The 288,358-nt window shown below is 41.7% G+C and overlaps 3 protein-coding genes and 2 long non-coding RNA genes across 8 annotated transcripts; 3 read left to right on the top strand and 2 right to left on the bottom strand.

The window, feature by feature from the left end:
- Positions 1–79,354: 79,354 nt before the first annotated feature.
- On the top strand, positions 79,355–217,281 carry FAR2 (fatty acyl-CoA reductase 2). 3 transcript variants are annotated; one of them, XM_030479741.1, is made up of 12 exons: positions 79,355–79,419; positions 143,952–144,186; positions 185,433–185,608; positions 188,304–188,483; positions 193,955–194,132; positions 195,432–195,476; positions 200,166–200,284; positions 202,998–203,065; positions 208,666–208,837; positions 211,296–211,425; positions 213,270–213,397; positions 215,014–217,281. In XM_030479741.1, the coding sequence occupies exons 2-12, from the start codon at positions 143,998–144,000 to the stop codon at positions 215,174–215,176; spliced, it is 1,548 nt and encodes a 515-aa protein (XP_030335601.1). In that variant the 5' UTR covers positions 79,355–79,419; positions 143,952–143,997; the 3' UTR covers positions 215,177–217,281. The 3 variants fall into 3 exon arrangements, with proteins under 3 accessions (XP_030335601.1, XP_030335599.1, XP_030335600.1); XM_030479739.1 differs by lacking the exon at positions 79,355–79,419 and adding an exon at positions 79,455–79,963; XM_030479740.1 differs by lacking the exon at positions 79,355–79,419 and adding an exon at positions 79,961–80,101.
- On the bottom strand, positions 214,586–220,398 carry LOC115605397. Of its 2 annotated transcripts, none has more exons than XR_003990588.1 (2): positions 217,331–220,398; positions 214,586–216,478 (listed from the first exon to the last, which is right to left on the bottom strand). It is a non-coding gene; the product is annotated as an uncharacterized LOC115605397 (long non-coding RNA). The 2 variants fall into 2 exon arrangements; XR_003990589.1 differs by having other exon boundaries at positions 217,376–220,398.
- Positions 220,399–245,252: 24,854 nt separating this feature from the next.
- On the bottom strand, positions 245,253–247,721 carry LOC115605308 (zinc finger protein 79-like). The gene is made up of 2 exons (XM_030479575.1): positions 247,067–247,721; positions 245,253–245,362 (listed from the first exon to the last, which is right to left on the bottom strand). The coding sequence occupies exons 1-2, from the start codon at positions 247,419–247,421 to the stop codon at positions 245,253–245,255; spliced, it is 465 nt and encodes a 154-aa protein (XP_030335435.1). The 5' UTR covers positions 247,422–247,721.
- Positions 247,722–247,730: 9 nt separating this feature from the next.
- Positions 247,731–248,502, top strand: LOC115605388. Its single transcript, XR_003990585.1, has 3 exons — positions 247,731–247,918; positions 247,997–248,186; positions 248,294–248,502. It is a non-coding gene; the product is annotated as an uncharacterized LOC115605388 (long non-coding RNA).
- A 10,876-nt stretch (positions 248,503–259,378) lies between these two features.
- Positions 259,379–264,006, top strand: LOC115605646 (zinc finger protein 239-like). The gene is made up of 2 exons (XM_030480400.2): positions 259,379–259,479; positions 259,996–264,006. Exon 2 carries the CDS (start codon positions 260,007–260,009, stop codon positions 260,991–260,993), a length of 987 nt encoding a protein of 328 aa, XP_030336260.1. The 5' UTR covers positions 259,379–259,479; positions 259,996–260,006; the 3' UTR covers positions 260,994–264,006.
- Positions 264,007–288,358: the final 24,352 nt, after the last annotated feature.

The raw sequence follows: 288,358 nt of genomic DNA, 5'->3' as shown, positions 1-288,358 counted from the left end.
CCATGACTATCCTTCCTGTTTGAACTGGAAACCTCTGTATTGAACTATTCCCTGCCTGATCTCTTGTCTATTCCTGAGACTATTCCCTTTCCTCTTTTCCGAGTCCCATCTGCTTAGAGATGGGAAGATAGCTGTCCCTGTTTAAATGCAAAACCAGGTTCACCTCAGACCCTTCATCCACTGTGACAAATGGGCTTTGAATGAATTACAGCATGCTAAAATTGCTAGATTGCTAAATAGCCTTGTTTGAGCCTGCCTTTCTGGCTTCAGTCCTCAGAACAGCTAATAGTATTAAAAAATGTACAGGGAATGCATCTTTGAGCTTTCTCAGCAGGAAGACCTTTTAATAAATAGTATTCAGCTACAATGTTTGATACAGGTTCTAGATTTTAAGCAAATTCTCATATGAAACACAGATAAAGCACGGAAGCAACTGGAATATAAACTATTGTTGAATTACTCCTCCCCTAGAAAACTATAAAAACCTTTACAGAAGAGATACCTACAAAGAAGCCTCCAGATAAATTTCACTTGCTTGCAAATACATAGAGATTCCTTTGATGTTTTGTGACTACTTGTTTGATTTTCCCTTTGCTGCACATCTATTTCACAGCATCTGGGCATACTCTTTTCAACAATGCAAGTAGGACCCACACCAAAAAGAAGAAAAAATAATCAGAGTCAGTGCACTCCAAACACCAGTTAAAGCCCAGATGAGAAAGAAATCTCTATCTGCTGTAAACACAGGTTTGTAGGTATCCTGGAGGAAGTTTCTAAGGTAAACATGGTACTGATGAGGTTCATCACCAAAAGTGTCATCAAACACCACACCATGAAAACCAACTTTTCTATGAATTTACCCACAGAGACTGTAGGAACTGCAATTCTTGCTCTGCATCACTACCTGATGCTCTGTGCATTCTTGTGGTCCTCTGATATGATTGTGTCTTGCCCAAGGGTATATCTGCCTGTGCCTGCCCAAATGTATGTGTTGAGGATGTGCACCACTGTAGCTGCATGAATGCCCAAAAAGCCTCTTACTAGAGAAGACTCTTCTCTTGTGAGAAGTGAATCTAAAAGATTTTTTTTTTTTTTTTTGCTTTCTCTGAAGATGTTAAGATATTTTCAGCAAATATTCCAGAAGTTTCATTTCTTGGAGTTATATTTTTTTTAATTTATTAAAAATATTATTATGATTTTCCAATAAACACTTTCATTTCCTTGACATATAGTTTTCCCTAAAAGCCTGTACTGAATTGCTTGGGTGAAAAATATGATTTGTTCCACTCGTTGGAGGTAAAGTCCTGTGAAAATACTTACTGAGCATCAACTCTCCCCATCACCAGTAAAAAATCTTATGATCAGAATTCTCCTTTTTTCTCCTTTTTTCCTGCATTCTTGAAAAGAAAAAAAAAGGGGGGGGGGGGAAGGAAAGGAAAAGAAAGGAAAGGAAAGGAAAGGAAAGAAAGGAAAGGAAAGGAAAGGAAAGGAAAGGAAAGGAAAGGAAAGGAAGGAAAGGAAAGGAAAGGAAAGGAAAGGAAAGGAAAGGAAAGGAAAGGAAATGAAAGGAATGAGGAAAGGAAAGGAAAGGAAAGGAAAGGAAAGGAAAGGAAAGGAAAGGAAAGGAAAGGAAAGGAAAGGAAAGGAAAGGAAAGGAAAGGAAAGGAAAGGAAAGGAAAGGAAAGGAAAGGAAAGGAAAGGAAAGGAAAGGAAAGGAAAGGAAAGGAAAGGAAAGGAAAGGAAAGGAAAGGAAAGGCCTCGAATATTCTTTTTTTTTAACTCATCATTTTTTCCCCCAAGCAATATTAGAAAAGGTGTTTTTTCCAAGAGTTTACTCACTTTTAGTTGATAGTGTTCTTCAGTGTGGCTTAGCCTATAATTTCACCTATTTAACTTCTATTACCTTGTAGCTTTGTTGCAAAGACAGAATAGTTTTCTGTCTCGACCATTAAAAAGAAATTAATTTCATTTGCAGGCTCATGGCCCATATTCTGGCTGTGAATCATTTGTCTGACAAATGCGAACGTTTAAGAGTCAAATCTCCCAGAACCCTCTTGTCTTTCTCCAAATAGTGATTGTTGTTTGGACTTTGCTGTGTCACAGCTTTGTTTACTTATTTATGTGACTCCTGAGAAGCTCTGCACGGCATTCTGCCATAAACCTCTGTTTTCAACGCTCCCCAGGCCAATTTTTTTACAGTTTTGGAGCTTGCTTTAGAGGAGTCGAACAACATGTTTTATAGTTACGCTTGTCCTTCCCTTTCTCATGTCTTTAATACTGTTCTGTAATGAAATAGCCAGAAACTACTAAAAACAATGAGTACAGCAAATGTAATTAATGTCAATAATCATTATCATCTGAGGGTCTGTCTATGACTGGTATCTTTTGTTTACAGATACAGACTAAGGTGTAGTTCAAAATATTGCCCTGCACATAACATAAGAGAGTCTGATTTGACCAGAGTTGCTCCATTCTTCAATTCCTCAGTTAATTTTACTGACGATATTACTTATTACCCAACACTGAAATTTACTTCAAATGCTAGCTTACCGCCAGTGCAAAACATCCTTTTGCAAAACATAACTAACAAATTCAGGTCAGAGTCTCTGAAAAGCGCAGATCCCTGTGGTTGCTTGGTTGAATGGTGAATGTTAAAAAGGTTATAACAGGAATGTTGGTGAGCAGTAAGAACTGAACTGTGAAAAGTTTGTAAAACAGTAGAATTGCATTCCACACTGTGATGTCTGTAGCATAGTTAAAACTGAGTAGGTTTCCAAAAGATTTGGGTAGATTTTCAAAAGACATGGACTTGACGCAACTGAAGTAGGAGATTTTAAAGTTTGCATCCTCTACTCCGTCTCATCCTTCTCCACTTCAGCTTCCAGGAAAAGGAATGGTTAGGGATAAGCCACTGTCACTCTGCAGCAGAGCACTTGTCACATGAAGACTGACTTTCAAGAGTTTTATTTGTAGGCCAGAGGAAATGTTAGATTTCAGCCTGGTGTCACCTCTCTTACTTCAGAAATACCACCATAGAATAAGACAATGACAATAGCGTAATCACTACCATGCCAAACTGGTCTTGGAGAAGAGTTTCGCATTTGTAGCATTTTGAAGTGGTTTATTAAAGAGGTTGATCATAAGATTTAGCTCTTTTGGGTGTATGTACCAGAGCATGAGAAGTTCACATGCTCTATAAAGAATAAAACAAGCCTTAGTCTCACTGGCTTTCTGTATGCAAGATAGACAGAAAGTAAGGCTTCATGCAAGCTCTTAAAATGCTCTAGGAATAGGGTTTATTTTTCAGTTTGGGGGGAGAGGGAGGTGATGAAAGAGGAGTTTAAATATATAATTTAAACAGCTTCTAAGAAGAAATGGAGCCTTTCAGTGATGTTTGAGATGGCAACTGCTTTTCTAATGCCATACTGGCATAGCAGTAATGGAAAATGTGCCTCAGCGGGGAGAAAAGGGAAAAAAAAAAAAAAAAGGGAAGGAGAAGTTTTCATCATTAAAGGTGTGGCAAAAGGTTTTGTAAATTAAACCATAAATCAGTCAACTTTTACTTCAATTAGCCCAGCCAAAAATACTCCTATTAAAAAAAGTCACTTCAGAGTTTAAGGAAAGTCATAAATCATTGCCTAATCACAGATTTTAGTATCTTAGAATAAAGTACCCTCCCAGTACTGCCCACCATGATGGCATGTGACTGGAGTTAATAGGGAGCTTGCAAAAACTTTTAAAGTGAAAACCATAGGGATATTACTTTTTCATTCAAAAAACACATTAAGAGACCTTGGCTATGAATCTTAGTGTGACCTGTGGTACTGTTTAATCAATTTACTTCATGCCCTCAAGGGAGATAGCGCATATGTTAGCCTGTGATCCCTTTCTGAACATACACAGTAGACCCTACCACCTTCCTGACAAATGCAACTGCTAATTATTGAACAAATTCACTCTAATGTTTTAATTAAAGCAGTATTTCTTATTTTTAATTTGTGACGCTGTGTCAGGTTACTCAGGGGTCTGCACAGTGTAGGGAATGTGTGGAACAAAGATGTTATGGCAGTCAGCAAGCTCTGAGAAATAAAACTTGGTTTCCTTTCCAATTTGCAGTAATGTTGTGTATTATGGACACCAGCCTTGTGCATTTGATTCAGGATAAAACTCACATCCCACTTTTCAGAGAAAATCATCCACACCTGAGATGGTCTCTTGGAAGTGGACGATGGATGTATGCCAGATAACATGAAACATTCTTTTTCTGAATCCAGCTGGTTCAGAGAGCAGAAAGTCATAGAAACACTGCAGAAAAAGTGACTCTGCTGTGTACTGTACCTTTGGTTAGTGTCAGATATGAAAGCATTTGAGCCTCTTACTAATGGTGAATGTCAGCTCCTCATTCAAGGAAGGAATTCTGCCACAGTCATGCCTGCTCCTCATCCTCCAGAGCACCCAACAATTACTGTTGGTCATTATGACCCAGCATGTATGGTCTGCAAATCACTGCACAGCTTAGCCACAGCCATTTCCATCTACAGCTTAGTATTGCGAGCACCCTAAAGCCCATACCTCTATCAGGACAAAGAACGAGCAAGAATGGGAGAACCTCTGGCTCAGAGCCCCATCATGGTGTCTGTATTGCTGAGACTTTCCCTAGTGTTTCATATAGGACCTCTCTTGGTCTTCCTCAGGGGAACAGGTTTTCATTAAGCTGAGAAAGCTGGTTATTTTTCTGTCTTTGCTCAGATTCATGAGGAGCAAACTCTCTAACTCTCTTTCTCTCCCAAGCCGTTGGGAGCTGAATTAATTTCATTTTGCATGTATGTAATTCCATCACCTTGTTCTCCAATTAAATGGTGTTCCTGATGGCAACAGGAAACAGTAATGCAAAGATCCACTATTCCTTGTTACTTTTGCAGCAGGCATGAATAAGCAGCCATCTCTAAGCTATCAAGGGATTTAGATGATATTCATCTGAGGTGAATTTGGGGGAAAAGAAGCTCTTCAAAAAACTGTCTTCTGACATAATGTGGTCTTCAACAAAATTAATCTGGTCTCAAAATTTTATGACTGTCTGCAATTTTGATTTTCTTCAGAAAGCCAAGTATTTCTGACCACAAAAATCAAAACAAAACAAAAAACATCCTTTCCATTTGCAATTGGGAAAAAAAAACCCTAAGGCCAGCCTAATGGATTCAGGATTAGTCATTATGATTCACTTCATAAATAGCAGTCCTGGTTATTGTAAATTTCCTGTATCTAGCTATCTAGTTTCCTTCAGGAAACCTATAGTTAGTTGAAAACAGAACAAATTTAAGGCCTCAGTCTTTACATTTTAGTCTTGATACTGAATGACATTTTGTGGCCTCTTACTGGCTGAGGATCCATAACTTATTTTCTGTGGAAAGTCGAACGAGTCCCTTCTAACTTTAACAACCATTAATCTTCAAAGCCCTCCATTGTTTTGCATTCCCACCAGGCACAGAGCACTGTGGTCAGAACAATCTCTGCTAGTAAAGACTGCAAAGTTATTGTTTGGGGTTTTTTTTAATTCCTCTTTCAATGTGTATAGTTTTCAGCATGCGGCCTCCTTTTGTTTCAGATTTAGGGTTGCGTTTTCTTTTAGTCATTAATTACCTGATTTAGTTTTCTGCATTTTTCTTATACTTTTCCCTCTTTATGATACTGTTGCCTGCTTCAAAGGGAATTGGATTTCTTTCATGGTATGCTTCTAAAGCTGGCCTTCTTTCATTGTGTATTTTAAAATGTTTATCAGCTTTGACTTTTTATTCTTCACAGTGGTTTGAAAAATGTATTTGCTGCTCATGAAAGGTACCAAAGCATGAAAGCACTGGAGACAGAAATCTTCTCTTTCTGCTACCCTTACAGTACCTAATCTAATTCTACAGCATAAGGCATTTTTAGAAAGTTTTCCATCTTCGCAACTACCTCAAATCTGTATAATCCTCCATGTCCTAAGAAAAGTATAGTATCTTTTACCTCCATGAACACAGTGTATGAAGGTATTGATTAATTGCAAAAAAACACCCAAAGTCTGTGCACGATCTTTAAAGTTTTGCTGATACCCTCTCAGAAGAGGCAATGAAGCAGAAAAGAAGGAACTTAAACAGGGAAACAGAGGCCATACCCAAGTAATTTGCTGGCAGCAGAGGGGAACCAGTGTCATAGCCACAAAATGCATTCAAAAGGATCTGTCTTGTCTTCTCTGGTAGGCTTAGAGGACAGAACTGAATGTCCTTTGCCTAGTACATAGTTCTTCCCATTGCTCCATGTGTAGCTTGGAAGAAAGTCCCTATTTTCCTTGCTCCAGAAAGTCCTTAAAGACTTCATTACAGAGCTCTGAGAATAGGCTAGGAGATCTCAAGGTAAGGAAAGAACAAAAAGCCATGATCAGTGTACCACAACATGCTTAAGTTTAGAGACCTTGTATTATTATACAGGCCAACATGTGCTCCACGGACCTTGTGTGTCTCAGTAGCAAGAGTCTTCCTTTTAGAGGGTTGAGACCACCCAGGTGAATGCGAAGGTACCTTGGGATATATGGTCACCTCAAGAAGGCCTGCTGAACAGGAGTTTCCCTATTTTACTGAGAGTTGAATTCATGCTCCTAAAAGGCTCTCAAGACAGCAGATCTGGACACCCAAGCTGGAGAAACACCCTTTCCAGGAGTTTCTTAGGACTCTCTTGTATAATTCAAGATTCTGCTTACATACCAACAGTGAGAATAAAGAGCAGCTGTTAATTATTTTTCCCCCTCTGTGTGACTAGTAAAAACTCGATTTACCTTGAAGCCCCTCTAATTGACTCCCTAATACTGCCAGAGAGTCCCATATAAACCTGTACTCTGCCTACTTGAAAGTCAGCAGCAGATTCAAGCATTGCAGGGCTTTCCAAGTCTGTGTGGTCACCCCATTCGTTACTCATGAAAGAGACAGCGAAAGACCTGAATCTCAGGGGACCTTTTCATCTTTACTTTACTCTGTTTGTTTGTTTATTTATTTTGCCACAACACAAGCAGTAGCCCAGGCAGTCTCAGAGGAGACCACTGCTCTTAAGACCAGGTTTTCTAGAAAGAGCATTCAACTTCTGGGTTGCCATGAGCCTTGTTTTTGACCTAGTTAAGCCAAGGTTTTTCTCCTTTCCACCACACCTCCTTTCTTAGTATGAAATAGAGAAGAAGAAAAGTAAAACTATCTCTGTTTATTTGTTTAATACATAAAAACAACAATAACACTGTACATAAATGAGAAGGAAAGGTACTTCCTGTAAATTTCTGAAAGTTTCTGAAAATAGTCTCAGGGCTCAGCCAAAATTAATACTGTTATGTAGCCAGAGTTTCCATGAAAGCATCTGTACCTGGGTGTCTGTACAACTAAAATTGTGCAAATAACTACAGGCTCTTTGCTGGCCAAAATTCTGTTACACCTCAACAAATGAACTCCCTTTTTTTCTTACTGGAAAGATGGCAATAACCTTTATTTACTTTTCCCCCAAAGCTATTTGAAACAGTTCTGATATAAAGAAAAGGGTGTTGTTTTATCACAAGTTTTACTACTGTCATGGTGTATTCAGCGCAGTAGCCAGCTGCCACTGCTTGGTTAGTCAAGGCACAGGCTCATGTGCACCGGTGGCTTTAGCATGCCATGGTCACCTGGCAGAGTTTGCTGCCAAGAAGAGGGAATGGGTGGATAGGACATATGTCCATGGCTCAGACTACTCATTTCGGGGTCCAAAATATTAGCACAAGCTTTCCTTCTCCTGCAGTATAATAGATTACTAATGAAGATGATATGAAGCAAGAACTTGTAGATCATTCTTCTACCTCTGCCACAGAGCAGCAGTGCCCCATGTTGGGATGGGTTGTCCATGTGAGAAGTAGCATCTCAAATTGCCAGAGCTTACCCCAGTGAGCTTTTTTGCCAGTGTCCAAAGACAGATGGGATATTAAAACATTACAGTATTGTGAACTGCCCAAAGTCACAAAGACTGCGGCACCCAGAATATTGAAATAAGGGATAGCACAGCACTGCAGCTTGTGATGTGCTGCCTTAGAAAGTTATTTATATTGAGAACTCCTGCCAGAAGCTTGCTCTGCAGCTACTGTCCTCTGAACCTTCCATCCATCTTCTGAACTACCATGGTCCCTCATCATCAAATGACTTGGCATCAGATGCAGCCTGTGACATACAGCTTTTCTCTGCTTGGAGAGATGCTGTGTGTTCCTGCTTCCAGTCTTCCCCAGTGTCCTGTTTATGAACATCCTGAAAGCCTGAAAAAACTTAGCTTGTGTCTTGGGACAAAGATGGCCACTGGGAAGGAAGAGGGCAAAAGAAGAAGAAAGTGAAGTTTGTAAAAGTAACTAGAAACAAATAATGGCAGGTTATTATTGCTGTGAGTTCTTAGCGGTGTCACTGTCACTCCTGTTGCTACACACTGCTCTTTGAAAGACTATTTAGATAACTTACATAAGCAGAAGATTGATTTTTTTCCCACATCATTTGTACTTATTTTTATAAATATGAGCAAATAAATAAATAACTCCCCAGTCAAATAGAAGCTCTTCCTCTCAACTGCATTCATAAAAGTTAAGTAAACAGATGGGCTTCCTGGCATGTCTGAAGTGGATGTGTATATCATATTGCAGGCAATGGCTCTCTATATCATCCAGTCAGGATTCGCATCTTTGATGTACGGAAGACAGCACTTATGCTAAATCTCTAGGTAGCCCTGAAATCACACGCAGTTGGCTCAAAAATAGAGGCTGGGCTAACTACTTCCTCTCATGCTGTACTGGCTGGTTTACATTCAGGAGCCCCTCCTCAGTTTCTCTATACATCGCTCAGGTCAAACACATCTGGCAACATTCACACTCCAGGAATAAGGAGCCCCAACCATGGCGATCAAAGAGAATTACTGCTCCCTCCCAGCTGAGAGTTTGACAGCTTTTTGTGCAATGCTATCTTCCTCTCTACCACACACGAAGGAAAAAGGCAAATATTGTAACAATACCTTTAAAAATCTTTTGTGAAGACCAGACCCCTTGTGATTCAGCCTTGAGAGGGTATGAGGCAGGCTTCAGAGCTTAGGTGCAGGAAAGCAGCATGCCAGAGCGTGTCATTGTAGTTTTTCATCTGACACAGGACAGGAGGACAGACACTCATGCAGTTTTCTCACTCGAAGAACTTCCCATATAAAACAGCTTCCCATATAAAACAGCAAAGATCTGAACATATAGAGTAGGATGCATTGGTCAGAAGCTGAAGGAAGGGGAAGTGGACACTAAACAGGGTTCTGTATAGAGCTTCTATACTATTTTAAAAGAACAAAAAATGAGGAATTTTTTTTCTATCCTGTGACAGCAGGTTTCTGTTTTATTTGTTGGCAACTTATTATTTCTGAGTACAAGATAGTCCGCCTTGGTATACCTCTTTAAGATGAAGTAGTTGGGCAATAGAAAGGAAAACTGCCTCTTTTCTTTGTCCTGACTGCTAGACAAAAGAGAAAGTGGGAAGACTGGTCCTTCCCTGAGAGTATCTATACAGGTACATCCTGGGGTAGAAGAACTGCAAGAACCAACCATGACTGGAGGAGAAAATCTGATGAGAAGAGCACAGAGCAGACACAGAGTCAGGCCTCCCAGGTGATGGAGAGAAAGAGGCTGTTCCTAGGAACCCAGAGAAGTCTGTGCAGAGTGGCTGTATCCCAGGAAGCAGACTTTGCACATGAAAAGAAGGATGTGCTATGAGCAAACCTAAGGGAAATGGTCACCTTGCACAATGGGCAGGGAGAATTCTTGTTAAATTCCACTATTTTTGTTCATGTTAACCTGAAGATCTTATTTCTCTACGTTGTAAAAAGACCCCTACTTTAGGTTCTTATAAATCACAGCTCCAGAGTTTTGAAATTCCTTCTGGTGTTCCAAGGGGATTCTTTATTTAAGAAAAATATACAAGCAAGTCTCCCTGAAATTTCTGGCTGATTCAGGGTCCTGTCATAACCAGTTTAATCCTAACTTTGGTCAGGTCTAAGTCTAAAGACTGTGGCATTTTTTACTAAAAAAATCCTCCAAAAACATGTTGGGGAAACACATAACACTCTATATAATTCTATATACAGTGTTCTATGTTCTCTAACTCTAAAACTTCTTGGGTTTAATTCCTTCTCCTTTTGTCAAAACTGAGCTGAAAATTCATTTCTCTAATTGTTCAAATAAAAGTCTCCATTGCGTGCATGCCTGAAGGCAGTAAAATTGCTCTACAAAGACATGATAGAAGCTGAAAAGCAGTTATCACTATCTTGCTAGTGTAATCTTTCCTTTTGTGTGCTGTCCCATTCTCTGGAAGCCAACAGTTTGGGGATTTCAGAACAGAGGATGGAATGATACTAAATACCACATTTATACCAGGGCTTTTTTCCACAGCCTATCCTATCTATCTTACATTCACCATAATGCCACAATCTGTAAAGAAATGCTACCAATCATTGCTGCCTGTTCAGCCACTGAGATATCAAACCAATTTAGAAGGAAATGACTATCACAAAAATGACAAGAGGAAGCTGTCATACAAGTTTGGCCTTCAGAAATGTTGTTTACCTTTAGAGGTATGACTGCAATCTCACTTCCTAGTGTTTTGGTTATAGTTCTAATCTCAGATTGCAAACAGAATCCTGAAATGCATCAACTTGGAGAACCAGTGAAAGAGAACTATCTGCTGAGAAGAAACACTTACCTGGCAGGTAAGCCCGTTACAAATCGAAAAGATTTCTAGAGCATAATAGATTTAAAATTTGTTCCCCAAATTCCTTGGGAAATGGGAAATATACACTTTGAACAGAGGAACTGCAGCTAATGGGCAAGAGCATTTCACTTAACATCAACCAGTGATTCTGCTTTAGAAAATACAGCATATTCCCATAATAGAAGTGTGGGGTAGGAAAGAAGAACAAAAGGCCAATTTCTTATTTAGTTTTCTTCTTTTACCACACATGGCCCAAGTTTGATCTGGGAGGGAAAATGGGATGTTCTGAGTAATTAGCTGAAATAAAAAAACCCCACCATTTCTTCTAGCATATGTCTTAAGAATTATTAAGCACATAATTAAACTACCTTTTCCTTTACTATTGAACCAGACTACCATGAATTTTGTAGGGATACCAGAAAAAATACATTGAAACAGATTGCAGCTTTCAACCCCTTTCTGCGTCTAATGTTGAAAAGGGGTATATAGTTTTTCGTTAAGCATGTGTTTCTTAATTATCTTCTCGATGTTATACTTGAGACGACGAGGAAGAGGAGAAATTGGGTGATGTGCCAGATGGACTTAAACAAGGAAGTGCTGAGTGAAGAGGTGGACACCCACGGCTGCAAGCAGAAAAGAGATACCCGTTTCTGTTTCTCTGAATTTCAGTACTAGTGTGAGGTCCTGGATTGACAAGCCCAGAGACCTGGGTCTCCTGTTTAGCCACAGAAACATTATCCTGTGGGTTAGCTTTCTGTTTTTCCACAAAAACAGCCACAACACTAGAAATACTTCAAAAGAGAGGGGGGAGAGAGGAAGGGAGCAGAGGGAGTTGTACCCAAAGATTAACTAGACAGCACAAAGCAATGGGAGCTGAAGGAGGCGGGAGCAATCCCATGCAATATTCCCAGTGGCAGGCTGAGACACAGGAGCAGCTGGAGCATGTTGACCAACCCGTGGTGAAGGCAGAAGGGCAACCAAGGCAGCAAAGCCCTGGCTGAGGGAGGGTGAGCTGAGCTGCGGGAGAGAGGCTGCCTGCAAGCGCCTGCTTTGTGCTACCCGGGGCAAGGCCCTGGGGGAGAGAGGTAGGAAGAAGCTGGTGGGGGGTGCTTTGCAAGAGTTGGCATGGTTTCGCCTGGGGTTGTGTGGTAGAGGGACGGAAATCTGGGCTTCTCCCTGCCCTCCCTGGGTACTGCACTTACTCAGCCTTCTTGACAGAAAGGAGCAGTTACATGGGAGACAGGCTGGTTCTTGGAGCAGACCTACAAGTGATTAATTGTATCAAGAAAAAGAAACAGTGTCTCCTTGCTGAGCTTTGTAAGGGGCTTCATATAAATTTGCGTGAAATATTATGTGGGATTACTGCAAACAGCCAGGAGTTTGGCTGCAGGAGCCAAGAGCAGGATGGGAGCTCGGCCAACAGGAGAAGCAGGAGATGAAGTGGATCGTGTTTGCCAAGGCCAGGAGGAGAGCCAAACCATTGCTACCGTAGCATAGTAATGAGAAATGGGAATTGCACTCAACATCAGTTCTTCTTCTTATCATGATCATTATTGCTCTGAATCTAATTGTCCTGTTCTGCTCCACGCCCTAGCCACAGAATGTGGGATAACAACAGAAGGTAGAGAAAATAGCATATAGTTTAAACATAATCCGGTTGGAGCCCACAGCTGGTGTTGCATAAAACCACTTACCCACCCACTAGTGCAGACCAGGCTGCTGTAACAGATGCTCTCTTCTTACCCAGGAGGGATATAAGGATGGTGGGAGGGCAGGGGGACAAGGAAGAGGGGTAACATGAAGTGCTATTTTCCAGATATTTTACAGCAGCACTTTAAGGACAATTAAGGAGAATCAGGAATTCAGGATGACATTTGTTGGACCCTCCTATTCTCTCCCACTCCCGCAAGTTAGTCCTAACTTTGATTCTTATCTTGTTCCCATCTTGGTTGCCATTCATCTCCAAAGCAGATCCTGCCCGTCAAAGCTAGAGGGCTGTGAAGGCAGCTAGACCACTAGCTCTTGTCCTGTCCCTCCACCTGGGGAGTCCCTGTTTGATTCAAGCACAGAGTTCTCACCTGGAGCTTCACATCTGCGAATACATAAATTGTGGCAAAATTTGAACTGTCTATCTCTCCTATATTTCCTTTGGGGAACAGATTGCAGTCCCAGACCTAAGCATTCTTCCCAGAAAGCTACGCCTGGATCCAGACTTGGCATCCTCAGTCTGTAACGGCCTGAACTCAGCCTCTTCCCCCAGAAATAGTTCCGATCTTGAACAACTCTGTGCTCTGGGACACTTTCTAGGATTTCTGATTCTGCGCAAAACTGCCTTAGCCTTCATGTAGCTAATAACGGGTGACGAAAGACCCAAACAGGCTTTCCTAACGCGCATATTATCACAGCTGAGCTACACGCTGAAGGTGCTCTGCAGGCAACAGCCCCTCTTGGCAAGCCAAAGGGGAACCTTATCATTAACTGTGCCAAATGGAGCAGCACTAAGCCTGCCTCAGCCAGACATCGTGCCTTGCCTGCCTCCAAGGCCTTTACACCATAGGATGTGCCGCTTTCCCCTGGGACTGAGACTTTCTAGGCAGGGGTGGGAAGTGGGGTACACTCAAACCATTGTGGAATAACCTACAGTCCCAGCCTGTGTGCGCAGACAACCTCCAGCCTGGCTAAGAAAAGGGTGTGTTTTTTCTCTCTCCTTTTCCCTCCAGCTGGAATGAGATGTGAAATCTTCTCATAAATGCAAACTGAGAGATTCTTGTTTTCTCAAAGGACAGAGGGCAAAGACTTTAATTTCTCTCCCAGCCAACACTGAGGGAGTTCCTCTCCTGGAGGGAAGGTGCTTGCCAGCTTCACAGGGCATCAGAGTGCCTGGAAAAGTGCAGTGCCAACTGAGAGTGCCGTGTGCCATCAGCTGGGGATTCATCCCTTTGCTGTCCAGAGACACCTCTGCAATGTCACCCCTGCCTCCCATTGTATCAACTGGTCTTTCCTACCCTTGCTTGTGAAGAAAAGCTTTTCTGGTATACCGTGACAACACTAGTGCTAGGTCTATGCTTTATTTGAGATCGCCACCACCCAAAGAAGCTTTAGAAGAGATCATACATATCTTTCATTAAATGTTTCAGGAGCTGTTATGTTTCCATGTGCATAGAAATATATATTAAAAACTTGGCCTGTGTCATACATGTAGTCTCACTTGGGACATAATTTAAACTTTGTATATTTAGAAGAAAAAAACACCACCAAAGTAGCTCTCCCTCAAAAACAGAAGATTCTAAAATGAACTGTTTTGAGGTTAATGAAAGAGATTCCCTGTAGTAGACATCCTGAAAGAGTAGAATATACACAGATGGGTTATCTCTCTTGTTTTGTTTTCATTTCCTTTTGCAGTCTTTTTGCATTCTAACAAGTTAATTTGGGCACTGTAAGCCAATGTCAGCTGTACAAGTACATTCACCAGACTGCCTGGGGCTCTCCTCTTGCAGATGTCAGGTCAGTACCAAGCTCTGCGTAGAACCACCCACACTCTGTTAGTGGTGATTTTGCTTTGGTTTGTTCATCATGTTCTGACCCTCTCATAGGAAAGGGTTTCTTAACTTGGTCTGAACTGAGACAGAGTGAAAAGTAAATTGTTTGCTCTTTCCCTTGAGGCTGAGCCCAGAGCTTTGTTTTCTTAAAGTGTTCAAATGAGCTTCAGGTTTTGCGATATGGCCAAATACCATGATCTGTATTTCTGTTTCAATGAAAGCAAATTTTCTTCCACTCGCTATACCTCTTACCCCTGCCCAAGATAAACAGATATGTCTCTGTCCATCAGCTAGCAAATGGTAAACTTTGTTTCCATCTCCCTGAGCACCTTCTGAGCAGCCATCTAACCTTCCTCTCTCTTTCCTACTCATATCTGCAAATACATATGTAGGGATTCAAGCAGAAGCCAGTACATCTAGGCTACTCAGGTCCCTTACTGCATAGCATGCTGGAATACAAGTAGCAAAGATCAACTTCCTCTGCATAATGGCTCCTCACCCTTCTATCTTTCCCCAAAAAAAAAGTCTTCCACTTCATCTCTGAAGGTACCCTTGCATTTGCCTACAAAAAACCCAAAACTTTTGATTAAATGATTCTGCATGGTTGGTACTGCTGCCTTTCTTCACTCTGCATAGAGTGCCCTGATACATAAACAGACTTGTACAAACTGTACACCCTAGTAGAGGGGAGTGTCTTTACTCTTGGCAGGCAACAGCCTGATAAAAGGTGAGATTAAGCAGCAGTAGGAACCATAGCAGAGCTGTGATCTGAGCTATAGAGAATTGGAGTTGAAAGCTGACTAATAAGCTAGTTTATCTGGGCTTCTCCATGAAAGAGCTGCTGCTGGGACACATACGCAGCCTAATAGCACTTGGAGGGGTTAATACACCTGGAAAGTGAGTTTTCAGATGAATTCCTTTTCCTCTTGGCCTCAACATAAGGCAGTGCTCTATTAGACTTGACCTTTCTTAATGTGAATTAGCAGCTCAGTGGAACAGGATCCAGAACTCAGAGTCCCTTCCCTCTTCACCTCCATGCATTAATGTAACAAAAGCAAAAAGGTGTCAGGAAGGCTAAGAATAACTGAACAGATCTTGTGCCAATTTGGAATAAAATATAGGACCCTCCAGAAGTGGAAGTAACTTGGTTACTTCTGAACTCTAGGTAGGACAGGCATTTTAACTTACCCTCCTCCAAACCGCAAAAAAATGAAACATAGACAAATTCAGGTACTGAATTTAAAATAAAAAATAAATAAAATAAAATGAAACGAGTCAGTTCATCATTTTGGTAGGACAAACAAGAGGGAATGCCAAATTATCTCTCTAGAATTTAAATTACCTTTTCCCTCCTGAAACAGATTTGCTCAATTTACTCTTACATATAAAAGTGCCCCCTCGCGCCGTTTCCACTGCTGTCCTGTGAGTGTGTCCTCACCCATTCCCCTTGCTCTAAACGTTTCATCAATCTTGTCACCTTGATCCTACACTGTCTCATGAGGTAATGGATGGAGCCCAGCTAGACATGAAGATGTGCCATCCAGGAAACCAGACCAAAAACTGGTATGTTTAAAAACGTGTTTGAAGAGAGCACAGGATGACAGGGAGGGGGGTGAGGGAGCAGGTGATGTTTTTCAGCCAATGCTTTCCTTCCCCCCTTCTTCTCACAGATGCTTGCTGTTGTCCGGCAGCCCAGAGAAAGAAATATATATATATATACACTTCTTTTCTGAGGGGCAGTGGGAAAGAGGAATGATAACCAGATCCTCATGGCACATCTGTCTTTGGATCCTCATGGGAGCCACAGCTGTGCAAAGAGGGGAAGGGGGGTGAGGGGGAGCTGGTGGTGTCCAACTTCAACTTTCTAGAGATGGAGTTATTTTAAGCAATATCTTTGAAACAAAAAAACATGTGTTCTCTGTTCTGCAACGCACCAGGCAAGGCTCAAACACCGGGTTGGGTTGCCCGGGGTCGCAGGCCCCGCCAAAGAAAACAGAGCGCTCTGAGGTGGGTCTGAGGCGAAGCTGGTGACCAGCGAGGAGCGGTGACGCAGCCAAGCCCAAAGGAGCATGCCCCGGTTGGCAAACAGGGACTGCAGTGTTGACTGCCCCTCCGGTATTTCCCTTCCAACGCGCCGCGCGCTCGGCACGCGCTGCTACGAGCAAATGTTCCATGATGCGTGGATGAAGGATGGGGGCTCGCGTTCTGGGCATGAGCTTTGTGTGCCTTTCAGGCTGGAATTTGCTTTGATTTGTTTTGCAGGGGTTTGATCCACCCAGGCTTGGCGGGACACTTTGCCAGAGAGGGGAGTGGTGACACCATGTGGTGTCACAAGGTCCCTTCTGGCCCCTCCAGCCTCTGTGTGGCCAAGTCCGGTCGCACGCTTCCCCGGTTAGCAGTTCACACCATAGCACCTTGGTGCCTCTTCTGCACCTATAAAAACCAACTTCCACACACTCTCAAAGGAAGTGTTTAACTACAGTTATACACCAAGCACAGGTCTGGATATTAACTTCCTCAAAGGCTGTTTTCAGACAGGGAAGTGCTGGTTCAATCATATCCTCAAAAGCCAGGTGTTATTGTTAGTTGAGTTTTAAAAGCTGTCTCAGCCTAGAGAGGAATTAAGCTCCATTTTCAAGTAGAAAGAAACCAGCTGCTTTTCTGAGAAAGGACCAAATATCTCCCCTACTCAAAGCTGTCATGATTTTTTTGACCGGGTGGAAAATAATGGTCTTCACGCCGCACCTTATGAACAAAAACTGGAGCAAGGGAGAAGGATTCCCACCTGCCAGTGGTTTTTTGAGTGCGTTCACATGCTGCTGAAGCTCTTGGGACTCAGGGGTGCAGAGAGGGAAGGGGAGGCCCAAGGCCACCCTAGAGATTGCAGAAAGCAATGGCAAAATCCTCACCCTTTTTTCCTTCCTGGCAGTGTTCTTGGGAGCCACTCAAGGACATTTTCAAAGGTTGGGGGAACAATCAGATAGGGAGAAAAGAGCTAATTTATTCTTTTTTTTTTTTAATTTTAAGTATGTACATGCTACAGCAGTTGAGTTTGGTGGACCTTCTTATGGTAAAGGTGAAAATATGCAGGCTGAGGAATAAGGCTTCATTCAAATACCTTTTGTTCACTAAATGATTACTTTACATCTGAATTTGCTGAGTGCCCACAACTGGAGTCAGTGGGGAGCAGAGAGTATTCAACATTCCTGAGAATTAGCCCCAGGATGTATAAGTATCGCATTAAGTCTCCTTAGCATTTTACAGATTTGGCTGATTTTCAAGATCTTTAAAGCATGACACCATACATTTGCCCTATTTTTTTCCTTTGGTGTAGGTGTGTTCCTATGGTGGGAGTGCTGGTATAGGAATTTACCTCAAAAACAACCTTTAAATCCAGCCTCTTGTTTTCCCAGGGATATTTGTTTACATAAAGGGCTTTGTTATGGGAGTAAGCACTAATGTGTTTGAAAATCTGTCACACAGTAATTAATTTATACTCATTGCGTCAAGCTGTTAGATAGGTTAGTATTATCCCCATATTACAGGAAGAGAAGTGAGGAACATGAATTAACCCATGAGGAGCCTAAGGAAACTGTAGGGGAGCCAGAAAAGGAACACAAATCTCCAGAATAAACAGGCTAATGCTTTAACCACAGGAATACCCCTTCTAAGGTTTTATTTGTTGCCATATCCTTTTTCTGCTTGCTCGCTTAGGACAAAATGACCTGTCCCTAGATAACATTTTATATGCTGGAACTAAAAATAGGATTTTTCTTCCCCTAGTCTAAAATTGTAGCATTGCAAGCATAAAGCATGGGAACTTGTGAAAAAATCTTCTAGGGATCAAGAAGAAAAACAGATAAAGGCCAAGTGTGGAAGAAGGCGGCAGATATGGAGGGAAGGAACCTTTGGAAATGTTTGCAGGGGATCCAGCTCCAAATACGTCTCATTGTTCAAGACTTTTCTTGCCATTTCCCTCCATGCCCTTCAGAGAAATAAACATGGGATTGAAGAGCATTTGTTTTAATCCTCACCAATGATGCATGTGCAGACCAAAAGCTGCAGAAAAACAATCACATCTTCTCCGTTCAGTTCATTAGGTTTTTGTCATTGCCTCAAAATATAGCTTTGCTGTATTTTTCAAGTGACCATAGGTCTGAAGAAAGCCTAGGGCTGCTGGTTTCTCTGTAGTCTTTGTAATCATGAGGAGTACAAGATTCTTTATACACCGCACTGTCTCCTCAGGCTAGTTTTGCAACAGTTTTGAAATGCCAGTCCCAGACCTGCCTCATCTCACAATCTCCGGTTGGAGATTCCTCCAGCTGGCTCCTGTGTCAGAGCCCCTCACTGAAGGACTGGCACTTCACTTAGCATCACATTGCAACCCCTCTCTGGCTCTGGGACCCTCTTATATGGGATGGAGCCAACTGGCCTGCCAACCATCCAATCTGGGACCTGGGTTTCCAAGTGAGAAGTGATTCATCTGCCAAGACTGTGTCCCTCTGATTGTACCATCCTAGTCTCTTCCAAGGAATCTGGATAGAGAAAAACCCCTTTGGTGCAGGATGCCTTTAGCCATGGCGAGGAAAGCCTGCCCGACACCTCTGTTTCTGTTGTGCTTTCACTTTACAGGAACCTGGGTAGTGTTTAGCTGTTCACTGCCAATGCTCGCTGTTGTGAAATCAGGGCTGCACAGAAAAGTGTATGCAAATTGAAGTAAACTTCCTTAGAAAAAAAAAACATGGAGACCCAAATTATCTTTGGGTCTTGAGGGAAAAGCTGCAACATGCCTTAGGGCCAGGGCTCCCAAAAACATTTAGCTCTGAAATCAGAACAGGCAGCGGGTGTCACATATATGCATGAGCAGGAGCAGACATTTGGCTGCTCACAGAATAAGAACATGCCACCTTTTTGGGAACCCCAGCCCCAGAGCAAATTCATTGTGATATGCTGCACACTTATTCCTCTCTTATTAGTGTGGCTGTGGTGTAAGGGTTTTGCATAGCAGCCACAGAACAACTGGTGGCATTTTGCAATAGCGTAACTTGGGTGGAAATTTCTTACTAGTCACCTGGACTCAAACAAAGCCAGGTGTTAGCTGAGATAAGGTCCTGCATATCCACTTCTTTGGGTAATCTGATGGACTTGCTATCTTTGTATCAGAAGGATTCTGGTTTCAGCCTGTAACTGGCAGGGATCACATCCAGATAACACCTGTGTGATGCAGACTGCTAATTCACTGACAAAGTTTATCTTAGCATCTGACCACCACATACAACTGTTGCTTTTGCTTAGGGAAAAGCACTAACTGTGGTGCTTAGAGGTTATTGCTGTGCTAGCAGCTGTGATGTCATGGCTAAGGGTACCTACAGCATATTTCCTCTTGAAGCCAAAGTGCTCATAAAAGTATATGTAGAACTGAAAGAAATCTAATTATAGGGTACCTTTTAATAGGGATGTCTACATTCATCATTAAATTCAAGATAGACTTTTCTGTACCATGCAGAAAGCAAATTTGCGCAAAAATGTCTAGATACATTATGTAAGAAATTTAGTATCCTTTGATAGTCAGCACACAGTTTGTTATACACAGAAATAGCGGCAAATGCCTCACTCAGGGGCTACCAAATTCTAGTTGAACTCATATGGCTATGAGCAACAGTCTGTTGTGTGTGAATGCCTCAAGTGGAGAGAGGAGCAGGCCTTGGGCTCATGCCTGTAGCCGAGCCCTTCAAGAAGGAACCAGGAACCCACACATGTAGGTCCGTGGTCATTTGGGAGAAGCCCTGTCAAAGAACCTTCCATCTCATTAAAAACAAAACCCCATGAGCAGCTGTGATCGGCAAGTAATCTGAAGGAAGCAGGTAATACTGTCCTTCAGCAGGAGCAGTTCATGCATAGTTAGCAGGATTGGAAAAATAGAGCATAATGAGTGTTTTGTGTCTGGGTGGATAATGAATGCTTTTTTAATGTCTACAGGGCTTTTACAGGTGAAATTTGAGCTAGCAAATGGGCATTATGCCAAACCTAGCTCAGCTCCCCTCTCAAATTGGCTGCAAGGCACAATCATATTCTCTGTTCCTTCTCTCCCCTTTATCTCTTAAAAGGATAATTCCTGAAAATTTACATTAACAGGCAGACGTGGGGAAGGGAGTGGGTAGGGCAGTTTGCTTGCTTGCTTACTTACTGGAAAGTGCTTAACTTGAGGTCTTCTGCCTCCTCTCAGGAGCCATTTAGGCCTCATTTACTTGCACAAATGGAGGTATGTAACAAAAGATCCTAATATTCCTTATTCTCTAATCTTTCTAAACAGGCTTAATGTAGAGCATCTCCCTCCTCAGACTCTGTCGTGATAGGCAAAGCTCTGTTCTGCAGAGCTCCCCTGACCAGATTCTGAGCAGATTATACCATGGCCAGAATCAGGGGTGGAAATGGTAAGGTGGAGAAAGAGGGAGCTTTACAGTTTCACAGTTTACAACCAGTCAGTAACACTGTCAGAGCTCCCCAGTGAGGTCCTGGTGTGTTATTCAGGGCTCTTATTGGACATGCAGACCAGGAGCAGCCCAGTTTCCTCCTGGGAACAGGCAGGAAAGAAGAGGCTGCAGACACAGCCTTGATGCCAAGACTGCGCATCCATGCATGGTTGTATCTTGTAAGCTAGGATGCATGTGGTGTTCAAGGCAGCACTTCCAGTGCCCCTCGGGACTTGCAGGCCCTTTAATGAACTGACCTGGCGAGTGTATGTCTGGAGAAGGCACCGCTCTGTTCTTTGTTCCTCTGGTAGGGCATGCATGGTGGTGTGAAGGAGGTATTTTTTCTTTGCCAATGAGCAGAGAAGCCTCCTAGAAAACTACCCGCTGCCAGTGTTTCACAGTGAATGTTACCTGGCACAGAAACATAGCCAGCTTGGAAACGGACATTCTGAAAGAAAAATAATAGCTCAGCATTTCAGCCTTGGTGGTACAATGGGTTTATTTTCACCACGCCATGGAACGAGCAGGAGAGGTAGGGCTGCTGAGCTGTGCTCCTGGACCTGATGTAGTACCACAGAAGGGCTTTGTGCCATGTGGATATGCCAGCTTGAGAGGAGCAGCTTGGCGCCTTCTGCCAAGTGCTGCATTGCCTGCTGCCGACATCCACATCCACTGCTTTGTTCAGTCTCTTCAATATCTCTGCCCTTCCACTGCTTCGTCAGAGTTATAGCCTCTCCTGGCATAGGAGCAAATGCAAAAGAGGAGACAAAAAATATGCATTGGTCTGGTTTCTTTCTTCTGTACCAGCAATTCTAACATTTGGAAGTCTCTGTCCTAATATTGAACCTTGATTCATCTTTCTCTGTTTTACCAGAGGGTTTAATCTCCTCAAAGTCATGTTTTACAAGATGGGTGTGCTCTTTTGTCTTTTTTTTGTTCTTGGAACATCACTATATAAATGTGACACAGAAGATCATAGAATCATAGAATCATAGAATCATAGAATAGTAAGGGTTGGAAAGGACCTTAAGATCATCTAGTTCCAACCCCCCTGCCATGGGCAGGGACACCTTGCACTAAACCATGTGGTTCAAGGCTCTGTCTAACCTGGCCTTGAACACCGCCAGGGATGGAGCATTCACAACCTCCCTGGGCAACCCATTCCAGTGCTTCACCACCCTCACTGGAAAGAACTTCTTCCTTATATCTAATCTAAACTTCCCCTGTTTAAGTTTGAACCTATTACCCGTTGTCCTACCACTACAGTCCCTAAGGAAGAGTTCCTCCCCAGCATCCTTGTAGACCCCCTTCAGATACTGGAAGGCTGCTATGAGGTCTCCATGCAGCCTTCTCTTGTCCAGGCTGAACAGCCCCAACTTTCTCAGCCTGTCTTCATACGGGAGGTGCTCCAGCCGTCTTATCATCCTCGTGGCCCTCCTCTGGACTCGCTCCAACAGCTGCATGTCCTTTTTATGTTGAGGACACCAGAACTGCACGCAGTACTCCAAGTGAGGTCTCATGAGAGCAGAGTAGAGGAGCAGGATCACCTCCTTTGACCTGCTGGTCACGCTTCTTTTGATGCAGCCCAGGATACGGTTGGCTTTCTGGGCTGCGAGCGCACACTGAAGCCGGCTCATGTTAAGCTTCTCGTCAACCAACACCGCAAGTCTTTCTCTGCAGGGCTGCTCTGAATATCTTCTCCACCCAACCTGTAGCAGTGCCTGGGATTGCCCTGACCCAGGTGCAGGACCTTGCACTTGGCTTGGTTAAACTTCATAAGGTTGGCATCAGCCCACCTCACAAGCGTGTCAAGGTCCCTCTGGATGGCATCCCTTCCCTCCAGCGTATCAACCGAACCACACAGCTTGGTGTCGTCGGCAAACTTGCTGAGGGTGCACTCAATCCCACCATCCATGTCGCCGACAAAGATGTTGAATAGGACCGGTCCCAACACCGATCGCTGAGGGACACCACTCGTTACAGGTTTCCAACTGGACATCGAGCCATTTACCACAACTCTTTGCGTGCGGCCATCGAGCCAGTTCTTTATCCACCGAGTGGTCCATCTATCAAATTGATGTCTCTCCAATTTAGAGACAAGGATGTCATGCGGGACAGTGTCGAACGCTTTGCACAAGTCCAGGTAGATGACGTCAACTGCTCTGCCGCTGTCCATCAGTTCTGTGGCTCCATCATAGAAGGCCACCAAATTGGTCAGGCAGGATTTCCCCTTAGTGAAGCCATGTTGGCTGTCACCAACCACCTTGTTGTTTTTCATGTGCCTTAGCATGTTTTCCAGGAGAAACTGTTCCAAGATTTTGCCAGGCACAGAGGTGAGGCTGACTGGTCTGTAGTTTCCCGGGTCTTCCACCTTCCTCTTCTTGAAAATGGGGGTTATATTACCCTTCTTCCAGCCATCAGGAACTTCACCTGATTGCCAGGATTTTTCAAATATGATGGACAGTGGCTTAGCAACTTCATTCGCCAGCTGCTTCAGGACCCGTGGATGGATTTCATCAGGTCCCATGGACTTGTGCACGTTCAGGTTCTTAAGATGGTCTCGAACCTGATCCTCTCCTACAGTGGGCCTAAGGTCTTCATTTTCACAGTCCCTGCATTTGCTTTCCAAGACTTTCATGGTGTGGTCAGAGCATTTGCTAGTGAAGACTGAGGCAAAGAAGTCATTAAGAACTTCAGCCTTCTCCAAATCCACGGTAGCCAGTTCTCCTTATAGCTTCCGGAGAGGGCCCACGTTGACCCTAGTCTGTCTTTTATTTGCTACGTACCTATAGAATCCTTTCCTGTTATCTTTTACATCCCTTGCCAAACTTAATTCTAGCTGGGCCTTTGCTTTCCTAACCTGGTCCCTAGCTTCCCAGGCAATGCTCCTATATTCTTCCCAGGCCACCTGTCCTCGCTTCCACCTTCTATAAGCTTCTTTTTCCCCTCTAAGTTTCCTCAGCAGCTCCTCGTCCATCCATGGAGGTCTCCTGGACCCCCTGCTGCACTTTCTTCTAGTCGGGACGCAAAACTCCTGAGCACGTAGCAGGTGATCCTTGAATATCGACCAGCAGTCTTGGGCCCCCCTGCCCTCTAGGACTATGATGACTAAAGATGACTGCTTTGAGACTGATTCAGTGCCAGGAACATGAGCTGAACTTCTACATCAGGTCAAAAAGTGAAAATAACTAAGTTACTTTCTTTTTAGCTTCTAGTAGGTTTGTGTTTGTCAGAGAAATTAAACTAGTTAACCTCTGCGTAGGAAAGGTTCGAGTTTCAACCACCACAAGAAAGCTTCTCATGCATTGGCAAGGTTGTATGTATCTCCGTACACAAACTATCCCAGGACCTTGACTAACTCTTACTCCAACTGCTAATCCTTCACTTTCCTGTCCTAACTAATAAGAACCAGGCAATCCTCATGCATGTCCAGCTATGGGCAGGATGCTTCCTTTGTGGTCTGAAAGCCAGTCAATTTGCTGTCTTGATATGGATGGCGTTTGTCATGGATGAAAACTCTGTTTCTGAACCACACGTCTGGTTCAGGAAGAAGGAATAATTTTTGAGCCAGATCCCCCAGACAACCTGAAGATCAGCTCAGAAATCATTACCTTCTGAACCATGTTATAGGAAATTTTTATTTAACCTCATTTGACTTCGACCTCTGTATCTCCATATTTGTATCATATGTTTTCGGTTTTTCTTTTATTCCCAGAGTAACCAAGAGGCACGAAGTAAATAAAGGAGCCAGCAAAATAGACAAACAGAAGTATCTGCTAACCTATTGACTCACCATTTCCTGAAATCAATGGGGAATTTAGAAACTAGAGATGAAAAAGCCTTATTAAGTAATCGTATCTATTCCACTGCCAAAGCAGGTTCAAGTATGGGACATTATTAGCCAAGCTACTTTTCAGTTTCCAGTTTGGTCTTTTAAGTAAGTCCACTGTATCTACATCAGATAGATAGTACATCAATATTTGCTTGTTTCTCCAGAGCCTTGTTTACCATGTTCAGCTGACAAGATGGCTGTGGATGATGCTCTTGTAAATAAGTGTTGCCGTAAGTGGTAGTTATTAGTGGTGATTTTTACAGATAACTAACTGGCTGAGCATGAAAGGTAAAACTACTAAAAAAAACCCAAAACATTGAGACAATGAAGCTGGAAATGGTTTGAGAGGAGAAGAGAATAAGAAACAAACAGAACTTGGTGACTGAGCAGAAGCCAAATACGATGCTATGAGGACTTGTTTATTTCACACCAGTTAACCTTTGGGTTAAACCAGTCAGCGACTGCATTCATAGAAGCTTAACAGCAAGGAAAATTGCACTAGGAAAACAACTCTGGCTCCAAGGTCAAGGGGTGTTCAGCTCATTAGCTTTGTCCACATTGTTATCATTGATTTTGTTCTATTCCTGGAGTTTGCCAACAGGATCCAGGCTTTTCCATTTGATATCATTTTATTTCACATGAATTTAGAGCTGTTCAAAGGTGTTGGCTTTTCTGTCTTAGATGCTGGCTTCTCTTTGTGCTTAGGAGCTAGGCGCCAGCTCAGGAAGCTTCCTGTGGCTGTCCTGCCAGGACACCCTAGTCCTGAGAACAAACTCGTCGTCCATCTCATTCACCCTCAAACACACACCACTAAGTCAAAGCAATCATTTCACAGATCCTTAGATTTTAAGGCCCTAAAATGACCATTCTGAACATTTATTCTTGTCACCTGAAATGTAATACGTGAAATCATAAATGGAATATGACAAATAACAACTTCTACACAGGTAGGCAGGCAGGATTTTTCCACCCATCTCTCTACTCTCCATCTCAAGCAGCAACAACAACAATTATCATATAGTCTAGTAGTGTAATATAAACACTGAGAAACTTAATATAAACTTCATTGGACATTAAAGTAGATTACTGTCATCTGTAGCCAAACTTAATTTTATTAGTGATAATAAGGTGGCCACCAGGCACACCAGTGATGGAGACCTGACCAGGCTTTCATTTACATTATATCTCCAGGAAAAGGAAAGCCTGTTAGGCTGATGTCTTAGTCCAATGGCAAATATAGAGGGAATGTCAGAGAAACCTATGTAAAAGCTGCTGCCTTTGCCGTTCAGAGGAATCTCGGGGGCATGCGTTTCTTCTGTATTCCTGCTTCAAAGGGGGATGAATAGTCCCTGAAGGAAACCTTAAAGGGTTACCTGATTCCACCAGATCATAATAAGGTAAAACAAATGAGGAATTGGTAGTCTTCGAAAGTCAGAGATCATTCACAAACAGAATGTCATAAGCCTGCTTAAGCCTTCTAAGCATCCATGGGACAGAATGTAGAAAGCTCTGGGTGGCCTTTTAAGCTCACACACAGAAGGCAAGTGACATAAAAAGGTCCTTTGGAAAAAAAATAAAATCCTTACACACATGGGGTACAACACCAGGAGAGTTGCTGTATAGTTGTTTACCTGCTTATATCAAGGTGCTTGAAAAGCATATTTGTGAAATGGCCATGTTTTTGCCAAGACCTTACTTTCAAGACCTGCATGACTGCCATTCTAGCATTTCTTACTAGATATGCATCAGTATAACTCTCCTGACTTCCATAAAAAAAATCTCAAAACTTTTCAATGCAAAGATTAGGGCAGCCTAAATCTGAAGTAGGCCTAGTTCTCACAGACATCAAGATTAGGCTGTAGGGAATTTAGTTTTAGACCTCTCCTGAAATGAAGATTAGTGGTCTTGGGTTTAAGGGGCAAGAGGGGAAACAGAACAATATGAATTGACTCTGTAATTCCCAAAGACTTGTTTTCTTGTTTATGCCAAGCAAAAATTGTCTCACCAACATCATTCCTTTGCCACCCATCTCAGTTTTCTTCTCACTTCTAGACAGATACCACTTAAATTCTTTCTCTTCCTCCTATTTAGTTTTGTCTTCTAGCTGGAAATAGTGGACTCCTGAACATATAGCTTTGCTTAAAATATATATGCACTTAAATGCACAAACTACTTACATGCACAGTTACATCATATTCGCTAACCATTGTCACAACACAGGAATAAGAAGGCATCTTGGAGGTAACTGGCTGTCAAGTATGATTTTCAACTTTGCACTGAAGTAAGAAGTTGTTGTCACTTATTTCTTTCTGAGTCTGGTCCTGGGGAACAAGCATTGTATGGCATAGTCTTCTGTGTAATATACTGCACACTTTGATGATAGCAAATTGTGGAGAATGTCAGACCTCCAATATAATCAGGTATATTAAACCCTGATAAAGGATATCCTAAGGAGCAAAGTGTCTCCAGGGTAGAATTACAGTCTGATATGCTGCTGAGTGGATTTTATTATTAAAAATACATGGTAAATTATAGGCCACATATGCTCCTGATTTCACTGATTTTAAAAATAGAAAGTGAAAGCTCCCAGCTGGGGGCACAGCTGCTATTAAATGCTAGTAGAAATCATAGCCAGGAGTGTCAGTTGTAAAGGCAGCAGCCTGCAACTGAAGTGGTGGGAGGGTTTTGTTTCTCCTTAGTCTGCAGCTGGATCTTGGGTGGGGGGAAGCCTTCCTCAATGCCTGAAGGGTCAACTGTCTCTTCTCTGAGGCAGATGCAGACATGTTTAGCTGTAAGATTCTCAAATATTGACAGTGCTTATCCAACACTGTACTTCTAGGAACCTGTTGTTATTGCTGCTATCTTCTTTTAAAATCATTCAAGTTTGAGCACTTAAAAAATGCATCCATACAGACTGATAGGATGGAGCTGGGCTACAGGCTTCATGACACAAGGTGCTGGGGTGAAGAGGAAGGCCACCTATGAAGGACGGTTGAGGGCAATTTTCATGATCTACAGAAAAACAATGAAAGGAGAAATGGAGGCAAAGACAGGAATGGAAAGTGGCTGTGTTGTGCCTTTTGAGCAAGTGCCAATATCTCCCCCTAGTAATGTCCTGCTGCCTTCTAGATGGAAGGTCCTCTGGGAAGGAGGCTATCATATGTGGGCTATTGGGAGGGACAGCTGCAGAATTCAAGCATCTCCTCTTGCAGCAGAGAATAGCTTGCATTGAGTCATCATTGCCAATATGGCAGTAGAAAAACCTATTCTGTGCTTGTTCACACTTTATTTGGGTTGTTTAAAATGCACCTAGTTGTAAAGTGTTATAAATATCAGATTCAGTTTCTTTCCAATGTCCTGTACAAAGCATGAGGCTTTTGTATAAATGTACTTTAAAATGCAAATGTAAACAGTCTTTCTGCCTATTCCTTTTTAAAAGAGAGAAAGAACGAAACTGTGAAAAGTGGTATTAGCCTGTTAGTGAGGCTCTGTGCAGGGTCTGCGTAATGAGAGACTCCAAGGAGAACAGTTTCTACACAGCAGCTGCCTCTTGATCTTTAATGTCTGCAGTGTTCCTGACTTGTACAGCAGGGAAAATAAGTAATGCTATCTTGTTTAATCATGCTGTCTTCTACCTTCCTTAGCATTTAGTAACTGGACTGGACCACCTAACTTGAAGACCCGCTTTAAAGGCAACTCTTTCACGGCAGAAACCCTGGCTTGCATAATTTTTGAAACAAGAGCACCCTCTAATGGAAACATGAAGGAAAGGGCAACCACAGGCAGCTACAGTAGGGAACACACATTTTCTCTTCCCTGTTTGTGATAACCTTTATGAAAGAATCAATTCCTTTCCTATTCTCAAAGGAATGGTTAGCTATTCTGCCCTTTTTAATGTAAAGCAGAGATTTTTTTTCTCACTTCAGGTCAAAGCTTACAAAAAATAACTACCTTCTACTCTGATTCCATAAACACTTTACCAACCCAAAAGACTTAATAGCATCTTGGCATCTTCTGGTCCCGGCTGTAAGCTAGCCCAGGAGCTCTGGCCACTGAGGAGGCCAGAGCCCACCTTTAGGTTGCTTCTGTTTAGGTTAGCTACTTTTTCTGCTGCAAACTGCATCAGCATCAAATTAGCTTCTCCTGAGCTGCTGCTGGTGCTCTAAGGGAACAATAATGGGCACACAGCACAGGAGAACACAGTAATTGCTATTCTCACACGATTAGTCTAAAGAGTTCTTTCATATGAATCAGCATAGGAGCTCAGTGTAAGCTGTAATTGAATTGCCAAGGTTATGTTAGGGAGCCCTGTCTTACATATCAACAGAAGATCACCACCCCAAATGGTGAAAAGCGAAACAGAAAGGTTATGTCACACAACTAGGAGGTCTCTCAATTATTTTGCTGCCTGCACCTACAAGCAAAATCTCTCCTGACTCTCATACAGAAAATGGGTGGTGGTGTCCTTGCAGAGAAATAAAACCCACAAATGTTTAAGAAATTTCTTGCCCTGGACTTGTGCTTTATCATCCTCTGTTCCATCACACGGTTACAAGGGGCTAAGAACTGTGAGAAATGAGTTTCTCACCGGGTCCTGGTTTGTATGTTCTTATAGTGTCAGAGGATTCTTGAAGGGTGCCACTGCATATGCTTGCCATTTAATCATCAGCCAATTTCATTCTCCCCTGGGCGCCCGCAGGCCTATGTGATACAAAGGACGTGCAAGCCCTATGAAACCACATCAAACAGAAAAGGTGTGCTATGTCCAGGCATGCCGGCTGCACCTACTGAATGAAACATGCTCAAGCATTTCCTGAGAAAGTCTGGTGAGTCAAATCAGGCCAGTAGCCCATCCCAACTGCATGTATCTTCTGTTTTTCTTGTGTTACTGGTCAATAAAACAATTAACACTGATATTGCCTCAGCTTCAAAAATTGCATGTGTAAATCAATGCTATGTCTGTACCATAGCATACACATGGACGCTGACGTAGTATTGTAGTTAACGGCTGCAAAACAGCTTTTGCTCCAAGCCCAGTATTTTCCCTTGGTCCTGAGTTTCTGAAAGGTTCTACTTTCTAGGCTGAAATTTTCCATCACTGAGCTCATTCAATGGCTTCTGGAAGAAAGTCTGAGTAAAGTCCATTCAACCATTCTGTGAAAGTGGAAAACAAAACAAAACTTCTCTGGAAAATTATTAAGAAATATATTAACTTGCACATCCAGTGAGGAAAACAGGAGCAGAAAACACAGCTGTGCTTCAATTAGGAAGACGATTATAATTTTTTAGGGACATGATTCCCCACTCACTACATTTACCTTGATGTATCTCCCCTGATCTCATTCTTCACTTGTACTTATTAAGGTGACAACGGAGTTAGATACTATTTTCCGATGGCATTAGAGTTATCTTGCGGCATGTGCTGTTAATGTGAATGTGTTGTCACTTAGACGAACGTGAGTGTTATCACTGCGTAAGCAGCACGTACAGTTCCTACCCCTCAGCCTCTGCTGTGAGGCTTAGAGCTGTCCCACTTCATGACACTGCAGATCTGCTGAACAAACTATCCTGTTGCAAGTGTTATTCAAAACCTGGAAATACGGAGAAGACACAATAAAAAAATTAATTAATTCCTCTTGTGTGTAATATATCTAACACCGAGCTCTCACACATGTAAACATGATAAAGCAAATGTTAATTGGTGTGTAGTCTTTTGATGTGACTTTCTGTGCACATGCTTCTGTTATCACTAGGTAATGAGGGATGCAAAAGGCAAATAGATACTCCTATAGGATAATACTATTTTGTTCACATTTCTACTAGTCTCAATAACAGACATATATGTCCACTTCTTTTTATCTGTATGTGACTGAGCAGAAATGTAATATTCAGATGACCCTAAACATAAGGGATGAATTTCACGCACTTTTGTTTTGGTCATGGTGCCTCTCAATTTACCCACAAAATAAGGTCGGTGAGCGGCCATGGTGTAGTCATTTGCTGCGGTGGACGCTGTGGATCAGGTCTCCAGTGAAACTTGACGGAGTAATGCTGATGAATTGCATCAGCTGGAAGTCTGGCTTGCTGGTGTATTTGGGAACTGTGGTGAGGGAGGTGACTAATGTGTTGTAGTGTTTCTCAAGCTTTGAGGCTGAACATCCTGAGGAAATTCTGATCTCAGAGCAAACCTGAAGGAAGTGCCTTGTGTATGTTGTGGGAGAGGAAGGCTAGGAGGATGGATGAGAAGGAAAGGATTTTTAGGGGATTTCTAATGCTTAAGGCTTGGCAAAACCAGGTCTTGGGACAAGCTCATATTAATAAACAGAGTTTGTTTTGCTGAGTCTAGAGAAAAACTGACTTAGAAATGAAAAAGCTCTTGTGTTAGAAATTTTAAGTTGTGCTAGAAGTTTGCATAGAAATAAAATTTAAAAAAAAAAAAAAAAAAGGCAAAAGTTCATATTTCCACATCTCTTTTTTCTGCTTTTGGCCTCCTAGTCTTTAAGCAAATGGGTCTTTTCCAAATAAGGTATTTAGTGTTTACGTCTTAGGATGAGAAACTGCTTCATGAAATCACTCTGTGGAGCTAACTCTTACTGTGGGGGTCCTGGGCCAGAGCCTTTGGCATTGCTGAGCTCTCTTATTCTATGGATGAACTGAACAGATGAGTGGGCTGCAACATTTCTGGAACTCCTTCCTGCTTCATTTGGCTGCTTCAGAGTGATTAGCATGGTTAGTCCTATGTGATGGGGAGACCAGGGGGATAAAGCAATAGCATTCTATTTGCCGGTGGCAGAAGAATTTTTTGGGCCAATGAAAATGAATTAGGCAAACTCATTTTTCAGACCTCCATCATGCACTTCTTTAAGAACATCATCAAACCTACCTCAGAAGGAGTTCAAGCCTGGAAATGTAAGGAAGTGATGCAGGTCACAAAAACACTCCTATGAAGGTAAGTACATAGAGGGCAAACTTCAGTGTGACCTAGCACATTAACTGCTCATAGTAGCCACTATGAGTGGTTCAAGGTACAACTGTTTGTCCCCTGACTTGTGTAAGTAAGACATCACTAATGCTACAGTGGAGAGCAGGGGAAATAAACCCACTTGCACATATTGTCAGCACGCACAGGCATTGGTTATCTGGAAAGCTTAAACGTGGGAGCCCTCCTGTGGTAGTTCTTCAGAAGTATGTTTTCCACCAAGATAAACCGGTCACCAGAAATGTGTTGAAGTCCAAGCAGAGAGCTAAGTAGTCATAAAAGAAACCTGTATCTGTGCACGGTGGGTGTGCATGTATACACAGCTACTAAATGTTAGCACCAAGCCAACTACGTGTTGCTTGTGTTGGGCAGATCACAAAATTTAACCAGACCAACCCCATGACAACTCAGCAAATTAAGCTTAACCTTGAACATTGAAGCCATTTGCACCTGTGTGAGTCTGACATGCTGACTGCAAGCACAGAGCCACTGCTGCTGTTTATTGGAAAGGCTTGATGGTAAGGCATATTCTTCGTGCACTGAGAATGCCAAGGTGAACAAGCCAGCAATAGAAGGCTGAATGCTATACGTGAAGCTACCCCTACACGGAAGCCTGGCCCAAAGACTCACAAAACTTATTTGAAGTCTCTAAGAGAGCCAGATGGCCTGAGTGGGCCTGAAGCCATCCCACACTGTTCGTGGTGAATTTGCAGATCAGGCTGAGAAGTTACCAGAGAACACAAAGAGCAAGACCCACCAGCACTGGTCATGTCTGTCAGCTCCCTCCCATTGTGTGCAGCTGCAGTACTGCCAATGGAGGCTCATATGGTCACACATGGCAAGGGACTGCAGATACAGGCAAAGCAAAACTCTCTTTGGGGTTCAGAGATTGTCACCCACCCACCCACAGAGCTCACTCAGTGCTCATCAGATTTACAGCTGGGATAATTACCCATCAAGCTGCACAGAGTGATCAGATGTGGGGGCTCTTGGGTGTTTCATTCTCTGGTGCATTCACAGCAGGTTTTTTCATCACAGCTCCTGGTGTTAACGGTCTGCCTCTGGGGTGCACACTGGAGACTTACAGCTCTGGCCATGAGGGGTGGAAAGTATTTGTCAACTGAAGGGGCAGAAAAGTAATCCTGCAATAAATACTGGTTTCTTGGTATTTGTGAGAGGACAGAGGGTGGAACTGATGCTTTTGGGAGCAACACACACTTGGAAAAAAGCTGGTCATGAATCCACTTTCTAAGGGTGGTGGCTTCATGACTGCATCGTATTAACAACAATGTGCTTTAACTGAAACAGATGTTTATTAATTATTGATACTTCACTAAGAGGAGGACTTCGAAAGCATCTCTCCTAAAGTCAGAAAAGACAGGAATTAATGAATATTTATGTCCAAAGTTACAAAACTGTTAAATTTTAATGAACAAACAAAAAGCCTTTTGAACTGAAGTAACACATATTGCCAGATACTGCAAATGTACGCACTGGTTAACCAGCACCCACTTTTATGCAGGTTCCAGACCATGTTCTGAAATTCACTTGGTTAAGCTAGAGCTTAAACAAACTTGAGTTTGCTTATTCAAGGTAGCAGCATCCAAAGGTCTGAACCTCAGTGTAATTATTGTGTAAGCGGCTGTGTCCAGGAATTTTAATGTAAAGGACCTGCTTTTAGTGTGCAGCAGTAAATAATGACAATTAAGTAGAACCATTTGTCTAATCTTAGGTGCTGTATTAAAGGATATAAAATTTAATTCACCCATAAAGAAACATTTTGGAAGATATTTTGATATCTCTGGGTTAATTAATTTGCATCTTTGGTAAAGTTAATTGTGAAAATTGGTGAAGGTAAAATTCTGCCTGTTGTGGATAAACACATGCACAAATATATATGTACAGATACATAAATAAAAATCTTAGTTTAAATAAAAATGCTGTTTCCATTAGATTTTAATTTTTCTTCCTTTACATCTTCGTTTTTATGCAAATAGGAAGAGAAGTTCATGCATGAGAAGATTACATGGAAAAGGCTGAGGCATCACTGATGTTTCACTGTCAGAGGCTTTAGTGAAACTTAACTAATGCTTAAGTGTCCACTGCTGAGGAATAATCTGACCCATAGTGAACTTACTTATATGGTAAGTCTTGGTATTTTGAGACTGGCAAGAGCTGGCAAGTTAACAGTCACCTACTGTACAAGCCCAGGACATTTTTTTTTTCACCAAGAAAAGTTTCACAGGGCTTCCTATTCTGAATTCACACATGCTAATAACGCAATTACACATCTTGTTTGTTGCCACTGCCTAATTATAAAATATAATTTTCCTCTCCTAACAGAGAGGAGAAAGTATAAATATTTTTATAAACATAAATCTTGATTATGCAGATGATATTTACAAAATTAGGGCTGATGATGCTGTTGCGTAAGGACAATTTCCCATCACAAAAAAAGCAGTATTCTAAAGTGGAAGACTGAGATGCGCTGTAACATTATGAAAATCGAGGAAATCCTTTGAGGAGACTAATGATTCTGAAGGGGTTTGGCATAAGTCTGACCAGGACTGGTCTTAATTGCCTTTTCCAGGCAAAATTCTTCCTGGAAAGGATTTTTGCCATATATGTTGCTTCAAAAAGTCTTCTAAAACTGTATTTTTTGTGTCAAGTTTTTATGATTTCAAAATGAAAATGAAATTAAATTTAAAAATGAAAATGTCAAGGCCAAGTCTTAAAAAAAAAAAGTAAGCCAGTTTTCCCTTCCATGCAGTATGCTGTAGTGACATTTGACAATTGCTCTTTCTGATTTATACAATATCACCTCCTTCCCACCTTTCACGGATAACTGTAAAATGAAGCCTTGCTTTCTAATTTTATTGGGGAATAATTACTCCATTGGTATAAATGTGATCAGACATGACCTTGTTAACTGCAGAATAAAACCAGAAAAAGTAATTTGGCTTCCAAGAGAAGAAGCTTTGTTGCTCATGCAAGTATCTTTAATAATATTTGCTCAGAAATGTACGTACTGGCAAAGAAAAATGTAATATGTTTTCATTTCTGCATGTTTGTCCCAGGATGAAAGTCCCTCTTTAATTACTTGCTACAGCTAGCTCTCTGCCAAAAATGGTGAGGAGGATGGGGGAGTGGGCACATAGGGAGAGCTATTTTAAGAAGTAAGAAAACATCTTCAAGGCTTTTTTCCCTGTTATTGTTTTGCTGTGATTTTGCTTCTTGAGAGGTTCCAAGGAAGAATGGGCTTTTTGATGTTCTTTTTGAGCTGGGTATTGAGCAAGCACTGCTGCTGTGGCAAGGAGGCTTCTCACCCCACTATAGCCTGGTGCTTCCTTCTCTTTCTTTGCTGTTTTGTGCTCCCGGTGTCTTTCTCCCACAGTCTGTGCTGAAATACTAAGGCTGAGCAGATACTGCAAAGCCCCTCAGTGCTGCTGAAATTGCAAGATCGTGTTGCTCCTTGGACCTTTTTGAATTTCAGTAACAGCCTGTTCCCCTTAACGTGGTTTTGACAGGCTGCATATTGCTTCTTTTTGTACAACCTGTACTTTTAAAAGTAGTAAGGTATTTGTGGGTGTCTGGCAAAGGGATCTCAAAATCCCAGCCAGAATGTAAACAAAATACAGTTCTTCAATAAAATTCAATAAATATTGGCCAATATAAACCTGCAAAAAATCAGACTGTGCCATGCAACATTAAACCTTGTAAACTGCTGAAATCCCTCACCTCAAGCCTTTTTCAAAAGCATGAGAAAAAGTACAGTCTAATGTACACAAATACACAGAGACTGTGTTAGGATGGTATGCAGGGGCCAGTTAGTGTAGTTGCTCTGTATTTTAGGGAGCAACTTTTGAATTTGTGCATTTAGAAGATCCAGTCTCTAAACTCCAACTCTATTGTCAACAGATACCGGAAAATAAACTGCCTTGGCTGAATTTGGAACTGCTCCCAAATTCAGCTTAGTGCTCACTTCCTGATTAATGGTAGTAGAAAATTTAGACCAGCTAACATAAACATTAGCATCTGTGTCCATAAAGAGAAGGTACATACAATAATACTGGGTGGACATCACTCAGGCCACTTAAATACCAGAATCCACTGTTCTTTATTTATACAGCACTGCAAGATGGCTTGTCTTAAAAATCCTGCTAGACTGTAAGGCGCTCCTCCAATGGCACCTGTCTTGGTCCAGACCAAAAGTATATTTTTCCCAGACCCCATGGAGGCCTTACAAATATCATATATTCAGAAATCCTGTGGGAAAACTTGCACTTCTGATGCTATTCTTACTTTTTTAAAGAGCAGCTTGTGGTGCACAGGTAGGATACCCAGTTGGGTGGGGAAGGTATGCAGAGACAGAGATGACACTGTCTTTCCTCTTGAGAAATCTTTAACAGCAATTACTGGGTACTGATAGGATTACCTATCAGAAAGTGTTAAGATCTGAGTATTTTTGAGTCCCGAACAGAAGTGTGACTGTCCCAAGACACCACTGAAAAGGGCGACATTTCTGTAGACAGGGAAGTGCTAAGTTAGAGGGACTGTGGGGGGAAAAAAAAGAATAAAATATATGAACATCAGCTGTCACAGAACAAAAAGAAGTTCTTTCTTCAAGTAGCTTTTGGATGCCCTTGACAGCAGCATACTCAAAATATGCACAACTTGTATCACTACTGTCTTGCAGTAGTGCTTGCACTTCTGTCCACATCTCTCCCTCCATGCTCATGATATCACCATCCAGAAGGCACAGGATGTGGGGGCTGCAGCAGAGGAAGGGAATGTGGCACTGTAGTGAAAAGGTGGGCATAAGTTCCTGGCTACATGGAAGGAGGACAGAGCAAGATGCTTGGAGGGTTTGGCCTGTGCCAGGATGGATGGCCCAAAACCTGGACCTGACCTCCATGGTTACTGGGCCCATTTGGACTATTGTGTATCTTTCCTCCTTTAGCCATTCTGTACACAATCCTCTGGATGCTCTCTGAGGTTGAGTTTTACAGGAAAAGCTGCACTTGTACCATGAGAAGGAATGCCTATGACATCTGACCATCACATGATGGCCTTCCAGTTGTCATGGCAGGAAGACCTAAAACACAGGATATATGTATAGAAACTATATGGAATAGGTTCTTCAGTCTGGAAAAGAGATAATGGGAAATAGTGGCAAAAAAAGAAGTTAATTCAGAAACCGTTATTTGCTATTTCTCATAGTACGAGAAGTAGGGAGCACCCAACGAAACTAGCAGGCCCAAGGGCCAAAGGAAACAGAAGGAAATGCTCCTTTGCAAAGAGCATAAATTGTGGAATGCATTGACAGAGGACATTGAGAAGGCCAGTTTTGTTAAAAGGGAAACTACATATGTCCATAGAGAATAGACCCCTAAAGAGTAATTTAATTGGCATACTCCAGCTTTAACCTTCTACTGAGGAAGCCCTTAATATACCTCCTGCTCTAGGCTGCAGAAGTTTGGCAGGGTAAGGGTTATCTCTGTCCTTGCTCAGATCTAAGACTTATTTCTAAAGCATTTACTATGCGGTGCTGTCAGAAACAGGACAGTGCACTAGCTGGACCTTTCATTTCAGTGTCACAGTTCAGTTTCAAGGCACAGTAGGTTGTGGCTGGAAAGCGGGGCTAGAGGTATTTGTACAGGAGAAGCCATGTGGTAAACTACAGAGAACCCAGGGTCTGTGCTTTTGGGTCAGGACAGCATCTGTGAAGCATTTCCATCCTCACCACTGGGCTGGTGCTGAGGAGTCTTCTACAGTGAAAGGTAGGCAGTGGTGTGGCAGGAAAACCAGAGCCGGAGTTCAGGTCCCCAAAAATAAAATAGTCAGCTAATTCACATTGACTTTAAAATGAAATAAGTGACTAAGTACTATACACCATTTAACACTTCTTTTGCCCAAGGAAGTGGCAGATGCTCCATCCCTGGCAGCGTACAAGGCCAGGCTGCACAGAGTCTTGGGCAACATGGTCTAATGTGAGGCATTGGAACTAGATGATCTTAAAGTCCTTTCCAACCCTGACCATTCTACGATTCTATGATATCTGGGCTCTGATGTTTATTATTTGCATTTCCTTAATCATCTTCAACTTTTTGATACAATTGTAAATTAAGAGTAAGAGAAATAAAAAGAATTCTCTTTTTTTTTTTTTTTTGGTCTCCATTTTCCATTTATAACCAAGCAAATGTTTTCTCTGTTTTTTTAAGGACAGATCCACACATGGGCAGACGTTATTCTATATTTCTCTGTAGCCAGATTTTTTTCCCTTACCCACAACTTTCTCATTCATATAATGCAGCAGGGATGACACAACAGAGAACACTGGTAAGTATAGGTGAAAATAAGCTATAGTGCTGTCTCTGCTCACTATTTTCACTCATCTGTTTGGGTTTTGATATGCAGATCAAAGATTGGGACAAGCAAGCGTTCTGGAAATGTTTTAGTTCCCTTGAACTTTTATCATTTCTGACAGGAACATGAAAATTTGTGACATTTATCCAGCATTTCCACACACCTTGGAGGCTGGTCAGAATTATTCTAGGTAAGCTAACAGACATCTGGCACAACCCTTCCGTCAGGCAGACCATACTCATATGGAGGTAGGGACCACCCTCAAGAAACCTGCTCTGATTTATTTTCAAGGCAGAAATGCTTGAATGCCTTTCAGTGCCTTCAGAATGGAATAAAGGGGAAGGGACCAAAGGAATGAGTGTCCTGGGGGGACCCCCAGGAGGTACTAGTGGAACTCCTGTTGGTTCCAGTCTGAGGCATTAAGTGAAACATCAGAAGTCATCCACACATTGTCCTCAGTCAGCCAAATTTCTCGACATTGCACACTGTTGTGACTCCCAGAGTTTGCTAGCTATTGCTCCTACTGTTTCAGTTTCTGTGGGAGAGAGTGCTCTATTCATACTCTGTCGTATGTCGTTCTTTAAGTTAACATGTCCCCATCTGATCTCCCATCCAGTGGACAAATCAGTACTTCATTGGCTGAAATATGATTCAAAAGAAAAGAAGCAATTATCAGATTTCGACACTTAGTTCTTCCTTCTTTACAGTCAAAAGACTCCAAGGATTTGACATGCAAACAATAATAAATGCAATCTGGGAAAGAATGAAATGAGACCGAAACAAGCTAAAGAATATTTCAGAGACAAATGAAGATACTAATTAATGTATTTGTAAGTCATTCCCTCATTGTGAGTGCCTGAAAATATTAAAATTCACTGTAAATGTTTTCAGTATTTCCTTCCTGCCCCTTCTTCCAAACACAGATACATTAATTTTAAGAAGTTATAATGATGGTTCAAATGCTATAGGCTAGATTCTCAGCTACAGTGAGTCTGGGCACTTAGATTGAATCGATGGAGGTAGAGCCATATGTCCTGGGTTCAGCTATAGCAGTCATTTTTCTCCTTCTTAGTAGCTGGTGCAGTGCTGTGTTTTTTAACTTTCAGCCTGGGAACAACGCTGATAACACTGATGTTTTTAGTTGTTGCTAAGTAATGTTTATTCCAACCAAGGACTTTCTCAGTCTCATGCTTTGCCAGGGAGGAGGGGAAGCCGGGCGGAAGCAGAGACAGGACACCTGACCCAAACTAGCCAAAGGGGTATTCCATACCACAGCACGTCATGCCCAGTATATAAACCAGGGGGAGTTACCCGGAAGGCCCAGATCACTGCTCGGGTCGGGCTGGGTGTCGGTCGGCGGGTGGTGAGCAATTGTATCCTCTCCCCTTGTTATTTCACTAATCATTATTATCATTGGTGGTAGCAGTAGTGGTTTGTATTATACCTTAGTTACGGGACTGCTCTTATCTCAACCCGTGGGAGTTACATTCTTCCCATTCTCCTCCCCATCCCTCCGGGAGCGGGGGGAGGAAGAAGCAGGGGAGTGAGCGAGAGGCTGCGTGGTTCTGAGTTACCGGCTAGGCTCAAACCACGACATATATATATATAAATTCTACAATTTTTTTTTTCCCAACAAAATGCAACATAAATAATTTGCTATGAAATTTTAATACTGGAACAAAGGTTTCAAAAGCTACAATGAAAATATTGTCATTCCCATAATAACGAGACAAGTCACCACATGTGAGTAGTCACTGTGCTCACTGCAATCAGGTCTAGCATTCTCATTCTTCTAATTACTCCTTAATATTCCCAATGAGGTATTTATTTGCAATACCATACAGGTACTAGAGAGAGCAGCAAATCAAAATCCACAACGAAAAAAAAAAAGACATAATTAACAAGCAGCCGCTCCTGAAGCAACATTAGAGTTAGGTGAGTATTTCAGCATAAACAACTTCGTGATTAGGTTACTGCCCTGGATTTACTTAACTGTCTTTTGGGGAGGAGGATGGAAGGAGTTATACAGAAATCTTCTGTTTATATGGAGCAGCTATTCAACAGAAATATAAAATGGAACAAATATGTCCATATAGAGTGCTCGGTACAAAGAGTTTCATCCCAGAGGATCTCACATTTGTTCTGCTAGGCTCTCTAAAGCAATAAAACCTAAAAGTAAAACACCATTTACAATAAAAATAGTATGAGGAATTCCTTATTTTTCCAACTTTGAACAGGAAAAATATATTTCTTGTAATAAATGCTTTTTACATCCCTGACTTGCACTCTTGCCTCCCTGCCCCAAAGAGAATGTTACCATACACTGAATGTAAAACCTCTCTGCACAAAAACACTCTGTAACTATTATTATGCCCATAAAAATATGAAAAAGTACACTGACAAAGGTGGAGATTTAAAAACAAACAGAAACAACCAGGAAAATGAGGTGATCATACTGTCCATGTCAACCATATCCAACAGAGGAGTGAGTCTGAAAACTGTGGAAATAAATGGCCGGGAAGAGTGAGGGCAGCGTCTCAGGAACCCATTGAAAGAACAGCTGTGAGTTCATACGAGCCTTTAGAGAATCAACATGGAGCGACATACACCTCTAAAAAAAGCTTCAAATTTTGCACTTTATTAATGCCAGAGAACCCCACTCTAAAACTAAAGGTATAAGAAACCACATTTCATTAATTCTGTTGTTCATGAAGGAGCCTGGATATATACACATACATATACATATATATATATTTCAGGGATATTAAAGTGGCAGACCCGGCTGTCTCCAAGAATATTCACTTACCTACCTATCATGCTAGTAAAAACCCACAGACAATTCCTCATGAGATGTCCTTTCCGCAGGGGTCAGGAACAGGCTGCTTCAGCATGGGTCTCTTCCATGGAGCGCATCCTGCAGGAACAAACTGCAACAGCGTGGATCCTCTATGGGGTCACGAGTCCTGCAGCAAACCTTCTCCAGTGTGGGCCCCTCTCTCCATGGGGCCACAGGTCCCACCAGGGGCCTGCTCCAGCGTGGGTTTCCCATGAGGTCACAGACTCCTCTGCATCCTCCATGGGGTCACAGTCTCCTTTGCATCCTCCATGGGCTTCAGGTGGATATCTGCTCCACTGTGGACCTCCATGGGCTGCAGCAGCACAGCCTGCCTCAACACTGACTGCATGACCGGCTGCAGGGGAATCTCTGCTCTGGCACCTGGAGCACCTCTTCCCTCCTTCTGCACTGACCTTGGTGTCTGCAGAGCTGTTTCTCTCACATGTTCTCACTCCTTTCTCTGGCTGCGAAATGCACAGATTTTTTTCCTCCCTTCTTAACTATGTTATCCCAGAGGCACTACCACCATTGCTAATGGGCTCAGCCTTGGTCAGCAGCCGGTTTGTCTTGGAGCTGGTGGACACTGGCTCTGTTGGACATAGGGGAAGCTTCTAGCAGCCTCTCACAGAAGCTCCCCCCATAGTCCCCTCACTACCAAAACCCTGCCACACAAACCCAATGCAAGCTAGCATAAGAGCATCAGGTTTCTTTGGCAAACTGGGTGCTTCTGGTGCATGCTAGAAGTCAAGAGTCGTCTTTGCACACGCTGTCTTGAAAGTGTGTCTTCACTGAGCTGGATGCATGCCCCGACCCTGATGCCTCTAGAAATTTCCAGAACAAAAAGGCCTCTGAGGAAGAGTCATTTAACCATTCATTCAAAATAAATACAAGGACCTATTCTCCTTTCTCTTTTGTAGTTGACAGCACTGTTGTTGTGTTGGATCATCCAATACAATGCCTGTTTGTCATGTGAAGATTGTAAAAATCTCGAGCTGAACATATGGCTTTCATCATTTTTTGTTGGCATCTTGTTCTCTCTTTTCTTGTTTTGTTTCATGTCTTAGCCTTTTTCTCTTTTTTTTTTTCCCCATTAATTAATGTCAGATGTACTTGTTCCTAAAGATTCTGACTATTATTTAACATTAATTATTTTCGTAGCTCTTCAAAGCATCATGGCCAGGACTATTCTTCCACTGAAAAATACATCCAAGAAATAGTATCTCACCCACTGGTTACACTTTAAGCAATTCTAAAAGGAAGAATTTCATGCTTATTTCCATGATTATTTTTTTCCATGGAAGAATTTCCATGATTATTTTTTTCCAGGAAATGGCAGTGCATTGCTTAATATTTCTTATGTTTCAGGATTCAGCACCCTGCTTATTTATATTCTTAAGGGATTTAATTTTCCATTTCCATTTATAGAATTAGTATTTGAATAAACTGACTTTGATTGCCAGTGGCTGGGAAACACTGATACGTTTTTATGGAGACAAGTATAGTTGATGTTGAAAGGTGACTTTACATCACATTATCTTTATTTAGCTGCATTTTGTTTACTCTCACCTCCCTGGTTGGTTTGGGTTTTTTTTCCTACTTGTCTGACAGAGGTTTTGTCCAACCTTCAGCACAACTCCTTTGTGCTTAGTTTCAGAACTCCTTATCCCTTGCACCGGGAACATTGCTTCTGGGTACCTTTCCAATGAAACTCCTGCTGAAGCTATGTTGCGAGCAGATGGCACTTTCTACCTTTGGGCTCTGTATCACAGCTTGTCTGTTAGCATCCACAAGGGATGTGCAAATTTCCACTGATGTAATTGTGTTGGTTTTCTCTTCCAAAGTGTTTTACAAGTGGTTACTGACAGGTGTGGTACCTGCTATTCATGTTGTTCATCACTTATTATATGGGGTGTTATTTAAAAGAAGACATATCCATCAGTGAAGTTTCATTACTTGTCCAGTTTCTTTCAATTACTACTGAGGCTTGGCATTTTTATAAAAAATGGTAAAAATAATGTTTGTCTTTGTTTAATGTACATCTTTTGTTGTACACAAACCCAAGTCAAATGTTTATCTTTGCTGTACTAGCTTACACTATTTTCCTACTATTCCCAAAAGTATGCAGATAAAGAATAGGACCTTCTAATTATGAGACTAATGAGTTCAAAACTCACTTTTGTGTTCAAATATGTCTCTTTTCATACTCCTCAGTAGCATAAGATTTAATTTTGTCCTCTGTATGTCTATAAACTTAACAGGAGAAGCTAATGTAGTAAATGATGCTAATAATTTCCACTGAAAAGCATGTCTCTGTTTTAGTGTGGGTCCAAAGGCAATCTTAGAAGTCTCTCTCTAAAAGCAAGGCTTCATATGCTCATATGTACCTACACAGCTATGGAAAGTCATTGTGTACCAGAAACCCTGGTGCTTGTGCCAAGAGAGCAGACCTGGCATCCTCCAGCCTTTCACATGCAAACATTAGCTGACTGCTGCAAGTATAGTTTTATTTCAATCATTGCACTGAGGTTGTGCAGAGGAACTGTGTATTATGCTGGAGTGCAAGCTATCTTTCTTCAAGACTTATTCACTATTTTTAGTCCACCTAGCTTGAAGGTTAGGCAGGCCTTGAGCATCAAGATTAACGCAGCAGGAAGCCTTGCCTTTCTCCTGCCCCAGCCTTGTGTGAAAGCCCTCTTCCAGGGCTTCTTTGTGACTCCAGGCTGCTCCTGATGGGTGGCGTCCTGAACTAGAAATGCCATGGTGCTCTCCCGTCTAGCACTACCTCACTGGAAGACAGTTTCTTTGGACAGCAGCTTCTCCAACTTCATATGGCCTGGTGGGCCGTAGGTATTTGGAATGCATATAGCATAATTCCGTATATATGTTTCTATACCATGATTGCTGGTCACATGAGGGAGAGCACATAGGAGTTCACATGTTGGCATGGGTAACAAGGCAAGCTGAGTCATGGAAGTGAGCTCATAGTCACACCACATATATGAATACATAGCAGGGGCTCAGTATAGAGCAGCTGCAATGAATCCAAAGCTCAAACATGTATTCCCTTGCCCCAAAACTACTGTGGATCAGGATTGTCTTCTGTTTTTCCATCCACTCCACAGATCTAAGATAGTGGCTATATGAAAAAACTGTCTTGGCTTTCCAGTGGTCTCAGGCCACTGAGTCAACAATTTATAGTTATACAGGGACATCAGGATGCTGCGTTCTCCCCAGGGCAAGGGCACTGTGGGGCATCTGTGAGACACCTCTGGGATCTGGCCTGGACTCGCTGTGTGCTCAGCATTGGAATTGCTCATCTCGCCCATGTTCTAAACACCTGTTGAGCTGCCAGAATGTCCTAAACCCAGCACATGCCACATCCCTCCTAAGCCCTGGTCTCCAAAGGCAGCTCTGGAGAAGGGCTAGGGAGTCCCTGTGGCTCTGGTGAAACCCAGGGACAAAGGCAAGGTCCTAGAGTGAGGGGTGGAGGTTTAATAGATCTGATGGCAGCCCATGTGCTTTAGTCAGTGACCTGTGTGATGTGTGATGATGCAGAAGAGATGAGGAGACAACACATCCCTTACAGAACACAAATTTTTGTATGTAAGCTTTGCCTTCACAGATATGTGGAGTCTGAATGCTGTCCAGCACTCCTCTCCTGTCTTGTCACTGGGCAATTTGTGCTTGTTAACTGTTTTAATTTTTGCTGTTTCTCTGAGGACTTTTCTGGATGCTTTGTGGGGCTTTTCTGTCTTTTTATTATTTGTGGGAATTTTGTCATTTCCTCTTTCCTTCTCTCATCCCCCTCACACACAAATCCTGTAAAAAAGCTGGTTGGCTCTGGCTTCTCATATACTGCAGCTACCAAGCTCAAATCAGGGAAGTTAAAAAGTGGGGCTACCAGGCAGTGTTCAGCAGCCTACCGAGATGCATGGAAGCTCGGTTTCTGAAAGCTTTGTTTCTGGAACACTCTGCAGAGGCTATTGTGGGATATCACCGGCCAGTGTGATACAACACATTTTGATTATGACAAGCATCTTATTCTCACAGAATGTCCCTGCTAATAAAGGAACAGACCAGATATACTGAAACTACTGACCTCAGAATAGGAAAGTCCCTAAACTTCTTTAAATAAATTAAAAAAAATAGAAGTTGGAAGGGGCAGCGCACTTTACATCCCTTGATAAAAAATATTCTTAACTCCTCAAGTCCCTGAGTAATCAAAGCATCCGCCAAATGGTTATTTGTCATTGGTGCTGTTTACTGACAGCATACATCAAATCCACTCCTGGTAATGCATATAATAGGTAATGCAATACAGGCAGCATATGTGATTCTGCTTTTTTGTTATTCTTGGTCTTTATGGTTAGAGTTATTGCTGAAAAAAGTAATCTTCTGAACATCATTTTAGAGACTGATGAAATTCTGCATTTGTATGAATTCCAAAAGACCCCTAAATAATTCCCTTACATATATGATGTGTTTGAGTACTGTCTTCCTCTTGAAAAGCACCTACTTTTATGGAAAGCTTAGCTACAAAATGTGTATGTGAAAAAGGTATGTTAGCTCCCTCTATTCCGTTAGGATAATTTGGTGGGATGCATGCTGTGTGCCACATTATAGTGAAGACGCTGCACAAGCTCTTCTCTCACCATCCCTGCCATCAAGCACATCAAATTAATTGCGACAGCTCAAGCTTCTAACTCTAGATAAAACAAGAGTTGCCTTATCAATGACATTTAACATGAGTTGGCTAAGAAGTTATCTAACATGAACATCTCCTTTTTTTGTTTGGGGTTGTTTGGGGTTTTTTTTGTTTGGTTTGTATAAAGCAGCCATACTCTCAAACAAATTTAATTCATCCTCTTGTATCCACAGAACAAGGCACAGCCATCAGGCAAGGCTGTTCTGACATGCCCTGTATGTTGCAAACATGGACCCAGCAAGTGGAAAGGTGCCTCTGCTTCCTCAAATAATGTATTTTGTTACAAATAGTTTAATTGGACCTCACTGCAAAAACTGGCAGAGCCAACTGTGCTGATGATGGATGAGGGAGCCGGAAGGTTAGTGATCTGTCTGGGCTGGGACCGAATTCAGTAGACAGACAAAGGGAGCTGTTATCACGCTCCTCACCCCTCCTTAGCATTTCCTGGGAGCACCTTTAGGGCAACGTGATGGAGAAAGTAGTTCTTTGGTGAATCCCTTGCATAAACTGTGGCTACCTTCCTTTATGCCAGGGAATAAAGTGAATTAGCTCCTCTGTCGTACCCTCCTTAGCTTTAGGAAGAAACAGCTTTTCATACATTCACTCTCCTGCATTTACAATACTGCTGGGTTGCATCCTTGTCATGTGCAAAGGGACAGAAGCATAAACTCTGAAAGCTGTTTGGGAGGTTTAAGCACTGAGCCTTCTGACTGTGATAAAATGTAAGCCAACAGGTCATGGTGCAGTTTAGCATACTTTGCTTTGAAAACATGACAAAGAAAAATGGAAAATTAATCTCCCCAAACCAAAATCCACAAAGCAACTGTAAATCAGCATAGGTTTCAAAGGTGTGCCCTGCTCCAGCAGTGTAAAAAAACCCTTTTGATGAACTATACAGCAGTGTTATAGTCACCCGCGCTGTGTTTGGCTGGGTAGAGTTCATTTTCTTCATAGAGGCTTGTATGGGGCTGTGTTTTGGATTTGTGCTGTAAACAGTGTTGATAACACAGGGATGTTTTAGTCATTGCTGAGCAGTGCTTGCACAGAACCAAGGCTTTTTCTGCCTCTCACCCCACCCCACCAGTGGGTGGCTGGGGGTGCACAAGAAGCTGTGAGGGGACACAGTCAGGACAGCTGACCCCAACTGACCAAAGGGATGTCTCACACCGTAACACATCATCCTCAGCATATAAAGATGCGGGAAGAAGAAGAAGGGGCAATGTTCAGAGTGATGGCATTTGTCATCCCAAGCAACCATTACGCATGATGAAGCCCTGCTGTCCTGGAGATGGTTGAACACTTGCCTGTGATGAGAGGTGGTGAATGAATTCCTTGATTTGCTTTGCTTTCACCATGCAGCTTTTGCTTTACCTGTTAAACTGTCTTTACCTCAACCCATGAGTTTTCTCACTTTTATCCTTCTGATTCTCTCCCTCGTCCCATCGAGCTGTGGGGGGGCTTAGCTGCCAGTTGGAGTTAAACCACAACATCACCTCAATGTTCTGCTGAGTGGATTTTATGGTAAGGGGTTAAAAAAAAAAAACCAAATCTCTATTGTTGCCTTGTACCTTATTCAAGTAGAGGTTAGATGCAACTATTGTGTTTCCGTAACATTTTGTGCTGGTGTAATTGCCGAGTAGATGGCAGCAAAGAACCCTTTTAAGAGGAAAAAATAAAAGGAGAGAGGCAGTCTACCAAAGCACTGCAGGGAAATAAGCTGAAACCAGCATATAAAGGAAGGCACTGGTAACTGAGAGCATCCTAGAACTACTATATAAGTGCATCAGACCATGCAGAGCAATGCTGCAGCATGATCCAAGTTTTCACCTAACAGAGTTAATTCAGTTGATTAAATCTTACATGTTTGCACAGCTTTGAAAATGGAAAACAGTACGTAAAGCTTTCTCACAGCAGCTAACTTTAGATCCGCAAGGACAATCTTATTAGGCTGTGTCTAGAGCAGTGATTTTCAATTTCTTTTAGTTGCAGTCATCAACAATTTTTCACTGCAGGTGCAAAGTCCTGTTAACTGAATTCAAACATACTGCGAAAAGGTTTGCTGCTCCTAGGTATGCCTTGCAGCACCCTTAGAAGTATCCATGGATCACAGGACGAGATTATTGCTTTACAGTTGAGGAAAAAGAAGTTGCTCTAAGCAAGCCATCCAGGACTGAATTGATGTGCTGTGTCAGCCTCTGGAGGAGCCTCCCTCTTTTCATTAACTGTAAGGGCTATGTGAAGACAGGTATTTCTGTCATTATTCACCTGTCTGAAGCTACGGGATGGGGGGAGTGCGATAAAAAAGAAAACTAAATATATCATTTACTATCCTAATTGTTCACTCTAATCATGATTTGGACTTCACAGAAATTGAATGCACACACTCACAGCACCACCCATCCCTCCTCTTTTCTGAAAAGGAAGGACTTGCTCACAGACTATCTAAATGCAAATTTTTATTTATCTAATGACTAGTAGAGAGGAAGGTTATCCTACTTTGTTTTTCTCATTTGTTTGATTTCTTCCATTTGGCCTTACTCGGATGAAACACAGAACACTGTAATCACTCGGATAAGATGTTCCTTGACTAGTCATGTTTTACAACACATATTAAGCATATATGAACTCTTCCTGAACTATGTATAGTTAAAGATGACCTTGCTATTTTCTCAGTGCCTTGCAGTGTGACAGATTTGTCTCCATACAAAGTAGTACAGTTAAAGGCATAAAGAGAGGCTGAATGGAGATTCAGAGATGAGCTTAGGTGGCTGCAGACTAAGGCTTGGATGACATCTTGGGTTATTGCTTTCCTAATTAGAAAGATATGTTTGACAATTACATGTGGGAATCTGGGCAAGAATGCCAAGCACCCTAGATGAGGAAACTCTCAGAACAAGGAATGGAAGGGAAGAACAAATGGAGTGGTTCAAGAGGATTAAGCAAACCAGATGAAGAGGAAAAGTGTATATTTCAAAAGAACTGTCTGACATAGATAATATTCAGACCAGAAATAGCTTTTTTGTTTATGCATGGGGTTTTATTTTTGCATTATTTGTATCTCAATGGTGTATCGCATCATTTCAATGTCTTTTTATAATACTGTTATATTCCTTTTCTTCATAAATACAGTAGCTAATTAGTAGCAAATGAAATACTTTTTTCCCCTCTAAACACTTGCATATTTATGCTGTAGCAACACTAGTAGCAACTCATCTAATATATTCTTGTTTGACTTAGAGAACAAGAAATCTTAGTCATCATTAAGAGACAACCACCCATAGTCCTTAAAACACTCTACTCTGTTATTTCACATCAAGTAAGGTCATCAGCAGCACTACTGGTCTAATGTTGTTATTGTTACTACCGAAAAAGCATTAAATAATAATACTTTTTAAAAAAAGTTATGTTCTGCTTGACACTTCATATTTTAAACTGCACTTCTAAAAATGGCAAACTGCCTAAGGCAAGTTTCTTCAATGACATTTTCTGAGCTTTGCAAAATTAAACCAAAGGAAAACTGGTTCCACAAACTGGTTTTATTTCCGATTTGAACAAAGACAAATATCAAAACTTCATCAGAAAATCAGAAAATAGAAATCCAAATTTCAATCAGCTCTACTAACAAAGGTCCGCAGAGCTCTCTCTTGTACAGCTAGATTATATGATCCCTTCTAGCCCTTCTCTCACAGAAGAGCTGCAACAAATTTATCCCTTGTAAAATGATCTACATATGATAAGATACAAAAGACAAACCAACCTTTTGGAATCTAATAACAACTGCAAACTTGGTATAATTTGCTTCAAATATCTGAAAGTTTTATCACCCCTTCCCTTTCTGCTGAGGAAATTGAAACAGCAGGAAGATGGCAGAGCTGGGTACAGAGAGCAGGCATCATGACTTCCAGGTCATTGTGTTTCTTGGTCTAGTGGTTAGAGTACAGGTAGTAAAACTAAATGGTCCATGAAGAAGCTTTTATTTAAATGCAACAGCTCAAGAAATGAATAGGAAACATATTCCAAGTTAGAGAAGGTGCTTCAGAGTTAAACAGATTCAGGAGCTATGCACCTGAAATCTTTCCTCTTTAAAAAGATTTGTGTTCATGGTATTGAGCTTTTAAAACTGATGTCATAGTACTAATAACTCCTACTGGGATCCAAGGCTTTAGTGGTAAAATTAAACTGAGTTCAACACAGTGCTATGAAACTATTTGTTAGGTGAACAAGGAGAGGGAGGGGACTAAATCAAGCAGAGATTAATCTGGTGTTTCAAGCAGGTCAGACAAAGCAATGCACTTTATTTTTCTATTTTATTTATGCTACTTCCTTCCCTTCTCTCCATCTCTGCTTAGAATATCAAATAATTGAGTCACAAAAGCTCTGCTTCCAGGCAATCTAACTCTCAGCAACAAGCAGAACAATTAAAAGAAACAAAAAAAAAAAAATCTGTTAAAATATTACTATAGAGAAGAAAAGTGCCTTCCTTACAGAATCTGGAAGAATGGGGTTCCAAGGGCAGAAGATGCCCAAGATATTAAATTTGACTCTGAGAATGTGATGCACTTTGTGGTAGCTGGAGGTTGCAAACACGTATACCTAAACATCAACACTGTCAGTGGTATATTTAACTTTCTCTGTTAACTGTTCCTTTGAGCTCACAGCAAGAACCGAAACAGCATCTTTATCTGGTATGTCCTTTCGGGACCTGTTATCAAGACATTTGGGCATCTTGTGCCTAATGAGCTTTTTTCAAACCTCATCTTTTTTTCTTGCTGTACAGATTTTTCTTTTTTTTTTTTTTTTTTGGCGGGGGGGAGGTCTTAATCCATTTAATAATGGGTTTGGGGCAGGGTTTTTTGAGTTGTGTTTTGAGCTGTCTCCTTTTTCAAGCTGCCAAAGCTACCACTAGGTAGGATTTTAAAGTCTCAGTTCTAAAAATCATATCCCAGTTTTACCTTTTGTTAATATTTCCATTGAAATCATAAGGTAATTTTTACCTAGCTTTCCTTAGAGCCCATGCGTGCCCACGTATGTATACTGTCTCTCCTGTGGAAATTCCTTTGAACTTCAGAAAGAATGATGTAAACAAGGTATTTTACACTTTTTGCAAAATGCTGGAAGTCTGCTTGCTTGGATGCATGCACAGATTTTATTCTTACAAAACAGAGATAGTCTTGCTTATTTATAGCAACCAAAGTTTTCAAAAAGAATTTAGACCTTGACCACCAGACCTTTAAATTGACATGAACCTGTACCTAGCTGTACTGTTTTAGCTAATACACTTGTAAAGGTTCACAGTTTTTGTCAGGAAGAGTATATGTCCAAGAAATGTCTGCAAGTCTTATGTCTGCAAGTCTTCATGTATATTTTTACATCATTCCCAAAGAGGGCTTTCATAAATACAGCTAAGAAAATAAATTTTGGGAGGCTATATTCACACATTGAGAGTATTTTTAGCATTTTCCTCTGCTTTAAATTATCTGCAGCTTAAAAAAAAAATATTTCTTAAAAGCTGGAGCAACATATTTGAAAATAGTAAGCAGCTGAAGAAGAAAAAAAGTTTCTGTAATTAAACAATTTTGAAAATCCCAAAAATTCCTATTCTCTCATGTTCCATTTGAGGATTTTTGTAAAAGCAGATCGATTAATCCTCCTGACACATTTATGAAGCTGATAGGTTTTAATATATTCATTTTCCAGAGGGAGAAACTGAGGTTTAAATAAAACAAAGCAAAGAGATCATAGTAAATGTACAATAGTCAAAAATTACAACTAGATACTTTGTGTTCCCATTCACCATATAAAAAGTTCATCTGTGCTCAAGAACGATCAAAGCTTTGGCTAATAGTCAGACAAGGTATATTAGAAGCAATTCATTATGTAAGCATGCTAACCCCAAGGGCATATTTTCTTCACAGCATGAAGATGATACTGCTTTGCAGCCCCAAACACTAACAGCACATCACCAGAGAAATGTAAGAAATGCTGCTTTGGAAACAGCAGAAAGCTTGAGAAGTACATCTTCCCCAGAGAACAGACACCAGCAGAATGCTTACTAAACATATTTAATGCTGCATCATATGGTGACCTGATGTACACTTACAAAACACCGTTGTGTATATGCATTTTTTCTTTTCTGTAGTATGATGCAAAATGCTGGTTTACATGCAGAAGGTTTTAGATTTTTTTTCATGTGGCTTTGAACTTTGTAGTGATGAATAGGGAAGGCATATACTTTCACTGCAGTTTAAAGTCATGGCAAGAGTGCTCTTTTTTTCTTCCCTCAGAAGTCTCAAGAGCATTACGTTAGATTTTACTTTCTTTCTTCTTTTGACTGCAACATTTCACAGATGTAGTCTAAACCCTCACATTTTTACTGAAGCAATAGTGATGATAAGCATTTAGCAGTGGTATCATTTTGTGCATGTAATTCAATCTTGAAAGTAGTATGAATGAAGAAAGATGAATTTAATTTTAAACATTTTAACTGTCTGTTACTAATAGTTCTTATATTGTCAACATGAGATGATTCCCTACTCTTCTATATTAACGTTTCAATTGTATGATGCTAGGATAGTCTTTTAGCATATTAGCTCTAAGTAGTTGAAGCTAGATTTTTTGGGCTTTTTTTTACATAAAATCTAGAGATATTTTTCTTGCTTTATTTTTTCATCTGTTGTTATTTTTTTTTTTCAACCTCAGAAGCTCAGTTTCTTTTTACCTCCCCCCCAAGTTCCCTTAAAGAAAATTTTATAAACATTCATAAAAGAAACAATAACAAAATGCCACAGAACCCATAAGAAGTTCTGCTGAAGTAAATGTCATGCTAGGAATACAGTGAATAATAATGACTTGGTGTTTCAAAGCCCATACCAGATGACTGGTAGGGATGAGGGTTGTGAGTAGTCCAGGAAAAGAGACTACTGTTGCCAGGTAGATTTCCCCTTCCAAGTAGAAAGCTGTCATCCTGCCTCCGTTAGGATTTCCCTTCCTTTCTGCCTGATGCTGATGAGCATTTTTAATACTTTGGAGGTTTGATAAATGTAGGACATTTGCATATGTCCTGAAGACTCACATCATCCCACCATTGCAAGAAAGGTTTAAACAATACCCTGTTATCAGTATGCAAGGCCGCTCAGAACCATCTTTTTCTTTTGCTCAATACTTCAGCATCATTGCCTTCAGACCCAAACTCCTCTCAGCAACTAAACAGGAAAGCTGAGTCATGCAATGTATTTTCCTTCTGAGGGTAGGCAATTGTTTTCTCATACTTCTTTCAAAGCTGGATGAGAAATAACCCTCCTTTTCGTATCAGGCCCCATTACCTTCAGGAAGGAAAGCACTTGGCCTTTTGCATCACAGATTTTAAAGCAGGTGATTTCTAAGCCAGATTTTGCAAAGCTAGACCTAGCTCTGATCTGAACAAGGAGTGGATAGGGATGGGGTCCTCTGCCCATGTCAGATAATGCAAAAGTCCACCTGCCATCCCAGGTGGGGTCTAATAGCTTCTATGGGCCTCCTCAGCCTCTCCTCCCAAACTAAACCTGTATTGATATCTTGATTCCTGTTAAATTTCAGCTTACATACTGATCTTTGAAAACCTTCCCCTTGGCCATTATGCAGAACTTTGGATACAGCCTTTCAAAATAACAACCATTTTACTCTCACAGCTGAAACATACCATTAGCAGCTGTTGGATGTTCAGTGCTAAACTAGGAAGAAAGCTAAAAACATTTTAGAAGTATAAGCTTAGACTAAAAAAACTTTAACATTTTTGAAGGCAGTAGAGAATGTTGCCTGAATTCTCCTGACAACTTCTAACATGTTATAACGCTACAAAAAACTGTCTAACAGAGGCCAGTCCTGCAGCCCCCCCCACAAAAACCATGCGACCTACACCCAGTAAAATGTCATCTAGCTCTAATGCTATGAACTCTGTGAATTTCACCATGCCTCACGCTTGCAATCCACTTCAGCATTTTACTACTGCAGAGAGTCTGTCTCCTAGGGGACTATGAGCTTGGTGGGGCAAAGACTCTTCTTTTGCTTTGTCCAGTGCCTCACCCAGTAACGCCGTGACCCATCGTTGAGGTCTTCGGCTATAATTGCAGCAAAAATCGGTAACACACCTTCTTTTACTGATGATCTTAAGCTTTTACCTTTCCTACTTCCCACACAAACAGTTACCTAGGTTTTTTGGTGATTTTCTCCCCCCAAGCATTCTCTTGGATATGATGGAGTAATTCAGCTCAAGTACTGCCTCTCCTCCCAAAATTTGTATATACATTCATCTCTGATATGAAATCTGATCTTTTTCCCAGACTTGATTCAGAAGTAGAAAAGTAATCCTGCAAAAAGCCTGGATTGCTGAAATTGCCTCTGATGTCCAGAATTCATTATATAAGGACTTCTAAACTCATAAGAGCTGCAAACGACGACATATCTTCTTAAAACTTTCAAATATACTTTTTCCTTGTCTTTAATTTTAACCTTGTTAGTAGTGAAATAAGTGCAAGCTTACTGCTTTGTTTTCTGTACTTATCTGTAATTTCTGAAAGTCAACGTCCTCTCTGTCTTTCTGCAGGATGATACACAAGCAAATTCACCATCCTCTCAAGCTTTCTTTTTCACATGCATAAACAACTTCTTTCTATGTTAGAAGGATGGGGTGGGCATTCTCAGTAACCAATGACAGAATCACACATGCAGTTTGGAGTAGGTTTTGTTTTATTTTGCTTTGATTTTTTTACATTTCTAAGTGCTAAAACTCAATCCAGATTTACATACTCAGAAACCGCCTGTGGCCATGCCTGTACTGTTCAAATGGTAGAACCTGACAAGCACCACAATTAACACTAAATGTGTTTCCAATCCTTTATATGTTCTGCAAGAGCCATGCATCCTGATAGCCCAAAAAGCACCTGATTTATTTATAGAGGAGGCCAGTACATTTCTCTCTCCTTGCCATACGAGAATGGCTACTTAGTGCCTTGCTGTGTTGCCCTCTAACAACTGACTTGTGTTATGTTAGCCAAGTTCTGCATCTTGACTCAATGTGCCATCCTATCAGCTTCTGTTATAGCAGAACATTTTAACACAGTGTAGTCAAAATAAGGTTTTGAACAGCAAAGCTCAGTACAAATCCGATCAGCATCACTGGAAGCTGAAAAGATGCTAGGATCGAATAGACAATGGAATTGCTGAAAGCCCACGCACATATGACTTTCTGAGCTGTTTTGGGCTCAGTGCTCTGAGCCCATTTCATGCGTGCACATGGTGGCCTGAGGTGGAATGAGTAACATTACCTTGTCTTGCTTACTTTACATCTCAAAATTAGTTTTAAAGCCACTGACCTTCCCACTTAATAATAGTAATTCTTTATTCCTAATGGAGTATTGACTATCCCCAGAATCTATCCCTTTTTCCTTCCTCATCCCACCCTCCCCCCCAAAAAAATGTGTTTGACTTTGCAAGGCATGAGCTTAACAAGACTTTCTGCAGCACTAGCAAAATTGCCATCAAGTGTAAATAAATAAAATATACGGGTATCTGTTGAGGAACAACACCTCTTTCTGCAGGTATATTTCATCATTTAACTAGTTCAAATACAAATGAATTTTTAATACCAACAGCTACATCTTTCAGTACTTCATAATACTTAACCATGCTGTAGTAACTAAATATAGCAGTATAGAAAAAAGTGAATGCAGTAGCTGGTTGGAAAGGAGCTATCATTGTATGCTATCAATGATGTTTTCTGAAGGCAAAATAATGATTTGTTGATATGATACAAAGCATTGCTACCAGACTAAGAAAAACAAGAAACTGAGTAGCATGTTAGAAAGAAATATTGGTAATGGTAGCTGTTATCCTATCGAACTCAGAAGGTTGTGTTTGTGATGCAATGTGTAGGATTGTAATGTGTTTACATATATATTCTTTCTCGCACTGTGTTGCTGTTGAGTAGTAATTAAAAAGGCAAAACAAAACCATCCAGTCATCTCTTCAACATCTTAGTCCAACTGTCCAAGTTACCACTGGTACTTGCGCTTTCTGATCTTTTCTTAGTTGCACAGTTTGTTGGATATAGTTTCTTCCTTTTGTTCTGGTCACCTTATTTTTATTTTTGCCAACTCAAAAACAGAGCACTTTTTGAAAAAGAATAGCCAAAACAGCTGAAAGGCATACTGAATTCTGAAAAACTTTTCATCTCAATGTTTTTTCCTTACAAATTACTTCTGCAGTCCTGCATAATTAGTAATTTAAGGTTCATTTTTGCTAAACCATGGCAATCTCGGTTCAGCTGTCTTTACTGTGATCCGCATGAGGACTGGGTATTTTAGTGCAGTGAAAACAATGAATGGAAGAAGCTCATTAGAGCAGTTTAAGCTGCTTGAAAATTTGACTGCTTAGGTTTAATCGTTTGCTACTAAAGGGTTTTACTCAGTTAAGTTCTTCAGGCAGCCCAAGGATTTGACTGTTGGGATGTGCAGAATGTGAGTCAAGCTAGCAATGCTATTGTTCCATTAAAGAAAAGTAAATGATGAGCAGTGCTGCTTCAAGGTGTCCCTTAAATCACACACACCTTTTCACTGATTTAGATTTTCTTTTTCCCCCAATAACAAAAGGATGGCGATCTACTTGAACATGTTCCTTTCCCTGTTTCTTCTTACTGAAAAATTAGATTGGGCAAATGCTGGGAATAAGCACCTTCGGAACCAAAGGAATCACATAAATCTTCTTGAGAAAGCTATTTGATAATCAAAGCCACCAAACTGGAAGCTACTAAACCAGGACGAAAGCTTTCATTTTCTCAGTCCTTTATTCATCAAGTTTATTACCATTTTTAACCACAGAAAAGAACAAAAAATTTGCTTTCCCTGTAACACAACCCTGCTGTAACCTTCTCTGACAGGTTGCTTTTATTTGAGCATCTTTCAGTATGTTCAGAGTCCCTGCAAGCAGGATTCTACTTTTAGGTACACATCAATCATTTCTGGCTAATACTCATAGTGGATAGCTAGAACTAATGTGTTAATAGGCTAAGCACTTGTATGCCTACCACTCCCATGAACGCATTTCTTGAGCCAGCTGGCCAGGCAGCTGACAATCCAGTGGGAACCTGTTGGCCTGTGCTATTTCAACAGGATCATCCTTATTCTTCTCGAGTGGCCTTCTGGATTTACGATATTTTACCTTGAGATATGGCACTTTACATGTTGGTATTTTTTCTCTTGAGTCATTACCACTCTCTCAATTCCACTTTGGTCTTTACTTTTCTTATCTTGCATGGGATGCTCTTCTACAGCTTGAGAAAAAAACCTCTTTTTTCGAAGCTTGCCAAGATCATAGAGCTTGTGCTTCTCAGAAGGGGGCTAATGGTTAGGAACAGGTGAAGAACTGTATTGTAGATCATGGAAAAATCATTTGTTCTCGAACTTTATAGGTGTTTGGAGCCCAGCAATTGATAATATTTACAAGATATCTGGTGTTTAACCTTGCTTCTAGTGGTTTACTAAGAGTTTGTCACACCTTGAAACCTTTTACTGAAATGCTGAAACTCCCTACTCATGCCAAGATACTTTATGGCAAGCACTACATCAGGAAGAAATGCCAGGAACAGAAAAAACCTGAAAGAGGAGACTGCTATGAAACTGCACAAAACCAAAATATTTGCACATGTAAGAAATTAATAATAGCAAATGAGACATAGAAAGGAGAACCAGGAAATCAGAGATGAAAATATTAAATACTTGTGTACTTTTGTATAAGAAATTGTAGTAGAAGTCCATATTTCTGATATGGATCTGGGTTTCTTTACTACTTATTTGCATCTTTGCTAGTAGAAGTACTGTAAACATGCAAGACCAGTTAGCCCTTGAATGATGTTCCTACTGACTCACTCCCTGGTAGTTTCAACAGACTCATCTTTCTTAGCAAGCTTCAAGCAAGATATCTGCTATATCTTATCTTTCTGCAATTCCTCTAAGTATCCTTTGTGCTATTATCTGCTTTTGTTTGTATCTGGTTTTGTAATGGAATTTAAAATACTACAAATAACTGAGAAGAGGCTTTCAAACCACTTTGCATGACCTCCTAGGATTTGATGCCAGTATGCTTATTGGACTATAATCTACCTGCTTGTGGAAGTGAGCTCCCCAAAACTGGAGGAATTGCACGGTTCCTGAAAGAGATGCAAACGTAACTGGAACAAAAGAGCAGGCGACAACTGCAAGTTCCCCTCCAGCAGCTGAAGCCTGCCAGAGAAGGCCACCATCACGTTCCACTTTCAGTAAGAACTACGCAGAAGCAGGGGGCAACTCTCAGGAAGAAAGGAAACCACCAGGCACTGCCTCCACACTCCTTTGCAACAGAACGCCCATTGTTTTTTCTTGGTGGTGTGTCTACGCCTCATGGGCACTTGTTACAGCTGTAATTGGGCTATCGTCACTTTTCATTGTGCTGTGTGGTTTGTCTTACGGCTATCAGACTTCACTAGAGTGGCTTAGAGCATCTGCAGCCTCCTTTATTAAGAACGTGTTTCTCCTTTCAATTCTAAAAATTGTTTTTTTCTCAGCCCTGAGCGCGGTTTGCCCAAAACTCTGTGAAAACATCCCATGGTTAACTCAGGGCAAGTGTTGTGAGTTTATGTTGGCTGGAGAAACAATGACTACTGATGAGACAAGAGAGGCGCATTTGAAACTCACTGAAGTCAGAGGCACCATGCAGTACATGCCTTTGGAAGCTGATGAGATTGCAAACATGCTGAAAAGGGCAAAAAATCAAGTCAAGGCATTTATTTTCACCAACGGTTTCATCAGTCACCTTGTCTTTTTAACACTGCTATTAAATTTTGCCTATTCTGCCAAGAACACCAACGGTTTCAACTACGACCGGCTCACCTACCACCAATTCTCTCTACAACTCTGGGGTGCAGATAAGTGAGATGATATCCGCGTGTGGGTGAAAGACGCGTTCTTGCCTCTGATCCACAATGACAGTCGGCCAGCCTGTCTTCCTGAGCGCTGGTCCAAAATCATCGGATTGCCCAGGATGAGCTGAGTGCAGGCTGAAGGGACTGAGAAAAACTGTTCCCATCCTCAGAGCTTTCTAAATAACTCTGTGACCAGGAAAAGCCACTGTCTTCACGAGTATGGCAGCGACATCCCAGAGAAAGGTGACTACGCCGGCACGTGGACAAGAGTTGCCAACCAGTCTGTTTCCAAGGATGCCAACAGTTACCGTTGCTTCACGTACGAGCGAAACAAGACCCTGTGGATGTATTATTCGCATGGAGATCTGCACGCATATGAACCAGCAGGATACATGTTTTACTTCTTCCCCGAAGAAGGAAGATATAATTCAACAAGAAGGCTGGACGCTGTACAACAGAACAACTGGCTTGATGAAAAGACATCGGCTGTGATCACTGAACTAACTATAGAGAAGATATAGTGAAGTTTTATTTATTTCATCCCAATTATTTCATTTTCATGCAGTTTCTCTTTTAGATAGATTTTAAGGAGTACAGTAGGCTTTTTAGCATTTCTTGTCATTTTGAAAACTCTGGAAGTTTCTCATATGCTTAGGACTGTAGTGCTTATGTTTCAAATAAATGTTCATGAATACATTATTTAAGATTTTTTTATCATTCATCCCCTTACAAGCGCTTGGGCTCAGACGTTCTGCAGACTATTCTGCATCAATTTCAGTGGCACTTGGCTGTCACGGTGTGGAGGTTGACCCTGGGTGGCAGGTAAGCCCCCCCCGGTGCTCACACACTCCCCTCCCAGCAGCATGGGGAGAGATGTGAAGGACAAAAGTGGGGAGAAGAAAAAAATTGTTGGTTGAGGTACAGACAGTTTAAGAAGCAAAGCAGGGAAAAACCCCAAACCCACAAGGGATGCAAAGCAGTCACTTGCCACGGGTCAAAGTTACTTTCAAAAGGCTTCCCTCGCTCCAGTTTTCTTGCGAAGCGTGACCTGGTATCTCATGGCTTTACTAACTCCATGCCAGCCCGGTTAGCACAGGAACAGATGCCCATTTCACAGAGGTGATGCATAAGGAGTTAGCTCAGGAGTGTGAGCAGGACTCTCACCTCTGCTCTTTGCAGTCTGGCGTTAGCACATCCTCTGTTACTCAAGTGGCAGCTCTCCAGGACTCTGGTTCTCATGAACCTATCATTCTCTCAGACTGTCTTCAAGAATTCTGTTTACTTCCCCTTGCCTAACTAAACAAAAAACAACAACAAAAGGAGTGACAGCGAGCATGAACTTCATACTTATTTGTATCTATCTTTGCTAGTAGAAGTACTTCAAACGTGCAAGAGCAGTTAGCCCTTGAATGATATTCCTACTGACTCACTCCCTGGTAGTTCCACCAGAGTCGCCTTTCTCGGCAAGCTTCAAGCAAGATACTTGCTATATCTTATCTTTCTGCAATTCACTTTAACTGTCCTTCGTGCTAGTATCTGCTTTTGTTTGTATCTGGTTTTGTAATGGCATTAAAAATATTACAAATAACTGAGAAGAGGCTTTCAAACCACCTTGCATGGCCTGCTAGGCCTCATGGATTTGATGCCAGTATGCTTATTGGACTGTACTCTACTTGCTTGTGCTATTGCACCTTGCTGTTTGCTTCCTTTATTTGATTCTCTGAGATGTTTATATATCTAGCTTACCTAGACACACATGCACAGAAGTGGGTGATGGCTCCATCACGGAGAAAGACCTCCTTGACTAAATACGGCGTTGCTGCACACTTGCCTTCAGCTTCATTGCTGTTGCTCTTCCAAATCCGGAACTACAAAGTGCACACAGTAGCTCGCAGCAGGTTAGACTGTCTTGCCTTTGCTCTCTGTGGCTTTCTCATAGCTGGGCTTGGTCTTGCTTGCCAGAGCATAGTCGCTTCACACACTAAGGCCTTTTGTCATGGAATAATGCTTCATCCCTAAAGCCGTGGGTAGAATTATACAATATTCTGTAGTAATTCTATAAATAATCGGGGTTTGTGCTTTCTTTTGCTTAGTTGCTGAGGTATCTGATACTTTCTTTAGTATTCTCAAAGAATGTCTGGTACTCCATATCAGAACCTAGACATAACAAGGAAATAATATGATAATATGATATAAACAATTGAGAGCTTTCAGAAAATCTAATGTATGTCTCTAACTTTCTGCAAAATACCACTAGGTGTCCTCTCATAGTAACTTTATTCCTGTAATATGTATCTGATTGTATTCAGGGATGGGAAAATCCAATAAAATGAAAAAGCCTTTGAAGTGCATACCCCAGAACTGCTTTTGTCTTGACTTCGGTAAGGTTTCTGAAGCTCAGTTTCTTTCTGAAACACTGGAAATATTGGGGTGTTGTCAGCTCATATTTCTGTGCAGTATTAATCTGATTTCCAGATCATACAGTTTGGTTTAAAGATGAAAATAATTTGGGGAAATAATAAAAAATATGTTATAGCACAAAACTGTTTACGTGTCTGTCACCTGGAGGCTTACAAATCAGATGATCAGAAAATAACCAAATCCACCTTTGGATTCCTATTAAAAAGCTGAAAGATTACAGTAAAAACATTGTAAGGTCTATGGTTAAAAAAGCTGGGTTAAGGCTCATGTGACAAGGAACCTATTTCTGGTTGGCATCAATCAGTCCACGCAAAGTGGCTTGACATTTTGTGATGTAAGGCACTTCAGACATGAAGAGCGTTATTTGTTTAGGCATAACTTGACCTGAAAACATGTGGTATTTCATTAGTTCTTTGCAGTGCTATGCCATTTCACTGCTGGTTATTCAGTATTCGGTGATGACACCGAATTGGTGAAAAACAGAACATGATTTAAAATCACAGAATCATAAAATCATTTAAGGTGGAAAAGGCCTGTAAGAGCATCAAGTCCAACCATTAACCCAAGTCCGCCAATAAACCATGTCACTAAATGCCACATTTACACATCTTTTAAATACCTCCAGGAACTCAACCACTTCCCTGAGCAGCCTGTTCCAACGCTTGACAACCCTTTTGGTGAAGAAATTTCTCATAATATCCAATCTAACCTCTCCTGATGCAACATGAGGCCATTTCCTCTCTTTTTGTATCACCAGTGCCTCACCAGTACCAAGTACAGGAGGATGATCTAAGTGCCGGGTCCTGCATTTGGGCCACAACAACCCCATGCAACGCCCCAGGCTTGGGGAAGAGTGGCTGGAAAGCTGCTCATGGAAAAGGACCTGGGGGTGCTGATAGTTGGCCACTGAACATAAGCCAGCTTGTGCCCAGGCAGCCAAGGCGGCCAACAGCATCCTGCCCTGTATCAGCACCAGTGTGGCAGCAGGGCCAGGGCAGTGATCATCCCCCTGTGCTCAGCACTGGTGAGGCTGCACCTTGAACACTGTGTTCAGTTCTGGGCCCCTCACTGCAAGAGAGACATTGAGGTGCTGGAGCAGGGCCACAGAAGGGCAACAAAGCTGGTGAAGGGTCTGGACAATAAGTCCTATGAGGAACGGCCAAGGGAACTGGGGTGGTTTAGTTTGGAGAGGAGAAGGCTCAGGGGTGACCTTATTGCTCTCTCCAACTGCTGGGAAGGAAGTTCTAGTGAGGTGGGGGTCGGTCTCTTCTCCCAAGTAACAAGTGACAGGACAAGAGGCCGCAAGCTGCACCAGGGGAGGTTTAAACTGGATATTAGGAAACACTTCTACACCAAAAGGGTGCTCAAGCATTGGAACAGGCTGCCCAGGGCAGTGGTGGAGCCACCGTCCCTGGAAGTGTTCACAAACCGTGTAGATGAGGCCCTCAGTGACATGGGTTAGTGGTGGCCTTGGCAGTGCTGGGGTAAAGGTTGGACCTGACGATCTTAAAGGTCTTTTCCAACACAACTGATCCCATGAATCCACCCCAAGTGTCAGGCTCCGCGGGTTGAGGCAGACGGGCTCTCTCCAGCAGCGCCCCCTCCAGCCCAGGCTGCCTCTTCGCGCCCTCCCGTCAGCCCCAGCCGGCGCCGCTGCTCTCCCGCCGCAGACCCAGCGCCCCAGACCATCCCGCTCTCCCGCCCTTCCATCCCCGCCGGGCTCTCGGGCGGGCCCGGGGCCTCCGCAAGGCCTACACGGGAGGACACCGCTCGGCCCAAGGGCGCTACCCCGGCAGGAGCAGGGGCCACATGCAGAGCGGCCGCTGCGGCAGGGCCCGGCCGGGCGGGCGGCTCCCGTCCCGCTCTTCTCAGCCCCTTCAGTCCCTCAGCGGCGCCATGAGCCCCGCAGGCGGGGCCCGGCGGCTCCGCGCCTCGCGCCCCAGAACAAGAGGCGGGGCCGGGCCCGGCGCGGCAGCGGGGAGGGCTGGGCGCCGCTCGGCCCCTTGGCAGCGGCTCATCCCGAGCCCCCTTGTCTGTGGGGGGCCGCGGTGCTGCTGACGGATGTGTTTCGTGCAGGTTATTGGCGCGGAAATAGACCTCGCCTCTGGCTGAGCACAGGCTAACGTAAGAGCAGAAGTGGCCTGACATCTGAAATGCGGATAAATCCCTCCCACTCAGCGCACAAGGAATAGAAAAAGACAGCACGAGTTCGCAGGGTGCCACCCGGCAATTAAAAGTAGAGCTTCACAAAACTGCATTGCATTTATATGCAGATGACTTTGTTACGGTGTCCTTTGGAAGACACCAACAGTGGACCATAAAATCCTCTTCCAGGGTGGGGGGGAAGTAGACTTCTGTCCTGTAAAACTGTACCTGCACACGGGTCACCCTGGACCCCCTGTAACTAAGGGCAGACTGTCCAAGTCAACCGGGAATGTTGCCTGTTTGGAAGAGAACTCTCGAGGCACATTCCAAGGCTGTTTAGAGAGGAGACACTCTTTATTCTGCGCAGGGTGCTCAGTGGTGCATTTCCACAAAGCAAGTACACCCGATGCTGGCTTCTTCCTTACATTTATACACAAAAGTTACGAGGCAGTAGACTCCCACTTTTGCAGTGATTGGTCAGCAATCTACAATCATTGGCTCCTACATTCTCTCGTCTCTGTTTCAAGACACACTGTAGATTTATTTCACTATGCGTGTTCTGTGAGTAAGGGTCTCTGTGGGCAAGGATCTCTTACGACACAGGTCCTGAGCCCCCATGTCACCGAGGTGGGCCTTGGTGCTGTCGATGGATGTGCTTCATGGAGATTATTGGCCTCCAAATACTTGTTTCTTGTGGCACTGGGTATACCCACAGGCAATCTGCTGTTTCTACCATGAAACACCTTTCTTATCAGCTGTGCCAGGGAGGAGGGTGGGGAGCAGGTTCTGGTTCCAAATGGGAACTACCCAACGGTCAACGTCACAATGCACACTAGGGGAGATGATGCAGGAGCCATTGTAATCACAGCCCCTATGATCCCTCAGCTCAGTGTCCTGCACGCACACTGCGATGGCAGCGCTCCACCTTCTCCTGCTGCTGCTCTGCTGCAGGGCTCGAGGCTTAGGGGCTTCCTCTCCCTGCCTCCCCCTTAAAAACTGGATTCTCAATGGCTCTGCATACTACAATCTGGATTTGTGGGAAGGACCAAAGGGAATCATGTTTCCTTGGTCCTGTGCTGAAGAGGTACCAGACTATAAGAACACCAAAGTCAGCCTGGCAAAGACATGTCAACCGGCCAGTGCATTTTGTGACAGCAATATGACTCAAGCTTACGCACCTGAAGGATGTAGTTTTGAAGTCAACAGAAACACCAAGAGCATATACGTCCGGTTCCTGACTGATGCTCCTCCCATAGCTTCGTTTGATGCTTCTCAGAACACGTCAATGGTTGCAAGCAAAACTGAGACAGCCGGTGCTGACTGTAACGTCAAGGCTTCCTATATTATCTGTCTCCCAAAGTCACTGCTGACAGTCACAGCTGAAGGAAGAGGAACCAACACTCAGAATACCTCCATTGTCTTGCTGACACCCTGTGTCACAAGGTATCAGTGCCAGTGGCTGGTGAGCATGTATGTTTCTAGTGACCAGTGCTCGTTTCTGGAGGAGGTTCGAAGTCTGTGGAGAGAAGACATGTGCAGGCTTGGCTCCATGGTGGACTGGCAGAACATACATGATGTCTGCAATATGAAGAGGAGTTGCAGGAGCCGGTCAGTCCACGCTATGCCAAACGCATCTACATTTGACATCAGGTTCCTGGCAGCCAAAGCAATTGTTATCCCCAACACAGTAGACTGGGGAAAAGCCCTGATGGCAGACATCCCTAAAAACCCAGTGACTCTCTTAGCAGTGCTCTTTATTTTTGCTGTCTACTTCCTTTTGTCCCTCTGGGCCATAAGAAAGGACAAGGCTGAAAGGCACAGCAAAAACAAGATTGTAGTTCTGCCAGACAACACCCCCTTTGACAAAGTGAGCTTTTTGGTCACTTTATACACAGGCAGTCGCTGGGGAGCTGGAACCACAGCCGATGTCTTTCTTCAGCTCATCGGCCAGAACGGCATCAGCGACGTCCATTGTTTACGGCAGCCATGTTTTCCATCTTTCCAAAAAGGAAGCATGGACTGCTTTCTGTTAACTGCTAAGGAAGACTTGGGAGATGTTTGTTCCCTCAGAGTCTGGCACAATAACAAGGGCCCATCTCCAAGCTGGTTTTTAAGCAGAGCCAAAGTTGAGAACATGTCCACTAGGAAGGCCTGGTTCTTCATGTGCAGGAAATGGCTTGCACTCGACAAGGGTGATTGCTTAATAGAAAGGACATCTTCTGTGACAAACCCCAAGACACCGCTGCCCAGAATCGACTATTTTTTGATTAAACTTGCCAACCGCCTGACAGAGGGCCATCTGTGGCTCTCTATTTTTGCTCCCGTTCTCACTGGCACGTTCAGCAGGTTCCAAAGGTTGTCTTCGTGTTTCGCGATACTGTTCTTAAACCTGCTCGTTAACATCATGTTCTTTAATGCTACGAAGACTGAAGAACCTCAAGTCCACTTGAGGTATTTGAGATTAGTAACGCTAGGAATCGAACGTGCTTTGCTTACCATACCTGTGGAAAAGATGATAATTGCCTTTTTTAAGTATTCCAAGAAGGAACCTCCTCTTCAAGGTGTGGTTCAACGGGACCCAAAGGGAAACTCACTCTTCCTGTCTGGAAGTCCTAAGAACTGGAAGGAATGCTTGCAAAAATTGTTCTAGACAGCACAATTGAGGAATATTAGTCCCTCAGAGAACCTTCCTGGTCCCAACAACTCACAGAGCCCACCATGTTCCAAGAGGAGAAGAAGCAAGGGAGCTCCCCAAAACTGGAGGAATTGCACGGTTCCTGAAAGAGATGCAAACGTAACTGGAACAAAAGAGCAGGCGACAACTGCAAGTTCCCCTCCAGCAGCTGAAGCCTGCCAGAGAAGGCCACCATCACGTTCCACTTTCAGTAAGAACTACGCAGAAGCAGGGGGCAACTCTCAGGAAGAAAGGAAACCACCAGGCACTGCCTCCACACTCCTTTGCAACAGAACGCCCATTGTTTTTTCTTGGTGGTGTGTCTACGCCTCATGGGCACTTGTTACAGCTGTAATTGGGCTATCGTCACTTTTCATTGTGCTGTGTGGTTTGTCTTACGGCTATCAGACTTCACTAGAGTGGCTTAGAGCATCTGCAGCCTCCTTTATTAAGAACGTGTTTCTCCTTTCAATTCTAAAAATTGTTTTTTTCTCAGCCCTGAGCGCGGTTTGCCCAAAACTCTGTGAAAACATCCCATGGTTAACTCAGGGCAAGTGTTGTGAGTTTATGTTGGCTGGAGAAACAATGACTACTGATGAGACAAGAGAGGCGCATTTGAAACTCACTGAAGTCAGAGGCACCATGCAGTACATGCCTTTGGAAGCTGATGAGATTGCAAACATGCTGAAAAGGGCAAAAAATCAAGTCAAGGCATTTATTTTCACCAACGGTTTCATCAGTCACCTTGTCTTTTTAACACTGCTATTAAATTTTGCCTATTCTGCCAAGAACACCAACGGTTTCAACTACGACCGGCTCACCTACCACCAATTCTCTCTACAACTCTGGGGTGCAGATAAGTGAGATGATATCCGCGTGTGGGTGAAAGACGCGTTCTTGCCTCTGATCCACAATGACAGTCGGCCAGCCTGTCTTCCTGAGCGCTGGTCCAAAATCATCGGATTGCCCAGGATGAGCTGAGTGCAGGCTGAAGGGACTGAGAAAAACTGTTCCCATCCTCAGAGCTTTCTAAATAACTCTGTGACCAGGAAAAGCCACTGTCTTCACGAGTATGGCAGCGACATCCCAGAGAAAGGTGACTACGCCGGCACGTGGACAAGAGTTGCCAACCAGTCTGTTTCCAAGGATGCCAACAGTTACCGTTGCTTCACGTACGAGCGAAACAAGACTCTGTGGATGTATTATTCGCATGGAGATCTGCACGCATATGAACCAGCAGGATACACGTTTTACTTCTTCCCCGAAGAAGGAAGATATAATTCAACAAGAAGGCTGAACGCTGTACAACAGAACAACTGGCTTGATGAAAAGACATCGGCTGTGATCATTGAATTAACTACAGAGCAGATACAGTGAAGTTTTATTTATTTCATCCCAATTATTTCGTTTTCATGCAGTTTCTCTTTTAGATTTTAAGGAATACAGTAGGCTTTTTAGCATTTCTTGTCATTTTGAAAACTCTGGAAGTTTCTCATATGCTTAGGACTGTAGTGCTTATGTTTCAAATAAATGTTCATGAATACATTATTTAAGATTTTTTTATCATTCATCCCCTTACAAGCGCTTGGGCTCAGACGTTCTGCAGACTATTCTGCATCAATTTCAGTGGCACTTGGCTGTCACGGTGTGGAGGTTGACCCTGGGTGGCAGGTAAGCCCCCCCCCGGTGCTCGCACACTCCCCTCCCAGCAGCATGGGGAGAGATGTGAAGGACAAAAGTGGGGAGAAGAAAAAAATTGTTGGTTGAGGTACAGACAGTTTAAGAAGCAAAGCAGGGAAAAACCCCAAACCCACAAGGGATGCAAAGCAGTCACTTGCCACGGGTCAAAGTTACTTTCAAAAGGCTTCCCTCGCTCCAGTTTTCTTGCGAAGCGTGACCTGGTATCTCATGGCTTTACTAACTCCATGCCAGCCCGGTTAGCACAGGAACAGATGCCCATTTCACAGAGGTGATGCATAAGGAGTTAGCTCAGGAGTGTGAGCAGGACTCTCACCTCTGCTCTTTGCAGTCTGGCGTTAGGACATCCTCTATTAACTCAAGTGGCAGCTCTCCAGGGCTCTGGTTCTCGTGAACCTATGATTCTCATGAACCTATCATTCTCTCAGACTGTCTTCAAGAATTCTGGTTACTTCCCCTTGCCTAATTAAACAAAAAACAACAACAGGAGTGACAGAGAACATGAACTTCATTGCGAATAAAGCACGCAAATGACTAACCAGTAACTAGCCCCTGCAGACAGATTTTGAACCCTTGGATTCAAAGATGGTTTAGAATTAAAAGAAGGCCTGGCCTGCTTTTGAGGCCCACAGAAATGCCAGGTGATCGCCTTGGGACTGGTCTGCACTATGAACAAGACCCCAAGATGTTCAGACACAGGTTTGCTTCCCCAGTGGCAGGCAAGGCTGCAGTGACTTGTCCCCATTTTCAGGTACCAGCATCAGCCTCACTCCACCTGTGTTCAGTCACACAGCACATGCAGGAAAGCCAGGGGTTCAGGTCCAGTCAGCATGGGTTCATGAAGGGTAGGTCCTGCTTGATCCACCTGATCTCCTTCTATGATGAGGTGACCCACCTGGTTGATGAGGTGACCCACCTGGTTGATGAGGGAAATAATAAAATCATAGAATGGTTAAGGTTGGAAAGGACCTTAAGATCATGTAGTTCCAACCCCCCTGCCATGCGCAGGGACACCTCACACTAAACCATGTCACCCAAGACTCAGTCCAACCTGGCCTTGAACACTGACAGGGATGGAGCATTCACAACTTCCTTGGGCAACCCATTCCAGTGCCTCACCACTCTCACAGTACAGAACTTCTTCCTTATATCTAACCTAAACTTCCCCTGTTTAAGTTTAAACCGATTACCCCTTGTCCTATTGCTACAGCCCCTGATGAAGAGTCCCTCTCTGGCATCCGTGTAGGCCCCCTTCAGATACTGGAAGGCTGCTATGGGGTCTCCACGCACCTTCTCTTCTCCAGGCTGAACAGCCCCAACTTTCTCAGCCTATCTTCATGCGGAAGGTGCTCGAGTGCCCTTATCATCCTTATGGCCTCCTCCGGACTTGCTCCAACAGTTCCGTGTCCTTTTTATGTTGAGGACACCAGAACTGTACACAATACTCCAAGTGAGGTCTTACAAGAGCAGAGTAGAGGATTAGGCTCACCTCTTTCAACCTGTTTGTCACACTTGATGCAGCCCAGGATACGGTTGGCTTTCTGGACTGCAAGCGCACACTGAAGCCGGCTCATGTTAAGTTTCTTATCAACCAACACCCCAAGTCCTTCTCCGCAGGGCTGCTCTGAATCTCTTCTCTGCCCAACCTGTAGCTGTGCCTGGGATTGCCCCGGTCCAGGTGTAGGACAAGAAAAAGCTTGTGTCGAGGGCTGATTCTCAATAGATTGCAGCAAGGGAGCTGCTCTGCTACGTATGAAACCCTGACCCAGAATCAAGTCATCTATGAATGATTTAGCACCAGGTGCCCCATGGTCATGCAGTACGCGACAGGGGAGAGGCGGCGCTGCATCCGTCAGCCCCTCCAGTCCCAACCACTAGCAGCACTCTGACTGGGCCCACCCCACCAGAGGGAGGTGGGTGGCCGGCTATCACAAGTCCACCAAGGCGCCAGTGGCGCTGCACTATCGCTACGTCTAGGCAGGATTCTGACTTAGAGGTGTTCAGTCACAAGCCTGCAGATGGTAGCCTTGTGCCAGTGGCTGCTCAGCCAAGTGCACACACGAGAGGTCTGAACCTGCGGTTCCTCTCATACTGAGCAGGATTACTATTGCAACAACACATCACCAGTAGGGTAAAACTAACCTGTCTCACGACAGTCTATTCCTAGCTCATGTTCCCTATTAGTGGGTGAACAATCCAACGCTTGGTAAATTCTGCTTCACAATGATATGAAGAGCCGACATGGAAGGATCAAAAAAGCGACGTCGCTATGAATGCTTGGCTGCCACAAGCCAGTTATCCCTGTGGTAACTTTTCTGACCCCTCCTGCTGAAAACCCAAAAAGCCAGAAGGATCGTGAGGCCCCACTTTCATGGTCTGTATTCGTACTGAAAATCAAGATCAAGCGAGCCTTTGCCCTTCTGCTCTGCGGGAGGTTTCCATCCTCCCTGAGCTCGCCTGAGGACACCTGCGTTACGCTTTGACAGGTGTACTGCCCCAGTCAAACTCCCCACCTGGTGCTGTCCCCAGAGCAGGTCACGGTTGGCGGCAGAAGCAAGAGTCCTCCTTGGGGCTTGCCCCCCGCCTCACCGGGTAAGTGAAAAAACCACCAGAGCAGTGGTATTTCACACTCACTACTCCACTACTATTTCAGAGCTGTGGACTTGTCTATTTGGACTTTAGTAAAGCATTTGACACTGTCTCCCATAGCATTCTCCTGGAGAAACTAGCTGCTCATGGCCTGGATAGATGTATCCTTCATGGAGTAAACACTGGCTGGATGGCAGAGCCCAAAGAGTTGTGGTGAACGGTGTCATACCTAGCTGACCGGTCACTAGCAGTGTCCCTCAGGGCTTGGTGTTAGGGCCAATGTTGTTTCATATCTTCATTGATGATCTGGATGAGGGGATTGAGTGCACCCTCAGTAAATTTGCAGACAATACCAAGTTGGGTGGGAGTGTTGATCTGCTGGAGGATAGGAAGGCTCTGCAGAGGGATCTGGACAGGCTAGATCGATGGGCTGTGGCTAATGGTATGAGGCTAAACAAGGCAAAGTGCTGGGTCCTGCACTTGGGTCACAACAACCCCATGGAACACTACAGGCTTGAGGAAGAGTGGCTGGAAAGCTGCCCGTCAGAAAAAGACCTGGAGGCATTGGTCAACAGCCGGCTGAGTATGAGCCAACAGTGTGCCCAGGTGGCCAAGAAAGCCAATGGCATCCTGGCTTGTATCAGAAATAGTGTGGCCAGCAAGAATGCATCATGGTATGTTAGTCTGACATTCTCAAATTTTGGATTTCCTTGAAACCTTTTAACCTTTAAACTTTTGTGCATGGTAGTTCTTGCACTAATAGGATTCTTTTAAAAAATCAACGTTTACCTTTTTTTTTAATTTGCACTCAGCAACTTGCCATCTCCTCAGGTGTTATGACCACATGAGGAAGTTGTAAGTGGGCTAGATTACTGTTATTTAAGAAATCCACCTGTCCAAACTCTCATGGCAGCTTTCCATTGCATAGCTATGATTTTCCTACATCATAAACAGTAAGTCTGAATTACATTCAATCAGGCTGACAGGTGACAAGACTTGTTAATACAACCTTCTTACTTTTAAACATTAATTGTAGGCTTAATTTTTAAGTTTCTTCTCAGAGTTCCTAATCTTCACCTGTATCTTGGGTGAAGGCTAAAAAAAGTGAAACTGCAAAACGTGGATTCCTTGTGTTAAGAAAATAAAAGCAGCATTAGTTAAATTAATTAATTCCCTCCCTCCCCCAAGCAAAACAAACAAAAAGCTAAATGTATCAAATAATTGTCTAAAACTTGTTTGTAATATGTGGCAATTAATCTTTTGTTTGGAGTTTGACTTATTTTTTTTCAGATGTCTGTACTCCATGAATTGGAATTTCAGGATTTGTCTAAAAGATGATTCAAAAAACATATCTTCCATTACATTTCATTTTGCTTCACTCGGTGTATATTACAGAATCATAGAATCATTTAGTTTGGAAAAGACCTTTAAGATCACCGGCTGTAGAGGTGGGATGGGGTATAGTGATGGATATGTGGGTAGGAAAAAGGGGCTGTGCATCTGTGTGACTGCTGTCACATCAGCAGAACTGGAGCACAGCCACAACCCAGCCAGTGTTTGTGTGAGGACAAGTTGTCTGGAGTCCCCATGGCCTTGAAAGAAGACCACACTGGCAGCGCTGTGTGTTTCCAGTGTTCCACATGGGCAGCAGCAAAGAGAAATTCAGGTGAACAAGTCCTGAGTCAAGTTTTATGCGATATGTTTTGTTTCACTTGCGCCATCACTCAACAACATGGATCATGACTCTGAGCTAATAAAAATGGTATTAACAGCACTCTATGATAGTTTTGTGCAATGTGTGTGCACACTGGCCATGTTGTAACTGTGGGTCTTATAAAAGTTGCAGATGGTATACCAACCATAGTGGAAAAAAGATTAGAGGGCAAGCTGACTTGCTAAGTCAGATATTTCAGAACAGTGTACTAGAAGCCATAGAGATAACATGCGTTCATTTAACATTTGTTTGTTAAATAAGCATTATGCAAAAGAAATTTCAATCCAGTCTCTCAGATCAATGAAGCTGTACAGCCATAAGTAGGAGTGAGTGACTGGTTAAAATTATTTTAATAAAGACATGATTTTCTGGCATCATCACACAGGGCTTAGAATAAACTTCATAGTTATTGGATTTTAATTTTTTATTTCTTTTTATTCCCATAGGCTTCCACCCACAGTTGGGTTTTTCATGACAGCTAAACTATCTCTGTGCTACTCTGTAGTCTGTTTTATACATGTGCTTTCAGAACAGGTGATGCTGCTGGCTGTGGATCAGTATCTTCATCTGAATAAGCAGTATATTGTCAAAATGCAAGTGAAAGATAAGGGTGGAATTATATATTGCCTAAAGTTAGCTCCTCTCAGAAGTTCCCTTCCTGCATTGCAGTGGTAACAAGGCAATTCATACCTCAGAAAAACATAAATAGCATAGGTCGAGCTGCAACTTTTTAAAGCTGCAGGTAGAAATTTCTGGGGGAAAAACCAAGGTTAATTAATTCTGTATGCTTTCTGTTATATTTGTTTTCCCCTCTGGATGCTTAATGGAAAATGATTGCTTTGCTTGGAGTATCTCACAAAGATTGAACCGCTTTCATTGGCAAGAATTCAGAGAAACACTGAGGTCTGGGAAGGAGCCAAAGAAAGCTTATCTGTTAATAAAATTAAAATAAAACGACAACAAAAATGATGCTCAAGAGTTTTGAGAACCTGCAGTATGAGATTCCCAGTGTATCAAAGTACTTGCAGTCTTCTTCAGATGTTTTGTACTGTTCTCATGCTGTTCATCCTTGTCCATATTAACCTGAAAAAACATGTAACACTTGTTTCCTATACATTCCCACAAGAATTCAGACAGCTTATTATTGCTTCTCAAGCTGATGAGCATCTGGATAGTGCACATGAATCAACCCTATCTGAGACATTAACGTACTCTCTTGGTGTTCTTTACTCTAGACAGAAATATAATCTCAGAATAAGGCAGTGTACTAGAGATGGTGTAGTTTTCTAAGCAAGTGATGAACTTTGTGATTTATATCAATCATAATCCTTGTTTGGTCCCAGTTTCACCAGCTCAATTATCAGACCAGTTACTAAAAATACAAAGGAACATGACTACCTTCAGAATAGACTTAATGATTAAGGTCTTAAAGGTGGGAATGTGATTGGTATGAATACCATGTATCTCCTAGTAAGACTGAATTTGTCTTTATATTAGATACAACATAAAATATATGGGAAAATATAAAACGTATAACAAAAATATGGGGTTGGAACTACATGATCTTTAAGGTCCCTTCCAACTCAAACCAATCTATGATTCTATGACTAGAAAATTGAGTTTGAAATACGTATTTCAGGCATGTCTTTTTAAGCATCTGGTTAAAGAGATTCTCCACAGCCAGCTGGGAAAGCTCAATCATGAACCTAGTGAGCCCATGCTGAACCCTGTGTACATGAAAGGCTGCACGCATGCATTGCGCTTAGCATCTCCTGGGTGCTCCTCCAAGGGAAGGTCTTGATTCAGTAACTGTATGACAGGAGCACCAGTCTCTGTAATTCATGTTTTTATACTGCAGACATCTTGTCGGATGCCTTTCTTCCTTCCCACTCTATCACACCAGTAAAAGGCAATTGGCAGAGCTGTATAAATTAGCATCAGGTAAGGTGCTGGCTTAAAAAGGGAATGGACACCCTGCCACACATGGAGATACTTCAGGAGCAGTGGCTGCACCTGCCCCTGCCTCTGGGTTATTCTCCATGTTCTGGTTTACTCAAGAGACCTTGAAGAGTATCATTTTGACATGAGAGAGGAAGGTGGCATTAAAACTTGCCTTGATGGAAGCATAATGTAAAGACCGACACAGAATTCTCCTAAAAAGTATTTTTGAAATGCTGCTCATTGCATAAGTTTGATACCGTTAAACAAGACCTTTTAACTAAAAGGGAGGCCACAAAATTAAGCATCAAATACCCTTAGGAAAAGAATTTCTTTAAAATGTTATGAATCAATCCTTGTGAATGCCAACATATTCATCACTCTGATAAAGCTTAATTTCTCAAGCAAGTATAAAACTAGAAATGTTACCACAAGTCTTTTTTTCTGTTTGCTTGGAGAAAGAGTGAAAGGGGTTTCATACTGGCCATGAAATTTGAGAGTTGTGTGGGCTTCTTTCTTGCCTACAGGTTTGTGACATGAACACAATGAGGAGCTAGAACTGTGTGAGCTGTGCCTATTTAATGAGCAGAAAGTTTTACAACATGATCTAATCTTTGCCCACCTGAATTTTCTCACATGCCTCTTGAGATATTCTTTGACTAGAGCTTCATCCTGGTTAAGAGAGCCCTTGCTAACAGTGTGCCCCAGGAGAATGAAAGTTGTTTTGTTTTGGGCCGCTTGATATGATACGAACCCGACTTCCCCATTTACTAACTAGCAGACAGCGAATCTAATCTCTCTGCAAGACATTGTTAAACCCAGAAAGTGTGCGACATTTTAAGCTCTTCCCTGACGTAATTACTGTATGCTTAGATAGTAACTGAATCTAATGCAAGACAGCATCATTTTACCTGTAAGTGTGACCTCAAGTGGGGAAACTAGAACATATCTTTGCCCACATAAAGCAAACCATTTTTCTGTCTGTGGGTCAAAAGCCAAAGTGGTTATCCTCAAGTCTGCGGTAAACTAGGCATGCTGGTCAGCACCACAGCTAAAGTCAGGAGTTGGAGAAGTCTTTGAAGCAGAGACCTGCCTTCATACCCTCAAGGTAGCTGAACTTGGGAGGAAGAGTAGTTTACATTTCTCACCTTGATGATGCTCTTGTTAAAGTTGAGCCCTCCTGTGTTCAGCTCTGGTCTCAGATAGGGGAAGCAAGACAAACTCAGGTGTAATAAATGGGATTCACATAGATATTATTGAGTAGGAATGCAAATGTTAATACTTCCTTGTTTGGTGTAGAGAGTATCTGATCTTCCTGACAAACTAAGGATGAAGACCCCAATTTCTACTGGTTTTGAGCGACATGTCCATAACACCTAATTCAGTCTTTGAAGTACTCATATCTGAGAGTATACACACTTTTCAGAATAATCCAACTAGATTTCCTCAAGCTTTCAATAAAATAAAAGTATTTTTCTCCATTAAAATAAGGCAAGCTTAAAAGCAGGTTGAAGAAGGTTGAGTGCAACTGAAAAGCAGGGATAACAGAAATTTGAACAGACAACTTGAAAAATTTCTATTAGAAAAAATAAACAGTAATATTAAAATGAACCTTTAACCTTAGATTCCCTTAGATTTCTTATAGTTGATAGCCCTAAGGACTGGGATTTTTTTTTTTTTTTTCCCCGATTTATAGGGCTTCTGGGCTCTTGTACTGTTTCTTCAGACTAAGCTGCTTTGCTTGTATTTAAAGCATCAAACAAATAAACAAAACAAACCAACCAACCAAACCCCTACATCTATGCTTATTATTTCTGAAGTTGTTGAAAACATTTTCATGGCTAATAGCAATTCCCTGTTCAGGATAACAGCTAACCTCAAAATAAGCAGTAATATTTCTCATGAGCTGGTCACAGATGTTCTATCCAGCCTTTTAAGACTTGACATGAGTACTAAACTGATTTTTGGTGTTCAACCAAGTGTGGGCACCATACAGTTACTGCCAGTGATGTTTATTTTAACAGCACTGAAGTTCTTCATCTATTAAAAGACATCAGCGTCACAGAATGGCTTTTAAGCTAATCAGCTGTTGTGCGATCATTTTTGCTGGCACAACTAAGATATACCACAGATAAACTGCAACTAGGCCAGTTACTTGACTATAAATTAATTTGTTAAGAAACTACATGCAGTTCATTTTGTTGTGTAAATGAGCAAATGAAGCACTTCACTCTTCCATTTAGATGAAACTATACCCCTGCTAGGATAGGATTCTTTCACTAATGGCCTGTGAGTGACTTGAGGTTTGTTGATAGGTATTTAAGTTATTATTCTGTTTAAGAGCTTCCTTGGTTTTGTGCTCCTAAGGCTTTGTTGATGTTCTCTTGAGGTCTCTAACTTTTTAATGATGTAAAGGTGTGTAAATTAAGTTCAAGGAAAAATTAGTTTCTTGGGTTTTTTTAGTTTTTTTTCCCCAAGGAAACAGTATGTACTGTTAAACCTGCCGAAGAGGTGCACTTCATTTGAATCCATAGGCTATTCGAAACAAAAATTTTCATGCTTAAATCATACTCTTGAATTTGGCATTGAAAGGGGGAAAGAACCACAAGTCCTCAACAGGTGATGTCTGTGCTTTGGTTTGTGTTGAAATGAGACGCTGACTATGTCAACAGGTTACAGTAAGACATCATTGCACCTGGTACAGATCTGCAATTGCAACAGAAAGATTATTGACTGATCTTGGAGGAACTAAGCTGCTCAACCTTCCCTAATTTCTGTGAAGCGATTGTAAAGTTCCTTAGTTCATCATGCATAAAAGATGAGGGGTTTTGCACTGAGGCTAGTCTGTCCCAAAGATACTCAGTTATGTATGTCAAACATTTAATTCTCCTCCTGATCTTCTGCCCCTCAGTAACCCATTAGACATAGAGTGAGGGCACATTGTCAAAGGAAGTGAAGGACGTGCTGTTCCAGTTCTTCCAATACTAGCTTCATGGACACTTATCAGGCAGCCTCCCTTAAGCAGTTTTGCATCAAATAATTTAATAGTAGTTTGATGTAAAATTTACCTTTCTTACTTTTACTTCTTCCTTATAGTGCTTTAGACAGAAGCTCAGGTGCTTGCAATCTCTAGTAAGCTTGGTTTCAAACTCATGCCTCATCCCTCTGATATGCACTGAAGTCCCAGGCTTGCAACAGCTCTTTCTCCAGCTCAGTGACTGCAATGAATGATGGAATTAAGAGGGTTACTCAAGAAAGAACAGTAAAGGCTAATCTCTCTCTTTAATTTTCCCTGAGGGCAGAGTACCCATGAGAGTTTACATATTTTACTCCTTTTAAGCATTTGTGATATACTACTATAATTAGCTGAAAGGCATTTTTTTCAGGCAAGCCTCTAGATTTCCCCCAGCCCTTGACATATTTTAGAGCTGGATTACTACCTCTAGTTCATGAGTTCAAAGGGTAGCCTTCTCAGGTTGGCACTGTTATAATGATTCTTTCTTGTTTCTTTATCTCCTCAACCAAATTATCCCCTTGACTGTTTTCTAGAGATTTCTAGGAAGCTGTCATGTACTGTCTCTGACACGCTACCTGTTTAATGTCCTAATTGGCTCTTTGTTGGGAACTGTTCTTCAAGCCTGCCTGCTTTTTCGAAACTTCACAAAGGGATTTCAATAGGTTTGTAGATGTGAATGTATTTTGTCTCCTATGCAATGTCTCCTGAAAGAGTTCCTGCAAGAACTGATGTTACCAAGCTGTCTAGAAAGATAATGCTAGCAATAGTTCTCTCTCATTCTGTGCTTCCCAGAAACTTCCCTTCTGGTTACTTTCCAGACTGCGAAATCATGGTCTTTGAAGAAAGCCACCCCTGCCTGCCTATTCTATTAATTCACATCTTTGTCTGCTTGTTCCCCATTTTGGTACCAAGTACTCGCCTTCAGCTGGCAGTTCAGGCATGACTTTTTCAGTTTAGACAGAGGCCTGGCCAGTCTGTCAAGGCAGATGTTTATGTTAAAGAATTGCACCTGAGATGTAGGCAACCAAACCCCTGTTTACTCAGAATTATCCCAGCAACCATCAGTCACTCTCTGCAAACAGCAGAGACTTGCTCGGGTAAGAACTACTTCCTGTAGTTTCTTTCTGTGCAAGTTCCCTCCTGCTACATTTCTAATGAATGAACCTGAAACTGCTTTGCTAGAATCATAGAATCATTTAGGTTGGAAAAGACCCTTAGGATCATTGAGCCCAACTGTAAAAGAAGTTGTAGGTTGTTTTTCCTTGTAAAGGAAAAAATTAAATTGAAGCCAGAGCTTCCACTCTCCTGTTGAGTGCTTCAATCCATTGAGATAACATTGAGTTATTTGTGAAGGCACCAGCCTTTCCTCCACCTATATAAGAAGTGATGAAGTCAATGTACTCCACATCCCAGCCCTTTATGTGGAATTCCCTGAACAGCTCTATCTGACTCTACACATATAACTACTCCAACTCTGCAGGTGTAGTGTGGAGTGTGGTTAACATCATAGCACAAGAGGAATGGTTTTAAACTGAAAGAGGGTAGATTTAGATTAGACATTACAAATAAATTCTTCACTATGAGGGTGATGAGGCCCTGGCACAGGTTGCCAGAGAAGCTGTGGCTGCCCCATCCCTGGCAGTGTTCAAGGCGAGGTTGGATGGGGCTTTGAGCAACCTGGTCTAGTGGAAGGTGTAGGCAGGGAGTTGGAACTGGATGAGCTTTAAGGTCCCTTCAAACTCAAACCATTCTATGATTATATGATTCTATGATCTTTTGTCCTGGGCAGTTTTGACTTTTATGGTCCACATTGGTCTTACAGCCCTACACCCAGGTGTCACATTAAGGGTAGTGGGATGTGTACTGTAAGGACACTAGCCAGAATGAGATGAAAATGTGAAGGCTCTTGAGGCCACCTAATCTTAAGCTTTAACTATTAGTGCCCAGATGTGCAAACAGACATACATACAGGGAACTCTCATGTAGAAATGGCAGGCACTTGTAGCCTTTAAGCTTCTCAAGAAAGGAACTAGAGGCTGGAGAACCACAACTATGGGTGTAGCACTTGATCCCTTTGTGTATGGAGTTCTGCTGACAGCTCTGATACTGATTCAGTCATCAGTGGGCATCTTACCCAATCTCTCTGGGGCTGGCTTTTTTTCAGTGCTAATAAACTGAAGACAGTAATTAGATAAACACAACCTTGTAAAATTAATGCTTGTGCATACTGTTAGTGTACTAAGAGGATATGAAAGCGTCACGTCTTGCTGATTCTCATGTTGGGTTGAAAAGATTTTTCTAAGGGTGTATCTTCTACAGCCAAAGTGAGAAAATTAGTATTTGTAGCAAAGGTAGATATTTGTAGCTGAGTAGGTCTGCTGCATGCCTCGCTTTTTTCCTAATGCTTGTAAGGCAAATTATGTAATTAGCTTAACATGCCGGTTTTATAGCTCCGTTTCTGTGAACAGCATTCTCCCTGACCATTCTAAACACGGAGGTAAAATTCTGGTTTAAGCTGGAGGGGAGGTGTAATAACCTTGGAGGACACCCGGGGGACCACTTGCCTTGCCCTGCCCCTTCTTCTTGGGTTTAGAAGGCTCTCGGTCCGTCCGCCGTTCCCCCCCTCCCTTTCGCCTCCCGAACACGGGCAGGGGCTGCAGCCCAGCTTTGCTCCGCAGCCCCCGACTCTCCGCGGCAGGCAGCGGGGGGAGGCCGAGGGCAAAAGCTCGGGGAGAGGCGCTGAGGAGTCGCCTCAGGAGCGCGGAGGCGGCCGCGCCGGTGGAGCAGCCCCGGCACCCCGGTAAGGAGGGGAGCCCGCCGGGAGGAAGGGAGCTTTTTCTCGCCCGCTCCTCTGCCTTCCTCCGAGAGCTGCTGCGGCGGCGTGCGTGGGCACCCTGCGGCACGGGTAACGGACGCAGGCTGCGCAGGGAGCGAGCAGCGAAACGTGGCTTTGCCACGCTGGGCGATGCCGGCAGCGGCGGGGATCGGGCGAGAAGGGGCGGCCTGAGGCGGAGTTGGGGGACGATACACGGGTCCGAGTGCTGCCGGGGGCTGGGGGAAAGCGGCCGCCCCGGTGTGCCTGGCGTGCCGAGCGGCTCCCGCTGCAGAGACATGCTGCTTACCATGTAGCGGGGTCCCAGCCGCACGGCAGCGGAGTGGGGCCGGGCAGAGCGGAGGAGACGAGCCGGTCCGCATCCCCGGGCAGGCAGCCGCCTTCCTTCTCCGGTCCGCGCGGCCACAGCCGCTCGGTGCGAGAGGCAGCAGAGGGGAAGGCAGAGCAGAGGCGCTGCTCCTCCCTCCCCCGGCCGGATATATAGTAGCAGACCCACAGGAGGAGGAGAGAGGTTTGTAATATTTTTTTTTCCTTTCTTTTCCGTTTATTTTTTCCTTCTCCTTTTCTTTGCTGGGAGTTGCTTGTGTGCTAGGGAAGGTGGGGGCAGCGGTTTGGAGACAGGAATTGGCCGGAAAAGCGGTAACTGAAGGTAACAACCCGCCGAGGGGCATAGGGGAAAACAAGGGGGGAGAGAGGAGGAAGAGAAGGAGGCGCCGCTGTGGAGGATGATGCCCAGCAGGGGAGGAATAGGGGAGCGGGCGGTGGGGCCGGGCCGGCTGCGGCGGTGGCGGGAGGCTCCGCCGGGGCCGGGCCGAGCCGGGTCGTGCCGGCCAGGTACCGCGATCTGGGGGCAAAGCGGGGCAGCGGCGAGCCGTCCGTGGAGCGGGGCCGGGCCAGACCCCCTGGCGCTGGGCGGTGCCCCGAGAGCGGCGGCCCTAGCCCAGCCGGCGCTTCGGTGTCTGCTTGGGGGAGTTGTAGGTGCGGTGCAACCCTATGAATGAGGAAGGGATGTGGGGAGCGGCTCCTGCGCCCTTTCACCGCGGGGCTTGCTCCGGGTAAGGGTACTCTTCAGCGCGATGCTATAAAATAGAACTAAAAATCTGATAAATTTTTAGGGGAGGCTTGGCTTTTTTTTCCCCTACTGTTAGGCCCATACATCTTTATTTTCATTTAAGAAGTGTAGTATTAGACAGCAGTAGAGTTCTGATGGTGTAAGGAGGGCTCCTTATTCCGAGCCTTGGTGCTGTTTTCTGTCACTTGATTGGGAAATTACTGGGTACCCCTGCTGCCCACGTAGCACCGCAAAGATTTAACCCAAAATTTGTTACAGGGTCCTGTGAGGATATCCTTGGTTTTCTAGAAACTAGAATCACGTGACCTTGTCTTGTCTTACCCAGTCCTTTACAGTAATGTTGTTACTCGGAACAATTTGCTTTTACATGTTTGCCTCGGAGCCTTTTAAGGGCATAACTAGGGAGATCAATAACTAATGACAGACTATTATCTTGCAGTGGGGCAGGGAAACTAAATGGGAGTCGCTTTACCCACAAATATTGTGCGATAAATTCAGTCAAAAGACTAGTTTTGCATCTTTGTTTAGACTGAGATTTTGCTATCTGTGAAGGTCATTACTAGGCTAGAAAAAATGTGCTCCAAAATCCATACCTGCTCTAATCCTGGCTCAATTGAATTTATTTTAAAATAAGTGTAATTCTGACCTATTAGGTGATCCTAAAATGTGTAATAAAATGCATGGCCTTTTAATACCACCGCCAATATATTGTTCTGGCACATTACTTTAGAGTGTAGCTTTCTTCATGTACTGGCATTCTGGGAACGTTTATTTCCACTTGATAAGAAGCTGGTGGCAATTCAGAGATCTGCTGCTGGAGTTGTTTTCTTTTGCACCTACTGTGTCAAAAGCATCATCATTTCCTGTTTACCTATAATGTTCTTGAATAGGAAAGTGCAAGTTCTGTACTCGTCTTTAAAGTAAGCACATAGTTTAAAAAATTACACTGGTGGTCGCTCTAGAGAAGTTGTCCCTGTTACAACATAGTGGTTTACACTCCAGATGTATTGTGTTCTCTCCCTCTGATAAACTATAGTTTTGTAGAAACAAGTTTTTGAAACATTTCCTCTGTGTTTCAGAGTGTTTGTCTAAGTTAAAGTCACAATAAACTTCAGTACATGAGTAATGAGAATAGAAAATTGGGTGGGGACAGGGACGGGAAGAGGTGCACTCACTCAAAGGTATCTGAATTAAACATGAAGCAATAGCAGATTTAGGCCAGCCTTTTACTATATTTAGAGGATGTTTGAGGATGCATCTGATACTGTAACAAAGCTGCAAATTCCTCAGTTCTGCCAATTTGGGTTTCAATTCTAATTCCTCTTAAGGCTTGTTTAAATTAGTGGTGGGGAAATGTAGTTTTATAACATCTGGAAGACCATGTAAGAAAAGCCTGATTATGTAAAACTCATAGTGTGTCAGCTGGTCAAAAAAAGAAGGATCTGGAGACAGACTGCCAGAAAAGTAGTAGGAGGTGGCCTATTAACAGAGACACAAAGTTTGAGCTCTGTTATGAAGCCAGCTTTGATAAACTTCTCGTGCTTTCCCCAAAGTCAGTTCAGATCTGACAGACCTGGACCTCAGGGGTTGGATGGAAAGGTGGGGGTGTTGACAGGGAGACATGGTAATGACAGGGCAGAAGAATTGTGGCAGAGAATATGGGTAATATGACCAAAGGCACAGAGAATGCCATTTGGTCTCCATGGTACGGTAGAGGAACACGAACGAGTGTCTCATGTCTTCAGAAATCTCTCTTATACAGATGACTTCAAGTCCTGTGGCAGAGTGCAGATCCTTGTTCCAAGGGGGCAGTCAGCAGCATTAGACTGTCACTGTAAGAAACACTTTTCAATTTTTTTCCTTACATTCCACCTAGGAAGCTCCTAATTCTGAGCAATTTGCCTTTTTTTTTTTTTTTGCCCCCAATGACAAGTAGTTTTGATCTATACAAGGGGCAGATCATGTAAATGAGGGTATAGGGAAGGAGGAAAAGAATACAGGTTTTGAAATGGGAAAGGGAGGAGAGACCCCCTTTTGTGTGTGTGATAACCACAGATTTGAGTGGTTCATAGAAGCTGAAAGGCAGTGGATAGTAACTCTATGGGGTTGGGGAACTGATGAGATATTGTTTGATTTTGCGGTGTTTGTAGGAAAATGTTGGGGATAGTTGCTGCAGAAGATAATGTAGGCATTGCTCTGTAACTGCATTATTATCCCATAATTACTATCAAAAATACAGCATTCTTATTCCCTAAGGGTCATGCGTCCATAAAGGAGGCTAAAGAAATGGAAGTTTGAGTATTTAAATGCTGTCCAATGAGATTAAAATTATCTAAGTTATTAGCACTAGGTCATGGAAAGAGTTGGACATTTCCAAACGTACCTAGAAATAAGTACCATCTCTAGCACATTCACTTCCCTGGCTCAACAAGCTGTCGCACAAAGGCAGTCCTTGTCGAGGAGCTGTTCACCTGTATAGATGTGAAGCTGTGCTGAAGCTAACCGCAACTGGCAGCTCATGCAAGGCAGAGGGTGTGGTTGAGCAGTCATTTTAATTTGCCATAAATGTATGTTCCTGCCAAAGGGTCAGCCTGCCCGACTCACCTCTGGCTACGCATTCCTGATCTTTCACTTGCGCTGGTACTATCACGCATGGCCAAATGCAAATCTGCTCCTGTTGTTGCTGTTGGCCTGGTTTTCAGTTGGATGAGTTCCTGGGTCTGACTCAATGCATGACTAAAATGCACTGAGGAGTCAGCAGAGACCTGCACTTGGGGGAAGAGCAAGCCGATCCTTGCCACACTCGGTAAGAGTCCCATTTGGACCAGATTAAAATGATGATGGACCTGCAGCCTAATGCCGTGCTAACACTTCTGCATGGCTTCCAGGTCTGGTTTGGCTTGTAGATGGCCAGTTTGGAGAGTGAGGAGAGGTACCTGTCTGTCTCCAGTCACCTGTGCAGACATACTCTTTAAAAGCCTGATAAACTGAGAGAAAGAGGCAACTTGAAGGACAAACAGTGGTTTTAAATACCTGTATTCTTGAAGGAGGTGAGACCTTACCCTGGCATGCTGAAAAATTACTTCCCTCTGCTCAGGATGTAGAGCTCTGAATTTAGGTTTGGGGTCAGTTCTACCGCTGACCTGATTTATACCCTCATCACCACTCCTGTTGCTTCTAAGCCTGCCTATCCTGTATTTAAATTGCTGCCTACTTCAGCTGCAGTCTCTCTTTTTTGCTCTGTGTTTGCACATGGCCTGTGCTGATAAAGTGCAGGTTTGTGGCATGAGTTCTTTGTTGCTATGATGATACTAACAACATCGATTTCTCAGCATGGGATGGTCATAGCCATAGGGGGCAGTCATGGGAGAACATTTCCCTGGCGTGCTCTCTCTTGCGTGGTCTCCTGGACTTGTGTGAATTGGTCCCTGCTGTGTAGTGCCACTGTGGGGTCACCATGCACTTCTAGTATTCTCAGTCCTCTTTGTATGCAGCCGTGTCTGGCAAAAGTTCATTTTCATTTATTATCGCAGCAAAGAGTGTGATGCTTTGTCTTTTATTATATTTTTCCGTTCAATTTTGAATGGTAAGCCTGTAACTTGGATTTACTTTCTTAACACCATCAGCGGTAGACATTTCATGGGGTTTTTGGTGGGTTTGTTTTTTGGGTTTTTTTAGATTCTCATCTAAATAGTGCTTTCAGGCTTTCTGTAGAAAATGTAGTTGTCTTTGGGTGATATAAAGTGTTAAAATTACAGCTAATTAGGTCTTCACAGAGTGAAATAATCAATAGTGGGATTTTGTGCGTAGGCATATAATTAATGTTCTACTGGTAATTATTGGAAACTGTAAATCCCTCTCCCTCAAATCTCTGGCTACGTTCATTTTTGTTAAAGCATGAGGCATACTGAAGGTTTGGCAAAAATGCCTGTAATTCAACTACAGTTGTGTTCAGTTCTAAGCTTGTATTAGCTGTCTTTTAAAAGAGTTGCTTGTATGTGTATTGCTCTTTGTGTGTACCTATGCTTACGCATTTTCAAGTGACTGGATATTGCACAGGGCTCTGTTCTTCTGCCCATGCTCACAGAAAAAAATACCTTGTGTCACGAAAATATGCTATTAACTCCAGTGTTTTCTCCTTCCTGGAAGTAATTGTGAATAAATTCCAGTAATTCCTGGAAGTAGTAACAGCTGTGCTTAGAAGAGATGTATACTATAGGTTTTCCTCATTTAATGTAATTTTTAACCCATTATGCCAATATCCATCACCTATATCTGCTTTGAGAAGTGGTAAGTTTTCCTGTGGGGTTAACAGAACAAGCACAAAACTTAATGACTGTATTGCATGCAAGAATGGCAGGACTAGTCACAAATCTGGATACTTACAATTTAGTTTCTAAAGCTGTCTTTCAGCCTTGCCTTATCCAATCCCAGATCCATAGTTTATTGCACCCAAAGGTGAGAGTCATTTTTACCATGAGGTATTCTCTGGAAACAAGTTTCCATAAGTTTCTGATTCCAGGTTCGAATGGCTTGTGTCCACCTTTATAGCAAACTCAGTTTTCACTACTGTTTCTGCAATGCTGCATAAAACTGGGGCCAGCTGGATTGACAGCTTCCTTTTTTTTGTTTTATTTTCCTGAAAGCAACCATAAATCTTGTTGATTGAAGGAAAGAAAGGTTCCCTGATTTCATTTAAAGAATGTGAATTTCATGTAAACAGTGTGCTCTAGATGGTTCAGGAGGGCCCTTTTCTTATTCAGGGGATGCTGAATATACTGTAGCGTCACAACCCTCTCTAGAATTCTCGTTTCCTTCACAAACTACCTTCATATTGTGAGTGAAATTATGACAATGCAAATCGATTGCAATTTTGTAAATAATGCCATAGATGAACATTAAGGAAAAGATTCTTACCAAGGTATACACTTACACTATTTAAAGAAGTGGAAATCAAGAGTGTTATGTTGACATTGAGTCAATTGGGCAGACCTGTTTTTGAGGAAAATCTGAAAAACAGATGCTACATAGAAAAGGTACAGGCCTGTTTCAGGAACATGATTCCTACAATACACCTTAGTAAATCCTAAGAGAGAGATTCTTAATTTATTCACAATTTGTGTGGGTATTAACAGAGCACAGGAGACTTCTAAAAGATTTTTTGAGATAGGTGTACCATGGAATTAACAATGGGCTATACAGATGGGTTCGATAGTAGCCAGAGGTGGTACCATTTAAAGATTCATTGGTGGTATATGAAATTGCCTGAGTCATCTTTATAGGTGACTCAAAATAGAGTTACAACTTATGTTAAGTAGTGGTGTGCTACAGCTGATGCAGCGTGCAGAAAACGACAGCCTGAAGCTAGCACTGATTCCTCATTAGTAGTGGCTCTTTGCTCCCTAAGCACAAACAAGAAGAATTTGGAGAGCGTTGTAGCTGCAGCAATCAGCACTGTTTTGACCAAACACACAGCACTCATTTGGAAATATACTTTTCTGTTACTGCTCTTGTCATATGAAATAATTCTTTTGCCTGCTCTCTCTGTTTTGAGATAGAGTGTGAATAATTGTGCCTCTCTGAGCTTTGCTCCCCATTGCAGAGTCACTCCATGACTAATGACACAAGGTTATTCCCCATTTGTGAAAGTTTGGTTGGTTATGCATGGTTGAAGCATCTGAGATGCCTCTTTCATCACTAAGGCCTTCAGAAACAAGAGCTACTGCTTTCAGCAGAGGTCTGTGCTGGAAGGCAGGTGTTTGTGCCTGGATTCAGCACTGGAGCATTTAGTGATGCTCACTCCTGGATACTGCTCTCTAGTGTGGTCAGAAGTAACGCATTCTGAAGCAACTCCTAGAAGCAAAGTGGTCATGATCTGTGATGAATAACCACAGTGCCAGACTGCTGAAACCAGGAGCTCTGCCCAACCTATTCCCGGTTGGGACCAGCAAACACAGAGGTGGTTTTGTGGCTCCTATCAGATGACCTCCTGGCTGGTTAGCCTGTGTTGATGGCTTTCATTTCGCTGGGCTTCAGCAGCGAGGCAGAAGCAGTTTGGAGGTGGAATGAAGAACAGGAGCACGTGAACTTTGTCAGTTCTATCCTGTCTTTGTGGGAGCCAGTAAGGTTGGCTGTTGCTGGTTTTCTTGAGGGAGGTGAGATAAAAAGAGAGGAACTGCTTTTTCTGCCAGTATCCTGCGGAGCTGCTAGGACAGCGGAGCCAGGGACTGCCACAAATCTTTTCAAAACCATCTGCTTTTACCACCTGTCATTGCTTATTCACAAACATGCCATCCTTTTGGGCATTAGCATTAAAAATCTTTCTCTTTAAGTATAAAAATAAGTTTCATCTGAAATTCTTCCATTATATGCCCATAGCTCAAGTAGGAGACTATAGAAGTACTCTGTTGTGAGGGAGAGGGGGAGAGACAGAGAGAAAAGGACTCGTGTGCCCAACGTAAACCACTTTCTGATGTTGTACGGGTTCATGGTGCTGTCAATGGGACTTATTTTTGTTATCAGGTAGCCTGAAATGGATGGCACGATTCTGTTTAAACCTCATTTTAAGGACAATTTTGAGGGTGAAATTTTGTTACAGAAGGAGCTCTTAGCAAAACTTCTGTGCATGCACTGACATATTCATTGCTTCTAGCTTTAAGTCAAGAGGAATGTCACAGTCCAGGACTGTTTCTGGATTTCCTTTGGCTATTGAATTGAATGTCATCCAACAACTCCTTTGTTGGATGAAACATTTTTGAAGACACTGAGACTGCTGGTCCCCAGGCCATTAATAAGACACCCAAACTCTCATGTATTCACATTTCTAAATTGAATGTGGCAGACAGAATTATACCTTTAGTTAACCCTTGCTTCATGTAGCTGCAACCTCACTGCTTTACTTCTGATCCTGCAGACTGCAAAGAAACAATTTGCTTGCTTTTAAGACAAGATATATGTTTATGCAGACCTGGAGCTCTGATAGCCATGTAGTCTAATATTGCATGCAATAAATTCCACTTTTTTCTTGTGACTGCAGCTGGAACTTCTCAGCCTAGCTCTGTACGTGCCCTATGATCCTTTCTCCAGTAATGTACATTATTGCTTTGATGTGGTTCTGCTTGTACTTCCCAATGGAGCCCTTCAGTTTGCCATCAGCAGGAAGAAGTGAAATCCTAGATCAGGACATTACAAGCATTGAATGACGCTGTCTTCTACCAGTGACCTCCTTCAAGCCCTCGTCGCTTCTATCTTTATTAGAATTAGATACTCCAGAGCAAACTGACTAAGCTCATATGCTTCTAGTATGTATGGAACAAAATATCAGTCATCCTCTCTGCGCTTTCTTTGTGCCTTTCTTTGCATCTGAAATAAACTTGATGACACTGTTGCAGACAGAAGATGGCAAGGAGCCATGGGGTACCAGGGTGTTTATGCCATGCTCTGTTGTATGTATGAAAACAACCATCAAATCTTGCACCTAGATGCAGTGGTCAGACCTGTCAACTCAATGGGAAACTTCGGGTGTTCTGCAGATAACCATAACACTGTCTAACTGTAGTTTTAATTTTTCTTTATTCTTATGTTTATGTTCAGTGGCTGCTGCCTTTTCCTGTGTGACCTCAAAGCAGCCTGTGAGTTTTTACTATACTTGAATTCAAGGTCTCAGGGCATCCTAAACAATATATTGATTTGATGGTAAATGTTGGATCTTGATGCATTTCTCATCCTGGTCCTGGAATGCTCCGTACATGAGCCCAGTATTCTTTTATGCTGAATACTTGTATTAAGCCATATACAACTGAGATCCAGGCAGTTGTTCATCTGCAGAGGGTAACACTGAATTCTTTACCAATCGAAAGCCTATTGCTTTGGCTAGCTCAGGGTTTTTCAAGAACTGATTAGGCACTGTTTACTGCACAGAGAATTTCCAGCAGGCAGGCCAGGGATCAGATGAAACTATATGTTTCCAAGATGGTGTGATTATATTCCATATTTAAAGATGAGGTCTCTGGACTTTACCAACAGAGTAATACTGTTGAACCAGCTACATATGCAAAACTAAGCTCTGACCTGACTTCAGGTCAATCACAGCATGCAGATGCCTTAGTTGCTCATACTACACCACTTAGAGGTGGGAGGGTTTTCTTTGTCAGGTTCCTCTCAGAAACCTTTTACCTGTTAATGTTATGTTTACTGCAGCTTTGGTTTTCAAGTAGCAGAAGTTTGTAATTCAATAGCCACCTTTCTGCTGGTGAATCATAAACAGGTTCAAGTTGCATTAATACTGAATACATTTCTGTTGTCTTTTCTGAAAGGCTAGATTTCCCTCAGATGAGAATAGTGACATACATATGAGGACAGGTTGCTTTTTAATGACTCTGCTTTGCTCTTGAAGTTAAATATGATTTTAAACTTCCAGTCTGAAAGATTATAGGCTGCCACATCTAACTATCAATATTTCACCTCCAAAATTGGATAGTCCTGTTGAAAAATAAAAAAATAATATGAAATGCCAGAGTTTCCATTGCTGACCATAGATTGCATCCTTGAAGATGGGGAAGTTCTTGTTTTTTGAAGCATCATAATCTGCATTTTATCAGAAACCCAGTGCTCTACTTATCACTAACACTTAATTTCCATGGCAACCTACGTAACTCTTGTTCTGTATAATGAAGTAAGGTGATCTGGAGCCCTTCATAGGAACTCATCTCTGATCTAAGGTTCATGTGTTCAAAATGTGAAAACAGTCACAATACTGTAAAAGTAAAGCTATCTTTCATTAAATGACAGGGTGCCTTCAAAGAGAGTATTTCTGTTATTTTCCACATACGCCTACACCTAATGTGACTAATGTGATTGTGACTGTGAGCCCTTAAAGTGCTATACAAATAAAAAGTGGAATTATAGAACTAGGTTTCATAGCATTCACTTGTATCTTGTTTTGTGGGTAACAAGAGTAAGCTAAATTTATTATGACTGATAGTTGGAAGTAATCAAGGAAATAACATTCTTTTTTCATGTGATGCATGGAAATCCTTTTATATATTTTTACTCTAAACATATATTTTTTTTCAGTGTGTTGTCTATATTTTCGCTCTAGAGTAGCATTGGCAGCATTTGGTACTTTGTTCCATGTAGCTCTGTATAAATATCACCCCATACTGCTGACTCATTTATAAAATAAAATGGGCACCTCCTTGTGCTCCTTTTCTTCTCTTTTTGTCTGTCTTTGAAATTCTTATCTGCTATGTGCAACCTTGTGTCCTGTCCATGCAAAATATAGAGCCCAAAATATCCTGTTTGGGATTCTTTAATCTCAAGTGCTCATAATTGCCAGCAGCAGCTTCCTTTAAGTTAATTATAGCATTTTCATGAGGGTGTCCCATAGGTAGTTTTTTTATTCTGTACAGCGCTGTGCAAAAATCTTACCAAACCCAAGCTTTCCACTTGCACCAATAGAGGTGTTTCATCTATTTGGCACTTGTTTTGAAGGTTCAGGAAGACTAAGAACAGGAAAATACATTAAGGATAACTATAATTCTGTGAGGAAAAGGCCATACTTCATTGCCTTATCTTTTTAAAATGCCATCTTTTCATAATTTATGGAAATTTACTTTTTCTTTAGAAAGCAAATTCTGAAAGAATCTGACTGAAAAAATAAGGTAAAATGCATCAACTTTCTGATTCCTTTCTTCTCCTATTAATAAGTTGTAAGCCTAAAACTGTAGAAGCCACTTTTTTGAGTGTTTCTCCATTGATTAAATCATCGCTTTAATGTATTGCAAATAAATATTTGGTGCAGGGTTAGCAAGGGTACATATGTTCTGATGTCTTATGATAAAAATAAAAATTAGATATCTCCACCAGGACTGCATGATATGACTACAAAATATGCTGGACCACTGGTGAAGTCATCTTTATCATCTTGAGAATGTTTTCCACCAGAAAATTATTTTATTGGTATAATAAGTCTTGCATCTGTGCTTTGTGTCTAGTCGTATGCTCATTGGAGATGTGCATTTTCCTTGTTAATAATGTGGCATTAGTACTTGAAAGCCAAAGGAAAATAGCAAAGGACATGACTGATAATCTGTGGTATAAGGAATGTGGAAATTAGGTAAATGTGGTAGATTTCAAATCAGATATAGAGGCCTGTCAATGCACCATATGCTGAATGAAGAGGAGCAACATAGTACTTTGCCCCTGTATTTCCCACTCCACTGTTAACAATGAAAATGAGATTAACACAGTAAAAATGCATTATATTACCACATATGGTAGGGAGTGGTGTTTAAAAACTCCATATGATGGAAATGGCTTGCCTTCTTTTGTTCTAACTTAGCACTGAGAGTTGGCAGCAGCACAATAGGGTTTGTCTGAAGACCCCTGGGAGCAGAGCCATAAGAGAACATTTGGGTCCTCTTTTTTTCTTGACTCTCAAGAAAGTAACGAGAAGTTTGCATCAGATCATCAGATTGTAGTTCCCTGGTAAATTCAGAGGAAAGGATAGGTAGCAGTCTTGCACTGAGCATTCAGGAAGGTAACCTGGCAGGTTTATCAAGAGATCAATGAGATCTCTAATATCAGTGAAGGGAACTCTTACTGGGTCTCCTTCCTTCCCTTGAAGGAGCCACATCTTAGCAGAATCCAAGCAGAATCTAGTAACTTTAGTCCAGTTAAGCAAGTTTAAGGTCATGTGTCAGAAAGGCGAGTTATTCTTTTTCTGGATTCCTTCAGTTATTTTGGAGATACTGTTAAGGGTAGGGTCAAAAGTTTTCTCTTTGTGCTGTGGGTATTTTTCAGCTCTCCGTTTTTCTCCCTTAATCAGTATTTAGAGGCCTAGTGCTCTGAGATTTGGATTCTCTTCTTTTAAAATATATATCACTGGCTACTTGTGAGAAGTGCCGTTTGCTAGATGGCTGCTCATTCAGATCAGGGTGTAGAGCACTTTCCTATTTCATAAGGGCAAGGTGAGGATTAAATACTGTGTTCTCAGAGGCCAAGCAGTGTGGAATTGAGCTTACAAATATGATTTTGTACAAAAGCAAAGTTTGCCTAGGAGAACATAATTAAGCAGTGCTGCTCAGGAAACAGAGTATTTTACTCTTCAGAACTACTTAGAAAAACTGGTTATAGTCAAATCCATCAGGTTCGATGGGATTTATGCAAGGATGCTGCAATTGCAGTTCTGTTTTCTATGAAAAAAAAGGTGGCATAGAGTTCCCGGGACACTAAGGAAAGGCTATCATTACACCCATCTCAAAGAAGAATAAAAAGGAGAGTTCAGGGAATATAGGTCAGTCAGCCTTACCACAATCCCTGGAAATATTGTGTATCATGCCTCAGGGAATTTGTTTCCAAATGTGAGAAGGATGAGAAGTTATTCAAGAACAGTGGCCCAGATGTACCAAGGGCAAGTCATACTTGACCAACTTGAGTGCCTTTTGCAATTATATGACTAACTATTTAGATGTGGGGACGTTAGTGGATATAGTATTTGCTGACTTTGACTTCAGTGAGGCTTTTGTTATCATCTCTCATTGAAGAAGCTGTGGAAGTATGAGCTGGGAGGAATGGATTGTTAGATGGATATCCGGGTTCAAAGGATAGTCTTCAATAGCTCAGTGTTTCATTAGAGACACATAACAAGTGGACTGTGAGGTGGTGAGCTGGTGATGTTACATCTCTGTTAGTTACCTAGATGATGAAACAGTGCACCCTGAGAAAAGTCATAGATCCCATTAAACTGGCAGGATTGAGAGTTTAATACACAAAATAGTAGAAATTCAATTCAGCTGGACTTGAGAAATCTGATCTGTGAGCCAACAGAAACCTCATGAAGTTCAGTAAGAGCAATTGTGAAGTTCTGTGCCTATGCAGATTAACACTGTGCAACAGTACAGGCTGAGAAGGAACTGGCTGAACAGAACATCTGTGGGAAGGCAGTGGGATATTATGGTTGCTGCCAAATTGAAAATGAGCCAGTGATACATTTTCATTGCAAATAAGGCAAATGCATTGTGGTCTAAATTAAAAGTATGGCCAGCAGATCAGGGGAAGTTATTATCCTCCTCAGCACTGTTCAGTACTGAGCTTCTCCGCTCAGTTTTGAGGTTCCTCAGATGAAAAGGACACTGTTTGAAAAATGAGGAGAGGTTGCAACAGAGGACTACTAAGGTGATTTGAGCCACGGACCCGTAAGCGATGAGGAAATGCTGGGGGAGTTGGGCTTCTTTAGTCCGGCCGAAAAGAGACTAAAGGGCAATCTCTCTGGGTTTCATACCGATATGGCTATACAGTGATACCATAGTGATATGGGTATATCATTGTGAGGGTGGTGAGGCCCTGGCACAGGTTGCCCAGAGAAGCTGTGGCTGCCCCATCCCTGGCAGTGTTCAAGGCAAGGTTGGATGGGGCTTGGAGCAACCTGCTCTAGTGGAAGGTGTCCTTGCCCATGACAGGGAGTTGGAACTAGATGAGCTTTAAGGTCCCTTCCAACCCAAACCATTCTCTGATTCTATGAATCTCACAGAAGTCTGTAACTGCTTGAAGAGGAGTTACAATGACTAAGTGGAGTGGAGATGAGCTCTTCTTAGTGGCAGATTGTAAAAACAAGGGGCAGCTGTCACAGGTTGTAGCTTGAGAAGTTCAGACTGGCCATTAGGGAAAAGGTTTTTAACTAAAGCAGTGCAAGACTTTTAACATCACCCAGAAAGGTGCTGGAGTCTGTCTTTGGAGGTTTTCAAGACTCAGCTGGACCAAGCTGTGGATGACCTAATCTAGCATTGGTGACAGTCCCTCTTTAAGCAGAGGGTTGAACTGGTGATCTGCAGAGGTCCCTTCCAACCAGCTTTTCTGTGGTTCTAATGTCAAAGAAGTTAGAGTCTGCCCAGGACAGCAGGATTATGCAATGTGGAGGGAGAATTTTGTGAGGTGGTGACATTTCTGTATCTACAATGGTGGATCTGCGATGGTGGGCAATGGAAGCCCCTCTTCTAGAAAGATTTCCTCCCTACCATCAGCTCGAATTGTATCCATGTGCAAGTAATCTTTAACTCTAGGTGATATTATGTGGTTTTATATTACTTAGCCATTTTTAAATTTTCTGCTCTTTTGACATGCCTTTGGGAAAACCACAATGTTCGCCTGACCATAGGAGTACAAGTAATTTGTATTGCAGTTGAATTAAGATTGTTTATTAAGAATTACGTATATTTTAGCCATTCCTTCTCTTTCTAGGTGTGGTAGCAGCTGTAGAAATGTGTAGAAATCTGTTGTTCAAAGTAATTTGTCAAAACTAAGAGACATGAGACAAATCAGCCATCAGGATCATCACAAGTCTGTTTTCACAGATCAGTGTGGATGATTGTTTATTTTCAGTTGAGTTGATTCCTCCTTTTAAATCTGACTGCGATTGTGATCGCTGCAAGATATAATTGAAGAAGCCAACTCATGGAAAGGGGAAAAAATAGTCAACTCTAAGCCAGGATAATTGGGAGTATGATTTTATCAGTAATCCAAAGTAGGAGTGGAGACAGACAGAATGGGGTCAACCTTTGCACAAGAAAGAACAAAACACCCAAAGCCCCAGTTCCCCACATACACAGCCAAAGTCCCATGGCCACAAGCCTGTAGGTGGGTATATCACAGAGTGTGCCCTGGGCACCAGCCCTCCCTTGGGGCTGGCAAGGAAAAGGTATTGCAGTCGTATGTTGGTCATTCTTGGTGGTTTATCTGACTCCCAGATTGACACCAGTGACAGCTGCATCAGGGGTAGGGCCATGCAAATGTGGCTATATCACTTCAGGGCTGATACCAGTCCCAAACCAGTTTTATTTCTTTCACTTAATGCCTGAGCCAAGAAACCCTGCAGACCTGAGGTTCCTGGGAGTCAAACCAGTTTAAGGGATACCAGATCTCATTTAGGTTGCTCATGATTACATAGAGAACAGGAAAAAACAAAACATTTTATGTTCTGAATCCAGGAAGAATCAGTTTGGGAAAGCCTGGATTTAAACTCTTGGCTTCAGTTGATGTAAGCTGATTCAAGAAACAACACTCAAGTAACTAAAACAAACAAAACCTTACTTAATGTGGGGTTATGGTCTTTCATTTCCTTGTTCAGTGTGTTTCTGTGAAACACTTTTCCAAACCATGCTTATGTGATTAAAATAGGCATTGATATTGATTTACTGTACCCTTTTCTGCTAGAGTGCTATGCCAAAAAAATAATGATATGTAGAAATAATGCTCTGAGTAGATGTGGATTTCCTTCCTATGGTTGATATTGCTATAGCAACACTTCCCTCCAAACCATGACTGTAGTTATGAAAGTTGCCATTGGTCTTTTATGATGGTAAGTTGATCTGTATTTAGCAATGAACGCCCTAATGTCAAATGAAATAAATACTTGCTTTTCCTATTCATCCCCCACCAAACCTTGATTTTAATTTCAACAAAGCAATTTTATTTTTAGGTAATTTCCTGTGTCATTTTTTCAGGAAGTTGTTGCTAGACATGGGCACGGATTTTCACTCTTGGGTTTTACTGTGTTTGTTGTAGGTTAGTTTAAGCATCAGCATTCACTGTGGCAGTTTTACTGGAAAGATTCTTGGTAGGAATGTCTCTGCCTCTGCTGGATAAATTTTCACAAGAGGATAATTAGGACCAAGTCTAGGTCTCTGAGGAGACAAATATGAAAAAAGGAAATGATTTACATGTGGAATTTACATGAGGAAAATATATTTCAAAGGGAATATGTTACTGACAAACATTTCTTGTGTAAACTTAAATACTTAAATCTCATTATTCATGTGATGTGTATGTTCCTTTTTTTTTTTTTTTTTTTTTTTTTTTAATTCGAGAAGTAGAGGCAGCAGCCAGGGAGCAACTATATGCACAAGAGCTTTCTAAACAGAGAGTGTGGGAAGCAAATCAGCACCAAGAGATTAGATTTGTTCTGGTGATCTTCACTAGGGCTTCCAGATCTTCTTATTTAGGCCTGGGCAGTGATAACTTTGCTGAGAAATGTCTGTTTTCTTGTGGGCTTCAGTATTGCAGTGGCAATACAAATAGTGTAGTGAAACAACCCTTTCTGAGGACTGCATTACTAAGCTATCCATTTCAGATAAACCATGCTGCAGAGGCATGCTGGCTGCCATGTGTGCTAACTCATTGCAGTGCCATGCTGATGCACCTCTCCAACCTCTGGGGCCATTGCTAGCCCAAAACTGCTTTGCAGCTTTCCCCTGCAGTCTGAGCCAAGAGCTTTCTGCCAGCTGGGAAGTTTCCATACTACAAGGCATGAGAACAGAGGGGATAAGGGGCAAAAGGCAGATCAACAGCTGTTTTTATTGACCCACATGTTGTCAGCATTTAGTGGGGACTAGTAAATTCAGCCAGCAAAATTTGGGCTCTTCCATGCTGTGGTTTAGGTTCTGGGGGCTGTAATATCTTGGCTTGGTGCTTGGCACCACATCCAGGCAAGTCTCTTTGCAGTAAGTCAGAGCTGGAAGCAGCTCAGTCACTTCAGCAAGCATCAGCCTGCATAGGGCTGGGATGGCTACTTCAGCTGTGCTGCCTCTCCTGCTGTTTGGATAACTCCACTATTGTCCCTAATATGCCTTTTACCTATCACCTTGAGTATGCTGCCTAAAAGTGAACAGTATCTAACTGGTGCCAGCAAATACAAATCTCATTGTTTAGACTACGTGCATAAACCCCCAGCTCCTAGAAATTAGAATATAAGAACCTAAGTCTCACTAAACCCCGTACCTTATGCAAGAGCATTTATGAAATGAACTTAAAAAATACAGAGTGACAGCAGCTAAGGTAAGACTGCAATAGCATGTAATCACAATTTCACCTAGAAGCTGAGGAGCTATTGTTATGAAAACAAAAGCATAAACCTATCTAAGTTCCTTGGATATGATCTGCTGTTTCTTCAACCTCTGAGTGGCCCAGATGGTGCAAACCCAAGCAGGGTTTACAGTCATGAATGATAGGCATGTAGCTTTGAAATAAATTGTAATTTTACCTGGATTTCTTGCTCCTGTTTGTCTTGCAATATATGGCTTCTTAAAATTCCACTTTGTGCTTAGACTTTGGACTGGGATTTGTTAGGAAGATTCAAGGCTCTTAAGCTGTGATGTGGATACAGTTTACTGAAGGACCTTTGCCCACATAGTATACGTAAGAGGAAGTGTTCCTAGGCCTCTTGTACAGAAGTAGCACTGTTAATATGATCCTACCCCTTCTCTTTCTTTTCAGTGAGCTACTGAGAACAGACTCATCTTAACCTAGGGCTGTAACTTAGTCGCTCCTCTCCTGAAATTGCCCCAGCAGAAGAGCCCCACCAATACCTCTCTCTGTACTTCATGTCCTAGACCATAAAGGAAAAAGAGACTGTTGTTACGCCATAAAAACATGTAGAGTAAAAGTAAAATCACTTGTGTCTCTGGAGAGGAGAGGGAGTGTAGCATATGGCTAACACTTCATCATCAGGGAGCATCTCATTGCACAGATGTTTTTTGGAACCTGAAATGTTTAAAATGAAGCTGGTTGCTCTGTGAAAAGTGAAAGCACCGTGTGGACATCTGAGAGTCAACAGAAATAGAGCAATGTCTGTAAATCTTAGAGTGAAGCTGGTTACACGCTAGTTATCACAAGAGTCAAGATGGACTTTAAACATATAATGAGTGTACAGTCTGCTTCATATTTGGAACACTGCTCATAATGGAAATTTTATATAAATACCAGCATGGGATTGCAAAGTATAATGCAACATTTGCAGGCAAAACTTTTTATATGCAAAAACATACCTAAAAGTGGGTCCTGAAGGCAGCAAGCCACCTATTAGACATTGGTCTCTCCTCCCTAAAATTCTTTATTTGCAGATTGCTTCTTCTTGGCTCCAGGCTACACCTGATGGTGAGTTTGGAGAGGCATCATTAGAAGAGTCTGTGCTGCAAGCCAGGTGTTGCCTCCCACCTGTGTGATGTTGAGCGCTGAATACTCACTTTCTTCGTGCTCTGAAAACTTTATGCATACATTACAGCACCCTGATGTATCATGTCTTTTCTCTGTGCTAGTGCAGAGTCTGTCTTTCACATTGGTGTTGGAATAACCTGGATGGTATAAAGTAGAATTTTATTGTTATTTTTAGGAGTAAAAGATTAGATCTGCAATGGAAGTTCAGAAGAATGAGTTATCTGCGTTGGTTTATGGTAGCTGAAGATTCTTGGTTTACTTTTTTCCTGTGGTTAACAAAGGTGTTTAAGAAAACTACAGTTGGAGAGAACTTGGTAACCAGGCTACAGAAATCTGTTTTGTGCAGCAGTGCAGGATGATTTAGGGAAATAAACAAGTGTTAGTGTTTGTTCTGATTTCCTCTCCTCTTCAGGAGTGGGTTTTGACATCTACTAGAGAATACAACATTTCTAACTTTAATATCATTGCTATCACAATGTTCATCCTAAAGCCCTTAGCTCATACTTCAAAAGATAGGGCTGCATGTGTAACTTTTGCTCTGCTCGCCACATTTCTGGATCATGAATTCTGACCTTGTCAAGTGGATTGTTTGCATAACTGCTAAGCAACAGCAAAACCCCAAACCACAAAGCATTATTAGACCAGCAATCTGCATTTCTGTCACCTCCTACGACAAAACGGAGTCAGTCTGCACACTGCAAGTGCAATGAACTGCAGAAACAGACTTTGGCAGAGTTCGAAGACAAAAATTTCTTTGTTTTTTCTTTGTTTTTCTGTCTTTTTAAATCTCCTAATTGTGAAGGCAGTCAGCATGATGTTTTTATGAGCCAGAATAATTCAAAAACTCAGTAAAGGGAGTGTGCAGTCCTAGCTTGTAGTTAAGTGGGTAGATTCAATGCCTCAAAACCACCTTGTATTTCCTCCAGATGCCAGTAGGTAATAGCTCCTCTATGCTGCAAACTGGAAGGGAAATGCATTTCAGTGCTGGATGTGACTTTATTAAGTGACTCAAGTAAATGGTTTTCATTCAGGTATTAAACTTGTCAACTGTAGTATAGGGGTTTTGAAAGTTGTTGAAAATGCTTAATTTGCTGCCTTAAAGAAGATGTATCAAATGTCGCATAAATGCAACTGGGCATTAAACTGTCACTTTTCTTTTTAAATTTGTCCACTGTAAATTTTGCTTGTTTAATGAAGCCTGTAAACTGAGTAGATGAGTTGGGAGCACATAACCTTGGAACTTTTCTTCTGTGCCTGACTCATAGATATTTTGATTTAGCTTCAGGGGTGATGCTCCTTGGATTCTGTTATCCTCAAGTGGACTGGTTTTGCCAGGCTCATGTATTCAGAAAACATAAATCATGTCCTCAAAAACCATGAAAAAGTACTGAATAAGAAAACAATAGGCCAAATGAGCAAATCTGTTTGAATACAGGATCTTTAGTCTTCTAACTGCAGTAATTGAGGCTATAAAAGCAGAACTCACATGTAATCAGGGAGTACAGGCTATTCAACAAAAACACTACTGCAAGGATTGTTCTGGTATTGCAAAGGACTGGAATATTATAATATGGGGCATAATCTGTAACATACTTACAGCTGTAAACAATATATGTTATGCTGGATGACATCTTCTGTTTCTTAAATATTGCGCAACTTTATCCATGCATAAGCTGACAGTTCATTTTGCTTATAAGCAGGGCAGAGTTTGAGGGTGTTTTGGTTTGGGTTTTTTTGTGTGAGGGTTTTTGGGTTTTGTTTTTTTTTTTTTTTTTTTTTTTTTTTTTGGTTTTTGTTTGTTTGTTTTAATTTAGTTGAGGGAAGAAGCCACTGAAATAGCATAACAATTTTTGCACTAAATGATTTATGATCTGTGTGCAAATCTTCTTGGTTATTCTTGGTACAAAGTGCAGCTGACCCAAAAAGATCGTGACAAGGGACAGCTGAATTCTGTATTGTTTTCGTTTTGATCTTTCTGGTTTGTTTGGTTTAGAGGAACTTAAGCACCTTTTTTCCTTTGAGCACACTGTACTTCGCCTTGTTGGTGTTAGCTCAAAGCTGATACCACCAAAAATTCAGTGTTATTTTAGTATGCAGTCAACTGCTCTTTTGCATCCTAGATTTTGGTTCTGTTAGAAGTAGAAAGGGATGAGAAGAGTTAGCTGTTGCCAACTGGTTCATGCATGAGCAAGAATCTTAAGTTACCAGTCTTCTTGCAACCTTTTGTTTCCGTCAGTTTTCATTTTGAGCTTGTCTTTTGGATGTTGCCAAAAATTAAAAGGGAAATTTAGCAAATTTTACTCAGCCTCATGAGACAATCATCTGTCAACTTCAGATTTAAGAACTATGGATCTTTAAGCAAATTTAGTCTGGGTAGTTAACATTTCAAACCAGATTAACTTTATGTGGCTTCTTGTGTAGGATCATAGGCATTGTGCAATTTTATTTTCTAATAAACACCATTTAGCTGCTGCTGATTTCATCTTAATTAATATTACAGCTCCTAGAACTATGTGTTTCAACGCTGTCATGGTGAACTTTAAAGTTAAGATCTGGCAATCCTATATGTAAGCATCTCCTGAGTGGTTTGGTTTGGTTTGTTTCTTGAGAAGGGTATGTTTGTTGTCTCTTTTCCAAGAACTTCCACATCTGACATGTAGTGTTTTGATTTACAAAACAATGTATTTGCATTTTCTTTTTCATTAAAAAAAAATAAATAATGGAGTGTAATGGTTTTTTAGTTGCAAATTTGTACTGGCATGTAGTGATGTAATCTTTGACTATTTGCCACAGCCCAAGTGAAATGAAATGTTTTGGAACATCTTGATTTTGCTGTCTGACAAGTTTCCTCTAAGAGAAAACAAACATGCATTCAGCAGCATGAAAAGAAAGGAATAACGGGGGGAATGCACAGCAACAACCAGCATTCAGAGTGTTAGTGTTGTTCTTTTCATATAGACTTGTGCAGGTATTTGCCTATATCTGATTGTGAAGTGCAAAGATTATGTTCAAAGTGTGAATTATCATAGGAATTAAATAGGGCATGGTATTTTATTCATTAATATTTTATTTTTAAGCCTCTTGGACTTTTGAATATTCTGGGGCTTCTGTCTACACCTGTGATTCATATCCAGGTAAAGTCCTATTGGCTAAGCAGGTACATGTAGTCCTAAATCTCTTTGAAGTGATAACCTTTTAGAACCTTATGAGTCATTTCTATTTGAAAGGATGCTGTCTGGACCAGGAATATTTTCCAAAATCATGGATTTAATGAGATCATCCTGATTTATTCCTTGCTATGTTATGGCACATGTTATGTCCTTGTAATTCTCTTACTAGTTCATTAATTCTGAAAGTCTAGCAGTGATTTTTCAGATAGGAGGGCAATGAAATTAAACCAATATGTAGGTTGTGAAGTATAGATGAGCAAAGAGAAGGTATGTGCCAAAAATTAGTGTTCTGAAATTTCTCTATAATTGTTTTGAAGAGGTTTGTTAACAGCAGAGTCCTTTCTGTAATGATTTTTTATTAAACTCCTTGTCCTTATAGAAAGCTTAAAAAATTATGCTCTAGCATGGATTCCAGATGTAAGAATTTCAGGTGCATTATTTCTTTCAAAATAAATAAGTGCAGAAAATAATATTTGAAGTGCAAAACCATCCTAAGAGTTTGTAATGGAACATTTACAGCAGCTGTGTATAGTGCCACCTGTCTTAAAGATGATTGGCAGTCTGCCTAGAAATAATTAAACAACTTCCATTCCTAGGAGAAAGAAGGTATTGCCAAGCTGGCTGAGGGATGCTATAGTTTTGGTGCAGCAGCTGAGCCTGTGGGAATTCAGTATTCTCTTTTCATAGACCACCAGCACACATTTCAACAGATCTAGGGCTTTATCCCCATCATGAATTGCTTTTTTGCTTCCCCCCACTCCCACCCCCAAAGCTTGTGTGAGCTTTTATTGGGACTAAGCTTAGAAGCTTAAGAATGGACTTGAAAACATCCTTCCACTTATTCCCCAAGGCCTTCACCCACCTTCCTTTGCTTCTGCTCTGTTCTTCCAGTGGAAACTGCTTTAACCTGATGATGAGGTTTTTCTATTTTGGTTTGGTTTTCCTCTAGTAAGTGGCATGCTGTTATGTAGGGTACAGTCTATATCATGCTTGAATTACTTGCAGTGCTTGATTTGTTAACCTGACAGTTGGGAAGCTTGGAAGACTTCTCAAAAAAAGAATAGTTTAGAGGAAATATATATGCATAATTTCTTGTCCTTTAATTGTGGTCAGCAAAATGCCTGAATAAAACCACAAAACAAAACTTGTGTTTCACTCCAGGAAGAGTGGTACACACTGTACCCTAAAATTAAGAAAACAATTTCATTAATTACACAATTATGTATCTTGGGTAGGTCTCTGGTGAACCACTAACTCCTTCCTTGAATAGTGGCTGCACTAATTGCCACTCAAATGTCCTTGCTAATTGGCAGTTAGGCCTAGTTTTGGATGTGTTTTGCTTTGGGGTTTGTTTTTGGCTTTTTTCCCCTTGCCAAGCAGTGCATTGAAGCAAAACCACTTTTATCCCAATCTTTTACACGTGTGCAAAACATGCTTCAGTGTGATGCGAGTCAAACACATGTTTGAGGACAGAGAGGAATTTTGCACTGTGTTGTTGAGTTAGTAAACTTTGGGTGCCACAGACAATATTGTGGAATGGGTGTTAAAAGCAACCATCTTCCACCAAGCATTTCCCTCAATGGCAAAAGTCAAGGGACTGCAAGACGATGCCTTCCAGTTGATCAGAGCCCTAAAAGTCCCACTGAAGCATGAATTGCTCTTCTCCTAGGTCAGTGCTGATCCATGCAGCTATTTCTGGATATGGCTCTGAGACAAGAGAGGAGCTGGAAGGGTTGAGAGCATCAGTTGTGCTCCTGCTGGCAGCATCTTCTGTCACTGAGTGCTGGAGGCTGAGGCTCAACCGAAAGCGGTTGGCAGGAAGCAGAGCACGCTTGTGAGGAGCTGCCTATGCCAAGAAGTGATTCTTTCTTTTGAGGTTTGGCTAGAGATGGAACTCCTGGAGGGCAATTCTGCTGACATGGCGAATACCAAACTGCTATTCAAAGCTGAACAGCTGATGTAAATTGAAGATGAGTGTGCCACGCTTTGCAAAATCCATGTGCTTAGCTCTCAAAGCTGTTTTTGAGAAGATAAGAAAACAGAGAGACTGAAGAGGCCACTTCCACTAAGCTATATGTCTGTATCTTTTGGAATTAAAACTTCAGTAGACTGTGAAAGGCCCAGAAGACTTGCTAAATGTGCATTTGGAAAACTGAAAGGGCAGCACCCTCTGTCTAATTCCAAATGAGTTTGAAGCTGAACACTACTGTATTATTTCTGCGATTAATAAGAGCAGCTAAAATCTAATAACATTATAGGACATAGTCGTATCTCTCGCAGGCTTCCTTTCAGACAGCCGAACAGATTTTTACAGCTACTTTAAAAAATTCATTTCACAAGTCAGGCTCCGAATAGAGATAGTACAGTTAGGAATTTGTATTTTACTAATTCTAAGTGGAACTGTGCAGGAGGAAGAATTCCTTAGGAAGGTCAGTTTTAAGTTTGGCTTGAAGAGAACATAGTAACTTGGTTTGTTATGCTTTCTGATTTTTAACTCTGAAGAATTTCTGAATTCATAAACATCAGACAATTCCTTGTCTGACATTTCCTTTGACACAGACCTACTCCCGTAAGTGCTAGGGGGAATCAAAACAACTACCTTAACTTCAAAGTCACTGTTCCTCAAAATGGTGCCTTTGAAACTGTTTTGACACTTGGCCACACACCCAGGTGCTGTGTTTTATAGCCTGAGCCAATACATCTACATATATGGCAGAAAGAGATCTGATGATCAGATCTAGTTGGGAGGATTCCAGTAACACAAGTTGTGCAAATTGTCTGCTCTGGCACATTTCTACTGCTTCTGAAGGATCTGCAGCACCTGAATAATGTTGTTCTGTGGGCAGCACTGGCATTGTGTGCCCCAGGACACTGGGCTCTTTGTCTTAGAGAGGGAAAGGTCCATGATCTCAGCCCTCAGATCTGCAAGCATCCCCCCACATGGAGGGAAGGAGTGGAGAGCTTCGAGGTTCTCACTGAGAATCCTTGGCCTGTATTAAGATATTTGTGGGTTTTTCTTATGAAGGGCAGAGTGAGTCAAAAACTAAAAGTGCAGCTGTTTGGCATCATCTATTTTTTTATTATTATTGTTGTCCTTTTTCATATTTTATTTTAAAGGATTGTGGGGGTTGTTTTGCTCCTGGCAGTATGTGTTAGTCTTCCTGGAAGGGCACCGCAGCCGAGAGCTGCTGGGTGTTCCCTACATCTTGCTGTGAATATACAGTAGTGGTTTTGAATACAAATACTGATTAAAATAGTAATTACAAATAATTAGGAAAGAAAAGTCTTTGCCTAGGAATTACTGACTATCCACCTACAGGAGCAGAGTAGTGCTGCAAACTAGTGCTGAATGGAGCATCACCATACAATCTATATCTGCACCTGCATGTAAGCTGTACACCTCTTCCCTGATTAGTGTAACATCTATGAAAGGATAGAAAGTGGGGAGGAATGAGGGGGGTGTGTGTGTGTTACAGCCCTAACAGGCTGTTAATCTTTGTTTTTAACATTAAAGGGTTTTGGTTCAGTTGAACAGTTGTTAGGATTAATGGCTATTGGAATTTGGGAGAAATGTAGCACTTAACTGAAGTGCAAGCATGACTGTGTATTCAAGCTGACTTACTACTTTTGTCTGTTCTTCAGCAGTGATCCGTGGATGCTGCCATTTGGGGCATAATGCTTTGTCTCTCTTCTTTAAAATCCCCATCAAACTTTAATTGTCCCAGTATCCTCCCACATGTTTTGCTCTGTAGCAGGTCTCAGGGGTGAAAATGTACTTGCTACAAAAGTCAAGGATCAATAAACTAGGAAGGGTGTATGCAAATCTTTTAATTTAGTTATGTTATTTATTATATGTCTTTGTTTTCTGAGATCTTTTTATTTATAAAGGGATTTTTTATATATATATATATACTGGTGAACGTAAGAGATGATCAACAAGAATGCCTTCTTTTACTGGCTTCTGAAGAATTTTCACCATAGAAAGGAGAAGGAAATAAGAGAAGGATATCTTACTTTTTTAAGAGTAAGGCCCCAAGCATTATGCAGTAAGAATTGCATCAGTTTCTGCCAAACGTGCATTTTACCTTTCTAGTGAAAAGCAGCAGTTCTTAATCTGTATGCAGCATCCCAGCATGACAGGCTTAACAGAAGCAAACTGCATGTGACAATAGGAGCACCATGGGAGCTTAATCTTGTGTCTCAGTGGTGGTAATACATCAAGGTGGTTGTGACCTCTCTCTCAAAGAGCTTGAAAAAATAACTGTATTTATATTTAATGGTAGCTGTTTGGGGTTTTTTTCATCTTGGACTCTGCTTTTACTGTGCATCTACCAAAATAGGAAAAATAGAATACTTTCATTGTATTTATTAATAAATGCTTGCACAAAAACTTCAAGGAGGGGGTTATGTTTAGACAGAGCATTAGGAGTGATAACACGAGAGCCATCTTGAACCACAACATAAAACCTAAGGGCAAAGACATGGGAAATTCAAATAAGTGCCAAGACTTGTCGTCTACTCAATTTACTGGCCGTTTTATGTGTTTCATGTTGCCTCAAGCTAGGATGACGTGGAAAAGAGCAGAAGGTACCAACATCTATAAAATCTTCAGACTGGTATCTGATGTTACTCTCCCTGCCTTCCAATCTCAACACCTAGTGCGGTACACAGTATGAACTCACTCCTTTCCTGAGCAGTAAATAGATCAAATTGGCATAAACAGAATCTTTTTTGTTTTGTGAAAATGAAGATAAACACATCTCTATATATTCTTTCTACCTCTAGATTTTGGCAGTCATTCATAGACTGCCTCTAGGAATAGTCTTTGGCCACAGTCTAGGGCACCTGAATCAGTGGCAGAAAACCAGGAAAGAGATGTCGTGAAAGAAGAGTATTTGTTGTCTGCTAATTTGATAGTGTCAGGCTGAGAACATCTTTATTGTAAGGTATGCAAAGAGTGATTTCCAGCAGAGAAGACTGAGCAGCTGTCCTTTCCTGGCTTGTCCTTCAGACCCACTGATTTCTGACATCAAAGGCTACTACTACCTTGAGTTTTATTGTCTGATGTGCAGGAGATGTACATAACAAATCTAGCTACTGGAGATGGTAAGAAATTAACTGTTTCAGTTGCCTATCATGTCTGCCCACCAGCTGGAAGGGAAATGAGCAATTGCTTTTTTAAACTTGGAAGCTAAACTAAGTTACTTTCCATAGTAGCTGGAGGACCTCTGTGAAAGATGAAACCTAAAAAGCAGCCAGACAGGGACAGCTGGAGGCATTCGATGAATGCTGTATTTAAGATGTTTCACAGCAACACTGTAGAGGAGTGGGAGGCCTAATTAGAACATGCTAACAAGTTGTAAATCTTTCTTTAAAAATAACTCTTAGTGCGACTTCCCAATTCTGTGTGTCCAGGTACCTGGGCTAGAGGCATTTCATGGTATCCAAGAAATGGAAGGAATTCTGCTGTGATTGGCTTTTTAAGTAGTGCCACATTTTTCATTAATAAGATTTACAGAAAGCTTTTCCTTTGCTTCCCCCTCCCTTCCAATGTCCTAAAATAAGTGAAAGCCTATGTATTGTAGATTGCTAGCTTGTGGCTCTTTTTTATCGAACGGCAGATATTAAAGAGATTTTTCAATTCTATACATGTTTCCCTACTAGCCAAAGAAGACTACAAATACATGGTATTTTCGGGTATGATTTTTTCCCCCAGGTAGCTATTATAAAAGCTCATGTGATACTGTGTCACACTGGGTGTGTCAAATAGGTACACAATTAGTTTCAAAAACTGCCATACAGAAATCACTGTTCCTGCTCTAAGGAGCTAAGTAGAGCCAGTTGGAATATATTTTCTTCCAAATATGCATACTTTCACTGTCAAAACTTCCTTCCAGCTACTACTTTAAACAGTTGGGTTCTTCTGGTCAAGAACTGTTGTTTTGCTTTATGTTGGTACAGACTGAAATGATGGGCCCATGGCTGCAAGTTTCCAATGTGAATTGGAAAATAGTGGTTTTAAATCACCTTTCTCCACCAAGCAGGTGAACTTTGTGAAACAGGTTAACGGAATGAAAAACACTTCCCTGAAGAAAAACGGGTTTTAATCTTCTGCCAGCTAAAATGTCATCTCCTTGGGTTTTGGATTTGTGTGAATTCTTAGCTTGGCTGAGAACTGTACCTTTTCACCCCTGGAGAGGATAGTTTCTCTGTTGTAAATGTACCTATAAAGAAATCACAGCCCTAAATCATACACATGAGATTATCTGATTCATAGGTATCTCCAATTGTTAGGTAGTGAAGCCCAAATGTACACAGAATACCAAACTGTTAGAATGGGAACTTCTTAAATCACTGCAAAAAATTAACATCAAAGTTGGAGCTGTAAGTTGTTTCTCTTTACTCTGAGAATAGACTACAAGTTACAGGTCTTCCTTGGGGAAAAAGCATATTTATGCTTAACGAACACTGTGTATGCTTAGCTGCCATATCTTTCTGTTGTTTTCTCTGTCCTTTTTAAAGTACTGGTATATGTAGTATCCAGATATGTGTATTTTCTTATAATGGCAGACTCTGCCTGCCAACTATTTTCCGTCTTCCTTTCCCACCTGATTAATCTACTAGTAAGACTGTAATTAAGAATTAAGGTTTCAGGGGGTGTAAAGTGGGAGAGACTGTGCATCTTCTGACAGATATCTGTAATATATTCTTCCACCCTTTTTTCGTCCTGATGTCAAACAGCAGCAATAAAAAGCGATAAACCCATCGTCTTGTTATCCTTCATCCTTTCATAACCATCACTGTTAGGCATGGTCTTACCACTCTATCCCTTTATCAACTGCTGTCATCACACCCATTTTATCATCCTCAAAATATTAATCTGCAGCTTTGATGTCATACTGGTTGCTTGCGTCTTCCCATGGCATAGTGCCTGCCTTTTGCCAAGTGCATGACATGGGGTCATGCAGCAGTACAGATGTAGATAATAGCTGTTCCTTGAGGCAAGAGCCTCAAGGCAGCTCTTGTAACAGCAACCATCATCCTTGTATGATGCAGTGGTTTGTTACCCTCCATTTCTGTGAAGGGAGAAAGCAATCTAGATATCACTGTCAGAAAGAAACTGCTCATCATGGTACACCAGCAAGACAAAGCTATCATAACTGGGCTGCGCACTAGAAACTACATTACAAAGACACTGATGTATGGATTCAGTCCACCCATCTTGGTATTGCTTGTAAAAAAATTGCTTTTCCGTCTATCCACTTACTGTGGGTGCAGCAGCACACACCCATGATAAGGTAAAGTTCCTAACATAATTTGGGGCACTTGTGAAACACTGGAGAATGTAACAAATACTGTAATATACATGCAGACCAAACACGTTTCATACACTAATATGAGCTCTGGAGTAGTATCTGTGCCACACTAGTTTTCGTGGCAGTGCCACAGTCATTCCCTTGCTCCATGTTTCCACATGCAACGTGAAGGGTTCAACCTGAGTTGGTATTTTTTTACAAGCTGTGTTTCAGGCATGATGACATGGTGAAGCAACGCAACTAAGGAACTTGTTTCCAGCATTTTCTTCTTCCTGCGGCCTCCTGTACAAATGCTCCTCTTGCTACTGTATTTAGGTTGTGCAGACCTGTATGCCAAATGAGGAGTACGTTGTTGGGAGACATGTATTATTCTGGTAGTCTGTAGCCAGCCAACCATGTTGATCAACAGATGCTTCCCAGATGTTGGATATAGCAAGTGGGAGGGTGTACTTCATCTTTCAACAATTCAGATAGATACACCAAAAAAGAGTTTCTCCTCTGGTGTGCTCACCCATGAGCCACAGTGTACAAGTCAAAATGAGTGTCTGTGGATAGATACCTCTAACACTTTATAGTGTTCAAGTGGGGATGAGTCTCGTCCTCTTTTTCTCTGATTATTACCTGAGAAAGCTGGTTATGTTCTGTACTTAACTAGTTCAGTTTGCATAAGGTCAGCAAAGGTCTGTCTGGATGAGAGTTTGCTGCACACCATTCTGGGAGCATCCTCATGCTACATGAGTGAGGCTCACTTTACCCCCAGAGACCATCTAGTCTCAGCAACAATACTTGTAAAACTAAAGAAGGAAAGATTTTTTTGATTTCAGGTAATTGAGCAGAAGATGTAACAGGCAAGGATGGTTCAGGTGACTTGTGCCATCAGTGCTTTCACATTAGACCAACAATGCATGCAGCTGGGTGAAGAGGCTGCATTCCTATGTGGATGATCTGGAAAAAGCCAGAGCCCAAGCAGTTTTTCCATGTTCTGATTTTCATGCCCATCTGGGGAGGAGGAGGGGAATGCATTGCAACTCAGATGTAGGTGGCTGTGGTGCAGGCTGGAAACATTTCCGTCCCTTGTTCTGGGCCAGTACTCCCAGTGCTGCACCTGGTAATGTCTGTATGTGCAGGTGGGAGTTGGGCAGAACAAGAAGGAGCTATTTCTACAAGTTCTTTTGTTCTTTTCCTTATCTAATGAAGCATTAGAGAGTGATTTTCTACAGTATTTTGAAACATGAAAGAAAATGGCTTATCTCTGGGCAGTTTACACAGGTGAAGGTGCAGTTGTTGGATAAGGACTATTTGCTCATAGAATTCAGGCTCAGCAATGTTCGGATAAGTGCTAGCTCTGAAATATCAGGGGAAAAATCACTGGCCTATGAATTTGAGGAGGAAAATTGTTCTGGTTAAAATTAACTGTTCAAGTGATAAACAAAAGCACTAGACGATAAAGCAAAGCTGTTCCATTTTTAACATTTTGAAATAAAATATTTAGGGTTTGGGAAACTTTCTTATCTCCCCCCAATAATTATATGAAACACCAAAAGTGACATAACTCAAAAAACATTGATATCACCCAGATCTTTGTTTTTCACCAAGAAAGTTTCAGTCAAGTTCTTGCATGGCTCTAATAGCACTTCCCTATTGACTACCATAACAAAATGTGGGTAGAAGTCAGTGAATGCATTAGATTACTCTTAAATGTAAGATGCCTGAGCTCAGTACCATTGATGCTGTTTCAAGGTACATGCGTATAGTGCTCTCCAAACCATATCCTGTCTGATAGTTAATATAGTATAAGGAAGCAGCACTGCGTGAGCAGCCTCTTGCACACAATGAAAGTATACTCTAGTAGCACATCGGGGGGCTAAATGAAGGCATGAAGCCTGAAGACTATGCATGTAGCTCCATGTTGCAGCCCTTCATCTGCCACATCTGCCTGTCCCTAGTTGTCCAACAGAAGCCTCTTCAAACACAACATTTTAGGATCATCTGCTTAGTAAGATCTTCCACCTCCTTAACCTTTGAGAGTCTTTTCATCACTCTGGAGTAGTTAACCTACAGCACATAATTAAGATCTTCCCGAGACTATCTGTTTGTTTTTTAGAGATTGCAGTGACGATTAAGATGCTTGTCTATCTTGGCTTTGCAAGTGAAATTATGACTCTATAAAATCTACACTATAATCTACTCTAGATTGCTTCTCCATTTCTGATTGAGGAGCAGATGGCTCATCTTGTGGGAATATCACCTGTTGGTCTGTCTTTCTTCCACACCAGGACAATGCCATAGCTGCCCTAATTAATGCATCATCCAGGTTTTGCATTAAATGAAGCCTGTAGATCTGATTCATCCCAGCACATGATAAGGAGCACCATTTCTGTCCTTCAGTCAGCCCCAGGAAAATTCTTCTGACCTTAGGAAAACCTCCTATATAGCCAGCCAACTGTTTTTGAAAAACAGCCCTAACCCTCAGGACTGGAAACACTCTTGCCAACTAAGAATCAGACTGTATGGCTCACTCCCAGCACCTAAATGACGTTTCGTTACAGAGTGTGTCATAGCTGTCTTCCTGCTCCTACACCCTCTCTCTTGCAAAACTGCATCACCTTCCCTTCTGCTTGGGATCCTTCCTGCTGTGTTTTCAGGAGGGCACTGGTTCCTGAGAGCAGTCTGTTAAAGTTCTGTATGGACCAATCTAGGAAAAAGGTCCTAGGTCAATTTTGGTGAAGTACTAGTTTGCAATGGTTAAAGCACTAATTTCTAAAGCCAAAATCAGATCGTATTCATCTAGGTTTGACTCAATAGCTGAGATACCTGTTTCCAGGTCAATCAAGTAGGAGACAGCCCTTACTAGGAGGGCTGACCTGTAGTGACAAGCTCTAATGCCCCTGTCACCATGTCCTTGATAGACTGTAAATAGACATTATCTTAGGCTTACTGTACTAACACCACTTTATGCTGCTAACTGGAATGCAGCCATTAGGATGGGAAAACTCCCTCTAAATATATATTCCAGAAAAGAAACAAAACTTTTACCTTTCATTTTGTTATGAGAAAATCACCAAAATTCTAAAAATTTTATCTAAAAATACCATGAACTTTGAAAAAGGTTATGAACAGGTTTTCCAAAATCCTCTAAATACTAGCACTGAGTAAAACTGGGTTGTTTGAAAATCCCTTCTAGTATTAATGTTATTTATTTGCTCTTTTCTCCCAGATGATTTCTCCTAACCAAGCTACATTTGTTTTCCTTATGAGAATCTTTTGTTCCAGTCCCATTGGCATTGCAAAGACTGGTACCCATGTGAAAGACTTCCTAGCAGGCAGAATTTAGCCATATAGTCACACACTTTCCCTCATCACATTTACCAGATTCAAATGAAGTCATGACTAAGCAAAAAGAAGTTTTGTTATTTAAACTTTCTTTGAATTGCTGACAAAATCTGTCCTGACAATGCAAAGGGGTGTGGGGTTTTTAACTACCTTTTCCAAACTTTGCTCTTTGGTGTGAATAGGGCGTGCTGACATTCAACAGCTAAGCCCAGGAAATGGCAGAGGCATGGAATTCGTTTTGATACTGTCATAGGGTAACAGTTTCATCTAGTCATAGTCTGGTTTGACTAAAATAAGAATAAAAAATTAAGGGTCTTCCTAGTCAGGAAGAGAAATTGTCTTCCTGTGACAAAGACCCATTTCCCTAAATGTAAAACAGTCAAAATAATAAGGTGCTGCCCACAGCTCTAAGTCATTTGCAGCCCTTAAAGTTGCACTATTCACATTTGTGTTCTCTCTCTCAAATCACATCTTTCTGTTTGCCAGCTGTGGCACAGATCCAAAATTACTGTGTGCATCCAAATCCATTGCTCCACTTGACTTCAGGCAAGTGGGAGGATCCATTTTGCTCCAAGTCTGTTACCTTTGTGCCACTTGCTTGCTGAGGTGCTTTCTATCCCTTGTGCAAGGAGATCACTGTCAGATCAAGATGGGGAAAAAAAGAGAGAGGTAAGAGGTTATGTTAGTTAAGGGTACATCTGTGCTGCAGCACACGAGGGGCAGTTGTTGGACTGGTACTTCTGTCTGTGTCACAGCAGTGCCGTGGGACGTTACGAGCTTATGCCTTCTTTAAGGTACGTTCAGAAGTGTCAGTTGGACAGCACTGCACGTGGGTTGCAGGAGCAAGGTTAATTAAGCGAGGAGTAGCGCTGCCTGGAGCTGATTTTATCACTCCCAGTTCTGGAAGCAACTTGGTTAGAGTCAGACCAGGGCATCGCTGCAGTCTTCTGCTCTAAGGTACAGATCTGCTCCATGGTCATTTCAGCGGGATGTAGCCATTGTTCTTGCCTTGGCTGGTGGTTCAGGTGCTAATAGTGAAAGGGTTTGGTCAGCACAGCTCTACAGCCAGCCAGCTGTTTTGCTGTGGTGAGTGTGTCATGTCTTTAGAGTACTGATGATACTGGGATAGCTTTCAGGCATTTTTGTTGTTTTGTGGGGAGAAGGGATTGTCTTTTGGGTTGGTTTGTTGTTTACTTACACTGGTGTTTTGTTTTTTCATTAAAAAAACAAAAGGATCTGGTCTTCATGCGTAACAGAAGAGCATTGTGTGAAGAGTGCTGGTAAGGGTGGTAGATGTGGAATGATGTGTGCTGGTGGTATTTTATTGTTTTGAAAACAAACATGCCCTTCCTCTCTAGCTGCAATCTGCTGATTCATTTGAAGAAGGAAGGTCAGATTTCATCCCTCTTCTCTGTTCCTTTCTTCCTATGTTCTTGAAATATTTTAGAACATTCCTTGTTCACTGCTAGAGAGCTTGTGCTTTTCTTCTTAGCTCTGCAGTCACCCAGAGCTCTTGGGTGCTTCTTGCTACTTTTGCTTCACACCCTGCCATGTTTTGAGCTGGGGCAGATAAAAAAGAGAAATAAGGAAGGAAGGTAACAGGTATGCTGTCAGAGGAGTCAGGGTTGCCAGCAGCAAGAGGACAGATTGAATGGTCACATTTCTATTTGCACAAAAGATTGTTAAAACTGGCCAATGACCCAACCAACATTCAACATGATGGTTCCTCACATGCAGTTACGCAGGATTTGCCATACCTTGTGCTGTGAGGAACCGCAGCTGATTGACTGCAGAGAATCACAGCAATTCACACACTTTTGGTGACATCTGATTTCTGAAGAGCGCAGCTGGTACTCAGCAAAATGAGTGCATGGGCTGCAGAAGAAGAGTCAAAGACGTGCACTGACAGAAGACCACAGTGGATCAAGGAGGGCCTCACTGAAGAGAAGGAATTAACACCTTCAGTGCCACATTAGCTGTCTTGGGCAACAAAGATTTTAAGTTACCACCCAATTAGATGACTGTTGCAACTGAAAACAGGCAAATCCACGCCTTTTTTTTCCAGGCTATTGCAAAAGACTGAAGAGGAGGTTGTGGTGGTGGCAAATGTCAGGTGGCTTGTAGGTACGGTGTGAATCCTCGATCCTTTTGAAAGGAGCAGTTCTTCACCACTGCCTGCATCTGAGGCAGGATTTTTTTGTCTTTGTGTATTTCACCATCTGTTAATCTCGGGAAGGGACTGGGAGAGAAAGCATTGCTAATATTTTCAGTTACAGTTGAGTATTGTCTATGGGCAGCTGTAAGATAAGATGATTTTTCTCTCATGAACTTCCTGGTCATTCGCAGCTTTAGTGGTAGGTGATAGATGACAACGTAGCTGTTAGGGCAGCCAGACAAATGAGCAAATTTGGAAAGCTGCCTTGCCTGAACAGATGTTTCTTTGCACAAACAAATTTGGAAAGCCCCTTTGAAGAGATAGCATGGCCAGATCATCATGTTTAATGGCTTTAACTTTCATGTCAGAGAAATCAACAATTTTGAGGATCAAAAACTTCTTACTGTTGTTCTAATTTAATCAACGAGAAATACAGTAAGCACCCAATTAGGAAATAAGTAAAAGTATCAAGCCTGTCATAGGATTTTATCCTATTTCTATCCCTTTGTAAGCACAGCAAGAGGATTATTTTAATGAGGTAATGAGTATTTTATTTTGTAGTGATATTTGAAATAGAGAAATTCAAGAAAAGATTGAGAATACATGCTCAGATAAAATGATAAATATTGTTCTGTTACGAAGTAAATAAATTTTTTAAGCTCTCCAATGTTTGAAGTATTTCTTTAAAAGCAGTCATATCCTGTCTATCTCTGAAAGCACTACTAAAAGTGATAGCTTGCTGGCGTAAACATGCTGCTGTTGACCAGACTTTTGCAGTGCATCCCATGGATGTCTGTGCATGGGTGTAACCTTTGCTGATGTGCATGTAGTGTCCTGGACTCCGAACCTCCTGTGTGTCTGCAAGTGTGCTTGCTAAACACTTGGTCTGTGGAGGAGTTCCTTTAGGAATGGGGACAGAACTTTACAACTCCTGTTGTTGCGTTTCTGTGAGCTTATATGGTAGATGCTAGGCTTGAGAATAGTGGAGCAAAGTCCAAATGGCTCACTTAAAGATTAAATATTTATATTGTATTGGGGTTCTCAAAGAGCTCCCTACTTAACTCTTCATATGCAAAACCGTAAATGAATGTGGCCATTAAGAAAGAAGGTTTCCTTAATACTACCGAAATATTAAACCCAGTATTTTTAATATATAGTTGGTGACAGAGAAAAACCCTGGTACAGGATTTCAGTACACACATGAAGGCAGTCTGAAGCTTTTCAGATTCTGCCAGATGTGGCTATCCAGCAAATTCTTATTTCTAAATACATGCATTTCTGAATTCTGAATTACAACAACTCTAAGTTTAAGCCTGGACTTGTTGGAGTGATGGACTCGGGAGTGTTCCTAGGCCTGCCCAGAGCTCAGCTCTGGATGGGGGACGTGTCACATGAGGGAGTTTGGGATCAGCACCCTCAGCAGCTGCACTGGCATCAAACATCAGGCTTTTCAACCTTATTGAGTTTCCAGGTGAATGCTGTTGAACCACTCTTCTCTCTGTAATGTATCTCCCCACCTTGCAGCCTGCTCTCCTTATCCTTCCATCCTCCCTTGCCTCTCCATGGACTTAATGTAATATCAGTACTTCCTTACGCTTGGTGAAATTCATCTCATTCCTCATTGAAGAGAGGGGCAGCATAAGAACAGGCACTACAAGTGATCTGAAGGAGACACCACTCTGATGTCACTTTGCCTTCATGTTATTTTTTAGTATCTACAGATTTTACTTTTGCTGTTGTTAAGTTTGATGAAATCTGTTTGTATACCAAGTACCTGGGAGTACCAACAGCCTCCCTGAGTAGGAAGAGCGGCATGTACCATGTTATTTTAGATGGCTGGGTTTAAGTGTGTGTAATGCTGTCTGACTGTGGCAGAAGGACAGGTGAGGAAATCCTGTTTCAGATTCTAATTATCCAGTGTAGGTTACAGCTGATCACTGATCTCTGTTGCCACCTTTCTAAAGCCAAGTGTGGCTTTGAGGAAAGAATGGACAATCCAGTATATAACCGGTTCAGCTGCACTGGCAATTTTGGCTGTTTCAGTTTCAGAGTTAGAAGAAGTAGGGTACACAAGTTTCAGCCTCTACAGCTACAGAATTGTCATACCTAATATTGGAAAGTCATGAGTCATGTTGTCATCCTGTTCCCATTTTCCTCTCTCCAAAGAGATCTAAAATGATAAGAAGCCACATGCTTAATGATGCCTTTTGAGCTTATTAACTTTGCAGGACAGGCTCTTTAGCTGGTCTTTGTACAATTAGAAAACCAGAATTTCAAGTGCACAGAAAAATGCCTTTTCTTTTGACCAAAGACTCCTCAGAGGTCAGTAACTTTACTTACCCTCCCTTAAACCCTGAACTTAATTTAGTCCCCAGCAAGCTCTGGCTGCACTCACAGTCACCTCTCTTTCTCGCTTCCCTTGCTCTGTAGCCTTTTGCCCTCTCTATTCACAGCTCCCCAAAGTACACAGCTGGTGTGTTAAACTGTCTGCCCTGTTAACACATCCTTGTTCTCTGCTTCTCACTCCAGATTTGTCTCTCCCCCAGTTTACTCTGGAATCCCTTCTTAAAACCATTTCTTGAACACCAGGCTCCTTTTTTCCCAAAGGCTCACAGTTTCACTCCACATCTCCCCAGTTGGATATTAACTTCAGTCTTTGTCCACAAACTTTTGTTTTCTGCAGTATCATTCCTTAGTGCTGTACATTCACAGACCTCGCTGTCTTCTCTCTGGGCTGTAAACAGATAACACCAAGCCTGGATTTACAGTAACTGGAAAAATGTATGTTGAGATTTTTCTTAATAGGGCAGGTTCCATCCTCTTACAGAAGCTGTAAGGAAATCAAAGCCCATTTGGCCTTTTGACCAAAGGTGGGCACCTTCAATCATATATAGTGGGCATTTGGGACATGTATGGGAAGAAATAACAAGCTACTTCTTTTATTAACATCACAAGTAACAACAAAAAGCTGCCTACATTCATATGTGTGAAGGGTCACTATGAGGGGTCATTGTGGAGCTGATTCTACAGACAGTTTCGGAAATTTTTATATTTCCTCATTTCAGATGTCTTCTGTGGATCCCAATCACAGCTGTAGTCTGGGAATAAAGATATAGAGGAGTACATTTACTTTGACTAACATTTTGTATGAGTTCTTTCTGTACTTTTTCCCCTGGCTTCCTTTTGTTGCATATGCAGAATGCAGCCTGATATTATTAATTGCCATCAGAATTTTACCCAATAATTCCTTAGCATCTTCAGCAATTCCAGCAGCTGTTTACAGTTTGTTTTCTCTGAGCAGCTAGGAACAAGGACTTACTCATAGTTGGGCAGCAAGTAAGAAATTGTTTTGCTTGTGTTTTGTAGAAGTTACTTGCTTTACAGTATTCCTATTATGTCAAAGGGAATGCACTCAAAACCAGGTGCATCCTCACATTCCAGCCTGAATTACCAGGCACTGAATGGATCCTGTAGAAGAGTGAAATTCACCATAACAGATTTTGTCTGCTCTACTTTTTCCCATTTGGTTTCTAACTGTCTCCTGGACTATTTCTGTGCATGTTTGATCAAATCCCTTAATTTCCCAGTGCCTAAATCTAAATTAAGTACAACACTATTTCTCTGTGTTGCAATGGTGCAGTGACCTGGAAACTGCTTTGTATTGCTTGGATTAGAAAAGAACAAAATACGGGAGAAGTTAGTAAAATTTGCAAGCTTTTGTGGATTTGGCTTAATATAAGGTTGTCCAGGAAGTGTGCAATGAATAGAAGTAGAACCCAGTTTTTGTAGGGTCTAGTTTAGCAGTGGCCATTATTGAAGTAAAAGCCCATATCATAAGGTTAGATTAATTATTCCAGTGTATATTGCAATAAATACAGCCAGCTATCTTGCACCTTTAACACTTCTGAAAGTAGATGGACATACCTTCCTTTATTTCTTAACTATGAAAGTCCTCAGAGTATATGGGAAAGTCAGAGGTTGAAAATTTGAAGCTGTGGAATGATATAGCATATTTTTTATGTATATCTCATTTCAGTGTATACTGTAGCACTTCTTAACAACAAAGATGCATCTTTTGCATTTTCAAGTAATTAAATTAAAGGCTACTAAAGCTATTCAGGCTACCTGGAAACTCAGCTTTCATAATTCATTATGGTACCATATCTCTGCAGTATTCTTTTGCTGAGAGTCCAACAGTTCTGAGTTTCAGCCATGCAGGTTTCCCATTTTACAGGGCTTTTAAATGCTGCATCTTTTCGGGTTTAATTTTAGGAAGAAAAGAAAATATGAAAGAACGAAAAAGAAAGTCAGGTCAGGCTAGTCACCCAGGAAGCAGCACTTCATTGAAACTGCCCCGGGAATGCTCTAGGGAAACAGCAGTTTCTCTATATTTATTTTAAAAGTGGAATATTGCAAAACTCAGGGACAAAGCACTCAGGGGAGAAGGAAAGAGATCTGCAGAAAAGGAGAGAGAAGCCCAGAGCAGCAGAACTGTGGTGGCCTGTAGAAAGAGAATGATTAAGACAGGTAGTAAATATTTCATAAAGCAAAGACAAAATATCTTTTTCTTTATATGTTACCAGTCAGGAAAATAGTTTCACTTAAAAAACTTCTCAAGACTACTCAGACAGAACCTTGATAGCCAATACCTTTTTGCTTTTGTTATCAGAGTATCTTGTGTTAAACCTCTTTTATTTATATAGTATCTGAAACATTCATCTCTAATCATTCTGCTTTCGGTGAGACAAAACCTGATTTATTTCTTCTGTTAGCAGTTAGGGGTCAGTATTCCCTGGCAGTTTGGTTGGTAGTATTATCTTTATTTTAAAGATTTCCTTTCAGCCAAATCCCATGTGTTCTTTCCTTTTTAACATCTGTTGTGTGAGGAGCAATGGTCCTTCATTCCCAGCTCTCGGTGAGAAGCTCAGGCAGAACTGGGGGGACAAACCTCCTCAAATGTCCTTTGGCTGAAACTGCCTTTCACTGGTGGATTTTGTGATGGCTGGTTGCCCAGAGGTCCTGGTTTCTTTCTTTGTGTACTCCTTCTCACTTTTTGACCCTTTTGGGACCAGTGTCAGTAAAAGTAGTATAATGTAGTCACTCTTCCCACACATACGAGGCACGTCAGAGTTAAGGACCAACTAGTTCTTGTTCCTCATGTAGTCAGTGGAGAGAGGTAGGAGTATGCAACAAGGAGAGTCAGAGCCTATTTCCATCAGCTTTTCCTGTCTTTTATTTTAGGGCTGTCCTCATTAGTGACCTTGAGGGAGCAAGCAGAGCTATTGACACAGGCAGCCAGAAAAGAAAGCACTGGCTGTGCATGCAGACGAGCCACTGCTCATCCCAGCTTCCCACAGAAACCTGCACAGAAATATGTCTGGAGTAGTAAGAGTACGTTTGGGTTATCGTTCTGATAAAACAGATATAAAAATCTCCTCTCAGAGTGAAAGGAATGAACAAGCCAGCCCACAGGCTGTGGCTTCCAGAGAGGGAAGGCAAAGCCATTTTGTTTCTGAATCTATCCCTCTGCTCGGACACTCCCTGATTTTAGTCATTCAGTAGCTATTTGGAGGCTTTCCTGATGCTGGGAAGATAAAAATAGCTTATTTGGATTTTCATAAGCCTGTCATTAAGCAGGCAGCGTTACCTTGATGAAAAAGAATTGCTTTCTGGGGAGCAGGTTGGGGCAGGAGAGTGAGACATCTCAGGATAGCCTTTCTGGCTAAAATAATTCTTAGGCTCCATGGTAATCTATTGTCCAAAACCAGGATTTGTTGTACTTAGAGGCTAGGTGTTTGATTAGTGCAGGAAGAAAAAAGGTATAGAGAAGTTGCGTAACTCCATGAAACTCGGTGCTTTTGAAGGTATTTTTATTTCTTTATGGAAAAAGTTCTTTATTCAGTTTGCAAAAATTGCATTATGTCCATCTATAATGTCTAAATTGTTTTTGCCTAAACTAGAGGATAATTTGTATTGAGTTTTGATTTATTTTTCTTTTTCATCATCTTCACAAGTGTTAATGAAGACTGCTTCTAAGACCTGCAACTCAGGGATATTTGCCAGAGGTCGGCATACCATTTACAGCAAGTAAAACTGAACGCCAGCACAGCAGAGAAACTAATCTTTAGCTCCCCTTCCCCATTTTACGTGTTTGTTTTCTTCTTAGTTGTGTCTTTCAGAGGAAGAATGATATGAAATGTGGTTATAATCAGAATAATTAATAATTATGGTAACATAGGATGTTTTTTTATCTTCCACCTCTATAAGTTTCTTTCTTCTTGCCCATCCTGAAAGTGGCCTTGACATTTGCCTTTTATTGTCCATGAGTCTGTTCTCAGACTCCATGACCTTCCCTAAATACTAGACTGTTTTCTTCTGATGACATCAGCAAGTTCGTTCAGCCCCCCTGGATGCATCCCATCCAGTCCCACAGAGCTGTGTATATCTGCTATGCCCGGGTCCCTCGCTCCATCTTGCTCTGCCAGGGGTAACATTTTGCTCCCCCACATTCTCCTATGAGACACAGGCATATGGGAGGTCTGAGGGCAGAACTTGCAAGTAAAGACTGTAAATTTGTATTTTCTACAGAGACTTAGCAGAAATTTAGAATATTTCCTCTCCTGAATTTCCAGTTGGTTATCCAAGTATATGTGCATGGTCATCAGGACTTCAGTAATTAAGCAATGAAAGAAAAGAATAAAGTGATGGAACTCCAGTTTCTCAGATCCCATGCATTAGAGCGTGGCATTTTTTGCTAATAACCTGAGTTATTCTCCTCAAACTGGAAAGACTAGCTGTTACTCATCAGATTTTTTGAAAGGTTTCCATTATACTGGAATATAATGTAATGTGTGGGTTGCTGCAGTGTGTAAGCGAAAGGGAAGGAGAAGGCAGAAGGGGAAACAAAACCAAAGGTAATTAGAGAAAAAAGACCTCTTACCTTAGGTGTACTCTCACATCTTGTATAAAAAGATATGCAATGTGAAATACTATATTTTAAATACAGACAGTTCAGTGTGAAGTTGGTCTAAAGAAGCTTGCAAAATGGAGAATTTTATTTGACCTTTAAGTTGCAGGAGACCTGAAGTGGCTTGAAAAGGCTTGTGAAGCTGTGTTTTTTTACTTCCGAGGTGAAGACTTTTAGCTTAATCTGAATTTGCAGTTCTGGCTAATTTTACTTCTGTGATTGTGCTATGCCAGTAGAGTTCAGCGCTCAGAGCATCTTCTGCCCTAGCTTTCTCCAGACTCTGCAACTTGTACATTATGCGCCCTGAGAGAGGAGGTGCTGCTCTGAAAGAATGAGCAGTGGATTTTGTGAGCAACCTAAACCAAATTTACTTCCTATGAAGGCACTCCAGAGATGTTAAGCGTTGACAGCGATTAATAAAATGAAGTTTGGCTTTGTGACATGGTGGTGAGAAAGAGGGAGGAGGGATGAGAAAAAGGCGAATGCAGCTCAGTGATAACTGGACAGGAGAAGTGCCCAGGCTACTGAGAGTAAAATGTGAAATGGAGATGAACCCAGTATAGTTTCATCTTTGTTTAGGCAAAGACACAGGGATGCTTTCCCATGAGGGAGAGTCGTGATGCTCTGTCTCATCTATCTCTGATAACAGTCATCAAATCAGAGAAAGTTTTTAAAGAACAGTTTAAGTAAAAGATTTGGCTGGGAAAGATATATGAGGAAAAATTTAATAGCAGAATACATAGCAGGCACTGATTGAGATAAAATGAGAAGGAGGAGGAATAACTAGAGCTGATTTAAAACTCGGTGTTTCCTTCCCTCAGGGAATTCTGCTAACTTCAGCATTTATCTTTATGCTGGATAGGAATTAAAAAAAAAATGACTTTTTTTTTTTTTTGTGCTAGAACAGAGGTTATGAAAAATTTTGGTTTTGAAAAGGATGGTGTGGGTTTTTTTAAAAAGACCAGTTTGACATTATGTCTTCCTCCACTGCTTTTGATCAGTCCTGCGAACAGCAATTCAGGGATATCTTCATTGGTCACCACAAGCTGGGGTCAGTGGCCAAGCACTTTTGTCCCAGTGAATCATATTTATGTCCTCCTGCCTTGCATCCAAAGAGCTCTAGCAGAGTGGAGGTCACAGCATACGCCAGGATTTGCATGAGTGTGTGTCTCTTGGGACATCAACAGTCCCAACTGATAGTGACAATGAGAGCAAGACCTACGTAAGCTAGAACTGTCATTTGGCATAGTGACAATACAGGTGGATGCAGATCAATGTCAAAATGAGACAAGGTTTTGTCTCATTGACAAAATGGTAGATCCCAGTTGATGAGTGGCTGCAGGAGAAACATTTTGCATTTTTGGTGGAAAGAAATATTAGTATTTCAGTAAAATGACTGAAAATATGTTTGTAAATTAAAAGGGGGGGGAAGGGGAGGATAAAATTACCCATTAATTCCCAAACCGTTTTCCTCATGTAAATGTAGCATCAGTGCAGTTATTGTATGTTGTGACATGGTGGAATATTTTCATGTTATGTATAACAACCTGAGGAAGCTTTATGTCTTCTCAAAGGAAAATGGCAGCATTTGTGGTGGTCTACCTAGAAAAAGGACAATAAAATAGTTTCTTGAAGCTTATTAAGATGGAAAGTAGGTTTTATGGAGAGAGAAGCAGGATATTTATGCAACGCTTTACAAAGTTCGGGTTTAATTCAGCTGTATCATGATCAGCATGTGTACTTCATCCATCAGCTGTACCACAGCCATCAGCTGTTACCCTGCAATGAATACTTCTGTGAAAGGGGTATTTATTCATGCGGGATAATATTTAATCAAGATGGTCCTTATGTAATTTGAGGGAGAAAAGGTCTCCATAGTAGCTCGCACAAATGTCTCTCTTGGTTGGCTGCCTATGAAACACCTGCTCTAGGAGTCACAGTGACAGACAAGGAAGCAATTGCGTCATTTCAGGTGTCATGCTGCAAAGATATCAAACTGGTATTGTATTATTTTTTTAAGCCTGTGGGCTAAAGTGACTCCTGTATGAGAAATGGAAGTTACGTTGAGGAGTAATGAAGTGCAGACAGGCCAGAGCTGGTCTGTTGATACACAGCTTTGCTCGAGTGGACCAGCATTCAGCCAGCTTTCAGGAGCCCCGTTGGAAACGAGGGCCCTTCCTGGGTCTCGGAGCAGGGAGGTTCCCCACATGAGTGGGTAGTACGAACAGGAGACTCAGGATGGAGATCATTGAGCTCCTTTCTTTTCAAGGTGGTTCATGCCCTTCTCCTCCCATCTCCCTCCCTACAAGCTCCCTGTGAGTCAAGGGAGGCTTGTTTCAATAGGAGGTTAGAAGCTACTCAGTCTGTTTGCTTAGGATTGTGGTTTACGGTCTTTATATATAAAGGAGCTTGTTGCTTTTACTGTGTCATGACTGTGTCAATATTATCCTCTTTAAGTGGGAGGACAAATTATATGAATAAAACATACATATTTTCACTTGCAGTTTACCACGCTTTTCAAGAAAATATATTGGACAGAGCTGAGATAGGTGTATTCTCTCTGGGGAGAGAAAGCAATTTTACTTTTTAATCTGAGTTTCTTCTGCTTTCTTGCTGTACTTACTGGTTTTGCATTAGGAAAGGGCATGAGGAAGAATTACGGTCTGAAATCTGTTTGCTCTGATATGTGGACAGAAGCGTGAAAGCATTATATTAGGCTATTTCAGTGAAAATCAAGATATAATAAATTGGAAAAAAGGAGATTTTTTCCTAGGCATTAGGAAAGGAGCGCTAAGTTGTCTTAACAGATTGCGTTCTGTGCACAGTAGTTCTGCTCTCACAGGCTGAAACCTGAGTTGTGATGGAGCTGTATTATGATAAAGTGACTCATCTTTCCGTTCAACTGCAAATTAACAAAAACGCTAAGCACATTGCACAAAGAACAGGCTATATCTTCTAGAAATAGCTGTCACATAAAAAAATGGTCATGTTGCCTCATTTTAGCTATTGTGCCAACTTGTCTGTAGCTGTTGCAATTCTTCTCCCGTGTTTTATAGTGACTATGACAGTGTATATGTCCAATGTACCTCAGAGCTGTTTTATTTCCTAATAAGTAGTGGCTCCTGTACTTCCTGAAAACCTTTCAGGACCTCCCTTATAGCAAATAGAAAGGAGGGACTAACTGGTTCCTGTGCTGGGCTATAAAGTTTCCCATGCTGCTAAGGATTTTGGCTGACTTTCCTGACTAAACTAACTGCATGCAGATAAACTTCTGTAATAGCAGATTTTTTTCAGGTATGCCATGTTCCTAAATCCTTGCTCTGGTGTCCTAGTCCTTCTCTTCCACGTGGGGCTGGAATTCTCCCTTTTAAGTGATCCCTCCCAGTCCTCACTTCTCCGTTACCATCTCCTCAGCTCGGACTCTCTCACAGAAGCAGTGGATTAAAGCTGATGGATTGTGGATTAAGGCTAAACCTACTTGGATTTTGTTTTACTCCTCCTTGTTTGGTGGCCATGGAGGATCTGTTCCTATTCTAAGCTTCCCAGTTCAGAAGATGACACTGCAGGTTGGACTGAAGCATAAATAAGGGGAAAGAAAAGAAGGGCTTTGAAGGAGAGTAGCAGAACACCCACGAGGAGTTAAAAAGATGGCCTGAAGTTATTCAAGTGAGACTTCATGCAAATCCTGGGGAAAGTTGTTTGTAACTGTTAAGATTGTTAGGTTTTAAAATTGGAGTACTTGCTAAAAGAGGTAGATTAAATGTTCCTGCCGAGAGGCCAGAGTTTCACAGTGTGAAGGCCTTGGCAATGATACAGGACAAACGAATTCCTGCTCTTTCCTGCCCCTGCCTCTCATCTCACCACTGTCTCACAACGCCCTCAGCACTGCTGACACAACTCTTTCTCAAGCCACATCATAAACCAGTCCAGTGAATTTGATTAACTCAGAACTTGATCTCACAGGAATTCTTCTTACACAAGTGAAAGGGCAAGAAAAATATGGCCTGAGTTGCTAAAGGTAAGAATTTCTAAAAAACTAAAGCTGCTGCCAAAACCTCTGCATTTAGCCACGGTGCAGCTCTGGAGATTCATGAGAGAGAGTAACTGAGGATCAGCAGTGGTTTTCCCCTGTGAAATACTCTGCATTGATTGTCTCAATCTCACTGTCAGAACTGAAGAATGTTGTAATTCAGGTTTATGATTGTACACATTTAGCAAATTAATTGGCCCGGGCTCTGCCTTGGTGTTAAACTTCAGTGTTGTAAATGTGGTAGGATCAACCAATAAAATTGTTCCTACAGTGTAAAGATGATCTAAAAGTTTCAGTATCACTTACGGACATCTCTGTACTATACAGTGATTAGTGGCACTTCTGTGGAGCATTTGACACCTGGCAAACCTGAGGTCTCGCGGCTATCTGGGAAGCCTGGCACTGTGAAGGTGCCTTTCTTCTGCTTTGCCTTGCAGTTCATCATTTGTCTTATAGGTCATATATAGTAGTTTTCATTTTCTGTCATGCTTCTAAGGATGATCTACTTGTTCTATGAAACACTCAGTATAAGTTCTCTCTCTCCTGCTGAATACTATGACTTTCTAACCTGAATTTGAATACTGAAGTTTTCTAAAGTTCTTGAAAATCTAAAAAAAAACCAACAACCTGACTTCTGTTATAAGAAACAGATCATCCAGTCTCTTCAGAAGTGGTCTTTTTATACTGTTTGAGTTTTGTCCTATAGTATAGGATCACTATATTGCATTTATTCTTTAGCCTCTTGACAGCAACCTTTTTATTCTCTGTGTTACTAGAAGATTTCAACTAGATCAAATAATTTGCAAGTAAGTATAATGTAAATTATTTATTTTCTCCAAGCACAAATCACCTATTATATACCTACTGTATCTGTGGTTAAGCTTTCTTCTGTCAAGACTCAGATATGTATTCACAGGCATGATTTCTTCCCTATCTGGTTATTTAGGACTGTATCTCTTGCAGGACATCACTGCCATTCAGTTGTTAAGATCCAAATTTCTTGGCATGTGTTCAGTATAAGATGAAAGAGGATGGATGTGGTGGCAAAACCATTAAATCTTCCCAGACCTATGTTGGCTTCCAGTGCAAATTAAGGCCACCTCTGTGGATTGTTTTCTGTGGCTTCAAACACCCTTCAGATAAAATAAGCATCATTGGGTCACACATGTTACTCTGACTGCCACCTGTTTTCTCTGGTCATCCTGTTGGAATGGGGTCAAGAAAGGGAGTTGGCAAAAATTATAACAGAGAGCCTCTGTAAGCTGTGAGTACTAAGCCAGGAAAAGTTCTCAGCAAGGCAAATATGCTGAGTTTTGGGCTGTTTTGCACTGCCAGGGGGAAAAAAAGTTTGTCCTAAACCAGGATTTTATGCTACAGAGATTTCAAGAAATAAAATTTTGAGCAGAGTGAAATACCTCTCATGTTTTGTTTTGCTATGCTTTCACAAGCAGCAGAGTGTACCACTCTTATGCTATTAAACTGGAGAAAAAATGGTTGCTACTCCCTGTAGGGATGTTCCCTACTATTCTTTTCCCTAACACGGTTGAGTGGGAGCCTTCCTTGTGTGCTCACTGTAGTAAATATCTCTGTATTGCAGGAAGTGTCCTGCCTCAAAGACTAGTTTTTGGCAAGGTCGTTGTGTGTTTTGGCTGTTAATAAGACAACATTTTTCTTTCTTGTGGCAAGCCTAGTGCGGATACATGCTACTTATTATGTCCCCTCCCAATTACACTGTGTATTTTGGCAAAGAATTTACAGCTTGTCAATCTGCATGTACCTCACTTCAACCCTTCTTAATAGAACTCCTATCTGGAGCAAAGATTAGCAGTAAAAAATCCAAGGTGGGGAATATCCAGCAAGTGTTACAAGGCTTGGAGGTGAATAATTTGTGTCTGAAGAATCATGACAGTAATGCAGTTGGTGATACATTCAAGAGGATATTGCACGGTTTAGAGAAACAGCAACCGATAACAGTTTATTTGTTGAGAGGTAGCCTTCCATGCACATAGAATCATAGAATCGTAAGGGTTGGAAAGGACCTTAAGATCATCTAGTTCCAACCCCCCTGCCATGGTCAGGGACACCTTGCCCTAAACCATGTGGCTCAAGGCTCTGTCCAACCTGGCCTTGAACACCGCCAGGGATGGAGCATCCACAACCTCCCTGGGCAACCCATTCCAGTGCTTCACCACCCTCACTGTAAAGAACTTCTTCCTTATATCTAATCTAAACTTCCTCTGTTTAAGTTTGAACCCATTACCCCTTGTCCTACCACTACAGTCCCTAAGGAAGAGTCCCTCCCCAGCATCCTTGTAGACCCCCTTCAGGTACTGGAAGGCTGCTATGAGGTCACCACGCAGCCTTCTCTTCTCCAGGCTGAACAGCCCCAACTTTCTCAGCCTGTCTTCATATGGGAGGTGCTCCAGCCCTCTTATCATCCTCATGGCCCTCCTCTGGACTCGCTCCAACAGCTGCATGTCCTTTTTATGTTGAGGACACCAGAACTGTACGCAGTACTCCAAGTGAGGTCTCACAAGAGCAGAGTAGAGGGGCAGGATCACCTCCTTCGACCTGCTGGCCACGCTTCTTTTGATGCAGCCCAGGATACGGTTGGCTTTCTGGGCTGCAAGCGCACACTGCCAGCTCATGTTAAGCTTCTCATCAACCAACACCCCCAAGTCCTTTTCTGCAGGGCTGCTCTGAATCTCTTCTCTGCCCAGCATGTAGCAGTGCCTGGGGTTGCCCCGACCCAGATGTAGGACCTTGCACTTGGCTTGATTAAACTTCGTAAGGTTGGCATCGGCCCACCTCACAAGCGTGTCAAGGTCCCTCTGGATGGCATCCCTTCCCTCCAGCGTATCAACCGAACCACACAGCTTGGTGTCGTCGGCAAACTTGCTGAGGGTGCACTCAATCCCACTGTCCATGTCACTGACAAAGATGTTGAACAGGACCGGTCCCAACACCGATCGCTGAGGGACACCACTCGTTACAGGTTTCCAACTGGACATCGAGCCATTTACCACAACTCTTTGCGTGCGGCCATCGAGCCAGTTTTTTATCCACCGAGTGGTCCATCTATCAAATTGATGTCTCTCCAATTTAGAGACAAGGATGTCATGTGGGACAGTGTCGAATGCTTTGCACAAGTCCAGGTAGATGACATCAACTGCTCTGCCCCTGTCCATCAGTTCCATGGCTCCATCATAGAAGGCCACCAAATTGGTCAGGCAGGATTTCCCCTTAGTGAAGCCATGTTGGCTGTCACCAACCACCTTGTTGTTTTTCATGTGCCTTAGCATGTTTTCCAGGAGAAACTGTTCCAAGATTTTGCCAGGCACAGAGGTGAGGCTGACTGGTCTGTAGTTTCCCGGGTCTTCCACCTTCCCCTTCTTGAAAATGGGGGTTATATTACCCTTCTTCCAGTCATCGGGAACTTCACCTGACTGCCAGGATTTTTCAAATATGATGGACAGTGGCTTAGCAACTTCATTCGCCAGCTCCTTCAGGACCCGTGGATGGATTTCATCAGGTCCCATGGACTTGTGCACATTCAGGTTCTTAAGATGGTCTCGAACCTGATCCTCTCCTACAGTGGGCCTAAGGTCTTCGTTCTCACAGTCCCTGCATTTGCTTTCCAAGACTTGGGTTGTGTGGTCAGAGCATTTGCTAGTGAAGACGGAGGCAAAGAAGTCATTAAGAACCTCAGCCTTATGCCGAGCCACTAGATACTTATTTTCACAGCATGTCTGGGGTTTGGGCTGAGGACAGAGTCTGAACCCACATGGGACTTTCAATGCATTGCAAAGATCCAGAGCCTGAGAGACCTGACTTAGATGTGAACCTTTGTGTTCTGCTTGGCTCGTTGAGCTTAAGTGGTTGAGCGTATTCTGAATAACAAAATCTTAAGTACACAAAATAGAGAGCTGTAAGATAGACGAGCCTGCTTTGGCTGTCTAAGTGCAATGGAGCTAAAACCACCAAAGCACCTTGGCAGTGTTTCAGTTTCGAAACTAGTAACTTTTGCTTGATATTTATAACCTCAGCTGTGAGCTTTGTCTCCAAGATCACGAGGTCATTCAAAAGTCAAAAAGAACATCATTTCTTGGAAAATATAATAAAAAATTATAAACAGGAATTGAGTCATTATTTTTTTCTTAAATGATATGGATAAATCCTTCCTTTTAGAAGGGTCCTCAATGGCTTGTTGTTGTGTTTGATGAAACATTAATGTTTGTGTAGTCACAATGCAGCTAAATAACTTTATGTTGGAACATAACAATATCCTTTCTTTACAAGACAGGAAAAGACTTAAAATAAAAAACAAAATTAAAAAATCAGGAGTTACCAACACACTTTACTTGTACCTTAGCTTGCAATCACTGGCACACAACAGTACTGCATTTACTGCAGTGTTTTCTGCAAGCATAATATAATTAATTAATTGATTTGCATCTATTTTGAGATACTGCATCTTGTCTGTGTTTTGTTTTCAACTTTCTGAAACATCAATACATGATGCTAAGAGAAGGCTCCTATGAGAGAGAAAACTGAGAGATAGCACGTTATCTGGGAGCATACCTGCCTTCATATTTATTTGTGTACTTCTCTATGCCACATGAAGCTGGTGTGCTAACACACCAACTTTGTGTGGTCTTGTGCATTTGGAAGGCAGATCTATATCAATAAATCCAGAGGCAGTACCATGTAAGCTGTCCAGCTTGACATCTTCCTGCTTGAGAGAAGAAGATAGATCACGGTAGTGGCAGGAGGCTTGCTGGGTGCAGGTCCACAGGGCTGTACTTCATGAGCCATGTGAAGTCAGTGCAGGTATTTCATTTCAGGATGCATTCCTGGGTTTTTAACTAACCTAATTTGAAATTATTCCAAATTTTAAACTGCAGGTTGACTTCAATAGGACTGTGTGGAATTCCCTGGAAATAGGAAGAATTTCTTGATCTTACAGATCATGCTAGGATGAGAAGGGAGGGGGGTAGGGGGGGAAGAGCCAGCCTTACAAAATTTGTGGATATTTTTCTTTACCAGATAACTTTAGATTTTAACTGTTAGCCATTGAGGGGTGGGGGAAGGAAGGGAGGAAAAACCTTATTCGCTATAGGAGAATGTAAATTTTGAATGCAGTTCTTAAGGATGAGGCGGTAATTTCTGATTCAGGAAAACACATGCTAATTTGCACGTGGCACTGATTACAACAGGATTATTCAAGTGCTTTAAACTTAACTCAAACTTTTCTTGAATGTTTAGAACCAAATCATCATTAAATTACTTCTTTCCACCTCCTTGCATTTCAGTGTACAGAGGATGTCATAGATGGTATTAGTACAGCCTGACCAGTCTTTTCTGATGCTGTGCTTATATTTTATTCAATGGATTTATTCAATGGATTTTTTGGAACTTCTATGAATATGCCTTGTCATCTCTCATCGGCTTGTCTTCTAAATATTGGATAAGGGGGTAGGTGGAAAAGAAGGAAAAATTTTCTCTGTGCCAGTATGTGCCAGCCAGGAGCCATCTTCTATTGACATTTTATTGTCTCTTCTTTCTGGAGAAGTGTTTCAAAAGCTCCCAGTGCCGCAGAGCTCTCTGCTGCCTCATTATTCAGAGCTGCTGATGTGCTGAGCAAAGTTCCTTAATGCAGCTTTCAGTTACTCCAGGGAATTCTCTTTTGTTTCCTCTTCCTGCTCTTTTTCCTTTATCTGAAGAGTAAATGTTTGTGTTTCTTGAAGAACTTTGGGGAGAGAAATCTGCAAACTGTTCTCCCTATCTTCTACAGAAACCAAGGAGGAGATTTAAGGGGTGTATTTTCCTTGCAGTTTGTGAGAAAATCTAATTTGGAAGGGTATTATTTTTATCTTCTAGTTTGGCTTCTTCCACATATAATTGTAATTTCTCTCCTGAATGCAGTTTGGTCTGTGAGCTCTTGAGTGAGAGCAATAACTGCATGACAAAAATAAATCAATCAAACAACAAACCAAAACCCACCAAAACCAACCAAACAAAAAACCACCAACAAAATAATTTTTGAAGACTTTTTTTTATTTACATATGCACATGATACCAATGAAACTGCAATACTGCAACAACTATTTTGGTAAAGTCAGTGTATCTTACAGCATATATGGTCTTTCTTGCTGTTACATTCTTTGGCTTGTGAAATGGAAGTTACTTCTACTATGACTAAAACCATTTCAAAGAACTAAACAAAACTCACAAAAAGAGCAAAAATGTGGCTGCTTGGCACTGCATCAGTAACTCTAATTCATTAACATCCCCTGTGAATTGCCTTGCTTTTAATTACGGGAATAACAAAATACACATCTACTTGTTTCTCTGGGGAATTTCAGAGAATTAACTAATTAATCAATTAGTTAATATGTGTAAAACAGGTTATGAGCAAATACACTGATAAAGAATTTTTAACAGCATAAGGGAGGGATAAACACCGATCTGTTGTATTTGCTGTGACTGTGTTTGCTCTATTACTGGTTTACATAGACAAATCTAGAAAAAATATTTCCACTCCAGTAACTTCTAGGTGACTCAGCTGTGATCAGAGACCTGTTCTGTCTGGTACTATTGCGCTCACATAGTTCCCATCCAAAAGGGCTTGGGATGCAGCAAATCTGTAGTCTGCTAGAGGCATATATGTTTCAGAATGTTGCATCTATCTCTGTATTATAAAACAGCATGCTCACACTTGCTTCACGTTAGCATTTTAGGTTTATTTCTGTTTTCTCAATCTGTTTATCTGGTAGAAGAAAGAGAGATGTATTAATTACAAGAGTTGGAGATCCTTAAAGCCATCTGATGACTATCAGGAGACAGCAAAACTACCTCCTGAGAGGAGCTAAACTCTCAGAAATTAAGTAAAGATAACATTTAGTATCACGAGTGCAATCAGTTGAATTATGAAAGATTTTGTGAAAATATCCTCGCTGTTAGTAGAATGAGTTCTGCTTGCTCATAGCTGTGTTTCAAGTAAGGGAAGAGCTGATGAGGGCTAGAAAAATAAGTTTCAGTACATTTATAAGAGCAAATAACACCACGATTTCTGTGTTTTGTTGACCCTTTTTTATGAACTGCCCCTTTATATCTCAAAATATTATGTCAGTGGCTGTCAGATGTCCAGGAACGAGAGGCTGTCAGTCCATTTCCTACTGAACTAGCTCCTGCTAGCAAAAGCGTATCTAGCTTCTCTACCAGCTTTGATCAGCACCCATGTTAGCAGACTGTTGCCAGCTAGCCACAGCATGCCAGTTGGCAAATTCTATGAGAAGTATAAATTTTCCGAGGCACACGAAGACACCCTTGTAAGTTGTTTTTCATTTCTTTCAGCTATAGGTCTCAGGAAACTATTTTTTGGAAGAGTTCAGTTTCCACGTTGTCAGTGTTGAAGATTGCTAGGATATCACCCAGGAGTAATTTGACTCAGTGCATTTAGAGATCATAAAATCACAGAATGATTTGGGTTCGAGGGGACCATAAAGATCATCTAGTTTCAACCCTCCTGCCACGGGCAGGGACACCTTCCACTGGACAGGTTGCCCAAAGCCCTGTCCAACCTGGCCTTGAACGCTGCCGGGGATGCGGCAGCCACAGCTTCTCTGGGCAACCTGTGCCAGGGCCTCACCAGCCTCATAGTGGAGAATTATAATTCCTATTAAAAAAAGCATAGAAGCATAATTAACTCATTTTTATATCCCGTGCCTTTTAAACATAATGCTATTGGCAAAGGCCAAATCAGTAGATCAGGAAAATGATAGAAGATCTAGAACTACTGTAAGTTTTAAGCTGCTGAGGCTAATTCTGGGCATAGCATGGTGAGGAGATCTCTTGGAATTGCATATGCAGTTCATTGTGTGATGTAGGCCTAGTGGTAGCAGATGAATGGGAATTCTTCCATAAACAGACTGACTCAGATACCAGTCAGAGAGTCCTACAAGCTCTTCTTTTTTGCTGATTTCTTGCTTTTTCATTTTAAAAAAGTACAATTTGCAGTCTCATCTTTCTGTTGGTAGAAGTTGGCATTCATGATACATTCATCCTCAGCCTACCCATGTTCGGTAGATTTCCTTCAGTTTTCCATTTTGATCAAACACTGGTTTACTCTATTGAAAATCCTAGCGGCTACCTTGGAGCTATCTATTAATACACACCACTTATTTTCATATGGCTAATGAAGTTTCTGGCTTAACTGAGCTTCTTCTGTATTCCCTGTTTAGGTTTCCAGAGAACGAGTCATAGAATCCTAGAATGGTTGGGGTTGGAAAACACCTTAAGATGATCTAGTTCCAAACCCTTGCCATGGGCAGGGACACCTCATGTGAGACCAGGTTGCTCAAGGCCCTTTCCACCCTGGTCTTGAACACTGCCAGGGATGGAGTCCTTCTTGCTTCTGCTGCCAACATGCTGTGTTTGTCAATCCCAAGGAAAAAACCTTCCGAATTCTTAGGATGACATTTGCTGTTGGAAGGGGCAGAGACAAAACTAGTAGTCTCACTACTAGCACATGTAGCTTCTGAAGCTTTCGTCTTCTGGGCCCAAGCTATCCTACAGCCTCAGGAGGAGCAGCAGGAGTCAGCTGTGCATTGTTAACTCCATTGTTGACTCCATTGTTAACTCCGTTGTCTTGCTAGAAGCAACAGATGAAGGATTAAAGAGATTTGGAGTGCATCCCCACAGAGAAGGTCAGACAAAGCAGGGGAAAAGTCTACCCAGAATGGTGAGCTGTAATGGGAGGCAGAAAACACCACTGAATCTGTCCTAAGAGCCTTCTGTCTCACTGACTTCTATCTCAAGAACTAGTATGCTTCATCTTTTTTCTACATTATAGAGAGAGAGTCTAAATTTCTTTTTGCTGTTGCATTTCCTCACCCTCTTCAGAAGTAGTCAAGCCCCATACCAGTGTCTTCATATCCCCCTCCCAACACTCTGTGCATGGGTCCTTGGATGAAGTGACCAGCTAGGTTCTCCTCGCTGTGGTTTCTGTGCTTTCCCAAATGAAGAATGTGATGTTCGTCAGTCGATGACATTTGCACAGCAAGAGTCAGGACAGGGCTGCAACCTGCCAAACTGGCACCACTGCAGCTCCGCTGCTGTAGCTGCCTTAGTACACACACCCTGATGCTGCCTGTGCAAGGTCATTATTTTAGTGAGGGACTCTGGCAGCAAATATGTCAGTGTATCACAGTTCTGATTTGGGTAGTGCCAGAAATGTCTTCAACAAAACAGGGGATGCAGGGGGGGGAATTATTGGAGAGCTGGTCACTGGTGCTGATTTTCTGGCTTGCTGCAGCTAGCAGCATGCACTAAGCAGCGTAAAATTCCCTGTGGACTTCCTGGAACAAAATACGCTTTGACTGCGTTTCTTCCCTGTTCCTGAAAGGCTTTATCCTGCTCTGTCTGCTGAGAACTTCACTTGATCGGAGAATTTTGCATAGCAAAAGCCTGGATAGCTTCTGTCCTATTTCAGTAGCTGGACAGAGCAAATGAGACTGCTGCTGTTGTCTGATGGATTGCCAGGTGCCAACAAATGCTCTAAGCATGAACAATAGAGAAATGTGGGAGAAATAATTACAAAAAACCCCCAACCAAACAACCTTTTGTTTGTATTTAGCCTGTCTGAGCTTTGATGCAATGAGGAGGTTTAAAGGTCAAAACTGTGGTATTTCCATTGACAGTGCTCTCTTCGAGATTTCAATATAAAAAGAAGACTTGATGGTATCCAGATCAATATAATGACTATATGTTTGATTTTGAAAACATATATCTGTATTTATATATGCTTTGCTATGAAATTGGTAGTGTAGACTCTTTTATCCATCTGGTTGTCCTTTTAAGATGACTTGTCTTGGTGGGAAATACTCCAAGCATTTTTGTCCTTCAATCCCAACCAAGTCTAGAGCAGTGTTCTAGGCTGCACTTCTTAATAAAACTTGAATATGGTAATGCTCAGATTGCTGACCTTAGCTTTCTATTGAAAAGAAAAATAACTACAGTTAATTAAATAACCTTAAATCTGAGTCCAAACACAGCAGGTAATTTTTTCCACTCTGTTAGATCTGAGATCTAAAGTGTGAAATTTCATTTTAGCTTGCTGTCACAGGACTGCTAGACTTCTTGGTATAGTCACCACATTTTTCTGTTAAGCGGCATACACTATGCTACTGTATTATCTGAGCTCATCAAGAGGTTTCACTGACAACATGTCAAGAACTTCTCAGCTGATAAGTAGTTTCCTCTGTCTTATAGGGAAGGTATTAGCAAATTTAGACATTATGGAAGGATGGAGGAAAAGGAATATTTGCTGTTACAGCTCATAAAAATTTACAGTAAGAGGTATTCTGTAGCCACTTCTGTGTAAAAGATAGTTGTGATCTTGATGACCCAAAAATGGTTGTGACTGAGGAAAAAAGCAGTTAACGGATTGTTGTGTCTGCAACCTAAAAATGATTTTCTATGCGTCTGCATGTAGTACAGAAGTACATGCATACACATTACTTCTTCAGTAAAAGCCTGTATGCCTTGGAAAATCCAGACAGATTGAATGGGGGATTCTGAGGTCATCAGAAACTGGAGAGAGTAAACGTGTATATTTGAATTCTACAGCTCTTCTTTCTCTCCTTCTTATACTGTTATTCAGTCAATTATTAACTATTTTGCATTTAGTTTGAAGCTTAGTGTAAACAGAAAATATGTATGTATTCTGATAATCTGCACAGGAATACAAGGCTTCTCATATTTTCTATTTACAGCTTTACCTGGACGTATCTGTAAAAAAAGTTGTAACAGTAGGAATGTAGTGGCTTAGATAAGTGTTCATTTTTTAAAAACATGGTCATTAAGGGATCATCACTTTGACTGTATTCAATGTAGTCCAGACACTCTTCCCAAGCCTGTAGCATTGCATAGGGCTGTTGTGACAGTAAGGAAAAGTGGAGGACGTGACACTTTGCCTTGTTGAACCTTATACAGCTGGCCACAGCCCATCTATCCAGCCTGTCCAGATCCCTCTGCAGAGCCTTCCTATCCTCCAGTGGGTCAACACTCCCACCCAACTTGATGTCTCCAAATCCGAATCTTCCCACAAATGCTGTAAATGATAGCGCCAGTGTGGAAAAGGGCAAATAATCTTCAAATACTCTGCTAAGACATGCTGGATGCTAATACAAAGTTATCAACTAAGATGTCTAAAAGAAAATAAATGTGCCAGAGCAACCCATTATCACAGAGGGATTCATAGACCTTTGACTTAATCACTGAAAGACCTCCCTTTTGCGGTGCTAGGATGCAGTGTGATTGGTGTGCAGTGGCGAGTGTTTTGATTTAGGAGTTCAGGAGAGGGCTGCTGGTCATAGAGATTCCAGTCACAGCTAAAGGGGAAAAAGCAAGGTGATAATGGCTGTGAAAAGTGAACTTTTGGAAAGAGAAGGGGAAGGATAGCCTGCAGAAATGCTGTGATGTAGGATGTCTGCATTTAATTATGCTGAGGCAAAGCAAAAACTCTTTTTCCATGCACAGCACCTAAGCTTTGATCCTGCAACCTGCTAGATGGCTTTGCAACAACTAATTCTGAGCACTGCTAAAAAAGAGGGAGAGTGGGTACAGATGCTGACCTATGCGATATAGAAAGGAGCCTGCAGAAGCTGCTCCTTTGATGTCTCTGGGAGCTACTATTCTTACCAGTGGCTAATTAAATAGGGGTAAAGTAGAATACATCCATATTTGAGCTGATGAGAAATATTTATTCTTTAAAATTGCATATCACACACATAGATATGTCCTTAGCACAATTGCCTCATCTTAGGTCTAAAACACTTACAGTTTGTTTTCATCATTTTTAGAGAGAACATAGTGAGGCTGAGACAGAGTAACAGGTTTCAGTTAAAAAATCAAGAGGCTCTTCCTTGGTTATGTTACATCAGTGCCCTTCTGCTTCATTTGTTCTCTAATTCTTAACAGTGGTCAAACTTAGGAGAGTCAGACAGTCAGTCGATCTGTACAAGTAACGCTTAAGTGGTGACCAAATCTTGAAATTCAAGCTTTTGCCCTACATCTGAGTCATGTTCTGTGGGCAGATCTCTATCCTGGAAGCCATGACTCCCAGTGGTTTCCAAAGGATTGAGAGCTTTTACCCCCATGTCATGTAACATTCAGCAGTTGCAGGATCTGGCTGTGCATGCTGCTCATTGTCTCTAGCTCTTAATTATGCTGTCAACTGCACTGTGTCTTTAGATTTAACTGTTATAAATTGAAATGGATTGCAAAACTGGTGTCATTTTTCATGTCATGAAGGGTTTCCGGGAGCAATGAGAGTTTTTCCTTGCTTGTTGCTGCTTGGGTATGCTGTTACAGAATTGAGTCAGTACTGTTGGCAAACAAAAAGTTATTTGAAATAGATTAGCTGGGGAAAAGTGATTTAACCTTCAGGCTTCTAGCAAAAATATTTATATTTGGTATAAATTGTTTGGAGCAAAATCTCTTTTTGTAAAGAGGATTATCATCAGGAGTTCAGTCTGGCTGTAAATGAGCCCATCTTTGAATCACAGGATTTTATTTCTGTGTGCTGTATTAGCATCTATAGTGCCTGTACAAAGGATGGATTATGATCTTCCTTTTAATTCTGTAGCTGAGTGAGAGAATCTTTGCCAGTTTGTTATTGTTGTTGGGTTGTTAGTGCTATTAAATAACTATGGAAGTTTAGCAAAGAGTAAGGATCTTTTAATTTGTCCCTAGGTCAACCATTTTAACATCCTCTTTGCTTCATTTTCTGCCATCAGTAAAATCTCCCTACCTCTTCCCAAACATCATGTACTGCACAGACCTTTCTGTGCCTAAACATCTGTGAAAATATACTATGTAACTTCAGTTGGTACTGTCATTTGTTCCTGTTAGCAGCACTGTTAATTGTTGTGCAGTGTTGAACTACAGCCCTTTTCCGTTCTGAGTGACTGTTATTAATTACTGAAAATGCATAAAATATTTTAAATATAAAGGCTTAAATGTAAGCTAATTCATGTTAATCCCAGCTGAAACATTGGTCATTGCAGTGGAACTACCCCGAGTGTGAGTTTCGCCCAGTAAATCAAACCAATGGAGCCAAGTGACATACGCTTCCTTCCAGTGTTACCGAGAAGCCAGGAGTTAAGTTACTATGATGAAAAGCAAGTCACTACTTCAGCTGTTGCTAGCGTGCATGGTGTGGGACGCTGCTCTGTGACTCTAAGGCCACAGCATGCTGTATTACTTCCAGATGTCCTGGGGCTAAAAATCATCTGTGAAATCTCTGAAGCAGAGCCTGGTGCTCAACAAAACTTTGACATCTGTATAAAGCATCTCGAATGACAGAGCATGCAGAGCTAATGCACCTGCATACACCTGAGAGGATCACTGTGAATTGACAGTTGCTGTTACAGCCCACGTTTCTAGTGCCAGCAAGTGAATGAAACATGTAAATGCTTACTGCATATTTCTTTGTCTTTTTAATTTTGATTCTTTAAGCATGGGATAGAGCATCCTGTTGATCCAGGAATCAGAAGGTTGGAAAGTTGCTTTGTTTCAGAATGGATTTTTCTCCATAGGAGGTGGTATGCAAGTGTTGAAATTTTAACACTATTCGTGCCTCTTCACTCGTGTACATGCTCTCCTTGGATTATACTGATGCACTTCAAACCATACAATTGTTGTATATGTGTTAGCATTGGAGGAAAACCGGTTGGTGTTCAAGTATCTACCTCTAATGGCCACCAAAGTGAAAATATGAGGTTGTTCCTGCTACAGTCATAGTCATGGGATTAATTACTTGCTGATGATTAACTAACAAGAAGTTATACACAAATGCTTTCAGGCAAAAAACACGTTAGGAAGAATTGCTTTTATGCATTGTAATCGCATGCACAGTCTGTGGAGTCTCTGTCATGCATCCTGGTGCAAAAAAAAAAAAAAAAGAAAATTATATGAAGATACATTGTTCAAGCATCCTCAGTGCTCAGCCTATTTTAAACTCATAAAATAATTAATAGACTGAGGAAGCAAACTGATGAGATTGAAATAGTCTGTGACCACTTTATATTGCTTCTTCTGACCTCAGCTGTACAGGTTCTCTGAAGCGACAGAGTTTTTCTTTCTCTGCATGTCACAGGTTAATTATGACTCCTTCAGAATCCTGATTAAACTGTTTTACGTATGATTTGACTTTTGTACCCAAGATTAAAAGTTTATATTCAGAAAGTGGACAAAAATTATTTTGTCTTAAAGGATTCTTGCTGTCTGTAGCTTTGTTTCAAAAGATGTTATTTGTCATTAATTGCAATTTTAGTGGAAGCTGGTTAATTGCATTTAACATGGTGTCTAAAAGACTCATCTGAACAGTCTGGCCCTCTTATTTACAGAAATTATATCCCTGCATAAGGTTGTGAAAATGCATGAGACATGAGAAAACTCATTAAAACCAGGCTAAATAGAAAGAGATGCCAGAGAGGCCGTTCATGAATGTAGGTGTATATTTGCAGGCAAACAGTCCTTTGCTCTTGCACATAACTAAGTATGTACATATATATAATGATGTTGAAAAGGCAAATATCCCAACAGATAAACTTCTGAAATGGCCACTGTCCTAGTTGAACAGGGCATGGAAAACTTAGTAGTGATTGAAACCATGGTAAAATATTAACCTGTTCCAGTCCACCCATCCTTCATTGCCCGTGCTCCATTTTGCCTTCTCTTGTTAACACCCTGCTGCCATGGACCTGCTCTGGGCAGTAGCAGTAGTCAGAGAGGTTCAGATACACGTTTTTCTTCCCATTGCTATGGCTTTAGTAGCAGTCTAGCTCTCAGCATTACACCATAGTAATCTGAATTCAGATTTGTCATCACTGAAGTATGTGAAAGATGAGGACAGTCTATTCGTTGTTTTGGTAAATACCAGCTCAATTGTATCTGCTCTTGTTGGGGAAAGCTCTCCTTTTCTATTGAGGATATGAGAGTTTTCTTTTGCAGGAAGGAAGTATTAGATTGGTAGGATTCCCACCTTTCCCTTTGCTTGTCCTTTGGCACATGTCCCTGGGACAAGATCATGGCTTCATTTGTAATGAAGCACTGTAGATTGTCCTTTATGTCTGATCCAGAGGAGACTGTGACAGGCATCAGTAACAGAGCTTTACCCTTAAAGCAGCTTGTGTGCTTGTGTCTGCAGAGATGCTCAGTGTGATTCCTGGCTGGCTGTCCAAAAGGTGTTTTTTTCATGCTGTGGTTAGAGATGAGTCAGCATCAGAGAGAGTATAGAGCTGCAAAGATGCTGCACTCAGTAATTCGGTGGCATCAGTGATTACTTTCCTGCTCTGATTAGTGACTAAACTGTCAGAGTTGCCTGTAATTATTCACTTGAATTGGGCTTCAAGAAGCTGTTTTGTGGGCTTTTCTCCACAGTTCAGGGGCTTTCTCACCTCCAGTCAGTTTTGGAAGAGACAGGAACCTCAGGGTCTGAAATAGTCTTTATCCTTCCTTGCCTCAGTGAGGGACAGCTAACTGCAACTGCTGACCATGGTTCAGACTTTGAAGAGTTTTCTATTACCAGGCACTGAATCCCTTGCAACTTAATTTACTGGGAAATAGTTCATGCCCTGTATTGACTGTTTATTCCTTAAAATGAAAAGCAAAATATAACCTTCTGCAGGAAACAAATTTTTTTCATTTGACGGAGTGTAAAAATTCAAAAAAGGTATGCATATTGTTCTCTGTATCTTGAAGTAGACATCTAAGGGGTCAAGTTAGAAGGCATTACTTGGATCACACCCTTTGACCCTGTTTCCTTAAAATGTCCATAACTTCTTCAGTACCTTGTTTACAACAGCCAAGCAAAATCAGTTAAAACAGAAGAATAAATTCTGTTACAAAATTACACTCTTAAAAATATAAAAACCCAAAAATTATTCTGAAAAATAAAAAAGTCAAGTCAAGACTAAGTTGAAAGGAAAATATCTTCATATTCCTGAATGAAAACTGGTACCCGCTTTTGAGTTTGGAACCTAATAAAAGTCTCTTGAAATTTGCTTGGACAGTGGAGGTACAGGCATCTGCCTTAACATAGCAGATTGCAGCATTGTGGCTTTTGTGTCATGGTCTCAAAACAACAATTTGTGCAGATTAACTAAATACACAGATTTTCTTTGCTGATAATTAGCATAGCATCAGATGGATACAAGATTATTGTATATTCTTCCGAAGTTAAGTAAGGAAAGGGAAAATGTACTGCAAGGAGACACAAATACCGTCTCATTCCTCATGGTTTTTTATTGTGAATGAGGCCTGAGGAACTGGATCCAACTCTGAAGCTGGCCCTGTGAACTAAATGCTGCCTAACTTGGATGGCTTTATTGTAGAAATTGAAAGGATGTGATTTTTCTTACGTTTTCTTCTTAACCTATAGAGTAAAGCCAGTAATCAAGAAGAACAGCAGATTGCCTTAGAAGTTCAGTTTTTCTGTGGCTGTGTTTGGTGCTTCCATTTTCATCATACCAGAATGGTTTGGGAGATGCAATTGGGGTTTTTTTGTTACTATTCTAGTAGGCATTGAACATCTGGCCAAAACAAATGAAGCCCCCTTTGGATAACTCAAATGGAGAAACAAAATTTAAAAAAAAAAAAAAAAAAAAAGTGAGAGGGAAACAGAGGGAAAAAAAGAAACATCGTAATAAATTTATGTCCACATTTGGAAATCTTAACAGTTATTTTTGCAGTAGTCTACAACTGTAATGCAAAGCACTAATGTTTAGTGATACAGGTTGGAAATGTTCTCTACTACTGAAGTGTGGGAAGGAGAGTAATTCCTATTAAGCACTGTTGTAATCTCCCAAGTTTGTGGTGCAGAGTACTTTAAAAATGTACCATTTCTTTCTAGCAGAATATTACGAGAGGTTAGGTAGATATCACCTTCTGAATGAGTTCTAATTAAGTATCCAGTATCTTGTATTTCATCTTTTTCTTTCCTTCTGTTCAGTAGACTTTGTATGGTCTTTAGTGACTAAGGACTTCTCCATTAATTTTTCTGCTTTGCAGGGAATGTGCTGTACCATATTTCTTAAGTCTTTTGTCACCTCTGTCTTCATCTGGCTAAATTAATATTTACTTTTGGGCTTGTACATCCTTTTGCAAACCTGTAGGTTCTGCAAGTTCCCATCTTCCAATATATCACTCCGTTTTTCCAAACCTGAATGAGATGTGACATTTTGTTATAAATAAGTTAATTATCTAATAGTTTAACCTGTTTGTTTAACTTCCCAAGTGGCCAGCTCTTTAATAAGAACAGGTTTTTAATAGGCCAAGACGAGCTTGCTACATTCATTTAAATGGTAATCTAGGCCATACCTAAAGTAGGCTAATACCCTAATACTGAGCCAGAATACTCACAGCTATTAGTTTGTAAAATAGTGTCCCTCAGAAGTTACTCTGCTTGACCCACTTTCTAAATTGGATGGCACACCTGATGATTCATTATGGATCAGAAAATGTGGGGATTTTCATTTGTTTGATGCTATCTAAGGCAGTCCCATGAAGCGCTGAGAAAGAAGAGCAATATTTTGCTGGGCGTGAGTCCCTGTTTTATGTGTCTGTGCCCATTAGAAATATACATTCAGTGCTTCCATGCAGCAGTACAGTGACTGTGAAAACTGGCAGATTGGTAGGAGTGCAAAGACAGGTCTGGGAAGATGCATCAGCTGTAGACCCAGATAATGGCAGCACATTTACACAGACTGTGGATCACTTTTCACTGTTGTGAGTAGTAACGCCTTGGGGCTGCACTCCAGCTCAGCACAGTCCTGAGTATTGCAAGGAACATGGTACACCTTTAAAGGGTTGATCCATGGTGCCACTCTTGATTCACATAGATGGTGGTCCATTTTCTGGGGTAACATACCTTACTCCATCCTAAGGAAGGCATAGGCTGTAGGACAAGCTATGTTTCTCTTCTGGTCCCATGTGGCGAAGGGAAATTAACCTACTATCACACGTAGCCAAGGTTCCTACAGTACGTCAGACTCTTCGGTGTTGTTAATTTGTGTTGGTCCAAGCCAAGGACTTGTTACATAAGATGATTGTGTGTGAAGGCTTGCAAATTTTGCTCTAAGTTAGGCCACTTCATTGTTCCTTAATGGTTCTCGAATGGTAGATTTCAGAAATGCAGAAGGGTTGGTGAGAACGGGGAATCTTGGAAGACTGCAAAAATGCAGCAAATGCTGTATTTCTGTTTTGATGTATTTGCGTTTTATTAGCATACAGTTGGCTGATGTCATGTTGAGAAACTTGAAATGGCTGACTGCATCTGAAGCTTCTGCGGGAGGAAGAGTTTTTTCTGGGGTACCTGAAGATCATTGTTCTGGTTCTTGACTACTCGATCAACAGCATTGTACTGTTCTTCTTTCTTTTTGTTTCAAATTTAGTAGCTTTTTTCAAAACATTTGTATTTTTCATGAGCCTTTCCCTTGAAATGTAAGTGGTTTGTGCATGCTGTGATCTGCAGCACTACAAAGATAGGAGGGGTTTCCTTCTTTCCATTAGTCTAATAGGGAGAGGGGCTATTCTAAGAGAACTGAATCGTCCTGCCTTGTTTGTCATTTAATCAACTTAAGAGTTTGGATCAGAATGTCTGGGGCCATGTAGGCCTGGAACCATTGCATCTAATTAAAATACTTAACTGGGACACTTCATGTGGGAGCCTTGTCTAGTCAGCCCCCTTATATAGTCAGTGGATCTCCAAAGGGTGGTTCAGACAACCTAAGCTATCCAGAGAATGCATATGACATCTATGCTCCTTAGAGTTAAGATGGATGAATTTTGGCCTGCACACAGGGGCGTGGTATGGCAGTCTTGCAGAGCAATGTCATTGCACTCTATCCTCTGTGAAGAAGAGCTTTCTTCATGGTTTTATTGCAAGCTAAAACAACAGGAAAAGACTGAGCACGTTGCTGAGTGATGGCTGACTAGAAATGCAAAAGCTTGGCACAGTGGAATTAAAGAGGAAGACAGAGCATTTGCACCTGCAGTGTTTGTGAGATCTGTTCTTTATGTTGTAAGGAGAACTGCATATCTTTATGAGTGCCACTTCACAGTGTAGGAGATAAATGCTGTTCAACACTGCAGTGACCATCTACTGCTAGGAGTCTTTGACAGCACAAGCTATGTTCTAAATTGTGACTGCTGGCTGCAGCTATAGTATAATATGGAGGATAAGGCTGAGCTTGATTTTTTTTTTTTTTTTTAAGCTTCTCAGATTAACCTTTTTAATTTTTGTGGGTTTTTCTTAAAAAATCATCTTTAAAATTGCCACTGACTGAACTAATGTGAGCTGCCACAGCTGACTAGGAAAGGTTAGCTCAGACTTAGCTCCCCAATAACTGATCTATGTCATAACTTAGAAGCCGTTAAAGCTTTATTTCTGCATCTTCCTAGGTACCTTGTGCAGGAAGTTAAAGGAAGGACAGAACAAATCGGCACCATGTCTTCAGTCTCAGCTTATTACAATGGAAAGACCGTTCTTGTCACAGGAGCTACAGGTTTCATGGGCAAAGTACTGCTGGAAAAGATTCTGCGCTCCAGCCCTGATGTGAAAGCGGTTTATATACTTGTCAGACCAAAGGCTGGACAATCGATGCAAGAGAGAGTGGCCAACATGTTGAAATGCAAGGTAAGTTTCCATAATGTATTCTAGAGTCTAAGCTGAAATCCATCTAGCTGGCTGAAGCAAAGGACTTCTGTTATACTCAGTTCTGCTGTAGCCGTTGCATATTTTGGTTATGTCTAAAGCAAACAAAAAAATGTACATCAATGAACCTGGACCCATCTGCTTTTGGTAGGTGATGCAGCATTTTATGCTGTAGTGATGTAAATTTTTCTTTCTTTTTGCATTGCTGTCTGTTGAGAATCAATTTTTGCAAAAGTACGTTCACTTAGCAAATTTCCTGTTTGCCAGAAGAGCAGCATTTGCTTTCCTGGACTCTTTTCCTTCCCCCACATTCAAAACTTAATATTGGAACATTAGTATCCAAAAATAAAGCTGAGCCCATCATACCCTACTCCTTGCCCTTATTGGGGCATTAAATTAATTTCATAAGACAAAGCCTAGTGGCAATGTATATTAGGCTGTGCACTGCTGCAGTATAGTAGGGCATCTGCCATCTTCTGATGTCAATGTCAGCTCCAGTTTAACCTTACTTAAGAAGCGATAAAATACTGCTGCATTTGAAAAGGGTGTTTTCCAAAGTTTCTTGCAGCAGAACACAAAGGCTAAGACAGACCTGTGAGTTGCAGAACAGACCTGTATGACCTCTACCCATGTGGCTTGTTTCTGTTGAGCTTTTAGGTTGCCGCCCTGGCGAGGAAATCCAGATCTCTGGTGTCAAAACCCTTTGTTGTATTTAATGTAAAGATTTGTAAGGAGAAACTGCCAGACAAGTTATCTACAGCGGACTTGACCTGAGGACCTCAAGGTCCTCAGGAGCTTAGGCCACTGGTGAGGTCATGAACTTGCTCAGACACCTCCAGCTATGACAAGTTCCAGAGTTCAAGCTAATGCTTACTGCTAGTGTGAAATTGTATATAGCTGATGTGAAATGAGCGGAAAGGACAGATCTGGCCCTAGTAGGCAAGGAATTACTTGAAATTAATCTGAGAAATGTCAACGTATTTTTAGAGTATTGATCTAAAACTTAGACCAAGACTTGATTAGAAAAGTACTGCTCTTCCTTCTACTGGAGTAGGATAGGTTTATATATAACTTACTTAGAGACAGATAGGTCTGGGAGAAGGTATGCGTTTTTCCTCCTCATGTTCTGAGGCATCAAGCTAGAAAAATCTGAAGTATGTCCAACAACAGAGTTTGATTTTGATTTTTATTTTTTCTGTGTGGTTTCAACAGAAGGGCAGGTTATTTTCATGTTCAGGAAAATTTGTGAGTGATATAAAAGGAAACCATCACATTGGTTGCTTTTTGCAAGTGTGTCAAATGCAGTTTTTCATTACTGTTCCTTTCAGTGAACGTTTTTCAGCTGTTTCTACAGCTTTCATCACTGAAAACTCTGGGTAATGGTTTTCATCATCAAAGAACAAAATCCCAAATGTGATGTGTTTGCATGGGGTTTTGCCCCCTTTTTTTTTTTTTAAGCCACTAAGAAAATGACAAACCTAACTATATTTTATGACTTCAATAAGCTTTTGCTGGCTTATCTCTTCAGTTGGCCAGCCCAGCTTAGTGTTACTGTTAGCTCTAGGTGAGGTTCCCTAGTAGCTGTTTTATTGTTGCAGCTGTACTAGGTGCACCCTTTTTTCCCTAGCATGTGTCAGCAGTTTTAGACATGCCAACAGTAAACATGACTTGATAACCTCTCCTTGAACCTTTGACAGCCTGCTTCAACGTGTTTCAGATGAACAAAAGAAGGCGGCAATTCTCTTTAAGTTAAGTTGCTGCAGCCTTGAAAAGAGAAGATGCTCACAACTCATTCCGGTCCCCTCAAGGAAGAAGGTGGTTTTTTGACTCTGATCTGTTTAAAAGAAAGCAAAAAATACTTCAGTAAGGCAAAATCCCAACTCTTCAAGGGTTATTTCCATGTGAAAATTTGATAGCCTTTGTATTTTTGCTAGATGTGAGACTATTAATTCCAGTAGCTGTTAATTTCATGGCAGATGAAGAGGGAAAGGAACATTACTCTTAACATTTTTGCGGATTGTTTCCAGTTAAGTTTGCTGTATGTCTTTAAACCACGCAATCAGTCATTCACAATCCAGAGGCTATACTTTGATTTACAGTTGGGTTTGTATGCTTCAGTTTGGGAAATCCATGAGCTATATAACAAATAAAATTCAGCAAAAGCTTATTCCAAGTCTTAAGGCAATATTTGCTTCTGATATTCCTGATCTTTGATTAAGAATGTATATATTTGAATAAGCACAGGAATACTCAGAATAAAATCCCTTCTTTTCCATATGGGTACATATATAATTTCTCATCTCTACTGCATAATTATTCTTTTCCCCCGTGAACTGTTGGATTTAATGCAATACAATATTTCTACCTGATTTTAGGAGAAAATACTTTATTTCTACTTTCATATTCTACTCTGTATAATCTCTACTGACCGATCACACATGCACTTTGAAAGTAACTCTTTCTTCTTTTCCATTATGGTTTGACCCAGTATTATACTCTGGAATTTCTCATTTTCACATCCAGAAGAAGAGTATTCCAGCAACCAGAGGTATAGAGAAAAACAGGTTGCCAGCTTCTAAATATTCTAAACAAACAGATAAAAATAGTATTTGGGATTAAATGAAATGAAAGAAGTAGATTGGCCAGAATTGGTTGCACTGCATAATGCATGGGTCCTTTGGATAAGCTCCTCTGGGGACTCCTGATTTTTGGTAGTACTTAAAAACATTTTGAAAGAAATTGCCTCTCATTTTTGATCTCTCTTCATACATCTCTATATACAGGGGTTTATATCCACAGGGCTTTAAACTTTGAGGTGTTGCATTTATGAACTGTCTTCTTCACAGTGTGTACATGCGAATGTGCTGGAAGATGACTCCTGTTAAATAGAAAAGCAGCTGTAAGTTACAAAAGCGTGATGTGGTGTAAGGGGAAAAATACCTTAGTTTGTGCTTTTCAAATGTTTGTTACGTGGAATTTTTCCAATTCTGCATCCAACATGAAGAGTAAATTATAAAAAATAATTTGGACGTAAATCAGAATTCTTCCACTGGTTTTGAAGTAGCTGAACAGATGGCATTGAAATGTAATATAATGCTGATTTTCCTCAGATCTTGTAAAATTAGTCTTACATGAAGATGCCGTATTGTGTTAATATGAAACGTATAATGAACAGATACTCAATTATCTCAGCATCAACTCCAAAATGAGCGTGTGCATTGAGGAATGTGTGGTGCATCGTGACCTTGCTTTACTTATGAAAGGAGATGTTCTATTTTCCAGTAGCGAGTCCCTAAGGGAGTCAAGCTATTACCTTGTGCTTGATGAAATGCATGGCACAGAGTGCAGCTGTTAGACAAAAAAAAATCACAATTTTCAGTATTGGTTTCACCCTAGATGTGTCCACGGATGTGCATCACAAGGCAAAGCTTGACAGCACTGTTTAATCATTAGCTGATGGGAGCAGTGTATTTGTCAGAGACAGGGAGTTGTTACACGGAGTATTTTTTGTTGTCTGATCCCTTCGTGCGCAGGAAATAAGCAGGAATGCTTGGAAGGTTTGTCTCAAATTCCCTGGAGAGCCGTTACTGGGCTAATGCTGAGTCACTGGTTGTAGCTTTCACGTTGTCCCTAGGAGAGCACAGCATTTTCCATACCCTGTGTGCAGTGAACCAAGGTTGCTTGCTGCTGCCAGGCTGTTTCTCAGATCTGTTTGTTCGGTGCTCCTAATTAGAAAGATCAGTCAAAGTGGGGAGTGGGAAAGATGCTTGTTAATGTCTGATAATTCAGAGAGAAAACAGGGAGGCTGTGAGGCTGCTGAAAATGGGGAGCAGATATGCTGGGTGAGGCCAGAAATACTGTAAAATGCCACTGCTTTTTCATATCTTCCAACCACAGTTAACCCTTATGGTTAACTCTTATAGTTACAGTGGATGGGTACAGATAGACCTTCTTCTCTTCCCTGCAAAGCTTTTCCTGGAACCATACATTATGATGGGACTGACCACTGAAAACAGCGTAAGTCCAGTGTTATCAGATACTTTTGCGTCTTCAGTATCTCCTTGTCAAGTGTGCTATGCTTTTCAGCAAATACACAGCAAGCCTAATTTTGCTTTTTCAAAACACCTCCCTTGACTATCCCTTTCTCCACACCCTTGCTCATGTGTCTTGCTCATCACCATGAGCAGTAAAGCTTCTCCACACCAAACCAGTGCACCATCACTCCCTCTGGAACAGCACCCCCTAAATCTGCTGCGACCACTGCAGTGGTGCATGGATCAGTATCTGGATCAGAGTAATGAGCTTTTTTGGTTGATGGAACTGTATCCCACTTGTTCAATAAGAGGTCTGGGAACTGCTAACTGGAGTGAAACAGAGCTGAAGATGTTTTCTCGTTTATTGTTTGTTTAGATTTGCCTCACTTTTATGAGTAGATTATCAGAAATAATGCCAATATTTGTGTACCAAAGGAACAAATCTGTCATTTTAACAGAAACTTGTTTCTTACTTGACCCCATGATTTGTAAACTGTGTGGTAGAAAGGAACTAAATCTTAAGGGCAGTAACATAACTTACATGAATGCAGGCAAGGGTCTCTAACCATTCTGTTCCTCTTTCCTAAGCTAACACCATCTGTTGCCTTGTTCCATTTCATTTCTTTCTCTTCTCCAATTTGTGCTTCTGTTTGCATAGGGCTGGTAGGGTTTTACTTTACGTGTTAGCAAATAGCCTGCTTCCTGCAGCACAAGGAAGAGCCAACAAGACAGCTGGTGCTTCCAGCAAGATAACCTTTCATACTGGACAAAAGAGAAACCACCATTACTCCTGAGCTCAAGACTCCCTCAAATGTCCTTGGTGTCACTTTCTGCTGTTGGATATCTGCAGTCATGCTGCTGCTCCATGGCGTTAGGCTCTGCTGGAACATGGGCGTCTGGAACAAGCAAAGTGCAATGGCATTGCCTTTTCTGGGTGCTGCACCAGAGCTGCAGCCTTGTATGGTGACAGCTCCTCCTTATTTGATGGATATCCAACCTGTGTCATGACTCAGGGAGTAGAATCTCACCCGTCAGCTTTCAGCGAAGTTGGAGATCTGGCAGCCCTACCTACTCTTTCATCTGTTCTGCATGCAAAGCCATGCCTACCAGGAGGCTAATGGAGAAGCTGAGAAGTACTATTAGTTAGCATCAGCAGATCGTGGTTTCCTACACCTCCTTTCTCCTTTGCACTTGTAGAGCTGTCAGCACATACTGCATTCTGCAGAAGTGCTGGACGTGAAGCTAGGTGAAAATGGCAGGGTTTTGGAGTTCTTTCTGTTTGTTTATTTTTAATGCATATTCAGGTATCAGAGGAAAAACCATGATAAGAGGAAGGGGGAAAGAAACGTGGTGGCTGAATTCATGTCCTCCATTGCATCAGATAAATTAAGGGCATGATCTGCTGAGCAAGAAACAATGTCTTTGTGTGACTGAGGCAATTCCCAGAGAAAAGAGGCTCATTGCACAGTTTCATGGAATCATAGAATAGTTAGGGTTGGAAAGGACCTTAAGATGATCTAGTTACAAGCCCCTTGCCATAATGCAGTTTCCATCACTACTTAGTATACATGGATGCTGCACAGAATTCAGAATTTCTCCACACACTGTGTAAATTCATCAGGGATGCATTCAGAGTTATGGATTTAGAACAGCCCTAAATCTGCTTTGCTGTATGTGTTTTGTTACACTTTTATGTGACTAATGACAGTACTAGAAATAATAGTCACTATACATTCCTGTGTATAACATATTCTTTGCTAAACATTTCCAATGTGTCTGTTGAGTCTGATTAATCTCAGTGCCCTTTTGCAGATTGATTCCCTTTGGGATACTTCTATTTAGAAATCTTAAAAATGGAGTACCTCAGATCAAGGGTCAGTTTGAAAATGCTTGCATATTGTCCATATTCCTGTTTTTAGGACCACAAACTTGTTTTATAAGGTTCTATGTACATACAAAAGTAGGCATGAAAAAAATGTGGAGAGGTATCTATACACTGTTCTCAAAAGATGAAACCTCATTTTTTTAATGCAGTTGGAGAGAAATGTGGGTGACAGGATTGTGATGCAAATTAGACATCCAGGGACAGAGAGAGGAAGCAGTTAAATAATGCGTTGGTGATAATGCTAAAGAAAGGGTTTACGTTTTAGCTATGAGAAGTTATAATGAACATCAAGACATCCAAAAGGATATGTCATCCGTATCAGCTAAGTTCAAAGATGGCAGAGAGAGGGAGAAGTGGATCAGGAACAGTAGAGTAAGGGGATAAGTTTATGACATAATGGTGACACCAGTGGAAATCTTAGTAATGCATTACCATCCTGTCACCCACATTTTCTCTCCAGCTTCATTAAAAAAATGAGGGCTTTCAGGTAGTTGTAGAGAGCGATAAGGTCTCCCCTGAGCTTTCTCTTCTCCAGACTGAACAACCCCAGTTACCTCAGCAGTTCCTCATAAGACTTGTGCTCCAGACTCTTCAGAAAGGCACTTCCCACTGGAAGAAGCTGTGTCCCTTATTACATGGCTTCTCCTTGTATGCCTGCTTGAATGTCAACCTGAAACATCAGGTTCTATTCACTTACAGATGCAGTTTTCCAGTGTTATCAAAATGGTTCCTGTTGATGTTGTCCCTTAAAAACAGATCTCACAGTATGTGGAAGCTGTAGGAAGGATTATGGACCTAATTGTGTGATGCATTGTCTTCTATTACAAGTAGTACTGCTGAAATATAGATGAGCCTTGGGGTCTGCTGTTTGTCTACTGGTCATGACCTCTGCTGGGTGATAGAGAATACAAACCTCAAGTTTTGTCACTGCTAAGGAGAGTTCACAGCTTAATGCTCCAGCTTTGCAAACTGTCTTCAATTCTTCAGCTCCTGGGGGTGCTCATAGTAGTAAAGTCAACATTTTTTTCTTTTTAATTTTTTTTTTAAATGGACTGCAGTTTTCGGTTTCCTCCAGTTACACATTACTTGCAATGGGTACACAATAAATCACCACAAAATCAGGGTTGTTTAATTGACATAAAATACTAAATGAAAAACAAGGACACAGTAAATGAAACTGTAGAAGCAAAGGTGAATTGATCTCAAATGAATAACTTCTTGAAAGCAAAAATTTCATTTCAAGGGTGTTTGTCTTGCACTTGTGAGTTAAAACATTTTGGTTTCAAAACATGACTCATCAGTTTCCTCATTTTTCACTCAAAACAGCTGTTAGAGGTGTTGAGAGACCAGCAGAATGACAGTATCACTGATACCTGTCCAGGTGCTCAGGCACTTGCAAGACAAACCCAGCATGAAGCATGGTGGCCCACCATCACTGTCTGACCAGAGGCCACCTGCCTGGCAGCAGCTGCCATCTCAGCAGGGTGCTGCTTTGCAGCCCTGCTGTGCGGGAGCTCCATCTTTCTTACCAGCCTCTTATCACAAGGTGCGTGTGATCTTTGTTAGGTGCATGCACAGAAAATATGTCTTGTGCAAAGAGTCAAGCAAGATCTCTTTCTGGAGCTCAGCCCTCTATGTGCCTACTTCCTTGGCTGCAACAGCAAGGGAGTTACAGGTTTTTGTCTTTCATGTCACTCTACACAAATACCCAACACCTACAGAATGATATGTCAAAGCTGGCCTTTATTTTTATCTTTACTTCTTGATTTCATACAACTTTTTCTCAGCCTGGACTGGAATCACAATAAATCATAAGATTTCAAAAGGGTTTTTTAATTGGCTGGGGTTTTTACTTAAAATCACTTAATGATGTTAGGTAGATCATGATCTAAACAGCAACACTTCAGGGGAGAATACAGAGTCTCACATACAAACATTCCAAAACATTCCTCTAGCCAACTGTATGATAATTCGTGTGTTGCTAATGCAGTAGTTAAAAAAAGCTGAAAAGAAGGCAAAATCTCTCACCATTGATATCTAACAAGAGACTTATGCACAAGTTTAAATGTTCAAGTATTCTGTTACATTTGCAAAGATATAATGGATAATTCTATGCAGTTCTTTGAGAACTCTGATGGTCAGGGACCTCTTTTTATCCAAAGAACATTATGGGCAAGCTTCTTACACAATAAACACAAGACTGTGCTCTGCAGTCCAGTTAATATATACACATTTGTATACACACAAATGCACATATATGCTTAAAGGTACTCTCTTCCAAGCTAGCCATTCTTGTGTTATTTAATGGTGGATTCGTATGTTAATGATGATATCTGCAGTGGAGAATTCTGCCAGCTGGTAACTGACAAAATAAAGGTTCAGCCTTTGAAGCTGAATGAGCAGGCAGCAGGGTTAGAATTATACGATTTAAAAAAGCCTCAAAAGTAAGATTTTTCTCTTGTCAGTAACAGCCTAGAGGTTGCAGTCAGGCTGCTTTTGCTACTGTATGTAATATGAAATGCATGTTTAATTCTCCATAAGCAGTAATATTTTAGGACACTTGTGGCCTGTATCTATTTCACAATATTTTTTCTTTAATGTGCAAGGGTGTCTTACAGAAGAAAGAGGGCATCTCATCAAGGAGTTAGCAAACTAAGGCTGCAGTTGAGTCACAACTTTAAGGGATCTTCATAATATTGCTTGAATTTGCATTCATGTGCTTTCTGGTTTGTAGCCAAGGCCCCATTCCTGAAATCAGTAGAATTTCTCTTGATATCCTGATTTAGCTTTGGTTGAGTATCGGGGAGAGACTTTTTAGCAGGGCCTGTTGCGATAGGACATGGGGTGATGGTTTTAAACTAAAAGAGGGGAGATTCAGGCTGAATGTGAGTTAAAAATTCTTTACAATGAGGATGGTAAAACACTGGCACAGGTTGCCCAGAGAGGTGGTGGATGCACCATCCCTGGAGACATTCAAGGCCAGGCTAGATGTGGTTCTGGGCAACCTGATCTAGTTGAAGATGTCCCTGCTCATTGCAGGGGGTTGGACTAGATGACCTTTGAAGGTCCCTTCCAACCCAAACTATTTTGTGATTCAATGATCTTGTGAAGTATGTATTTCAAAGAGGTGGTGGGCTCAAATAACTAATTTACAGTTGCACTTTCAATTATATGTCATTGTGTTGGATTTTCTTTTTGCTCTGGATAATTTCATTTCTTATAGAAAAAAAGCGTGTGTGAGTTTGATTTTACTGCCAATATTTCAACTTCAGATGACAGCAATTTAAACATAGTAAGAAGTGCTTCATACAGGAATGCAAATGCTGTTAATTACTCTTCAGTATCTGGGAAACCAATACGTTCTGACTCCAACCTAAAAGCCTTGGAGGATAAGCAAGCTAGACAGTTTCTGGGTTTGGAAGCTACCAAAACCAAGAAGCAGTGTGGTTTTGGTACTGCTGACTCTCCTCCACTTTTGTCCGTGTGATTGCATCTGAAGTTGAGCTTGTAGGTTAAGCTGGAAATGAAAATAGTATCGTAATATTAGATTTTTGCAAGTGAGTAAAGGGAAGATTTAGATTCTCTAATGCACAAAATTCACTCCTATGCTAGTCAGAGATCTCTCCATCCAGATCTTCCCTTTTAGATGTCAGCCTCCTTGACAGCAGAAAGCTTTCAGCATCACCACCACTGCTGTCTGCATATCCTAAGTGGTAAAAGTCAAGGAAGTGAGACAGCATGCATTAGAAGAAGAAATTATGGAAGAAATGGAGCGCAGGGGAGAGTGAAGGTAAAAAGTTCAGCATGGCATTTTCAAAGAGAACAGGAAAAGTACAAAGAGCATTGAAGAGAAAAGCTCCACTGAGGGCTGGAGAGTTTACATCAGTAGCAGAAATCAGAGCTATTTCCCAGCAGCTTTTGCTGGCATCAAGGCCATGGAACAACATAATTAGAGAAGTCCTGTTGGGCATTCTTTGTAACCCTCCGATTTCTCCTCTGTCCTGGCTTTGCTCAGGCACACAGGAGAGCTGAGCTTTTAGGCGGCTGCACAGCATGCTTTGTGTTCACAATTTTGCCAAGTGACCCGTTCACCACCAAGGCCTTCAGCAAACATGTTTTTAAACAATGTTTGTCATTTTGCTGGAGCCTGTGACTTGGCTCTTGACATGTGCTAGTTGGCATGATTCTTTTTTGGGCTGTTGCACTTCAGAACCACTCAGGATGCCGATGGAGCTGCCCATGTACCAAAGATCTCAGGCTTGGGTTCTTTGCTCTGGATTGGGGCTGAATAAGGACATCAAACCTCAGGCAACCTCTCTTGGGAACATCTTGGCCTGCAAATCATAGTTAAGAATGGAGGCTTATCTTTTTCTTAAAAGAGTCAGTAATGGAGTTATCAGTCAGCACTCAAAGAGCAGAGTTTGCTGTTTGGTCATTCAACAAAATAGGAAGTTAACTCATGTTTCATCCTTTCTGTCTGATTTTATTATATTCTCTCCCCAGCTGCTGCTTCCATTTTTTTTCTTAAAGAAAGCTTTTCTGTTAACCCTGTTCTTCCTACCTATGCTTTTTTATTATCTCGCAGCTAACTATGACTGAATGATGGATGCTAAAACCAATTTTATGTCAGAAGACCTTGCAAAGAAATAAAGTTTGTTGTGAGCAAATCACTGCAGTTTAAGAAGAAATGCTAGATATAGTGGGGCGATGTCTTTAATCTTATGTTTTTACTTCGCGGTCAAAGCCGTCAGACCTGATCACTGGATAATAGTTTCTACAAACAAAGTTGTTAAAATACTAGGGAAATGGGGGAGAATACTTGAGCCTTAGGGCCTCTAAGAGGGAGCTCCCACTTGTGACACAGTGGTACATCTTGATATGCAAGTGCTCTGTGGTCCAGAGTGCTTCTAGGTGTCCTGCCTGCAAGGAAGAGTCTCTGGTTCATCTTCCTTCTCCCAGCCCCTGACATTGAGCTATGACTGGAAAAGTGAAAACAAATGCAAGGTATCCCTCTATACTTGAATGCCATGGCTGCCAGAAGGCTCTCATAAGGCTGTTTATATAGGTACTGTCTGCTGCATTATGTACCAAATGATTGACCCTAAAAATGATCCTCCAGAAGACCAGCCAGCTTAAAAGTTGGCTGAAGGTCACCTTTGGCTGCAGTTTACCGTAGCAAATCCAGCCTATTGCTTTTATTTAATTTACCAAACCCATTAGGACTACCAAGGTTATTAGGGAGAAAGCATTAAAAAAATGTGAAGTTCTGAATCGCATCACTGCATACCCAAATCAAAATGTCTGAAGTGTGCCAAGGAACCCAAGGGTGAAAATCTTTTGGCAATTTTCTGGGGACTTGTGTAAGGCCTTTTGTTTTCTTTTAAGGGAGCGGGGGTGGGAGTATTATTAGTGTTACACTGTTGTAAATTAATTTTGCTTCTTGAAAGAAAAACTGCTGTGGTGAAACAGCTCTTCCATTCATAGTTAATTGTGAATGATGGTGTGATTGTGAACAGCAACTGACTGACTGCAGCCAAACGTTCAGAGTGAGCTGCTCTGATTTGGCGCGGGGGAACCCTGTTAATTCTGTGAACAGGGATGATTGACTGCCACACTCTGGACTGTGAAGGTGGCTGTCCAGACCCTGTTGTTTATGACCAGAATTGTGTTTGATCTGGAATTGGTGTAGGGAAAGAGTTACTGGTCTAGATAAATATTTTTTAAATCAAGGTGTGCCTTATGAGCTCTGTCAAAAATTATCATTAGACTGATTTTTCATCCTATATTTGTTTGGTTACTATAATTTTCCACCTTAGAAATCCTAACTGTAAGAGGACTTCTTCCAAGGTGTACTTTTAGGATTGAATGTTTTCCTACATCACAGCGCCTAGTGCCATGCCATGCCAGGTGGCACTTCATGTCAGTTAGGGTTTCATGCATCTCTGTTCCTGCCTGGCTGTCACAGCTTGTGCCTGTACTTCTGAGATGGAATTACGTGGTTTCCCATGGTTTATGGACCTGCATGTTTATGTCACTTTACCACAGAAAGTCAAAATACCTGCAAATGTAGTGGGAACCTGCAGCAAGCAAAGTGACAGTGGCTTCTAAGCAAATCTAATATGACCTACAGCTGCTGTGGTTACTGATGTGGATTGTGGTGGTGGAGGCTGTGGTGCTGAGGTACCTGGGTCTGGCTATTGTGATGACAAATATTTTACAAGCTTTTGCATTTTCTTTGACGAAGGTTGGTGCTTCTTCCACTGGTGCATCAGTCTTGTGCTGTAGTTTGGGTCTGTTTTATCCTAAACTCAAGGAGGTTGTGTTGAAGTGGGTGATACTGAAAAGTTAACAGAATGTGGCCTTGCATTGATATAGAATGAATTGGGTGAGTTTTACCAAATGTGTGGTTCATTACTTACAGGCGTGATTTAGACGAGAGAGAAAATCTAGAATGATCTTCTCATATATTAATCTTTGGGATAATCCGTGGATTAAGTAACTAGTTTGCCTGTCAGTTCCTAATTTATCCCAGCAGGCATGTGATGGGCAGTGGTGTTGGAAGAGTTCAGATGTGCCAAAGAATAAATTGGTAGGGCCAAAAGCTTGAGGTTGGAGGATGAGTAGCTTGTTCAGTGTTAGATATAGTAAGGAAAAATCAGAGCTGGGAAACCAGCTGATGCCAGTACTAATTTGCTCTGGCAGCACACTGCAATGCTTAAAAAAGCAGAGTTATAAGAACATAGAATTGGAGAATAGCAGAGGGACAGAAAATGCACCAAGGAGAATTAACAGAGGATAAAGGCTCTGGACTGAGACCAAGGTAGGTGTATTATGCTTGCAATGCACAATGCATGGTACCTGTGATAAAAAGAAACAAGGTTGGTAGCTAGAGTGGCAGAATTTACCAAAAATCTGTGGTCATCATTTTTCTCCCAGTCTCTTGGAAGTGTACATCTGAGATAAGGTGTTACTGATTCCTCTCGTTTGTCCATGTCTGATTGCACCAAGATTTAAAGGCAGGGACTGAGCATGGTGTGTCCAGATGGGACTTCTGGGCACTGCTGCAGTGTAAATAGCAAATAATAATAACAAAAACAAACAATGACATGTTGTTTGTTTAAAAACCAAACAAACCTTTGATACTAGCTAACTGTGTGTGTACATTGGATCTGCATTAGTATTTGTTTTCTTCTCATCTCTCTTGACTGCTCAGCTAGTTGTCTCCTTTTGTTGCTGTCTTGTCTTTTAAGTGGGGTCCCAGAGCTCATTTTAGGGATAAGGTCTCTTATTTTGTTTTTGTACCTGCAAAACCCTAAGCTCTATTTTCAAGCCTTCATATTGCTGTTGAGCTCAGCAAAGCAGGAGCCTGAATCTGGCTCCAAGGTGGACATTATTGGGCATTACAATTGTGTATAATACTGTATTTCATATATATAATGAAATGTTTATGGTGAACAGTCAGTAACTTCCTAGCAGGGAGGGAAAAATAATTCCCCCCTCCCCATCATGTGTTTTGGCAAAGAAAACATGGATGAGGACAAGCAAAATGTAGTTTTGCATTGAAGCTGGAGGAGGGAAAAACAATTTAATGTGTGGATTTCTGTTTGGGGAGGTTGCTTGCATAAAGGAAATAGCCTATTAGAAACCTAATCTGTTACTTACTGTGTTGTGTCTATGCTTGAAGGCAAATTGTCTCCCTGATGTTTGAATCCCTATTGTAGGTGGACAGTTCCCAAGCTACTGTCCTTGCTATGGTCTCTATGAAGCTGACTTTATTAAAAGTGTGTATGTATGTATGTTTTTGCAGCAAAATTCTTTGCCACAGGGGCAAAGAGAGTATGAAAAGCTGTATATTGCATTTATTTCTGAAGCCTCCAGGCTTTATAGATTCTAGAGGACACCTATGGCTGGAAAAAGGCAAATGTTGCTCCCATTGTCAGAAAGGGGAGCAGGGCAAGAGGGGCAATTCAGGCAGCTGGAGACCAGGCAGTTTCACTTCTGTCCCTGGAAAAATCAAGGCGTGAATTTTGTTGGAGCACATTTCTGGGTACATAAAGGAGAAGGTGACTGAGAATGGTCAGCATGGATTTACCCTTGATACCCTTCACTTGACCAACCTGATTGTGCTCTGTGATAAAATGACTGAGTCTGTGGATGAGGGGAAAGCCAGGGATATCATTTACCTCAACATTAGCAAAGCTTTCAGCATATAGTGTCTAACAGTACGCCAACATCCAGATAAGGATGTTACAGTCAAGACGGGGAAAAGAACCCTGACTGGACAGTCAGACAGCAAGGGTTTAATGGTTCTTGCTCTGCTCAGAGACCAGTTATAAGCAGAATTCCCTAGGGCTTTATCTGAAGACCTGCCCTTTAAAAAAAACCCTCCAGGTTATACTGTATTCTTTATGCTAGGCTACTGATAACTGTCAGTGCTTTCATAAATAATATCTAATTTAGGGAGCCGGAGAAGGGAAACAGGAATAACCCTGTTCTGCATCTCTGTGCTCCCGAAGGCTGGTAGCTTTCCCTGATCTTTTTATACATCTCTTGGCTTTAACTCTCTTGCCACTGATGGGTGGTGTTCAGTACAAGGAAGTTTCTGTGTGCAAGAGGTCACTCACTAAACAATCCTTAGTCAAATTAGTGCTTCCAACTGCATCAGGCACATCCTGGCGGGGTGTTTTAAGTCACAGGAATTACTGAAGCTGGTAATAGTGAAGCAGGTAAGCGGCTGGCAGCAAAGGGATTCAAATAGATAAAGTGCCGTTAACAATACTGATATGTAGCTTCCAACCAAAGGTGTCAATGGCATACTGGAGGCCTGGTGAGATTAAAGGTCTGATTCGGTGAAGGGTGTATGCACCTGCTTTAATTTAGAGATGTGAAAGATACATATTAGAACTTCATATTTTTCCTTCAGGACAACTATTTAAACATCTAGATGAAACATAATTTCAATTTCACCCTTCTGTCAAATAAATTATTTCCCTATGTTAATGAGGGACAAAACAGATGTACAGATTCCAGACACAGCATGTCAAAAGCTGACCTAAACTCAGTGAGTTTAGTGAAAAACTAACACTCACACTGAGTTCCCATTACAGTGAACTACCTGTTTAGGTGTTTTCCCAAAGCAAGGTTTAATTGACCTGTGTCAAGCTCCATGACCAGTCAGCAGAAAGCAAGCAATGGAGCTTCTGTCTCATGAGTTTTGATTTGTGGCTTTAACCCAAAGACCTTTAAGAGCAGGGCTAATCTTCCCTATGTTTAGCTTCTAGCAGAGGCATTTACTTACCGGGTGCAGTTTCATGATTGACCTGAGCCAGTCAAAGTCCCTACTGACTCCACCAGGAGGGGTGGTTTCGCCACATGATATGGCTACTTCCTTTATGCTGCTGTTAGCCCTTACACATGTTTAGAGCAAATCAAGTAAACAATTGGTCTGACTGAAAACCTACAGGCAACCCTCTCCATCCCCCACACCAAACCAGCCATTGAACCTGGCAGCAATAACCAAAAAAGCCACCCTCTGGCTGAAAATGTACCTCCTGCCTTGCAGGATGTGTCCATCAAACACTGGTAGCAGCAGACGGGAAAGAAGGGCGGAGGCTTGGACTGTCAGTGGCAACGTGGAGTTGGACTTAGGCTCTCATAAAGACTGAGGGTAGCTTAAGTACACATGCATTTAGTCTTACCTCCTTTTATTTCATCCATATGCTGCATGTTGTTATCATACAGGTTCTTCAAGGGAGGGATTTTCTCTGCACAAGGCTCATGCTATGTTCATTAAAGAAAGGACAGGATTTGATTCCTATCTTTCCATTGATTTAAAGTACTAGTCCTTACCATGTCATATAAACTATCAAACTACTTGACCATCTTTTTTTTTTGTTTTTTTTTTTTTTTTTAATCTGCATGGAATAAATAGAAGATTTTAATCACTTTATAAATACGTGCCAAAATATTGCTTTAGCATCTCTTCCATCAAAAAAGTAGCTCCTTAAATATAGTCCATTTGAAGGATTTACGCTAAGAAAGGATGCACAAGAGATCAAGGCATGGAAATTCAGAATGGGGAAAAATTCTTGTATGTGAGGTCTTACTTATATGTGCTAAAAGTACATTGTGGCATGTTTTCTGTAGATATTACTCTCATTCTAATATTTTTAACTCAGTATATCTGATCCTTTAAAAGCTTAATGTCTGCTGCAAGTCCTGAGTGCTGACTTTGCTTGTCTCTGTTTCAGCATGAGCAGAAATACAAACTATGATCAAAGTCAATGTATTAGTTTTGGTACTGACGTCCAGAGGGCATCAGGACTCTACACTGTCAGCTGAATACCAAAGAAATAAAGAATAAATCAAGTTTACTGCAGTTCAGAATTGTTAATGTAGAGCCTCTGTGATTCTGACAGAGTTTTATCAATGGAGAGTCTCTGAACCTTTAGGGAATGGTAATTAGATTCTTGCCTGTCAAATTTTTCCGTGTGCACAGTACATTGAGAGGACAGTAACCATTCTTAGCAGCACAGAGACCTTGAGCTTCAATAGGGCATGGAAGCAGTAAATCATTTTGTCACCCTTCTGAAATTCTTCCTTTTGGCCCTTCCTTTTGCACCTTGGAAGATTATCATTCTTTCTGCCCTTCCCCTATTGCTTCTTCCATTTCTTTCTGATAGGCAGAGTTTTCTGCTTCAGGGCCTATCAAACCCATTTCCCAACCTTCCACTAGCCCCAGAAATCTCCAGGGAATGTTTTGATCACACCATCAGTCTGACATCAGCAATTCTAGCTGCACCATTACATTTCCAAGTCAACCCTGACCCAAATCAGGTGTCCAGCTCTGTTTCTATTTTCTGTGTAATGATCTGTAGAACATTACAGCCATTGTCTTCTCAGCTCCTTCTTCACTATCTCCTTCAGCTCCCAGCATTGTCCCACCTGTCCCTCCCATAAACCTCAGCAACCATAGTCAACAGTAAGTAAAAGCTTTGTCATTTTACCGTATCACTGCAGACGCAGAAAGGGGTGGGGAAATAGAGGTGAATTTGCTGAGATTCAGGGCCTGCAGACTGTGTGTTTCTGTTGAGAGTGAGCCATCACCACGTTTGGGTGATGGCCAACAATGCTCCCTGATTGCCTTTCCTCACCAACCTACGCTTCCACAGTTCACTTTTCCCACTTTAAGAGGTCATCCTTTAGGGTGGTAGAGCTGCAGGCTTTCCTATCCTCAACCTGGAGACTGCAGTCTTTGTGAAAGTTGGAAGAAATGAGGGTACATCTTGTATTTTGGGTTCAAGCTGGAGAATGCTGTTCATTATACACAGCTGATAGTTTGCGCCTACCTGCTTGTTCCCTTGCATGCAGAGTCTAGAGAACTGAAATAAAGCAGCTTGCCTGGATCACTTAGGGCTAGACAGCTTTCACAGCCGCTGCTGCTTAGTTTAGGGCAGCCAGTCTGAGCATGCCTGCCCCAGAGGGTTCCCTAAAGAGCTTTCCTGACTCTTGATACGCTGGAACGGCTGCTGGCCAAGGATGTTCAGAAAGAGAATGTTTGGTTATATCCTAACTTGGCAGTTGTCTCAACTGGTGTGCTCTGCATATATGGCTGGACATATGTCATGCTTGAAATGAGGTGACTGAGCGATGGCGCTAAACGTGCTGCCGGGCAGTGTGCTGTCCCCTGGTCCTTACACCTTACAGAGTCCACCTTGCTGAGAGACTGCTGTACTGTTTTCTTTGGCTAGGTGCCCAAGCCCTGGCAAATGTTGAATAATGTTCAACACTAATAGCCTAGTTTGCAAAGGAAGAGGCAGCCATTATCTTCATTGATATCTTTGAGGTTTGAGTAAAGCAATGCATCTAGTAGAGGGGGATAATTACCTCCATTGTTCAACAGCAGTCCCTTGTTAGAAACAACTAACAAAACAGTAGGTTTACAGCTGTATCAGGCATCTTCTATAAGACAGTGCTAACTCATCTCATGCTAACTCTCATGGATACTGGTCAAATATACACCGAATAACAGAATGTCCAGGAGGACCTGGCCAACTGACCTTAAAGGTTGTCTCTAGGAAGCAAAGTCCTTTACTCCGTACCCCTTTATATATAGTTCCACCCCCCTGCCGTGAGCAGGGACACCTTCCACTAGACCAGGTTGCTCCAAACCCCGTCCAACCTGGCCTTGGACACTGCCAGGGATGGGGCAGCCACAGTTTCTCTGGGCAACCTGTACCAGGGCCTCACCACCCTCACAATAAAGAATTTCTTCCTAATGTCTAATCTAAATCTGTCCTCCGTCCATTTAAAGCCATTCCCCCTTGTTCTGTCACTACATGCCCTTGTAAAAAGTCCCTCTCCATATTTCTTGTAGGGCCCCCTTTAGGTATACCTTTTTTCATCCTCTTTTAGTTTCTATTTTAATTGCTATACTTTGGGTCTGCCTAGCCTGTATGAACTGGTTATATCTCCTGTGTTTACATATTTTACTGCAGAGTACAAGCACCCAAAGTGATGTTTCACACTAGAGGAAAATTTCCACTAGCACTGTAATCTCCACAAATCAACCAGCTTAACTACATTGGTATTTTCCAACCACAGCTGCAACATGAACCCCATATTCAACAGTGTCAGAGCTTGGTATCTCACTGGGACAGTGAATGATCTTACGAGGTCCCTTCCAAGCCTATTTGTATTAATTTCTGTCTGTGAATGGTAAAAAAAGGGTTTTTTTAGAACACATGCACACTGAGACACACAGTCTATTCATACAAGATGCTATGTCACTTACCTGGATGCCATAATATTAATCTGAGAGCCCTTAGCAGTTGTGGAAGATAAAAAAGAGAACTAGAACTTGTAAAATTTACTGCCCCATAGAAACTAAAGCAATAAAACAGCAAGACAAATATATAGCTGAAGTGCACTGCAGGTGTAGTATTCATGCAGCCTATGGATACTAACCAGGGTAATTCTATGTGATTTGGGGTTTGTCCAGACTTCCCAGCAGAAGACTTCCCAGCAGAACTACATCAGTATCTTGATATGCTGAGCTAAGCTCATCTGGGGGTACAGAACAACTTTTTCACTTTTGCTTGTGTCTTTCTGGACATGGTTTAGGTGGTGTATATATCTCTCTAGAATGAGAAGTTGTAGTTATAAAGATATAGATCAGTTGTTAAACTGACTGATGGAGACAGTTCTCAGTTTTTACATTAGGCAGCTGGCATGTTTCAAAGGTTATCTTTTGTTTGGGAGCCTTGAAAGAGAAGGTGTTGTCCTCAGATTGTTGTCTTATCAAAGAGGAATGTATTTAATTTGCTGTAAAATATTAACCGTAATTAAAATAGGCAAATTGTTGATAGACATGCTCCCATCTCCTGAGATACTCTGCCAGTACACTCACATCTCTGGATAGAAGGCATGTCATGCTGAGAACTGAAATGCATAAACCAAATGAACGTGTGTAATGTTCACTTTACTATCAACCGAGCAAATTTTGCTGCAGGCCTAAAGCAAAATGAGAGTTTCTTATTTTTCAAGCAATTTCAGTGTTGATTAGTATCAAAACTGCTCTGATGCTATCCACTGTGTTTTTTCATAATATCATAGTATCTCCAGCTACTTTAGTTCAGGAGCGGAAGGTGAGCCCTTATGATGTTCTGTCATTCCCATTTGGATGACATGATTTGGAAAGTTTTGTCTTTATCCATGGTGATCTAAACTGGATCAGTTTAGGTGGATTCACTCTAGAATAAAATTAGAGCAGTGTTAGAATTTATCAGAACCTCCGTTTTTAATTATGCTGCCATGCTGTTGTGTCAGAATTTGATAGATAACCCTCAGGCCCACATAGATTACTTGAAACTCATTGTGCAAACAGGGACAAATCAAGCTTTAAGCACTGCCGGTGGTAACATTAGGACTCCAGTTAAAAGAGAAAAGGTTTCTAAGCAGCATCTCAGCAAACCATAGGCCATCCTGTCTATTGTATATTTTCCCTTGCTTTTGTCTCCCTCGAGACCATGTGCCTTGAAGTCCTGGGAGCAATGTCTAACCCCACATCATCGCTGTGGTCCAGCTGACCTTCATCCGTGTCTTGTGCCTTTCCGGCACTGTCACACACCTGCTGTAAAGGAAATGGGTAATAAAATAGTGTTTATTACCACTGAAACAGAGCAGTAACAAGGACAATAAGGGAGGAGTATCCTGGAACAACAACAAATAAAGCAATAACCACCCACAGGTGAGGGTACTGGGTGCTCCAGCACACTGTGATGCAGGAGCTGCTGCTGACAGGGACCTAGCTGGGTGGCATTGGGGAAGTGCTGGGGTGGCACTGATCAACTCCCAGTCTCCTGGGCCCATGCAGGTCAGGAGGGTAAAAGGTGAGAACAGTGGTGCGATGAAGTGGCCCCCATCCAGGTCACAAGCAGCCTTCCTTCAGCGCTGCCTCCAAATGCGTGCTCTCTGCAGTCAAAGCTACAGCGATGTCCTAATTCTGTAAGCATCCCGTGAAACAAAGTGCCAACAGCAGGTACCGCCTTGGTATCTCCAGTGCCTCCTTAGCCGTCCTCCTGATGGCACCCATCATTTCTGTTTGCATTTCCCTCAGTGTCTAGGACCATGTCTTCAGAGGAGGACTTCTTCATCAGCTTTTTGCAGAAATTAAATGAGTATCATCCTGTCTCCCCTTCCATTCTTTCCCTAATTTCAGTGTAGACTACAGAGGAAGGAATTACATCTGTTTATATAGAATAGGAGCAAAGGGATGGAAAATTAGATCACAAGTTACACGGAAATTGTCATAGCAGAGTTTTTATTAAATTATGAGTGTCTGAAGGGAAAAATCATGTAGTACGTGTTGCTTTGTAGGAATTAAGGCAGCCATTTCACAAGATCAGATTCAGCTCATAGCAGCATTGCTGGTTGTGCTTTTACACAAGCAGAGCATGCCTTGCTCCAGTTGTGAAGCTATTGGTTCATCACCCAATTATTAACATAAAGCGTAGTTCTTAATCTCTGCTCCTGGTTGCCAGGATCGTTACAGGGCGCATGAGATGAATGTATCCTGAAAAGTAGGATGGAAGGACACTGGAGATGTTGTGCATGGCCAAGAAGAGAAATTTTAAGCTTTTAAATCAAATGTAGACAGAAGTGTACTATACGGGCAGAGGAAGGTGTTTACTACTATGCAGTTTACATGGGAGGAGAGGAAAAGAGTAAAGAAATGGGCTGGGGCGATTGCAGTACAAGGCATTTATGGAAACAGCATAATGCAGTCCAGGAAACAAACAATACCCTCCTGTATGTCATATTTTATGACTGATGTGGCTTAGGATGGAGACTGGGTTTTACCTGGGCAGAGAGAAATCTTCTCTCATGTCTGAAGGATATTAATAGTGTCCTTAAAAAAAAACCTAGTCACCTTCTGCTACTACAGAACTTTTGAAAAAGGTAGAAGAGGAGAAAAAATACTGCATTCTGGTGTCATGGGACTGTGCTTGGAAGAGGGAGGTCCAACCCATTTCCACCTAGGAAGAAGAAGGAAAACACCACAGTTCCCCATATTTTTCCTTGCCAAGGCATGAAGAAAGAGTGAGCAGAAACACAAGAGAAAAGTAGAAACAGCAGTAGTGATACCTTTGAGTCTGTATAATTTCATTAAGCATTATGAGCAAAGCTTCGTTTCTGTGTGCATGAAAATATTTAGCTGCCCTCTCTCCCTTTGTACCAACCACCTTTTCGGTAAGAAAGCTGGGAAGGAACCAGACCAAGGCAGCGTGCCTCGGGCCTGGGTCAGTGCCTGCCTATGGGTCTGGGACCTGGTTTCTGTCCTGTATATGCACTCCAATGTGTATTGCCCCTTGTCTTCAAAAAGCAGTGACACTGGTGATTGATATTCTTTGGCCCTCATCATCTCCTGATGAGATTGTAGAAAATGTGGGTGTCCTAAAGGGTTATAAAATCTCCTCTTAGTAATGAATGGGCATGTTTTCGGTTAAAAACCTGCACACGTATTCTTAAACTCTTCCTCATTTCATTTATGGTTCTGGAATGTGTTTGTACTCCTGAAAATGGCAATGTGGGAGCCCATCTGCTTGTTAGAGATAAATAGAAAAAAAATTGTAGATTATCTCTAGTAGATATTTATCAACATTGCACAAACTTGTACATATACAAATCTGGATATCACGTTTGAAATTAATTCAAATGCATTCATTTAATTCATTCTGCTTTGATCGCTGCTACTGCTTTTTGAGTGTCTGTCTTTTGGGGAGGCTGTTTGGGAAACAGTGATTATATTGCATGTATTGAGAAACCCTTCCCCCCATATTAGCGTGTATTTCAGTAAGGAAGACCAGATGATAAAAGAATCAAACTGATGAACCAGGAACAAAGAAAATCATGGGCTTGACAGTCAACCTGTAACCTCCACCAATAGTAGCTGGAAATGTTTCCTTGGAAACCAGGCTGAAAACCAAATTCTTCCATATTTTCAATTTAACTGAAAAGCCAATTGTACATGATATTAACTCTCCATGTGTGTGCCATTGTGTATTTTGAATAGCAGTGAATAACTGCTGAATACCTGAAGTAGGTGCATATAAATGGGGGCATGTTTCTGTGAATCTCTACATTGTCTTTGATTCAAAGGTGAACATTTCCCCAATGACAGTAGGAGAAAGCAAGTAATTTAAGTAGAAGTGATAACTTTTACACAGAAATACATGCTGTAAAATTACCCTTGGTGCTGGACTGAATCAATTGCAGAAGAAATGTATTCTTGTGAAATTTGTCAAAATAAAATGTATGGTTAGTTTCCTGGGCAGGTTCCAGAAGGATATTGTAGCGAATGTGCTTGATTCGTTATTTAGCGTAAGAGGAGAGGGGCTGAGCAACTATCGGAAGAGTGGGCAAATATTTTTGATGCTAGAGGCCCAAAAGTGTGGCAAAACTGAAGCCTTGCTTATGTCTGTAATAAAGTGCAAAGATTAACCTCCTGCTGAAGGGGACATGAAAACACAAGCTCTAGCAATCCTAAGGCATCGGTTCCCTGCTGCTGTTTATAGCAGTGACATACATTTAGCCTAACCCAATTGAAAGTTATCCATCCATTTACACGAAATGGGCAATATGAAAAGCTCTTGAAGAGGTGCTTTTGAGATGAGATTGTTTCTGTAACTGTTTTTCATGTACCATTGCACTCCTACTTCAGTGCTGATTTGGGATCTGTACTGTATCAAACAGGAGTTGACACAGATGCCTCTGTGCTGATCTGTGAGTATTCTTGTGATTTCCTATGTTAGTTGCTGTACGTTATTTATTTCATTTGCCAGCATCTGAATCAGTCACACATCAGTCACTCTTTAGTTCCTCTCAAATATGTCCTCTGAAGACAGTTTTCACCACTGTCCTTTTGTTTAGATGAACCCCCTGGATCACCAAGTGGCAATTTCCACCTTTCCCAACCATGTTACCTCTACAGGACACTTTGGAATTTCTACTTCTAGGCAGTTTTCCTCCAGATAAATGTTATCACCTGATTAGAATGGGTCAAAACCAGTTTATGGGTGGTGGTGGGCATGGAAAGCAAAGCAATTATTGGTACCCTCTTTCTTTGTAAGCTTGGAGCTGGAAAAAGTGATGTTCCCAGCCTGCTTGGAGGCAAGCAGAGGCATTCTCCAGTTAACATCACTTTCAAATGTTTCCCCATGGCTGATACTTTCTGGGACTGGCATTACTCTGCCTCACCCAGGTGCTTCCCTCTTCCATCTCCCTGGGGGCCCACGGTCTTCCGGCAGTCAGAAAGAAAAGCAATGAACAGTGACAGAGGAGAGCACATGGTACCTGTGAAAAGAATAGATTCTTTCACAGGCCTGTCACCCAAGTTTGTTACTATTCACCCCAAAGTATCCTGCCTTCATTAAGCATAATTTCTTATGCTCCAGGTACAGATAATATTCCTAATCTTAAAATGTGTGCTGTACTTAAAAAAAACCAAAACAACTGTAAGTTTGACCTTGAGTCAGTGCCATAATTTTAATGTTAATTTGGCGCTCAAATGTCAGCTCTCAGGAAAGAATTACTTAGTTCAGGAAGGAGTATCTTGTGTTAAAGGACTTTAAAATAGCTAGATGCTTCTTCCGGTTCTTCCATTGCTTTGTTATGTGACCTTGGGTAAATTACTTCAAATCTGTGTGGGTCTTTTCTCCCCTGAAAAAATATATGGCTCTTCTTTATAAAGAAGAAAGCTGAGTAATAGTTAGGTATTAATGGTACATTTAATCAAAAAAATTATTTGCAATCCAAAAGATACGTCCAGAGATTTTTAGTTATCCTTCAGTCCCTTCTGCCTCAAATCTAATCTGGAAGGTTCAGGGCCATTTAATCAGTGTCATTCCCTGGCCACTCATATGACTTTGAGACCATCCTGTTTAGATTTTCTTTCTGTGGGCCTTGTGCCTATGGAAACACTGAGTTCCTTGGAATGCAGATGCTCTCTAGGAAAGCAGTGAGCTTTGTATGCTTGGCTAGAGATTACTCATGTACTAATAGATACTCGAATCCCTGGCATCAGGAGAATCAGCAGAACATGAAACCAGAGTGGCCAAAGACATCTATGCTAAAAATAAATAAAACCAAAATAAGAGAAGCTCAGGTCCAGAAAAAGGGATGTTCAGTGAAAGTAAAAGCAAGCTCAGTGCTGAAGAAGGAAAGTCTGTGATACTAAAGAGTATCTAGATTTTAAAATTAATGGTCTATATTGTTACTGAGGCAATGAAATGAGTCTTCAAGATAAAACATTTGCATTGATAAAAAATATGTTACAAGTAAAATAAATATATAAAGGTAGCATAACTTAAACACTTAAACTGATCCCCTCCTCCTATAAACCATGATGATACCTAACTGGGAAGATGCAAACTGTTCAAATCCTTCTTTGGAACATCCCATGTGGCTCTTTTCAGGCAATGGCTACGAACAAATGCACCTTACGTCTGTTCCTGCATGGTATTTCTTGTGCCCCTGGATAATTTCTCTGCCTACACACTGTTTTGTGCTCCTTTCCTCTGACGGGAGCTGCATTTGATTTACTCAGTGCTCTTTTTCCCTTCTGTTCATTAGTTTTCATTCAAACAGCAAGGCTAGATGTATTTCAGCTCCAAAGACATAGCTGAGCCCATGCGCTGGTGGGATGCCAGGACTCCTGAGCTGCAACACTGGAAAAAGAAAGTGCTAAGAAATGCCATTTCTATTCTGAAAACTTTAACATTCGTAAAGTTGGTAATGGTAAAAAATGGTAAAAGAGATTAGATTTTCTCTAAAAAAAGCACACCCCCAGGGGTTGTTTCAACTGGGCACTTCAGGGACTGAGTGAAAATGTTGTATAGGTAAAGCAGAAGAGAAGCACTATTTCTTTGATAGTATCCCCTTCAATGTGAAAACAGCAACTGATTTTCTTACTCCTTCCCAGTTTGTTTTCTCTTGCAGGTATGGCATGTATTTACTCACTGACTTCTCCACTGCAATTTGACTTCCTGCTTGAGTGACAGAAGTGAAGGTGGCAGCTACCCAGGGTGCTCTTGCTCCTGGTATTTGGTGAAGCATGAACATGTAGTGCAGGCTGCAGCCTAGTTTCTCATCTGTTGTCTGTCATGCACTTTGGACGAGGCCCCCAAGATAGGGCCCATGCTTCATTGTTACTATTTGGCAGAGGTAACGGATTTGATGTGAGATGATAGCTTCATAACAGATCTATCAGCTCTTTCAGTATAGTCTGATTAAGCTCTCCCAGACACTTAGGTCAGGTAGATGGGATGAGTCTGAGTCGGAAAGATTAGGTGACTTAAGCATGAACTTGAAAAGGTCAGAGGCAGAGGAAGGAATCTGAGGGGCATCACCCCTAACTCACTCATAAACACACTCAATTAAATTAGGAAATCAGGGCTCAGGCTGTGGAAGGTGAAGAAGGGCTGGCGCAACATCATTCACTCGCTCCCAATCCCCACTTCTTGCACAGGTCTTGAGCTTTTGGTGCTGTAGCAAGAGAGTGGAAATCAGCAATCAGTACAGAGCAGGGAGCTGAAGCTGGTAAATCCATATCTAAATCCCAGGTCAGCGTGTTAACCTCTGGGCCAGCTGCCCTCCCTAACTGAAGTGTGGATATTTTACTGCAGGGAAACCTTCAATATGAACTTTCACATGAAAAAACTAAGAGCTATGTCTTCAGCTAAAATTTGCGGTGTCAGTGGAGCTATTCCCGTTTGCTCTGACCTAAGATTGACACAGGCTGTGTGATCAGACTATCTCAATTATGCGTCAGGGGGAAGACAATCGTTGCAGTGTTTCCTCTCCTAAATGTTTCTCAGGTGACTGACAAACAGAAGTTGGACAAATTTCCTCATTTGTTGCTTGTGATGATACCACCATGGCTTAAAGCATCATTTCTAGTATTAAATTCTGACTCTGGGAGGGAAGGGTAGACACATTCACTTACCCTCCAGAGTTAGTCCTTGAGTGATGGGTATTGCACGTTAACACTTTATAATAATTATGAACAAAGACATGAGTACTTGTGTTTTCTCCCTAGGGACTCATGTCACCAAGCTTGTTATAGTCATTGCTTTCCTAATAGAAGAAACTTGTTGTAGGCGTAATTCCACCATGGTGTGTGGGAGGGAAATCTTGGGGAACAGATGGTTCTTGGTGAACAAACTCTAGTGACTAAGACCAACTCTCAAAAAAAGAATTAATCTATCAAGCTGATTTGTTGAAGAATAGGAATATGAAAGATAACCATAATACAAACAGAAAAATGAACCGTGAAGCAAGGCTGTCTGTTGTATACTTGACAGTGGTATTTCTCCCTGGTATAGAAGTTGCTTTTTCTCTGAAAGCAATGGATTCTCTGAGCTGTTTCTTTTCAAAACACTGATGTGTTTATCATTGAGCACAGGAAGGCAGAAACCCAGGCACTCAAAACTTGAAATGAAAATAAAGAATTTTGCTTCTGCAGATTGACGTCTATCTACTTGATGGTGACATAGGAAACCATTGAGAATTTCTCCTGGAGGTCAACATAAGTCTAGTTTTTACATGGTATCTCCAAAGGTGTGGAGAGAAAAAACAAGAGTGATAAACCATACTTGGGTTGACTGGTAGATACCTTTGAGCCTTTGGTAGCTATTCATGTGTGGTTGCCTTACCTGGGCTGCCTTCTACAACCAGCAGCACAGGACTATTCACTAGGCAACTGCCCTGTATGTGGATCCTCAAACATGGGAGGAATTGAAGCAGCAGGAGACTTGCAGAGTGTCTGTCCTGGCTGTGTCCTGCTGCAGAGTGGTGGGAATGGCAAAGGTGTGATAGTAATTGCGTGCCTGTGATGAGGCTAGAAGTGCTCCTCTCTGCAACTCCCTAGGGAGGTGGTAGTTTGCATATAGAAACATTTCAGGAAGCATCATCCTGTAGACACACCAATATGTGTGGTTAAAATGGACAAATTCTTCAGTTATGCTCAATTTGGTCCTCTAGTGTTGATAAAAATGTGCTTACTCCTTAAAAGTCATGGTTTAATTGTCAGTGCTGATGATGACTTTTGTGGCCAATACAGAATGATTTCTGACACCAGGCTGCTGAGTGGGTGGATTAAAGTCTCTCCCCAAGAAAGAGATTTTCCCCTACAAAAGAATTACCCAGTACTGTGGGCTATTTGCTCAATCATGAATAATCTCTTAAGAGCTCCTTGCCAGCTATTTCATACGTTGGTGTTTCATTTTCAGGGTGTTTAAACATCCCACCAGCTGGGAATTAGATAAACAGCATCTCAATTTTACCAGTGCAAGAACTGAAAGCAGTTAAATGAGTGGCCCCTTCTTACTTGGCAGTATTTTTTCAGGACTCTTTTGATTGCTGTATTGACTGAAATGCAATTTCAGGTCTATTAGGCCTGCACACACAGCACAGCTCGGGGGAGATTATGTTGAAGTCCATATCTACAGTGAACTTTTCATTTAGAGCTGGCTGCAGTGTAGTGGGAAATTCTCAACCAGACACACAAGATACAGTGCTGCTGCTACTAGTTATAAAGCAGACAAGACAGTTTCACTTGGGTTTAATAGAAGCAGTACTAAGCAGTCTGTGACTTAATTCTACTTCCCTTTGGCATTAGTAAAAATGTCCGTTTTTAAAATAAATGACTGTATGTGCTCTGAACCATTCTTAGCTACAATAACTGGTATTTAACTGCAGAGCTAAACGCTATCCATACAAAACATCCTGCAGTAATGTTTCAGAATTGTCATCTGGACTTGTAAAATCATACCTAAACTGGCAAGGTCTTTTGAGTAACATGCAAGGAAATGCCTGTATCCGTGGCTGCAACCCCAAATGCAGATGAGCATCCCTTCAAAAGTGGGCTTTAATGTTGCAGATGGTCTCCTGAGCTTCTTTCTCTATAGTGGCACATCGTTGATCTCTGTACCTCATAAGACATACATGACTCCAGCACTGTCAGTGTCATTGTTCATGAGTCATTATTTCTCTTGGTTCAGAGAGTGATGAACAGATATTATTATATAAATTGAGCCTTTTCGGGAGATGCTTTTAGGTATGTGGGAGGAAAGGAAACAGTGTTTTGGAGAGTCATCTCTTCCGTGTAAAAGGGAAGAAGATATTCTTGGGTTAGTACGTTTTTACTCTTTCTGAATTAGATAAAATTGCAATGCTCTGCATGATGAATTGAGTAAATGACAGGGATGTAATAGCTGTGCTATTATCCCTGGATAGAAGATGCCAAAACTGAATGCTTTTCATTTTAAAAGGACGAGCTGCCATAAGGTGTTCAATGTAAGGAAATTGCATGGACTAGGATTTTCCTCTTTCTTTCCTCAGAGCCCCACTAACCTGTTAAGTTAAAAACACTTTTGCTGGGGGGAAAAAAAAAAAGAGTCTGAAACCAGCATACATCTGAAGTTAGAGGAATCCATACGTGAGATACTTGGCCACTAGCCTGCTTTCTGCTGGAGAATCCCAAGACACAAGTTCACCATTAGGGTGCGTGCCACCTGAGAGATCATTTTCCACACTTACAGCTCAGCAGTACTTCCACTTTTCTGCTTGGGCACCCTGGGGATCACAAATTTCATGTGGTACTTGGGGTCCCAAAGATGTGGAAAGTGATATTGCAGTACCAGGAAAAGGTACTGCAAAAGGAAAGAACAGGGGAAGGCAAGGGACGAAGAGAGCAAGAAGGTCCCTTCATTGCAGTTAGGAGTTCAGTGGGCAAGATCTGTTCATGCTGTCAAGGATCCCTCAGGCTGACAGGGATGACACCGTGGAGCAATTCCAGAAACTCTCTAAGATCATGATATAGCATTGGGCTTGCCATTTTCCTGTGCAGATGTGAGAAACAAGTGTCGTGAGCTGAGCAGAGAAAACTAGAGAACATAAAGATCAATGTTTTCTTATTCTAAGTGCTTTGGAGCCTGTGAATTACTGGTATCGTTTGGTGGAAGGATGGAGACAGAGGCTGGTTGGGTGCAAATTTGAGCATCCATTTGGAGGTAGGGGAATGGCTGCCCCTGTTGATTAGTGGATAGAGCTGGTCTTTCAGGCTGGTGAGCCAGAGGTGGTAGCCATATTTTGCTTTATAAGTCTGATTTTCCTCTTCAGGTTGCAGGCTTCAGGCAGAACTGAATTAAGAGACTATGATGTTTTTAAATTAAGCAATTCACTACTAAAAGTCTAATAAAGCAATTAAATGATAATTAATCTAAAAGCACAGACAACTATAAAGCTACTAATTATCATTCTTAAGTCTTATGAATCACACCTAACTACTGTTGAATTGCAGTTCTATCTGCTTTTCCATTGTAAGTCTATCCCTCCTTTTTCCACTCTGATACACCAAGTCTTCCAGCAGGTTGTCCAATAGGGGTTCCTCCAGCATCATTGCAGACTTGGATTCAAAGGTCAGCTTCATCACCATCTGTAGGTGTCCACACTCCTACTGACAAAAAAGCCTGTCCTCCTTTATTCTGCACCTGATTTTGTATCTTATCTCCCAGTTTGCTATTTCTGGATGTGTCTTTTCACCATCATGCACCTCTTTTTCTCCATCCAAACTTCTCTCAAATAAATAGTCTGTCCGCAGTTACTTTTTTCCTAGTTGGTCCCATTGCTGCTGCATCCATACTCAAGTTTGGTGGGGTTTTTTCAGTGCTGTTCCTTGGGCAATCTTGACGTTGTATGGTATTACTTATGTGGTTGCCTGGGTACAGGTGACTTTGGAAGACTTTACACCCCAAAACTCCCCTCCAGTATCCAGTTCGTACTAGCATTATACTGTTTACCATACACACTCACTAAAACAAATAATTTTATTTTACCCTTGTTTCTTCTGCCTAGTTCCAGTTAAGCACAAGCAGTTTCTTATCCTGTGCACAGCATGCATACCACAGCACCAGAGTAACGCATTTTTCACACTCTGGTTTTGTAATCATGCAGCCTTGTTGTCCTTGAACTGTTTTAATCATTTCCCTCATTTCCAGTAGAGCCCTTACCTAGTGCTCCATCAGGACCTCCTGTTTACACCATATCAGTCTGTAGTAGTGTCTGCAGACAGCTGTATGCTGTATGAAAGATGCTAGCTTTATGGTCCCTGTAAGTTGGGGCAGCTCTTTAAGTATTGTTTGTTGGGGTTTTTTTCCCCAGGAAATCTGGGAAACAGATGAGCTGCCTCTACCCAATATGGCAGAACAGGTGGAGACTTAATGTAGAGAAGAGTTGTACTTCCCTCAGTTAAATATGTAGTTAGATATATAGCCTCATGCAACTACTATTTGCAGAACACTGTGTATTTCTTATTTGTGAAACCACTATGTGGGATCAGAGGTGCACTCCAGTATGGGTGGCTGGTTGTGAGATGTTCTGCTTGTTTTCTCTCCTTCAGCCAGGGTTTTTCACCAGTAGATTAAAGCATTAAAGTAATTTATAACCTCATAGGACTAGGGCCAAGGACACAGGCTTATTAACAGTAATCCCTACTCAGACAGATGGAGAGACTTCTGTGTACAAAAAACTTTTTGTTGTTCAACCTAGGTGGAAACATTGCTCTTTCTAGTGACACATGGGCAAGTGATTTGTTACACCTGAAGCATAATTAGCCCAAGTGCTTACTTTTCTGCCTTGTATGGACTGAGTAGCATAAAATTGATTGGTGCAATCTAGATCTAGAAGCTAAGGGCAGGGCATGCAGAAAACATGAATTCCTTTTCAGTGTACATGAATTCTCTTCTTTGGTCTCCTCAGTATAAGCTGAGAATACACTTGCAAATAAAGTAACTTTTCTATTAATAAATGGACAGTATTTGGAGTATTTTGTGATTGAGATGAAAACTGTGTGTCAGTGTAAAAGATGTCTAGAGTCACAGATCCTCTGATCAGCAAGTTTTAACATTATGGCTTTAGCTGGAACAATTAATAGACATGGTAAGTAAGCTGGGCTTGGAATGGTTGATTGCCCTTCAACAGTCTGTGAGTAGATGCCAGAGCGAGCTAAAACCTGAGGTTGGCTTAGGGACACTTGGTATGGCTTTCCTGATCCTCTTCAAAATGCACGTGTTTCCTTCCATGCTAACATATCTGGATTTCTCTACCATTAAAAAAAATAAAGAAAATAAAAAGATAAACTCCTACCTGACTGCAAACAAAACTCATTCTTATCTTTTACTGCTTTAAAGAAAAGTCTCGCAGGGTGCGTGGAACATCATCTGTCTTGTCTCTCACCATCAGCCCTGTCAGAGCATTCTAGTCAGGTATATCTGTGATGGCAGGGTAGGGAGAGAATTTTCACATGGTGTAACTGAGCCATCTGTGGCAACGTTCTGATACCTTCCTGTACCAGGAAGTGGGCGACATCTGCTCCTTGTAGGAGTGTTACTATCACAAGCTGACGTTAAATGGCCCTCCTAACAACAGGTATCTTTATTTTGTAAGAAGACTAGAACTCCTGCTTGATGAGACCCAAGCAAGTAGAAATGGAAAGACACATGCCAAAAGGCTGATACGGACTTCATGGGCCAAATTTGCCTTTTCCTTATGTCAGAATTGAATACAGTTCAGTGAGACTGCTTGTATTAATATATACAATGCTAAGAAGAGGTGATTTTTAAGAATGTTTATCATGGGCAGAAGCGATTGATCTAAGCACTGTCAAAAGAGGTCTCAAATACAGAAAGCAGTCCGCATTTTGTATAACATACAAAGAGGTTGGATTCAGAGAGAAGGTCTGATCTGTGAATCCAGCTGCCAGGCTTGCATGTGGGCTTCTGCACCCATTTTTGAAGGATTTCCATGGATTCTTCTAAGAAATGGCCATAAGCAGAGGCATTAATTACAGCTGGTCTCCGGTAAGGCCAGTACTTGCAGACCCACGCTGTGTTGTAAGTAGCTGGACACTATTCGGACAGATGGTTCTATCTTCTTAAAGAAGTTCTAAATTCCCTAAGCTGAAGGTTCCTTGGATGGAAATCAAGGATTACTTGTAACTCTCTACTTCCTGGCTTGCTTGGAATAGTGACACTACAGAAAATCGGTTTATAATGCTTAAGTCATCCTTTCTTAGATGTTTTGTTAGAATCTCAATTGTTTTTTTTTCACTTGAATTGGTCTCTTTTTCACAAGTGCCTTCACTTCTTGTATTGTCCCTGCTCTTCCTATTAGTCTAATAAATTGCATTAGCTTCCTGTCATTTCCCAGTAATTTTCCAGTTTGTCTACTTACTCTGTGTGCTGCATGTAGCCTTACTATGAGAATATGATTATAGTTAAGTGATAGCAAGGAAAGGAAGCAGATATTTGACAGGCTGAGGCACCTGCACCTAGTGCTTTTCTTTTAAGCACCAATCAAAAAAATGACATTTTTTGCTCATCATGACAGCAAAAAAAAGCATGTGGAATGGCATAAGAAGGCCAAAATATTTTTATGGGATGTGAACACAAAAGAAAAATAATTAAATGACAAATTGTTCTATGTAAATCATAGAATCATAGAATGGTTCTTTATGTCTAAGATAAATCTACCCTCTTTCAGATAAAGCCATTCCCCCTTGTTCTGTCACTACATGCCCGTGTAAAAAGTCCTCTCCAGATTTCCAGAGGGCCCCTTTTAGGCACTGGAAGCTGCTCTAAGGTTGCCCTGGAGCCTCCTCTTCTCCAGGCAGAAAAAGCCAACTCTCTCAGCCTGTCTTCATAGGAGAGGTGCTCCAGCCCTTGGAGTATCTTTGTGGCCTCCTCTGGACTTGCTCCAACAGGTCCATATCCCTCTTGTGCTGGGGTCCCCAGAGCTGGATGCAGGACTGCAGCGGGGTCTCACGAGAGCAGAGTAGAGGGCGAGAATCACCTCCTTTAACCTGCTGGTCACACTTCATTTGATGGCTTGCACGCATGCCATTAAACTTTTTCACCTTCTAAAACATCATGGCCACATGTGGGAAAAGCCCCTGTCCCAGGCTAACTCCTCACTTGTGACCAGGGACTTGTTCATCTTCCTGATAGTTGGTTCAGCCCAAAATTGTGGTAAGACCCTTCTTACAATGGACTAATGCAGACAATTGAGTTCCAGTGCCCAGGGCATAACCTGGCACAGTTTATGTATAGATACTTCTACAGAATTAATTGGCTCTCTTGGGTGGTGGCAGTTCAGCACAAGGCTTTTAACCATTTGCTGATTGCCTGCTCCTCACATCCCAGAATCTTCTATAGTGGTTCATGCTAGATGAGCGACTTCTTCTTCTACTGTACTCATTTCTCAGATGTTCTGCTCTCTAATCTCAAGTGCCATCTCACTACAATGCTTAAAAAATCTTTTTCTTTATTTGAGTAGCTTTAAATATTTGATGTGTTTGTCTTGATTGGTTCAACTTATGTGTGACATTAGATTCTTACCTCCCTTACACTTTCGACCAAGGTGAACTTCAGTGCTCACATTACTTGTGATCCTCATCAAGATGGCATTCTCCCCTTTATCCCTCAGGAAGAGGTCAGGGACTTAAATAAGTGAGTATAGAAGTGCAGGACATCCACCTTAGGTTGCCACAACTGCTGCAGTCATTCCTTTGGGAGGGGCCCACGTTCATAGTGGAATATCTCAAGGCTTACCCAGATGTACTGACAGGAATTGCAGGGCCCAGATGCATCCACAGAGTTGTCCTTGAAGCAGAGTTCTGAAATGTGCATCACTGTGTGCATTATACAGGTTGTGTGCTGGTTGACTCAGCTGTATCTGTGTGACAGCCAATGTGCCTGCTTATCCTCTTTGGAACCAGCATTGTAGCAGAAGAAGTGCCCTCAGGGTCTGGCTCAGATAAGGTTGATTGAATGTCTCTAGTTGTGGGGATCCCTTGGTGACTTTTTGGCAGGTTTTCACTAAAAAGTGACATTGTGAGTTACCGCATGGTCTAACATACAGAGACACCACTAGACAGACCCCAAAGCTTCTGTGGGGCTCAGTCAGTTCTGGCCATCAGAGCATATGAGCATTTGTATAAACAAGGACTGCTACGCAGAGCTGATGCTGATTGTATCGTGCTGGGTCAGCTGTTTTGCAGCTGGCTGAGGATGCCAGCATGCTGTATTTTGCCTGTGATGGCCACCTCTTTTCCACGTCACTCCATTCTGTGAAGCATCACAACTGAGAGTGACGCTCTTCTGCTCTTCTGCAGGCAGAACTGCAGCTCACTCATTTGCAGGGCTGCTCTGGGTCTTCTTTCCTTCTGTGTGATCTAGTGAGTGCAGTATCCCTGGTCAGCCAGATGTGTAGTTTTGGGTAGCTCTGTCTCTTCTGTCCCTACCAAGTATCCATGGGAAAGGTCTGCTGCCTACATGTGGTCCCTTCACTTCCCCAAAACCCCATTCCACACCATCTGCATGACTACACACATGAAGCTTATGTTTTCAGAGGGGAGGAACCTCAGAGTTCTGCACCTGTGATATGTAACATTTTTTAATGAAATAATGAGAATGCATTAGAGGTCACTGTCTAGCTGCAGTGCCAATCTCCATAGATGCCTGAAAATCGACTGGTATTTTTAGGTACTTTCAAATGGGAAAGTAATTTCTGGTCTTTTTTTTTTTTTTTTTTTTTTTTTTAAGTCTTTCAAGGAGTTTCTTGGTCATTTCTTTAAATGTTTACAAGAAGTAGGCATCTATGTTTGACACAGCCTTTACTGCTGGCTGGTTAGCCTTGGAGACTCAGCAAACAGTCCTGAAGTTCCCTGGTGCCCAAGCAAATCTGACAGTGAAATGTCAAGGATCTGTAATTAAGGCAACGAGTATGGAAAAGCAGATTCAGATCCTATGTCTGGATAACTGTATTTCTGAGTACATACAGTGATTCTGTAAGTAATCGGTAGTGAATTCTACATGGCAGGAACTGAGGAAGGGGAGATGGACAGGTGTCTGGTTGTAGCCAAGTGCTCCTCCCATCCTTCAGCAACTGACTCCCCTTGCACCTATGCCCACACTGGGGCACAGCTATGGAGGAGGAGTGAGAAGGAAAACAGTTCTTGAATATGCATGGGAAGAAACATGTTAAATGGTTCCTGTAGGAAAATCTCCAAGTGTTACCATTCTCTTTCCCTGCACTTAAATTCTTCCCCTGTTTTAACTGTCAAGCATACTATCAAATGCTGGTAGCATTATCTGTCCAAGTACCATACAGGGGCACAGGAAACATCTGTGATGAATGTAAGAAAGCTCCATATTCTGCCTGTGACTTGTCCACCCACCTATAAGATGGTCCTAGGGACCACAAAAAGCTTTTCCATGTCTGTTAAGTCCCTAATGTTCCTGTCTGCAATGCCTGCCTCTGAAAGAGCTCCTTTTACTGTTCCAGAGTAATTGACCCATAACCCATGTATTCTTGCTAGAAAACAGCAGGCTTTGTCAGCAGCCAATTTTCAAGGAAATTGGCTGTTTAAAACCACATCCTAAGTTGTTGGCTATACATATTAGCCTTAGCTGACCTATGCTGAAATTTATTGTCTGTCATCTCTTTGTTTCTGTAGTCTTTAAATAATCAGCTGCTTTGTTTACTAGATGTTGGTCATGGGTACTGTATTTCCACTACATTAGCTCTACTCAGGGGAAAGTAATAGCTCTAGATTGAAGCATAAGCCATTTGTTTTCCTATAATGAGGAACACTCTGTGGCATGCTTTCTGACTGATTAGATGAATTATGTTTTATTTGCCTTGAGAAGAACCATACTTAAAAGCAACTTTCTGAAGAGGAAATGAGGCAGAGAAGGGGGGGGGAAAGGTTCTATCCCTATTAAAGCTTTCTGAGCTGCATTTTCACACTTTCTTGACTGAGCAATCCTGATGCTTATTGCTAGAAATGTACCAGGCAAAAAATTAATTGTGGGCTAATTATGTCAAGAAGCTGCCCAATTATTTTGCAAATTTGCTACAATGGCAATTCTTAAAGTATTTATGTACCTTCGTTCAGGACTGTACTGAAGGATTTTATCAGCAGAAACACAACTTGGTTAAGCCATTTCATCAGAATAAAACTGCAGAGATCAGTTTTTTAAGAGTTATTTTTATGACTTGAAACTACTTCAATAGTTTAAATTTGTGGTGGTCACTCATATCTATTTATGATACTGCCATTGAAATTGCAGAGGAATGAATGGGTGCACCAGGGTGTTACTCTGTGTATCTACATATAGCCTGTTCCTAGCATTTATACACCAGTGCTCTGTTCAGAAGAGGGATTGCAAGCACCTTCTTTTAAAAATTATTCCACGCACCCAATGAACATCTTATTCTTTAAAGGAACTGTCAAGGTGTTTTACCACTTGGCCTATGTCTTGCTTAGAATAAATCATATGTCCTTCACAGAAGCAATTCATGCTTATATTCTCCTGAATTATGCTAAGCAATCCCTTCCATTTCTTTATCTGAAAGGACAGAAGCTTTTTGTCTTTTCTTTTTTTAATTGAACTCTTCGACCTTACTCTTCTCAGTAGTTTCTCATATGTGAGATTGCTTGTGTGGGAATTCTCTCATTTTTCTCCGTTCTAAATGTTCTCATACAGTAATGACTTGAAAGATGCATACTATAATGTAAGTTACCATCTTCCACTAATCCTTCTAGAGAAGCCTAATATCCCAGCGCCTATTAAACACACCTGGTCCCACTGTGCACCAGAGAAAACCATTTTTTATTGGTCTTACATAAAAACAAAAAAGTTGGCAACATTTGATTAAAATAGTATAATTTGGATAGTGGTTTTTAGGGATGTGGACTGATAAGTCCAAAAAAGGAAGGACTGCCAAGGCTTTTTTGAAAGGCGGTTATAAAACCAAGCTCATACAAGTTCCTTTTTAAAGTAAACCATGGCTTAGGCACTCTACTTTTCATTAGTTTGTATTTGCTTCACTGAAAATGTCTCCTGAGGAAGATGCAAAGCCTTTGGCATTTTACGTTGCTCAGTGATTCCTTTATTGTTCAGCTGCGCTGTTCCATAGATGTGCAATTTGCCCTTTCTTTGAGGTTTTTGTATCTTTGTGGTCATGAAAAGTTTCTGATTGAAAGATTGATGGGGAGAAATCTCTCTGAACTACTACATGCTTTAAGGCAAGAGCAGAGAACACAGCATTAGAGATGTCCTTCGGGAAGGGAGGTCAAAGCTTAAGTGGGCAGGAATAGGGAAAGAGATGCCTATCAAACATACTCAAATATTATGTTGGAGTAATTCTAGACATCCTGTTTTCATAGTAAGTGCTTGACAATGTACACTGAAATCATAGAGATTAGATTATTACTATAAATGGGAATTGCCTCATTATAAAATAAGAAAAAATCAGCAAATTTTAGAGTGAAATTCTCACCTCTGTTGAGGGGCAGCACAACGTATGCAAAACATGCAACCTATTTTGAAGTTTAAAGTGAGAATAGCAGCTATTAGGTTGATTTATTGTGTTTTGGTCAAAGCAGCAGTGTTGCCCCTGGAATGCATTAGGATGCTCAAAAAGACACTGAAATCAGGATATTTTATTATTGATTTCCCTCAATTTACTACTGGACGACTTGAAATCAAACATCTCTCTTCACTATAATTCTGTGGCAATTCATGTATCACTTCTGGAGTATTGCTGACTTGGCCAGTGTTTTTATGCAGTTCCAGCAGTACAGCACACCAGCTCACTTCTGTCCATTGAATATATTTTGTATTGGCAGATAACTTCTAAAAAGAAGAGATAGAACAATCCTTAGGCCTCATGCAGTTATTGGGGATTTGTTATATATGCTCAGGGTGAGTTAAGCAGAATTCAAAGCAGAATCAAAATTACTGTTTACCTGCAGACTAAGCAACATTTTCTTACTAAGCTCTCCTTGACCTATAGGAAACAGCATGCAATAGGCTGCATTTGCTTTGTCTTTAAATCTTCTTGCACTTCCCTGTAAAGCACTGACAAATCTGAAATCTTCAAATTCCATAAAAGAGGTAGCAGACTTTGATTAAACAGCTGCTCCTGTTATCTGATTTAATGGTGACAATGAACTGAATGTTCTTGTGATCCAGAAGGTTTCCAAAGCAGTATGCTGATTTGTGAGCTTGCATTTAGAAATTGCCTTCATCCTTCAGAGAAATGCAGTGAATCATCAGAGGGGGTGAAGAACTACAGCTGTGAAGTGGTATGTGGCAGTAGGAAATACCTAGCAGTAGGCACAGAAACTGAAGGAGATATTATCTGCAATGAGAATGTCAGGAGAAAATGGCATGTAGGCAGAATATAACTGTCCAAATTTGATCAAGGCTGGCACAGCAGAAATACTACTCTTCTTTTTATATGCCATGTCTGCAATGGAGAAAGGGCTGATTCATTCTTCCTCTGCTTTTGCGTTATTTATGCCAAAGTAAACTCTGTATAAAATAACACTCATTGGGTGGAGTTTTACATTCTTTTTGCAATCGAACAAGCAAATGCAGAATTGTTCCTAGAAATCTAACGAGATAGCTTTGGTCTTACATGGGTTGTCTGAGCAACCTTTTGATTTTTTGTCTCATCAAGGTTTGCTCATGTATGATCTCTCATGAGATGATGCATATTTGGTCAGCAAATCTAACATCCTCTTGTTAGAAGACAAGCTTTTTACAGGTGTTAATGCTGCTAGTACCTGGTTCTGAACGTAAGTTGTTGGGAACTGAGTTCGTACAGTCCAGCTGGCTCTCACCAACATCTTTGTCCATTATTAGCTTTCTCTGTCTAGAAATCTATTCTCTGGCCTATACGTTGCTGAAATATGCATGTAGTTGGGTGCAACTGAGAGAAAAGAAATATTATCCTGTCCTGACTTCTGTTAACTTGCTTAAGTTTCAGGTTTATGAAGGATGTGCAGCTATGTGTTAAAGAAAAATACATGAAGTCAAGTACAGAGTGTGCTGCATAGTGCAAAAGGCTAATGATTTTCTTTCCAATTCTTTATCCCTAAGAACATTGAGGTTTCTCCAGATTTGGTTGTCAGATAAGCAGAAAGATGGCAATCCCTTTGTCAAAGAAGAAAATATAGCTATTAGTATCAGTTTAATCTTTCATATGTCTTTTTCTTTTAGTATGTTTAATTCGTGTCACACCATTTCCATTCTTACATAAGCGCTGGGCAGATCAAAGACAGAACAATCTCTAGGAAAACAAGAGGTCATGATAGTAAAGAGATTTACAAACTCGGTGTTACTAGTTAGTAAGGTACAGAGTAGAGGAATCACCCAGAAAACACAGAGCTACCGAGAAGCCAGCTGGCACATCCTCCTGTCGCAAGGCAGGTTCAGCTATTTCCTGCCTTGCCTCTCAGTGCTTATCTAGACAGTTCTTAAATGCATGCAAAGGTAGTGGCGTGCAGCATCCACCAACAACCTCTCCCAGTACTTATTCGTTCCTGTTAGTAGGCTAGTTACCTTTGAAGTGTGGTTATCCTTTGAAATCTAGATTATACCTCTTCAAATCCCACAGCCTCTCTATTCTATTCATCCTTTCTACCCTTCTTCTTGTCACTTTGCCCCCAAAAGAGAGGAGCTTTAATGCAATAATGCTGGCCAACAGTACAAACCCCTTAGAACAGATGCTTCTAAAACTTAAGATGATTTTTTCAAAGTCTACTCCAGCAAGCTCATGTAATGTTTTGAAATTCAGGCTTCATCCTTGCCTGTGAGATTGACCAACTAATAGGTCTCCAGGTGGAACCTGCACTCGGCATCTGCTTTCATGGTGCAAGCAGAACTGCACCCAGACCTGCTATACTGTTATCAGTGACTGAGCTACTCAGATTAAAAATAGGAACTGAGGAAACTGCTGTTTTCATATAGGTACTGACAGGTGATGACAGTATTGATTTTCTTTCCCTTTCAGAAGGTTTGCGCACAGTTGTCTCACTGTTCAGGGTACCTGCTATCTCAGATCTTAGGCAAAGCAAGGTGCCAAATGCTGAGTTGGACAAGTCATCAAACAGAACAGTATATGGAAATGTAGGGATCTTTTTAGTGGACAGATGCAGAGTCTTGTCATTCTGCAGAAGGCTGAGCAGAAAATGTGTATTGGGAAGAGCTGTGGATCATACTCATAGAAACAAAGGCCTGGAAGACAGCTTGAGAGGCCAGCTAGCGGCACAGTCCAGTCCTGCAAAATTGCTGATGGCAGTCAACAGCTTTAGCAATATGGGTTATTGAGATTCCCCATCTTTCCATCTTGAAGGCAGTTTCCCGCAGGACTCATCTGACATGAACAAAGAGTGACAGTAGGCAAGGAGTAGCAAAGGAAGAGGAGGAGCCAGAATGTGTCCTCCTCTGCTCAAGTCCTTTGTAAAACCATCAAGAAAACTGCTGGAGTCTAATGATTCACAGGCTTTTCCACTCCGTACTCTGCCCTGCTCTTTAGCTCCTGTTACAGTCCTATAGGCAGCCTTTGAGGTCAAAGAGCAAGTGGTTGCAGGAGATGTGGGAACACAGGATTTTCAGTGGCTGTCCCAGGAAATTAGTGGTGCAGAGTAGAGTCATTCATCTCTTCAGGGCAATTCATTACCTCCTGTATTTTTGTTCTGCTTCTCGTGTGAGGTTTTCCTGTGAGAGGGAACAAATGAATTAACTATTTTATCATCTCACCTGTGTCCTCCCTCTGAAAGAACCAGGAACTCTCTTTTGTGCCAATTTCATTTGACTGGTATAATCAGACTGTCTGCTAATCAAAGTGATCTCAGTAGCCCAATTCTGTACCTGATCTCTCTCTGTTTGTGCTTCAAGGTCTTCGACAGGGTCCGAGAAGATTGCCCTAATTTCCACGAGAAGATTAAGCCTATTAATGCTGAACTCACTCAGCCCAAGCTGGCCATCAGTGCTGAAGATGAAGAGGAGCTTCTGACCCGGATCAATATTGTCTTCCACTGTGCAGCAACAGTTCGTTTTGATGAACCCCTGAAGTATGTCCTGCTTTCTTCTTTCTGTATTCAGTGAGCACGATTCAGAATGCATGATAGCTTATAATACACCATTCAGTGCATCTCTTGTATAGCTGTGGTAGTAGCTCTCCACTTATGTTTCCATGCTACATGCGGTTCTGTGCTAAATGTGCAATGTAAATGCTCTGAAAATGTCATGTGCATATGCACATCAAAAGTGAAGTATCTTGGCAGATTTCCATGGGAACAGAAGGAAGTACTGCAAGCTTGAGTTGTAATATAGTAAGGGAGTTAAGTATGACCTAAAATTGGGATATGGAAAAGTGTGGTTTAGGTCAAGAGGGAGATATTTTGGCAGAACTAGCTGTAGACAGCTTGAAGTGAAACTATGTTGTGTCTGTCTCTGAAGCTAGTGTTAATGGCCTTTCTTTGTCACTGAGAAACTGAGAGGGAAATAAGATGTTGTTTAAGAAAATAGCCTATCCCAAGTTTTAAAATACCCAACACTCAGTGTAATTAACTGTTTACAATAAATGCTCAGTTTCTGAAGGAGCTCCCTTGGGAGTGCCTGTCCGGGCAGGCTTTCCATTAAGAAAGAAGAGCAGAAATAAGCCACTAAACCAAGATTAAATGTGTGAGTGCCTCTATGCAAATCATAAAAGTTAACAAACCAAGGTGGATGATCTGGATTGTCAGATCTTCACAGTTTTTTGGAAAACACTGTAAGAGTAGAAAACACAATTACTAATATCAGTCTTCATTTCCTCATACGTAGGCTAAATAGATATCCACCATGTCCACCATAAATAATTCCTTTTTGCAACAACTAGAGAACCCACCAGAAAGGAGGCAGCTCTTGATTTAATCTTGAACCATGCGTAGAACCTGGCTGAAGATATAAGTAGCAAAGCACTACACTGCATTAATAGCTATAAATGGTCTTAAATCAATACATGTATGAAAATGCTATGAAAAATATGTCTCAGTGGCATCAAAGGGAAACTACGTTTTTAATGAGGAGGATAGCTAGAAAGCAGTTAAAAGAAAAAGTTAAAATGGTCATCTGCTTGCAGGCAGTGTAGAAACTATTTAAAGTCTGATTGCTTGTCAAAATCTCTCTAACAAAACAAGAAAAATCAATTTGATTAAATGGCAAAATACAAGAAGTTGTTAAAATCAAATTATTCCTATCTGAATAATAAAATCTATCACATGGGTAAAGGCTCTAGCAAGTTAAATGTGAAAGCACAATATTGCTGCTCAAATAAGAATTTTGAGCAGCAACTTGCTAACAACACCAAAAAATAAAAATATTTTTTAAACAGGGCAGAAGTCCAAAGCGTACCACAGAATATGTAGAGCTGATAGCTAAGGGAGGTGCAAAAGCAGTGCTATCAAGATACTAGAAAGGCAGCAACAGAGAAACTAATGAATTATTGGCATCTACATTCAGTACATTTAGGGAATTCTCCAGGTGGAACTCTTGAGGGCAGGAATCTGAGAAACTATGTTACACTGAAATATCAGTAGATGCAGTTTTAATATAAATAGAAAAAAAAAAAAAAAGAGTAACAAATCACTAGGGTTAGATGAAATTCCCCTGGAAGGCTAAAGGAACTCTGAACATATCAGCAGAAATCTGTGCTGGACCCGTATTGTGAGCGCAATTCTGTTCTTCCCCTCTCAGAAGGGATATGGTTGAATAGAATGTACACGGGAGTAGCTTTCATATGAAGTGTAGCTAAAGCAGAAGGATTCATCCTGTTAGAAGAGCAGGAGGAAATAGAAATCTATAGAAAACTCTATTCTTTAGTAGCGTCGTACTAAAAAAAAAGTATCTCTGGATTTAGATATTGTGATGCAAACATTAATCATACTCTTAGCTTCTGTTTTCATTCATCAGGACTATTTACAATTTCCCTTCAACGTTAACATAATTAAGTTCTTTAGCGTACGCTGTACTCAATAGCATTATTCATAATCTTGTATGCGTTGTTGAAAGCTTCTACTCCTGTGCTGAAGCTCCTTCTACTCCAGATTGCATATTCCTTAGCCTTTTCCCTTTTGCGCAGGAAAGTGTCTTCCTTCCAGTACAAGGTGTACAACAAAGTTGAACATCTGTTCACTGAGATCCATTGCAGATAGGTCCGAAACAACCTCTACCTATGCTCTGTACTTCAAGGTCAACCTTGCTAACCAGGACTCTTTTTTCTTATATTTATCAGCTGTCTTCTCCATTCCTTAGGAATTTCAGCTGTTACCTCTAATTGAGTTTCTTTTAGTATGAACCTGCTTTCCTGGACCAAAGGACCCTTTGCTGCTTGCTGAAACCATGTATTTATGTGGTTTAGCAGTGGTCCCTTGAAGAGAAAGCTGACTGGGTACCATAGGAACCTTAATGCCTCTGTGTTCATCTGTTTTGGAAATATTTGTTCCAGAAAGGAGTGGCAAATATGTCAGATTTAACGATGTTAGAGGAATTTTACCTCAGATCATTTGAATTGAATAAAAATATTTGAGAGACTTTCTGTGGCCAGAACAGTGACTCCAACTGGAAGTTGGTTTAGCCCTTGCATTTCATTGAAGCTTTCTGCTCTGCTGTGACCCCTTTTCTTCCCTTACTTCCTTTTTCATTATTTGGGATTTGGATAATGCTCAGCTTTCATATATTCTCTCCAGTGTAACACATTTTGTTTCTTTCCCCAACCCTCTTTAGACATGCCCTGCAACTGAATGTATTGGGCACGCAGCGGCTTCTAGAGCTGGCCCGGCAGATGCAGAACCTCGAGGCCTTCATCCACATCTCCACTGCCTATGCAAACTGTGTCCGGAAATGCATAGATGAAATCATCTACCCACCCCCAGCTGAACCCAAGAGGCTCTTCGATTTAGTAGAGTAAGTAGGAACTGCATTGCCTCTTCTGACATTGGTTTTGCTCCATTCTGCAGAAGACCTCTGAATTGTTCACATCACCCACACCGGTAGGATTTCTGTTTGTAGTTGCTGTTACTGCTGTACAAGTGTATTTGCTAACAAGGAATGGAGTTGTGTTGCTGCTTTCTGTAAGACTACCTTACCTCTATTGCTACCTTAGTAAGAACTGATATTTTTCATATACCATATATTCATTCCTTTATTTCTTCAGGTTCCCAACGTGTTTCCGTCTGTTTCAACAATCCTGTGATATTAAACTGGAGTTATATTGGGATAAGTCAGAAAAGGGCTGTTTTAGAGAATCCAGGACTTTGAGGGAACAACAAAAAAGCTTGTTTAACTGAATTTACTGAAATGAAGAATAATTACAAAGAATAACAAAATCTACTGATAAAGGCCCCAGGAAACCTTCCCCTCAGAAGAATTTTCCCATAGCTGTAGTTTTGTTTTCATTTATTTCCTAATTATATGCTACTTATGTGATACAAGCAACTGACCCATGAACTATAACCCAAAGAGTTGGTATAAAATCTTTCTTCTCCTTGATTTACAGTAATAGGGAGATGAGATTAATTCATGTCCAACTGGAGAAGCACTAGGATTTTATTTCAAGAAAAGGTTTGTCTAAAGAAATAATTTCATTGTTTAAGTGCTACTCCAGAAAATTTAGTATAAATCAGTGTTTTCTACCTGAACTTCTCCAGTAGCCCCTATTCTTTGGTATGTTTACTTCCAGCTAGTAGTCATCTATCATTTATCATTTATTCTGCAAGTGGAGTGTGATAAAAACATAAGAAATGCCTTAGTGCATTAGAGCAATGGACTGCCTGGCACAATATCTTGCTCTGCACAGTGGCACTGGGAGGTGCTGGTTAGGGTAGCTATACCAGCCCAGGTACTTTTGCAACCTGTTCCCAGCCTCCCAGAAACCAGAACTGTTATATGGGGTGTGTTATGTCCTGTTCTTTTCTGACCTGTTTTTGAATCTGCTAATTTGTTTAATCCCTTTTTGAACTTTCTGGTACTTCGCCTCTGCAACCCTATGTGGCAGCGGGTTTCAGTTTACTAACCAACTGCTGTCTATAGACAAGCTTGCTTTACCTGTTTCAAATTGTCATGCTGGTACTTACATTGCATGTCCCATAGTCGTAGCATTGCAGTATCTGCAGCATTTGCCCTATTTACTGCCTCTGCAGTTCTGTAAATCTGTATTGCATTTAGCCTGGACCTTCTTTTCTGCAGACCGCAGAGTCTCAGCCTTTGTATTATCTCCTCATATGCCAACACGTCTGTCTTCTTGATGATTTTAATTGCCCTTCCTCTCTGCCTCTTTAAGTCCACTCATTCCCTGAGGTGCAGGGGCCAGACAGAACTGCATGCAGTACTCAAGGTGTGGTAACTCAAAGTTTTATTTAAAAACAGCTTCAAAATGACACCATTGGTCTTGTTCTCAGTACCTGATGATGTCCAACATGTCACTGACTTTTTTGATTGCTGCTACTCATTGATTTGGAGATTTCATAGAGCTGTCAGCTAGCTCTCACTGGGCTGCAGCTGCCAGTTCTGAGTTCAGCAACCTCTAAGACCAGTTTAGACTACTTTTCCCTAAATGCATTACCTTACTTTTATTTAAAGTGAAGCTAATCTGCCACCTTTTTGCCCACTGACTCAGTTTTACAACGTCCTTTGGAGTTTATCACTATCAATAGTACATTTCACTGCTCCCAAAAACTTACGATTACTGGCAACTTTGGACATAAGATTCCAGCAAAGGTCTGAATGCTAATCAGCAATGTGTTGAAGTACTTGGCTACCTCAGAGGTTGCTACTTCAGCTGCTTCATGTAAGACACCAAGAATTTACTGTAGTTTGCATGTGCAGCAGAGAGGATGGTGTTTGAAAGAAAGGTTGAGTGACAAAGGATGGGCTGTCACAGTGTACTTTGATGTGTTTATCTTGGTACTAAGGGGTTTTTTTTTGTTAGCCACATAATTAAAATGGGCATTCTTGCTCTTTTACTGCATTTTTAATTGGGGTTTTTTTGCTGTTTTTTCTATGTCAGATACTCCAGAATTCACCACCTTCTGGTACTTTTAGTGAGAGAGAAATAACAGCATGCCCTCAGCTAGGATGGCATCTGTTTCTTTACAGTATTTGCAGGTAGCATTATAATTGCTCACAGCAAAGACAACCACTGCTTTCAAGGGCATTGAAGGCAGGTGGCCTTTCTGAAAATTGACCCTTGTCTCCAGGGTCATTGGTTTGGAAGGTGTTCTGCAAATCAAAGGCAACATTTGAAGGAGATGTATGGGGCTGCAGAGTGTGTGAAGGAGCAGGATGGGGAAAGTCTCTTGGATGTTGAGCACTCATTGTAGATGGGGCTTTGAGCAACCTGGTTTCGTGGAAGGTGTTCCTGCACATGGCAGGGGGTTGGAACTGGATGATCTTTGAGGTCCCTTCCAACCCAAACCAGTCTGTGATTCTGTGTTGGGATGACACAACATAGGCAGAATGGGATAGAGAAAACTCTGAGAGACTGTGAAGGACAGAGGATTACTTGGCGAGAGAGAGAGAGAAGACAAAGCAGGGTTGGAAGGAGATGGGAGTGATGCACCTTTTATTATTCACCATGGAAGTGGAAGAATATGTGGGTATCTGGGTACAGAAGGTTTCAGAGAAAGATGAACACATATCAGAATGCTACCTTCAAAAAGGGCGGGGAGGAACTAAAGCAGACAAGGAAATATAGAACAAAGGAAACATAAACTCCCTTCAAAAAGGGGGAAGAAATACAGGTCGTGTTTTGCGTCAGCCAGCTGTGAAAGATTCTTTTCACAAACAACTCTTGTCTTAAAGTACTCTTCTGCAAGTGCATTAGGAGGTATGATCACACAAATGGGTGCAATAACAGATTAAATGCAGATCCATTTAATCATGCTTTTGGCCATGTACTTGATATATGCTTATGATTCTTTATTCAGTTTATAGAGTCCCAAATAGGACTCCTAGCTGTTTCTTTTTCTGTTCTTATCCTCCTGTTATATCCGTGCTTTCCAGTATTTTGATATTTAACCTGCAACTAAAGCCTTAGGCTTAATCTGTATAAACCAAAAGTCACACTTCTAAGTGCTGCCAAGCCAATAGAGGAAACATATAATCTGCCACATCAAGCAAGATTTGCCTTAATCTAAAGCTGAGGGAAATCAGCTTTGAAGGCTGTGCTGAGGTAAGGAACACAGCACACAGTGAAGCAGAACTGGGTTTGTTATTGCAGAAAATGTAGATCCGTCATTATTTACAAGAAAGAGTGTGTCTCACTAATGCAAAGTGTTTAACACAGAGTTATGTTTTCCTATGGCAGAGTAATTTGGTGCAGATATGTGGTGAAAGAAGAGGTTACTAATAGTTTCATTTGCATCTCTCATTTCTACGGGGCAATTGCAGCAGTGAGTAAAAGCGGTAGCTTTGTGATTTAGCATTTCAAAATCTTCAAAGTAGGTCACAGGGAAGGAGGAACATTTCGCCTCGCTGAACTGTCAGCTCAGCGCTCCTGTGATGGTAATGCTGGTAGATGAAATCACCTGGGAGGATGGTACCCTGAGACAGGCAGGAGCGCGGTCCCCTTGATGGCCACCAAAAGTAATGCAGAGGCCTATCTGGAAGGATGAGGAGTAGGGGAGGTTGCTTCTCCTTGTGCTTATACACCTGTCTTTGCTTCATGAGAATGCTAACATGTGAGCAACTGTTGGTTAAGTAAAAATAAAAAAGAAGGGAAGGAAAGGGGAAGGCGAAAAAAGGCTTGTATGCAGCTTAATCTGAGCTCCCAAATGAATCTAGTCTTCAGGCTCTGCAGAAATAGACATCTCCTTTTGGTATGCTGGTAATTAATTGCTCGACAGATTCAAACAATAGCAATTTAGCTGGGCCCCTGAGGAGGCTGAGTTCAATGGCTGCCTAAGCAGGCTTTGTAAATTAAGTCAATATTGTGTGCTGCTTATAGCCTCAGTGTAGTTCAACTTCATATTTTATGCTTAAACATTTTTTCTGCTATGCATGTTTCTGCAGCGTGGGACTAGGGTTGCAAAGGAAAGTATTTGTGCCTCCATAAGGTCTTTTTTTTTTTTACTAAAAATGATTCTATGATTCTCTGAACTTGCTCTGAAAATGAGAGATCACTGAATTCAACCCTCCCATGCAAACTGTTTTACAGTTTCAGTGAATCAGTGTTTTCTTATGTAACAGTTTTCATGTAATGTTTCCATCTGTGTTTGATAAGAGCCATCTGAAAAGCAGTGTGCCACCTGAGCCATCAGGTGTTTGCACATTTAAGGTGATATGATCAAGTAATTCTTCAGGTGTACCAGCTTCATCCTCATTCCTCTCCCCCTGACCTCCAACTGCTTCTGAAATTCAAGATAAGGAGGGGTGAACCAGGGATCTGCAGGGAACAGTATCCTTGCAGTGCCCCTGGTAAGAGTGCACCAGTTCAGTCTGAACTCTTAAGTCCATTGACTTAATTACAAATTGGATTATAGGAGTTAATCTTTGCTTCTGTGGTGTAACACCAGACTGCTGAAAGCCTGTCGGGGATTGGCAGTGGAGTGCAAGGGCTCTGGAAGTACGGCCAGTTCCTGTCCTTCAGACCCAAATGCTGGCAGGACCAGTGATGTCTTGATGGTGTGCCAGGGAAGAGCCTTTGAGCCTTAGGCCATCACTGCAGCACTGCAGTGGTGAGGGCCACTTTTTAAAAGGTATATGCATAACTACTTCTGATGGATTAGATACTTGAATACCTTAAAAGAAAAATAGTGGGGTGTTTTTGCTTCAGAAAATAAAATATTTTTGTTTGGGGTTTTTTTAAGTAGCTAGCACTGACAGTTTCTTAATTCCCTATGTGAACAAGCCTGTGGAAAACAAGTAGGAAGGAACATTTAGCACTTAATAGTGCTACTGGAATAATATGTCTATAGTATATTGTTCTAGCTTTTGAGACATCTGTAATGCTACTCAACTCAGGAACTCAAGGTTACCAAGAATCTCCTGAAATGTACTTAGGAGTATATAGGGACTGTGTTGGCTAAGGATGAGCGTACCTGGTGAGATTGCTAGGCTAGAAACCTCAATCATAGACCACGGCTATATCTATGTTACAGCTGGCAGTGAAGCATAAAGCACACAAGAGATTGCTTTATAGTGAGGTTGTATAGATACCTGAAGTTGAGGTCAACAGCGTAGCGTGAAGCTCACTAGGGTTATTTTGCACTTTGAAGACAAAAATAACCTTTTTCCCACAGAGCTATTCTAAATCCAAACCAGTTGCTCCTTGCTTTGTCTTAAATGGCTTTGACTGGCTTATCCTTTGTTTCAGGTGAGGATTCCTGTCTTTTCTCTCTCTGTACGGCAGATAATGATGATCTCCTTGTTTTCCATAGGTGGTTGGATGAATCTATCATTGAAGACATCACACCCAGGCTGATTGGGGACTGGCCTAACACTTACACCTACACCAAAGCCTTGTCAGAATACTTGATCCAGCAAGAGAAAGGAAACTTGAACATTGCTATCATCAGGCCATCCATCGTGGGAGCTAGCTGGCATGAGCCTTTCCCGGTAAGCATTAATACATAGCAATGCCCTGCCGAAAGCCCTTTGACATTGCTGCAGCTGCAGCACTGTCAGGAATCTCTCCGTACTTTTACCAGTATCTGCTTGAGAAACAGGTACTCCAGTTCACAGGAAAACATGTGGAAGAGGTAGACGACCTGTGCTGGAGTAGAACAGCAAGCTTTCTTCAGCATCTTCAGGAAAAGTTCTTGTCTCCAAGTGAAAAGAACACATTTAAGCAATAATAATAATAACAAGGCTGGGATAGTAATAGTGCAGAATGTTGGACTTGCAACTGACAGTCTTACAGGCAGAGGATTGTGCCCAGACAGGCACACAGGGGAGTTTCTGTACTAGCTGGGGAAACACAAGATCTGAGGGTCGTTCGTAGTCTTGATGCATTCTGCTTTGAGTCTTTCCATGGTCTAGTGAGCCTCTTGATGAGATCCTCGTGCACATGACTTCACATGGTCCTTGAAAGCATTTGATAGTCATGTGCAGTATCTCTGTCTTATGTTGATAGTCACTGAATTCACTGGATTCACACTTGCATGGGCCTGTTGCAGATACAAACGTCAGCCACACAGTGATTAAATACAGCAGTACTTTTGGACTGAAATAATTCACTAAGCTGAATATACTGGTAAGAATAATGTGCCCTAACATTGCAGCCAAATTGCAAAGGCAACATAAAGTCACCTTTGGCTTTCAGGCAGCTTGAAGCCTGCCAAAGATGGCTGAGAAACAGCCAAGGCTCTAAGCCAAGCCTCCCATCTTGGAAAGACAGAGCGAACTCTGTTAGGTGTCATAACCTGTTTCGGGTCAGACAGCTCATCACTGCTTTTAACTCCAGCTCCCACAAGTGGCAGTTGCCTTAGATATTAGCTGGAGTAACTAAATCAGTGACATCTGCATGTTGTATGTCAGAGGGTATATAACACACTGACTGTTTTCAGCAAGTGTGACAGCATCAAAATACTGTAGTGTTTAAAGCCAGAGTTTATTCCTGTAGCCAAGTTATAATAGAAAATATGTGGTTTCTAAAAAAAAAATTAGATTTTATTGTTGATGGGTAAATTGCAGACAGAATGAGGTATCGTACAATGTATCCCCTGTTAAAAATCATTTAGGTACTTTGTACTGGTTAGCTTCCTGGCAGCTGTCCCAGATAGGCTGGCATTCATTGTAACTGGTATCTTGTTGCTGCTTTGCCTACACCACAGCGTTACAGGCTTTTGACTATTTCAAAGCCTCTGTAAGCAACATGTCATTGAAAGAAATAGTAATCATTCTGCTTTTTTGCAGGGTTGGATTGACAACTTCAACGGGACAAGTGGAATATTTATTGCGGTATGTCTAGTTACTATTTCAGCTGCCCTTAAAGTGGAGTTTGAGTGACTAAAATAGGAACTGTAAAGTTACTCTACAGCCCCACTTAGAAACTGTGTGTGAAAAAGGATCATAGCAGTTTTCTGAATCTTGTAGAAAGATGTCACACACTTGCCATACATTTATATGCATGTAGGACCCAGAAGACTGTCTATGCTGTGCTCAAAAAAGGACATTGAAAGAGTATTCATGTTGCTGGTTCACCAACGTGAATTGCAGCTTCTAAAAACTCTGAAAAAAGGTAAAGGTTTGGACAAATTTGGCCAAATTTTCAAAGAAAGGGCAAAACTAGGGTAAATCACAAGTGTCAAAGCTTGAGTCTTATAACAGAACTTAATTTTCCAGGCCAGATTACCATACCATCAATAGAAGGCAGCATTATTTATCTTTTCATTTATTGTCATATGTATTGTTTTTAAGTCCACGGCTATAGTTCGTGACCATTCCACAATAACAAAGATTCTGGGTCTCACTTGCCATTGCTTTATACAAGATTTGCTCATGTGCAAAGTACACCTAAATAATGTGCATAATTATCAATTCACACTCTGCCAGTCACATGGATAATTCACTATCTCCTTGCTTAACACTGGTGTAAATAACTACTGTGCAAAATGGTGAGGAACAAACCTATAAGATAAATAATTAATAACTTGGTAAAATATTGCCTGTAATATGAAAACAATCATTACAATTTAGCATATGAAAACAGCAAAGTTGTATACCTTTTCTCCTGGCTTATATTTGTTTCTGAACTAAAATTGTTGCCTTAGGTCTGTTTGTCACTACATAATGCTGTACAGCTATGGGCAGGCATTTTTGTTCATATATGATTGTCCAACTTAAAACTATATAGTAAAAACTATATTGTAATCAGCCTGATGCAGTGTGTATAGAAGGATTAATACTCTAGAATGATAGGAGAGCAGAATAAAATCCAAATATCATCTTGTTAGAAAATCTCATTTATACCTGAAGTAGAGCATAAATAGAAACTGTTACAGGTACATCCAAGGGCAGTGAAATTAGTGGGTATATCCCAGCTAATGCTTTTATCTGAAACCCCACACTTCACAGACATTCAGAAGCCCCCAGAACACATCATTTCTGTTCACAAAGTGTTATTAGCTTCTATTCATGTCACAGTTTCTTTAAAATAATTATCCATCAGCCTTTTACTCGTTGCTGATTGTTCATAAAGCTGGTACTGTTGCTCTGCTCTACTCACAGCATCTTGTACTGTTTTCAGTGTTCCATTCATGATGTTCTCATCACAATAAAGTTTTGCAGTTACTTCATTTTGCAGATCCACTCCTTACGTTTTTATGTGATTGATAGGTTCTAACTTTTGTAATGATATCTGTGAGCTTTGGTGCTTTTATGATTACTTTTGAGCATTAAAGATGTCTGTCACAAAAATTCATCCAGAATTGGTTTGCAAGAAGGATGTCACAGAAAAAAGTTCAATAGCATTGCTCTTTATTTACTTAGGTCATCCACAAGTGAATGACCTAAGTAACAAATTACAGCAGCTAGCTGTCATACATGTATCATATACCAGTATGTTACAAAACACAGGCCAAACTTATACGCTTTCAGCCATATAAAAACATGCCAATCAAATATTTTGTTATTTAAAAAGCATTTCCCCCCTCTTCTTTTAATCTGTCAACAAGTTAGAAAAAAAAAAACCCAAAACCTAATGGTTAAGTATTTGGAAATTTTGCCCATATGTCAGGTTTTTAATAGTGTCCGCATTAGAACTTACACTAGAGCTTGCATATATTTTATATGCTTATCTTTGGCCACACATACTAGTAACAAATATTTTCTGTTCTTCAAAGCAAAAACTGAATGCAACAGTAGAACTAATGGTGGCTTCACTCAGGCCAGGTTTCACATGTAGATGCCAGCCTGTGTCTTTATCTCCAGATTAACTCTGTGGAAAGTAAAGGTTTTGAGATTCTAGAGTCACTGTAGTAAATAACTTCCCTTTTATATAAAAGCTTTGAGTTGCACTGAAACAGTTTTGAAATAGAGATGGCATTTTTTGGTTCAGGATTGAAACTCTGAGGTTCATCAGTATAGGAAATAAAGATACAATGAAATTCATGTCATCTGCACTGAGCTCCTCAGTGATGAAATGTGATGATTTGATATGTAAATATACCAAGACTTAACCAAGAAAAAAACCAAAGAGCAACTTCGCTGGACTGGTACTAGTTTTCTGGAAGTGAAAGGTATTTATTATTAGGGAGCCCAAGACACTTCTGGTCTTCTGGAGGAGGGGGGGAAATAAATACATGGTTTGAATTAATGTGCTTGGATATGGTGAATTGATAATTCCTGTTTGGTAGTTTGAAAATTAACCCTTGAACATCTGAGTTATGCATTAGTTTGATTACCTGGAAGTTGTGTGATTACAACCAGCTCTTTTGGCTTCACACTGTATTTATTACTCAAGTAGCTTTGTTTGCCTTAATTAAGGATGGAGAAAGCAAAAAGAAAGTGTTTTGGTGGTCAGTTTGTTCGTTTTTTAAAATGTCTCCCCCAGGCTCATCCTATATGTGGAACAACCCCCCAGACTCCGATTTGGTTCAGATGGTCTTTGTGTTCATCTGGGAGGAATCCAAACTCCAGACCTTGCAAAGACTTTTTTCCTCAGCCACCACTACAATATTTGAGTCTGATCATTTCATTGCATACATAGATATATTTCTTTTAAATATTCATGAAATAGGGGAGTTCAAGTTGTTCTGGGTAATGTAATTATGTTTCTTTTACCTACAGTTGCTTCAGCTGATGTGGGGAGAAGCTTTGTTGATTGAAGAACAAAATGAAATTAATTACATTTTCACTGGACTGTAATTGAGGCATTTTGTCTCACTGTTCCATATTACATGTAAAGACCTTCTTCCCTGCAAGGCAGTGGATCTGTAAGGCAGAACCATGATTTAAGTCATGTTCTGGACAGTGACTTGCCCTGAAGTGCTTCAGCTGGGAGGCTGTCCAGAAACATCAGGCTCAGATTGGGAAATTATTTTAGAGGCTTCAGCTACAGTAGCTTCTATTTCACTAAAGAGAAAAAAGTCAGCAGCTATAAACAGAAAGCAAGACATACCTGGTAGAGAAGCACCAAACCATGTCCAATGCATAAAGTAACTTAAAACACTCAAACTCTTTAGTAAATACACAATATATGAAATCTCTAATTCATTCATATGACCATCACATGCTGCTCTGAATACAGGCATGTCTGCAGCACATCTATCAAACTTCCTAGTTTGAAGACCTCAAACAGGTCTTTAGTGTACCTATGAAAATGTGATAGTTGATCACACAGCACTCTTTAGTGGGCATGTGTTCACAGCGGAAAATTCATAGCTGAGCTTGATGGCTTCCTTTGGTTCTTTTTGCCTTTTTTCCCTTGAAAAAAGTAGTTAGAACAGTAGTAAGTAGTAAGAAAAAAAAAAAGTCATGTTCCAGGTTAAGGTTTTAATCTCTAAGTGTATCTGTGGTTCAGCTGAGGTTCAGCTTAAGGCAGCAGAAGTTAACTGCATGCTATGGGTTTGAGGAGCATGGAGTCACGTGGGGAAGCTTACATGGTTGTCTCTGTCTGAGTCTGCCTGTGATCCCTCTGCCAGCTGCACCAGGGATGAGATGCGACGGCTCAGGAGTCTTAGCTAATGAAAATTCCTTGCTTCACTAGCGCTTTTGTCCTCCCAGCTTTTTCACTGGGTCCTCAGCTTCACTGCATTTTATTTCCCACATGCTAGATAACTTGATTTGCAACCTTCACTTTGCTGTTGGGGTCGTTGTTTTTTATGTGCTCTGTTCAGCCCTCATACCTGCCCACTAGGTGAAGTTTCTTCACCCCATTTCACCATCACATTTTTATATTGCTGAATTGTCATCTTTGATTCAGTCTGCCATGTTGTTGGCATCTGTTGCTGTGTCTCTCCTGTGGAACCTCCAAAGACTAATTGGTCATCAGGGAAACCCCTTCATAAACATTCAGGTTAAATATATATATATTTTTGGGGAGACTGATCCCCTCACAAATGCACTTCTAACCACCGCAAAATGTTGGTTGTCAGTACTTTGTATTTTCACTCATCCATTTCCTGAGTTTCATTGGGTGGCAAGCTCTTCAAGGTAGGGGCCATATCTTGACTGTATCTTTGTGCTTAACAGACACAGCTTTGGAGAAGAGGAAGATTTGAATACTTCCAAAGGAAAGGGAGTAAACTTCTCAGAGTCTACTGGTGTCATTTCCAAAGTGACTACTGTCTTTGAGGGACACTCAGACCACTTGGCCTGTGTCATTTAAGAAAATGTATTTTTAGATATCATTGGGAATTTTACTTCATTAAATTCAAATACATTTCTTTCCTAAGGTATTTCTTTCATACTGAGTTAAATAAGAGTCACAGCTTCTCTTGTTATATGCAGCACAGTTGTCATCGTGTTTTAGACTTCCTCTGGAAACACAGAACAGTGGGATTCCATCTTTGCTTCCACAGAAACCAAATACCTTTCTGCAGCAGGTGCCAGGCTTGAAAAGTGCTAACGTGACAGTGTTTCCTTAGTCCAAGCCGATGAAATTCTAGCATGGCCTTAGATGGGTGACTATTTTCCTTTGTTCCACAGGCGGGGAAAGGGATTCTGCGGACTGTCATCGCCAACAACGAAGCAGTGGCAGATATGATCCCAGTAGACGTCGCCATCAACCTTACCCTTGCAGCTGGGTGGTACACTGCTGTGCACAGGTGGGAAGGCACTCCTGTTTTGCCAGGCTTGGGCATCTATTACCTGCACCAGGACTTTAAAGGGAGCCAGATGTTAATTGAAAACCTGTGCAAGAGCCTGGTTGATTCATTTTCTCGGTCACGTGTTCTCCCCCAGGTTGGCAAGGACTAGGAGTGTAGCAGAACCAATAAAGGCAGGCTTTTGAGTTAGGAAATCTCTACAGCTCTCTAAAGAGGTGAGACCTGTTTCTCAGTACAATGTAGACTCAGCTGACAAGCCTGTCTCTCAGAAGTCACTTTTCTGAAGGCCAAGAATTTTATTGCAGCTTTGCCGCAGCTGTTTTTGGGGGCTTCTTTCTCAGGCAGCTGCACCGAGTTGCATTCCAAATGTCTTTTAGAGTTTTCTTGGTGAAAATGCACTGCATTCTCCTTGGAAAACACTGCACAATATAAATATATTATGAGTTCATATGGTAGGGGACATGATCTAAAAAACCTCCATTCTTTGCATTGTTTAGAAGGGTATGTGTAAGTGGCATTAAGGATTTAAGCTCTTTTCCTGTGAACCTCTGACCTTAAATCATTAGGTAGGAAGTGCTACAGAGTAAACCACATGAATAATTCTGGATGTTTATGCAATTCTGAGAAATCAATACCATACAAATAAAAGGCACAAGTATTTTACTTTGAAAGACAGAGTGAGCCCTCTGAGCTGAGGGTAGAGAAGAGCTGCATGCAGTAACCCAAACAGAGGGATCCTAAAAGGATCTTAAAAGGCAGTTCACCAGCTCTCCAGATTTATTTATCTTATTGTTTTGTCCCCTTCCATCAGCAACAGCCAAAGCAGCATGGTCTGGGAAAAATAAATACAGCTTCCCCTTACACACACACACCCCCCGCCCTCTGAGAGCCTTCAGATGAAGAGGGCTACAGCTTGTCCATAGAGCTGGAAAAGGAGGTGAACATGTGCTGATGAGCAGTATCAGCACACAGGTAGAATTCTTGGCTCTGGCCATGGTAGAAGAAATGCCATCTTTTCTGACTTTTCACTGGCAAAAGATACATGGTTTTAATCCAGTTCCCAAACAAATAATTATTAGGCTAAACAAGCAATTGCAAAACTTGATTTAAAGCTTTGTCTAGCTGGGCACAACCCCAGGGTTAGCAGTCTGTATACAAAAGTCAAGAGCCTGAGCCTTCTGTAAATTTGATTTCTCAGAGAGTTTTGGGTTTAGGTGCTGTCTTGAAAAATAGCTTGTATGGTTTAATTTTTAATTTTTTTCCAGTCATCTAATCAGAAAGTTGGTACCCTTCAGGGCATGTGACATTACCAGCAGAAATTAGATTCTAAAACTTAGCAGAGAATTGCAGTGTTCAGTACATAGTGTAGAAGTCTACAAAGCTCTACACTCTACCAAGGTCACTGATCAGTTGGAGGGTGCAGAAAGGAATAAAATCAACAAGGAGAAATTCTTCAGTGGAAGCCGGGAAAATGGAGAAATCCTTTTCAAGGTGTTTAATGGGCCTGACGCACTGCAGCAAGTGGAAGTCTCTGCTTTCACTTCAGTGCACTTTCCATCAGGCTATGTGTGTAGTACTAGGTGAGTTTTCTATATGGGCACGTTTTTATATGGGCACAATATTAATACTTAGTATTGTTTCCATGATGCAGTTTCCCACATAAACATTTTTATGTTTAACACTCTATCAGACTTCTACTCAGTAATTCAAAGTTACAGGAGATCATGGATTCAGAGCTTGACACATCTGTCAGTCCTAACCATCCCTAGAAGCCTGCCAGGGATTATAATAATGCTAATATACAGGTAATGCCATGATATCAAAGCATTGTTAAAAAAAGCACCATTAAAACTGCATTATCCAAATGCAGTTTTCAAATATTGCTGTGTGAGATTTCCTATCCCAGGTTTAGGGGTTTTTAAAAGAGAGGTTCCCCATGGGCAGCCTCCTCCAGTGGAGGAGCACCACAGGCACGCTAGAAGCACTGAGGTGCTGTATCTTCCAGCCAAGCTGCTATCCCCTGTTCAAGGCCAGATCTCACTTCTTTTAGCATTTTGCCTTCAGCTGCTAATATAGAGGAAGAAAAATGCTGTATTGATCACTTGCACCCTTGGCAAGGCAGGTTTAGGTCGAAAAAGCCGTTTGATTAATTCATGTCTTATATTGAAGGAAGACATGAAACCAGTGTAATCCGTGTTTAGTTCCACGCCCAAATAACAACCAGACTTTATTTGATATTAAAATGAGAATTTTGATGAAATGGATTGATTCGTAATCACCACCATAACAAATGGAGTTAAAAAGTAGCCAAAATCATATCTATTAAGAAAATGATTGTAAAAATACACAGCGTGTCCCTGAGGTTGGCTTGGGCCAATTATTTACAATATACTCAGAGAAACTATTGGGGGAAAAATGTAATCAGAAATTTGTCAGTATGCATGCTTTCCGTATTGGTTTTCTAACTTTTCATGAGTTATATATGGATTATTTTTATTAAACCCCAACTGTCTTTATTAACTTCATCTATTTTCCAGAATCTGACTGGATCTTATCAAAACTTTGTATTTTATACTGCATTTTCACATTTATGAAAAATACATTTTTTTATGAGCTGATGTTACTGTTTCTTGGGCTGTTAGATGTCATGCTCTGTTATTAAAGCTTTGGGTGCTTATCTAATACAGCTTAAAATAATACTTCTCTTTTCCAGACCAAAAAACATGTTGGTGTACAACTGCACAACAGGTGGAATCAACCCTTTCTTCTGGGGAGAAATGGGTAAGGTCTAATTTAAAGCTATGACATGTCAAACGTCAATAGCATTTCTTTGCCAGGCTTTGAAAAGGTGGTTTCCTATATTTAGGTGCCATTCAAGCTGCATGTGGGAGGCCCAGCTGCAGCTGGTGAGGGTCCTGTGAGCAAAAACAGCCAGTGCTGGGCATTCAGTTCAGGAAAGCATCTATTCAGTTTTCGTTGTGGGTATAATCACAGAACAACCCAACAAAGTACATGCTTTGCTGCACAGAGGTATGAAAGCGGTGGAAAAAAGAACAGGGAACCAGCCCCTTAATTCTGTAAGAAGATGCTCTCTGTAGCCATAACAGGACATCTTCCTTTTCTGATTGCAGGGCTTGGGATTCTTTCTGTGCTTTGAAATCACTTGGAGAACCTTGATTGTGAATAAAAACTAGTATATTATGGAAGTAAAGTAGCCTTTCTTTCTCTTTCTGTGCAGAAAATTCTAAACAGACATAACTGGTATAGACTTGAGAAGGCAAACCTTGAAATAACTGGTGTGCTTCAAGAACAGTTTGAGTTTTGATCATGAATTCTGTCAGTGGAAGGATTCATATTCTTTTCATGTCTGACTTTTCAAGTGGATGTGCTTTCAAGGCAGGAGTAAAAGAAAAGGGAGACAAATCCTGACACCCTTACAGTGGAAAACTGATGCTGAAGCCAAGCAGCAGAATTTGGCTCAGCTGTATACTGTGAAATACTATGTACAGTCAGTGCATTGGACAGATTCACAGGGCCTGAGATGCTTTCTGTTATACATTCATTCATTCATTCATATCTTTGGGCTTTAAATACAGGAAGCTGGCAGGTCACTGCTATGTGTTTCACTTCTCAGCTTTTGCTTTGCATTTGTCTTTGCACTTTTTAAGTGGCAAACAGGAAGTCAGCAGAGAATCAGACCATAGAATCATAGAATGGTCAGGGTTGGAAAGGATCTTAAGATCAAGTTCCAATCTCCCTCCCATGAGCAGGGACACCTCACACTAAACCATGTCACCCAAGGGTCTGTCCAACCCGGCCTTGAACACTGTCAGGGATGGACCATTCACAACTTCCTTGGGCAACCCATTCCAGTGCCTAACCACCCTCACAGTAAAGAACTTCTTCCTAATATCTAACCTGAACTTCCCCTGTTTAAGTTTGAACCTATTACCCCTTGTCCTATCACTACTGTCTCTGATGAAGAGTCCCTCCCCAGCATCCTTGTAGGCCCCCTTCAGATACTGGAAGGCTGCTATGAGGTCTCCACGCAGCCTTCTCTTCCCCAGGCTGAACAGCCTCAATTTTCTCAGCCTGTATAATTGCATTTCAGAACAAGGCTTGTTTGAAAATCCCGCTAATGTCCTAACCGTGATACTTGATCAAGTGATCTAGCAGGGATGAGGTTTCAGCAATTGGCTGAGTGGTGAGTACATCCCACCAAGTTCCTGGCACTCCTGCTAATAAGAGATACAGTGCTGTGATTAGTCACAGATCTGTGTTTTTTTCACAGGAGTAAATGCAAAGCTCTTCACAGGTTGCTACTTCACACAACAGCCACCATAGCACTGCTACCTGAGGTTTGCCTTTCTTAACCCATTTTCACTGGGTTTCATCATTTTACTGATGAAAACAGCAATGTATAATTGGTTTTATTCTGTTACTTTAACTGTGGATTTAGCAATGAAATCATCTGGGTGCAGCAGAAGTTTGCATAATCAGTTCAGCTGTGTGATGGGACTGAAGACAGAATTTTCTCCTTTAGAGGCACTGTGGAACTCTTTGTACCACATGTTGTATCCACAGTTTTCCTGAGAGCAGCAGGCTGAAAAGAATTAGGATGGAGTATCAAAGAGCAAAATTTGGCCCTCAAAGGTGTTGCACGGTTCAAGAAATGTGTTTGAGAAAGGTTTATTGCATTGGAATGTTACAACTGCAGCTATCAATTGTCTCCTATCAATTTCTTTTCGGTAAATACACGTAATCCTAAAATCTTCTTTATATATATGACAGACTTTTGCAACCCATTCATGTTACTTTCTCTGTCTACTCGCTATTATTTGGCTTCTAGGCAGCCAGTCCCATGGCCTGCGGTCCAACAGGACTTTCAGAGCCATGATCTCTCTTAAATAAGAGCTAGCACTAAGTAGTCCACCATTTGCACAGAAGGACCAAATTTCACCAGTTCCCTCCTTTCCAGTAGGGCAGCATCTGCTACTTGAGTTGCCACCTATTGTTTTTGAAAGCCTGTTTCTATCTGTGTTTAGCTCTGCCAGCTTTTCAGGTTGAAATAGTTGAGGCCAGGTCTCTACCTCCAATGGTTTTTCAGGTTCTTCAGACTTTTATTTTTTCCCAGCATGAAGGAAACTCTCTGAATCAATTATACAGGAGACACAAGAACAGCAGAGGGAAGGGGAGTCTGTTCAAGGAGTCTGGGGAGGCCAGACTGGCACAGGGTCTGTAAGTGGTCATTGAGATGGGAGGGTTGTGAGAGTGAGACTGGCAGCTGCTGAGAAACACAGGTGGGAATGGAATCATCTGGTGTGGGACTGAGCATTTTAGTGCAAATCGAATGTGGGTTTTGCAGAAGGGACAAGCTGGGATTTTTTCTGACTTTCTTGTTATTTTCCCTGCTCTTACAAAAATGTGGCCAAATAACTGAGTATTAATCTAAAGAAGCATATTCTGCTTTGCTGCAATGGAAGTCTTGCTAGTATGACTTCGTGAAGTACATTTTGCAATTTCTACTCAAAACTAAACCATAAAACAGGCTTTAAAATGGTGTTCAGCACAGGAAAACTTAATTTATCCTTAACAGTCTACCTAGGCGAGAGTGGTGTCTGATTTTCCCCCTGCTAAATCTGCCTTTGTTGGAGCTCTAGAATTTGCTCCTAGAGGTGATATGATTCTAGTTTGGGATTTTCTGCCTCCCTGACCAATCTGTCTGTCTGTCTGCTTCTTTCTGTCTTTTTCCAATACAAACTGTTGGAGCTTGTGAAGTTGAACACTTTCCAGAAATGAGGAGATAGAGCAATTGTGCTAAGTCAGTGCAAGCCAGGGTAAGGGAGGTTCGTAAAGAGAACACCTGTAGCATTAACCGTTCCAGATTAAGCAACACTGGTGGTTTCTCAGCTTCCTTCCAGTAAGTCTTTCAAGTTGGTCTCACTGCCTTCTTATGTGCATTTTAGAACAAAACCACTTTCATTCCTAACTTGCAGAATTTTTCTTGAGTTTTCAGCAGATATATCATCTGCTCTTGACATAGGTGCTTCTCTCATCACGTAGTATCACTGTAGCTCCTTTACTACACCTACATTTTCTGCTACAAGTCTTAAGTAACAAAGATGATACAGGTGTTGATGATTTATGTGAATTTGGTGTAAGGCAAATGATCTGAAATGACAAGAGCTGCATTTTCTACTTATTGATCAGTTCTTTCTTGCTATCCTGGCCAAGGATACCAGTAATGCAGAGAGAAAAGGAAGTCAGTAATGTCTTTAACATGGGTGCAAAGGAAAACCTTCTAAACCACTTTACAGCTGAAAACTAGATCTGCAGTATATTAACATCAGGATTTGAATAAACAGCTATAACTATATGCTGCAGACAGTATCAGACCAATCACAATTCCAAAATACCAGTGGTTCCCTGTTAAACTAGTAGGTTTCCATTACGGAATGAAGTGACCAAATGAAACTAAATTAACTTAAATATTGATAATCAGATGAGAGTTTGTAAATAAACTGGGATTTAAAGTGCCTCTTGGAGAAACTTCCTTAAGGGAAGAAGTAGTAGAGTGCATGGGATTGCTCTTCTCATCCATGAGCTACTTGAATGGCCACAGACACACAGCCCTCTCCAAACTGGGAGCAGATCTCTACATTTAAGCCAGCCATGACTTTGACAAAGTATAATTGTAGTAAATGGCAATGCTGCTGACACAGAGGAAAGCAGCTCCTCACGCACTACTTAGACAGACACAAACTCTACGAAGAGCTGGGCCAGGACGGCGGCTTCCTTCCTAGTAACCCATCCCAAACTGCTTATTGCCAGGAGTAAACACCTTTCCAAAATATCCAAAACTCCTCCAGCAAACCCTCCCTGCCAGGCACACTACCTGGAAAAGTTTAATAGGAGTTTTTAGCTAATCCTTGCCATTTTGAGAGAACATGCTGCAAAGGATAAGATTTCCATACCTCAGCCCGCAAGATAACCACAAGATAACTGCAGTGTGGCTACATGAATCAGGAGGGATGGCAGTCAGTTTTGGCTATTCGGATGCAAGATGAGTTTCAGGAGAACTGGTCTTCAGGCATTAAACTTGCAGCATAAGGGAGACAAAAATAATGATGAATTTGCACTAAACCTAAATTGTATTATTTTGAAAGTCTGTTGTCTAAACTCAGCAGCTAAGTGGCTAAAAAGTTTCCTCTAGTTGCAGTTACTTAAAATGAGCAAAAGTCACTACTTGGAAGTGCAGTAATGAGCCGACCACAGATATGTGAGAGTACTGTCTGAATATTATGATTGAAATCTGCTTATCTGAGGATGATCTGGATGTTTCTTGTGACTTGCAAATTTTCATCTGATTTTCTATTTGTAACATAAGCTTAGAGAGTAAACTAGAATATGAGCACAGATTGATGTCGTAACTCTCAAATTCTTTTTTTTTTTTTAAGTAAGAAAAGCCCACATATTCTTCTTTGTTGAGCTCACTGCTGCTCAGGAATAGGAGCACCATCTGTTTATTAGTCCCTAGGATGATAGTCTTATATTCAACTACTGCAGTTCTGTTAAGACTCTGCAATATGTAAATGACCCAGATATGCACATCTAGATGCCATTTCTATGGCACTGTGCCATTGCAACAGCTCAGAATCAGACCCAACTTATTTTGTGCCTTAACATAAAAAGGGAATGAAGGATTACTACCCTATCATTAGTTTTCAAGTTAAAAATCCAAGACAATTTGCTGCGTTAGTGCATCCAGAGCCCATCAGAAAACAGGCTGAGGTATTTGGTGGTGTGGGTCAGATGTGGTTTGAAAGGATATAGCGAAGTCTTCTTAGAAGCAGCACTCTATGCGTGCAAGTCCACCACTAAACCATGGTCTCTGACTCAGACTAATCTTGACATCAGCCATTTAGAAAATTAGATTAAAAATTAGAAATGTCATTTTTGTTTTATGCTAGCAGATCAAAGTTTGCTTTCAGTGATGTGAAGACATGTTAACACTTACCAATTTCTTTTACGCCTACTGCACGTGAAAGCAGAACTGCAGTTCCTTGGTTTGAAGCATTTCAGGCTACAACTGCCTGCTTTTCCTCCATTACATTTTGGTGTTTTGATAAGGAATTTTTTGCTTCCTGCTGCTAAGGCTAGAGTCAGATTGTGTTTCAAATAGGCAATAGATGGAGTCATCAATTTTAATGCCAGAAGGGACCATGAGATGACCTTGTCCAACCCCTGGTTACAAAGTTTATGGAACTGTAGTGTAAAGATGTTAAGCTCTGTAACTTGAGCTTTACTTCAGCGTGTTGGTATGGTTGTGCCCAACTGAAATTAAGTCCCTTATTTTAAGTTAAATGTCTGTTCTCTTACAGAGCAGTATGTTATGTCCACATTCAAAAGGAACCCACTGGAGCAGGCCTTCCGAACACCCAATGCTCACTTGACGTCCAGCTACTTGATAAACCAGTACTGGATAACTGTCAGTCACAAGGCTCCAGCCATACTCTATGACCTGTACATGAGGCTCACAGGGAGAAAGCCCAGGTAAGAAACCACACATTCAGCCTTCTGCATGCCTGCCACTCTTATGGAGAGCAGATCTCCAGCAAGTTCTGAGAATGAGCTGCCTCAGCCTGGAGTCATCTTCACATCTGTGGTTATCACATGCTGATACCAAAGGGTAGGTACAAGATTCATCTCCTTCAGCTTCAGACTTATACAGGCCTCTCCTGAGAAGCTAACTTTAAGTGTTAGCTCATTTCACATAAATTGCTAGATGTCTAGCAAAACTTCCCTGAATGGCTTACTGTTATTGCTGCACATCCATCCATGACTTAGAAAATAGTGTGGTTTATATCATTAGTAGTCTCCTGGGGCAATCTGTTGTACCTGAGAACCTGCTCATGCAAGGCTCAGTATGGGAGCAAATAAAGAAATCATTGCTGTAAACAGCTTTCTAGAAGACAAGATGCATTTTGAAGTGTAACTAATAAGGCTATCAAGTGACAGCTAATAATCCCAGTTCCTTCACAACAGAGAATGAGATTTTCTATAAGAAATCTTTCCCATAGCCTCTCTGAGGCTACAGAAAAGCATGTTTCTACTCAGTTGATGTTTTTCAGTAGACCACTCCTTCATCCAAATTAGACAATATTTTGAATGTGGTCACATTTGAGCTCAGTCAGTTAACACAAATACATGGTTTTCATACACACCTCATCAGATGTTTCACTTCTCTTTTTGCCCCTTACTTTTAGCCACCCAGAAATGTTGCTTTGGGTAGATCTACAGTCACAGTTTATTCTGCCCACATTGAGAGGAGCCACGTGGATAACCTATTTTCAAAACATAAGTAGGGACACACAGTTGATTCTCTTATCATTTCTTTCTGACAGATTCCATTACCCTAAGCTCTTTAAATACCCTGTTGGCTTTTGGGGAGCCAGTTTGAGGGGCAACTCCAGATCTTTGTAGTCTAGTCATATACTTTGTTTCCCAAGTTCCTAAAAGGTATTAAAATATTCACAAAGCTTTGTCCCATAGTACTTGCTTACACAGGCACAATCAGGAAGATTAATCTGAAGTAATTTTAAAGTAGTTTAGATAAACTGCATTCAATCAGTGTGCACATAATTATTCAGAATGAAGGTTCCCTTAATCTGGTGGTGTGCTTTGCTTCTAAAATGAAAGGCACTTTAATTCTGAGTAGGAGTGCCTATGTAAGGTTTTAGTGCTCTTTCAATTCGCTTTGGGTAAGCTGAGCAGTTCTCCTCTGAACTGATGTACTCATTGTGTCTTTTTCTGCTGTGCTTAGTGCTTATCATTGTGGCAGTCACATCTGCATGGCGAGAGCCCAGCCTGGCACCATTCTTCCCCAGACTGCTGCCTTTTATTTGTCAACAGCAACTGTGTTACCCTCCGGGCAGCTCAAAACCTCTCATGAAAGCAGCTCTGTTTTCCACAGAAATCAGCCTTTTAATGCTTTCTCTTGCCCATATCCAGTCTGAGAGAATGTGGTGGTCTCTCAAAATTGACTGAGCACTGTACATCACGCAACTGCCAAAGGCCTTTTACACTCATGACCATTGGGACAACTGTAAAATAATCCTGCAAGGTGGGACAGCATTACTGTCACCCCCTTTTATATGAAGAATGAATAACAGAAAAAAGGCCAAGACACATGAGAAACCTGAACCTGCATTTGCAAAGTCCCTGTTAAGCAGCTCTGCCCCCCAAGCAGCTTTCATCTTTACGAGGACACTCACACTCCAGGAAGACATTCAAACCCCACCCTACCCCCTCCCCCAAAAATAAAATCTAATGGACTTGCATGATTTTCGAGGTCATCAGCCCGGAGTTGATGCTATCAGACCCTTCATCTGTAAGAAAGGACACAAAAAATACTCCAAACTGCTGCTATATTATACAGGGAGGGGGGATGCCCTTTAAGAAAAAGTTATTTTTTGACAGAGAGATATCAAAGAAGCCCAAAGACATGAAAAGCATGCCACCAAACTGAGTGGTGTGGTTGATATTCTAAACAGAAGGGATGCTGTCCAGAGGGCGTGACCTTGACAGCCTAGAAAGATGGGCCCATGGTAGAAAGAGAAGTAGCCACCTCAGGAGGCAAGCAACATACCTTTGTGGTTTTGCTATCTGCTTTGCAGACTTCATACTAGTTCAGATGGGCTCTTCATCTCACACATGGTACATGTGTGGCCTCCAACCCTTGTTTAGTTCAGTAAGTTAGGCATCAATCTTGCCTTGGGAAATGCATTTTTGCGCCCATGTTTGAGGCAAGAATAAAACCTGGATAGCTGTAGGCTCAAGACCTCAGCTGGAGCAGTTAGTGTTGCTGAGCAAGTTCTCAGTACCAGTGCAGTGCTGATCAGGAATTGCAACGCCTATTTATCTGGACTGGTGAAAACACCCACAGAGCAAACGGACAGCTTTTGCATAAGGTCAAACTTCCTATCCACCTCTGACGCTCCTCTTGTTTCAGAATGATGAAGATTGTCAATCGACTGGAAAAGTCTATGACACTCCTGCAGTATTTCTCCACCCAGTCCTGGGATTGGTCTTCAGAGAATATGAATATGTTAATGAGTCACCTTAACACAGAGGACAAAAAGGTAAGAACGTCCTGAATATGCATTGCTAATCTCCAGTTCTTTTAATCTGCAGCAATTAATTTTGGTGTACTGTTGAGCTTTTGAATGACATCCAAATAACTGGAATTGACTTTAACCCAAACCAATTTATTTCCTCCTTGCTTCATTAAAAAAACTTATCAGGAGCCTTGCATTTATTACAGGAGAATGTCTTCTCCTGAAGTGTGTTGCTCTTCCTTCTGAGACAGGTCAATCACTGAAGTCCTTCCAGTTAACCTGGCAGCTGTGGTGGGTGATCTAGATGGAAATGACTTTTGGTATTTCTACATGGAAAGATTTTGACATTTTCATCCGCATTGGTTTTAATGGACACTGCATGGGGAAATTTAATTAACACATAGTGTCTTACCCTGAACAATATGAAAAAAGTTGCTGTTTTATTCAAGTCCCCAGAGAGCAATTAATTTGCAGGATGTCAAAGCTTTGTTGTAGTCATAGGTTTCAAACTATTGACTCCTTAAGAATAGGATTGTAATGGAAAGGCTGAAGGAATACCGAGTAGCTTTGTGATAAGCTTGAATGCACCTTTGGTCAGTATGTCCTTGCAAAGAGATAGGCATTCACATCAAACTGGTCTCACTCACATAATGAAATTCTTCCACAGACTCCCAGTAGTAGAATCAAGAGTTTTCTTCCCTGGTCTGCAGAGGAACCGCATGCAGCAAATTCTAACTTCTAAGGGCAGTGGCACTGCTGTCACTACAGCAGATGTAGAGGGAACCTAAATGGTATGATAGGAACTAGTTTTGAGGCAGATAAATAAAAAATTACAGCATCAAGGACTTAGCACAAGCTCGACAGAGTTTCAGGCTTACCAAGCTGCTTATGAGAACTTTATGAGATCCGGTGTTGCCACTGCTGCACTGTGAGCAGTATTCAAGCTAGACAGTTTATGGGCAGACTGCATGTCATATATATCTGACAAAGGCACCAAGATCTACACAGTAGCTAGCTCCCCTCTGCTCAAGCTATTGCTCGTCTGACAACAAAGCTCTTGCACCTAAGCCTGGATTGGCAAGGGAGTGAAAGGAAGGTATTTTTTTCTGGTTATCTTCCCTTTTAAGACCCTGTAGATAAGAAATGCCATTCACCTCACTTATTCATTAAATAATAATAATATTAATAATAATAATAAATCTGCAATAAAAACTCTTCCTCTTTACAAATACTTTCTTTGCTCTAATGGACAGACAAGCGCCTGAGAGCTTGCTAACAATTTTTCCAGTATAAGCATTTGAAATTAACTGGGGTAATGAGCTCTGCAATGAGATATTTTCATGCCAAACACCAGAGTAAACCATTTCTTGGACTTCTGTCAACGTAGCTCCTGAGAATGCAGCACAGCAGAGAGTCATACTGACGCAGAGGCATCTTTTGATGCAATGTCCAATTCAGTTATTTACACATAATTCTAGTGACACATTAAAAACTGCATGGAGGTTTTCATACAAATCCATTTACCTGAGCGGAATGCCATTTTTCTTCCACGATTCTCTGTGTGTGTATCTGTGTGTACAGATACATGTATTTATGCAAAAATTGCCACCTGAAGGACAAACTTATCTTTATTTTCTGCCAGCTAGCGCTAAATTTCTGCTTGCTTTGCCCAGATTCCCAGCTGGGTAAGACACTAATGGACAGCTGTGAAATACAGCATGTTTGGTACCCATGTCTTCTTGGAAACTTGGTGGCTTTAAGAACTTCAGAGAGAGGGCTTTGTCAGGAACAGAGGTCAGTGAAGTGCTTAATGTGAACTTGTTTTGAACTCTCCCATTTAACTTCTGCTCTTTTTCTTTAAATCCCAGTTATACAACTTTGATGTTCGTCAGCTGCACTGGTCAGAATACATTGAAAGCTACTGCCTAGGCGCTAAGAAGTACTTGCTAAATGAGGACATGTCTGGCATTCCAGCAGCAAAGCAGCACTTACGGAAGTAAGTCTTACTCAGTGACAAGGACAAGAGGTCCTGGCTACCTTCAGTGGCTTTTGAGGAAAATTATTCTGGTTACATTATTGTTGAATAACACAGCATAGCTTATTTCTTACAGCAGAGGGTTGTCAGTATTTCATTTTTCCATCCTGTAAGAAAAAGAGGACTTTTGATGACACTAATGATCAGGGGCTAGATATTACGCCTGCCCAGCAGATGACCAAGTAACGGAGTTACAGTGCATAAAAGGAATACATGAATGCAGATGGTCTTGGTCATTCAGAATTACAACAGAAAAAATAAGGGTGAGATTTAGGTTTTCTTAAGCTCCTAGAAATTTTTTGCAATTTAAAGACACAGTATAAAAACTTTAAGCATTTGTATGATTTTAAATTTCATTATAAAATTGGAATTTCTAATTCCCTGGGGGGAATGGGCAAAAATTCTCCAAAATCAGTGAAGAGCTTATGCTTATGTATTCAGTCCCTGGTGACAGGTTAAGAGAGTCTGAACAAGCAAGTTGAGATTGTCCTTCTATTCAGTTAAAGATTATGCTCTTCCTGTCTTCTCCAGCCCTTCTACTGAGAAGTGCAGGCAACAGCAGAAGGAGCAGCTCTCTTAGAGTAAGGGCCTGGTTGTTTCCTTCAAGAAAACCATTCTAGTGCACTGTAGATGCCAGAAGTATAAAACAGCCTGTTGGTATAGCAAGGAATCCTGAACACATTCTTCATTCATGGGTAATTTTTAAAGGATTTATAATAACCTCCGTAATAGGCCAGTACTTGCCTCATAGTCCAAATAAGCAGTGTTGTATAGTTCAGTGAGAAAGTTTACCAAAAAAGAAACACTCTTCCAAAAATTAAACCAGTCTTAGGACATTAGGTACTAAGTTTTCTTCCCTTGTTCAGACACTGGGAAAGTGAGAATTGGAGAACTGCAGAAACTTTTGCATGACAGAAAGAGGACAACATGGTGGGCTTGGCAGTGCTGGGATAAAGGTTGGACTTATGATCTTACAGGTCTTTTCCAACCTAGTTGATTCTATGATTAACATCTTAAAGATCCAATAATACTATTTAAATACATGGTGTAAACCACCCTCCTCAAAACCCCAGTGCTGTAGTTACTGCAAAAGTGAAGACCATTCATTTATTATTATTGAGTAATTTCCCAACATTAAAGACAAGGTTCTACCCAAATGGAAAAACTTTATTCATCATCTCTTGCAAAGGCCCTCTAGCCCGCTACCAATTCTGCAAAGTGAAAAATAGCCAATATACCAAATCAAAGACAAAGGTATTGGACCTAGAATATCATGAAATAAAAATGCTCACTTCAGACCAGAACAGCAGTCATACTGAGAGTACACAGAACAAGAGAGACTTGTAATACAGGTATTCCACCCATACCAGTAACTATTCATTGTACCCTAACTTCAACACAGTCTTTGGCAGGGACATCTTAGGCACAGTGTCTTCACTAAAATAGGAATGGCAAAAAGCCCAAGAGCCACTTGTAAACAGGAATTCTTACAAAATTACCTGTAGCAAATGAAGCAATCTGGTAAGCTCTTTGTTGTTTTTGTCTTCCTCCATAAGATGCCTCTTTCTCTTTCTCAGGCTAAGGAACATCCGATACGCATTCAACACCACGCTTCTTGTGATCATCTGGCGCATTTTCATTGCAAGGTCACAGATGGCTCGAAACATCTGGTACTTTGTGGTGAGCCTCTGCTACAAGTTCCTTTCCTACTTCAGGGCATCCAGCACCCTCAGGCACTGAAGCCGTCCATCAGCAACCAGCCTCTTTCAGAAGGACCCTCCATCTCCTCTAATCAGCAACTATGGGCATCGGGGTCTGAAAGTAGCAGAAAAATCCACTCCCTCCAACAGCAGCCTGCATTTATTGTGCACTGTTTTATGTTCACCTTTTTAATTTCAACTAATGCTTTAATACATGGTGGTCTTTCTTCCATAGGACCAGGCCAATTTTTAAAGCCATAACTGAAGCTTTAGGAACAGGTCAAGCTGGAACCATTCATCTAGAGTCTGATGTGCAAAAGTAAGGATTAACCGAAGTCAGTGTCTTCCCATGTACTACCTAGGCTATCTTAATTCCATTTCTTCCTCAGAAGAGGCAAATTTAAAGCATACAGGCTTGGAAGAAAAGGATGTCATCAGGGAAGACCCAGCCAAGGAAATTTACCCTGTAAGAAAGAGGTCTTCCTAAAGAGGCTATTCCTTCATTCTCATTCAGTGAAACAGTACCTTACTGAAAATCATTATTTCACCTTTTCAGTTTTTTGAAACTTAGAAAAAGATCAGTTCACTAGGTCAGTGAACACACTGAACAGTTTTCAGATCTTGTCTTATATTACTACTGAGGACTGATATTTTCAAGCCATAACTGAAGAAACACATAAAATTCATGTACCTGTGTTAACTCCACTCACTCACAAGCTGCTTTCTTATGGAGAGGTATTTTTTTCTCTCTGCAGTTAAGGTTGCAGTCTATAAAAACTTTGCTCTTGCATTTATCCCATTTGCTTGGAACATTTTTCGGGCTTGAAAAAATGCTGTATTTACTCTGAGAATGAAGAGAAGGCTTCTTAAAATATTGAAGAAGAATTCAGAAACTTTTTATTGTTTTTGAGGAATAGGTCTGTTTCTCCCTTGGATTTGTCTGCAGAAAACTTTTCTCCCTGTAGCTCAAAACCAGCCTGATACTGTCCTTCATGCTTTCATTACAGCTAAATCACTTTACAGTTGATCACTCCCACTGGCGAAAAAGGGCAAAGACATGTACGGAGTAAACCCCATCAGGCCAGTTCTGCTGCCACTCTTGTCAATAGGAATTAAAAAGTCTGAAATCTGATTCCATTGAGGTTAACAGTTGGACTCAATGATCTTAAGGATCGTTTCCAATCTAACCAATTCTACGATTCTATGACTTCTCTGTAGAAACAGTCATTCACTGTGAAGGTAATGCATTTTGTCCTACATTGCAGTTTAGAAAGGAAGTCATGGACCTTCCTAATGCTTATGGCTGTTGGAGATACTTGTTTCACTTGTGAAGTATGAATTCCTGTGGGGAGGAGAGAGAGAGTGAGCCTTCTTCAAAGTAGCTGGTGCAACAAAGGCCTTAGTGCAACAGCAACAAATTTATCATGTTATCAGATTTTCAGAGTCAAATCTAATACTGGAATATTTTTTATTCAGATAACACTGGATAAGCACTTTAAGGTTATCAGACTTTAAAGCAGCTAGGTTTTGAAATGATGCAGCATTCAATTTCTCTACTCTTGTGTCATGCTAGCTGTCAGAAAAAAGTAATGCTACATCACAAAAAAATGACACAGTTGCTCTTTTGAGAGCTGAGAATAGCAGAGTATTTACAAGGCTGGCATTCTTCAAAAAATTATACTTCTTTTTGGCAGTGAATGCACGAGCAAGTTATGATGACAGTATATTTATATCCTAGGCCTCCAAGCTAGTTCAAAAGTCTTTCTTAAGGTGCAAGGAATTCATCTTCCCCCATATGCCCCAGAGGTCTAGTTTCAAGCAATGGCCAAAGGATGACTGCAGCATAATCTGACCAGAAACATGCTGTCCAGAGTGACAAGGTTTTGGCACTCCCTAGCAAAGGCCCCTGTGTATGTCACACATTACTTCTGATCTATGCTTAATTAGGTCAAGCACTCAGTTTAGAAAGATGCAAATTTTTTAAGCTTTTGCCTTGAAAACATACGTTCAAAATGAAACCATCCTGGTTGTTAGCTATTTTTTTTTACAACTTCAGAAAGCTGGCAGTATGTGCTGCGTATTGCACATTAGCAAGGTGTCACTGCCTGGGAAACTAGGAGCTATGGGTTTGAGTGCTGGGGACCAGATAGTTCACGTACAGTGCTTCCACAGCAGTGTATATGATGAAGGTTACCTGCATTATACTTTGCTAAGTTGGGTGTGCAGGGACAGTGGCTACCTTGGTGGGGTGAGACAGGTTGCTGTAGGGATTCCTCTAGAAAGACTGCATTCCCTCAAGAACATAATCAGGTCATCAGCCAACTTCCAGTCTTCTCATGTGAAAGCCTAAAAAACAAAACTGCAGATTATTTTGGAACAAGCATCCATTAAAAATCAGGAAATAATTTTAACTCATATCCTGAAAGTCTTTTTAAGTGCCTGCCTTATGGACAAAGAGAAGCAACAGCTAAAGGAATCGTAAGTCTTACGCTATGCACGTGACAGACAAAAGCTTTAGTCTCACAAAAAAGTCAAATACTGCAGACCTGCTACACCTGCAACATCTGGTCTACATCAGTCTGCTTTACTATGAGTAAAGTGTCCTGCCTTCCCTTCCCCAGTGCTAGTCATGCCATGCATTCCTCACATATGCCTGTAGGCATTCACAGTTATTTGCACAGGTTGTATTGTCTGAACAAGTCAGAGATGAATCTTTGCTCACCTGAGTATACCTGGACCTGTTTTCTGCAAAAAGATGCTTCCAGTTTCATTCAGAACAATGGTAATACCACGTTTTAAAGCTCTAAAGGTAACAGCCACAGCAAAGCTACTACTCAGTCCTGAAAAAACAGCAGGAGCTGCTTGGGATGTTACAGAAACATAGCTGTTGCAGATGGTATATGCTCTTCTGGAGACCTTTCACAGCCCACACAGCATTGCCAGCAGCTGGCTCCAGAGCTCTGGCCTTGCCTGAGGGGGATCAAACTGTTAGCTTTTCTTAACACAGATAGAACACGCAGTGAAAGCTGAATCTTTAATCCATTTTCTTGTGGCTTGAGATCTTTCCCAGTGATTGAACCACAGAAATATTTCAGAAAAACCTCAATGCAGAGACTGATGCATGGAAATGGCCTCTGTGTGCCAGTCATGACTGTCATCATGGAGAGCTAGACCTGGCATAAGAACTTGTTCTCACCTCAAGCAGCAACTTACCTTTGATGTTTTACTGTGTGCTCCTCAGTGTATTTGTATGTGCTCTGAAGAAACCTAAGCCTTGGGGAAAATATCTCAAAGAAAACACCGAGTGACAGCCACTTCTTCCTTATTCTCTCTCTTACTCTTTCATGTATACTCACAAGCTTTTGACAAAAGAAGAGAATTACAATTGTATTAAGTTAAATCAGAGGTCCTGCAGTGCACAAATTAACACAAACAGGAGTGGATATTACTCATGGCTGAGGGCTAGAGCTTTTAATACCTGTAAGGTTGAAGCAGAACTCAAGGTTGGGATTTTTTCCTCTGCAGAGGTAGCATGGTCAGTGTTATGGGGAGGAGAGTGGGAGGAGCATTCCTGCAGCCTCTGCTCATAGACAGCAGAAGCATTGCTAGGCACAGAGCATCCAGGTCAACGAGGTAAGGGAGACTCAAGGATTCAGAGAAGTACGAGCTGCCAAACTCAGAAGACTCTGCCTCCCAAGGAGTAGGGGGAAGAGCTCCATTAGCATTTTGTTACCAGTTTGTTTTCTTGTAATAGAACATATGAACTAAAAGGCTCCTCCGTCCTTCCCCCAGCTACCAGCAGGCAGCATAGAGAACAATATTGGCAGTCATTCTGCACAGCCACAAAAGAAAATATCTGCCACAAGACAGTATAATGGGATTATTTGTTTGTTCCCTATGAACTTGCAGCATATCTGCCCCCTTACAGTGCCAGAAGCCTGCAGTGTTGCTACAGAAATAACACGGACCACTGTTGAACCCGATGTACTAATGTTTTGTTAATACTACGCATATATACTAGTCTGTAGGCTATAGCTATGAACTGCTGTGTGAAAGCAATGAAACACAATATAATTTCACTGTCAAAGAGCAGTGGCATAAGCTTGCAATTAAGAACTATCTTTTTTTAAGTTAAATTGCAGTAACAAAAAGCCCCCACCAAATCCCTAAAATTAATCTGAGTTTAAACTGCCTTTTGACTGACAACCAAAGCTGTTTCTCTCCAGCATGTCTGTTACCAAAAAAACCCAAGATTTCCCACCTATCCACCCTCTATCCAAATAACTTTGTTAAGAAAATACAATTCTTTCTTGGTAGGAGGCGGGTAACAGACATCCTGGTATATTACTAGTTCTTGGTCCATTACCCACCCCCTCAAGAAATGTGTTATTTTCCATTTTCTAAGAAAACATGATTATATGTGCCTGTGTGTATAGTTATATCTTTCAGCACCAGTATTCTCATACAGCATACAGAGATGCTAAAAGTAGTGGGGCTCATACTGAAATGCCAGGCTGTGCTTGTTTGGTATGCACTGGTCCAGTTCTGTTTAAGACAAAGTGATTAAAACTTACCCTAGTTTCCAGTGTAAAGGAAACCCAACCTGTAGTACTATTAATGAAATCATCATCATGAATAAGCAAATGGGAAAAGAGGGAGGGGGGCATTCTTTTGTTTGTAAATAAGCTACAGCTTCATGGTCAAAAGCATGCTGTTGCTCTTCCAGCATTGACGTTCTACCACAGAAAGCAAGGATGAACTTTTATTACAATTGGACCCTTTATTCTAGTGCAGAGTAAATAACATACTGTACATTCCCCAGAAGCTAAATGGTGAATATCCCATTACATGGTGCTAAATATTGGTATGAAGGTGGTACAGACTTACTTAACAAATAAGAAGATAATTAAAAAAGCATATTTGGGGAATAATTAAAGACGTACTATCCCACTCTACTGCTTAAAAGTCAACTATGAATTGAGTGGTTTGTTCAGATTAACATGAAACTGGTTATAAAAGGTTTCTGGTCCTTACAAAATCTTGGCAGACCCCAGTTTATAGTAAAATATGTATTCTCCCACTATCCAAAGTTTATATGGTTCTATCTGCTATTTCTATTCTCTTGTTAGCTATGACACAACTTACTGTTATAAATCTTAATTACAAAGTTTCTAATGTTAAGATGTAATCTTTTGAGCTCTCAAATCAGATAAAAATGGTAAAATCACAAATTACAAGAACCTCAGCCATAAAATTGTTAATATGATGTTTATGTTGTTTTAAAAATTTAATAAAACAAGTATTTTAAAACTATGGTCAATTTGCATGGCTTAAGTTGCTAAAGGAGGTGCTTACTAGCCGGCCATTGCAGTTCAGCACAGGCTGCATCTGCATCACAGTTGTACCACATCTGTACACATCTGTAGCACAGCTGCCGGCGTCCCGGCCTACGTGGAACGGCAGCCCCATCTACAGGCAGCTGCCAGCACAGGGACCAGCCAGGCAAGGAGTGGGAAACCCCAAACTTTAAAAGCAAGGACTTGTGAGACTTTGAGCCAGATACCTATGACCTGGAAGGGTCCAACTCTGATATGTGTCCTCCAGAAAGTGATAGGGACAGGTCTTCAGCAAGGACAAATTAGTCATAACCCAAACAACTTCCTGAGCAATGTACCATATCCACATGAAAATAACATCCCAAATTCTTAGTTTTACAGGTAAGGATTCTAATTTACATGTGGTGTTTACACCATAATGCTCTTAAAGTCCAGAGAAATATGGTATGCTTTTATTTCAAAACCCCACCATACAGCAAGAAAAGTTTAAGGATATTATTGCATAGGCATCTGTGGGAGGTTGGAAATAACCATGGTTTAGATGTGTTCCTAAAAAGTGTAAACAATAATACTTCAGGCTCTTAGGTAAGCTCTTAATCTAGCAGTTCTCAGGCTTGCCAAGAACATTCTGACTCTATGACAAATACTTCACTGTACTTTTTAAATGATGTCTGTAAGGCCACTTGGAAGCAGTGGCACAGTAAGATAATGAAATCACTTTGACAAATAACAAGAAAGTTGGTTGGTTGTTTTACAAGTAGAACAGTTCTTGCCTTTTCCAGTTCTAGGGGAAAAAAAAAAAAAAAAAATAAAAAGTCTTTCTTGCTGAAATAATATCTTAACAGTTGGGAAATTCAAGAATCAATAATCTCCAGCTGCCCAAAGCAAAGACACTATCTGAAGGTCTTGAGTGCAGGCACTCCCATTAGTGTATTTGTAGACAAAGGGAATGTCACATCCCTTAGAGGTCTCCACTGTCAAAATATTCGGGAGGGGGAGTTTATATTTTAACATTAAAGCTGAAGTCTAGTAAATGTTTCCAGCTACCTGCATTGGAAGAGCCTGAAATCAAAACATCTCCATTCCTTTGGCTACTGCAGCAATTCTGTTTTCAAATGCCTATGCACAGCAGAGCCCACCATGAGTCCACTCGCATGTCCCCTAGCTGGTCTGCTGGATCTTGGCTTGTTCCCCAATACCTCATGAAGATTCATGATAAACAGATTATCTGGGCGTCTTCCAGTGCTCAGCAGGAGCACACCGGGATCAGACACACTGAGCACTGAGCACAAACTGGAATTAGTCTGTGTTTCTGTACTTCCATTTTAATTCTAGTGACTGCAAAGCCTTGCAATAACCTCATTTTCAGAAACTTTAAATCTTACAAATATATACATGTATACATTCCTAGATACATATGTGAGAATACATATAATATACATATGTCTCAAGACAGGACTTGTCAAAATATTTGGCATTTATATATCTATGGAGGAACATACAAGTGCACGTAGACACACAAATTTCGAAGGCAGGGAAAGAGGGCAGATCTAACCTGAGTAGGGCCAAATCCTTACATAGCTTGGTTTCTGCAATGGGAGAGGAATGGAGTTTTAGTATTGATTGCCATTACAATTAGGTGTAACATGAGGGTAGCAAGGTGCAAGCACACTGTAAATAGTGGCACACTATAAGCTGCCAATGGATGTAATGGGAAACTAATTTTACAGAAAGCATAGCCAGAGCTGCCTTAATTTCAATACAAAGGTAAAATATGGCTTACCTGATTTTTAAAATCACACATACTCAGTGACCAAAACTTTATCTTTTTTTTTCCCAGACATTATTTTGAATGCTAGAAGTTAAAATTACTTTCAAAAATGTCTGCTTTTAAATTCCAAGGGGGCTACAGGAGACCAAGACTTGGTGGCAGTAGATATGGATGGACTGGTATTTTTCAGTTTCTGTCCAGTGCTAGTCAAGAAAAAACATTTCATTGTCATAATATTAAAAAATACTTACAAATTGCTTAGTTTTCAAAAGGATTGTTTATCAAAAAACATACTACAAAACATTTTGTACCAGGCATTATTGATAAAAATGTTTTTTGTCAAGAATCAGAAATCATTTTATTAACTCCTTTCCAAAAATCATATCTGTTGTAGAAAGTTTTTCATCTTGGACTCATTTCACCAAATCAAATATATTTTCCTTTGAGTTTCTCCAAAATGATTTGGTTTTGTTTTTAATTGAAAAACTTGAGATATATACCTTGATAAAAGCAAAACAAGAAGCAACCAGACCAACTCTGAAAAAAAGGTATGAAGATTGAGGTGGTATTTAGCAAGTATCACTAATTCTGGGTGAGAAGTCTTTCTTCCTGCCATGTAAACAATCATGCAACTAAGCCTGTTACACATCACCAGTTGGCCAGTTTCTCCTAAACACTATGGCAGAAGTGGCGTCGTGGAACGTACGCACGCAGAGTGCTGCCAAATACAAGATAGCAACCCCTTCTCAACAACACAGGCTAAATATACATAAAACCACTTGTGTATGTGTGTGTATACATCTATGTGTGCATGCATGTCGTATATCTATGTATATCTTTAGATATAGATATGTAAGTGTGGGTGCCACAGATTCCGCAGGTCTAATCCACTGCTGCAGGCAGGGGAGTTTGACTCACACCAGCATTGGAGCCAAATCCGCACCCTACCTTTCTCAAAGGCACCTCTTTGCCAAGACAGCTGGTTTGTCTGTTGTTCTGTTGTCCCCAACCCCAACAATATTTCTGATACCCCAGCACCACATTTTTTGCGTTCTTCTAGATGTCACTCAGCTCCCAAATTTCCTCTCTCCTCATAATCTGTTCTCTTTTCCCACTCCACACACATCTCAAAACGTTTGGATTATAAATCCTTTATGATAAAAACATTTTCTCTATCAGAGATGAGGAAGAAAGAGAGGAGGGTCCAGAGAGGCCCTGGCATGCCCGTGGTCCAAGATTATAAGGAAACTGACTCGTCACAGCTTCACTGTAAGAAGAAAGAGGGCTGAGCTTGATGTTTCTCCATCCCCAGAATATCCACTTGATGGTCCATAGCTGTTTGATGTAGGCTAAAGAAAAGGTAGGAGGGTAAGGAGAGAAAGAAGAGCAAAGCTGTTCCAGTTTGCACTGAATGACTCCAGATAAAAGGAATGGCTTTGTCCCAAATTTTGCACAAGCTTTCTGCTACTGCTATGGCCACCACAATTTTATTCCAGTCTTGCCTAACCGAATTTAGCATGAAAAACAAGATCTGACCCCTGCTGTTCAGATTAGATAGAAATATATTTCATTCTTCTTTTCAAGTTAATGGCACCCTTAGTGGTATTGATTTTATAATGATGCTCTTCCATCAGAATAGCATTTTGGCAGTCTTGCTTCAGGCTTTGTAAGATTTACACTACACATCCTAATCCAACAAGAAAAGAGAAGGATAGTGAAGGCTTTTTGTTTGTTGGTTTCTGGGTTTTGTTTGGGTTTAGAGAACAAACAGAAGATAAGCCATTCAGCCCTACTACTTTTTAAAACTAAGGATGGAGATGGCACCTCATTACGTTGGTCTTCTATAAAATAAAAATAGATAATGTCTAGTAATCCTCTTCTACTTCCTTGCAAAAGAGCAGAGGTTAATGAGAGAAAAAGACACAGCGATATCATGCGCCTTTCCTTAATGAAAACTATTTAAAATCCTGAAACTCAGGGCATACAAAGACACTGTTTTCATTCTGTTAGCAAATCTTTTCTTAAAATATAATTTTCCACTTTGTTAATGTAAATGTGATCTTTAGGGAGAAAAAAAAATCAATTTTCCATTAAGATGCACCACTGAATTAAAGCCATCAGCAAGAAAGTGCGAATTCATTCTAAAGAACAAAGACTTAAAGGTCAACCTGCAGACTTCAATATTTAAAGCTTTTCTTCCGAAATTCTGATAACAGAGTATTATCAAGCCAAATAATCAATTAAATAAACTAGGGAAATTGTATTACTATTCACTCGCTAATAGAAGCAAAATAGGGAGGTGGAAAATGATGTAAGGTAGGACAGCCAATCCTTAGCTGACAGACTGTAGCTTAGATGGCAGAATAAGCACCAGTCTCAATGGCAAGGGATCCCAGCCAATCTCCCTCAACTAAGGACAACTAGAATTTACTGTTGTTCGTTAAGAACAGACCCCACAGGTCCCAGTTCATAACTGCCTGAATCAGGATTATTTGACCCTAAAAAATGTTGTGGCACAGTGATAAAGTAGATTTCTGGACTCCAGCATTCACGCCCTAGCTCTCAACTGGGATACCAAAGCAAAGGAAATTGAATTAACCCATATCCCATTCAGAGCCATGAAAGGGGCACACCCTGATCTACTTCTCTTGCCAGAAGTGACCTGATGATACAAATTCCTTTAACTCCTTGCAGTGCAATCTCAGAGGTGACTTGCTGCTTCCAGGGAAATAGGACACACTACGCTGCTAATCACATGAGCATCACACAGCCACAGATGTAAAAGCCACATCAAAAGTAGACATCAAAGATCTGCATCTTGTAGAACAATGACCCAGAATGAAGATTAGACAGGACAGCATGAAGGCAGTAGCTCTGAGCTGCCTTTGAAAAGCCACCTAGTAGTGATTCCAATAGGCTGCGAAAACAAAACACCACAGGGGAAACCACACCAAATCTCCTAAAACTATTATTCTGCATCCCTACCCACTAGTCTTGTCTATGTGATGATATGTGTCCAGGTACCACTGAGAAAGAGGAGAGAGTGAAAAAAGTACATCATACACAGGGGTACAAGTGACAGCGTATCTGCACAGAGATCAGCCTGAACATAACTCGACCCAAGGCCAGGGAAGAAAGTGACTTTTAAAATCATTGCTCAGCAAAATCCACCCTTCCCCAATGTTCTCTGAACAGGGTATGCAGAGAACTTTTCAGAAGGCTTTCAAAAGAAATTCCCACCTCAGTGAGCAGTGACTCGACTGCCGTATTTCTGATTCACTTCTTACTGCAAGCTCCCCCTCTCCAACTGAGCTGTTTGGGCTTATAACCACTCCTGAGAGCACAACCCCTTGAGAACCACTGGCTTAGAAAGGTATTTGGGGAAAGCTGCTGCCAAAGTGCCACGTAATTATTGGACAAAATGTATATAAACTGGTTAGAGAAATCAGGGCTGGTGAAAATTCCAGCAAAAATAGCAAAAAGGTTTGTAGGAAGAGGTTGAACCTATATTTAGAACAGTAAATGTAAACAGAGAACAGGCAAGATTTGAAGCACACAAGGCAAATGTTTCGCTAATTATAATGCTGGTCCTGCCCCACTGCCATTTGTCACTGTTTCTGACAGTGTTTGCTGTACAAGACACTGAAAAGGCCCTAGAGAATGGGCCGAGTACACCAGTGCCTCTGCCAGTTACATCTTGATGAGAAACTAATTGAAAGCTATAATATGGCACAATCTTGCCGAGAAAGAAAGGTGTATTTAAATGTACCTTATTCTTTCCCATTGCCTCAGGCCTTCAAAAATGAAGACCTTTTGGAATTTGAGGAACTAAAGAAAAATGTGCAACTACAGGCAGTAAAAACTAAAGTTTGTAATTGTAGAGTAATAAATAAAAGTTTGGCTACTTGGAAGTGTGAATGACAGTAACTTATTCAACACTATGTTTATGCAACACTGAGTTTAAGGGGAAATTTTTCCTTGAGTTAGTTCTGTCTTCACAATCATGATTATTAATCATTTTAGCACATTTCATTATTCCCCTCCCAGCAGAGGCTGATGTGACAACTGGTCTGGGAAAAGAGAAATATCAGTTGCCTATGGAGGTCTCTGGAAAGTTTGCTACCACACTTAACGCCTATGGGGAAACGGCTGAAAAATAAGGGGCTGCCAAATATGATATGCCAAGAAAAATACTAAGAAAATTAAGTCAGTGAGGGCAAATTCAGCAGTGAACAGACTAATAAGGTAAACTAGCTTGAAGAGGCAAGTGGGGCTTAAGTCAGGGATCTGACACTCTGCAGGTCAGGAGAACTATCACACTAAAGCAGGGCCAAATACAATAAGTTAGAAAGTAAAAGAAATAAACAAATTTTTCATCTTGCTCTAGTGAAAGAAAGCAGATATGCACAACCATATTACTTATGACTTACAGTTCCATTTATTATTAAACTCAAGTAACAGAGATTGACTTCATGCACCAGTTTATAACCCCTGCTGGACAACAGACCTTTTATTAGCTGTGACACTTGTGAGCAAGATGTCATAAACAAAACCTTTAAAGTTCTGGGGTTTGTAACAGTAAGAAACAAGTCATTTGGGAAGCCACCCCTAGTGCACCTCCATATGCAGTTTGTCTGCCCCATAGTCGCACTGCCAATGCTCCACATGAACCACTCTGTCTGGCAGTCAGGTAAGCACAGCTCTGCTCCCACACAGGTTAATTAAGGCAGCACAGTCTCCATGGGAGACAGGGCCATCCGGCTGTGTGATTCTGGCTGTATCACCTAGTGCTGAAAGAGCCCTCAGCCCCATTGGCAGTAAATCCTAGGCTTGTCTTGGCAGAGCACTAACCCAAATATAATACTTTCAAATGAAAGCCAACTCATTTATAAGCAAGTCAGAGCACAGGACAATTTGTAATGTTGTGCATCATTATGTCCCAAACACATCTGAACAACTCCTCCCAGAACTACTGCGGAACTGGACGGTGTTTCTCCATCCAAGCTGAGTGAGTGAAGGAAGGGGAGCCAGAAGACATCCTTTGGGCCCAGATACCTTTATATCTTGCAGTGCCACAGTGAGGGACAAAAAGAGACCTCCTCCAAACCCCTTGCTCTACTCCTGGAGCCTATCCCTCCAGCCCTTACCCTTTTCAATTTCTTAGGGTCTTAGAAAGCTAGATACCTGCCTCCGCAGCAGAAACCAGGCACCTCTGGGGAGCTGTTCAGGATATACACCCCTTTTTATTTGTGACCCTACGCCACATTACCAAACTGTAGTCTGGGAAGTAGCCAGGATTGCATTTCTCAAACACCACAGTCACCCGGTATAAAAGCACTCAAAGTTACTGAGCTGCAAGAATGACTTTGCATAGGCATTCCTGCATCCTCTAGTGAGGAGCTCCTTAGACAAACCTCACCAGCCAATTCTGGGACCTAGCAGACATTCACATGCATAACTAGCTAGGCAGCAGCTCTAAAGGAAATTACATCTATTTGTATCTAGCCCAACAAGTCAGTTAAATGACTGCTTCTGGGCAATGTGAGCCACACATTCCCAGTATGCTGTCTTGAATAGTATGTTGTAATCTTGCACTGGTTTTGTATTTGCTGAGGTTTTGATTCATATTTTTAATTACATTTCCACAGAAAAAGACATTAGAGGCTTAAAGTTTCTCCTTTGCTGTGAGGGAAAATTTGTGTTTTGTAAACAAGTCAAATGTTTATACAGCGAAAATTAACAAGCCCTGATGAAACTGAGTTCTGTGGTACCACCTGATCTGCAAATGGATTTAGTTGATGTTCAGTTTATCTACCATCCCACTTATCTTCATAATAAAGCTTGTGGGGTGACAATATGTTGAAAATAAGATGAAACCTAAGCACAGCAGTTAGCTTCAGTTCAGTTCAGGTTACCCTGAGGCACCAAATACGATAATCACCTTTCTAGGGTTTTTTCTCTCCTTCCACCACACTCACTTTCTAGCTTGGTCACATATTCTCTCCCCTGTGAGCCACTGCAAGGCCTCCTTACCTCAGCTTCCCTCCTGGAGCTGTGCAGCTCATTATTTCCACCTCAGCACGAAGCTTGAGCATCTCTGTATTGAATTATCTCTGAGGTCTTCAGGGCATTCTTCCCAATTCATCAAGGTCATTTCAAATTCTAATCATATCCTCTGATGTTTCAGCTCTCACTGCCAGCCTGATGCCATCTACAAAGTTGAAAAGCACACATTGTACTCCAACATTTAGATCATAAATTAAACTCCTAGGCAGTGCCAAACCCTCTCATTTCCCCACACCACTCCTTTTCTCCTTTATCCCCCTGCTTTCACTTCATGTCCTTCACGGGAAAGCTTGTGCTCAGCTGCCACTGATTGGGGGTTGGACTAGATGATCTCCACAGGTCCCTTGCAACCTTAATAACAGCCAACGCTATGGGCCAAGCACAAACCCTTTCTCTCTTCCACAGGAGATGACAGCACCCTGCAAAGCCACTCATGGGTGCAAGCAGCCCCAGCACCACTGCTGCAGATGCATCACTCCCCAGTCAGCACCACACCACATCCCACCTTGCCCCTCCCCCAGTCCCTCCTGACACAATTTCTCTTTCAGAAGGTTTTAACTTCAGGTTTTAGCAGGAAAAATCCTTTAATCAAAATTCCAGCCTTCAGATTTTACTACAAGCTTCCCGTTTACTAAAATGTACTAAAATGTTTCATAATGCATAACCAGAGGTAGCTAACCCTCCCCCTCAAATCAAAATACTGCATTTCCAACCATTTATATTTATACTATAAGCATATTTGGTCCTGTTTATATTATTTTGGTAAATAAATGAGAGAAAAACGTTTTAGACACAGTCCTTCTACTTTATCACCTTATTCTATATTATTCCCTATCTTTTTGTGAACCAGTACCTCTCTTACAAGCGTAATTATTGATATAAGTAATACGTCAGTACAATGTTTGAGGGAACAAAATTATTTCTCATCAGAGAGCCTGAAAATCAATATATATCACACTGTGTTTAGTTCCTTACTGGATGGAGCCTGCTCATCAGAAGATCTGAGAACTTCTCTGATGTTACACTGGCTGCAGTCTTACCTGTTCTGAGATACTGTTGTAGAGATAGACAAAGCAAAATTTAACCCCGAGCTAGGATTTCTAGCCTATGGTCAAAACTATCAAAGACTAAAGGCTCTGGGAGAACACTTATCAATAAGGCAGTGAATTTTGCTCAAATCTGTTTAATCTAAATCAATTTACATAGCTTTTGGCTTACCACTGGGGCAAGAAGGATAAAAACAAATGAACAAAAGAAAAGAAAAGGGAGAAAAAATATCCGAGCTGCAACAGGGTTAGCTCTAGTTTGGTAGCCTAATACTATGACCGGTATGAAACAATAAATAGCTACTGAAAGTTCAGATCCAGCACGTAAATGAACAGAACTGTAGAAATATCACCCAAACGTTTAACAGATACAGTGTAATACCATTAGCTAAAGCAAGCCATTTCATCAGAAATAACTGATAAGGAGCTGATGCTTAAAAAAATCAAACCATAAGAAAGGGAATTCTTACAGTTCTGTAAGTTTAGATTGGTTTAGAAAAAAGGAAAAGTGGCAGAGAACAAGATGAAGCTAAGAAAGGGATGGTATTTTCCTGATTCATGATGCAATCCCTCTGTCAGCAAGCTTCTGAAAATCTTTGATGAGTAATAGCAAAAGCTGGAAAGAGAGAATGTGAGCTTAGACGTTTGATAAAAGACAGTCCCAGTGGTGGATAATAAAAGCAACAGCTACTTCTTTTAAATTTATTTTTGACCCTTGGCATTAAGGTGAGCCTAATATACCTATAAAGATTTTTATGTATATTTTCGCCAGGCTTCATTTGCATGATTACTGACTCAAAATAAAAAACATGAAAGAAAGCAAAAGAATTTACTAGATCTAATATACATTAAAACTAGCTTCTATTTGTATTTCTTCTAATCGAGATGTTCTTTAGCCTTAGAAAGCAGTATAAATCAGCCAATGAGCAATACAAAATAGCAAATACATTTTGGTATGTAAAGCAAGAATTGCCTGCTGCTGATAAGTTGTTTTTCAGGATTTGTTTTATTATAGCAATTGGCATTTTATTTGGAAGTGCTATGTTCTGTGATAAATATGGAACTGGAGCATTGAAAAGTTTTACTAAACTAGACACATATATCAGTTTTACTTATTTCTCAGTAACAAAAATGGGCATGAACCCTCTGACTCTGCGCGCACTGGCAATCTTCCATGATCATGTAACAACTGAAACAGTTACACCAAAAAAAATGAAGGAACATAAGTTAGAGGTTAGGATACTCACTACCCACACCTTTTTACACCAGTTCCACTGAAAATATCAGAGAAAAGTTTTAGATCCGATGGTAAATTCAGAGAGAGACAGAAATAGCATTCTCATGGGAAGATGGATCAGATTTTCCTAAGCAGGCTTTCAGACATACAAATATTGCAAGATCCAGTCATTGCTGCCACTAGCCAAAAATGAGTGAACAATACATTCTTAGGGAATTTGCAAAATAATATGACTTTACAGGCTAATATGACTCGGACACTCTTCAAACCCCAGACAGCATGCAACCACACACTCAGAACTGACGGAGGATGCTACAATCAGATGTTACTATCCTGCCAGGATAGCCCTGACTAGGTGCATGAAACTTGCCCTGGCTGAATGGCACAACTCTGGGGAACCAGGCATTAAATCTCATCTTGTATGGATATTTTGGCATCAGAATCGCACCTTCCAGCTGTGCGATTAAGTTATGCACCTTCATGAATGTCTGCATATATGTAATTATAAAATGAAACAATTAATTGCAAATTTACCCCTAGATAACAGTGGAACTCAATTCAGCATACTGATTTTGGCAATATAAACCTCTTCTATTTTTTTTAAATGGCACAACTGCAAGATCTTTGTGTGTTAATTCTCTTCTATAATATCATTTAGCCTGCAGCATTCCAAATAAAAAAGAATCAAAATTTCTTGGCAATAATTATCCATTCTAACCCAACATTTCTCTGGTAAAATTTATGGAAATTGTAAGACTACAGACATCACTATAAAAATATCAAAGCCTTGCATCCTTTTTCTTACACACAGAATTTTCTATGTAATAGATCCTTACATTTCCATCTTTTCCTGCCTTAAGTGTCCATGTATACATAGTTGCAGTATTATTTTTTCATTAATTTCCTTTATGTGCCTGGTACCTTAAAAATTACATTTAATTCATCTCATATACAGAAAAATCAGTTCCCCGAGATGAAAAATTAATTTTGTTACAACATGAAAAATATTTACCTGTTTCTCCTAGCAAAGAGAATCAGTTGAATGATTTATCCATGAAGCCCACAATTTCTCATTCAGCTAAATAAAGAGGGAATAATCCTTAAAGCCCTAGCAAAGCTGTAAGCCAATATTTCTTACCTGGGCACTAATTCTGCTCATTCACTGACACAAATTCAGAACCATAGATATTTGAGGAACAAGTTCTAGGGGAAAAACAAAACAAACATACATAACAGTATTCCAAAGAACTAAGTTTTAAACCATATTACTTAGAAATATTAATAATTAACTAGAAAAGTCAACATAACGTAATAAAAATATTGCATTGAAAAACAGAGATATTGCTTAATGTTATAAAGAAACCAGGGGAAAAAAATCTGCCCAAACATACAAGTTCTAAGGTAGTAATAAACGGCAGCAGGTAGCCAGCCAGCTGGGATTAAACCTTGCCCATACATCAGTGAAACGAAAGTGCAAGGAAAACAGTGTCTTCTGTTACCTGCAGGTGGAAACCTTAGTAAGAACATGCAGTTCACTGCCAGAAGAACACAGCTCCAGGGCAAAGCCCATCTTTTATTCCCTAATCACTAACAAAAAGCTGAACGATTATGAATTGAATGATGGCAAATATGGTAAGTGGATGTACATAATTCATCATCATCATCCCCCCCCCCCGGAAGTATGCAATGTTTTAATTGTTCTTAAAACATGCTGTCATCTCTCGCTCTGCTGCTTCTACTCCATGCCTACCAGGCTGATAAAGCACATTAGAAGCCACTGATGGAGTTCAGCAATGCTGAGGACCACCCTACGTCATGATTTACTTTAAAGACTGAATTAATCCCGAACAAAGACACTGTAATGACATTTCAAGAATGACCTCACTTTACACAACCTCCTGTCAACTGATCTCAATGAGGGGTAGGATGGGATAGGATTTCACTCCTAAAGAAAAGCTGTGTCATTATGCCACCAGCACGGATTCACATGGAAAGCAAGGGAGGAAAGCAGGAATAATGGAATAATTGTTCACAGCACGGTGGTTCAGAGCTTCAGATACCGCAGTGAGGAGACTGTGCTATTACTTATTAATTCTTTTCAGTAACTGCTTAATGGGTTTCCTACAGAGTTTAGACATTTTCCAAATGAGGCATTTGCTGAGTAGGGATGTCAGATTGGCAACTGCATGTCTAAATTTCAGCATGTCTAAAAATCACCCACTTCAAGCCCTACAGTGACCTGCCAAGACATCAGACTTGACTGGAAGCAGTGGAAATGTATTTCCAGGTCTCCTCTTCAAGCATGTATGCCACAGAGACTACTCAGCACCTGCTTGTGACCACAGCAACCTGTGTGGAAGGTAAACCCTCTATAACAATCTCTTCTGGCTGTCCTCACATACATGACAGTGTGGCTACTGCTGCAATTTTCTGCTGCCAGTGGTTCAGCAAATGGTCTAGGTTTCCTATGTGGAGTTTTCAGCAAGTTTTGTTTTGAAGATGATCTTGGTAACTGGCTGCCTCCACCAGACAGTAAATGCTGGTTAGCCCAAGTCTCTTCAGATAGCTGTTCTGAATAACCAGCTACATTCCCCAGCTGAGCTTGTGCCATTGCTGCATAGCAGAGACCAGACACCTGCATCTTCTTCTCCTCCTCCCGAAACGCTTATTATGATGAATGGGAGGTGACACAGGGGAATGGGAATGCTTCCATACTCTGCTCTCGTTATGTGAACGACACCCAAGTTGCCCATGGAAGTGGAAAGGGATCTGTCTAGTTTATAACTGGCAAACACTTCAGGGCATGGAAACACCTTGGAAGAAAAATGGACCAGATTGTGAACCTGCTCTGAGAAAGCTGACTGAGAAGACCACAGTTCAGGGTGCTGAACCTAGGTACACAGTGTGACTGTCTAGAAAGTCAGCTGAAATATTATGATTATTAATCTAAGAAGTGCCTCACTAAGGTGACTCCTCTTACATACCAGGACATCATTGCTTCTCTCAGCTTCTTGGTTATCAGAGAAATGAGAACAGTAGATGTTTGTCTTGTCCATCACCTGTAAGATTTTAATGTATCATATGCCTTAAGAAGGAGTCCCACATATCTTAGGACTCACCCCAATTTCCTGACTCCAGCACCCAGCCATTTAATGGTGTTAAGAAATACACCTGCTTTAGCATTATGATACTCTTGATAGTCACCATCATATTGTATTGTCCACAAAGCAGCTGCAAGAAAGAACTTATTGGAACCAGCCAGGTTCACAGAGGAGACCAGCATGATGTAGATAAACTACATCACTACATCAAAACCTGTCATTCCCTTCAGTAGACGATTTTAAGTCTCTGTGCTGACATCACTCCATTGCTCCTGAGGCTACATGCCAGTACTGCTACCGTCTCACGAAAAGAAATATGCATGGTAACAAGCTATGATGCCACTTCCAGAAAAAAACTACTTTAAAATCTGTGTGCATTTGTTTAATTTTAGGTCCTTGAAACGCCTCCTCTTCTACATTTGGTGTTTTAATAAAGAGCGCCATCTGGGTGCTTTCATGCAAATGACAGCCAAAAGAGGAGGAACAAACTTACGAAATAACTAGAAAACTGAGAACAGGACTGGGTCCACCAGATGCCCACATAAAGAAATAGGAGAACTGCGAAAATCAAGAATTTTGCCTATGACTTATGAGAAGTGGGACAAAATAATGAGAGAAGAGATCCAAGGCAACATGCACTGCCACAGGGCACAAAAGGCAAGTCAGAAGTGCATTCCTCACTTCTGCTCAAGAACCCAAGGGATATGATGAGAACTTGGCATCTGCCACCCTTTTGCCTCCACACTGCACACACATTTTTGGAGCCAGGCCACACATGCACACATGTATTTTGGTGTGTGAGAGTATGAGTGAATTAAATCCATGCAAGAATTAATGCGAATGGGCAAAAGCAAATTGCTTAGAGAGTTCATTAAAAAAAAAGTAAAACTACAAAACAAACAGAAAACTACCTTCCCATGAAGTCTCACACTCAGTTATGCTCATTCCTACATTAGCTGTCATCTATACAGCAAATGGATAACACAGCTAAGGAAAGCTATGGAATAGGAAAATGTCATGTTGTCTTTTCCTGTGATATGGTAGAAAAGAGGCGGCAGCTGACACAGAGAATGATTGATGAGTATTAGTGATACAGAGAACTACTGAGGGATAAGGAGTAAAGGAGATCATTCTCACAAAATGAGTTAAGCAAGAGCCCTCTTATAATCCCAGTAATATTCAGAGACATTCTCTCGCTCAGCAGAAAAGGGGATTACTATAAAAAGCGAACATATAAAATGATCTTTCAAACTTTATAGTGAAAGGACTTTTAAAGAGCACAAACAGTGAAAGGTAGTCAGATAGATAATTTTTTAAAAGCTATTTTTTCTCCAGATTGCAGCTAAGTAATCGGTTACACCCATGTACACTTAATGCATCTACACTTTAATGGCAGAATTCCCACCAACTTCAGCAGTGAAAGGATTATGTTTCTATGCTATACAAAATGCATATCCACCAAAGCAACGGCTGCTTGCCACCGACCTCCTACTGCAAGGGAGAAATGAGTGAATCGAATCGAGTCCTTGATGTGACACTCCTTTATGCCTTCCAGAATCTTAAAATTTGGCATGAATTATTTGCTCTGTGACAAGGCTTATTTGGTGATTGCAACGGGTTTTTCCCCTCCCCCTTTCCTCCCTTTTTCTCTTTTAATTTTCTTCTTAAGAACTGTGCATAGCTGGTGGGAAGGACCTTTTCAAAAATGTTTTCTGTGAACAAAATCTAAATCACCATTGCCACAAAAATGTGAACAATGCCAATGGAACTGTCAATTATCATAATTCTTAAAATCTAGCTGATTTTTAAATATGTGTATTTATTACTGAAGAAATTAATGTATTACTTGGCTTGCAGAATTATAGAAATGTACTGATAATATTTCAAATTTTGTTTGATTTTGATCCAATGCCTAAATTAGAGATAATGCTGCTTTGTATAGTCGTGACTACACACTGAACTCCTAAGTCTTAAGTGCTTTATTTTTTGAATAAGATGACATTTTTCTTCTGTGGAAGTATTAGTTCTGCAAAGGTCAGGGGCTTCGTGTCACTGTGTGCAAAAAGAAAAGTTACAACTTTATAAAATGATGATTCTCATTCTTTAAATCTTTAAGGACTTAAAAATAAAATAATTTATGAAGTGAGGTGGGAAGGTGAAGCATGAAACATTTCCAAAAATTGTAATTTCCTTATTCAAAATTCTAGACCTTGGAAATTCAAACCAATCTCGCTATTTATACTTGAGAACCAGTGATCTGAACACTGAGAAAAGCCAAATTAAAAAGGGCATGGAAATGAATCATGTTGGGCTGTTTTCCCATAGCTTTTCCCTACCAAATGGCAGCTGGACTACTTCTGGTTTTTTTGAAAGCATTTAAGAACCGGACAGAAAGCAGCCTTCTGAGAAGTTAGTTTGTCCAGTTCACAATGGTAAAAGGAGAATGTATTTTGCAAAGATCAGGCAAGAACACCCCAGGGTTGACAGCTCAGAGCCTGGCAGCTGCAGAAACAGCAAAGTTACTAGCAAGTTGGTGTTCATTCTGTCCATCTGTGGTAATATGTGCTTTAAAAGTTAGATTTGACAGTTCTGTATTTCCTAGTCTTGCTGTACTTTGCCTTTATATGTCAGACTTCATACAGATTTGTGAACACATCAGGCAATGCTGGCATTGGCCATTATTATATAAACAGTCTATTTTAATCTAAAAATAACCAGAGATGATTATGTTGCCTTGCTTTGGTGGGTTTTAAATGAAAGGCAAAATAGAATTTAAGTACGTGTAGTAGAAATAGTTATTTTGCTGCTTATTTTCCTGCTTTTCTAACTAATCTTTTTATTTGTACTTGCAGATCATATGCAAAACAAACTGAGAAATTTATTTGGAAAAGGAAAAATTGCCACTGAAAAGACTGTGTATTATTCAAGTGTTCTCTATAAAAGATATAAAAGGAAAATATTTTATATGTTGTTATAAATGTTCTGTGTGTGTATACACACACAGAACATTTTGTAAATGCCTGACTATATATAGTGACATGGCGTAAATGCCTGAGGAACATAGTTAGAGATGCTGTCATTTGAATACTTGGCTGCATGATAATGAATATACAAATAAGGATATGGGAAAATAGAGCAGGTGTAGCACACACAAGTATTTTCATACAGAGAAATAACAAAACAGGAAATAGTTTAAGTATGTTATTAAACACATCTAAAGAAAAGAATCCAATGCACATGATAGAAAGATGGAAATTAAATAATGATTACTAAGCCACTAAAGCATGGAAAGTTTTTTTATCTTCATGTGACATTTTGGAAGTTGGCTACTACATGCTGTATTTGTTAGATAGACAGTTATATTGTCTTTAAGTGTTGTACCATAAAATTACCTATGTGGTGGTGTTTTTATTTTCTTTTTCATTTCCAAGGCATATAAAATCAGCTGCATTTCCCTCACCACAAGGTTGTAGCATTTGTCCCTCTTAAGCCTACACTATAGCTATTACAGAGCTTCTGAGTGATATTTGCAAATATGTCTGAACCAATAGAAAGAGGGAGAACAACAAAGTAAGCACATGTATTTCCAGAAATCAATTATTTGCAGGCTTAGAGAATGACAGTAAGATCCCAAGGCAGGTAAATCTTTAGAGAACAGGCAGTGTGAACATTAGCAGTTTCTTAAATGGCATTAAGCACACAAATATGCACTATTTTAAACTAGAGGAAAGACAAAAGGTGAAGAGAGTAAATCTGACAAGCCACAAATTTCCCCACTGGTCTGCAGTTACACACAGGAACCACACAGGAGGTGACAAGTAGCTCAGATTACATAAAATAATGTGGAAAAAATAAAAGGCGACTGCAAGTACAACCAAGCAACAAAAGGTAATGTAACTGGAAAGTAGAATAGTGTGAACGTATTCTATATAATTATTGATTGGAAGTCAAAGACTATAGGAAGAGCTGACTGTTCAGTAATCTGGGGGTAGCATCAACAAAGGAAATCAAGATGTGTGTCTTTGCTAGAAAGAATTGCAGAAATGACATAATTAACACAATATCAGCAATTCAGGTTAGAGCAGGTAGATAAGAGGTTACAGAGCACTTAGGTTAGATTTTTTTAATGCCACCTGTAGACTTTGAGGCTGGCTGGCAGATGTCATGGAGTGCTCAGGAAAGATGGCAGGATTGTAAAAGATAGACTGCAGGAAATACAAAAAGAACCTGGGAACTATTTTTAGTGAGCCTGACTTCAGTTCAAGAACAATACTGAAACAAGACTTAGCAGTCACATAGCAGTTAAAAAGAATAATAGACAGTATAGATTTCCAAAGCCAAATTATGTCATATCAATTTTTCTCTTACAATAGAGTGAAAGGCATTGTTAAAAACAGAGGAGCTGAGCATGGCACACAGTCTATGCTTTAAAAGGTTTTTGATACTATCACACATGATTATTCTCATGAATAAGCTGAGGCAAGAATACCACAAAATTAATGCAAAACATGTCAGAAAATCACAATACTTACCTGAAATTTAATGCTAACCTGGAAAATTGTATTATGCATTACCAGACACCAGAAGGATTTGACAGATTCATTAATGATTTGAACGATGGGATATAGGCTATGCTCTTTAAAACTGCAGCTGGCCATGAGGTGGGAAGGCTACAAGCACTGCAGAGGGCAAGGTTACTTAGAACTCTGAACATTCCTGTTAAATTGGAACACATGGCTCCTACTGAAGTTTGTGAAAATGATGTCTTTCAAATTAAAACTACTGGCATGGACACATAATATAGACTTATTAGGCTAATTTCAGAGATAGTTTTAAAAGGATTTTATATAAACGAACATTGTTCATTTTCCAAACTTGAGAATTTAAAATTATAAAATGCTGTATCAAAGCTTTCTATCCAACTGATATATTATGACAGGCTCTTTAATTACTTGCATACTATTTTTGCATGAAGAACCACTAGTTTCTTCAGTGAACTTGACAGATGAATGAGAAAACTTCAAGATCTTTTCTGCACCTGTTATCTACATGTGGCCTTACTAGCTATCATGCCACACAGTTTAAATTCCACTAAGCCAATAAAATAATTCATTTTTTATTCATTTTTCTATGACAGTCATTACTGCAATACCGATAAGCTACATTCATGGAGGTACTGGAAACATTAATAATTTTGACAGCTTCAGACACAGTGAAGCTAGTTAATCTAGGCTTCCCTTTTACCCTGCAAGGAAGAACAGATCTTTCTAGAATGTAATCTATTTGAGCTGCTCTAGGAGTCTGTATTTGGATGCTGTATAAAGGTCTACTAACAATAGTGTCCAACACCACTCACTAATACCTATATTATACACTATGAAGTCCAGGGAAAATAATACAGTTTTATTGCAAAGTAGCATCTGCAACCCTGAATGGGATACTTAGATCCTCTAAAGTATACAGGGAATTAGCCACTGCAGAATGGAACCTGGAAAAGCTGGATGAGCAGCACCTAAAACTGCCATAAAATACGTGATATCCTCCACAATTCAAACTTTATCCTGACAAATAAAGGAAAATGCCCCGAAAACCAGAAACTGGACAAAACAATAACCTTAGTTTAGAGCAGCACCAAGGGGAAGCTACTACTAAAAGCAAAAGAAACTCTGTACCATTCATGCTGCTGCAGGATGTACCCATCGCAGAGCTGTACCATGGCAGTGTTTTGTACATACACAGAGAGAAAGGTTGCAAGGATCAGACATGATTCCACAGGGCAGAAAAAAAGCTGTCACAGGAGATATGGGCTAGTGGGACTGGGAAATACGGACTGTGACTCCTGCCAGAATCCTTCACTCCAAATGCAACAAGCTACCAGGACCCAGCTAGAAAGCACTGTCCAGAGGTCTTGTGAATTGCATTTCAGAACACCTTAGGAGTTTCTTACCTCTGAGAGTAGGTGTACCCCCAGGATCTGCACTGTTGAATTGCCCACTTAATGTCCCCTAAACATGTTCAGCCTCGAGGACTGGCAGTACACCATCCCCTAACATGAGAGAAGAGAGAAGGGGCATGCTCCTCCTTGGGGTGGCTGGATCAGTCAGGAATTTTCTGCAGCCCACATTTCCAGCAATAGCCCCAGAATTATTACATCCCTGTCCAGGTGCGGGCAATGACCCTCTGTGATACAAACATCAGTAATGGCTGTGCCAGTAGAAGCTTAACAGATCACTGTAACAGCTCATTCTTCCTATGCTGCCTTCTATTTCCTCCCTCACTTCCTTTCTTTGCCTTGTTGTACACAACAGGGAACATGCATTTTCCTCAGATCTGCTTCCTTTGTCATGATTCTTTTACAAAACTGTAAAGAATGGCTTTCTCTTCGAAACAAGAACTACTGTTTTTATTAATTATTTGTAGAGTTTAGAAAAAGGGGGCAAACCAGTTGCTGGTTTTGCTGTAGTAGGAACAGTAATAAAGCCCTAACACCTAGCTAGACTATAAAGAATAACTGCATAATAACATAAAAGACGGGCATCTACTTCCTCCTACAACAGAACCCCTGAAGACAGACACTGATGAAGATAAAGGTGTTGCAGTTCTTGAGGAACCTTAGGGAAAATAAGACTGAAGACAGCTCTCAAGATTATCTGGTACCTACTTTGGCATGTCTGTCTTGGAGTATGGCTCACATGGAATAACTAAACTGTCTTCAGATTATGCAAAAATCACCTATCAAAAACATGGCTTTCATCAGAAACCTGTTAGTGAGCATGATACTAAGTGTGGTATTCAGTCTGAATAGTACAAGTAAAATGTAGACATGCAATATGTTACTATTATTTCCAATTTCCAGATAAGTCACCAAGGGATTGTGTAATGGTGATAAAGTTACCCATTGATCTTAACATTATAGGAGTGAAATCAGCAAGAGTGCTGTTAGTAAGTTGTGGAGTAAATTCTCAATTTATCACCGAAAACTGTTACTGTTGGGTCTAAACCTACTATTTTTTTCCCCTTGTTAGGTAACTCTGAATCCAGAGAGAATAATGGATCACGTTTAGGCTCTTGCCATCACCCTCACTTACCCGAGACTGCAATTCCCAAATATCTGGATGACAACATGTTAAGATTGCAGGAAGTGTGCCAAGTCCACTGGCTGGTAGGGAAACTGATAATGGGATTGAAGGATTAATGCACTTCTGGCACTCTACAAATGGGACTTAATAAAAAGGACAACCATAGTCCCAAAATAGTTCAGAATAAGGATGAGGGCACAGATTGTTCCAGAGCTGTGCTGCAGTGAAGAAAGCGGCCAGATGACCAGTTGAGTAGAAAGACATTGTTTGCCATAATTAACTGGCTTTTTTTAAAGCATCAGTATTTGGTATTTTTCTTGTCTCTATTTCTCTGCATCTGCTACAACCCTACCCACTCTCAGTCTTCACTTCCTCTACCTATTTTATACCTTCCTGCACAAAACAGGGTGAGAGACATATTTAGGTCAGCTATTTACTGCTCTCTACTGCACTGCCAACAGTATTCATGCTGCCCCTGACTGTATAGCAGGATTACTCACTCACCACAGGCCTGGTCTGGGATCATGCTCCTTCTTGCAGGTACGAGTGTCATTGGGGATATGGCAGTGAACTTCACCAAGGAGTTTAGACAAAAGAGTGTCCCTAAATTCTAACACAACACCTTTCTTGGTGTCCTTTTTTAGGGATTTTGCACACATGGCAGCTCTGCTCTAATACTTTACTGTAAACAGCACTGGCCCTTCCAGGTACTGAACTTTGATTTGTACTGATCTGTTGCTTGATGTCAGGCAGCTGTCAGACATTTTCACAAAAACAAAACAACAAAAAACCAACACCCCCACCCCAAAAAAAAACCAAAAACAACAAAACCAACCCAAACAACAAAAGCTTCAGTTTGTTTGAAAACAAACCAAACCACCAAAAAATCATTACAGGACTAAAGCAGTAAGATCTGAGCAGTCACACAAGTTAATCACAGAAGACTGAGGTGGAGGAAAACATCAAATCCTCACCACTAATAGGCTTTGAGCAAGCTATTTACAGTTTGTCAGAAGAGCAGTGCAAAATCAGTGAAAGCACTTGTGTTTCCAAATACATCTCACTGGTGCCAATGGAAATGGAATGGAAATACATAACATGATCTTAGAGTCCCACTTCCTTCACATGGCTAAGCCAGGATGTTTTAGTAGAGTTTTCCTTTGGAAAGCAGACTGTAAAAAGGACTATTTTCCTGCCTGCAGAACTCCAACATTTTGAGCATGGAATGAATGCCAGACCTTTCCTTGCATATGGATTTGGGGGTGGCGGGTTTCTTTTAACATATCTTAAGAGAAGCAGATGGACATGATGCAAGATACTGAATCCTAGGAACTGACAGCTGTCAGAGTTCACATCTCCGCCAGACTACCTTTCACTTGTCTACACACCGTCCAGCCCCCAACATGAAGTACACTTGCACAGACTTGAAGTTCACCAGAAAAGCATCTGTGATGTCCTCTTATATATTCCTGGACACTGCAAAGTTCTCCAGTATCCTTGGCATTCTACCTGATATTGCCCCACACACCCTTTTACACCATTTCCAGAGCACTGCAAGGGAGAAAAGGAGGCAAGAAGCATTCTACATACCTTCCAACGTGAGCAAGACGACTCCAAGCCCCGCTCCACCTAGGAAGAGGTATATTTTTAGCATCAAAGATGCTTTTCAGAACCACTTAAGTGCTTGGAAAGACAGGAGGAGAAAGACTTCCAGCATCCACTCTCACATAGGAGAGAGATGCAATGCAAAAATAGGAAGTATGATGGTTTCTTGCGCTTCTCTCTATCAATATTTCCTTCAGCCCCCAGCACATCTGCAGTTCAGAGGTATTTCAGGACTTCATCCTCAAGTTCGGGTGGGACCCAACAAATACATCAGACAGCACCAACACAAAAGGATGTAGCTCACCTTAGGTTTGCTACAAACTGCTCTCGAGCCTACCAGCTACAAACAGAAACATCATATGCAAACTCACTCCTTAGAGGCAAAAATCCTCCTAAACCTAAGCCCTCAAAGAGATTCCTCCTACCTGATTTACATTGCAGAAGTGGCAGACTTAGCTATGTTTTTTCAGGAGCTTCCAAAAACAGAAATGCAAGGAGATGCCTAGGTGCAGGTAAAGGGAAGGCAGAAAAAAAGCAGGAGGAGCCACGAACGTTAGGCATATACATTAGAGTAACTGAACTCTGGTTTGGGTATCAAAGTCACTGGTGCTCTTTTATAAAGGACAGAAGCTCAAGACAGACTCATTTCTAAGAAAATGCAACATTTTAATACTGAACATCTTAAAAAATACTAAAATACAAACTTTAACTTCGCTTTGAAGAGGGGATTCAACTTCTAAGCAAAATGAAATTGAACATTCAAGAAATTATTAACAGCATCTCAGAGTTTCCATAGAATGTCAGCAACTCTTACTGGAGCTCTTAAGTCTAGAGCCACACAATTAACATGCTCAAGTGAGGGAAAACACCCCCCAAACACTTAGCTCAAGTTCACATCGAAAGAACACCCTTTAAAGCCTCTCAGTTTGGCTTAAATGAATATCCTACTGAGTTAAGGCTAATACAAAATCCTACATAATAAGAACCAGTGTGTGATTTTCACAGTCTGTGTTCACACACAGAGAGAGTCATACATGATCCCACAGACTTTTATCTTTGGACCAAAATCTGACATCATTGCACTGTCACCAACAAGACAACTTGTTAAGAGAAGTAGTGTTTCTCATTCTTACAATGTAAATCCTATTTTAGTAATTACTAACAGCGCATCCTTTTAACAAAAAACACAAAACCAACAACCCACAAACGCAATGTCAGTTCAAGAGAAAGATTTTGTCATAGGCACAAGCCCCAAAGTTTCTTTATCCCAGCTGTTGTCTGATTAAGTTACAATTAGCTTTTTGGCACTCAAAGGCTCTGACACTGCTACTAGCCTGAGTCATTGAGAGGAACAAGGAGGTAGAAAGAACTAACACTTCTTGAAACTCTGCACTTATTAGCCTTAAAAGGATCCATGTCGGAGTCCTGCAGGAACAGAAGCAAAAAATCAACATAATTTCCTCTGCAGACTTCACAAGATGGTGCAACCGAGCTTCTCAGTGTTCCTCAACAGGTAATTATTTACCTGAGTCCTAACACCAGTGAACTAATACACTGCAGCCAACAGCTTGTAATAATAATCCAAAGAGGATGTAACAGAATATATAAAAACAGACTCAAGTGAGTTCATATTTGAACAAAAGAACAAGTGTTCTATAAACCAATCTGGCTTTTCCTCAAACTCTTAATAAGCAAAGTAGACCTGAATGGTGGTATTTTACTGGGGTCTTGGGTGTGGGGTTTTTGGGGGGGTGAGGTAGTGGTTTATTTGTTTGGGGGTTTTGGGGTGGGTTTTTTGGTTGGTGGGTTTGTTTTTGTTTGGTTTGGTTTTGAGGGGTTTCTGGGGGTGGGGGGGGAGGGGTATGGTGGGCATTTGTTCATTTTAAGCAAAAACCCAGAAAATATTTTTTTGTAGCTTTAGTAGTGATGCTGGCCTATGAAACAGCTACAGTCACCTAATTTAAAGCCTTCCTGAATGAAGGAAGCTTTCGCAAATGGATGCTGCGAACAGAGGTGCAGTTAAACTGAACTTGTTGCATGTTGCTACTTCTATACAAATCGGACTTACTAGGAGTTGCTTAAAGCATCCCTGATGATTTTATCATTAGCTTCAGCTTGTTAGGACAGGTCCAACTGCCCAAGTACATACTGAAAGCATATTGGGTAGAAAAATAAACTCTATGCATTATCTTATATATGGATGTTGCACTTAACTACACCCCGGTGATAAAGATCTCGAGCTGCCCTGACAAAACACATTACTGGCCAAAATGTTTGCATGCTGCAACAAATGAATGGGCAGCGGATTTGATCAGCTGCTGTTTGCTGATGCATCTGAGGCATGTATCTTTCCAAGTTTGCGTGTACGGTCAGCATCTTCATAGCTACTACAATTTCAACATTACAACACAAGAGATCACATGTTCGAGCGAGAAAACAGCACAAAACAACAGTCACATTTGTCTACATTGGATACATTCACAGCACAAAGCAGATCAAGAAGCAGAAGATGCAGGATTTTGAGAGACTGAGCGTGAAGTGGTAGGCAGAATTCCAGGTGATGACTGGGATAAGAGACTGGCATTTTCAGGGAGAAGACTGCTGGGATTAAGAAGGGGAAAAGAAAGAGATGCTGCTGCAGCTGCCTGCCGTCCTAGCAGAAGTCCTAAACTATAAACATTTGAATTAATGAGATCATTGCCCGAGAGAAGTATGTTCAGTTGTTTCTGAATTTCTTGCAGGACCTGCAGCTGACTTTGCTGATTTAGAAGAAGCATATCCGTATTTTCTCTCATTTTCTGCACTGTACAAAGAGAAAAGAATGTTAATGCTTGCTATGTAAGAATACTTCACATAACAATTTAGCAGCCTTTTTCTACTTACGCTCTTCAAGAACAAGATTCAAGTGATCCGTCTCAGGTTTTCCTGCACCACACCTTTGCTCTTCTTTATGATGCAGAGATGTAAATTCAGAACAGTTTGCATCTAAAAGCAAAATAGTGCAAGTCAAAAGCCCACTTTACCACCAATTAGTAGATCAGCATTTCAAATATGCGTGCACACAAGGAAAAGGCAGCTCAGTAACAACCCTTCCTCTCACCCACATTTTAAACTTAAAACTCCAAGTCACATGTTGGCCCAAATTAAACCAAACCAGAACAAAGACAAGGCAGATATAGCCCCCTGAAACATCACAGGCTTGGATTTTATCACAATCAAGAAACTTTCCTCTGGCTTCTCCCCTCCTTTTTTTTTTGGGGGGGGGGGGAAGGGGGGAAGCAGGGGACGGAAGCAAAGCTAGAGCAAGAACTGTTAAGGAATAGGACAGCTAAGATTCAGTAAAATATTTAGTTTATAAATACATAAACCTCTTCGAAATTCGTATCAGATACAGAAATCAAATTTCATTCCTAATCCACATATCACAAAGCCAATCACAAAAGCAATTTTATCATGGAGCTTCGATTACAATGATGCAGTAGCTACTAGGTACTCCAGAATAAGTCTGTACACTTTCTTTTGATGCAGGTATACTACTAGGCTGATCTGATATTAATTATAAAGATGAGACTGTTTTCTTCTTATGAATTATAAACTCGTCAATCAAAAAAAAAAAAAAATTAAGACAGAAGAAAAATTTCCACAAGGAAAAAATGCATTAGAAGTGCAAGGTCCCATCTTTAGGGCTCATTAGCAGAGTTACTAGGCCACTTCTTTAAGTCTATGGACTGAGTGATCCCAAACCCTACCTTAGGAATTCAGTTTTGCCATTTCAGTAGAAGTTCATTATTATTTCCATCATTAAGACGAAAGGCTCTCCTGCCCAGAATTTTTTTTCAGGAGGAAAAACAAAAGAAAACAAATGAAACCAAACCAAACCAAACCTGAAAAACCTCGCACACAAAACATATGGCCTCATGTCTTAATTGCCATGCTGCTACATGAGGTGGTCAAGACCGCAATACGCAGAACAATTCTGTGCATAGCTAGGCAAAACCCAAGATTAAAAATTAAAACATTCTTGATCAAGTATAAAGGGACTACCCATGTAAAAGTACAACAGAAAACAACCCACAATATTAGTTCTTATCCCAGAGTTTCTGGTAATCATAAAAACGTGGAATAGTGCAAAATCCCAAAAATTCTCTAATCAATCTCCTTGCCTGACAGCTTGTACTATGCCAGGAGTATTACAGAAGGATAGCCAGGGGAGACTTCCCCTTGCAGACAATGAAAAGCCGCTCATTTAATATCCACACATAACAAAATAACTGATAAGAGATTAGCAAGGCCCTGATTCTTAGCCTAAATTCCTTCCGCTTCCCTAAGGTTAGTATTTTTTTTAGCTAAGCACTTCTGAAGATCTATTTCTAGACATCAGGCAACAGTATGAAGCAGGAATTAATGGCATCCAAGAGCTTTAGAGAGTCTAAGGTCCCAGGCAGCTTTCATGGCAAAGTCTTAATTTCAACTTTGGCATTTTCAAGGCACTTCTTCAAATGACAGACGTAAACATATAGGAAGGGGGAAAAAAGGGGGAGTGGAGGAGGGGAAACCCTAACCAAACAGAAAACATAACCACAGCAAGGAGGGAGAAGTGTTTAGGAACAAATGGAGACCAGAGTATCCAATATAACCCATGAGTCTGCACAGCTTGAAATAAAACTCAACAGATCTTAATTCAGTTACCTGCTGTCTGTTCACTGGGTTTCTCTCTTAAATGAATCCACTGATGTTTGATGAAGTTGGAGCACAGACGGAAGCTATTTCCACACTCGGTACACCTAAAGGGCTTCTCATCCATATGGACTTTCTGATGGTGGAAGAGAGCTGCACTTCCACTGAAGCTTTTTCTGCATGTGGTGCAGGAAAAGGCTTTCTTTTTTGTGTGGGTTTTGTGGTGAGCAGTAAGGTTTGAGGCACGGCCAAAGGTTTTCTCACATTCCTTGCACTTGTAGGGCTTCTCCCCTGTATGGACTCTCCGGTGCACGACCAGGCTGGCCTTCCTGCTGAAGCTCTTCCCACATTCTACACACTCAAACATCCGCTCTCTCGTGTGGGTTTGCAGGTGGTTCAGGAGCCTGGGGCGCCCCTTAAAGCCCTTCCCACATTGTGTACACTTGTAGGGTTTCTCTTCTGTGGGTGGTTTCTGGCCATCGGAGATGAGGGTAGGTTTCCTGGAACCTCTTTTCTGGTGAGGGGGGTTATCACAGGCTTCCTTCTGCTGCCTCTGCAGACTAGCTGGCCCCGTGTCTGAGCTGTGGGCTTCTGGTAACTGAGGGAGTACATCTTGCTTAAGGTCTTCAGGGATTCCTTCCTCTTCCTCGTAGTTACTCAAAATGCAATCCCCTGATGGAGTAAGAGAGCAATCTGACACTCCTCCTTCCTTAAGGCAGATAAGCTGCTCCTTTTAAAATAACTGATTTTCCCAGGCCTAGTATCAACTTGCACCAGATTCCCCTTCTCCAAAGATGAAGGGAAATGATGAAGATTAAGACAAAAAGACAAGGAAAAGGAAAAGTGGCACTAAGAAGAAGAGAGGTAAGAAACCTACCTCTTCTTTCCTTCCCCTGCCTATTTCCTTGTTCTTCCTCCCCTCAGTCTTCCTTTTGCCCTCAGGGAATGACAAAGGAAGACTGCCAAAATGAAGGAAGGAAAAGGAACATGCTGAAACACCTTATCCGTCACAAATACCTACTTTTAGCTATTTGTTCCTGCAGACTTTGTTCAGAAGCCTCACAGCCTGCTAAATGAGAATTAACGCTCCGGTTTAAAGCTGTGCGTTTGGGTGGGGATGGCTCAACACAAAGTAAGTCCCCTTAACCTTCATTAGACAAAATCGACAGGGAAGTTAGGTTGTTTCTCACTTGTGTTAGTTAATATTTACTAAAAATATTTAAACTACTTCTTTTACAGGTCAGCACATCAGGTTTTTTTTCCCTAAACAAGGTCAGCTGAAATTATTATAGTGAAACAGTTGTGCATCAGAAGTCAAAAGAATTTTTTCTTGATAAAAAAACCTAATTGCCAATTAACTACTACTATGTCTTTAATATCTAGATTTACAATGATGCCTACTTTTCCTGTAGTAAAAAGCTAAATAAATGGCATTTCAAGGAAACTCACAGGAAACATCCAAACATGGTCCTTTCTTTCCTAAAAAATGCAACCTATGTATTTCACAAATGAATTTCTATGACCATGCACTCCACAGTAAGCTTTTGTTATCTTACTCTGATGACTAAATTTTATATTTAGTTCAGCATTAAGTATTACCTGACACAGGCTTATCCAAGTTCGATTTCTGCAGGCATCTTAAGATGTTTATTATTAATTCAAGCAGGGGACTTAGCCATTAGCATCCCTGATCTGGCATTAAAATATTCAGTTACTCACACTACACACACATCCACTTAACACATTAAGTTTCATTATTCCACTAACAAAAAATCAGGCTTTCTACCTTCAAAGTAAAACTCTGCAGTGTCATTTCAGTCCTACCCCTATGACACCAAGCAATAGAACTCTTAATTAACATGCCCTTCAAAAGACAAAATGCTTTCTATTTACTTGGCCACAGAGAGTGCTCTATTTACACGGCCACATGTAACAAGACATAAATACCAGCGATAAAACAAACAAAACCACCGACTTACTGAGGGAGTCTTGTCTCTTACATCAGGGAATTACATCCGAGAGACAGCTTTTTCCCAGACGGATGAAGAAAACTCCCTCTGACAGGAGCAATCATTCCCTCACTCTACAGCTGACTATTCCCAGAGGACCATGCAGACCCCAGGTCTCTTAACAGTGAAATGGAAACCCTCCATTCCCATCCACAACTAGTGCTGAGGAGTCACAAGTTTCAGATGCAGTTGTGCAACATCCTGAGACCTTCCTCACCAGTGAAAAGCCTAAAAAGGAGAAGTGTGCTGGTTTTCCTTCACCCCAAGTTGACTGTATTATCTTACTTTAAAACAGCTGCTTGAAACCCACAGCAGAAAGATGACAAAATACCACTGAGCACCTTGCCCCAACCTAGCATGCCATACTGTCCTAGCAACCAAGGACAGAGCAGCCAGCTAAGAAGAAGAAACAAGAACCTCAAACTTCTCCCTGAAATTTAACTAACAGAGCTTACACCTCACCTGTATATCCTGCAATATCACTCTTCCCAGCCTCCTGGAGAATAGAGAATACAGACTCTATCACTGGCTCCATCTAGGAGAGAACAGAGAAGACCTGTAGCATGAAACCTTTCCCACACGGATAGCAGAAAGGGAGGAGCAGACACAGGTGCAGTGCATTTTGGCAGTACCTACAGGCTACCTAAAAGGGTAAACCTGCACTTGCTATCGAACACCACCTAAACAGAGAGATGAGGCTGTTAGACCTGAATTTCATCGACTTGCCAGTTAGAGAGCTTAATCAAGAGACCAGTGTGATAAAAAGCGGTGTTACCTAACCTCAACCTCCCTTGTAGCACCAACAAGCTCTGAGGGCCAGGGTCCCACTCCTTCCTTCGTCTCACCACCTCCCGCTTCTTCCCAACCTCTTCCCAAGCAGCATCCCGCCCGCCATCAGCTCCCCGCTTCCCTCCAGAGCCGCTCCATCCCTCTCCAGAACCCTCGGAGCAGCACCTTCGGGCCTGCTTTTGCATGGGCCCGTCCCGACCCTTCTTTGCCGCGGGTTCCCAGGCCGGCTGTTGCGACAGAGGCCGTGGCTTTGCTCCTCCCCAAGCCCGCTGCGGGCTCTCCCTGGCCCGGGTCAGGCAGCAAGTGGCACCGGCCCAGCGGTGCGCCCACCCCACCCCTCCCGCATGGGACCGGCAGACCCGGCGCCGCCTCCCGCCCCTCGTGCTTGCCGCCCGGCCAGTGCTGCCGGTCCCCTGCCTTTCCCTACCCGCACCTCTCAACATACGGCGGGGGCTTCTCCTTAATCGTCCCGTGGTGGGAGCTGGGTGACTCTGCGGTTCCACTCCCTTGCACTCTGGCCGCGTTCTATGGTTGGGGTCACCCAGCCCTCGCCAAGGCGTTGCTGTGAGAGTGAGGCTGGTTTGCTCATCGCCTGTGTGGCACGGAGCGTAAAGAGGGCTCCGTGCCCCCTCTGAGGATGGACACTGTCACCCTGGTAGAAGCGCTAGCTTTTCTCCAAAGGCTTTCGTGCCCGGCGGGGTGCAAGGTAAGAAACGAAGGCAGGCAAAGAGGAAGACCTCCCCTGTTGCAACAGAGAACATGCAGCAGATACCGCGGCAAAGAGAGGGCGCTGCTGTCAAAGGCTCAGAAACCACAGACAGACGGACGTGGTGGTCACGCTTTCATATGGAGCTTCAACAACTAACGACCCAGCAGTGCCTCTGCCCTCAAGCTCCCTCGCCGGCAGGCAGGAGCTGCGGGTAAGGAAGCATGCTGGAAGGCAAAAATGCTGTGGGTGAGGAAACGTGCTGGAAGGCTCTGCACCCTTCCCTCGAGCTTGCATGAATTACTGACACCTCCCTAGCAGCACACGCTTCTAAAACATGCCTGGATGGGTGGTGGTTTATGGACTTGGGCGTGTTGCAAATGTAACGCTTTGGGCTTGCAGTGGAGCAGGGCAGGAGAAGCAGCTCCTGGGTTCTGCTCCTTCCTTTCCCGGGCTCCTTGGGTACTGAGGTTCATCCAATTTTTCCACAAGCTGGCCTTCTCCACACCTTAAATTGCCCCGTAGTTCTGCTTCCCCATCTTATCCTTTGGATACCATCAGTTCTTTTTGCTGACCTTCACTTCCATACCATGCGCACGCAGATCAAGAGTTCAATGAACTATGAGAACAAGCTTCCATTGGAATATGGAAACAAAATATTCTCCACACGCACATAATAATGGAATATTCTGTTCGCTTTTAACAGCTGCTCTTTTACAAAAGATGGGTAAAGTCTGTCCAAGCAGATATAGTACAAAAAAGTATTTCAGTTTTGTTAAAACAGATTTTAGAAAAAGAAATACTTCTTGTAAACCCTCCTCTTTGTAATTATACCTGAGAGTCAAATATAATTGTGTAACTCAAAAAATTAGGTTAAAACATAAAATACCATTGTATTTGTTTGCAAAGGCTATGAGAGTTAAATGCCAATACCTTCCTACCACATTTCTTGCTTCCCCTCATTTTCAGTGAAAAAAATAAAGGAATTCTCCAAGGAGGTGGCAGTTCACCTTATTCTCAAGGCAGAGGTTCAGAGGAAGACTAAATCTTGCTCACAATCTTTCTTTCCTACAGAGGAGCCTTTTCTGCCCTTACAGTTCCTCCTCCTTTCTTTCTGAAAGGTGAACACCAACTGTGGAAGAATCAAAGCAGCCACCACGTAAGTAGAGATCATGACTGACCTGTCAGAGAAACAATCCAAAAATAACCTGCAAATAATTATGGCCATAACAACCACCACAGACTCTCCTGCTGTAACCTACAAACTTTCTTTCTACCTGCATAAAGCTTAAAACAATGACAAGGGAAAGATCCCTGTATTTGCTCTTTGCTCACACAGAACTTTAGAGAACAGAATCAAAATTTGTTGCAACTCATTATCTTACCTGATGAAAAGCTCATCTGGTTGCTTTTCCATCTCAGCAGTGCAGAGCTACTTGGAATGTGCAGGTGCCCAGGATCTCAATGGCATCTGTCAGGTAACCAGAGGATAACACATTTGTCAGCTTGAGTATTATGTACAATTCTTTCTTTCCTTAAATGGAAAAGCAGAAGTTACAGCCAAAATATTTTTTTCCTCTCTCGAATTTCAGTGGTTGTCCAATGTATGAAATGTGGCTGTAATGTATGAAAAAAACAGCAGGTGGAGATCTACTATTGCACTACATTTATACATTAGCTGCTTGGTGACTTTGTACTGGACCCACACATGACTGTACTTTGGTATTTTACAAATACAGATATTAGTAAAAAACATCAGAACCTTGAATAAAGGCTTGAATAAACTTTAGTAGCAGGAAGAGGGTGAAAATGCAGAAAGATGTAAGTTCTGCCTACAAGAAACAAGGAATGAGGCTGGGAGATCGTGTGGCTACACGGGAGGTTCTTATTTAAAAGCCTCAGGGAGCATTCCCAGTACCAATGGGCAGATAATTCCTTCTAGGAACGAGTCCTGACCCACCAGAAACTTTGAGAGCAACAACTGTGGGTTTTCTGGGTGGTACAACAGATGCAGGAGTTAATTACACACACACACTCTGTAAATCAATAGCACTTTATTAGTTTAAAGAAGTAGACAAATTAATGAAAAGCCCTTTCCCAACAAGTCTAGTCATTAAACTTTGATTTAGCAGAAATTTAATAAGAACTGTAACAGCACATAACACTTGTGTTAAGGATTAATTATACGCGAAAGCAGAGATTTTCCATTTTAAAGGAACGGCATTTAAATGGCTTCAGAGATATGAAAGTAAAATTTCAGAAGAGGGCATCTTTAAGCCACATAGGAAACAATTCAGTTCTGTCACAAAGCAGGTTGAAAAGACTAGTTTAATACCCTCCAGATGTGCCACTACCTAGGCAACCTAGGAAACATCACACTCAGTCTTGCTGGGTCTGGCAGAAAAAAACCCCAACACCGAAGCCATGGGATAATTCTGAAATGTCCCACCCAAAAAGCCAGAGGGTTCTGAAAACATTGGTAAATTCTGAAAAGTCAGGTAAGATTTCCCCTGTGTTGAAAGCATTAGGTCCACCACTGAAAGTTTCTAGAAGTTCTCCCGTGTCTCAGGTAAATCTCAGTGGGACCTGGGAATCTAAAGCCTTTAGAATCCCTTGGCTTCTCAGCAGGGATGCACTAGCATCCTACCCCATATGTCCTGAGACCAGGAATATGAAGACCAGAAGACTCCTTTGCCAACCTCACAGTGAAGAAGCCAGTAAATGGATTTAGAGTCCACTCAGAGTCCCAAGCAAAAGGGCCTCCTCTTTCATGCTTAAAGAAAGTGATTGAAAGGAAGATGATTTGAAACTACCACTGATTTTGGTAGACATTGTCATGACTCAGGAGACAATCACAGATGGGGTGGATGATAACACAGCCTTGAAGCCACAGTCCATCCCAGCAAAGTCGTGATCTGAAAGAATGACACATCTTCATTTGCACCTGCATGCTGAAGTATGTAACTCACTTGCAAGTATGTGTTTTAACACACGCATATATAAAATAAAGTTGTGCTGTTAGCATTAATCTAGCACATGCATTCCCATTTTATGTCTGACGCCCTAAGAAGATCTGCTTTTCCAGATAATGTTTCTCAAAGTTTGCTTATTCCTAGATAATCTTCTGGCTGAATTGGGACCAAAATACAGGAGAGCGAGCGAGTTCTGACACTAAACAGGTATTTAGGGACACTATATGAAGCATGACTTTCACCACCCATTCCTCCTCTTTATTTATTCAACAAAATGGAGGAATAGGATTCAGTCCTGGGTTCTCTAATGAAGACAGAAGCCCATAAATCCAAGTGCAAACACACAGAGTAGTTACAGGCAAATACATTTGAACATACAGACCTGCTCACAGAACTGTCAGTACGCCATCCACCTCTGCTCAGCTACATTAGCGTCTGCTCACAGTTTAGAGGAGAAATAAAGTGAGGCATTTAGCAGTACCTACTGATGGGCAAATGTCAGTGTCACTGCTCTGGGACTCGTTCTCCAGGATATAACCCTGGAGATACCAATAAATGGTACAAGTCTCACAGGTGGAAAAGGCACTTATAGATGTGCTAGTAACAACATTCTATCGTGATTTAAACCCAGTTGGCAACTAAGTACTATGCAGGCGCTCGCTCACACCCCCCCACCCTGGTGGGATGTGGAGATGAATTGGGAAAAATATGGTAAAACTTGTAGGTTTAAACTGTAAGAACAGTTAAGCTGTTCTTACAGCAACTGTAAAGAACAGTTTAACAACTGAAATAAAGTCAAATATAATAATAATACCCCTTCTGGGTAACTCCCCCCATTTTATACACTGGGCATGACGTGCTGTGATATGGAATACCCCTTTGGCTAGTTTGAGTCAGGTGTCCTGTCCCTGCTCCCTCCTGGCTTCTTGTGCCCCTCCTCACTGGCAGAGCATGAGAGACTGAAAAGTCCTTGATCGGAGTAAACATTACTTAGCAACAACTAAAACATCAGTGTGTTATCAGTGCTGTTCCCAGACTAAAGCCAAAACACAGCACTGTAACAGCTGGGAGGAAAATTAACTCTATCCCAGCTGAAACCAGGACACATTCATATCCACAAATGAAAGAAATGTTTTGGGATGTTCCCTCCAGGTTCTGAAACGCTAGCTTCATTTCCCTGTCCTGCCAGTGGTACTTCCATAAGCTGCGTAGTGCCAGAGCCGCTGACATTTAACCATCTGCCATTTGTTGACTGGTGCAACTAGACCTTAGCCTCTGTTCTGTTCCCCAGTCAGGTATTAGTAAAAATCACATTTCCTTACCCCCCAGGGAAAAGGTAACTTGTCTAAGATTGTGAATGTAACTCATCTAAGACTGTTAAGTGTTTTACCTTCTGCACAGTAAGGCTCCAGGTCTGTATTTCAAGAGTAAAGCAAGCACAAGGACAAGGACTGACAAAAAAACATGACCTAATGTATCTGGTGCAAAGTGTTCATTGCCTGTGAGATCAAAAATTAATTGTCATCCTCATCTACACAGGACATCTAGGCAGCTGGCAATCATTTACTGGCTACATCTGTCTGTAATGGTATCAGCTAAACTCTGTATGTGAAAAGTGAACCCAGGCACAAGAAAGACTCTCCATCATCAAGTCTGAAGATGACAAGATTATTATTGTGCGGGAGACTCCACATTTCAAACAGCATGGGATGATACTGACTAAAATTACACATTTTTCACTCTACCTTATGGTAAGGAGCAAGTGTTCCTGCTCCTCTGTGTGAAGTACAAATTATATGTCCGACATATGGTTTTGTTTAAAGAGGAGTAATCACTAATCCACACAGATTTAAAGGCTAATACCACAAGGTGGATAGAGATTTCTCAGCTAGGGTGCCTTCTGCAGGAACAGATCCAAAACACTATGCACAGATGAGCAACATCTCTATATAACCATGAAATAGCTACATCAGTAACCACCAAGCACCACAGTTTCAGCAAACCAACACAGGGCAAGCGGTGCACATAAATCTGGGACAAAAATGGAGGTAATGGCAAAGTAGTAGCAGTAAGCATATGGACAGATAGGACCATGCCAAAATAAAACCAAGTGCTGAAGAAGCCTCAACTGTCAGCTCGCTTTGAAGTCCCAAAAGTGATGAAACATCTAAGTCTACAGGGAACCAACAGGACAGTTTCCAATGCAACCAGAAGTGTAGTGGGCAGAAGGAAATTCTCCATCAACGCAAACCAGAAAAGGGAAAGCGGTTTGCAGACCATTATTCCTCACAGTCTGTGAGACCTGGAGAGCCACAGCTCAATACAGTTGATGGCCATGAACCAGATCATACTCTGGGAACCATGACAGACACTGCAGACTAGTAAATATGACATGTACGAATTGCTGAAAGGAAAGACAGAGGAATCTGCACAGCATTTCAAAGGAGAAAGAAAGGAAGAACTTGAGGAGCTATCAAGAAGCCAGTGTCTGTGACCCAGTCCTTCTGTAAAAGTTTATCTTAATAACAAGAGAGTTTGGTTTGGGAACTAGAAGGCTGCATATTATTTGTCAACATATCAGAGGACACACAGCACTTGACATGGGAGGGAGTCTGGGAAGGGAATGGTGTGAAAGCATAATCAGTCAGCCAACTTGATAATAAATATTTTCTCTGTGGTTCTGTTTAATTTTAAACTAGAAATATTTTAATGGTTTTGGTTGGTTTTGTTTTGATTTTTTTCTTAAATTTGAGTGTAATTTTTTTCCCCAGTTAAACCTATTTAAATTACGCATGAAAAGATGGCCATCCATTTTAAAGCCCAGATTTACAGTAACCTATAAAAATAATTTGGCTTACATAAAAAAATAAACTGAAGCACAATTGTGCCAACAGTATACCTGTTGCAAAAGTCTTGCAGAAGATTATCCACAAACTTATACAATGTTAAAGTTTAGTTTCCCCTTCCAACCTGAATAATCATTAGGTGTGAGACCTATTACAATTACCACCTCAATTTCTTAAGCATTGGTTAATAAATACTACAACTTTAAACATAAAATATTTCTTAGGTCTATTCATCATATTTCACTTACAAGACAAACTGAAAATTCTAGTTTTTTTCATTTCCACTATTCCAATTCTACAAACATCTTGTCAGACCTGGAATAAACAAAGGATTTATTTAATAAATAGGAATTCAACAGTTTACAATAATGGCATTGAAAATTTATGTGAGTTAAATAAATAAACACATATTAACTTATACAACTAATTGTATGTATATAAATCCTCCTCAATAAAAAAAGAGGTTATTTTGTGAAAAGATTACTCTTAGTTTAAGATTTCTAAATGTTCCTCAGACAGTAAGAATCAGTGTTTCCTTTAGGGAAAAAACCCCTTTATAAGTATGCCTACAAAATATGATTAACATCACTTACTTAATCCAAATTTGCTCACTTGGTGATTTAATGTATGGTTAAAATCCTTATTATAAATTATTTTGGTATGAATTAAACTACTATAAATTATTCACAACAAACCATCCTGCTGTCATCCTCCAACATTTTATTGCTGTTATTCTGATGATGCTCACCTCTGTGAGTATTATGTTTCGAAGCTTTAGCAATGCATCCCTGGCCATCTTCCCAGTTTTTCCTTACCCAGTGAGCGACTGGCTTAATTTCCATTTCCTTCAGCCATGCCACTCCGAAGATATAGAAGTACTGAGCAACAGAGAACACACATTCCCAAACAACTATAGGTCCTCTTTCTTTTTCATACCCATTTCCTTTGTGTGGATGTTGTCCTGTCCTTGGATCAGCATCTTCTTTTGCACTGGCATATAAATAGTAATGTAACCTTTGTCTGTGCCATACTTCTAATTGTCTTACTGACAATTTGATCCCAGGTTCCATCTTCCCTACCTGTGGTTATTTTCCAGGTATCCATCCCAAGTACCAGATCTCCACCTTGCAGAGAACAGACTGAACACAATTGCTACCACATTTTCCCCATTTACCATTTGCTCCTTAAAAATTATTTTTCAAGATTTTAAGCTGTGCTGCTTTGCAGCCCCTGTGAAAAAGACGTTAACAAATGTTTTCTCCTCCTCCAGCTGACTATACCAGGCACTCTGAGGGTATGTAGTTCAATGATCCTCCCTCTTGTTTTTCTGTCTCATGAAACACATTATCTTATTTACACAACTTAGTTTCTCTCTTGCAATTCTCCTGGTCAACAACACTTATCTCAGTGGAGCAACATCTGGGTATAAGGTCTGCAGAGCAATTACTAGACAGAGCTGTTTAAAAGGACTCACCTGTTTAAAAAGAATTCAGGCTATATGGTGGGAACAACAGAGCTGTTTTCCCACCATATTTGGTTAGAAGGAAAAGTTGTGGTAAGTTTGTTTAAGGGCACCAAAGCACAAAATGTCTTTTGTTTCTTCTGCTTTGAATAGCAGTGTAAACCACTAGCATTTAACTCTGATTATTTAAAATTATAGCCAATTTTTAAATTAATATTCCTGTCAATATTTAAGCACACAGAGGCAAGTGACAGTTCAGGTTCTGCAAACCTTTGCATCCTGAGCCAAAAATAGGTGTGTCCTGTTCTCTTGATTGACTCAGTACTTAAAAAAGATGTGACTCAACTGCATGAAAATCTCATGAAAATCTAGGCTTCTTTCTTACCTTTTGGTAAGCCCTCTTTTTGACCTGTGCAGTCCAAGTTTCCTCTCATCAGACCACCCTCCCTTCCTCATTTATAGAGCAGTTTGGGAGCACGTCAGGTGCTGAAATCTGAAATCAGAGAATGGTTTGGCTTGGAAGGGACCTTCAAATATCTAGTCCTGCCACAGGCAGAAGCATCATGCACTAGACCAGGTTGCTCAAAGCCCCATCCTACCTGAACACTTCCAGCGATGAGGCAGCCACTTCTCTGGGCAACCTGTGCCAGTGTCTCACCACTCTCGTGGTAAAAAAAAAAATATTCTTGTATCTGATCTAAATCTATGCTCTTTCAATTTAAAACCATTGTCCCTTGTCCTTGGTACTGTTTCTTCTGCACCCCCTTTATACAGTCAAAGGCCACAGTAAGGTCTCTTCAGAGCCTTCTCTTTATTCTACAGCTGGAATAAAGAAACGTGAGGGAGCAAACTGAGACAACAGTGATACCAAGACATGCCGGGGAGTGTTAGGTGAAGAAAACAACTGAGACAACAGAGAAACATGGTAGTGCGAGGAAGGCTGCAAGGCTGTGGGACAGCACTGAAGGAACAGGAAGCCATGGAACAAGAGGTCAGCACGGCCAACTGAGGAGGCCTATGAAACCTCGGTCCTTTTTGCTTCCTACTGCCCCGTTGCCCCATCTAAGCGCAGATCCTGCGCTTCGAGCGAGCAGAGCTGTATCCCTGTGCTTAGAACCAGCCATGCCCAGGCCCGCTCCCGCCTCTGCTCGTTCCATCTAAGCCCCTGAACAGGGCCAGGGCACGGGGCAGGTCATTCCGCGCAGTGGGCAGGGACGAGCAGCGGCGGGAGGCCGGGGCGGGTCAGGCCACGCAGGGCGGCGGCCGCCGCCGGGGGAGCTGCGAGGTGCGTCCCGGCTCGGGAGCAGCCAGCGGCAGACGCCCCGGCTGGGAGGGGCTCCACCGGCCGCCGGCTCGGGCCCCGCCTGCCGGCGCCTGCTGCAGCCCAGCGCCCTGGCAGGAGGGGGGAACCTCGGACCGCCGCCGTGAGGCGCGGAACACAGGGCGGGCCGGGGCCGGAAGGGTTACAACCATAGAGGCCGGCCGGCCGCCTCCCGGGAGCCGCAGGAAGTGCCGGCGGGGCGGGCTCCACGCGGGGAACTTCCCCTCCCGCGGCCGGTGGCCGTGCCGCGCCAGCGGGGGCTGCGCCCGGCGCCCCCTCCGCCCCCCCGAGCCGGGCTGGGGCCGTGCCGCCGGGCGGAGGTGAGGCGGGCACGGCGGGTCGCCGGCCTCGGGAGCGGGCAGCTGAGGCACCGGGGCCGGGCTGCGGGGTGCGCCCGGGGCGGGGGGCGGTGTTTCCGCAGCGCCGCCGCCGGTATTGACCCCCGGCGGGGCTTTGGAAGGCCTGTGGGGTGCTGCCGCCAGGCCCCGCCGCTGCCTGCCGGCCTCCCCGCTCCCGGCACCACTTTCACCGGCTTAGCGCCTCGGCCTCCCGTGCCCCGGCACAGCCCCCTCGGGCGGGGAGCGGGCGGGCGCGGGGTCATCCCCTCCCCAGCGCCCGTGTTGGTCGGGGGCGACGGGTGGCCGCGCAGGCGGGTGACAGCGAGGGAGGATGGAGCCGGTCCCGACGCCTTCGGCTCTCGCCTGGAAGCGGCGGGGCCGGGCCGGGCTAGGCGGGAGGGCTCAGGTGCGGGGTGGCCAGGCTGGGTGGAGAAGGGAGGTGTGCACATCGTGACTAAACGTGTTGGTCGTGTCTGGCTGCTGCTTCTGCCCCTGCAGGTGATGGGAGCATGAGTGAAAATGAGGGGGATCTCCAGCGAGATGGGCCGGAGGCAGCCGAGCACTGTGGGACCCTTTCGGACTTTTTCATGAGGGAAGCTGCTTCTCCGGGCTGTGACCAGGAAGTGTCCCATCTGAGGCCAGACCCTCCCTCCCCAGACACGGGGCTGGAGAAGACTTCTCGCTGTGGCTTCCGGAAGCGTAAGGAGACCGTGGTGCACCAGCGAGCATTCATGGGAGAGAAGCCCTACATCTGCATCGAGTGTGGGCAGAGCTTTAACCGTAGCTCTGACCTGATCCGCCACCAGAGGATCCACACTGGGGAGAAGCCGTACATGTGCGCTGACTGTGGCAAGAGCTTCGGCCGCCGCTCCCACCTCATCCAGCACCAGCGTGTCCACACGGGTGAGCGGCCGTACCAATGCAAGGACTGTGGGAAGAGCTTCAGCCAGAGCACCCACCTGGTGCAGCACCAGCGCAACCACACTGGCGAGAGGCCTTACGTCTGTGCCAAGTGTGGGAGGAACTTCTACCAGAACTCAGGCCTGCTCCGCCACGCCAACTTCCACACGGGTGAGAAACCCTACAAGTGCCCGCAGTGCGGGAAGCGCTTCAGCGACAGCTCCAATCTCATTGCCCACCAGCGGCTCCACACAGGTGAGAAGCCCTACAAGTGTGCTGACTGCAACAAGTGCTTCAGCGAGAGCTCTAAGCTGGTCATCCACCGGCGTGTCCACACAGGTGAGAAGCCATACTTGTGCCCTGACTGTGGGAAGAGTTTCAGCCAGCGCTCGCACCTTGTCCAGCACCGTCGCACCCACACTGGGGAGAAACCCTATAAGTGTGCTGAGTGTGGGACCTGCTTCAGTGACAACTCTACCCTCATCCGTCATCGTCGTACCCACACTGGGGAGAAACCTTTCCAGTGCTCCCATTGTGGGAAGAGCTTCAGTCGCAACTCCTACTTAGTCTCACACCAGCGGGTGCATGTGTGGTAGGCAGCTAGGTGTTGTCTGGGGGTGATCTAGGATGCAGCTCCTGGTCCTGGCCTGTCCGAAATGTGCCTAAGGGACAAGGGGGTGGACAAGGGTGTGATTATACCAGGACCCCTGGATTATAGGCAGCTGGCCAGAGTAATGCCCTTGGCCCATGTTGCTCATCTCAGTCACCTCCTCCTACCCTCAGCACACTTCGGGCATGTAGGCATACCCTGAACCGGAGAAGGAAGGCAGGCCTGGAAAGGTTTTCTGCAAGATGCTGCTTGGATGGAAGGAATGAGGGATCTGAAGGATAGGGGCATGGCCTGTTCTGGAATCTCAGAACTGGTGGGTAACTGATGTACAAAACTATCATACCTGGAGGCTTAAAAAAAAATAATCAGAATTACACTTGCTGCTGCTAAGACTGCAGTACACAGCTCGACAGGCATATGGAGATCGCCTGTGAGTTTGTACTGCTAGCATCCTCATTCTGCAGAATTTGGGTTCACTTGTATGTTTCAAGTGGGCTGGTGTAAGCTGTGTTGCAAAATGGGACAGAATAACAGTGTACTAGGACTGATCTGATTCCATACCAGTATTTCTCAAGTCCTGTTTTGAACAGTGTGTGTGTGCACAAGTGTGTAAATAACATCTATATGTGTGTATTCACATACATACAAACTAGCTTTTGTACTATGTGTATCTTCACACTCTCATGTGAGCAATCATGCGTGCACACACCATGGCAGTAGTCAAAATGACCAGCTATATGACACTACACCATATCGGTACCTCTCAAAACATGAAACATGCTGTATACACTTGCATTTCTCAATAAGAAGCTGGGAGAAACAGGTTTTGTACCAAAACACCAGAGTTTTCATATCAGGACATTCAGTTTTACACTGAATATTTTGTGTGTGTGTGTATAAGATCTGGAATTGAGTTGTTTATTTATATATATATAAAAAAAATGTGTGGCTCCTATGGTTGCAAGGAATGACTTCTAAATGTTACTCAGCGTATAGTGCTCTTCCTCCTCGTTTTACACAGGTACATATTGGTGGCAGTTGTAGGATATACCCCCCCTCATGGTTTTAACTACAAGGAATTGCAGTGCAACACTTTACATTGTTCATATGCTTGACTGTTTTGCTGCTGATCATTTTAGTGATGGTACTGATTGGTGTGCTTACCCAGCACCGCTGCAGCTTAGAAAAGATTTCTGGTTTTGTGATGTACCTTACTAATCCTGCACCTGGTTCCATGGCTTCAGTAGGTCTCTGGAAAAAGGATTGCAGGCTGAAGCCAGTGAAAGGACTGGAGCTGTGGTGGGGAAGAGATGAAGGAAATAAAAATGCTAAGAACATCCATGGATTTGAGCAGCTGTTGGCCAGGGATGCTTGTGAATGGTTTGTCTTACAGAACCTGCTACTCTCCAAGAGACTGCAGGGATCCTTTCTGTAAGCCCCAAGCCACTTTCTTGACACTCAACTGCTGATAAAATGTTATTTTCATATAGTTTAATAAAAAGGAGCTGTAGGGGGAGCATGAAATTATTTGCTGCTCCTAGAGGAACAAGGCACCTTTATGTGCAGCTGCTCAGGGAAGTAGAAGGAGCTTTCAGAAATGGGGTGGGCTGTGTTTACACAGGAACCAAAGCCTTCGTTTGCAAATGCACATTTTTGCTTTTAGTTTTGTGTTTGTTTGTTGTTTTTCTTGTTCTATGAACAGTTTCAAACCAATGACTTCTTGATTTCTGTCCACTTCTGGAAAGTGGTTTGGAAATGTGACTAATGGTCATCTAGTTGGTTCCAGAAGCGTCAAGATTTTCATTTGCTAGCAGACTTTCAGAAGGGATACTACAGCTCTCAGTTGGTAGGCTTGTTTTTAACTGAACTCAAAGGTTATGCTGTACTCCAGCTGTAGAACTGATCAATTTGTGCGTGTGTCCCCTATTCCACTTTGAGCTTCCTAAAGGAAATCTACAGCACTAAAACTGTTTGGCTGAGAAGCCCTGTTTGCCAAGGAAAGGCATCTTGCAAATGCAGCTTTTTTTCTGGCAGTCTCTACAGAGTCAGTACAGCAGATCAATGAAATCAAACTCAGGTCTGCACATAGTTGAGATCAACTCAAAGGGAAACCCTTGCATCAAGACTTTGATTTGAGAAGGTGAAGTCAGTTGTCCCTGAATATGCCTCACAGCAGTCTTCAGGGCATTTCTTTTCCTTTTACACGCTTTGTGAAGTGCTGTGTATACTTAACAGTGGTCTCTAAATGAAAGGGTTGAGGTGCATTTATTTCTAATCTTCACGAACTTACTTAAAACTGTATGCCAAATCAAAGTGGCCTTAGGGTTCACAGCACACTGCCAGTGCAGTAGTCTTAGTGGCTAGGATTGGATTGCTGATCAGCATAAGCACATTTCTGGAGTTCCTTTCCACAGCCACTGTTAGTTTTCCCTGTTCAGTGTCACTTGGCTGAAATAATTCACTTCCCCTAGCCTGTCTGCCCTTTGCTGTTTGTGATCATCCAGCTGGAGACGAGAATCTGGGCACCACCCTTCCTTTGCTGTTGCAGAAATTACAGGGTATGTTCCTCCTCTTCCAGGAATGTAGTCGCTTTATAGGCAGCACAAACTCATGAGCCAAATTCTGAAGATGGAGGTATGGGCATGTGCAAAAAGTCAAGAACCAGAAGGTTTACTTTTCCAGCAGCTAGCTCGCTGGCACTCTACCAGCCATCTCCTCCCTTAGGATTATAGTGGGAGACCACTGGGGAAAAAAAGCTGGAATAAAAAGGTAATTAGCTAGTAAAATTCCAGCAGACCATCCCTAGCACATTCCATCCCAGACCCGTGGTCACCACTGAGTGCCCAAATTCTCCTGTCAGCTGAGGGAGCTCTGTAGAATACTATAAATTCCTGCTGTGCTAATGGTGCTTAGATAGTGCAGTGAGACTATAACACTTTAGAAATGCCTGAGGCAAATGGATGAATGACGTCTCTGAAATAAAAGTTTTCAGCCTCGTGTTCTGTGTTATCCCATCCTTTATTCTTTCTTTCTCATCAGAGTGACCTCTTTGGCATCAGTTTCTTGGCCCTTGGCAGGACCAGATTTGGAAATACATGTGTTGTCCCTCACAGAGGGATGACTATATACTTAGCACAGCTGCCATGCAATGCAAATAAGAATCTGGAGGTGAGGGGTATTCTTAGAATAGGCTTTCATGTTCATGTAGCATTTCTGCATGAATCTGAAAAGCCAGAGGATGGCACACAGTGCTCACCGTTTCTTTATGAGAGAAAGTGACAGAACCTTACTATGCAGTGACACACTGTCCTGCTGGTAGATGAACCTGGTTCTAGCATTGCTGCAGCTGCTCTGAGATTATCTTACTAGTTCTGTCACCTGGGTTGTATGGGGTCCAGTTTTCCAGTCCCCTGCTGAAAAAAAGATGTTGAGTAGGGATGACTGAAATACAACTTCTTTTACATTGCTCTTCATTGTGTATGACTAGGAAACCAAATTGCTTTTGATCTTGAACAAGAGGTGTGTTTTGTGTGCTTAATAAAATTTTAGAAGTATTTTATGTGTAATCTCTAAAGCATTTTTTGAGATATATCAAACAAACAGAAGTGCTCCTGCGTGCCCAGCAAACTTCTTTCTGGCCCTGTTTATCCTGTACCCTAACGCCATTGGTCTGAATAGCCAGAGACGCAACAGCGGGCGCCCCCATCTCTGAAAAAAGGGAAATACAGGATATTTCGGGAGATGGAGCAAACAGAGGCCAAAAGAGGCATTGCTGGAATAGTCTGCTTTGCTGCATATGCCCTCGTGTCCTGAGCTCTGAAGGACCTTTAGCCTTTCTATGTCAAACCTGATATATCTCACAAGTAGACTGATACACCTCTCAACTATCCTCTCCTTTTTCTCATTCAAGTCCTTGCTGGCTTTCTTATTAGAAAACTCACAAATCCACCTGATAACACTGCTTTTGCAGTCCTGATGGACTTTGACATCTGTCTGGTTTTCTTCTCAGAGGTCTGGCCTGTTTGGGACACTCATTCACATGACAGGGACGCTCTCACATGTGAGCACCTCGGAACCAGAGAGCATCAGAGCCTGACTTTGTAAGGGAAGCGGAGTTTTCCTCTTTCTTCTTGAGACTTGCCATGGAGGTATCTGTAGCTGCAGATAGCTGACTCTGCCTGGGGGACATGCTGGGTTGGGTGGGACAGTACACAGTAACCCTTCAAGGGTAAGTGAAAGCACCCATTGATTAAAGCAGGCCATACCAGCTCCAAACATCTTCATGGATGCAGAGGGTGCAAAGATGTGCAAACTCCTTTGTTTCCTTCCCTTTGGTACTCACTGTACAAAGCACAGCTTGAGCCAGCATTGATTACAACAGACTTGTTGAACAGCCAGGTGGATAGGCAGCTTGAAATAACTCTACTGCACCACAGCACACCTTGGGTGCACAGCCTTGATAAATTGACTGAAGTAACCTTCCTCTAAAAAAGCAAACCTACTCACACAACTTGCGGCAAGTCTCAGGAGGCCGGAACAGGTAAGCTGCTTGGGAATGCGGCTGGTCTCATCCCTGACAAAGTTTCCTTGGAGAGGTTTCTCTGGTAATAGTGCAAGCACAGCTGGCCTGCACAAGACTTATTTCCCTGCCCTGAGTATGGGTAAGGGTAATGGCATGGCACTATTAAGGGTAACAGCTGAAGTAAAAGCATTGCAAGGCATTTTGCCATCACAAAGATGAATGGTTGAACTAGGCCGCCGTGTGAGGGAAAGGATAAGCAGAAGAGATTCAAATGGGATGAAGAGCTAGGAAGAAAGACTGAAGAGTTGGGTTTCCTGAAGCTGCTGGGAAGACAAGGTGATTTGGAAGTGGTAAAAGCGGCATAGAAGGGTAACAATTCTCCAGCACCCCCTCCCCCCCCCCAAATAATTGCTCCCTCATATCTGGACTTTGGGGTTTTTTGCTTTCCAGAGCTCTTGCAATTGTGCTGCTCCTTGCTGGTCATATGTTGCTTTGGGCCGTTGCCTGCTATGTCTCTACCTCAAGCTGACCTTCACCATAATACTGCTGAACTCTACTTAGCTGTGGTTCAGATATCATCTTTAGGCACAGAACCACAGAGGAGGCTTCTCTGTGTCCCTATTCTGTCAGTGTTTCCCCTCACAAAACAGCAGTCTCTGTGCTTACCCCACACCAGCCCAAAGCACATAAAACGTGCATCTGCCTTTATAGAAGGCAGAGCTTTTGACAGGCCTGTGTCATTTGATGTGCCTTTTCCCAGCCTTAGCAGAAGATCTTTCTTAGGATAGGGACTGAGAAGTTGCTTTCCACAGCTCTGCACCTCACTGTTGTGCTTAAGAAGATGCCTCTGATGCCCAACTGTTTTCTTTTCTTGCCTGATTTCTTTAGCAGCTGACCTTTGATTTCTCTCTGTGCCTTCAGGCCCACAGAAATACCAGGCAAAACGGGAAAAGCAGAGTTTGCATATAGGGTGCATTAGAGAGATTGCAGTCATCTTCCCCATTCATTGGATATATGATCAAACCTTTATGTGAACCTGGGGTCAAACAGGAACCCCAAGCTGTTTTATTTTAAAAAAAATAAGATAAAAAACCTTTTAATAATTATGACAAGAAGGGAAGCAGCAATGGGAATGCAGGGGGCAAGGGAGTGGAACATAACATTTTTTCATTGTGTCTACAGAGAGAAGAATTAAAATCACTGAACATGAGTCCTCATATTCTTAGAAAGGTGAAAGAAAGTGGCAAAATACAATGGTACTTGTTCTGGGCCCTTAAAATCTAAGGAGGAACCTGGCATAGTTGACAGTGATGTTATGTCTCAGGCCTATTCCAAGCTCAGAGGCTAGTGTGGAAGCATTCAGTTTGCCTTAGGGCAGCCACATCCTGCCCTAAGCCTCAGGCACTTGCTTTCATATGGCTAATATGTGATATAGCTGTTAATGTAATTGTGGGTTTCAACTGCATCTTCCACCTCAGTGTGTACAGAGCCAGTAATGCATGTGAAGGAAGGGTGAATTCCTTTCTCAAGAAATGTAACCTGAGAAGATCCCGAAATTCCTCAGGCTCTGAGGCTTTTGATGCTTCACCTTCTTTGCCGTAGTGCTGAAGCCAGCCAGCTCCCAGCGGGGGCATTCCTGGGGAGAGAAACAGCAAAGTGCCAAGTCAGAAGTAGGAGGGACAGAAGAAGGAAATGACTGGTATTCAAAAACACTCAACCCAGGAGGCATGAGCCATGAACCAAAAAGAGGAGCCAGAAGAAATCCAGGTATTGGCTTGGAATACAAGAGAGAATGAATAATTACAGATGCTCCCCTCCAAGCCTATGAGTAGGTGAAAATCGCGTCACTGCTGCTGTGCTCATGTAGGTTAGTGCTGGTGCGTGACAGCAGTGGTATTGTTTTGCTAGAGTTGAGAAGAAGTGTTCTTCTGGAGCACATCCACAGATTGGTACTTCACTTTGTACCATGAAGCTGTTAGATTCATGTCTGTGAAGAATACTCTTCTATTCTCTTCCTTGGTGCTAGCACAGCCCCATTGCTGCAGTACCCTTACAGCACTTAAAAACCATGGTAACTTTCTTCTTAATCCACAGAATAAACAACATATATCAGCTGAATAGCATACACTGCCATTAGCTCATCATGTGAAGAACTGCTGAAGTAAAGCTTGTGTGAAGAGGTTTTCTGCTGGCATCTGTGCACAGTGAGGTTTGCTCTCTTGTCCCTTATGAGCATGGGTGAAGGATTTCTGCCTCCTTATTCACAGGGGTCCTTCAACTGGCTGAAAAGTTCATATTTCTTGTAGTAAATAGGTGTCTCCGAGGCTGGGCTTTCATGACTTCTGCAGCTGCAAGCAGCTCTTGCTGACTTGTGACAGCAGATTACATCGGATGGCTGAAGCTCTTGCCATCCCCAGCCACCCTGGGTTATTTTTAACTTGGATTGCTTCCCTGATCCAGCGCTCAGCACAGCTCCACAAACATCAGGGTTGGCACAAGTGAGGGAAAATTGTAGTCTGGGGCGGGTGGTAATAAACATGTAAAGAACTCAGCAGTTCCTCAAATTGGTATTTTCACCATGCAATCCCCTTCAGGAAACAACAGCTCCAGGGGAGCAGCAAGGAGAAAGTGGAACAAAAGCATTAAACAGAAATCCACCTTTTTTTGTGCACAAGGAATACTTCCAGAGGAGGACCAGGAAATTAATCTTTTCAAATGTGCATTATCCAGCTGGAATCGGTGCTCATTTTTTGCTAAGTACCTCCGAGAAGTGGAGCTGCCAGGTTTGTACTACCCAGCTCATCCCACTGAAGCTATGGTTCTTCCTGCTTTTCTTTCCAAGACAGCATGAGTGTCCCCTCCTCCCCTCTTCTCTGTGTCCTCCTGGTCAGTTACTCACAGAATCATAGAACCATAGAATGGTTTGGGTTGGAAGGGACCTTAAAGCTCATCCAGTTCCACCTCCTGCCATGGACAGGGACACCTTCCACTAGACCAGGTTGCTCCAAGCCCCATCCAACCTGGCCTTGAACACTGCCAGGGATGGGGCAGCCACAGCTTCTCTGGGCAACCTGTGCCAGGGCCTCATCACCCTCACAGGGAAGAACTTCTTCCTGATGTCTAATCTAAATCTCCCCTCTGTCAGTTTAAAGCCATTCCCCCTTGTCCTGTCACTACATGCCCTTGTAAAAAGTACTAGTACTTGTACTCTCATGCTGTGCTCACTGTGCCAGTGCAGCTGTGTGTGCAACTGCATCATGAGGCAGATTGGAAAGCTTCAGTGGCTAAAGAGTAATAGTTCTTCACTCTACCCTTGGTTATTTTTAGCCGGATCAGTTCGTGATCCAATCCACTGTACAGACACACAAACAGCTGTGTCAGTATGACAGGCAGAAGATGTTTGAGGGGAGGGGAGCAGAGGCTTAGATGAGTTAAGTTTAATCATCACTGGTACCAAACGGGAAACGGCAATCATGAATGATTGCTTTGAGTGCCCAGCAGCAATCGTTTCAGCTTCTCTACAGCCACCTGCCTTACTCTCTATGCAAGAAACAAAGCCTAGGGAATTTCACAAGTCTGTGCCACAGAAACGAAATGGCATTGTGCCTGGTTTAGCTGCACTTTTCTCAGTGAATCAAGGGAAGCTGAATGCAGGGAGCCTAAACAAGTCTGCTGGTACGTAAGGCAGCGAGGATTCCTCATAGCTTGCTTACCTGCTTGTTGTTTTGCCAGCCTCTGTGCTTAAATGTCAAGTCCTGCAGAGATCAAAGTTTGCCATCTGAGTAGTTTGTTTGGACACCAGCCATGAGCAGTTATCAGGAAGTGTGCAAAATGTGTTTAGAAAATGCTCTAGAGAAGATCTGCTGGCATTTAAAAGCAACATGTGGCTTGCTTTGAAATGCTAAGTATTGCGGCACAAAACACAAGTGGCACCTTCTCTGTTCTGCAAAACATTGGTGTTTTCAGGTTCATACCCTGGGGCTCAGGGTAACCTGGACTGCTTCAACCTCTCTTCCTGCTCCTTTCCTCCATCTAGTACACATTTTACACACTTGAAGGTTGGGTAAACAAAGAAAAGCCTTTACCAAATGGCACCTTGGCTTTCTCTCATGGGCTGTTGCCCTGACCTGAAAGTTTGTTTTCTTGGTGCAAGTGGTTTGATGTAACATAGATTTTAGTGTTTGTTGCCGCCTTCTGTGAGCTTTTTGCTGCTGGGATGCTCTCTCCTACTTCCTTTTGTCCTTCCACAGTGGCATGCTCTGACAGACAGCACAAGGAAAGGGCTGGGGAGTCAGGGCTGATTTCCTCCTGCGTTTATGGGGACCGTTACCCTGGCATTATCTTGCCTTCTGTGGGAAAAGCATCTTCTCTTTGCGTTTGGAGTAGCAGGTTAAAACCAGAGATCTGGTACATCCTCCAGCACCTAGAAGTGGGGAGTTAGTTATGTCCTGTGTCTGGAGTACAATATTGCAGCACACACACCTTCGTTGGAGGAGTGACTCAGTGAAAACACTGAGCATACGTGATGGACCATGTGTTTTGATTCGTGGCTTTCATAGAAAGCTCGTGAAGGTGACAAAAACCTCTGTGGTCTTGGAGGCAGAGACTGAAAAAAAAGGAGGGAAGTTGTTCCACTGCAAAATGCAGAAGGAAAAATAAAGAGCTGCCATAACCCATAAGCATGGGTCCAGAGCTGGACTCAGTGGACCAAGATGCTAATTTTATACTATGTAATGATACTATACCAAAATACACACACACAAAAAAAAAAGCTAAAATTCCAGTTAGCCAGCTCCTGCTGGTACGTTATATAGTGGTCGAATAACATGCCTGAGGCATATGCTAATTACTGACCACTACCAAAAGACAGTAATTCTGAAGCATAATTTAAAGATGGAAAGTAGAATTAACAATCTAGAAATTTATTCAGAAACAAAAATCTGCTTAGTCAATTAAAATCACTTGCTGGGGTATATGACATGCTTCTCCAATGGAGTGCCTGAGCAATTGCTGCTGTGGGCAAGGAATGATGGAGATACTGTTAGATGAAGACTTTGCTCCACCCAAAGGCACAAGTACAGAAAGGATTTATAGAATCATAGAATATTTAAGGTTGGAAGGACTCTTCAAAAGTCATCTAGTCCAACACCCCTACAATGAGCAGGGACATCTTCAACTAGATCAGGTTGCTCACAGCCCCGTCCAACCTAACCTTGAACACTTCCAGAGATGGGGCAACCTGTTCCAGTGTTTCACCACCACCTCATGCAACAGGAGTGACTTCTGCCTAGGTTTCACTCAAAATAATATGTAGAGTTGTCAGCCAAAGAAGAAATGCCACAGCAATGATGGCTCAGCACAACATCTGACCTCCTACAGTATTTGATTTTAAGACTGCAGAAAAAAGGATATGCAAAACCCAATGATTTCATCTCCTGACAAGAAAAAGGTTTCCCAAGAAGATAACAAAAAAATTCTGATGAATACTGGCATGTTATGTCTTTAGAAATGCAGTCTGTCTCTTGGGAGAGTGGTCTTGCAGCAAGCACAGGAGTAGCTGAGAGTGCAGGAGTGCTACTGTTTGCCTGGGGCTTGGCTGCTGGAGGCTTGGTTGGGCAGAACCAGAAAGGAAATGTCATACTAAGAGCTCACTCACAGATAGGTGGGAGAAGCCAGAGCAAAGACAAAGCAGAAAACTGGCATGGCAATTGTTTGGGGGCCAGACTGATTGCAGGCACCAGTGCAGAAGGCATCCAAGGTGATCTCCTGTTCTTTAGGTGATTTATTATGGATTTAGCAGGCATAAAATGGGATTAAAAGGGAAAACATGAAGCATCTTTTTATTTAATATGTTGGTGTTTCTGAAGGTGGAACTCTATGGTGCAATCGCTCTGGCAGCAAGCTTTCTGTCCTTACCTAACCCCAACTAATCCTTCCTACCTCTAAGCAACAGCATATCAGCATTCATTCTTTCCCCACATGGTTCAACAGGGAACTATTTACAACAGGGCAGTTACACTGACCACTGAGTGACTGTAACTAAGAGAGCATTCAGCTGTGGAACATGGCAGGGGAATGTGAGGAAGGGATGATGCTGGAAAAGGGAACCTCTTAAGCTGCAAAGAATTTGTAACATGGAGCCACAGCCCCTGTCACAGATACTGAAAGGAAAGGGGGTGAAAAATGGCCCCCAAGAAACCAGATTGACTGACTGACAAAAGTAAACCAGCCAGAGGAATAAATCGGCTGTGTTCACTCACCTCTATGGAGTGCCAGAAACATTCAGATGCTGCTAAACCAAAGAGGAGGATCTATTGGTTCGTTTACCTGCAGGATAAAGCAGGCTGGCCTAATCCTGCATGTTTTTCCAGGTAATGCACTGAGTCTAATAAATAAAACCCTATTTTGTTTTAACTCTTGATTTATCCTATCAGTTGAAAATAAAAGTTGAAAAGTTGAAAAGTTTTAGAATGAAGTCGATGCAAACAGAATCATGAGTAGGAGTCACACCTAAAACATACCTCACTAGCCTAAGGCTCTATCTGTTCTTCCAACAACAAAAAACATTAAAACCCAAATGGCTGGTGCCAGAAATACGTGGTAGCTATTTCCTTGCTGTGTGGTGTGTGCTTAGTGTTCTGCTCACCTTTTCCAACAGCCCATGATCTTCTAGCAGAGACCCTCCCATCAGCTGCAGCACCTATTTTCTTAGTCTAAGAGAAACTGCAGACACCCATGACTTTTCTCAGAGATTGCCAAGGAAAAATGAGTTATTTCCCACATTCATGCGAAGTCCTTTAGAAATTACTAGGGGATGAAGAGTTTTCCCTTCCTTGGGTAGGGTTTTTTGACTCACACAGGTATTTTGTGGCTTCAAATGACTACATGGGGTCATTCTCTAGCTTTATGTGAGTGTTCTGGAGTTATTACGAGAGACCTAATTAAGCCCTCATAAAACAAAATTAAAGTCTAATGGGTTAGCTAGAGTTGCATATGGACTTTTGCCAAGACTCTTCCAGAGCCAGCGTCCACCACCAGTACCACACAGCTTTCTCATGAAGCATCTCGACGACCTTGCTGCAATATCCCTCCTGTGGCCTTTTGTAGTATTGCACAAGTCAAAAGCTGGGACGTCACCTGGCACCTAGCAGAGGAAATTTAACATTCTGCAGGTTTAGATTTCCACTCCGATTTCGTCAATAATGGGAAAAGTGGAAGTGGAATGAGGAGCATATTTTAAAACCAAGGGAAAAAAAAACCACCCAGCCTCCCCCCCCCCAAAAAAAAAAAAAAAAACAAACAAAACCCAACCAGTCATAGAATCTTTTAGGTTGGAAAGATCTTTAAGATCATAGAATCCAACTGTAAACCATCTTAGTTTGCATGGTGCATTTGGGTCTGTTTCCCATCCTCTCTTATGATCCATTTCAGCTGTAAATCTCATATTTTCCTTTGCAAACAAACAGCATGTAGACTTTTTTCTGAAAGCAAAAAACCCTTAAGAACATTGTAATTATAAAGTTGATAGAAGGTGTGAAAGCTCAGCTTTGTATGTTACATATTATTACCATTGTGGGTAATACCTGGTCTAAGAAGGTTTTTTATCAAACCTAGAGGTCAGATTTTAAATACTCATGATCTATTTCATGCTGCAAAGGTCTCAGCCCACCACAATACATGTATTTCATGACATGACTGCATTAGGCACAGTCAACTGAGAAAAACACAAGAGAAAGCATTGTGAATTATCCATATCATTAAAACGCAAAATTAAAAATAGAAGAAAGTGTTCCTGCCCCTGCCCTGCAGTATAAACCAAAATGTTGCACATAATACTATTGTAAACTCAGCCACCACGAAACTCAGTTCAGAATACTCCTTCCTCTTACAGAGATAAAACAATTGAGAATGGACCATTACATTGTTTTCTAATTAGACATTTATACATTAGTATTTATAATCAAATATGTGTATTTACATTGAGAAATTTATTTATAAAGAAAGCATTTTATTTAGGAAATTTTAAAAGTCTTTAAATATTTCAAATTATTACACATACAGGTTTTCTACATAAGCAAGAAGAAATACAAGAAAAGGTGTAACCACAAGGACATGTTTTGCCTAGAAGAGCTGCATAGCCCTAGATGAAACACGTCATCAGAGCAACCTAACTCCTGCACAGTCATCTGAAGTTTCACAACTCTAGCTCAGGTTAAATGCCAATGACCTTATTCATTCTTACAATGAATTTCACTGTAAATAATTGTAAAAAGCACATTTCATACCATGTCTCAGTATGCAAAACGTCTTGTGATCCTCCTGGCCAGAGCTTGCTGTACCCCACACTTACCTCCAGCAAAGGCTAAGTGTCAGCACAGCTGATAAATGGCCCCACGGCTTCTTAACCAGGCTTCTGGCACTCGCTCTTCCCAAAGATTAATGTTTGAACTAGTGAAGGGACCAGAGTGATTTACCATCAGTAACTGCAACAAGGAAAGCACCCCCAATTATATTATGTTTTAAAATAGCATCCCATACCCCACAAAATAGAAGTCACTTTGACTTTTGGGGGGTGTGTGTTAAAACAAGTACTGAGGAATCTATGAAAGGTCACAAGGAAAAGCAAAGATCTATTAATAGGCTTGTATGTACTATACAGCAGTTGACCAATACACTGGAAATGTCCAGGGGGTCTGGAACTGAAAACTACCCATTACAACCACTTTTATGGCACTGAGATCAAAATCAAGGAAGATGACAGACCACGCTATTATAGAATCTTAATTCCTTGGAGTTCCAAGTGGTCAGCATTACATAAAATATTTATTAAAGATGAATGCCATTCCATGAATAGCTTGCATGCTGCTTAGTTTGAGTAACAACAATGCATTTATCTATCATAAATGAAGTTCTGTCAACTGCCCAAGATTGCCAACCAGTCTTTTATACTTCTGTCTATAACCCTTTTCATAAGTAAAGTTTATAAACAAGTTTACAAACACATTTTATACAACCACATTTTATGTGACATATTTTAAAACACAGCTTTCATACAAACACATATAAGAAAGAACAATTAATGCAGCTTATTGGTAGCTCTTGATAACGGATCAAGGGGAGGCAAAGCAAATACAATAGAGAGAATAAAGGGTCTGTGATGTAGCACCTCTAATCCTGGCCTGTGGCTAGGAGACAACCATGTTTATATAGGAACACGAATTAGAGCTCACGTCTGTGTCCCACCTGAGTTAAACCACTTCCCACATTGCTCCTTGATCGATCCTATGCTGATTGAATAAGCCAGAAGCAAGAAAAAGCAAGAAGATAAGAGAAAGCAACACCAAACTCTTGACACCTTCAGAGGGGCTGGAGCAATAGCACAGCATCCCTACATACTGATTTCAAAATACAGCAGCTGCTGATGTCCTGTTGCACATGCTGCCCTGGTGCAGAAGGGATCTAGAGGGAAAATTCAGACAACTGAAAAGAGCCACTGTTAACTTCTGCAGACAGATATCTTTACATTAGGTGACTGTTTCTGAAGCTAGGTCCCATCTTCAAGTGTTTCTTAGCTTTACTGGAGGGTTGGAAATGCAACTTTAAAATCTGAAGACCTAGCTGGATCGTTTGATGTAATGAAAAAATCACATATTCCATCACTTTCCACTTTCCATACACGGACCCTTCTCTGTCAAGCTCCTCTGACACCTTATGCACAGAGATTTGGAGTCTACAACAATATATACACAGAGACACACATAAAATCTGTAATAGTATATCTCTATATTATATAATATCCAATATAATATTGGATAGTCTATCCAAAAAATAAATCTGCCTTTTTATATATACACAGTGATTCCTACACTTAATTAAACTGCAGCTATGCATACACAAATTCCCTTCCCCTCTAACTGAACAAACAAGCTTTTTACAGAAACCACATCATCTGTGTTTCCTGACTGTGTTCTTTCAGATTCTGACTTGCTCATCTTTTTCCCCTCTGGGCTTCTGTCTTCTTTAGTCTTAATACTTTATCATTTCTATTTCACACACCCTTTCCAGAAGACGAGCTACAAAATCACAGGAGTGAAACTGCTGATTTTTTGAAACCCCAGCTCTCAGAGAAAGATGTCTTTTAGCACATCCTCATCTTGAGTAAAAATTAACTCTGTACTAAAAATGAAAAGAATTAAAGAATATTACTTAAAAGCAAGAAATCTTGCATGTAACAAACTGAGAATAAGTCACTGAACAAAATCAGAAAAGCCCCTTATTCAAATATTCAAGAAGCATTTCTAGGGCATGATTCACCTACTCCTAAGGTGAACATCTAAAATAGGTCAGATGAATCACTGCATAACAGTGCTCATTTCTCTCCAATGACTGTGAAGGGAGCCTGAACTGTAGAATCATAGAATCATCAAGGTTGGAAAAGACCTTTAAGATCATCGAGTCCAACCATTCCCCAGCACTGCCAAGTCCACCACTAAACCATGTCACTAAGGGCCTTGCCGACATTTTTTTTGAACACCTTCAGGTGGAGACACCCGTATTGCAGCTATTGAGATGCAGGCAGACAAACACCAGCCTCAGTCTTCACCCAGAGTGCCTGCCTCAAATGCACCCCAGTTTCTGCAGGAATTACCCCAAGGAAGCAGGCTCCTGACAGAAAGGGAGCAAAAGCTCTGCCCGGAGCCTTTGGTTGCTTGCCTGCCCTTTTCCAGCGTTCTCAAGAGAAGCATTCAATGAGAGCTGCTGCAGCAAGCAGGCAGAGCTCTTCTGTCCACCCCTCTGCTCAAGAGGTTTTAGATAAAGTGGGAAAAAAGAAGGAAAAGTGTTTTCCTACCCGCTCTTCCTGTGAACACAGGGTCAGTCTGCTCATACTAAATTTGCTTTCCACTTAGATATATTCAGAATGAGACAGAAGTTTCAAAATCAGAAGGCAGTTCAAAAGCGCTATCTGATCTTTCTTAATAATATGTATTTTCAGATTTGGGGATCAATTTTATGATACACTTTTGACAGGCTCATGGAGGTTTTTTTTTTCTGTAGTTTCTTGAGGAAATAAGGCTTTTTTATCGCACTGTCAGTCCCCCATCAGTCACTTAGGAATGAAGTGGCTCGTTTCAATCAAAGTTAACATGCATGTAGAGGAATCAAAAATGAGCATGTTCCTATAGCCAGATATATGCTGCTGGGTACAACAGAGAGCTCTCACTGGTACGCCCATGGGCCTTTATCCATGTTGTTTGGCAGTTTATGTCATATCTTGTCCAGGCAGCAGGTCAAAATATTTGGTTTAGGGACCCTGAATCTGTTAGGAATGTGGGAAGGACATAAAGATTACTGGGGGGGACAGAGCTGCTGGGAAGAGCGAGTGCTAATAACCTTTTCTTCAGGCTGAAATAACCAACAGCAGAATGTGCCACTTCTCTAATAAAGTATTAATGGGAATATTGGTAATAAAGAGCTAACCATATGCTATTTGGGGTCTTTAGACTGTAAGGATTTGGTTCTGTAATGCTGCACATGACCAGGATTTCCGCTGCTGTCTACTGAAGTAGCTGATATAAGGATTGTCAAGAGCTAATTGTGGGGCTGTATAACTCCAAATGAGCCTGGAAGCTGGTGCTCTTAAGATGATAGAGAGGATTGGTTTTTGGTAGCCTGTCCTCTCTAGGAGTTCCTGGAATGCTTACATCCCACAGAACATGGGGAACCCTGCTCCTAAGAGAATTTTCAAATTACCAGAAATTAATCAGAAATGTAATTAACTTCTCCTATGAATACAGGCTGAGAGAGTTGAGGTTATTCAGCCTAGAAAAGAAAAGGCTCTGGGAGGACCTTATTGTAGCCTTTCAATATATAGAGGGGGCATATAAGAAAGATGGAGAGACACTTTTTACAAGGGCAAGTAGTGACAGGACAAGGGGGAATGGCTTTAAACTGACAGAGGGGAGATTTAGATTAGACATCAGGAAGAAGTTCTTCCCTGTGAGGGTGATGAGGCCCTGGCACAGGTTGCCCAGAGAAGCTGTGGCTGCCCCATCCCTGGCAGTGTTCAAGGCCAGGTTGGATGGGGCTTGGAGCAACCTGGTCTAGTGGAAGGTGTGGCAGGAGGTGGAACTGGATGAGCTTTAAGGTCTCTTCCAACCCAAACAATTCTGTGCTCCTATGATCTGAGAGTAGCTGAGGAGGGAGCTGGTGACTTTCCTGAACCTGGGAATCCAGGACAAGCCCCATAAGGCAAGGAGGCCGCTTCCTGGCAGGTAAGAGGAGTGAAGTGCACATGCCGGTTCCTGTGCTCGGCAGGGCCCAGGGGCTCCCAGCACCTGGCGTGGCAGGGCCCCAGCACCCACGCAGCACCCTCGCCTGGCCCCAGCAGGCATCCCATCCCATCCCATCTCATCCCATCCCAGACAGCTCAGCCCGCACTGCAGAACAGGGTGCCCAGATGGGGGGCTACAGCGTGGAGAGAAGCAGGAAGCCACCACTGAAACCATGCAGGGCACCAGCAAGCAGCCCGGCTGGCCCAGGCAGTGAGCACCTCTGCAGAGATAAAAGGTTTGGAAAACAGTCTCTGGGAAGAAGCGAGGGAACTGGGTTTGTTGAGTCTAGAGGAGACAGCTGGAAGGAGGGCAGGACATGATAACGCAGTTGCAGTGCATGAAAGGTTGTTGTGAAGAGAGGCAGCGACTGCGTTGCTGAAAGGACAAAGATAAGATCTAATCGGTTTAATTTTCAGGAAAGAAAAAGAAGAAAGGAAAAAAGAGAATGGCTGGATGTTGCAAAAGCTGTCTCTGAGTAAGGCAGAGCTGCAATACATTATTAGCTAGGGAGGTTGTGAAACCCACTTCACCAGAAGCTGTAAGAAGTTAACCAGACGTCACTGTGCTCTCTCAGTAAAGGATGGACTACCGTGCTATTCCTCAGCCTTTGGAAAGTAGGAGTCCATCCATACATATCATTTGGGTCATTAAATGTATGGGTGATAGATAAAAAGTTCAGCATTTGAATTTACAAATCCTAAGTTTACAACTACAAATACAAGCATTTAAATTGAAAATAACATTTGGATAGCAAACTTTGATCTTTCCTCTCAAAGAAATTGCCTTGCAGCTCTGGGGCAGGTAAATGCCAGCAAGGTCTTTTAGCACTATTTCTGTCATACAAGTTACCTCATCACATCTCTTTTGTGCTATCAACCCTTCTCCTCTCTTAACCTCCTGCTCCCACATAGCAACTTGCACGGCTGTGTCCTGCAGAGAAGCACTGGCTACTTCTGTGTTCTTTGGGGCACTTCTATTCCTCCTGACATGCTTGCGAGCTGGGCCAATGTCACAGCAAGTTTATACAGTCATGTCTCCACCATCTGAGGTTATGGGGCCATAGGATACCTCAGGCACTGGGATAAACCAGATTGCGTAGTTCTTTTGGAACCCATGATGGTGCAGAATACTCCCAACGTAGAGAGTATTCTGAGGCATGCAGCCATTCCCAGTCCATCAGGATATTAATCCATTGGGACATCTTAACTCCATTACTTAAAGGACACAGAATTATAGGGGGGTTTTCTTGAGATGCTGCATGAGTGTCTAATGCTAACCATCTAATCAGATACTGAGTTCAGTCTGGCCTTTCACCACCAAATGATCCCACTACCAGTAACTCTGAAAAGCTTGGCCAGCCAACCAGCTAATGCTAATGGCACATCTGGTTAGGGCTTTGTGCTGACTGGGCAGCTTGCTGGCACTCCCTGGACAATACGAGGAGGTGATCCTCAGTCCGTCCCATGCAGATAATGTAAACTGCCAAACCATTTCCTCTGCTGGGAAATAAGCTGCAGTGGCATGGGAATGGCTAAATAGGCTTGGTAGAGCTTAGTGAATCTGGCTCACAGAGATCTGGGTGATCTGGCGAGACACTTGGCTCACCAGTGCTTTGATATCCACATATCTTGTGAGCTCAAGCATAATGCTACATGAATTGGTTCTTGGCTTTCATTCTCACAAATGCTGTTCTTCATGCAGTGTTTGGGGGAATAATCATATCTGATGAGTTTTTAACCCCTCTATTCCAGCTGATGGTGTTGCCCCAGCTGAAAATAAGGAGACCTATCATCTAGAAATTCGTATGAAAATGAACACACTTTGACCTTTACGTTCACCAACAGAGGGCCCAAATGGGAGAGAAACCCCTTAGGTGCTGTGACTGTGGAAGGGGTTTGATGGGACTTCTGACCTGACAGCATCAGCTGGTTCACACCGGAGGGAAGCCTGATAGCCTAATCTGTGTACTCCTTGTGGGAAGAGCCAGAGCCAGGATTCATCCCTTACTCAGCATCAATGAACCCACCTCAGCAAGAAATCAACACCTGAGTGCTGTGAGTCCTGCAAGGCAGGCATTCACTCCTGCACCAGAGATGGGATAAAGGTGAAGATACCTAAGCTACTGTTGGGAGTCTTGGAGGGAATATGTGGCACAACCCCAGACACTACAGAGAACAATCTGACAGTGCTCCAGTGCAGTGGAGTAACAGTGGCTGGATGTGAGCATGCTATTAAGAAGATGGGCCTTGGGAGGTGATGTTTTTTATCTCAAGGTTTTGTGAGAATCACTAATAAGGGAGGAGGAGGTCCAGGGAAGGAACCCTGAAGTGGTGAGAGAGAAAGAGAAGAGAGAAAAAAAGGAGCAGATTGAGTGGAATCAGCGGGACAGCAAATGGCATCTCTGGGGTGTTAAGAAAGCTATCTGGGTGCTGGGTAAGCAAAGAAAGCACCTGCCCAAAACAAGAGAGAAGGTAACTTTACGGTTGTTCTGTTCTGAAAAAGCATAGTACAACATATTCTGGAGTTATTATGAATCATTATTTGCACTTCATTAGTCACTGTTAGCTGTACCCTGTAAGTACTTCAGATCCTGGGCTACGTAAGACCTTATAAGGATTTGTTTCCCTCAACTTCTGTCTTTTGACAGAAGTTGAATATCTAGATTTCATATCCACCTACAGTTCTGACAAGCTAACCCTTAATCAACTTGTCTTTGGTCTTTGTTTCTTTATTCTCTTAGATACTTTGGGGACTGCAATTCACCAGCAGATGTGAAAATTTCAGAAGAGACAGAAGAGACTCTGACTGTGACAAATGCATGGCTAATACAGGACAAAGGTATGGTCCCTACTTCAGCCAGTTTACAATCTAAGTCTCTAAAATAATGTAGCAAGGGTTTTTCCTAAGGTAGAAAACCCACTCTTTTTATAGGGTCACTCTACTTTTATGGTTTACTTTCAGTATTATTCTTGTGCCATTCTTAATTAAATGCAAAGAAAACTAAAAATACCACACAGTGCGAATCACAAAAAAGGCTCTTTTGTGTGTTAAGGACAAAAGCTTACTTCATGAAAAATGTGCCTTTGCTCATAGAAAACAATCCTTCTTCAGTCTGCCCTTCCAACAACAGCATCGTAGCTCCAGACAAACAACTCTTCCTCACGCCTATGTGGACTGTCATATTTCTCTTGCAAACTCACATCCATATTTACAACCCGTCATATGGGAAAGGTTTCATTTTCCATGACTGAGGTGAGTGAGGGGCATGGGGAATCCTCTCCTGGTACAAAATGGGTTTTATACCAGCTCACCATTGAGGAGGTGATTTCAGTAACCTCATTCTCTATTACTAAATTTGTGGGCTATTACAGGATTCATGTTAAGTTTAGGGCCTTCAGGAAAGCCACCATCGAAAGCTGGGTTTTGGTCTTGTGTTACCATGAGCCAGAAAAGAACATGTATTTTCAAGACCTAGCAAGGTCACTGATATTAAAGATCAGAAACTCAGTGAGAGTTGGGTTACAGTAAGGGTTTGGTCCCACAGAAGATGTCAGTGACCAGGGCAGTGCTCTCCAGGTAGACCCTGACAAGGTATGTTATCCTGGGCCAACACCATGCAGGTGTTTTGGAGAACCATAGCATTAATCTCACTGCAATTGTTGGAGTAGGGTGAGGGTATGGTTAGGACTGGATGATGCAGGTGGCAGGATGGGTGGGAGATAAAGGGCCAACCTTGGCCCTGCTTCTGCAGTGTAGAGGAGGAAGAGGGATAGGCAAAGCCCAGAGAAGAGAGGTTTCTCCTGTTGCTGTCAGGAATGGGAGAAATAATTGTTGCACTACAGGAGAGGGTATCCCAGGCAGTAGGATTTTCTTCCTGCGCCTGACAAGCCCTCTCTGCTCAGGCAAAGACAGGGCACTGTTTCTCTGGGCTCAGGCTGCTCTCCACCACCAAAGACCCAGAGTAAGCAGCCAGTCTGCAGCCCCACACACCTCCCTGCTGATGTGAGCCAGTTTGACTTGTGTGCCTTGAGCTGAACGACGGGCTCTCATCTCCTGTGGCTAAAATCACAGAGATTTTGCTTTTAAAAAGCTGAAACTATAATTAACCAGTAGATCTTTCTTGAATACTCTCACAGAAAGCCTTAACAGTAACCTAGTGCAACTGCTTGTCCAAGCCCAACAGAAAATATCTGAGGGAGGAAAAGGTAAGTGTGTTTTTAAACCTGCTGGTCTGATGCTGTACAGACTTCACCGATGTACAGGAGCGTGTGTAATGGTGTAGTATTTGTGTTAATGTCATCTCACCTGGACACAGCCAGGAGATAGTCAGGAACAGCTTCCCAACAGGGGGCACTATGTTATTACATATAGAGGCACCCCAAGGACTCCTCTCAAGCAAAGACACTGAAGGTGGGGCAAGGCACATTTCAGTTTTGTTTTTCCTCCCCTACAAAAAATAAGCTGATGAAAAATTACTACGTTTATCTCATTAAAAGTTACACTATTATATGTAATTATATCCACCAAAATAGCCAAAACAAAACCCACAAATCCTACATCAAGGTTGCAGGGAGAATTCAGAGTTTCTGAACTTTTAAGTGCTTGATTTCACAGGCATTCAAGAGTCTCTTAATACAAGCCAGGGACTTTTGTGTGCAATTTGTTAATTAACAGGGAATCATCTTTATTGGTGCATGGGACAGATTAATTTGTTTGTGGGCTGGATTTTGCGTCTAGCCAACAAGAGGAAGGAAAGTGAAGGGTTGGTCTGAGTCATTACTACTGACCTATACCACAAGTAACAACACACGGACATTATCGTAGGAGGATCTCAGCTAGGAAGAAGTAGCTTCCTAGCTCAGTGGTTTCCCAGTGAGGAAGGATGGGCAGGATGGGGTTGGGGCAGAGGCAGCGCTGCTGCTTGGAACACAGGGGAAGGCTTCAGAATGTCATCCTCCCACCTGCACTGCACACACCAAGGTGCTGCAGCTGCCTGCAAGGGTGAAAACGTGCACACAGGCATGTGCAGTGCTTTCTGTATCCAGCTCCTACGCAGCAGGATCCTCCCTTTCAGGTTGAACCAGAAGATTATTTGGCAAGCCCCTTGGAAGTAGCATGCTTCTGCTTTCATTTTTGCTCTCCATGCTGAGGTCCTAACTACAGTTCAGTGTTTGAGCAGCTCTGGACTACAATAAGATTGCCTGCAGTGGTGCGACTTTATACATATTCCACCTTTCCCTTACAGTGATTTATTTCTGGAGTTCACAGTCGCGCAGAAAGCCCAAAGAAACAACCATAGGATAACTGGCCTACCTGACTCTGAAGAGAGTAGAAAGGAGGAATGAAGTTTCCTAGTTGTTCTTGTAGCAAATTGATTTCATTGTGGTCAGCATCCTTTCTACAGGGGGCTTTGAATGCCACACACCCCCTTAACTTATGTTATTGCCATGAAAGCCCACATATATATAAGAATAGTACAAAGGCTCTGCTTAAGTTCTTGCCTTGGCAAACGGAGTGGAAGAGTTCCAGTAGCCGCCTCCTGGGCTTCTCAAATGGTGCTGGGGTAAGACAAAAGGGGAAAATAGCCACTGTCACTGATCTTCTCTGTACAGGCCTTTTCTTATTCCTAAGGAAGGAGAAGAAACGTCAGTGTGTGGAGGCCAGGTAAAGGGTAAGGCTGGTAAGAGACTCCAATCTAGCAATTACTGCATGTGTATGTGAAAGAGAGACACGTGTATGGAGTGGGCTGGGAAACCATTTACTGCACCAAGACATAGCATTAGGACTTTGATTCAGGTTTGCACAAGGAATTAGCTGTGTCTAATTCAAGCAGTTAACTTCTGCACAGCTGCCCTCCCTGCCCCTCTGCTGCCACCATGCAGGAAAGACAGCTGGACACGACACTGGCAAATTCTCATTTGCCTGTTTGCTAATGCTGATCTCCAATAGCTTCCTCCATCCCAAGTGGCCAAGTTCACAGGCCATCCATCCTGCCAGTCTGCAGGGAGAATCTGACTCTTAGACCTCGGATCAAGAGTACTGCAGGAGTAAAGAGAGGCAATTACACCTTTGAAGTGTCCAGGCTATGAATTACAGCCATGTAGCCAGAGCTGTGGAAGAAAAAAGCACATAAGAGCAAAGCTGTTAGCAAATTGCTCTCCTATTCAAGGGAGGCAATAACCAAGATGGGGCTCTTAAGAACTGGATTGCAGTCAGGCAGCTGCAGCCTCACTGTCTGGACCAGACTTTGCAATATCCTCAGGAAGCTGCTGCTCCCCTGCGCTGCAGCCCGCAATGTTCTCAGCTGTTCTCTCAGACCTTTGAAGGCCAAGTTTATTGGAGATCAACATAGGATTTGGGGAAAAAATAGCTTTTTGCTATTCTTCTTGCGGCGTTCAGAATCACACACACAGAAATTGAGAGCGCTGCAGGGAACTGAGAGCTGCCTCCTAAAGCCTCCCTGGGAGATGCAACGGGGAATTTCAGTCTGTGAGAGGCACCTGCCAGGAACAAGCAATAACTGGAGTATCCCTTGCACAGAGCATCTCAGTGAGGAGAAAGCATAAGCCCAAAGATTTCCTTAAAATTGTAACTGAGCTAGAAATTTCCTGTGTCAACTGGTGTAAAAGAACAGCTGTTTGGAAATGTTTGCATAACTGGCTTTCATTAAGATTTTTCAAGAGTTGTTTCTGGTATTTCTGATAGCAAGATCAATGTTGTGTATTCTGGCTTACTGGGAATTAATACTTTTGATGACAGAGTAGAGGCAAAGCCCATTAAAAGCTTTCCTATCTTTCTCCGTGTCTGACTGGTCATTCCCCAATACAAATTGTTTTTCCCCACGATGTGTTTCTGTCCTTTTGGGGGTACCTTAATAACATTTAGCACCATTTTTTAACCTGTTGGGGTTTACAGATATTGCCTGGTATTTCTTTGTTATCTTTTGTGGATCCTCTTCAGGTAACCCATGGACCTCCTGACGTGTGTGGACAACAGGCCAGAAATTACTGCAATCGTCTTAATCAGTGAAAGACATGTACACCAACATTCAGTGTAAAGCACCAAGGAATGCCCTCATTGCTGTTCTTGGTCACAGACCATCTTTTCCCTGCACTACAAGCTTTACATTTTGGAAAGAAGTGTTTCTCAAGCTCATGTTATCTTGCTGCAGGGACACTTCCGTATAGATGTCCACATATTAATCAGGTGGGAATAGGGCTTGAAAAGCCATATAATCAACAGGAAGGAGTATAATGTTCTATTGCATTAGGTGTACCAAATGTAAGTTTTGCAATTTTGGCTGAGGAAAATCTTCCTAAAAACATAGAAGTTTTGACCACACTATGTATCTTTAAGGGTTGGGTAACTGCTTCAGAGAACATAGCCCATTTAGTTATAGCTCCTTTTTTTTTTTAAACCAAAAAATAAAAGGAGCTATATTTAATTTCAAAAAAAGGAGTTATATATTTAATTTATTCAAAGAAGCTTCTTGCTTTTGCAAAAAGTCCATATTTTATTAACCTCGAAAAAAAGGATGTTGAATTGAATGGGACTTTAGCTTTAAGCTATTTCCTTCTGTGTTTTAAAAGAGTATATAAGGAAATAAATGTGAAGTTTTAGGTTGTGTTCTAATCATATGAAATACTGTACAGAATCTACGTTGTGTGGATTTTTTTTCTCTTCTTCTTTCTTTGGTTTATACCTAATGCTATGAGCCATTCACAGTAGTTTGTCTTGCCTTCTGCTCAGTTGACAATATTTGTAACATCTGAGGCTATTTTGCCTGCTTTTCCTATTGAGGATTGGCCGTTCCTCGCTCCAATTCAACCAAAATCAGGGAAGGTCAAGGAAACCAGCATCTACATATGTGAAGCCCATACCTTTCTGAAGCCCTGGCACAAGCAGTCATTTTCCTTGACACCAGTCCAGACTGCAGTGAAAGAGCTGCAGCTGTGGTTGTAACTGGGAAAACCCAACAGCCTCTTCCAGGCCCACATCTTTAAAGAAAGAACCACTTTCTTGCATTTTAAAACAGGCAGTAGCTTATAATCAAGTGAATTGTTGGGCAGTATCAGGCTGAATGACTGTATGCAAACAAAATATACTTTTGCATCTTATGTGGCTGACAGGCAGGGACTCTCCAGGCAAGCCCTTACCCTCGTGCCTCTAACAGCAGCCTTTGTCTCTGGCTGTAGGTCTGAAGTCTCATCCATGTGTTGTTTAAATTTTCCTGGCAGCACCTGTAAGGAAGTAGGGTTTAGCAAGCAACCCATTTAGGACAATGGCCCTATTTGCACATCAGGCAAGACCACTGCTATTATTTTGGGAGAAATTTGTACAACACACTAAATGGGCCATTCGTTCTTAATCCATCCTGCCAGTGTAGATCTTCATAGTAACTGGCATATAGTTCATCATGACATAAAACTACCACTCCATGGCATATATGTAGGTATCCATTTGGACAGAGTCCTTGCTGTTTTTTGTGTGAAAAAATATAAAAAGATGAGGTTGAATAAGGATTATAAAGATATATGATTTAAGTGAATTATTTTGCTTCTGGTTTTATTCTCTAAGAGCAAACAGAGAGTTGTGTCTAGGCCACTGCAGACTAGTTGGAATTTCCAGAAGAGAAAGCACATGAGAACAAAATGGGGGAAGCCCACTTCAGTTTGTGACTGCTCTTCTCAGGGTGTACATACGCTTTGACAATAAAAGTTTCTGTCTCAGAGCTACCACTATTAACTCAGATTATGTTGGCAATACGGGTTTATAACTAGTTTCACATAGGAAAGCATCTCTAGCCATATCATCTGAAGGACCTTCCCAGTTTTGCATTTTCCTAATCCTTTCTGTCAGGCCACCTATACCTAGACATATGCTGGAGCAAGTTTCAGGAAAGTTTCCAGAAATCTTGCCTACATGAAGTCTACAGTCCCTTGAATGCCTGGGATAAGTCATGGCTCTCACAGACAGCACTAGGAGTTCACCATTATAACTGCATCCACAACTGTCACTGAAGCAGATTCCCAGACTAAGACAGGCCCAAGCTCACTGCCACAAATGAAGAACTACTATAAGTAAACGAAGAAACAAAAGCTAAAAATACTGCTCCTTCCTAGCTCCTGTCAAGGGGGAAATCAGAGCATGGGATACACCTTAGCCTGAATCGGGGAGGCTCAAACCCATATCTCTGAGAAACATTTTGCACACTGACACAGCTTAATATTCCACTGTATCCTCTGCCCTACCAGACGGAATCCAAAGGGACAGTTGGAGGAACATACAACCACTGTCGATAAGGCTGCATGCAAGATAAAACCAAAAAATGTGAGTGAACTGCACAAGTCTGGCTTTTTTTTCCTCTTTTACTCCAGCATCTGCTGTTGCTCAACAGGTACCTGTGTACCTACAAACTCAACAGGAGAATGGGACCTGTGGTACCAAAACTGAGCTGAGCTCTGGGAGAGTCTGCAGTTCTCCCAGTGTGCTGGAGAGGGGCCTGTGGAAACGCAGTGCTGGATGCTGGGACTCTGCTAACTGCTGCGAGCAAGCTATAAATAAGGGGCAGGAAAGGAGATGACTGAATTTCAGAAGGACTGTTACTGCTGGGTGTTCACAGCAAGCCTGGGAGGAAATGAAGGAAACAGCCAGGACCTGACTCACTGGGGATGGGTGTTTCACTTGCTGCTTGTATAAACTTAACTTTAGTTCAGCTTCCAAACTCAGCGTTGTGTTTCTTGCCATTCTTATGACAATTTTTCTTGCCATATACACAGGTTTGCAACTGCTTGGAGTAAGGTATAGCTACTAAGCATGCCCAGGGAAGTTATTTGGTTTTCCAAGGAGTGAAGGCAAATGATTTTAGCTAATTTTAAGAAGAGCTTCAGTTTCCCCGCCCCCCCCCCCCCCCCCGGCACTTCTTATAGTATATAAGTATAGCATCTTAAGTGTTACTAAAAACTGCTAGGTTTTGGCCCCATTGTCTGCCTGGCTTTTTATATTTATATTTACAATCACATTCTTTGCATACAGTACAAGTTAAACCCAGAATAATGTGTGCTATGGAGTGATGAGGACGGGAAAAGGCAGGACTTTAGCTGGATAGGATGCTTACCAGGAGGATGTCTGAGTGGGAAGTTAGTGTCTGAACTGCCTCTCAGCCCACTGAGGTTGCAGTGTGCTCAGTCAGTACAGGGGCACTGCAGGAAGAAGGAGCACATCAGGGTACAGCACCCTGCTCCTGGTGCTGTCGGGTCTCATTGGAATATGTTTCCTCGGAAACAAAGGGACATGCCAGGTACTCGGTGCAGCTCAGCATTTGGTGGGCTGAGAGAGGAGACAATGCAGCCCAAGCCACCTGGGACACCTGTGAAGTAATTTTGCATGGGTCCACACAGAAGTTCCCACCGAGTTAGGGAAGGAGAACTTGGCCCACAGAAGGATTTAGATATTGTGATACTGAGAGCGGCACATTATGACTTCAGGCACTTCTTC

The sequence above is a fragment of the Strigops habroptila genome, chromosome 3, assembly GCF_004027225.2.
Source record: "Strigops habroptila isolate Jane chromosome 3, bStrHab1.2.pri, whole genome shotgun sequence".
NCBI classification, from domain to species: Eukaryota; Metazoa; Chordata; class Aves; order Psittaciformes; family Psittacidae; genus Strigops; species Strigops habroptila.
Note: the sequence above shows the minus strand (reverse complement) of the source record. Positions and strands in the feature narration are given on the sequence as shown.

Excerpts from the sequence above, each read along its gene's own strand:
- FAR2 (XM_030479741.1), top strand. The coding sequence starts at position 143,998 with ATGTCTTCAGTCTCAGCTTATTACAATGGAAAGACCGTTCTTGTCACA. Across the intron at positions 195,477-200,165 it reads CAAGTGGAATATTTATTGCG|GCGGGGAAAGGGATTCTGCG; the intron begins GTATGTCTAGTT and ends TTTGTTCCACAG. Across the intron at positions 213,398-215,013 it reads GCAAAGCAGCACTTACGGAA|GCTAAGGAACATCCGATACG; the intron begins GTAAGTCTTACT and ends TCTCTTTCTCAG.
- LOC115605308 (XM_030479575.1), bottom strand. The coding sequence starts at position 247,421 with ATGTTTGAGTGTGTAGAATGTGGGAAGAGCTTCAGCAGGAAGGCCAGC. Across the intron at positions 245,363-247,066 it reads ACCCAGTGAACAGACAGCAG|ATGCAAACTGTTCTGAATTT; the intron begins GTAACTGAATTA and ends TTTTGCTTTTAG.
- LOC115605646 (XM_030480400.2), top strand. The coding sequence starts at position 260,007 with ATGAGTGAAAATGAGGGGGATCTCCAGCGAGATGGGCCGGAGGCAGCC.